This window comes from Pholcus phalangioides, unplaced genomic scaffold (genome assembly GCF_987345545.1).
Source record: "Pholcus phalangioides strain wild (caught in Gottingen) unplaced genomic scaffold, Ppha-v1.0 ptg000010l_1, whole genome shotgun sequence".
NCBI lineage: Eukaryota > Metazoa > Arthropoda > Arachnida > Araneae > Pholcidae > Pholcus > Pholcus phalangioides.
In genome coordinates, this window is record NW_028301603.1 from 8973409 (window position 1) to 9254747 (window position 281339).

At 38.4% G+C, this 281339-nt stretch overlaps 3 protein-coding genes across 3 annotated transcripts; 2 read left to right on the forward strand and 1 right to left on the reverse strand.

Moving 5' to 3' along the window:
- Positions 1-1056: 1056 nt before the first annotated feature.
- LOC149080854 (macrophage mannose receptor 1-like) lies at positions 1057-81327 on the forward strand. The gene is made up of 24 exons (XM_089237524.1): positions 1057-1327; positions 9440-9601; positions 16415-16551; positions 17408-17500; positions 22148-22287; positions 23712-23866; positions 25533-25741; positions 28961-29076; positions 32253-32317; positions 32417-32584; positions 33515-33556; positions 35576-35742; positions 42140-42344; positions 42953-43111; positions 46625-46747; positions 48827-48981; positions 51972-52071; positions 60053-60303; positions 61372-61537; positions 65509-65655; positions 67546-67647; positions 73845-74003; positions 79830-79877; positions 81034-81327. Exons 1-24 carry the CDS (start codon positions 1252-1254, stop codon positions 81264-81266), a joined length of 3378 nt encoding a protein of 1125 aa, XP_089093650.1. The 5' UTR covers positions 1057-1251; the 3' UTR covers positions 81267-81327.
- Positions 81328-81437: 110 nt separating this feature from the next.
- LOC149080855 (cubilin-like) lies at positions 81438-241011 on the reverse strand. The gene is made up of 69 exons (XM_089237523.1): positions 240740-241011; positions 232672-232792; positions 229987-230025; positions 226133-226243; positions 225966-226034; positions 223996-224034; positions 221019-221120; positions 205909-206012; positions 202560-202689; positions 202243-202411; positions 202012-202143; positions 200289-200384; positions 200030-200160; positions 196203-196389; positions 193745-193857; positions 191067-191310; positions 188148-188332; positions 186931-187093; positions 186536-186726; positions 185364-185520; positions 185080-185261; positions 183228-183402; positions 182001-182214; positions 179286-179416; positions 178986-179172; positions 178660-178820; positions 176569-176750; positions 173508-173667; positions 171488-171669; positions 168409-168589; positions 166191-166372; positions 162494-162662; positions 160174-160355; positions 157883-158042; positions 156401-156514; positions 156061-156291; positions 155772-155904; positions 153282-153481; positions 152798-152991; positions 148952-149144; positions 145535-145747; positions 145254-145409; positions 141724-141923; positions 140115-140255; positions 138596-138798; positions 138232-138431; positions 137112-137321; positions 133783-133932; positions 133459-133646; positions 132132-132288; positions 130322-130522; positions 127492-127653; positions 126551-126672; positions 124475-124697; positions 121970-122154; positions 121634-121796; positions 118586-118738; positions 117132-117320; positions 116125-116251; positions 112944-113158; positions 107946-108151; positions 102841-103003; positions 99893-100104; positions 96150-96294; positions 94333-94520; positions 92412-92577; positions 87850-88094; positions 85575-85686; positions 81438-81725 (listed from the first exon to the last, which is right to left on the reverse strand). Exons 1-69 carry the CDS (start codon positions 240829-240831, stop codon positions 81628-81630), a joined length of 11181 nt encoding a protein of 3726 aa, XP_089093649.1. The 5' UTR covers positions 240832-241011; the 3' UTR covers positions 81438-81627.
- A 28666-nt stretch (positions 241012-269677) lies between these two features.
- On the forward strand, positions 269678-276068 carry LOC149080856 (uncharacterized). The gene has a single exon (XM_089237525.1). It carries the CDS (start codon positions 269785-269787, stop codon positions 274447-274449), a length of 4665 nt encoding a protein of 1554 aa, XP_089093651.1. The 5' UTR covers positions 269678-269784; the 3' UTR covers positions 274450-276068.
- The last annotated feature ends 5271 nt before the right edge of the window (positions 276069-281339 follow it).

The window sequence follows — 281339 nt, forward strand, 5'->3', positions numbered from 1 at the left end:
GTACATATATAATAATCGCGAGCGCTAGACGTCAGTTTCTTTAGGATAATCCTTTATAAGTATGCTGGGGGAGATGGTACGACCTCCATTCTTACGGATTAAAGTCATTCCAACATAAATTTGTGCATAGTATAGTACGCATGTACAAAACCATGTTCCCTTTTTTATATGATGGAAATTCCTTCTTTGTCTCTCTCTCTCTCTCAACATCTCATATAGGGTCAGAATTTTTTGAATTCACGAAAAAAATTTCAAAACTGATAAAATATCCTAAAAATGCCAAAAAGTTCCCTGAAAAAGTATTGAAAAATGCAAAATGTCACCAACATCCGGGACCTGGTCATAACTAATTAACGATTAAAAATATTTGATCATCGCGAGAACTCCGTCGGATTCAGTATAATCGTTAATTAATTAATGATAATTAACGATTTCGCTTCTATTATATTATAATTAACAAACTATTAGTAATAACTATAATTAGCCGCTACAAAAGCTCCGTCGGATTCACTATTTCGCTACAAAACGAATGCTTAGACGAAAGCACCCGTTTTAAAAGTGCACATCATCCAAACTATAAAGTTCAGTTAATTTCATCCCAAGTTGCGCTTAAATGACAAACAGAGAAGAGCTTTTTTTTTTTATTATAATATCGCTCTCCCACATCAACAAAAACCTCGTTACGCCACTGTCACACGTCGAACGCGCGCGCAAGTAAACAATCGCTGATCGTGAGCTAGACGAGGATGTGATTCACACAAGTGACTCATATATATTTATCACATAAATAATCAATATACATACATAATCCGAATTCATGAAAAAAAAAAACCATAATGAAAGGACACCCTCCCCCCATAACCTTTCCCCATGATGAGGAGGGAGATTATACGCACTGGAGTTGTTAGCGTGCAAAAAAGGCGCCAGGATATTTCAAAATCTATGGCCAAGCCAGACGCGGCCATATTGGATAACTTCCTGTCTCCGCTTCTTCTTTTTTTCTTACATCCTCTTTCCCACCTCCAAGCATTTATACACCATCTTGTAATAATAATAATAATCATTATTATTACAACTTCCCGCTCCCGATGTCCGAACTTCCTCTGACAACAGTCGGAAGTCGAGTCGCGCAGTTCGGAAATCGACCTTCAGAGAGGAAAGAAACCTCCTCCTCCTCTCGAAGAAATCCACCATCTTGTACCAAAATTTGTTATTATTACCAGACAGCTAAAAAAAAAACCAATACCGACAATGAAGTCCGCGGATTTTTCAGTTCTAACGTTGGTCGTAATTGCCAATATTCTTCTCCTTCAATGTCTTAGTCCTGGTGAGTACAAGATATTTTTCTCTCTCTTTTCCATTATACATACAGTACGAGCTGTTACCCATGGATGGATTGTTAGGACGAGGGCCCTACAAGTGGAGAAGTCGGATACCCGTGTAGTCAGGCCAACGGGGCCCTGCACGTGAAGGAGAAAGAGTCCCGTGTGGACTGGCCACAGGGGCCCCTGTACGTGAAGAAGACGGATAACTGTGTAGCCAGGCCATAAGGGCCCTACACGCAGTGCAATGAATGTCTGAGGAACTGTTGAGAATTGACATTACAACGAAACGGATGCGCCGTAACGGATAGTGTCGTGAAGCATCCAGATATCCGCAAATATGTTTTGTGTGTAACCATTTATTGTTTTGACTCCGGAAGGGACGGGATGGTTCTGGGGGAAGGAGAATTCGGTCGTGGGGAGTGGTGTGGGCTTTTGGGTGGTCGGGTGGCGGCTGTTGTGGGACTTGGCTGAGGATGGAGTTGGTGGCGCGAACGTCCTGGTGGTGCCGGGCGGAGATGCTGGGCTATTATTGGGTTGGGAAAGTGAAGGAGGCAGGGTGACGAGAGATTTGGTGAGGGGTGCCCTCGGGGGGTTGGGTTGGCTCGGGGTGGCTTCGCTTGGCTGATACAGCAGTAGGTTTTCCCGGTACATCCGCGGTCTTATGACCACTGTGCTTAAATTGCAATAGCGATAGAGCCTGGACGTGCTCGGTTGATTCTGTATTCTGTTACCCACGGATTTGGTAACCTGAAAATTAGCCTTTGCGGTGATTTCCCCCATGAAACATTTGAACTCATCATGACTCCCTTGAGGGTCGAGTTTTCAGAAATCCCATCTAAGTGGGTATCTATATTATAAGATATAATGCTGCCCAAAAATTTCATACTTATAGCTCCGGTGATTCCGACTCGGCCATGGTTTTTCCCCTTAGAGGTTGAAAATCGAAAAGTCTCTCTTCAGGGGTCATTCAAGTATTACGTCATCATCGATGGGGGGGGGGGGATTTCCTATTTGCTGACTTTTGATGACAAGGGGGGGGGGGTTCGGATACTGCTTACGTCATCAGCCACCCTTTATGAAAATATGAAATATTCTTAATGGCATCATACTCGATGCACGAAAAACGAGAAAAACTTTCGATAATTTGGGGGCACCTAAAGTAACATCTCCCCCTATTGATAAGTGCCCTACAGAGACACTTTAATGATCTATAAATGTTTCGCGGATCCAAATGATCTGGCAATGTGTCCGGGCCACTTCAGTGCTCAGGAACTGGGCAACGCATCACTCAAGTGAAACGTAATTATGCCGCGGATCACTTAAGTTATCTGGAACTGTGTGTCGAGGGTCACTTAAGTGATGTAGAACCGCTGCCACATGCCACTCAAGGGATCTTCAAATGTGCCACGGATCGCTTAAGTGTTCTGGAATTGTACCACGGATCACTTAAGTGTTTTGGAATTGTACCACGGATCACTTAAGCGATCTGTAAATGTGCCGCCTATTTCGTTTTTACAAAATTAGGTTTGAGGAGGGCAGGGGCCTCATCAGATAACCCGCTGGGCCATATTTTGTCCGCGGGCCAAGGGCCTTCATGCGATTTACCATATATGGCTTAGAAGGTGGGTCGCAATGAGTTTCTTAAAGAGAGAAATTTTGAGTGCATAGCCTTCAAATAACAGTGAAATTAACAGAAATTGATTATAATAACATATAAAGGTATTTTCTTCCGAAATTTCAATTTAAAAAAAATAAATTTTTGATCGTCGGGGGGGGGGCACTAGCCCCCCTATGCGCACCCTCCCGTGTACGTCTCTGATCCCAACAATATACGCTAGGATTCAGAGGGGCAGAACTGATGACGAAATTTTGCTGATAAGGGGATAGGGGGTCAAAAATAGCTAAAAATTTGCTGACGTAATACTTGAACGGCCCCTTAGTGAGGTCATAAAATGAAATGATCATGAAATAAAATTACTCACTGAATTTCATATTTGTAGCTTCAGCGATGATTGCTCCGTATAACCTTTGAACCACCCTCACTCCTCCCCTTATGACCCCATTAGGGGGGAGCCGAATTTTAAAAGAAAAAAAAACCTTCTTAGTTAGCTTTCAAGTCATGAAATACAGTGAAAGTCCTTTGAGACGCGGGGTACTCGACGTTCCGCGAAAAAGTGTGCCGGCTGCAACGGAGGTGCCCGCCGAATAGAGGTTGTATGACAGTAAAAGCGCATTTCAGGGGGGGGCGTGTCAAAATAACGGTTCTCAATGTCACAAAAAAATGCTTTTCCTCTCATTTTCAACGAGGCCTACTTGAATTTTTAAAAAATCGAGAATTCATATTATTTTCATGAATCACAAAATACTTCGGCCATTTTTGTGGCTGTAATTGGCAACCTTACTTGCCTTTGACGATTTTTTGTTTTTTGGATGTAATTGGCAACTTCATTTGCTTTTGAAAGGTGTTTTTTTTTTTTGCTTTAATGGGCTAATTTACTTTCCTTTGACAACTTTTTTGGCTCTAAAGCCGGGTTTTCCCAGGAGTAGAATTTTCTGCGCCGTGTGCAGCGTGAAAATGCTGATTGGTTAAAAACCTGAAATTTAAGTTTTTTGACCAATCATCGTTTTCACGCTGCAAATGTTGCAGAAACCTGCTCCTAGGAAAACCCGGCTTAACTGGCAAATTTACTTGCCTTCGGCAATTTCTTTTGCTGTCTCTCTCTCTCTCTCTATCATTCGCAAGTTCACTGACCGTTCACAACTTTTTTTTGGCTGTTTTCGGAAGTAAAACTTTATGGGCGGCAATTGGAATCCTTTCAAGCACTTGAAAAAAAATTTTGGCTTTAATTGGCAACTTTTTGCATTCGACAATTGTTTTGCGACCGCTGGTGATATTCCGATTTCCCGTATTTTTCTGAAGGAAATATGGTCAGCCTAAGCTTTCATCATATACTGATATTTCCCAACCGGAACATCTTTCGCGGGCCGGATGCGACCTATTGGCGGGCCGCATTTAGCCAGAACCTCCTAGAGATAGAAGGCCTCCGCACTCAGCTTGTGACGTCAGTAAGCAGTCCATTTTCCCTCAGAATATTCAAAATTCCCTGTCATCGTTGCGAGGAAAAGAAATGATCGGGCTCAGAATTGGCGATTTCTATGCCCCACATCCAATCACTACGCGGTATTCGTGAGCCAATCAGGAAGATTCTACGCCAAAATAAGAAGAAACGAAACAGGATGCTGTGTTTCAAAATGTGGCAAACTTGCTAGGTAGTCTGAATGACGTTCACGGCAAACAGTGCAGAGGCCTTCTATCTCTAGGAGGTGATGATTTAGCCCGCGGGCAGGAGGTTATGCACCCCCTGAGTATATACAGTTCCAGTGTTTCCCCCTTTCCGATGTCACGGAATCCTATAGTGCAGGTCAATGCACCGCGGAACCCCCCCCCCCCACTCCGGAAGGTCGTTTTCGAGCAATCCCCCCCCAATGACCCCTCCCATCCTGCAGCAGAACCCCCTTACATTGTGATTTCTCAGGCCCCCCGGACAGATTTTTTTCAAAGGCCTTCTATCTTTTGTGACTTTATGGTGCACAACAAAAGAAAGTTATAAAAATCATCCCAGCCCCTGAGCTAGAGCCCCATCAGCCCCTTCCTTGAGGGGACCTCGTACTCACTGTGCTACGTTTACGCGTACAGTTCCGTGCCGACAAATCAAATGGGAGTCCATTATTTTTAGTACGTTCCCAGTTGCATGAAGGGAATAATTTTAGGAGAAGGTATTTCTCTATCTCTCTCTCTGTTGTCATTGCAGTTCCCAAATATGTAACTTCTTCAAAAAAAAGAGAAAATTTGGCATTTTACAGAGGATTTGGCTATTTTCTCACTGTGCCAGTTACATTGTGGATCAGTGAAACTTATAAAAATTGACAGGAAAGGGTTGAAGAAAATCACGTTTAATGAAATATATAATGAACCCCCGGTACCTAAATCCCAGCAGGTCCTGGTATCGAAAAGCTCAGATTTCAGCAGGGGGGTTCTATTTTTTTTTTCAACGCAGAACCTTATACAGTCAAACCTCGTTAATGAGTCACTCTTGGGAGAGCAAAAATATGACTTAGTAAGCGGAGTGACTCGTTAAACGGAGTAAGCCATAGCTGTGCCAATTCCTGCCTGAGGACAATTGGGACTTCCAAAAAGTGACCCGGTAAGCGGAGTGACGTGTTAACCCGGTGACGCACTAACGAGGTTTGACTGTATATTCATTAAAGAGACTTTTATCGGGTAGAACAGCTGCTCCCAATCGGGAGTGCATCGATCTCTCAATGATCCACGGCTTTTTTTAACTGGGGGGGGGGGGGGGAGGGGAGCGGTTGGTCCTCACGGCCCAACTGTAGAATTTAAAAAAAATGAATGCTCTGGTGAAAAAAAAAAAGGTAATATGAATAAATACACTGCTGGCCACCCAAATTGCAACACCAAGAAAGACAAGAGATATCGCAACAATATTTATTTTGTAGATAACATGTTGACCAAGCATCAAATGATTAAATTTATAGACTTCTGTGAAGTGTGGTTCCTGCCAAAATCAGTAGCCAGAGTAGCCGCCATTGTTGGAGATCACCGCTGCCACACGCCTCGGCATTGATTCAAAGAGACTTCGGATGTGTTCTTGGGGTACAGCAGACCAAGCAGCTTCCACGCGTTGCCAAAGTTGATCTGGTGTGGCAGCTGGGGATGTAATCTGGGTCAATCGTTGAGCAACCATGGACCACATGTTTTCTATCGGCGAAAGATCCGGAGAGCGAGCTGGCCAGGGAAGCAAATCAATCTGGCGATTGACGAAAAACCTTTGGACAATGCGTGCCACGTGTGGTCGCGCATTATCCTGTTGAAATATGGCTGTGGGCAAGCCCTGAAGGTAAGAAAGGACAACTGGCTCCGACACCTCGGAGAAGTTAGAATTCTGTCCAAGACCCTCTAAAATTCAGCCATCGAACCCTCTGACCAAGAGTTTTGACAGACACTTGTCCCCCCCCCCTCCCCCATTCAAAAAGAACGGTGCAGGCGGATCTCGTGCCCTGGGTAATGAGTCAGGAGGGGGCCTAAATGCTTTTAAAATTGTTCAAAAGTACGGTTGAGGTAAAATGCATGCTTTGCCCGGCTGAAAGAGTATCTATTTGTGGCCCTGCTTTGATAATCGGTTCTGTAGCCATAAAAGGCCTCCAACCCGGAGGCACACTAACAACTTTTTTTTTCACTGGCAGCGGGCGCCATTACCCAAATTTATTGTCGAATGGTTTTTCATTATGACCATGAAATAGTAGGGGGTGCATGTAGGGTCGAACTAAGGTTAAGCAGACGGGTCTGGTGCCCGAGCGTCGGACCACAGGGCTGTAAAATTCACTCTTTGACCCATACATGCTCAACTCATGGTCCGCGGGCGAAATGTGGCCCTCGGAGTCCTCCTGATGTGACCCGCGATATCAAATCTAATTTTGTAAAAAATGAACTAAGGGAACATTTCCAGATTATATACTGAAGTGGCCCGTAGTGCACTTCTGCGTCTCTTGATTGACCCGTGACATATTCCCAGATCACTCAAAAGTTCCAGATCACTTAAGCGTTCCGCATCACATTCTCAGGTGGCTTATGAGGTATATAGACAAATGTCCGCGTCACAGTTCTAGAGCACTTGGGAGGTCTGCAGTACGTTCACAGATCTGGAGTCATTCAAGTATTAAGTCAGCATCGAGGGGGTGGGGGGGGGAGGGGGTTTCGGATTTGCTGACTTTTCATGACGGGGGGGGGAAGGGAGGTTTGAAGGCTGCGTACGTCATCAACCAGCCCTTTTTGAAGATATGAAATATTCTAAGCTGCTAACTAAATTTTGCTGACAGAGGGGGGGGGGGGGGTCAGTGTTTTGCTGACTTTTGCTGACAAGGGGGAAGGGGGTTAAAAATGGCTGAAAATCTGCTTACGTAATACTTGAATGGCCCCTCCCTTAAGTGACCCACGGCACAGTTCCAGATTACTCAAGCGACATGCGGCGCTGTTTTAGATCACTTAATTTGGTGGCTCGCGCCGCATTTTCAAATCAGTGAAGTGACCCACAGTCTCCCGAAGGTTGAACAAATCCCCGCTTTAACCTCTCATTCAACATTACAAGGGCACACCAAAGTGCGGGCTTGCCCCGGCTAACCAAACATCTAGTTTGGAGCCACTACTTGTGGAAGAGATTGCGTGCTTGGGGAAGACCATGGACTGGAGGTGCATGAGGATGGCATTCACGAACTAGTGGTGAAAAATACGTAGGAGTTGATGGTAGGTGAAGTGACGGATCTCTTTTGCACTCATCAGCAAGAGTTTATAGACGGTATCTCATCTGAGGAAGAGAGAAGTAAGGAGATGCCCCTCACATAAAATGAGATTAGAAAGACGTGTAGAATGCGGGAGTCTGCAATACTCTGCAGAAAAGAACCATCCAAGTAAAGCTGTAGCAGTGTGCGAGCAATGAATCTGTCCAACGAACACTGCAATTTCCCATTTCCCAGAAATCCTAAAAAGAAGGCAAAAGCAAGTGTCATTGGATAAGGCTCTTTTTTGAAAGTCACGCAAAAAAAAAAATAAGTTTGCAAACAGTGACTATGTATAAAGTGTTCTAAAAACGATAGTCCTTCTCCTCTTCCTCTCGTCCTTTAGAGAGTAAGTTAATAGTCAATAATGTTCGTAAACATTATCGTATTGTATGCTTATTTATGGCGTTATTTATATTATGTATATGTTATTATTATTCTGTTTAATTATTGATTGAAGGCCGTTTTTATTAGTCACCAGCTATAATACCCGGCGCTGCCCGAGTTTTCTTTAATAGGGCTTTTTGAATCACGTGGATTTCCCCCTTCTTTCTTTGAGGGACATGCAAACCGTGTTCACGTCAACCAATATGGCGACTTCTTGAGCGACTCATGAAATAAACAAATCTAGATTTAAAGAAACCTAGAAATTAAATATTTTTTCCCCCTTTTTTAAGGGGCGCTAAGTATTTCGATTTCCCCTTCCCTTGAACTTCAAGTTATCCATCTCTGCCTGTTTCAGCTTTCAAAATGCTTAATCAAAGCTGTGGAATTTTTTCGATGTACTTTGTACGGGCCCATAATTAATTCTAAAATATCTTAACCCACATGAATTTATGCAGTTGAATATCAAAAGACACAATACGCGGAGACATTAATTTTCATGCTTGAGAAGATACAAATAAAAAGTTGAAATCAATGTTATTACATGAATATCCACCTCAAAAGTGGGTCTGGCTCATTATTTTATATTCCATTTTCTGGGTTTCGTATCTCTAAGTGAACTCAATATTTCGAAAATCGAGAATTCAATTCAATTTTTGAAATTTTTGATGTGGCGGAAAACCCCACTAAATTTTCTCATTTCTACGCTAAAATCGGCAATTTTAACATTGATCTCTATGGGGATCATCCAGTGTATGTGTATGTCCCTCAGGAGTGATGCTGATGATGATTATGACGTCCATTCGAAAAGCCTCATTATACATATATATACTGGCAGCGTTAAAGAAGTGACAAACCGATGTAAAGGCATATACACGTCTGAAACGCATTGCTAGGGAACCACGGTAACCAAAGTAAACGTTCCGAAAGTGATTGTTGAGGTCCAAAAATCATTGTTGCCCGACAGTTTTTTGCCCATTTGAGTCATTTGCCCTGCTCGGACGAAATTTTAAAGTAGCCTATCGTTCAAGTCGGGTCCCATTTGGTATATATGCAAAATTTGGCGACGATCGATCTAAAATTGTAGATTTGTATAGAGAACACACACACGCAAAATATTAATCAATTATATATATATAGAGATTTTTATGCGAATGAATAATTGTGGAACCAATTATTCGAGTTTCCATTATTTCCTATGGGGGAATTCGACTCGAATAATAACGAGCTATTCGGATAAGAGCACGTTGGTGGAACGAATTGAGCACATTAAACGAAATTCCACTGTATTACTAATTAGGTATGGGGAGGGGGGTGTGGGAAGGTGTTCCATATCTCTGTTTCTATAACCTCTATTTTCCCCTTATTATATTTAGCGGAAGGTTGTTCTTTCGAATTCGATGGTCGGTGCTTTGCGGTGCACACAGAGAAAACCACGAGACCAGCAGCGGCCGAAAAGTGCACGGCAGGTGGCGCTCAACTGGCCGTCATCGGAAATCTAAAAGTTTGGAAACTGATTCGCAAAAAACTAGTTGGAAGTAAGTTATGTAATACATGATGATTTCGATTTTTCCTTGTTCGTATCGATGAGGTATTTTTTTCAGGTCGAGTGCATTTTATTATAAACAAATATATAGGGTGCTGCTGAAGATGGTGTAGTGAAATGACCAAAACCCCTAATCAGATGCACCAAACAACACCGTGTAGAGCAATAACTGAAGGAAGAAAACCAGACCAGACCAGAATTGAACATCGAGCCGATTCCCAGCCCGCGAGGGCCAACTGCCGGTATAAAAACTGGCCAAGAAGACCTGTGAAGAAGAAAATGTGTACATGTTTGTAGATAGATATGTGTTTGCATGAATGTGTAGTGTATGTAAAAAGAACTGGTCAAATTGGTTAAAAGTCATGATCTGGCAAAGTTAAAGTTAAAAGTCATGAAGCAGGCAAATGTCATACAGTTCACACAACACACATGTCGAAAACGAAGAATGAAATAGTCAGTGACTCTCTGTAGCGTGTCACCGGAAATCGACACACAAGATTGACAAATAGCCTCCTCCAGCTCGTCGAGCGTTCAAGGATTGTTGCGGTAAACAATGCCCATCAGTGTGCCCCACAGAAAGTAGTCTCAGGGGTGAGGTCGGGTGAATACGGACGCCAGTCCATGACTTTTCCCTTAACTGTCGAATAGTTCAGCGCAATAACTATCATCGAAGTATAGTCGTCCAGAAAGTCAAAAACGGCTAGTGTACGGTGTGTTCGAGCCCACGCAAAGCATTTCAGAGATGGGCTTTCTCAAAAATCGAACAGAATCCTACCTGGGTCTTTAACATCTTGTGGGCAGATGAAGCTTATTTTGCGCTTCATGGCGACGTGAATACCCATAACTGTCGCATCTGGGCGATGTCTAATCCACGTGAGTACAAGCAGAAACCATTGAATTCCCCAAAAGTGACAGTGTACTGTGGGTTCGTTCATCATAGGACCCTTCTTCTTTGACACGCAGTGCCCAGTAAATAGGTAGAAGTCGGCTACGGTGAATGCGCAGCGCGCGTTATTTAACCATTCTGTGCGAGAAGGTCGTGCCATGTTTGCGTGAAAGAGATGCGTTTTCTACCGTCACGTGCATGCAAGATGGAGCAACTAGTCACAATGCTACTCCGGTCAAGGCATTCCTGATGCAGACGTTCGGGGAAGACAAAATCATTTTCAGGCGTTGCAGGTTCCCATTGCCTCCTCGGTCTCCAGATTTGACACCGGCAGACTTCTGGTTATGGGGATATTTGAAATCCCGGGTATATCGATCCGGTCCATCCAATCTGCCGCAACTGAAAGATCCGGCGAGAGGTGTCATGGAATCACTCCATGGACTGCTGTCTTTCACTGACCTTCTGCACTCTGCCGTTGCTGGATTTGCGACTCGCCACCAATCCCGTGTGGTGGTGGTGGTCATGTGGAATACATACTGCTGTAATAAACGATTTGGAGGCATTCTGTTCGCTATTGGCGTATATTGTGGATGTCAGCGCCACCTATTGGCTGTTTTTTTTTTAGTTTGTACTGCATCTGGCAACAGTATTCCAACCGCCTTCTCCAAAATTTCCAGGAAAATCAACAAACAACAGTCTCTCCATTCTTGAGGTATTTCCAGTGATTTGGAACAGCTTCGGTATAAGAGGCAGGTTATCGATTTTCGGCGCCAAACATGTCCGACGACCCGATCAAAAGTTCCGGAAAAAAATGGCAGTTGGAAGTTTTAAAAGACACGCAAGGAACAAGAGAAAACAACAATAAGCGCCATCTAGCTGTATTTTTTTTTTTTAATCATGAACAGAATAGAACATTTTGGAACAACAACAACCCAGCGGAACAGCAAAGAACCCGAGCGCGCCGACGATAGCGACTTATCGTCGGAAAAAAGTCTCTAACTTGGTGTGTCCCCTTATACCGAAGCTGTTCCTTTTGCTTTTTTTCACGCTGTAAATTCATCATAAAGGGCCCTGTGAAAGTCTCGTAGCGGGCCCGCAAAAGATCTCGGCCCAGGTGCAGGATGTAGGGGCCATCCACCAAACCCACAACAACGTGGCACTCAAAAGATACATTAATGCCAATTTGGAAGACTGATGACTAGGGTGTGTTTGCATTTTTTTTTTTTTTTTTTTTTTGGCATATAACGCTATTTTCACGCGATGAGCATATTTTCAGAATTTTAAGGCATATTTTGCATATTTCGTAATTTCCGATAAAAGATATACTAACCCCCGGCCCGGCAAACATAGTTCGCCATACGGGGTTCCCCGAAGGGAGCATTTATTTTCTCCACAAAAAAAGGAAATCAACTTTACATCTTGGCCCAGGGAGCAACCATTAACAACTCGCGAGCAGCAATTTAGTGTCCCTGGGGTTAAAAGTGGATCTTTTCCCCGCTTTTCCAATTCCGCTTCACTACGACAAAAGGCGTCAATATAATAGGGTTAGAATTAGCTAGGGCTAGAACTTTTATGCGCGAAACGTCATTGCTGATTGATAAACAAAATACTGAAATTCAGCTTTTTCAGCCAATCGGCAATGACTGAATTTTTAGAGCATAAAAATATTAGCCCTTCAATGACGTCTTGCACAACTCGCTAGGTAGTAAATCGCCCATAGATGGCGATAGACCTGAGTTGTGCTCGGTTTGAAAGAAAGAAAAGAAAGCCCTTCACAATGACACTGGTGTGTGTGACTTCTTCTTCTTACCAGGCAGGGACCTGGCTCTGTCCCGCTAGGGATATTAGCCATTTACTCGGCTGAGTTGGTCCGTGCTGGAGAGGGCTGAAGGTGTCCGACAGGGAAGCCCTCGAGATACATTCGAAGGCCACCCGGTCCGGCACATCCAGCCCTCTTTCCTCTTTTTATCCATTTGGACACCCACTTTAGGTACCGATGCAGGGCACCGGTGTGTAGGCGCCTATCTGTAGGATCGGTTGTTGAGCTCCATTATTAAATATAATAACAATCAGAAGGTTTTATATAATACATGTTTAATTTGGTACGGACACATAAAAATGAAAGACATCACATGACAATGGTTGCTTGCCGACTGCGAAGAAAAACATTCGATTTTTTATCGCAACTTGCGTTGCTAGGTAACAAAATATTCGCACCAGAAAATTGCGAAGTGCGACGTTATTATTTTTCCGCAATCGGTGAAAGTTCAAGTAGAGGTCGCTACACACTCCCCCCCTAGTGTCAACGAAATGTCGTGGTCGAGTATCTGTCGGGGAAGTGGACATGACGACCGGAACGAGTCACAGTTGCTGGTACTGTACTTGGACGGACGGGTGACGTCGAAGGCACTTGGGTATGCTGGTCACTTAAGAAAGCTGGGATCAACCGATCGATGGAGATTCTCCTGGATGTCCCGTTGAAGTCGATGTCGAAGAATTTATCTCGTCGATCTTTGACCAGAAATGGGCCTTGATACGTTGGTTGCAAGGCAGAGTGTGGTGCATCGTTACGCAGGAAGACATGAGATGCGGATTGTAGACATGTAGGAACATATGTTGGCGTAGATCCGTGAGTTGTTGTAGGTATGGGTTTCATTGAACGCATCAGTTTTTGAAGTTGATGGACGAAATCAGATTGTTTGATGTCTGGTATTGCGGAGAAGTACTCGCCAGGCAGTTGCAATGGTGATCCGTAGAGGATTTCGGCGGAGGAGCATCCTAAATCTTCTTTCACTGCTGATCTCAGGCCTAGTAGTGCTAATGGAAGAGCGTCAACCCAAGCTGCATGGGATTGGATTCGGCATCTTAGGGCAGCTTTCAGAGATCGGTGTTGTCTCTCGATGAGTCCATTCGCCTGAGGATGATATGCGTTCGTCTTGTGATGTTGGAATCCGAGGTATCTGCTTAAGGTTTGGAAAAGATGACTCTCAAACTGTCTTCCTTGGTCTGTGGTAATCTTCTGTGGTATGCCAAATCTGGCAAACCAGGTCGCAATTAGGGCTTTGGCGACTGTTTCGGCAGTTTGGTCTGGCATAGGTGCGGCTTCGATCCATCTGGAATACCTGTCTATTATCGTTAGGAGGTACCGTGAGCCTTGGCATAATGGCAATGGGCCAACTATGTCGAGATTGATGTGTTGAAATCTATTGTTTGGTACTTTGAATTCGGCCAGAGCGGAACGAGTGTGTCGGTGAACTTTAGAACGTTGGCATGCAATGCATGCTCTAGTCCACGCCTGACAATCTTTTTTGAGGTTGCGCCAGATGAAGCGTTGAGAAACCAACTTGGTAGTAGCTTTGATACCTGAATGAGAAAGCGTATGGAGTGATTCAAAAGCTTGTCTTCTGTGTGATTCTGGAATATAAGGACGGATGTGTCCCGTAGAAATGTCACAAAACAAGTGCTTCGTTATATTACTGTCCGGCAAAAGCAGTTTGACGATTTTCAATGATGAGCTTTGTTGGAGATCACGTCCGGCGTCGCCAGTTTGGACACCCACTTTAGGTACCGATGCAGGGCACCGGTGTGTAGGCGCCTATCTGTAGGATCGGTTGTTGAGCTCCATTATTAAATATAATAACAATCAGAAGGTTTTATATAATACATGTTTAATTTGGTACGGACACATAAAAATGAAAGACATCACATGACAATGGTTGCTTGCCGACTGCGAAGAAAAACATTCGATTTTTTATCGCAACTTGCGTTGCTAGGTAACAAAATATTCGCACCAGAAAATTGCGAAGTGCGACGTTATTATTTTTCCGCAATCGGTGAAAGTTCAAGTAGAGGTCGCTACATCCATGATGAGGGCACTATCCAGTCCCCTCCCCTCCCTGACTCCCCTCCCTCCCATCAAGCAGCACTAGTGGTGTCCCTGTGGGCCGCTCGTTCCGACCAAAATGTAATTTTGAGAGCTTTTATCAAATAACAAAAAAATTACGAAATTTTATTATTATTATTTTGATTCGTTTTGTTTTCTGCAATGCTTTTCTAAAGCTAAATACTTGGCTAGATATTTTGTCTATAGATGGCAGCACATTATTTCTGAATTTGTGGTAGGAAAATCTTATTTGAAAGGGAAATTTTGGCTCTATGAGATTACCATCACTGCATCTGATCACGTTCGGGCAGGCCCAGATAAAAAGCGCCCCTAGGGCTGCGTCAATAGTTTCAAATTCTTCGGAAGATGCCCTTATTAATATTTTGCATCGATTGTGAATGATTCGTGTATTATATCGTGAAATATAATTTTTTTCAACATACATAAAGAGAAGCAGAGGACTACAGAGAAACTGGAGAAATTAGTTTTCTCTGAATATGGTGAGAAAGTGTTCTGCACACACGTGAAACGGTATTGTTGTGCAAACTGCGCGATAGTAAAGTTTCTGCAGCACATCGACAACGAAAAACATAAACGAGGTCTTCAATGACTGGACGACGATAAGAAATCGTGGTTTTGTTTCTGTTTTACATTAAAAAATTTCTGTGTGCGCGTTTGGTACATGAACTGTAGGGGAAAAATACAGGGTGATTATAAAAAAACTATCCCGACATATGGGCCCCTAACTATCACACCATTCACAGAAACTGAATGAAATTTTGGCATAAGGTATTTTGAGTTATGCGCTCAAGAATGATATGAAAACAACAGTGTCACTCTAACAGTGAGAAAATTTCAAAAATATCAAATGGCAACACCAAGTATTTTGTATCGGAATGTGATCTCCATTGTGAAAAACCCTAAATAGCGTTCGAACGGCAACTGTAGCATGAAAATCACCGGCGGTAGATAGGCTAAAAGTGAGGACAACCAATAAGGACAGAGAAGCAGCATAAAATAAAGCATTTTATCGTGTTTCACAAATTTTCCACATGACCTTGTGGAGGACTAATCAGGCTGGGATCGAAGAAACGGTGTGACGAATGAAACGAACATTAATGCTCTGGTGCATGGCAAAGTCCTTTTTCCTTGCCTAGCTCCGGGGATTTTCGTGCTACAGGTGCCATTCCAACGCTATTTAGTGTTTTTCAGTATGGAGATCGCATTCCAATACAAAAAACTTGGTGTTGCCATTTGGTATTTTCGAAATTTTCTCACTGTAACCGTAACTGTTTGAGTGACACTGTTGTTTTCCATATCATTCTTGAGCGCATACCTCAAAATACCTTATGCCAAAATTTCATTCAGTTTCTGTGAATGGTATGATAGTTAGGGGCCCGTATGTCGGGATAGTTTTTTTATAATCACCCCGTATTGAAAGCTATGTTATTGATTTCCTGATACTCATAGTGGTTAGCAAAACGAAGAACTTTTGTTCATACAATAAATAATGGTTTAAAATAGTTTAGACTGCATCAACACTTCTCATTATCAAACTAATGTGCAATGCACGACATTTAGCAATAAAGTGCGCTGCAACATGTGACTCATCACAATATAAATGCAAAGAAGTACAGCACGATACACAATTCAGCGCAATTTGCGATATCGCACAATAACATTAGTTTTGCATAAACTTTAGGAGAAAGATGAGATAGGAATAACAAAATTTTTTAGGACATGTATTTTATAGGGCATACTTCCGTATTTTAAAAGCATAAATGCATATTTTATGGACCATTTTTAGAATTTTTCAGGCCATAAAAATTCTAGCCCTAGTGATGACTAAAAACATGCATATCCCTACACGCACGATGCTTAAGGTGCACCAAAAATAATTTAGATACAATGCACCTCTTCCAGTTAAAACAGTAGTGAAATGACTGTGATTGAGGCGCACGAGAAATTTTGAATGATTGAGATGACTAACAAAAACATCTTAACTATTGTGTGTGTGTGTTTTTTTCTTTATACAGTAGATGAAGACATTCGCTATTGGATTGGACTAATTGATCATGATGGGACGCTCGCCTGGAACTACAATGGCTCTGCTCATTATCCGGATTGGATCGAGAGACCTCACACTTTCCCGTGTTTTCTATGGAATGGACAGGTTTGTGTCAGACTACACAGGGGGGTCTGTCCAGTCTTTTTTCTTCTTTGGGTCCTGTTGTTTGTGAAAACTTTCCTTAATTTTGTGAAAAGGGGTCATTAATTTCTTGTGAAGCAAAATAGTCACAAAATAAACTAAATACCAAATTTATCGTTTCGTGAATTTGTATTTTGCGAAAGGTCCGTTTTTCAGACCCCGGAGTTTTAAGGAACGTCCAAAAAACGAACCCGGATTTCAACTGGACAGACCCTGGTACAGTAGATTTTCGATTGTCCACTGAGGTCCACAATTTTTTAAAGGCCTCGGTAATGTTGGCAATACACTCTGCGCTCGTTTTTACGAACCAGCACGGATGCGGGAAATTGTTAGTAAAATCAAAAGTTTGTAAATGGGAAATACATTCAAAGGAATAGTATATTGTTTGGGAACCAGAAAATTTTTACGAAGGTTTTTAACAAGTGGCTGAATGAATGAACGCCAGAACTTTGCCACTGGACTTATCCCGTTGCCGAGATCTCTTCCAGCCCAGCTTCGTGGCAGAGTCTGGAACAACTGACTGTGGTTGCGAAGATGAATTTTTGGAAAGAGAGAAAATTCAACATCCTTTGCGGGAAAGGAACTCTTTCGCAACAGCCAGTTGTTAAAAACCTTCGTATGGTAGCGGAGAGTGACGTGTCATCCTTGCGGAATATTTTAATTCGTAAAATCGAGCGTTGACTGTGCAGTGTTGGTTCAATAACGTTGAAATTTCCAACAGTGTACAGCCCCTGTATATTACAGAATAGCATTTTTTTCGTTTCATTTCTCACTTGGAATGCTACAATTACTCATTTGTAACTTCTGTCCATTTCTTTAGCAAATCGTTAATAGTGATTGTAATGTCATGGCTGGTTATATTTGTGAATCTGCATCCTCAAGGCATTCTTCAGAAACTGGTGCCTGCCCAAAGGTAAATTTAAAAGAATTAGGCCGGTATTACACTATAAAAGTTTTCTAAAAGTCCCTTTATAAAACTTGAAAAATTCAACCAATAAGATTATCGGTTGCATTTGCTCGAATGTAACCTATGAGCTTTATTGGTTGAATTTTTTTGAGTTTTATAAAAGGGATTTTATCAAACTTTTATAGTGCAACACTGGCCTTATTCTCGTTTGACTTTTCCGCCATAATTGTTCCTGTTGCATTTATTAAGCATTACTGTGTAGAGTTGCACATTTTTTTTCACTATCCTAATACAGTCAAACCTCGTTAATGAGTCACTCTTGTGAGAGCAAAAATATGACTTAGTAAGCGGAGTGACTCGTTAAACGGAGTAAGCCCTAGCTGTGCCAATTCCTGCCCGAGGACAATTAAGACTTCCAAAAAGTGACCCGGTAAGCGGAGTGACGTGTTAACCCGGTGACGCACTAACGAGGTTTGACTGTACAGTCATGGAAGTACTGGGGCGAAGTGTGACTACTTTTGGATAGAAAAGCACTCACCCTCCCACCGTTTAAAATACTAACATATGATTTTTTTTTGTACAAAAGTATGAACAAGCAAAGCTACAGCGATCGGGTTGTGCAACCGTGTCGGCAAACATAGGATGAACAAGTATTTCTGCGCAGGTGTGCCACTGCTTTGCGTGTGTAGGGGCAGCGCCACAGTGTGATGGGAGCCGTCGCCACAGTACAACTATAAAAAATTAAAACGTGTATTTCCTTTGAAGTTAAATGCTCTCTTTTGAGCGAACTCCAACCACATCACTGTGTGTGCTCATAAAGTATGGTCACAGAAGCCCTTATTTTTTCGAACACATGGCATGCAGTGCCCCCAATCTTCAGCATCGCGGGGGGGGGGGGTTTCGTATTTGCTGACGGAAGGGGGGGGATTTGAAGGTTGCTTACATCATCAACCACCCCTTTTCGAAGATATGAAATATTCTAAGCTGCTGACACGCAGGGGGAGGGTGTCAAAAATGGCTGAAAATCTGCTTACGCAATACAGTCGCCCCCCCCCCCCCCGTATTCGCGGGGGTTACGTTCCGGAGGTGACCGCGAATAAGGGAAATCCGCGAGTAACAGAAACCATAGTTTTTTTCTTGTATATATCGTTTATTGAACAGCATGAGGAAAGCAGGGTAACGAAGAGGTATCAGGGAATGTCAAAAAGGGGTGCAGCGGTTATTGGCGATTTTTTCTGAAAGAACATTGTGATTTCTGTTTGCCGTTTCTTCTTCATATCATCAAGTATGTTAGAGTATGTTGACAAGGCTTCCTCTACCAATTTTTGTACATGTGAAGAGCGTACCACAGAGGGATCTATGTCATGAAAACAATCTATCGCTGATTTGAACTTGCAAAGCCCTTCCGCTATGTTACTCATGGTGTGAACTTGTCTCTCTTCCACATCTTCATCTTCTTCATCTGGTACCGCTTCAGTTTCAGGAGCATTCAACTGCATTAATTTCTTCTCGGTCAGTACCTTTGAATTGCTATTAATTAGCTGTTCGACTTCTTTTACATCCATATCATTGAACCCTTCTCCACCCACCTGTTTCGCTGATGTGACAATGTCTTTTTATCGTCTCTTTAGTTGGCTCTGTAGAAATGGTTGTGTACTTTAGCACACATTGTGGCCAAATGTTAATCCAACCCGAGGTGACTGTTTCTCTCTTGGGAGCTGCTACAGCTCTAGTGATGACAGTAATGTCTTTAGCGAGCCATCTTAAACATGCACAACTCAAATTTTGTAAACAAAGCGCATGAATGACGATTTCTGTGTTGAAAAAAAAAATTCCAATAAAGGAAAGAAAAACCGCGAATATGGAAACCGCGAATACGGGGGACCGACTGTACTTGAATGGGCTGTAAGAGATACCGTTTTGCTTCTTTCCATCTTTATGAATTGACCTCTTTGCAGATAACAACCACGTTGAATTATTTGAGAGCCTCCCAGAAATGATGCCTAGTCAAAAGGATACGCAAATTTTAGAAAAGTGACGCGAGAAAAATGGGAATGGCCTTATCAAATGAGTTTCCAGGACATCATTTATCATTGTATTCGTTATCTCTGATAAAAATTTCGGACAGTTATGACTGTTACTTTTTTGCTTCAATCGCCATTTTTCACCTTGCCCTTCTTCCACCACTGTAGTAATAAAATGATGCACTTTGTGAATGTTGGATATAACAGAGTTAGTTTTGGCGAGAATCACAATTCTCAATAGGATCAAATAACATGAGATATGAAGTTCAGGACTCAGGTTGTCCAAAGCTGAAGTACTGTGCTATTCTGAGAAGGGTTATGGCCATGTTTTGTACTGTTATGAATTATGAACGATAGATGGCGCAAGTCTTTAGCGCGATCTTCTGATGGCTCTCAAAATATCGAAATCAGTTGATTTCGGTTTGGCGGAAATGACTGTGATTGGTGGAGAATTCGCAGGGCGTGTAGAGAAAAATCTAGGCAGTCCCGCCCCCTCCAAACAGTGATTCAACGCCCCTCCAGGCAGTCCGTATGGTGGCGCTGCCGAATAGGAAACTGTAAAATAGAATCTTGTGGAATGTTCTTTTTCTCGAAGTTTCTCCGGGGTTATAAATACCGTGGCACTCACAAGATGGCAGGCTCACAGAGACTAAAAGAGACTCGAATAGAGAGAGACTGAATTGAAAGTCAGTTGTTAATCTTTGCGAGAAAGTTGTTAGCTCTTCGATTAGCTTGTAAATACGTGTATAAATTGCTGTTCTGTAAATAAATCTGTGTTTGTCCGTCGAACCGCTTCTGGCTTTGCAATCTCGAAGTCTTGTGGAAAATTATCCGGAACAGTACATTCACAGAATCACTTACTGTAAAAACGGATGGGCACAACTGCAGTTTCCTTTGTCTCCTATGTATTGGCTCGTGGGGTCTCACGTATCGAAAGCATAAACTAGATCAGTGTTTCTCAACTTTTTTTCAGCCCATGATCCTCTTTGGACCATATTTTTTCCCCCGCGGCTCCCTGTCTTATCCGGGGTTCCCTACCCTCATCCAAGAGCGAGACCCTTACTACTTATTGAATTGAATTTAATGAAAACTAAATTTATATGATGAGAAAAACTTTGGTAAATACGTTCTCTGGAACCCTGGTCCGAAAACGGATCCACAAGGTGGGTGATCATCCCACCCAAGAGAATATTTATATGGGAAAAATATGTCTGTGTGAAGTACAACGTACGATCCAACGAGATAAATCGACCCTCCCGACACATCACCCTAATTCAGTGAGCTTCATTCTTGTGGTGGGGGAGGGAGTATATGCATTTCTGTCACAACATCATGGGTCCCCCCGCAAAGTGATGTTATGGGGCCCCATACTTAAATGGGAACTCTGGGTCATGCCCACGTGGCCAGTGAGTTAAGTTGCCCTGGTTCTATATATAGACAGCTATTTTACCGCACACCCAGTGGAATTGGGAGGGAAATGAAGGCACACCGAAAACTCGGCAGGTAGCCACTGAGCCTGTGGTCCGACCACCGATTATAAACAGCTGTGCTGGATTATGAAAGTAGTCACATACCTCATATTTATGACCCCAATTTCCCTCTGTCAAGTATTGCCATCCCTAATCAAAATGAAATATCAATTTCATGCACAGCATTTGATTGCATCTGAATATATTTTTTACTAAAAATAATCTTGAGTAAAAATTATTTAAGTTGTGTAACAACACCTCGGAGATGTAACGATGGAAATTTGCTGAACATCTGATGGCGTTTTAACCGAGTTTACATTATGAAGCTTTCAGTTATGAAAGTTTAGCTCAATTTTGTTGTTATAAAGGTCTTATTTATGTTTTATTATCCATCAAAATTGAAAAGTTCCCTCTTATGCATCCACAATATTTGATATAATTGATACAGGGTGGGCAAAAAAAGTCCGTAGAAACTGTGAAAATGAATAAAAACAGGAAAAATAACCGAAATATATATATATATATATATATATATAAAACGGTTTGCTGGGTTAGCATCACTAAGTCACGGGAATTTTTTTCTAGACAGGGAAAAAAATTAACTCAAAAAACAGCCGATAGGTGGCGCTGGTACGAGCAACTTCGGTGGAAATATGCAAATGAGACGGTTATAAGAACTTGCGCTCCTAATCCACAAACAGTTCACCGTTGCAAACCGCATATGCAACCGGAGCTGCTGCACTCTGCCGTTGCTGGATTTGTGATTCGCTTACAATGTGTTATCCCCTGTGGTGGTGGTCATGTGGAACACATACTGCTGTAACGATTTGGAGGAATTCTGGTTTCGTTATTTCCGTATCTTTTCTTTGACTTGTGGACATCAGCGCCAACTATCAGCTGTTTTTGAGGGGTTTTTTTTTCAGTCTTAAAAAATTCCAGCGACCTTAGCGATGCTAACCCTGCAAAACCGTTTTTTATTTCGGTTATTTTTCCGGTTTTTATGAATTTTTAAAGTTTCTACGGACTTTTTTTGCCCACCTTGTATTTGAACATTTTTGTGTTTGCTGAAACTTACGCATGTACAGTTTGTGACATAAATGACAGTGTTATTATAACCGAGCCACTGATATTAAAACAAAGAACGCTTGTATCTTCTTTAGGGTTCGTATCCTTCTACAGATGGTACCAAGTGTTTTTGGAGGACATCGAAATCCCTACCGATGTTCGCAAAACCTGGCGAGATGGGCGTGTTCGAGGCATGCGCTCTAAGTGGAGGAGTGCCTTTGAATGTTCACGAAATGTAAGGTCATCAAAGTAACGTAGTTCTCGTATAACTGTGCATTTCACATATGAATACACTCGTGCAGAGTATACCTCCTTATACCGCCATTCCTTTTATACAACCCATTTTTTATAGTCCCAGCTGCAAAAATATAACTTATGTTGCTGATTACATATTTGCAGTCATTCTTTAAGGGGGCCGTTCAAGTATTACGTAACCATATTTTAGCCATTTTTGGACACCCCCCCCCCACGTCAGCAAAAGGAATGACTTTTGTACATTCTGGTGTTTTTCCTCAGAATAGAGAGAGAGTATTACGTTTCTCAAAGGCAGGAGTCCAAGTTTGACTCAGCTTCATTTCTTTATTTCCTCTATCATGTTGTAGCAATTGAAATAATTGAGAGGGAAAATAGTCGATAATCAAACTCAAAGAAATTGATGCTCCACCTGGGGACAATTACAGTCAAACCTCGCTAGTGCGTCACCCGGTTAACACGTCACTCCGCTCACCGGGTCACTTTTTGGAAGTCCCAATTGTCCTCAGGAAGGAATTGGCACAGCTATGGTTCACTCCGTTTAACGAGTCACTCCGCTTACTAAGTCATATTTTTGCTCTCCCAAGAGTGACTCATTAACGAGGTTTGACTGTATATTCCCCTATTTTTGATACTTTTAGAAGGAGCAAATTTAATTACTTTTCACACACACAAAAGGGGATATCAGGGTAATGCTCAACCCATTTCACACAGGACAAATATGGCCGTCAGAGCGACTGATGCTACCCGTATGCTAGAATCAGAAACGAGTAAATAAGAACATAAATTAGTGTAACTGATATTTTCAATTCAAAAGAATTTTGAAGTAAAAAAATATTTATCTCTAATTCATACTGCTTTCTCGGGTTGGAGCCCTGTCGGTCTTCCCCCAAGTTGTTGCTGGCCATACCACGAACTGCAGTAAAAACACATGCCCCTCCCCAATTCTTGCAGCAGGGTCTCTAGGCCGAGATCTTTGGCGAGCTCAGAGACTAGACTTTTGGACTTTGCATGGGACTCTTCTATATTGAATTTTTAATGGGTAAAAAACAAAAAATTATAATCATCCTGGGCACCCTGATTGGAACAACCCCCTGTCAGCCCCAGGAGGCCATGAAAAAACACTTGAATGGCCCGCGACATGGTTTTTAAATCACTTTGATGGCCCACATTCTATACAAAGTTTAGCGACTCTGGGGTAAAGCATAAATTTCTTTGATGGAATATCAGGTTGCTGTTCGCATCAGTTGTCCTGCCAGGACTATCATAAACTAATGATATAAGCAGAACGAAGGTTTCCACGGATAACGGTATAAAGAAGTTATGATGTGCGTTAACACTGCTCTCTCTGAAACTGTGATGCTCTTGACGTTGTTTTCTTCTTTCATGTTAATTATTGCTTTCTAGCCACGGGAAAAGTATTGGCAGCTTGGTTGGTAGCAGCTTATTCGTTGATAGTGAGACTGATTATTGGGTTGATATGTACTACAATGGAGAACGGCTTTCTAATTCGTCGAACCATGGAAGAGATGCATTGGTTTATAAAGATACCAGGAGATCAAGTAAGTGCTCAGCGAAAGTTATTATTTACATTGTGTAATGCAGCGGATGCGTGCTGTTTTTAAAGTGAATTTCTTTTGAATTTTCTGGACTTTAAATATGGTCAAGTGTCCATACTTGAGACGTTGGCCTTACTTGGGACAATTTGGGACTTTTTGTTTTAGTATGTTGTACAGCCCTGATGGTTGTTGCTAGTTATGTTTAAAGTTGATCCTCACGTTTTTCTGTTGTTGTGTTAACATTTCATGATGCAGTGGAGTCAGTAATTTGAGTCCCGGAAGTTTAAGCTTCTGGATAACCCGAAGGTGATGGAATTTTTCAAAGTACCTTCTCTACTCCTCTTTTTCTACTTTTCGCCAAGAACACGCTTTATTTCCTCTTGTTTGATTCTACGAACAAATGCCAGTAATTTCAGTTTTAATGGAGTTAAGTTCTAGATCCCTAGGCCGTGATTTTCGATGGATTTTCATGCCAGAAATTCAAGTATTTCCATCTTTACTGCAGAAAATGGAAGGCAGATGGCAGCGTGAACACGAAACAAACGCAACTCAACAACATAGCCGCTGTGCTGGTCGAGTGGTTATAGTGACGGACTCGCGATGCGAGGATCCGGGTTCGAACCCCACAGTGGTGGTCGGCGGAAGTTGGTTTTCTGTGGTTCCCAACTTCAAGGCGCAAATGCGAGCCGATCTCCCCGTTAAAAAGTCTCGCCACAGAGAGCAACAGTCCTACAACGATAAATCATTCAATCATAACACTTCACTCATAGTTAGAAAAACTGGTGGCAGATGGCAGCACTACACATAACAAGCATTACAGAGAAACAAAAAACTTCACGTCAGGTTTCACTACACGTACACGCACATTCCCGCATGTACCGATTCGTTGGGGGTTCCGGGGGTGTGTGGGCGGGGTGCATGTGTGGTGTAGCAGTAGTAGGTAGGGCCTCCAAAAAAATGGCTCGGGGATCCATGATGTTCTTAAGTCAGCCACCTCGTTGGGCAGTTTGCCTGTTGTGGCGTTGTATTTGTATTTATAGATACGTTAGGGGCCCCACATTCACTCAGAACACACATTCCGACAAGTACAGATTCGTTAGAAATTCCGAAGAGAAATGTGTGCGAGGTGCATGTACGGTTAAGTGGTAGTAAGTTAAGTCGAGTGCTCGCCGGTGAAGTTCAAACAAATGTTAGATCTTTTTCTTCTATTTTTATCACGACTGGAAAACCTTTAGAAGCTGGAGAGGAGACGTCTTAATGTATGGGCTCAGCTGGGTCTTGCCCTAGGGACTTCTAACAACCTGTTCTAGCAATTTGCGTGAATTGTGTCCAATCTACATGTACGGCAGAGAGTGCTCTCTTGAGCCATGCGACCACACGTGGCACTGCTTTTATAGGGGCACCAAATTCGAGTTGAAAGGGCAAAGAAAAGGGTTGTTGTCCAAAGAAACGTGACCAGAGAGCACCAAAAATGGTTCCCGAACGAGTAGAGTTTTTTCCTTGAACCGTTCCTTCTATAGGAAGCCACTGTGCATTGCAAAACTTGGGTTGGGGAGGGGAAGAGCTTATGACGTGCTGTTAATAACACTCTTGTGCAGAAAGTGCAAAATCACATTTCTGTTACGTTGTTTCATTTGCTTTTTTCTTTCCTTTGTGCATTCATCCTTAGGTAAACTGTGTTTTGTCGTGCACGTCGATAAGATTGGCAAAAGACATTTACGTTCAAGAAGCTGCCTCAACTTCACCTACGGCATTTGTCAAGCGAACAAAGATGATGCAAAATCTCCCGCCATTTCACACTCCATATCAAAACGATATCTCGAATGCCCTCATGGATATAATTGGAAAGAAGATACTTCAACTGGATATTGCTATTGGGTAAGTAAATTATGATATTGTTTATTGTTATCATTATTTTTAAAGGAAATATCGTGACTTATTATAGATTTCAATGGCATTCGATAGTTTATTTCAGGCGGAAGTCGAGGGGATCGATATTTGAATTTTTTTTCTTCTAAAAATAGAAAGTAATCTCTCAACAGCTGAGTCTAAGCTGAGCTAAGTCTCTACAGCTGAATCCCGTTTTCACGAATACTATTATAGCGAAAAAATGTCTTTTTAACGAACACTTTTCTAATCCCCCAGATAAGTTTACGTAGAAACAATGCAAAGAAAGTGGAATTCCTTTATAACGAAATTTCGTCGTAACGAAGTAATACCTCCGGTCGCTTAGAGTTCTTAATAACGGGATTTGACTGCAATAAGAGTTTTTCATCCATTCATTTCAATCATAACTATACTAAAAGTCTGATGTACAAAGGTCTGAGTACAGCTTATAATTCTGTTTCTCTATAGTTCAGTGTTTAGAACTAGCTATAACACTCGGCGCTGCCCGGGTTTTTTTTCAATTACAGGGAACGTGGGAAAAAATGACAAACCGTTATGAAGGAATAAGCTAAGATACTGGTAGCATTAAAGAAGTGGCAAACATCAAGCTTATTATATTACTGGAGGGAGTATGACGTCAGCGGTCTCCGCCTTGACAGTTCTAAGACGTCTTCATATAAAGCGTAAAGTGTATAAAGGGGTACTAGGCAGTTCCAACACCAGCTAAAGCAACACTCTGCTTTAGCTGGTGTTGGCAGTGCTGAGAACGGTGCCGCCAACATCATTCGTCGGGATATCACGTGACTCGGTGAGAATACACACAACCCCCTCCTCCCCTTATTTTCTTACGGCATAAATAGGAGTTTAAGAAAAGAAAGGAAAGAAATAATTTCACCACCGATAAGATAATTCCAAGATCAATGAAAGAGATAATTACAGAATTAAGGAAAGTGGTAGTTCCAGAATAGAGACCGAACTGTACATTTCAATGGGGGAATTGCAAGGCAGGAACAGTGTTATTCAACGAGTTACGTGACTTTCACATTGCATTCGATGTTGACGCCGTCTCAGCAGCTCTACGCTCCCTCCAGTAATATAAGCTCGATGACTGTAAAGGCATATGCAATTATGCATGTCTGAAAAACATTGTTAGGGAACCGCGGTAGCCAAAGTAAACATTCTGAAAGTGATTTTTGAGGACCCGGGAACCATTGTTGCCCGACAGTTTTTGCCCATTTTAGACATACGCCCAGCTCTGACGAAGTAGCATGTCGTATAATCGGGGTCCTGTTTGGTACTTTTGCGAAATTTGACGACGATCGATCGATTGTAAATTTGCATAGAGAACATACAGACACAGTATAGACAGTGTTGCCTTAAAGCATGGGCCCACCCGTGCACGGCCCGGGGCCCCAAGAGAAGAGGGGAAGCTCACAAAAATGAGATCCGGTTGAAATTTTCTAGAATTTACCAGGTAGGGCCTCAGAAAAACCACTTGGCCTGGGAGCCCATGATTCTTTTAAGACTGCCCTGGGCATAAAGAACACACAATTGTTGATACTGCAAATATTGTCCAAATTTGTTGCTAAAAGCCTGTATATGAAATGAAGGAGTTAATACTGTGTATAGATTGATGGATAGTAGATACCACCATCCTCATCGATTTGGCCTCAAAAAATGAATTCTGGGTACTGAACCAGGGCTTCATCCCACCCTCAGGTGCCTGGTCACCATGGCAACAACAACAACAACAAAAATGGTTGGCACCTGAAATTTTTTAGAATTGATATCATTTTGTCTCCCAACACAGGCTAAACCAAGCACAACCAGGTTCTGTCACCAAAGTGATCAATCACCAAGTCACCAAGTTCAACACAGAAAGAGTTCATCGAGGCCTAGATTAACCATACCTGTATTTTTTAAATAATATGGTCTCCACACAGCGGGCCAAATCGAAACTTCCCACGAAGTCCTGTGAGATCTGTGTGATCTGTCCAGGGAATATATTAGAGTTAACAGACATTCATGCCCGAACCAGGATTCGAACCCAGACCTTCATAGTCAGGGAGGGCTTGCTGCCCAACCGCTCGAGTTCCAGGTGGGTGAGTGTATTAGAGCAGTGTTTCTTAACCTTTTTCAGCTCATGGCCCCCTATGGATCACATTTTTTTTTCTCGTCGCCCCCCAGTCCTATCCAGGGCCCCCTCTACCCTCATCCAAGCATGAGATACTTTCTGTTCTTTTATTATGAATGACATTTTTTAATAAATCAGATAAATCTCTCTGGAATCCTGGCTAGGCACGAATTCAAATGGTGGATTATTATCTCTCCCAGGAGTCAAATTATATGGTAAAAAACGGTCTGTGTAAAATGTGGGACGATCCAACGATCCTGCACGATAAATCGACCCTCCCAACTCATCAACCGTTGCTCTGGCGGCCCTCCACTTAGCTGGAAGTAACAGCTTACATATGAAAATCATAGTACCAGATCCCATATAGTACAGTCCCCTCCCTCCATTATAGACAGGAAGACCCGGGGGCAGAGTCAAGGGTTAAGATGCCCCTGGTTCTATGGACGGATCTGATGGATTCTGAAAGTGGTAATATTTTACAACCATGTTTCCCTTTTAAAGCTTTTTCCTCTTCACAGCTCTCTGTGACTCCCTTCACCACCTGTCGTGGATCACCTTTCTTCTAATTTTCTCCCGTGGCCCCCCTGGACCGTAAGGGGGCCATATGGCCCTAGGTTCAGAACCACTGTGTTAGAGCGTTAACTGTGGCGATCGGGTAGGCCAAGGTCAACCAGTCACCATATCACCCGTATTTAAAGTAACTTACACTTACCCTGCGAGGTGTTGAAACATTTTCAAGCAAAATTTTCTTTTCGATCGTAACTCGGATTATCTGAAAATTAAGACAGATCGTTCTTCACGCGATAGGCAAAGCTAAGTAAGATTATAATTGCTGTGAGAACGATGGTAAGGTGGCAAAAACATTTCACTTCATACAAGATTTAGGTGTATCTAAGGATTCACTCCTCTGTAGCTTAGTGGGTCAGAGCACTCGTCCGGCAATCGAGGGACCCGGGTTCGAATCCCGGTAGAGGCCGCGATGAGTTTTTTCCTTCCTTAAAAAATTAACATCTCAAATAATAAATATCTTCACAACATCCAGTCTTCTGTACATCTCGTAATTATTATTTTATTAGGAGACGTCGTACGAAACAAGCCGGTTGACGTGGGCATCCGCTAGGAGCTACTGCCAAAGTTATGGAGGAGACCTCGCAAGTTTTCACAGCAGAAATGAGGAATTGATTGGCCTAAGGTATGTGCCATCAATATATAAATTTTTTTTGAAGTTTCGTTTCTCTCATTTTTTTTTTTTCACACATTGTGCAGTGGAACTTCGGTTAACGAGCAATTCGCATAACGAGCGTAATCGATCCGCTGTGGTGGTCGAGTGGTTATAGTGACGGACTCGCGATGCGAGGATCCGAGTTCGAACCCCACAGTGGTGATTGGCTAAAGTTGGTTTTCTGTGGTTCCCAACTTCAAGGCGCAAATGCGAACCGATCTCCCCGTTAAAAAGTCTCGCCACAGAGAGCAACAGTCCTACAACGATAAATCATTCAATCATAACGCTTCACTCATAGTTAGAGAAACTGGTGGCAGATGGCAGCACTACACATAACAAGCATTACAGGGAAACAAAAAACGTCAGGTTTCACTACACGCACATTCCCGCGTGTACCGATTCGTTGGGGGAGGGGGGTGTAGCAGTAGTAGGTAGGGCCTCCAAAAAATGGCTCGGGGATCCATGATTTTCTTAAGTCAACCACCTCGTTGGGCAATTTGCCTGTTGTGGCGTTGTATTTGTATTGTATTCAAAGATTTTGACTCGGCTAACGAGTGATGATTCGCATTACGAGCAAATATTTTGCTCTTCGTTGATTTATTTTCCACGTTATCACAAATGAGCTGACGGTATTTTGCTTTTGCCCCCACTCATCCTTCTTAATCCTTCTTTGTACAGAAACTTATTAAAACAGTATCTATTCAGTTTTTTGACTTGGTTTTCCAATAAACCTTTGCTGGTGTACCAGTATTTTGAAATTTTGGACAAAAAAGGGCTTGTTGTGACAAAGACGTAATTCCGTGTTTTGTTACTTTAAGAGAGCGGGGTTGATTATGATTTTTTTTTCAGGTCTTGTGATTCTCCCGTGGCTTCATTTTCATTTGGCAGTTCACTGACAGTTTGAAGTGAAAATTCTTTTCGTCGTGTGAGATTGTATCAGCAAATGCAGTGCAGCGGAAGCGTAATGCCCAAGTGGAGCAGTTGTAAGATGCTCGTCTTCCACTACGAAGACTACCATCGAGGTACACGGGTTTGAAACAAGTTTTTACCTACCGAACCTGGGCGATCGCCGATAGATGGCGCGCGTCTTCCTTTCCTACCTAAGTCTACTAGTTGGAAATCACTGTATGGTGATATATGACTGGAGATGGTGTGGCAAAAGTGTATCTTTGAATAGTACAAAATGGATACTGAAAAAAAACAAGAGTCACATAGTAGAACCAATATGTTCCTTATTATTAACGTCTGCATAAGAAGATTGTCCATTTCAGCATGTTTTGCAATCATATCAATCGAATATATTTACCGTCATTCTAGGTAGATCTTCATTTTACCACTGAGCTAAGAGAGACCTAGAATATTTATATTTTAGGAATTTAAGAGCCTTATAACATAAGAAAAGTCATGAAATGTCAAGTATCTGAGATAAACCATTTGGGTGCAATCGTATGTCAAAGTAGGTTTGCGATCAAAATGACCGCTTCCGTCGTTTCTAGAATTAAAAGGTATCACCACAGAAAAACCAAACGCATCTTCAATCATTACACTTCACTCATAGTTCGAAAAATAGATGGCAGTACTATAGCAAGCATTACTCAGGAACAAATTTCACGTTACATTCACAACGCGTACGCGTGCATTGCAACATGTACCAGTTCGTTTGAAGTTCTGCAGAGAAATATGGACAAGGTGCACATGCGTGGTTCAGTAGTAGTAGCGGAATGGCTCAAAAGTACTAATGCCTCTAATTTCTTGACAAGTCAAGCAAGAACTATTTTTGACCCTTTGCATTTTGGAGGGAAATGCCACGTGACAAGTTGATGTGCATTATTCATCAATGATAGAAAATTAAGGAGGAAAACAATAAATTGCAATTTTATACTATTCAAATCCATGTAATTTGCATGAATACAGTGTGTTCCGAGAAAGCAAGCATAGCTGAAATTTGTGAACAGTAGGAAACAATGACACGAATGGGAAACATGGATATAACATGCTAGCAACATGAAGACATGAAAGAAACGAGTGATGCACATTCGTTCTTTATGTGTGTGTTAGGTGTCATTCGTGTTCCATATTCATTTGCATATCATATACACCATGTGGTAGGTGACTAGTAAGGTTTAGCTGAATGTGTAATGGTATCGGAACCGCGGAGGGTGGAAATGGACCACCCCATTCAAATAAGTGCTTTTACATGAATAAATTGGATATTTTTCGATAATTAATTCGACTGTAATCCCAAGTCGCGTCATCTGAGGTCGATCAGAGTGTTATCGAACGAAAACCACATCGTCATCAGGAGACGCCTGCCTCATCGTTGTTGTTTACGTCAAACAACATGGCGTCGTGATGACATAGGAGCTCTGGAGGATATGCTAATGGGGTACGATCGGCAGCGATTTGTTGTTACGCCAGTGGCCGGTCGTACATAAGGCGACGCCGAGATTGATAGCATTCCAAGTTCAGCCGCAGCCTTGATTCGTCGGTAGACTCTACCTGAGCCAACCATGGGGCTAGCTCTGCCGTCATTAGCCTTTCCTGACGTCTACTCTGGTAGACTTTCCTGATCGTAAGGTTTCGCCAGTGGCCGGTCGTACATAAGGCGACGCCGAGATTGATAGCATTCCAAGTTCAGCCGTAGCCTTGAATCGTCGGTAGACTCCACCTGAGCCAACCATGGGGCTAGCTCTGCCGTCATTAGCCTTTCCTGACGTCTACTCCGGTAGACTTTCCTGATCGTAAGGTTACGGGACGCAAAGGATTGATTGACCATCTACTGGAAATGTTCAATTTACTAATTGAAATTAATGTTTCGAGTTCATATTCTCGGATCTTGTTGTGTTTGCTCGCTCATTGAGATCCCAGTTGTGACAAGTGCTTCGTCACACACTGAGGAATCAGATATCCTAGATATGTAAACCTGGCTGTACAGAAAATTTTGGGAATGCTGCTGTAGAACTTCATTCATCTTCCCTTACCTATTTGTATTGGCAGGTTTCTAGTGTGAATGGCATTCCCCCCCCCCCCCCACCATACATTACATAATTTTTTAAGCATTAACTTCTGAATTTCACCCCGTCACCCACGGCGCTACTAGCTGTGTTATTTGATGGAATGACATTTCTCCCTGTTTTTCCTTACAGTTTCCAATATGGAACTCTGATCCACCCATACTGGATTGGTTTGAAGTATGACGCAGAAAGCGAATGTAAGTTAATTTCTCTGGCATTTTTCTTGCAATTGCGATTTTTTTTTTTCCCATTGAAACGAATCGATTTATTCTTCTGTGCACGTGTTCTATTTCAAGCTTACAAATGGGTGGATGGCTCACCCGTCGACTATAATAACTGGGCACCTGGTCAACCGAGAAACTACCGTGGTCGAATGGCTTGTGTGCAGATGCACGCAGCCGAGAAGCATTGGGTCGCATCATACTGCGGTGCTCTCAGTTGGTTTGTTTGCAAAGCTCCAAAACGTGAGTGTTGTCTTCTTTACGTACACACAAAGGTCGGAAAGAAATAAGGGGTGTTAGCTCCCAGGGATGGCTGTGGCTGACAGCATTGTATTCCAGGTATTTTAACAATATAAAAACGAACTTGACTCAATACATCAAAATATCACTACGTAACTAATATAACACTAATCCCATGGGGTCAAAATATGGCCCGTAAAAAAGAAAGCTCGTGCGTCCATGGTTTACGTGCATCTTATTCAACTCTGCAAAATATAGTATACTAGACTCTCACTAATCTGACATGTATCAAACCAGGGTTATGCTGGATTACCCCAATCACCAGATTACTGGAAGACAGTTGGAAACATAAAACCTATTTAAATAATGTAAACTTCTGTGCATATTGATTACATATGAGTTCCTATATGGCTTGATTTCCATATGAGTAAGTGGGACCCAAAATTTAAATTGACTAATGAAGCATCTTTGGCCTTTGTCGTTCATCCTTAGGGCTCCATAATTTCCGCTTTGCCCAGGCCCCCCATATTGAGCCCTAGATATGCAGTAACATGTTTTCCCTCTTCTACACGTGAAGAGAGCCATTCTGAAAATGCTGGATTACTGGACGGATCGTACTAGGGCACAAACGGATTATAGCATGTATACTGTGAATCAAATTTTCTCCCCAATGGCGTATTCTTGCACAATGTAATAATATAGACTATGCACTGTTTCTTCTGCATTACAGCTTTCTTTCTCTTTTTTTTCTTCGCAAATCTTCATTATAAGAAGAAAATGTGTTATGACATATATTCTTTAAATTTTCCTCAGTACTTTCATGAAAGATAGTAGTTGGTTTTTGTACATGAAAAATTATGCTGTGTTTCTTGAAACAAAATGCTTGAAAAATGGGACTAACGTTTTATTTTATTCATTTTTTTCCGATTTTAGAGCTTAGTCCGAAACTTCCAGTGCTCCCAACGCCACAGCCACGTAAGAATTTTTGGTGTTTCAATCAATAGTACAATGGTTGTGATCCCTTTCCATAATAAAAATGATTTTCTGTCTGTCTGTGTGTGTGTATGTGTGTGTTCTCCATACAAATCTACAATTTTATTTCGATCGTCGCCAAATTTTGCATATATACCAAATGGGACCCGACTTGAACGATAGGCTACTTTAAAATTTCGTCAGAGCAGGGCAAATGCCCCAAATGGGCAAAAAACCGTAGGGCAACAATGGTTTTTGGGCCTCAACAATCACTTTCCGAAAGTTTACTTTGGTTACCGTGGTTCCCTAGCAGTGCGTTTAAGACGTGTATATGCCTTTACAATGGTTTGTCACTTCTCTAATCCTGTTACCATATGTGTAATAGTTTATGTCTTTATAATGGTTTGCCACATTTTCAATACTCCCAGTAATGAGGTTTTTTGAATGACGTCATAATCATCACTAGCTTCACTTTGAGGGTCAGGAAAAGGGTAATCCTCATAGAAATCAGTGTTATAATTGCCGATTCTACTGTATAAATGCGGAAATTTGGTGGAGTTTTCTGTCACATCAATAATTTCTAAAAACTGTATTAAATACTCGATTTTTGAAATATTGAGGTCGCTTGGAGATAGATATACGAAGCCCAAGAGATTAAATATGAAACAATTAGCCGGACCTGCTTTCGAGTTGGATATCCATGCATTAACATTGATTTCAACTTTGTATTTATATCTTCTCAAGCATGAAAATTAAGTTCCCCGTATTGTCTTTTAATATTCAACTGCATAAATGCATATACAGTTTAGGTTGTTTTAAAATAAATTATGGGCCCGTAAAAAGTACATCGAAAAAATTCCACAGCTTTAATTAAGCATTTCTTGAAACAGAAACAGGCAGAGATGGATAACTTGAAGTTCGGAGGGGGGGGGGGATCGAAATACCTAGCACCCTTTAAAAATATATATATTTATTTATTTTTACGTTTCTTTAAATCTAGATTTGTTTATTTCATGAAGTCGCCATATTGATGAACTTAGACACGCACGGTTTGCATGTCCCTCAAAGAAAGAGGGAGATATCACGGGATCCAAAAAAGCCCCATTGAAGAAATCCCGGGCTACGCCGGGTATTATAGCTAGTAATATTATAAAAATACTCTCAATAATTATAAAAATGTATTCAATGACATTTACTCTGCTTGTATAAAACGCAAACTGTCGCGAAAACTATTTCATTTGTAATTTTAATTTATTTTTTGGATGCTCGTAAATTACACAATATCTTCAAGTTAATTTATGGAATGAAAGATTCCTCATGATAAGGTCTCGCATTGATCCTGTTCATGAGATCATTCAATGTGACTTTACTCCCTACTTCTTCGGCAATGTCTGCATCCGTAAGGCAACCACAGTATTTTCCCCCCCTGGAGTTGAGCAAGCGTATGATCCTTGGTTGGCCATGGCTAAAACGTTGCTAAACAACATGGGTATTCTATCTCTGCCTATGAGAATAGGCAGGTTACATAATTTTTGGCATCAATCCGATTTTCAACTTCGCCAAACTTTCAGCACCTGAAGTTCGCCATTAAATTCAGATATTTCGATGAAATTGATGTCACCATGTAAGATTTTTTCTGCTCTTTTCCATATGTACCTAGTCTACATGTAGGTCTTTCAGAAACTTCACAAACTCAGGTTTTTTTCAGACTTGGCACATTTTTCCTCCATAATCCACCATAACTCGAAAACTTAGGATAGTGTTGGTAAGGTGTTTTATGTTTCACTTGGGCTCGTCTATCACCATTTTTACTTCGCGGATTAGGTCACGTTCACCCTGTGTATACTTTCCTACTTATTGTTAAGTGTAGGAATCACTAAAAAATGGGGACATTTGACCCCCCTATATTAAGATGCTACATCTATAATAATCGATATACAGTGAGAATCCTATATAACAATAATTGCTATCATGATAATCGGAAGAAAACCTGAACTAAGATTATCTTTTTTCCTTTTCTAGTGGAGAAATGTTCAACTGACTCTACTGGATACAGATTCAATGACTATTGTTATACTGTTCCACAAAATGTGCTTTCATGGGAAGAGGCTCTTGTTTTCTGTGAAAACAAGGGCGAAAATCTTGTCTCGATACACAGTGAAAATGAAACTGATTTTCTGATAAGAATGGTAAGATAAAGCTGTTATATGTGGTATGTTTTTGTGGTACTGACTTCATTGACAATCCCTGTAGTTCACATGAATTTAAATTATCGCGTTTTTACCTTTACCTTATGTGCTTCCATTCTTCCTTCACTGTACACCAGGGGCCTGGATAAATCTCCAAAAATCTACATCCTCATCTGGCATGTAACTTAAATCACTCATGCTCAAATCAGTATCTTATATGGCAGCATCGAGCATGTACAGTCGAACTTGTTTAATTCTCTGAATATCTGAATATAATGTATTTTGTCGGTGGTCCAAAGTCACTGAAAAAAAAAGTTCGAATTATCCAATCAATTCATCCTGAATCTGTAAAATGACTACAAATTGAAACTAAATCATCAACATCTACATAAGATAATAATTATCAATTATTAAAATTTTATCATCAGCAACGAAACTGTTTCTCAAATTTTTCTCATCATTCTTGTGCTATCAAGGAAATATACGTTCATTGGCGTATTTCAATTTGCATTTTTCGATACTTCCCAATTATTAATGACGATAAAAAGATTCAGATTTTGAATGGTATACCTTTATTCATAGGTTGAACAATATAATCCAGTGTTTCATCCATATTTCACAGAGTGGGCAATATCGCCCTCTGGTGGTCGATGGAATGGTCCAGGAGGGGCAATAGGGTAGTCAATCACAGGCCAGTGATAGTTCCCCCCAGCACGACCCAACCCACATGGGTTAAAGGCTTACATCCCAGAAGGGACAGAGCCTGGGTTGTGTCTGGTCTGTGACGGAGGGCAATAGAAGCTACAGATATAACATAGGATCCTATGGGTTCTATTGAGTTGGGGGCGACAAGAGAAAACAAATATCTGGAGAAGGGAGTGATGGAATATATATAAAAAGTTTGGGAAACTGAGATATTATAATCAGTAGTACCAAGTGGTACACATTCTCTATGCACTCCAGCTGGACAATGTTAAAATGGGCATTAAATTATCAATTATCAATGGAAGAGGTATTAATAACAAGATTTCCAAACTTTATTTGTTTTAAAAGATTTGTTGTTTAACAACTTGGTCGAGGAAAGCAAAGTTTGACTTGTAAAATTTTTTCAAACCAAATTTACTCGTACAAAAATCATGACTTTTTTCCTCCAACTTTGAATTATCCAAAATATTTTTTAAAAAAATCCAATTAAACAAGAAATGTTAATAAATTTCAATGTTAAATTAGATAGAAAACTCAAGGGGAGTTGTCAAGGGGAGTGAGGGGAGCCCAGATTGTACAACAAATCTGGCAATGTTGACTACTCATCAGATGCATAGGAAAAAAATACCAATGTACACTGCTCAAAACAATTAGGGTAGCATATGGTTTTAACAAAATTACGCAAAGATGTATACCGATAAGTAACATAAAATGAATCATCCATAATTTAAAGCCTAGCAGGAAACGGAAGAAGAAAACTTCATATGCAAATCAAAGTTCATGACGTCAAAAACCAGAAAAAGGAGATAAGGGCAGAAATCGGGATGTTGCAGAAACGTCTGTTTTACTGCCGTAACTGTGAAATTCGATTGCGCAGACAAGGTGACTTGAGGATGTCTCAACAACGTGATTTACCGGAATCCATGGCATGGCGTGTTATAGGCAGACTGGAATCCGGGCAAACACAACATAGTGTCACGGACGCTGTTGGAGTCGCCAGAAGTGTTGTTGCAAGGCTGTGGAATCGATTCCAAGAAACAGGAAATGTTAGACGTCGACCAGGGCAAGGTCGGCCGCGCGCCACTACAGCAACTGATGACCGGTATGTACGGTTAACAGTCCGTCGAAACAGAACAGAGAATGCCACGCAGCTGCAAAGACGGTTGCTCTTGGCAACAGGACGAAGGGTGTCCAGCCAAACAGTACGTAATCGGCTTCATGAGGGAGGGCTCTATGCACGTAGGCCAATGGTCTGCTATCCGTTGACCCCACGCCACCGTGCGGCCCGAAGAAGATGGGCTGCTGAACATCGAGATTGGGAGCAACATGATTGGAGCCAAGTGCTGTTTACAGACGAGTCCCGATTCAGTCTGGAGTGTGACACCCGACGTGTTCTGGTATGGAGGGACAGGGGCACTCGAAATAACCCCGCATTCGTTCGTGAAAGGTCACAATACAGACGAGCTGGTTGGATGGTATGGGGTGGAATCAACATAGGCGGACGTACGGACCTGCATATCATTCGGAATGGCACTTTGACGGCCCGAAGGTATGCAGACGAGGTACTGCGACCTCATGTCATCCCTTACGCTGGAGCCATTGGAGATTCCTTTGTTTTCCAGGATGATAATGCCCGACCGCATGGAGCTCGTCTGGTGGAGAACATGCTTGAAGCTGAAACAATACAGCGTATGCAATGGCCAGCGTGCTCTCCTGAATTGAATCCAATCGAGCATGTTTGGGACATGCTCGGACGACGCATTGGTGCGCGACCAAGGCCGCCTGTTACTGTCCGAGACTTGCAGATTGCACTTCTTGAGGAGTGGAACAGTATTCCCCAAAGTCTGATCGATAACCTCATCGCATCCATGGCAAACAGGTGTGCAGCAGCCTTAGCTGTTCGAGGAGACCACACGCCCTATTAAAACTCATGCATCATGTCTAAACAGTACTTTTTTTTTATCGTTTACATGTAACCAAATTGTTGCCCTAAATCATCTTTTCATGTTTTTTCCATATTTTCAAAGAATTAAAGCTTAATTCCAAATTTTTTTACGTCTTTTTTCTGTATTTCGCATTGATACGCGTGTACTATCCATTGTATGCCAATACGTGGCTGTGTCGCACGAATTTCTTCACTTTTATGCTTGCTCCCCTAATTGTTTTGAGCAGTGCCAGAGTTGCCAAGGGGTAATTATACCCGTACTGACAATCAATCAACGAGATTAATGTGATCATAGTTAAAACAGTTTTCACAGTCCAGGGACGTCTTAAGAGCGTCGTGGGCCCCCAGACAATTGGTTTTTCCTGAGACCCTACCTGGAAAATTCCCAAATTTTAACTAGTTCCCATTTTTGTAAGACCCCTCTTCTCTTGAGGCCCATGCGTTAAGACGGCGCTGTCACAGTCATATATGATGCGTAATATCAATAATAGTTATAAACATGAAACGGCAATTTTAATTCAAATACAGTTTTAGCTTAGTCCCATGGTCTACATTTAAAAATAGTCTTCAATGTTAGTGCTAGCAGCAATGTAACGAAATACTTCCTTTTTGAATTTAAAATATCAAGCTATATTTGCTAATTCGAATGGCAAGGAATCGTAAATTTTGAGAGCTAAATAGATGAATTGTTTTTTAAATCTCTTTTCCATGTAAAGGGATTCTATATATTTCACCAGGTCTCCTCAGAGATATGAATTTTTTAGGAGAGCATAAATTCTTGTTTTTATGAAGTATTAATATCGATAACGACAACCAAGTGTCGTTAACCCAAGATGTCCTTGACGGTAGCACCAGAAGTCAAAGCCGAATGATCAAAAGGTTGAGAAATCTATTTTGAGAGGTTATGATAGGAAGTAGGTTGGTCTCATAATCGCATCCCCTAGTTGTTGTTCCATATTGTAATGAAGATTGTATTCATGCGTGATATAATATGCGTATTATAATGTTCGTGAAAAGGAAGGATGGAAAATTTTATGAAGATGGATAGAACCTGCAGAGAAAATATCTTAGTTTTTTTGGTTGGTGTAGCAATGTGCGATTTCAGTTTAAAGTTTGCGTTACCTGGATTCCAAGATATTTACAAGAAAAAACTATTTAGATTAGGACAGTTGCAATCATTTCTTGAGAAATCTGTAAGATGTGATTTGAGTAATATATCTGAATTGTCATGTCCAATCACATACTATACAATATAAATTTAGTTTTATGGAGATTCAATTTCATATCGTTATTATTGAATCAATCATTGATTATTAGAAGATTGTGTTCAACCTGTCTTTTAAGTGAATGTCCATCAATACAGGGGTAGAGAATGACAGAGTCATCAGCGTACGTTAGTATTTTACCAAAGAATTTCAGCATTCAAAAATCATTAATAAAAATAATGAAAAGAATCGGACCTAAAATAGAGCCCTGAGGAACTCCTTTTGTTGTAGTTGTGTATTCACTGAAAGAGTTGTTTATCTTAAGTTTCTGTTTTCTGTCATTTAGATAAGACTTAAACCATTGTAACATTTCACCTCTAACGATGGACTGCACAGATATATTGTCCTTGAATTTACAGTCAATGATATCCTCCATTTTCTCTAGAACCGTAGTTAGATTCCCATTCTCAGCTTCCGGCACTCCAGAGGTTTCTAGATTATTTCGTCTAGGCTCTACAGTATTGCTGTAGATCTGCCACCGTATCACTCAGGTCTTTTACTTGAGTTGCGTGTTTTCAGATTTCGGTTCGGAATTAGATTTGTTTAAATCGCTTTTATGTAGGAAATTTTGATTTCTGAATAAATTCTGGGGAGGGGGGGGGTGTTCGGACCAGTGCTACAAATTTCCGTGGTTGCTGAAGCATCCACAGCTTCCCCGGCTCTGACACCACTGCTATTCGTTGAACTGTGTGGAGTTCCAATTCTATAGTTATTAGCACCTGTTATACGCAGTCCCAATCTACTTTGAAGAAGCATTTTTCTTTTCAGGAAAAAATATTATGTTACAGGCAGATCAGAACCCGCGAAATTTTTTATCTTTTGGATGTTGCTTGCCTGGGTTATTTTGGCACTGAAATGTTGGACAGTATATTAGTTTGCATGATTTATCGACCCTTCTGTAAATTACAATGTTGTTATCCATATCATGTGCGTGCATCACCAAGGACTACTGCTGTAGTCCCCACAACATTAGTTGTAGGCTTGCTTGCGCACATAGAAAAGGTGTTGAATGTCTTTTTTGCAGCATGGAATTCCATGCCTGTTGTGTCTGGGCAATCGAATTTGAGAATCAAAATTCCTTTCTTTGCTTTGAGGATTTCATTATCCAATGAAATATAGTCATTAAGCAGTGTTTGTCAGCAATAATACTCCATAGAGAAAGATTGTGGAAAAATATTATTAACTGTCTGAATAACAAGATATGTGTGTAAAATTTGGACACATTAATGAATGTTCACTATCCTCATGTCCAGGAAATTCAAAGACAAAGAATTCATAGATGTAATAACCACATACAGCATTTTGCCACAGTGATTGAATGAGCAAGTTAGGAAGTGAGTGAGTAGGTGAATAAGCAAATGAGTGAGTAAGTGATTGAATGAGCCCGAGTGAAAAGGCAAGTGATTGAACAAGTCTGGGAGCAAGTGAGTGAATTAGTAAGAAAAGAAAGTAACAGTGAGGAATTGTGTGAGAAAGTGAGTTAATGATTGAATAAGCAAGTCTGTTAGCGATTGAATAAGCAAGTGATTGAGCAAGTCTGTGAGTTACAGAGCCAGTGAGAAATGAGTGAATGAATAAGCAGAGGAGTGTGCGAAAGAATAAGCAAAGGAGTGTGCGAAAAAATAAGCGAATGAGTTAGTAAGAGATTGAATGAGCGAGTGAAGAGGCAAGTGGTTAAGCAACTCCATAAGTGATTTTTATTCAAACTAAGCACAACTCCTGTCTATCGTCTTGGACAATTTACTTCTGAATGAGATGTGTCGGAAGTATGCATGTGTACCTAACAGTGAGAGTATCTAGGGCTGTGGGTGAATTTTTAATGCAGTTTGTAAGCGATAGATTCAGTGAGTAAGTGAATGAATCAGTAAGCAAGTGAATGAATCAGTAAGCAAGTGAATGAATCAGTAAGCAAGTGAATGAATCAGTAAGCAAGTGACAGTGAGAAAGTGAGTGAGCAAATGAATGAACTGTTGAGTGAGAAAGTGACTGAGTAAAAGAGAAAGTAAGTGTCAGTGAGCAAGTTATTCTCTTGTTCATGCGTTTTCTCACTCACCTGTTTACTTACCCACTTCCTTATTACTCAGTTGCTCACTCACTCTTTTGGTGGCAAATAGTTGTCAGGAATTTCTCCAGGGAATTTTCTTTTGGTGAAATGTCTGGGGATGAAATGTTTTCAGTCAATTCCATGAATCCACTTTACTTCATCATCATAAATGCTGGTAGTATGGGAATATATTTTACACTTGTAATGTAGTTCTTACTCTGAGTAATTTGAAAATTTAAATAGTAATTCCATGAAGGGGTTCTTAGGTACTCAGAGATCAGACGATTGAATTTCTGACAATAAGGGCTCAATCTTTTGTAAAAATAAGAAGATATAATATACATTAACCTTGTCACTAGTTTGTCACGTCATTTGTTTATGTAGCATTTCTGAAATCTGAACGATATATAAATAGGATCACTCTTGCTTTTATTATAGTTGTACGAGCTCAGAACAGAGAGTAGAAATGTATGGATTGGGGCAAATGCAGGGTATGATGGTGGAGGACTCGTATACAGCTGGACCGATGGCAGCGCAATGGATTTCCTCAACTGGGAGGACGATCGTGATGCCGCGATTGTGAGAGAACATTTGGAAGATCATCATCTTAGCGTGATATGCGCCAATATGTATGTCATAAATGGTGGGCAACCTTGAAATAATCATGACATTCATTTAAAAACTATTCCTATAAAGACGTTTCAGATAGAATTTAAGTAATTGCGATTCTCAATTAACTCACATGTGTGTTAGAAAATCTTCATTGGCATCATTAATACAGTCTGTTTCAAAAGTTCAGGCATAGTAAAAAAAATTGCAATTAGCAATTAATAGAAAAATCCTCTGTGATGGTTTCACGACGACTTTGAAATCTTGATTCAATGATGGAAACCGATTTTGCTTTTGTATTGCATAATCTTGATCATCCATTCAAACGCAAATCAATCATTAATTTACATAAAAAATGACGTTTGTGCCTAAACTTTTGAAACACCTTATTTTCGCATTTTAATTAGCTCAGTGTACTCGATTGTAACTTTTTCGATCTGTATACTTAATCTTTGCTTGCTTTAAAGCTAATATGCTTTTTTTCTATTGAAATTCTGAAGATTTTTTTTTTTTTTTTTTACATTCAATAGTTTTAATAGAAAATCAATTTTTCTTACTGTACCTAATGAGACAGGCTGTGTATTAATTGTAATTAGAGTATATTGACTAATTCAGCAAAATTTTATCCATTGCAATTAATAGGATTGTGGCGTCAGGAAACTTCTTGTGCTCAATCGAGACATTTCATTTGCAAGCGAGCGGATTCTTTGGATCCAACAACAACTGTTGACGATTCCCTGCTTACGACTCTCCCGGGTCTATTTGATGAAAGGCACTGCAAGAAAGAATGGCTTCAATTCGGTTTGTTATTAATTCGTATCAAACTGTGAACAGTTTTTCATAGTTATAAAAATCCTATTACGTCTCCGGCATTTTTCTGTGAAGGAAAAATCTATTATTCGTCATCAGATTAACATCTGTTTTTGTTAGTGTAAATAGTGCCCGATAGATGGCAGCACGTGTAATGTCCACTGATTGTACCCTCATGTATGCGTGTGATGATTCTTTCCTCTTGTGGATGTCGTCGTGAGTGTTGTTTGTAGTGAAGTTCAGTATCTCTATGTAAAAAACATGTTCAGTTTCACTGACTCACAGCTAACAGGTTATGGGGCGCACCGCGTAAGTTTTTCTTCTTTTTTGTGACTACAAACTCGCGCGTTCCGATGTTTTTAAACGGTCTTTCTCACACCGATTAGCATTATGTATTTCTCTCCAAAATGGTGACGGCTGAGGAATATGAAGCCTTAAAACGGGAATTAGAAACTCTGAGAGTTTCGATGCCGACGACTTCCAGGATCGTGACCACTAGTTTCGCTGTCGGCACCCTGCCGGAATCAAAACACCTTGAAGGCCAGAAGAATTTTACCGATTGGAAATTCGTCATGAAAATTTTCCTGTGGCTAGTGGAATTTTATTGTTCCGGGGACCGAAACACTCGACAACGCATTGGATTGCTAAGCCCTCGCGGAAATCAACTTGTCTCTCAAGCCTACAACTGCAACGATCACGCGGAAATGCGAAACTGCCAAACAAACATGGGACTTGCTGAATGACACATTCGAAAGACAAAGGCATTGTTGATGTGGTAGGCCTATATCAGAGTCTTCTGGGTATTCGTTTTCATGATTGCCGTACAGTAAACGAATACCTGAATAAATTCACGATCGTCTTGGAACAACTCGAGAACGTCAGCAAGCCGTCGGTCACCACGTCATCAGTGATTTCATTCTCGCAACATCACCAGATTATTATAAGCCTCTCGTCCTGGGTATTCGTGGATTCGGACAAGAAATCATGACTAAAAGCCTGCTGCTAGAAGACGCCACTCAAGTTCCGAAACCGCCATCGAATTCTGTTTTTTTCGTTTTGTGATTCAATTGCAATGAGTGCGGACACAAGTCTACGACCTGCTAGAAACCAAAAAGGAAAAATCCTCTCACAGAAAACTGCAAGCAAGTGTTTTGCTAATGTTGTTTGCTCTGGAAAAAAAACGTGCTTCTAAAGCAACTGTCTTCAGTATTTTCTGCCGTTGTTTTCTCTGATAAGCATGAATGGTTCATAGACTCTGGTGCATCAGCTCATCTCAGTTGTTCATTGCCCGTTTCACACGATGTATCATCCGAAGAAGAGGTCCGCCTAGCAAATGGTGAAAAATTGCCAGTCACAAGGTGTGGCCCCATACCCTGTAGTGCTCAGCTCTTCAAATACACTGCACGCTAAGGATGTCAAGTCTGTGCCTAGACTCCCGCTGAATTTGTTAAGTGTTAGCAAATAGCAAACTTATACACAGTCAGCCTCAGCTATGTCATCTTTGACGAGAATGGTTGCAAGATACTAAAAGAGAAAGTTGACAAAAGGTACAAAATACAAAAAGGCCTATGGTTGACAACTCTTCTGTTTTGACAACTGAAACAGAAGTGAAAAAATGGACTGTATCGTCTTGATAATGAAATAAACTTTGTTTGTACCACTTCAATGAAGCAAGACACCTGTAAGGTAGGGCACAGGAGACTGGGTCACCTCTATTTTCGTTCGCTAAGGAGCTGCAAAAATCACTATTTTAAACAGGATTTCAAATCAGATTTTGGTGATTGTGATGTTTGTGTTCGTGCAAAGTCACACCGCAATTCTTTTCCGAAATCCAGCGAGACACATGCAGGAAATTTTTTGGAACTCGTTCACTCGAATCTTTGTTGCCCCCATGCAAGTCTCATCAAATGGCGGAACTTGTTAGTATTTTCTTACCTTTATTGATTTCTCCTGCAAACATTTTGTTTATTTTTTTGAACTCTAAAGATCAAGTTTTTGACAAGTTTGTTGAATTCAGGACATTTGTGGAGAATCAGATGGAAAGAAAAATCAAAGCGTTGCATTCTGGCAATGGTGGAGAATATGTCTCTGCAAAAAATGGAAAATTTTCTGAAAGATGCTCGAATATTGCATCAGCGAACTGTGCCACATACACCCGAGCAGAATGAAGTAGCCAAGCTCTTCAACCGCATTTTGATGGAAGCTGCTCGTGCCATGTTTTTCAACTCGAATTTGGACATTGTGTTTTGGGCCGAGGCCATCTTGATAGCTGCCTACATTTGCAGCCGTTATCAAACTCAAGCTCTGAAAAATCGCACTCTTCAAGAACTGTGGTAAGGACGAAAACCTGGCATATTGCATCTTCGCATTTTTGGACGTTGAGCCATGGTTCATATCCCCCAGTATAATAGAAAGAAGCTAGGTCCTAAAGCTTGGGATGGTATTCTTCTTGGCTACTGCGACGAAACCAAGGGTTATCACATTTATAACCCCCAAACAGAGGAAGTGCAAATTGTTAGAGATGTGAAGTTTTTTGAAGATCATTTTCCGTTTGGCGAAATGGATTCACAGAGCCATGGTCCATTTCCGTCGCCTGAAAATGCAGCTGATACTCAGTTTTCAACCGTTACTATCTCCGAGCCTTCTATAGAGACTGTGACATCATCGGAAAGCAGTTCAGAACATTCGTATCTTCATGATGATTTTGTAATATTCCTTGTGTTAATGTACACCTGACTCATTGACTGAAGCTCTGAAGAGCCAGGGTCGGGGCCGTGTACAAAACTTCTAATTCTTCGATAGGCATGTCCTTTCTCCATTTTTGCTTGTTTTTAACAGTGACTTCATGGCTGGTGTGATTACCAAAGAAAATGGAACGGTGGTGTAGAACTATCTACGCGAAGACATCTGATTGGTCTTGTCGGCAGTGAGAATTTTTTCTGGTACATAACCTTTCAAAATTTCTCGTTTACAGTCAATCCCTATGAAAGGAGATGGTTATACACGACCGCTTCTAATAACTTCCACTTCCTCTGAAATCTCGACGTAGGACGTTTCTGTAGGACACAACATAAATCTTTACTCAGTAATGCTTTGATACACGAACTAACCTGAAATTCATAAGCACGAACTACACATCAGTAAAGCAAATCATAAAACAAATACTCGCACACTCAAATATCACTTTCTGCGCATATGCCGGACTCTGATCTTTTTCCCATCTGCGCATTGTGACTAAAATCATTGTTTTCCCCTTTATGCGTATCTTTCTTCCTTTATTACAGCGGACTGAAAGCATTTTCACCTCAGATGTTTCACATGGTTGAAAGAGACAGTACACCCCCGACCCTTCACATGTATTCTATCACCACTTAAAAGTTTCGCCCATGAGTTCTGAATCACCCTGTATATTCATCGTTAGACACTTTTATTTCTAGCTAGATGCGATCTGTTAAAAAATGGTCTTCACATTGTGTATTGAATGTGATGTTTCTCTTCCTTTAGAAGACAGTTGTTTTCTCGTCAAGGGAATGATGAGGAACGAATGGAAAAACTGGGAAGAAGCATCAAACGCATGCAAAAACGAAAGTGGACATCTAGTTTCAATAAATAGTGGGAAAGAACAAGGTAACACCAATGTTCATATAGATTTTTAGTTTTAAATTTTCTGCTGGTGCTGTAAAGGTACCGCATGTACCTGCATGTTTTTCATTAAAGATATTGGAAAACTATTCTCGAAAATTCTAATTCATCCTTGACTTTCCGCAAAGCCGTTTGAACCAACTTTTAATTGGTAGCGTTCCAAGGCATATAGGTGGATGCAGAGGCAGGGCCCGTTCCTCGCATGGGTGAACAAAGAACGTGCCCACCACGTGCCACAAATTTTCAGAGTCCATTCAGATGCCAAAATTGGCATCTTCTTTCGATATTTTAATTTTTTTTACATTAACAAATATTTTTAATTTTTGTTGATTGTCTTAGGGGGCTGGCCCTCCATGCCTCTCTAACCCTGTGTATGTCTCTGCTCCAAAAACTGTGTTTACCCAGAGCCCTGAACTTGTACTATCATACACAGGAAGGAGAAAAATTTACATAATTTCATTTTTTCATGTGGTAGATAAAGGATTATAAAAGTCATTATAAACTGAAGTGCCAAAAAAACTGGTACAGGCATGCGTATGCAAATAAAGAGATATGGAACCAATCAGAGTACGGCGGTGCGGTTGGCAACGCCTATATAACACAACAAGTGTCTGGCATAGCTGTTGGATCGGTTACTGCCGCTACAATGGCAGGTTATCGAGATTTAAGTGAGTTTGAACGTGGTGTTATAGTCGGCGCACGAGAGATGGGACATAGCATCTCCGAGGTAGCGATGAAATTTGGATTTTCACGTACGACCATTTCACGAGTGTACCGCGAATATCGGGAATCCGGTAAAAAATTAAATCCACGACATCGCTGCGGCCGGAAAAAGATCATGCAATAACGGGACTGACGAGAATCATTAAACGTGACAGACGTGCAACCCTTCCGCAAATTGCTGCAGATTTCAATGCTGGGCCATCAACAAGTGTAAGCGTGCGAACCATGCATCGAAACATCAACGATATGGGCTTTCGGAGCCGAAGCCCACTCGTGTACCCTTGATGACTGCACGACACAAAGCTTTACGCCTCGCCTGGGCCCGACAACACCAACATTGGACTGGAAACACGTTGCCTGGTCTGACGAGTCTCGGTTCCAATTGCTTCAAGCCGATGGACGTGTACGGGTATGGAGACAACCTCATGAATCCATGGACCCTACATGTCAAAAGGGGACTGTCCAAGCTGGTGGAGGCTCTGTGATGGTATGGGGCGTGTGCAGTTGGCGTGATATGGGACCCCTGACACGTCTAGATACGACTCTGACAGGTACGTAAGCATCCTGTCTGATCACCTGCACCCATTCATGTTCATTGTGCATTCCAACGGACTTGGACAATATCAGCAGGACAATTCGGCACCCCACACGTCCAGAACTGCTACAAAGTTGCTCCAGGAACACTCTTCTGACTTTAGACACTTCCGCTGGCCACCTAAATCCCCAGACATGAACATTATTGAACATATCTGGGATGCCTTGCAACGTGCTGTTCAGAAGAGATCTCCACCACCCCCCTCCTCTTACTCCTACGGATTTATGGACAGCCCTGCAGGATTCATGGTGTCAATTACCTCCAGCACTACTTCTGACATTAGTCGAGTCCATGCCACGTCGTGTTGCGGCACTTCTGCGAGCTCTCGGGGGCCCTTCACAATATTAGGCAGGTGAACCTGTTTTTTTGGCTCTTCAGTGTATTTCATTAAATTCATGGTGCAAAAAAAAAAATCATCGAACGTATCTGCAGATTAGAGACCAGTCCATCCACTCGAGTACGTGCTGCGCTAGGTATGCCCGTGGTTCGAGTTATTATTAAAAACAAAAACCTGCGCTATTTATTTGAAATCAATGAACCACGATTGGCTGGCTGAGTTATACTGACAAAACTTTCATCGATATTCCCAATTTAAGCGAAAAATTATCTTGCTGCTATTGTTTTTTAAACATCAATTGCTATTTGTCAGATTCATTACAGATAGTTGCTCTGCAAAGGACGGGGAAAAAACAACTTGCAACTGATTTGATTTAATCATGATTATGTGTTCTGTGTTATCGTTTTAGAGATTGTTGCATTCCTTTTGCAATACCTGAAAAATGATGCTCACATAGGATTACATAGGAATAAAGAATATCGTTACGTTTGGATTAATGATACTTCCGTGAGATACTCGCATTGGGATTTTGATTTCGATCAAGTGGATATTCATGACTCTGTGGTAAGTTTTTTTTTTAAATAACACAATATTTCTGATTAGTAAATGTTTATACAGTCGCCCCCCCCCCGTATTCGTGGTTTCCGTATTCGCGGTTTTTCCCCCCCTTTACGGGAACTTTTATACTGAACTATTTTCCTTCATTTCATTTTAATAATTTTATTTTTTTACAACACTCTCACAGAAACCGTCATTCGTGTGTTTTATTTACAAAATTTGAGTTGTGCATGTGTAGGATGGCTCGCTAATGACACTACTGTCATCACTAGAGCCGTGGCAGCTCCCAAGAGAGAAATGGCACCTCGGGTTGGATTAACCGTTGGCCACAGTGTGCGCTTAAGGACACAACCATTTCTACAGAGCCAACTGAAGATGACTATAAAAGACATTGCCACGTTAGCGAAACAGGTGGGTGGAGAAGGGTTCAATGATATGAATGTAGAAGTCAAAAAGATAATTAATAGCAATTCAGAGGTATTAACAGAGGAGGAATTAATGCAGTTGACTGCTCCTGAAACTGAAGCGGTACCAGATGAAGAAGATCAAGATAAAGAAGTGGAGGGCAAGTTTTCACCATGAGTAACATAGCGGAAGGGCTTCGCAAGTTTAAATCAGCAATAGATTGTTTTCATGACATACATCCCTCTATGGTACGCTCTCCGCATGTAGAAAAATTAGTAGAGGAAGCCTTGTCATTATATTCCAACATACACTCATGTCCATAAATTGAGGATAATGCCAGCTCCGGCAAATAAAGGTTCAGAAACAAAACAAACGTCACTTATTCATAAAGCCCATTTATTAAACAAAAGATAAAGAACAGAAACGATGGTGTATGTGTGATACCATTCATAAAAACTACGATTTTTGCTCCCTGGAGCAATTGTAAAAAATATCTCCTTTACAAAAACTTACTATTACATGGTTGGTATGATTGTTAATACATTGTATGTCTCCCATGCGATGAAATACAGTCCGTACGACGCCTAGGCATGCTGAGTATCAAATTATCGATCTGATCTCGGGGAAGATCACTCCACTCAACAAGCAATGCTCTCTGAAGTTCCGGTACACATGTAGGAGGTGGTTGACGGGCTGCAACTCGTCGGCCAAGCATGTCCCACACATGCTCTATCGGATTCAAGTCAGGTGAGAATGCTGGCCATTCCATACGGGTTATATCCTCAGATTCAAGGCATTCGTTTACGATGTTTGCTCGTAATGAGGATGGGCGTTGTCATCCATAAACACAAATTCAGCGCCACCCCTAAACAAACGTACATGTTGTTCCAGAATGATGTCCCGATAAATTTGGGCTTTCATGGTTCCGGTTTGAACATGCAGATCTGTTCTGGAACCCAGTATAATTCCACCCCAAACGAGCAATGCTGCACCACCGTAACGGTGTCGTTCGATGATGTTGTCTTGGTGGTAACGGGTACGTGGCGTTCTCCATATGAAAGTCCGACGTGAATCGGACTGCAAGCTAAACCTAGACTCGTCGGAAAACATCACACAAGCCCACTGTGACGATGTCTACATTGCATGTTCTCTACTCCAGGCTAATCGCTGCCGCCAGTGAGTTGCCGTGAGCGGAACACATCTGACAGGCTTGCGAGCATATAGACCAATATCTCCCAAACGTCTGTACACGGTTTGCCTTGAAACTGTGGTACCCGTGACTGCAGATAGCTGACGAGACAGGTCGGATGCTGTGCTCCGCTGCTTCTTTTGGCAGTTACTGCGAAATACCGGTCTTCATTCGGCGTCGTAACTCGAGGGCGACCTGTACTGTAACTTCTACTGACATTTCCGTTATCTTGGAATCGTTGCCAAAGCCTAGAGATGGCACTTTGGGCAATTCCAAGTTCCTCGGATACTTCCATCTGAGTATGCCCACATTCCATGCGGCCGATAATTCTACCACGTAAAAAATCATCCACATGCGTCCTCTGTGTCATAACTATTCGCTTATGGCACTGAGCACCTTACAGAACTCTTGTGAACAATTTTACTTCTTTGCCACCATTCCTTATATATCCCCCCCCCCCTTACACTCTCATCATTGTTACGTACTATCGGCATCATCTGGTAGCTTCCTGAAATTTTCATATCATTTTTGCAGATGTGTGTGATAATTCTACAGGTGAAATTTTTTCTTTAGATTTCGATTTCCGTGTGATTCTGAATTATCCTTAATTTATGGACATGAGTGTATTTGATGATATGACTAAGAAACGGCAAACAGAAATCATGATGTTCTTTCAGAAAACATCGTCAACAATCGCTGGCACCCTCTTTTACATTCCCTTTTACCTTTTTGTTACACTGCTCTTCTCATGCTGTTCAATAAACGAGATAAAAAAGAAAAACTATGGTTTCGGTTATTCGCGGATTTCCCGTATCCGCGGCCACCCCCCAAAATACGGGGGGACCGACTGTATATTATTGTACAGGGTGATTCCTTAATTCCCTTTTCTGCATTTTACTGGTGAACCATTAATCCAGAGGCATACTTCCGCCTAGAAAAAGTATCCAGATGCATCATTCAAAAATATTTGCTTAGATATTTGTGTTCAGAAATCGAAAAAAGGTGGGGGGGGAGAAAGAAAAGTATAAACTAATGAAGAAACCCATCACAAACTCTCTAATGAAGCTCATCATGCTGTTCTTTCCTACCTTTTCACAGATTGTTGAATTCAAATATCTCCTCGAATATTGCACTTAGAAACATTGAATTTTCTTTGTTAGCATTTTTATTTAATAACTATACAAAAAGAACCCTTACAATATGAATGACGTATCTGAGGTCCACACGTTATTTGGATAATTTTTCTAATTGGAAGTATGCCTCTACGACCAACGGTTCGCTTATCAAAACGCAGCCAAGGGAATTAATTATGCAATGACCCTGTATATTGTCATTTGTCTATTCCTTCCAAATGTTTGTAATGTTTTGCCAATATTGTTATTAATTTATTTTTCATTCTTAGAGAGGATGCGTTAAAGTGGTTTACGATGCCGCTTCCATGGGGGCGTGGAGGAAGAGTTCGTGTTCTGAAAAGCTTCCATACATTTGTAAAACCTCTACAGGTAAATACTGATATGTGGAATTATTGATGTGCCCCCCACAGACTTATGAACAAGTTTCTTTGCAAGCCCCTGATCTTGAATCCGAAATGTAATATGTAGCATAGGTCTGTATGTCAAAGGGAGGGCCTTCAGATGAAAGAAGTAAATTTATTCCCAATAACAGAGCACAGTGAACATAAAGCTTTTTTTGTGCATTTTGGAAGATGTGGCAGAGCAGTCACAATGGTAATAATGGTGCTCACTTTTATGGTTTACTTGTTTACACTGATTAAACGAAATCTCTCAAGGACGTAGTTTCCTGTTACCAGGTTACCAGGTAAGACCATAAAAGGGGCATCGTGGAAAGCATTACGGGTTGCTACAAGACATGGCCTCGAGCGATGCTATCCAAAAGCTATACGCGCACTGGCAAATTGTCACTGAGGATGTAACTCCGAAAATACCTATGCATCAGTATTTCAAACTATTCAAGGTAAAAATTTGAAATTTTCAATCTTACCACCAACGTTGATAACTGTTATCGATATGAAAAGTGCGCAAGAACATAATTGCTTCACTTTTACCTAAGTACAGGGGTCAACCATAGATGGATACAGGAGTCTCCTCCTTCCGCTATCCACATCCTCTGGGATTCTCTTTCACCACTTGTTCGAAGAGCCTGTATCGGTTTATGGAGGTCGATACAGCAATATTAAAGGGAAATATTCAGTTCAGTTGTATACCTAGCAAAACTCCTATACAAGGATACCCTCTATAATGAGGATTGCCAATATGATATCACTAATATTGTTTATAAGCTTAGACTGGAGCTACATGCTTTTATTGAACATACCAGCCAATACACACACACACTGCTAATAATACTGTGAAATAGGACAAACGTAAGGAAGAACGATGTGGTGCCATTTGCCGAGGACTTAGCAAACTCAAAGCGTTTAACATCGTTTACATTTACTTTAACACTCTCTCCATTAACTGTTTGATTTGTATCTTAAAAGTCCCATTTGACAACATAAAGTCAATAGACTTCATTAGGGGTTTAGTCATGATATCTGCTACCTGTTCTTCTGTTGAAACTTGCTCGACGGTAATTTTTCCTTGGAGCACTTTCTCACGGATAAAGAAGTGTTTTAGTTCAATGTTTAGTATGCTGATGGTATTCAGGATTATGTCATAACTTCATCGCGCTGCACTATTGTTCACTTGAAGGATGGGAATGTTCTTCAAGTTCACAATATCTTTGAGAAGTCTTTGGAACAAAATGACTTCCTTGGCTGCTTCTGATGCTACAGCAACTTCAGCTTCAGTTGTTGATGGGGCAATAACAGCTTGTCTTTGGCTTCGCCAAGAGATAGCTTCTCCAGCATATATCATCACATATCCAGATGTTGACGGACCAGTTTTTGTACATCCACTAAAATCTGAATCACTATGACATTGAAGCACGCCTTTTGTCTCAGTTGCACAAGTGATTCCATATTGAACTGTGCCAGCGACGTAGCGAAACACTCTCTTTACTCTCACTATATCTTCTGCAGAGGGATATTCCAGTGACCGAGAAAAATAACATACACTATAGGCAAAATCTGGTCTAGTTCCTACCATTAGATACATCAGAGCACTTACAGTTTGTCTGTATGGAAAGATAGATCTGGTATCTTCAGTCCTTTTGCACACTTTTGAATTCAACATAGGAGTTGCAACAGGTTTGTATTCATCAAAACCTAAACCTAAACGCTGAAGGACTTTTCTAGCATATACTTTCTGACTAACTGTTATTGACTTGCCACCATGGTGTTCAATTTCAAGTCGTAGAAAACATGCCAACGGAGACCTTGAATTTTGCTTTTAGTTCCTTGATGAACGTTTCGGAGTCCTGTTCGTGGGCGGGGATACGGGGGGGGGGGGGCGTAGGGGGCATTGTTCCCCCCCCCCCCCCAAAGTTGAAGTTGACTGATCTAATGTATATATGCATATATGAATTGACATCATCATCGTGGCCCTCCCCAAAAAAATGACCGTGCCCCATCCCAGACTTCCAAGTCTATCTCCGCCTATGGCCCTGTTGATCAGAGGCAGTAATTAAGGCAGTCTGCATACTCTTCCTGTGCCATCATTAAAACCTTCCGGTTGAGTCATGTAGAGATTGTCTCCTCCAATTCTCCATAAAGGAACGCTGTCGATACATCAAATTGTGTTAAATACATTTCTTCTTCAGCTGCAATGCTCAACACTGCTCGTATAGTGCCTAATTTTGCTACTGGACTGTATGTCTCACTATAGTCACTGTCTTGGCGTTGAGTGAATCCTTTAACAACGAGTCTGGCTTTATATATGTCGATGCTGCCATCTGGGTTTGTTTTTAGTTTGAAAACACATTTGCAGGGTATCGCCCTGTCTCCAGGTGATAGGTCAGTCTGTTCCCATGTCTGGTTTTCTGTAAGAAAACTCATCTCACTGTCCATAGCCTTTTTTCAATTTATGCTGCACTTGCTGTTGATTGCTTCCTTCATATGTTTGGGAATTATCACTCAGAAATGACTCTGCTTCCAAAACGTCAAGGTTTATGTAAAAGGGAATGGTTTCTTAATTGCCCGTCTGATGTGACATTTTCTGATTCATCATCATTAGGGATACGTAAATTTCGCAAAAAAATCCGAAATTTTGCAAAAAAAATATTTAAAAATCATAAGTTCCGCATTTATTCGCAAAAAAAAAATTCGGGTCAGAAATTTTGTATTTTTTCATAAAAAATAAAAATTTGAAAAAATAAATAAAATATATTTTAAAAAATTAGCATATCATAGGCCGTCGGCTAAAACGATTTTTCTGAGCCCCCCCCCCTCCCCCTACCTTGCTAGAAATGCTTACCCTCGATAATTTGAACCTGATCTCATTTTCATGAGGCCCCTTTACACTTGAGGTTTCCGGGACCGTGCTCGGTCGGACCCATGCATTAAGATGACACTGGTTGGATATGTCATGTGTAAAGTCAATTTATTTCAACTCTCTTTTGGTGCTGTGTCTTCAACATAATACCATGCTGTTCATCAATTCCAATATACAGTAGAGTCTCGTTTACCCGACCTTTCGTTACGACGTCCCACCGCAAAAAAAAAAAAAAAAATCAAGCACCAACTGTTGAGCTTTCAGAATTTAGCAACAAGAAGAAACTACAGGAATCGACATAATGCTGCTGCAAAGATGGCGAGATTTGGCATCGAAGAAACGGCACTCGTCAGGAAAGCAGACTACTATCAAAATTTTTTTAATCATCAAGTACTGTATTTAACTTCTAAATATTCTGTAACTAAGTTCATTTTCTCACTTAATTTTTTCTGTCGTTTTGCTGTAAACATGATTATTAGGTTCGTAATGTGCAAAATTACAACATAGTTTGACGTTTAATAGGCTTTTCCTTAACACCTCCGTATTATCCGACGTTCTGCCGGCCCGTTTATGTCGGATAAGCGAGACTCTACTGTACCCATTTGTCAATTTTTTTTCCCGTAAAAATTGCCTTAAAATTTGGGCCCAAAAGATTTCAAATCTACTAACTTACTCCCCAAAACATGTGCGAATGGAAAGTTTGATCCTTTCAGAATTGTCGATTAGCATAATCTTCCTACAGAACACGGAAACAAAAGTCAACTGAAGCCGTATTTTAGGAGATATAATTTCATTGTCAAAACTTATTTTTTAAGAAACTTATGCTGCAGTAATCATCTTCATATTTATTGAGAAAAGCGGCAATATTTTTATATCCGCTCAAATGAATGACACCTTTGAACCACACGACTTATACAGTGGTACTTTTTTTCTTTTTGGTAGCTCAAGCACGCGCTGCTCATTTTTCTTGAGTGCAAAAAAGGTAATCTTCGTCTTGGCCACAACAGAATTAAATTCTTTAATGAATGCGTCACCCACAAAATCCACTTTATGCACCCAGAATAGGTGGTGCAAAATGTTGTCACCAAGAAGAGTTTTACTAATTTGAAGCACGCAGTCATGTAACGGCGCGGAGTCTGATACTAGATCCTTTATTTTCGTATTTAGTTTCGTATTCTTTTAAGGTGTCGATTATAGCTTGCAAACACACGGAAGAATTAACGATAAAATTTGAATTATCAAGGTTTTGCAAAAAAGTAGTAAAAACTCAAATTTTTGCATTTTGTCGTTAAAATTGGCAAAAATTTCTCATTTATCACATTTATTTCGTGAATTTCGCATTTATGGTGGTTATTTCGTAAATACAAAATTTACGTATCCCTAATCATCATCATTAGTTTCAACATCACTCAAAATGCTTTCTTGACTCTCGTTTTCCTATATTCAGGTTCTTCGATCTGAACTTCATGCTTTTCACTCTTTTCTTGATTTGGTTCTTCTTCTGGTCTATCTAATAATGGTAATTTGGCATGCTTATCGCAATTGCTTGGCCTTTCTTGAAAGTCTACATCTCTTCACAGAATTACACGATGCTCCTCCTTGACCCAGATCCTGTAGTGTTCATCATCTTATCCCTCCAGGTAGACTTTGATGGCTTTCTTATCTATTTTTCTCCTCTTCTGACTTGGAATATGGGCATAGCATGTTGACCCTATCACTCGTAGGTGTTTCAACCTGGGTTTCTTATTAAGCCAAAGTTCATATGGACTTTAGTCTTCCACTGATGACTTGCCTGTTCTGCTCAATGCATATATGGCAGAGCCTACTATCTCAGCCCAGATAGCTGCAAAGGAGTTAGCCTCAGGATTTGAATATTTGAATGTTCTGGCCATTTCAATGATGGTGCGCATTTCACGTTCAATGCCACCATTCTGCTGAGGTGTGTATGGAGCTGTCAGTCTTTGGACAATTCCTCTCGATTTCAGGATTGCACGCACATCTTCATTGGCGAACTCATCGCCATTATCACTGAGGAATTCCTTTACTGAATGTCCTGTTCTATTGACATGCGCAAGCATATGTTCCAACACATCTTTGACTTCTGACCTTTCTTTTAGTAGGTAGCAATATCGAAACTTGGTGAAGCTATCTTTAAACACCACCAGATACCGTTTTTTTTTGGAAAGATTCCTCGAACGGGCCAGAAACATCATCGGAAATGAGTTCGCCTGGCTCAGAAATTTTCTTTCTGGTTCAAAATGATAAACGGTGGGCTTTGCCATAAACACATGGCTCACACAGTTCTTTGTCGAGGCTCACGCTGATGCCTAACTCCTTCTCTTGTGTCTTTTTGATGTGGCGTTTGTCTTGGTGCCCCCATCTCTCATGGTGTAATTGTAACAAGGATCTGTCTAAAGCAGTATGCACATCTATCTTTTTTCTGGGCAAAATCGGCTCAATAGCTGCCGTGTATAAACTTCACACTGCGTGATCCATAGAGCACTACTTGATTGTTGACTTGGTCTTGTGCACCGGGCGCTGGACAGAAGGGGCGCTGAATGCACCCTTTAACTGCTTCTACATTACATGTGGGCACCAAAATGCGTTCCCCTCCCCGGCTGAAGAGTATCTAGTTGCGGCCCTGTCTCCAGCTTGTCGCGACATCCCTATGAGCAAGGACACACACTTTCAGAAACACCGCGAACATGTTCAAGAAATCTATTTCTTGAAAATGTTGGCCACTCTTGCGAACAAAACGACGAAAGACGAAAACCGTATTTCACGTCAGCCAAAAAACCCGAAAAACTTTTAAGCTTAATTCTAAGTATTTTTTTCATCACACACAAGGCACAAATTTGGTCACACACACGCGTGTGCTAGACAACTAACCAGTAACAGTGATGTATTCACCCTTTTAACTGCTCACAGTTCATTTACGAACAGGACTTGGCAGATCAAAAAAAAAAAAATCCAGGCGCTTGGAAACTTTTCTTTACAAGCCAAAATCCTCCCCCCAAGAAAAACAGATCCAAAAATGTTCCTTCCATTTTTTGCAGGGGCGAAATCCTGTAAAAAAAATAGAAGAACCCCCCAGCTTTAGAAAATACACTAGAAATGGTATATATATAGACACATACATTGAGTACACATGTTCTTTGCCGCCTCCCCTCCTTGGAAAAAGATGAAATGACGGCCCTGGAAGAACCCCTTCCATGTTGGTACACTGGTGTAAGAAATTAAGAGAATTTGCAGACCTGGTCGATTATCTCTAGAACTACTGTACCGATTTTAATGAAATTTGATATGTGCATACATTGATACAATACAAAACAAATAACCATTCAATAATTGTAATACACACGCATGATCGTGCGTAACACTTGTTGGAGTCGGAAACAGCGGTTGCAGAATAAACAAAAAATTGGGTTAATAGATGGTATGGTCCCCTCTTACAGATATACAGGTCTCGCTGCGTGATTTCATACTTGAAATAAGGCAGTTTATCATTTCCTGTGGCAATTGGTCCCACTCGTTCAGCAACGCTGTTTTCATTCCCTGGATGGGTCCCGGAGGGGGGTTGCGAGTTGCAATTGCCCTCCCCAGAGCGTCCCAGACATGCTCTATAGGGTTATGGTCTGGAGATCTGGCTGGTCAATACATCCGGCGAATATCCTCACTCTCTAGGAAATCGTCGAGCAGAAGAGCTCTATGTGGCCTCGCGTTATCGTCCATTAAAATGAACTCGGGGCCTACTGCACCTCTGAAAAGGCGAACATAGGGCTCCAAGACCTCATTCCTATACCTCACACCAGTCACAGTGCCTCTTTCAAAGACATGGAGAGGTGTGCGGCCATCCAACATGATGCCTACCCAGACCATTAAACCTCCTCCGCCATAATGGTCGATTTCGCGGACATTGGTGGGTAGGTAGCGGGTCCCTGGTTCTCTCCATATGAACGTACGGCGAGAATCGGTACTTAGGCTGAACCGGGACTCATCAGTGAAGAGAACGGTCGCCTATTGATCCATACTCCAATCTCTATGCTCTCTGCACCATGATAAACGGATTCTCCTGTCCGTAGAAGTGAGCGGGACGCAAACAGCAGGTCTTCTTGCAAACAACCCTCTCTCATGAAGTCTTTTGTGTTTTTTGGAAGCAGTCCTATATAATGGCGATCTTCTCTGGCCGTCGTGGCTCTTGGATGACCTTGCCCAGGCTTTCTCTCGATGGATCCGGTATCCTAGAACTGTTTCCATAAGTTACACACGACGTTGGGCGTTAAATTGAACTCCCCACAAATCTGGACTTGAAATTGGCCTGCTTCTAGCCTCCCCACAATTCGCCAGCTCATTCCATCATCTAAACGTTGGTGGTTAGTCATTTTTACTGTTACAATTTGAAATTATCCGATTGCTGCAAAATAACACCAAGAAATTCGCCGAGGTGTGCTAGCGAACGAAATGCGTCTTAACTTACGCGCGCGCTTATAAAGCCTGTTCCTCTACTGGCTCCGCCTACACACACACGTGTACGCTTACGTATTTGACGTACAAGATTTGCATTTTTGTCTAAAAGCAGTGGTTTTACGTTCAGTTCAGTTCTTTTCATGAAATTCGATAAAATATGCAAATTCTCTTATGCTGATATAAATTCCAAAAATTGCTGTGTTACCCCAACTCCAATTTAGTAGCCAAAAATCAAAAATTTTGGGTGCCATGGCACAAAATTTTTTTTTCTTAGTCCCGCTATTGTTTGTTTCCATACATAGATATAAGAAACATCAGGGTACTGGTCACCCATTGGCAGGGCCGCAACTAGATTCTTGGTCACCTGGGGCAAGCGCGCATTTTGATGCCCCCTTGAAGGAGAGGTTTCAGAATGAAATTCGCGCCCCCTCGTATCCAGCGCCCGGGACACGAGACCCGCCTGCTCCCCTCCCCCCAATTGCGGCCCTGCCTATAATCTACCTATGCACAAAATTCACTTTCTTAAGATACGTTGTTTATCATAAGGTATTATATAATTATTGCTTTTGATAATTATTTCAAATGTTAACGCTATCCATTATTTGTGCATTAATAATTTTTTCAGTTCCTGAAATAATTTCACCACCCGAGCCACCAAAATTCATGAGATGCCTTCACCCAAGAGATTGGACAAAAATTGGATCTTCGTGTTTCAAGTTGTTTGAATCAGAGCTGTCAAGGCCTGATGCAGAAGCCTATTGCAATTCACAGTATTCTTCGAACTTAGTTTCCATCAGCGATACAACTGTCCTTGCATTGGTCAAATATCTTGCCATTAATATAAATCGAAATTTTTGGATTGGACTTTCATCAAATGTGAGTAAATACACAAAATTACTTGAATGAACTAGCAATAGCTAAATAGAAAAGATGTAGATTTTTCACTGATAAGTAAGATTCTGGGCCAAACAGTCATTATCCGGGAGAATTATGGACAACCGTCGCGTCCAAATATACTGTGGAAAGATATACAGTCGATGCTCATTATAACGACTCCGTTCGTCCCATCGAAAACAGACATTATATCGTGTGTTCGTTATATTGAGAGGAAATCATATATGATAATCGTTATGTGAAAATATTTGGGAACTTATCCTACCGGTCGTTGTGATGGAATGGTCGCTATAATGTAGGATCATTATAACGAGCTGTTGATCGTTCTGACTGTAGATGGATCTAAACTGGAGCAGAGCCAATCAAACTCTGCCATCCAGCTTCGGCAACAAACTGTGGGTCCCGATCTAATTAGCCCTCGCATGCCTAAAATGGCCGCGGTTTGACCAAAATGATCGGATGGATTCATATGTTTATGGATGGATGATTAGGATTTATTCATACTGGGGCAGCGAGCAGGGCAAATGGTGGGGGAGGGGGAGGTAAGTCTACTGCCCCGATCACTGGCCTAGTGGAAGCACCGAATTCACCCTTCAACTTCTACATTTTACGGAGTGCCAAAATGCATTCTTGCGCCAACTAACACAGTATCTAGTTGCGGCCCTGCTGCTATGAATGGAGCATTTAATTCGCCAGGACAACAACTCGTTAGCCTGGAATCATCCGTGACAAATTTCATTACAAGATGCTACTATGCGTTCTGTAAAAAAATGAGTCCAAAAACTCTAGCTCAGTTTCCATGTTGACGATGGTCACCCGATCTGTTAATGAGTTTTCCTCTTTACGAGGTGCCTTGCAGGTATGACGTCACTGTCATTTTCAAAGAGTTGATTATTATCATGTTCTCATGCATTAAAATATTCAACATATCAAAAAACAAACTGAGATCTGAACTTCGCGTTCTCGTAATGCCATCAGAGATCGACTCAAAATTGTTTTCTGTGGTATCTGTGTTTATATAATTTTCTTTGTTATTTGTCATCTTCATAGTCAGAGCGTGAGTTTCGATGGATCAACAACTACACCATGGATTTTTCGAACTGGGACAAGAATCAGCCTAATCTCACAGCTCGGTGTTGTTCAAGCTCTCCACAGGGACATTGGTCATTATCCTCGTGCACTGAAAAAAAGGCATTTATGTGTCAAGTGACTGGAGGTACAAACAAATAAATTATATACACGTACATTTCTCTTGCGCTATGCCAGTTCTTCAGATTACACACACAGGAAAATAGATAGATGGTACCAAAAACACACATCTCTAGATGCGCAGAGTGGTTATCATTAAACGGACACTACTCAGACCTATGTAGCTCCTGTTCTGGTGGGCGTATTTTCGTTGAAACTTGGTATGTAGGTTATATAGATCGGGGGGGGGGGGGAAGAAAACGAAACCTGCACAATAAAAAAATAGTTCAATTTTTCGCCACCTGATGAAGGACACGGTGGCCCAGATTGATAAGATACTCGTTAAAAGTACCAAAGGATGCTTATAGAGATATCATGAGTTCACTACTTGATTCGCCTTTGTCAAACTTTCCTGATGCGGAGGTACAACAGATATGCAGGCAGAAAGCCAAAAACCTGAGTAGTGTCAGGTTTAATAACAACCACCTGGTACTAACTTTTGGGAGAAAAGATTGAAATGGTATATGAATTGTCTCATCACCAGCAACCATATTGGCCTATTTGGATCTATTTCTTAATCAATTTTTTGTGTGTTGGGAGAAACCCTCCAGCAGTAGCGCCCCCTTTTCCCAACGAAGACTCGAACAAAGCATTGTCTTTGTTTCATATTTCCACAGAATGTCTTAAATGGTCTTCGTAACCAGAATTAAGGCACTATTTTTGTCAATCGTTATTTTAAGAGCCTCATAAAAAAAAATTTCACAAATCTTTCAGCCACAACTGCTTCCTTGCCATTTAAATGCACGTTTGAAATATGTATGTTATACTGGACGTCTGACAATTATAGGTTCAAGGACAGTGTTTCTGAACCGCCGCGGCCCGGTACTGGGCCGTGACGTCATTCATACCGGGGCCGCGACTGATCTGTCGTTTCCTTTCCCCCATTCATGTTGCGTTAATCACGTGTTTGACCGGGCCTTCCACCACTTACAAAAATAAATAATTAAACCGGCCTTCCAAAGGCTGAGAACCACTGTTCTAGGAAAGAGATTTTTTTTTTTCATGGATGTTATTCTGTGGTGAACTTCGAAAGAAAAGTCTTCTGGTCTCTGCCGGGAATCGAACCCCAGTCCTCTTGCGATATGATCAACCGTGCTACCATATGTACCACTAGAGACCTGATCCGGCTGTCCTGATTTCATGTACTGTGAAGTGACGCTTGGTACCTTGTCTACTGTTAATAATAATTCTAAGCATAGAATAGGGGGGAAAAATATTCGGCTGCTATTCTGTATTTGGTCCTTTTGCCGAATATTTGGTTCGGCCAAATGTCTGCGTAAATCTAACGACATAAAACTAATTTTAAAAAACTATATTGATTTTATTACTGATTATATTTTGTTGTGTGGTGTATATCCCTTTCTGTAAAAGAGGTTGTCAAAGAAAACATGAAACTGAAAATGGAGTTCTTCCGCAATTAGGTGGAAGTGAGTATAAATCACATACACAATATTTCACTAACAACATAACAGTATGTACTTAGACAAGATGCGTCTTGAGCTACTGAAAGAGGCGAAAGGGGCAAAGAACATCTGAAGAGAAAAAATAGTCATAAATTTGATGCCTTACTAGTAAATAACTGTTGCCGTTTTCTTGATTAGATGTAAAATTCCAGCAAATGTTGGAAAAAAATTTGATTCTGTAAATAACATTAAAATACAATATGTAATTATTAAATTTGATTGTTGGTATCATGGCAATAAAAATCTTTCAATCACCAGTTTTGAATATCTATTTAAATAACAAATTGCTTAATTAAAATTCAATTCAAAAATCAATCATTTAAAATCACCAAATAATTTTATTATCAACTAGCTATAATACCCGGCGCTGCCCGGGTTTTCTTCAATGAGGCTTTTTGGATCATGCGATATCTCCCTCTTTCTTTGAGGGACATGCAAACCGTGTCTAAGTTAACCAATATGGCGACGTCCTGCGCGACTCATCAAAGAAACAAATCTAAATTTAAAGAAACGTAGAAATGAATAGTCCCCCCCCCCCTTTTTTTAATGGGTGTTAGGTATTTCGATTCCCTCCCCCTGAACTTCAAGTTATCCATCTCTGCCTGTTTCAGCTTCCAAAAATGCTTAATTAAAGCTGTGGAATTTTTTCGATGCACTTTACGGGGCCCATAACTAATTTTAAAAACATCCTAAACTATATGAATTTATGCAAATAAATATCAAAAGACAATACGGAGACATTAATTTTCATGCTTGAGAAGATGTAAATAAAAAGTTGAAATCAATGTTATTACATGGATATCCAACTCAACAGTAGATCCGGCAAATTATTCATATTTTTAATTTTCTGGGCTTCGTATCTCCAAGTGAATTCAATATTTCAAAAATCCAGAATTCAATTTAATTTTTAAAATTATTGATGTGGCAGGAACCCCCCCCCCCCCCACTAAATTTCCGTATTTATGCAGTTAAATCGGCAATTTTAATACTGATTTCTATGAGGATCACCCTTTTCCTGACCCTCAAAGCGATGATGGTGATGATTATGACGTCTATTCAAAAAGCCTCATTACTGAGAGTATTGAAAATGTGGCAAACCATTATAAAGGCATAAACTATTATACATAACTGGCAGCATTAAAGAAGTGACAAACCATTGTAAAGACATAAACACGTCTGAAACTCATCGCTAGGGAACCACGGTAACCAAAGTAAACGTTCGGAAAGTGATTGTTGAGACCCAAAAACCATTGTTGCTGGACAGTTTTTTGCCCATTTGGGGCATTTGCCCTGGGCTGACGAAATTTTAAAGTAGCCTATCGTTCAAGTCGGGCCCCATTTGGTATATATGCAAAATTTGGCGACGATCGATCTAAAATTGTAGATTTGTATAGAGAACATACACACACACAGACACACAGACACACAGAAAATCAATTTTATATATTATCAATCAATTAAGAAACACCAATTCTGTTTGAAATTGCGATGAATTGAAAAAAAAATTGATTTTCTCTCAGGTGCCGGATGTTTGGTTCAGTCTATTTGGTTCAGTGGTTAGCACACTAGCCTGGAGAACGAAAGACTTCATCAGTTGCCATGGGTTCGGATCCCAATAGGTCACTGAAATATATATCAGGAAAAAATACCGCCATTTTGAAAATATATCGGTTATTTTCCCAGACGACAGGTAGTCTGGCTCGAGAGGTGTGAAATCCGGAAAGAAAAGGAAGTTGGTCAAAAACGCGCGAAAACATTTTCCGGTGGCACCATCTAGCGGCGGAAATGGGCGTAAATCTCAGTAAAGCGCTGCCAAGACTACTAGTATCTTTTATGCCGCTGTGGCGGTCGAGTGGTTATAGTGACGGACTCGCGATGCGAGGATCCGGGTTCGAACCCCACAGTGGTGGTCGGTTTTCTGTGGTTCCCAACTTCAAGACGCAAATGTGAGCCGATCTCCCCGTTAAAAGTCTCGCCGCCACAGAGAGCAACAGTCCTGCAACGATAAATCATTCAATCATAACACTTCACTCATAGATAGAAAAACTGGTGGCTGATGGCAGCACTACACATAACAAGCATTACAGAGAAACAAAAAACTTCACGTGTCAGGTTTCACTACACGTACACGCACATTCCCGCATGTACCGATTCGTTGGGGGTTCCGCGGGGGGGGGGGGGCATGTGTGGTGTAGCAGTAGTAGGTAGGGCCTCCAAAAAATGGCTCGGAGATCCATGATGTTCTTAAGTCAGCCACCTCGTTGGGCAATTTGCCTGTTGTGGCGTGGTATTTGTATTTCATATTCGGTTATTCGGCCAAATCACTATTCGTCCCATCCCTTAATTTTCCTCACTTCGTCGATATTTTCAACATATTTACTTCTCTGGGTAGAGATATATGCAGTGTTTTCAAACAAAATGTGTATGTAGTAAACAATGTATCATTCATTGACAGCTAGTAATTTTGCTTTTTCAGAACCAGCCTCAAATTTCACAACGAAAAAAGAGAAAAACCAGAACTGTCCGAAAGATTTCATTGACGCCGGTGGGAGGTATTGCTATTACCTGGAAAAAAGCATGAAACACGATTGGTCCGCCGCAAATATTTATTGCTTGACCATGGGTTAGTCCGTTATATTTGCTTCTTTTTTTAACGCACATTTTTCTAGCTGAACAATTTCGATTTATTAAATACTATAGCTATAATACCCGGCACTACTGGGTTTTTCTCTCCCTCTCTCTTTGAGGGAGATTGAAACCGCGTCCACGTTAACCAATATGGCCACTTCCTGCGCGACTCTATGAAATAAACAAATCTAGGTTTGAAGAAACGTAGTAATGAATATATATTTTCTTCTCTTTCAAGGGGTGCCAGGTATTTCGATTTCCACCCTTGCACTTCAAGTTATCTATTTCTGCCTGTTTCTGCTTCCAAAAATGCTTAATTAAAGCTGTGGAATTTCTTCGATGTACTTTACGGACCCATAATTGATTTTAAAGCAACTTAAACTACGGGGTGATTATAAAAAAACTATCCCGACATATGGGCCCCTAACAATCATACCATTCACAGAAACTGAATGAAATTTTGACATAAGGTATTTTGATGTATGCGCTCAAGAATGATATGGAAAACAACAGTGTCCCTCTAACAGTTACGGTTACAGTGAGAAAATTTCGAAAATATCAAATGGCAACACCAAGTTTTTTGTATTGGAATGCGATCTCCATACTGAAAAACACTAAATAGCGTTGGAATGGCACCTGTAGCACGGAAATCCCCGGAGCTAGGCAAGGAAAAAGTAAAAAGGCCTTTGCCGTGCACCAGAGCATTAATGTTCGTTTCATTCGTCTTCGGCTGAGATCCCAGCCTGATTAGTCCTCCACAAGGTCATTTTGTGAAACATCAAATTTGTGAAACACAATAAAATGCTTTATTTTATGCTGCTTCTCTGTCCTTATTGGTTGTCCTCACTTTTAGCCTATCTACCGCCGGTGATTTTCATGCTACAGTTGCCGTTCGAACGCTATTTAGGGTTTTTCACAATGGAGATCACATTCCAATACAAAAAACTTGGTGTTGCGATTTGATATTTTCGAAATTTTCTCACTGTAACCGTAACTGTTAGAGTGACTGTTGTTTTCCATATCATTCTTGAGCGCATACCTCGAAATACCTTATGCCAAAATTTCCTTCAGTTTCTGTGAATGGTATGATAGTTAGAGGCCCATATGTTGGGATAGTTTTTTATAATCACCCTGTATATCAATTTATGCAGTTAAATATCAAAAGACAATACGGAGACATTAATTTTCATGATTAAGGGTCCGGAAAACGGGCCCAAATGTTAGCTGGTCGCAGACCTCTGATATTTGAAGAAGAGCATGAATTTTCACAATTTGCAAAACCATTGCCGATGGCAACTAACTGCTAAACTTAAATGATGATTTTCAACATTGTTAAGACATCGCTTAAGCTCACTGAGTAAACTTTTTTTATGTAAATGTGTTGCGTTGATATAGAGCATTATTATTTTTGCATTGCATATGTATACAGATAATGTGAAAAATAATTTGATAAATGAAAATAAAATTTTTCAATGCAGGATGCGCGGTACTTTACTAATTGTAAATAGTATGTGTACTCAGGGCCGGAACTTGGGGGGAGGCAGAGAGGGCGATTGCCCCGGGAGGAAAAATTTAGGGGATGGAAGTTTTAGGGGGAAACAAAGAACACCATTATGTTTAAAATTATCGAATTTTAAATTGGTGGGGGCTGCAAAAATCCTAGTTACGGCTCTGCATGTACTTGACTACATATCATCACCGATAGATGGCGGTATATTTTTGGAAATCTGTGCACCCAAAATATCCGATCACGAGCCGCCACTGCACAGTTGTAAAAAGGTTGAAAAACATTGTTCTATAGACATTTTCTTTCTTTGACGTCTTGTAATGCCATAAGTTTATTTTGTCTAAGGGAATGAATGATGTTCTATGTACTTATATATAGGTGGTAGCTTTGCAAGTTTTCATACTTTTGAAGAAATGAGGCAATTGCAAAATGTGGCAGAGAATAAGTCTTACTTCATAGGAATGATAAAGAATGTTGCCGGTATGTTGCTAAGAGAAACATTATCTTATCACTTCTATATAGTTTATTTATGAGATAGTTTCGATGAATTGTATTTCATACTATAGTGATCTCACTTATGCGTCTGTGCAAAGGAGCAAAGAAAAAAAGACATATAAGTGAGAGAGACATAACAGTGACCTATGCTTTTGACTGAGAGTGCAGAAAATGGTCTTATAACTGAGTGAAACGTGTAAGTGAGAGGGCGTATAAGTGAGATCACTGTATTTTATATGTGTTAACAGTTTTTATTCACCTAACTAATGCTGCTAAACGGTACACACACCTCATAAAAATTCCGCTGGGGAATTTCTAAGAAATTGGTGCATGGCCCTAATGTATTTATGATGTCAGAGTTATGTGCATTTCGTGAGTGAAAGTGACAGATTCCTAGGGTGACCATACGTCCCGTATTTCCCGGGAGAGTCCCGGTTTTCTCTGTTTTTCGAACTGTTCCGATTGCAAAAAATGTCTCGGTCTTTCACGTAATTTCAACGAAGCCAACTTGACTTTTTATTCTTCAAATGAACGATTAAAATTATCTTTCCAACTCAGAAATTACATTACGATTATTACAACTATAAACAAGAATTTTCATCACGAGAATATTTATCTTTGTTTTGTTTTAATAATATGCAATTTGAAGTGCCGCTTCATTTCCTGTGATTGGTGACTTTTCTGCAATTTCAGCACGAGTTGGCGAAATTGCTTCCTTACTTTGCTTCCTTTTGGCATCATTTTTGGCGATAATTGGCCATGTCCTGTATTTCGAAGCTCAATTTCCCGGATTTTTCTCGAGCAAATATGATCAAGCTACAGATGCCTCAATTTTTATATTCATGTAAGTATTATGTTGAAAGTCTGCTTGCTCTCCATGGAAAAAACCCTTTTAAATAGGAGAGCCAGCTTACATTCACAACTTGAAGTTGGGAAACTGCGAAAAACTTTAGCCGACCACCACTGTGCCTGCCGCCTGAAGTTTTCGAACTTGAAGCCCTTGTGATGAGAGCCCATGACGATGACCTTTTTATCGGTTATTCACTTAACTGGATGCACGTACAACACTGATGTCAAAAATACTCCTCTCGGAAAAAAATTACATTGATTTAACTCCTAAAAGATGGACCAAAATTATTTATGCTGGGGGAGTACTTCTACTTGCCAGGCTTACGTTTGTCGGAAAACTTGTCTAGATTTTGGACACTCGTTTGGTTTATGTTCATATTATTTCAGATGCTTATCAGGCTTTGGCTCTGGAGGATCCCAAAGAAAAGCATCAACTATATATGAAAAGAACAAGAATCAACTCTTCGATTGATGATGCAACTGGACTCACCACATGAGGAAAAATCTTTTAAAAGTAACCTATCCCAGCAGGGCTGGCTCCCCAGCACTATCCAATCCACACGGGTAAAGGGCTTAGCTTACATCCCAGAAGGGACAGATCCCGGGTCGTGTCTGGTTTAACGGAGCAGGGCTGGCTTACCTGTCTACTTACCAAAATGGAAAATTTAACAGGTTTCGTTTTCATGAGACTCATCTACACTTGAGCCCCACCCCCGAACTGGGCGGGCCTAATGTGTTAAGATGGTGCTGTATCCCATGCATAATATTGTTACTATAGACGATAGTAACAAGCGATTTGGTCGATGGCTCTCAAATATCAAAATCTGTTGATACCGGTTTCGATGTTGCGCAAAGGCATGCGATTGGCGAAGAACTGGTGGAGGGTTGAACAGAAGCTTCCAGAAGGTCCCGCCCCTCCAGACAGTGGTTCCGCACCTCCGTACGGTGGCGCAACTCCTGTTGTGTATGAAGTTGAGGACCCGGAGAAAGCTGTCATTATTAGAAGAATAAATGCCTGTGATGTAAAAGCTTTTCGTGAAAGATTATCGGAAAATGTTTCCGTTCGGGAACCGGTCTTTGAGGAAATTAATCGGAAGCCTGAAGGAGTTGTATCGGAAAGTAATGAAGTTGAGTTAACGGAGTCTGACCCTCCCGGTCAAGGTGTACTGAAATCGCCTCGGGCTCAGTTTGACTCTTCCGATGGAGGTCTGTTAGAAAGACCATTGAAAATGGGTTGGAAAAGAGAAATGGTTCCTCGAAAGGATGGGAACAGGACTGATGTTTACTACTATTCTCCAGGTGGTCAAAAATTTCGTAGTGGCAAGGAAGTCGAACGATATTTAAGGAAGTCGAACGATATTTAAGGTTCCAAGGTGTAGCTCTTGCCAAGGAAAACTTTAATTTCAATGGTCAAATGACTGTTCCAGGCAGTGATATTCGTGAGGTGCATTCGTGACTCGTGGATAAGTTACACGTGTTTAGGAGGGGGGGAAATGTGACGATCTCCCATCCGAGATCGCACAATGATCCTAGATTGTACATCTCCCGGGGAATGACGTCATCTTCCTCACGTAGAAGTACGTTTTTCGGCTACGTCATTGCACTAGTGCAGAGAGAATTTCTTCCTGTTATGCAAATAAACCTAGGTGGCGCTTGGAGCACTTTAACTTGTATAAGAAGGCGTAGTTCCTTCTTACTTGCGGCTTTTTCTGATTTGTTAGCGCGTGAGCACTGCTGGTGTACTAGGAGTTTTCCATCTTTGGAAGCGATCTGCCAAATCGTTGCTAAGGTCTCTGAAAAAAAATGGATTGAACTTCCACCTTCACTGAGGGTTGCCTATGCCAAGTTGTCACATAGATTCCTCTCGTTCTGCTGCGCTGGACTAACTTATCGTTTCTGAACGCTCTTGCATCGTCAGATGGGCTAAATCCAACACCGGGGAGCCTACGCATCCATCGCCACGGACTCGTCGTCGATCGTTCTTCTCTGCTGACCGGATTCTACGATCGTTCATCGCCGCCTATCGGACTCTACGATCTCGTCCTCATCGCCGTTGACTGCTCGTCGCTGCTAATCAGACTCTATGGTTTCTTGGTTATCAACCTGACCCTACGGACTCCTAACTACCTGTCAGGAGGACCGAATGCTTGTGGACTTGTTATCTCGACCCCTTCGAATTCTCCGACTCGTGAACTTTTCAGTTCAGTATTTCTTTGTTAGAAAACCTAATAAATTATTTGTTAATCGTCAATGTGTCTTTGCCTGGTCACTTGCAGCGATGCATACAAAAACTCTTAATGCAAGAAAACCTTGCAGCCGCCAACTTGGAAACTGTAAAGTAGAATTTCGTAGAATGTTCCTTTTCTCGAAGCTTCGACCAGACCTATAAATAGTACCCAGATTCCAGAGACAGATTCGACGAAAAGTCAGTTGTGATTGAACTTTGCGAGAAAGTTGTTAGCTCTCTGATTAGGTTTTAAATACGTACAAATTGCTGTTCTGTAAATAAATCTGTGTTTGCCCGTCGAACCGCTTCTTGTTTTGCAACCTCGAAGTCTTGTGAAAAATTATCCGGAGCAATATCTTGTCATATGATGTCTCATCTTAATCATCATCTTGGGATATGAAGAACTGGAACATGCAAAACAGCTAGGTTAATGCTTTCATTGACTAAAGTTTTTGGTGATTTAAAAGTTGTTCAGTTGTCACTTGCAATTTTTTCACTTTTTATTGATAAACTCGACCAGGGTATCGATGGGATTGTAAACAAATTTGCAGATGACGTGAAACTAATTGGGGTAGTCGGGAACCAAAGCGATAGGGAGTTGCTCCAGATCCACTTGAACAGGATTGTAACATGGGCAAATGAGTGGAACATGAAGTTTAGCATTGACAAGTACATGGTCACTCATTTTGGTTCGAACAACCCACGTTTCTCTTACGAATTGAATGGTGTCACTATCCCGGATGCAACTAGTGTGACCAATTCGGGAATTCTCATGGACGAGCGGCTCGGGTTTTCTGAACATTGTTCAGCGGTGATCAAAAGATCGAATAGAATGCTTGGTCTCATTTTCAAAAGGTCTCTTCGCATGTTCTCTTCTTCAATTATACAGGGCTTTATGCCTCGCATGTTCTTCTAAAGTCATTCTTCCACTTTTCCGAAGGTTAGTTCGTCCTGGACTGGAGTATGATGTAAGGTTTTGGGGACCATATTTACATCATATAGATTTGATTGAAAGGGTGCAAGAGAAGAGCTACGCATGTCCATATTGGCACACGGGGCTTGAGTTATAAAGAAAGACTTCATTTTTTTTAATATGTTTACATTGGATGAACGCAGGGGTCACATGTTCGAAGTGTTCAAAATCTTTATCGCATGGACCATGAATTATTGTTACACTTTCAATAGATTGCTTTTACTAGGAGACACCAGTATTGATAGGTAAGGGTCAATTGTAGGTTATGGTGTCGCAGAGAGTTTTTCTCTGATAGGGTTATTAATAAATGGAATAGCTTACCCCCAGAGGTAGTAAATTCCAACACAATCGACACGTTTAAAAAGAAATATGATTAACATGTTGTAGTAAATCGAGAAGCTCTGTCCATACGAGAATAAGACAGCCATAAATGCATTTTATCGGCATTGTATTGCATTTTATCGGCATTGTATAGCATTTTATCATGTATATATACTGTTTCTAGTTTTTATAATTGCCTTTTTATTAGAGTTGCTGTAATTTTGAAGTATATGACATCCATATTTATTATGGGCAACTTTTTCTCAGCCACCTCGTTGTGGCTATTTTGCCTGTTGTGGTGTTGTATTTGTAATTATTATAATGCAGTTGAGGTTCATGTACTTAACCTAATCGCATCTGCAAAACAGTATATCGCCAAGAGCGGAATAATCCGCTATTGATGGTATGGTGATTGTTCCTTGTCATGGAAAATAAGTCGTTTCATGCCAGGTGTAAAACAGTATACGAGTGTTTTTGAATGCAAAAAAAAATATTGGAGGTTGTATATACCCTAGCAGTGTGATCCGGAAATAGAGAGGAGTGAAATTGGTCTTCAAAATTCTAAAATTTTAAGAGGTAGGCCTATTATTGTTAAAAGAGAGGTATTTTGTTTTATCATCAAGAAATAACTTTATCAAGGAAAAATTACCTAAAATTGTAAGGAGTATTTGCACTCAATAAAATTTGAAGGAGTATAATTATAAATTGATGCATGATTCATGCATCTAGATGCGAATAGGCAAACACTGACCCACTAGTACTGGGTTCCACTAATTCAAACGAGTTTCGTTATCCATGTGAATGGTGATACAGACTGAGTGTGAGTTGACTGCATCAGATTTATGAAATGGGTTGTGCATTCAGAGTGGGGATGCAAAGGGATCCAGAAACTTTACCTTCGACGTTTCGTCATTGACATTTCACCAAGTGATTGGATGAAGGACCATATGAGTGTCCAAGAGAGTGACCGTATGACTAAGTGAGTGCGAGTGAGCATATGAATGATCAAATGAGTATGAGTGACTGTAGGATTGAGAAAATGACCATATGAATGATGAAGTGAATGGCCGTATGAGTGGTGAGTGATCAAGTGAGTGTACGAGGGACCGTATGAAGTTGTTATATTATATATCATTTTAGTTTTTTTTACAATCCAGTAGACTACATTGCATCACATTTACTATATAGTACTGAATAAAATGTCCTCCATTGTTCGAGAATATTCTCACTGGGAGATAGCTGTAGTTTCTACCGCTATAAATTGGGGTCCATGGCAGAAGTCAATATTTCTGGGGGTCCATGATGACTAAAAGTATTTGAGAACCGCTGTATTAGAGCATTGCTAACTGATAGTCTTGCAATTCACTGATTGTTCTGCACGCTTTGCTCTTCCCATCCACATTACTCATGATCTCGTGTAAGTCACGTGAGCGCATACCATATTCCCCTGCATTAGCCGGCATACCAGAAAATATGTGTTGGGAATATCCATATTTCTTGGTGTACAGATAAATTTGAATCACAGATTCTGGAATATTCTTAAATACCTTTATTACATAAAAATGCATTGAATTGGCTGAATGCGTATCGTGATTGTTATTGAACCTTTGCTTTTCCCGACGTGCCGGGAACAGACCAAACCCCATAACATTCGAACATGTGGTGTCCCTTGAGTTTGGCGGCATATCGGCTAACGCGAGAGAATACGGTAATTAGTTTGGACTTTCACTACTTTCATGATACGTTGGCGTAGAAAATATGTTCTAATAAACACCTGTTGAATAAATTTCCATTCTGTATCTTTTGTTGCAGGTGGTTTCTCTTGGATAGATCAAAGCCCAGTTGATTATGTGAACTGGTTAGAACCTGATAATAACGACAACAGATGTGTTATTATGACTGGTCGCAAATTAGAGTGGAAGGTGGTTCCATGTGAAGCTAAACATCATTTCGCTTGTGGAAAACTAAAAGGTGATTCCTTTCTGTTCTTCATAGAGTACATTCGTGGAGTTCACCAAAAGTTCACTGAAAGAAGAATTCACCATCGAGAGATCTAGTGATTGATTGAGCTTGTCAAGTGACAGAGTGTGGTGATTTAGAATTTGAGAGAATGATTGCGCAGATGACCGAGTCAGTCAGTAGTCTGAGTGGGCAAATAAGTGAACAGTGAGTGAATGACTTGTCTACTGACTGTTTCAGCTGCTCATTCATTTGCTCCCTGATTCACCAACTTACGGCCGTATTCACCAACACAGTTTCAACTGCGATCGCAGGTTAAACGATCAGCGATCGACACGGATTGGTTAAAATCCTTAATTTAACCAATCCGTTTCGATCTTCAATCCTTCCACCTGCGATTGCAGTTGAAACTGTGTTGGTGAATACGGCCGTTAATCACTCACTCGGTCATTTGTTCACTGAATAAATCACTCGCTCGATGTTTCAGTGGTATAAACTTTCTTTCTTTCAACTCGAGCACAACTCAGCAGGTCTATCGCCATGGGCAATTTTCTACCGAGTGAGTTGTGGTGGAAGTGTGAGTGTATGAACCTAACAGTTTGAGTGCATATACAGAGTTGTAACTCTCGACCGCCCAATAATTACACACGTGATTCCTTGTGAAAAACGAATACAGAAAAGTGTTTTTCGTTTTTGGATCGGGCGAATATTAAGTGAATTGTAATGTTTTGAAATTTTATGATGTAGCATTTTTCTTGTGGTCAATTACGCACCGAACACCGAACGAAAGTAAATTTCTTCGCCAGCAACGGGTTGCGACATCTTGAAAATTAACTGAAATATTCAATCCAGTTAGAAGTCAAGTTCGGGCTTCTTTCATGATTGCGCTCTTTTTCACGTGATATTACAGTGTAGCTTACGTGCAATTACGTATTAGATTTGTCCACAATGTTGGCAAATTTTAACCCAGATTTGTAGTGTTATCCAAATGAGATTCATTTGAAAATGTTCACGTTCACCAAATCGACACTTTTTTTTGCCAAAATGTGGCAATTTGTTCTCTTTCACCGATAAGTGAAATCTTTTGAAGGAAGGTGCATGCACTTTTTGCATAGTGTTTATGTGCGATAGTTTTTTCTACCTTGTCTTTCGAATTAAATCACACGCTGGTCACAATAAAACAGCAATATGTTTTGAGCAATTTTAAACTTTCATCGAAACTGTTACGCGTGAAAATCGTTAATGAAGGATGTAAAAATGGCAGCTTGACAAAGGTGACTGGTGGCAACAGTGGAATAATAACAATGATTCAACCAACAAACTTCTAATCAAACGACCTATTTTATGAATTGACATAAATTCAATATAATTAGTGGTTTCAGATTTTTTTTAATCGATAATTCATCAAGTAATATTTTCATATCGATTTATACGTGTTGCAACACGAAGATTTCTGATTTCCTTGTGTCTGTAATTGATATTTATGTATAATATCGCACTGCAATGTTAATGAATACACTTTACCTTTTCATAAGAAATATTTTGACACGACTTCAAAATTTATTCCAGCCTAGATCATTTGGTCGTCTTGCAGATGAATTTTCATTCTAGGGCGTATTTATAAAAGGGTCTGTTGTCCCGGGTGCGATTATAGTGCATCCTGGTTTCAGAATCAGGTAGTGGGCGCAGGGTCTCAACTAGATGCTTGTTTGTCACCCGGGGCAAGCGTACATTTTGACGCGCCCTTGTAATGTTGAAGGCAATGGCGTCGGAGCCGGGGGTGCTGTGGGTGCTCGAGCACCCACGGAAGTTTGTAAAACAGGTCCGAGCACCCACAGAATTTATTCAGAAATCGAAATTTCGTGCATGGAACTCAAGACGAGCACCCACAGGTTCGAAACACTTCCGACGACCCTGGTTGAAGGACAGGTTTTTGAATGAAATTTGCACCCCCTTGGGATTAGCGCCCGTGGCCACTACTAAACCAAACATGCACCTCGTCCATATTCCTCTGCGGAACCTCTAACGAATTGGTACATGTTGGAATGTGCATGTACGTGTAGTAAAAACCTGGCGTGAAGTTTGTTTCTGTGTAATGCTTGTTATGTGCAGTGCTGCCATCTGCCAACAGTTTTCTTAACTATGATTGAAGTGTAATGATTGAATGATTTATCGTTGTAGGCCTGTTGCTCTCTGTGACGAGACTTTTTAATGGGGGGATCGGCTCGAATTTGCGCACCACAGGAAACCAACTTCAGCCGACCACCACTATGGTGACGGTGGGGTTCGAACCCGGATCCTCGCGATGCGAGTCTGTTACTATGACCACTCGACCACCACAGCAACGGGCCACGAGACCCGCCTGCTCCCCCCTGGTTGCGGCCGAGTGGGCGTGGTGTACGCGTGCCGGGATGGTGTTCATAGTGCGAGCGTCGGTTTTTCGCTGCTGTACTTTATATATTTTTTAACAGTCACACAAACCGGCGTGAGGGGGAAAAAAATTCTGACGTAAATTTAAAAAAAAAAGCAGTTTCGATTTGGCTTTTATACAGTGTGTGGGCATTGTTTTCCCCCCCCCCCCCTTTCATCTTCAATACAATTTTTCGTTGTTCATTTGGTTTCATTCCCAGCCACACGCAGTGCATCAAAAATTAGTTTATCCTGCAAATCATTTCATCAAATCTATCGAGTTTGAATTTCTCTCCCAAATGAAATATTTGTTCCAATTTTTTTTTTAAATTTGCCAAAATAGGCAATTTGACGAACGAGGTGGCGGAGGAAAACAAATTGCCCATGTGTCAAGTCCAACTTTTCGCTCTCATCAATGTTGAATTTCAATCAATTCTTGAATTATTTTTCTCATAAATTCTCAATTCCTATATCAATTCTGGGATTTGTTCTCCCATCAATTCTGGAATATCATTGGAGATATTTTTCAGCATTCCTGTATATTCTGTGATAATGCATGAGAAATCTTTCAAAATGCTTAGTTTTTCTTCCCACCAAAAAATATACAAAATCATAAATATAAAGCAGCTCCGAAATAATTTTTGCACCGGGCCCCATGTCTGATAAGGGCGGCACTGTCATAATTTTGCACTTTTCTTTCCAACTGAGCACATCGCCGGTCTATCGCCATGGGCAATTAACTTGATGGCAACTGATTTGTGTCGGAAGTGTGAGTACCCAACAGTCCAAGTGCATATATAGGGATGTGTGTGAATTTTTTAGTGCTACCATTTATAATTAAAATTTTGAATGAAGCGCAATCATTGAATCATAACATGCATTACACTATTCGCTACATTGTCCAGTGTTTTGATGTCTTACGTGGCAGGTCTCTCATAGCTTGAGTGCCAATAGCCGGGCATTTTTAAATCTTATACTACTTTTTATTGAAAATGGCCAATATTTCCCGTGGGTGTTTACAGTTGGACTCGCTTATACTGAAGTTGGGGGGAAAACAGTGAAACTATTTGTTATACACCAACTTCATTATATCTGCATTGGCTTGAAAAATGATGCGTTTAAGCAAAATAAAACATTTTGCGTGCATGGTATGCATTTTTCAGCAATCTGAGCATTCTTTAAAATAATATATATTTCAGTAAAGATTGCACGCATCATTAAATAACAATCACCGATAATAAGCATGCATCTTTAAACAGTCTGAGGAGTTTTGGAGGAGTACTTAAAAAATGAACTTGCACCCTTCCCGGTATCTTTGTTCTCAGAAGGAATGCGAAAGAGAACAAGATTCTCCATGTGCTCAGCTTTTACTCGTCTCCAGCAATGTGACATTTGGCACAAATACATTTGTCATGGTCAATGGTGGTATTTGTTACACAAAGTAGTCTGGCATCACAATGACTCTGTTCGCTCGATCATTGCAAGGTATGTTACATATGTACAAAAACACTTTGGTAGCAATGCGTCCCTTGTTTTGACAGTTATCCAGTGGATGCAGCCCAAAGAAATACTAAGAGTGCAGAACGTATGTATGCAGATATAATCTTATTAGACGAAGCAACACTCGTCTCAGTGAAACAGGAGAAATTTCTTACTAATGAAGAGAAAAACGTCTCATCGCATATCAGCACCACAGCATTGACGTAAAGCAGGCTGTAGAAGATGTCGACATTGTGAAGACAGCACTTTCCAAGGCCTCAGACTATAAACAAGTCATCATCGTTAGCCAAGATGCTGACCTGTTGATGCCCTCACTGGATTGGCTCCTAATGTGTACCTATACAATAGTGGATGAAGCGAGTCTGTTGGTTTACTGTGTGTATTGTAGTTCCTCCTTCAAATACGATTCATCAAGCTGCCCACCAGATATTGTCCTCCTGCATGCCATCAGTGGATGTGACACTACATACGCCATTTTTGGCCAGGGCAAAATCACACACAAAAATGCTGCTCTATTTAAAAATCCTCAGCTAAAAGAATTAGTTTCATTGTTCTTACAACACTCCTCTTCTAAGGAGATAGCCAATACAAGATATATGTATGGGGGTGACATGAACAAAAAATTTGGATCACCTCCGTCACCTGTATTTCATCAAGGCTGCTACAAAGACCAGAAAATTAAGTCTTGCACAACTGCCACCAACACAAGGCACTGCCAAATACCATTCCTTCCAAACATAGTCCAGAAGTGGTTGGAGTTTGAAAGATAACCTATATAGAGTGGGGTTGGATGCACAAAGATCAAGGGCTCGCATTAATTCAGGCCAGTAAGGATCCTGCACTCCAATCCGCACTGAAATTTACATTGTATCGTTGCAAGAAACAGTGCCAAGGGGCTTTCACCTGTCAAAAAAGCAGGCCTAAAGTGCTCGAGTCTTTGCACTTCTTATTGTGGCCAGTCATGCCAAAACGCTCCTACTATTTTTGAAGACACTGACATAAATGAAGTTCTGGATGTTCTTGGGCCAATTGAGGGGGGCTTGCCACCAATCCTCCGCTCACTCCCATTACAGTGAACATAATGAGTGACGACAAAAATCATTCATCATCAGGACCTTCAAAACGAGCTAAATTATACAACTGCAATGAATCAAAATTTGTGTCAAGGGAGATTTGAGATTATAGTGAAAAATTAAGAGCAGATTATTACAACATTATGTAATAACATTTAATTGTATTTACTTTTAAATTTTGTGTTTACTGTGAAAATTTATTAAGATTCAATTAATGTGTAATAAATGACTAGTATTTATAATTAATATTTCTTAATATGTGCATTTTTCGTAATTTTGCAAAAATTATAGCACTTTCACTGCTCCGTAGTTCGGTAATGATAGCCCGTAGAAAAATAATCAAATACAAAAAATTTAGCAAATTTTGTCTTCTACAATATTGAAATTTACACTTTTGCTCTCTGATGTATAGGAATAGAGATATTGAGCAAAAACAAAAAAGTTCAAAAATTTAGACATTTTTTTCCAGTATAATTCAGCTTGCATGGCTTTTATTTCTGCATACTTGGTTTTTACTAGTGTCTTTGGCCCCTACAACACATTCAAAAATTACAAATACTCGACCTTTTGCAAGAAACCATTTGACTATTACACCAAACACCAACTCCGGACATATAACTATTATGTAATTTACTGCCATTAACGAGATGGGTTGAAGGCACTGTATTGGTGGTCACCTGAAGCTCATTAGGGAAAATGTCTTACCTATATCCTCCCTCATGTTTGAACCTGGAATCGTTACAGTAACTTTCACGGTAGTAGACAAGCATCTTACCACACACGCCACTTCGACGCTGTATAATTTGACTGAACTAAATGTTTTTTTCATTAATAGTCATGGTTTTTTTTTTTTCAGTTTTGATGAGAATGAATTCGGCCACAGATTCTGCTCTTGTCAAAAAAGGTATGTGTTTTCTGTCTCTTTAAAATATTCATAGTTTTGGTTGCTTAATTAAGCTAAGTTTCGAGAAACTAGGTGGAGGCTGCGTTGTCAACATAGCTGCGAGTTTGAATGTCTTTAAATTGACAAGGGGTAAGATTTCTATCTCACTATGAATTTTGTACATTTTACTATTTTTAAGCAGTAGAAGCATTTTTCCATGATTTTCAGTAACTTTAGAGCAGTTTTGTTATGATCTTTAGAATTCAGGGCATTATTTAACATAAGAATGGAAGAGGGATTTTTCCCCATGCTCTTCCTTAGCTTCTTTTCCCGCAATTGACAATTTCACTTGCCTTTGATATCATTTTTGGCAATGACTGATTTTTTTGGTGACAGCAACTATTGGCAGTTTTATTTGTGTACCTTTGGTATCATTTTTGACAATGATTGGCGGTTTCCTGTAATTTCCCGAAGAAAGAAATATGGTCAGCCTATTTATAAAAGCATATTTTTAGGGCATAAATGAATTTTTTGTGGAGCATATTCTGTCGGTTTTTAGGTCATAAAAATCCTAGCCTTACTTATCATAATGACCGGTTTGGTCTGGTGTCTAAAAGTCTTCATGTTAATATGGTGTTTCTGGGACTTTACTCATAGACACCAAAAACCCCTTTATTATGTTCTATATACTTCTTGAAGTATTTTCATTATGGCATAGCTGCCAACTTTGGAGAATGAGAATTAGGGAGATATGCGAGAATCCTAATTCCTTACAAAAACTATGAAAAGGATTTTTTTTTTAACAGGACTTTTCATCTATGAAAGTAAAATTTCAGGTATTTTACGCTACGGAAAAATATGTAATTGTGTTGTTGATACCCAATTTATAAATAAGTGCTTGTGTTGAAAAGGCTGATATCAATGACTACAGAATGCAGATCAAGTTCATTTACTGCTACTTTTTAGCTTGAAAATTTGAATGCAAGCTTACTTCTGCTTGAAAAGCCTTGCCAAAACATTACCAGGCTTTTTGCCTGTTAACCTCAAGTTACAATGATCTGTTTTCACCCATTGAGAATTGACTTTAAATGTTAGTGTCTCTCGTTAATTCTATGCATGGAATAGCAATGATTTAAGACAGAAAAATTATCAAGTTAACATTTCCTGTTACTTTCAGAACTTCAGGCAGGATTATCGGGAGGTGCCATAGCAGCTGTGATCATCATCCTACTAGTTTCGCTGACTGTAGTTGCTGGACTACTACTCTATGTCCGCTCTGGAAGACGGTTGCGCTTCGGGATGTTTTCTAAAAATCTAGAAGGTGTGACGAGTTTTGAAAATGCACTGTTTGATCCTGATGCCGGTGTTGCGTTGTCACAGAAAAAGAATGACAGTGATGTAGATGAATAAATATACTTTTTCCGAATTAAAAACAATTATTTATTAATGAGTAACCTCTTGTTTTGAAGAGTTGAATTAAAATAATTGTCATCCGGATACAAGCTTAAAACTTGTTGACTGTCAATCGAGAATGTAAATTTTCTTTTGATAATACTCTCAACTATAAAAACAATTCTGGCATCACGAGAATAGGAAACATTTATTTCAATTCCATTGGGAATCAAATAATTAACATCTGTACATAACAAGGATGCATATAATCAGAATTCGATACGTATATATATCACATTTTATGCATCCGAAAACATTTCTGAATGTCTACACACTGAAAAATGAGCAAGTCTAATGTTATCTTGAATGTCAGTCATATCTAAAAAATTGGGCTGACATAAACGGTTTTATCTTGTACTTCATATTCTTCTTCATCAGGAGACAAAGCTTGAACCACGTATGACGTCGAATCTTTTTCTGGAACAAAATATTAATTTATTGCATTGCACATTATACCAATGCTTTTATTGAACTGATATTTAATTCAACTGATATTTACCAATGTTTTTATTCAAACTTCAGTAATTTAACGAAGGAGCTTGAAGAGAAATGCCATGCATCTATTGATTTTAAAAAAAACTACCATAATGCCTCATTAAAAACAAGCGGCTCATATAGCTCTAACACTAGAACTACAGAGCGGTCATTCGGACTGCTTTTCAAACTTTGATCGCTATTTGCAACCCTATTTTTCAAGATTTCCCTCTGTAACTTTTCCTAATTTATCAAAAGGAATCCTTTGGAGCAAAAAACCAAACAATTTCAAGTCATCGCATTGATTTTTTATAACTTTTACGTAGAACTACTGTGTGGTCATTTTGATCGCAGTTAAAAATTTTGTTGCTCCTAACCATATTTTAACCCCTTCGCTTGCAAGCGAATTGGCAAGAAATTTGGATGCTCTTTGTTTGATGAATCGGCAATAAATATAGTAACGTCTTTTGTTTTTTTCCCTTTTTCTAATGTGTGGTTAGGTTAGGACGACGTTACTATATTTATTGCTGATTCATCAAATAAAGAGCATCCGAATACAACAGGGTAAGGAAAAAATTAAATTGTAAAGTTGCAAAACAAAGCTTCGAGATGATCAGGAGAGAGGAAAGAAAACAGTGAACTTTTTGTGAATTCATTCCACTGGCATTTGGACACAATGTTACGTCTTTTGATTGTAAAGTGGTTAAATATACCATGAATCCATTTCTTAGAGAATAAAATTATTTTCTCTTCTAAAAAAACTAGGGTATAGAATTAATTGTTCATGTTCCGTAACATTTCAAGAGTAAGCAAACATACAGTGTGTTTCAAAAGAAGGGATAATTACTAAAAAGGTAATAGAATGCACTGAAATAATCTATTTTTTCTCTTATAAATGCTTGGTGGAAAGTGAAGATGAGTCACATTTTATTTTCAACAATGAATTTTGTGGCTGCAGACCCAGATGGAAGTGGGAGTAAAGGTTCTACAGTGACTTTTCAGATCCTGTATTTGATCGGACAGAACCATTATTCCCCATATTATTTTTCAGCTCATTATACGACGAGCAACAAAATGGTTGCCTGTTGCCCCCACTTAAAAGCAAAAGTGGCAAAATTGAAACACCATTGAGAACAAAAAATCTTGCTTTCTTTCTTTCTGTTACAAAATTGAATATTAGCTTCAAATGTTAAATTTTCTTGACAACAGTAGTGGGGCGGGCAGTAGTTGGCAGAACCCTAAGGACTCGGGCCACTTGAGTCCCCACAAATTTCTGATTAGATATATAATGAAACTTATATGCAACTCCAATCGAATCACATGAGAATTCAGACCGTGATCTGCAATCTAAGCTACTGGCTGCGAGTACCTGGACGATAAGAGATTTTTTTCACCAATTGGTATTTTGATTATTTTCTGTCATTTGGTTATCTCGTTCACTTTCTTCATTTTGACATCATACACGTGTGTTATATATGTTCAAGTATTTCTATCATATCCCATCAAAAATATGTCTTATTATGCTCATTCACATATAGCTGTGGCCTTATTTTTTTAAAAATGATCAAAATACCAATTTGGGGAAAATTCCTTATCATCCAGGTACCCTCAGCCAGTAACTTAGATTACAGCTCGCAGCATCTCCAATATCAGCCATCTTCAACCCGTTGCTCTCTAGCACCATGGTGTTCACTGAGGCCTCAAGAGTGCTCAATGCTCATGCCCCATTTCGTGCTCAAGAGCACTTGATCAACACTTCAGGTAAACATTGCACTCAATAGCTACGATTATACGGATTTCAGGCACATGTATACCACAGTCGCCGTAAGGGTGCATTTCATTTGGCGATAAGCATAAGCAGTGCTCGCGACTCGAGAAAAGTTGAAGACACCTATATCTTTTTAAAAATTTCTCCAACATTCAACTGGATTTTTCGTATAAGTTCATTACATATCTGACAATCCCGTAATGAAAAAGTAATATACCGTATATACTTATGCATAAGCCGAGTTTTTTTGTGGAAAAATTCGTTCCTCAAGTGGGGGGGGGGGGGGGGGGGTTCGGCTTATACTCAGGTCAGTTTTTTTTATGAGAAAATATCGACCCCCGCATTATTGGTATGGGATATGTTCAAACCCCCACAGAACCGATAATGTCAAAGCCAAGGCAAAGAAATCGAAAACATTGGCTTTGATACCCGGTGGGCTAACATTGTTTGCACAGCCTTTAGATATGAGCATCAACAAGCCTCTCAAAGACTATTTGAGGAATTTGTGGATCAAATGGATGAGTTCTGATGATCAAGAAACTACAAAAAGTGGTGCCTTGAAGAAACCTGACATTGGCCTAGTGTGGCAATGGGTACATGAGGCGTGGAATTTCGTTTCCGCTGATCCTTCAAAAAGTGTTGCATCAGCAATGCGCGATGGACGGAACTGAAGATATCCTCTTTGAAAATGACAATGGCAGTGACAGCCCAGATGAGGATAAAAACGAAGATGCCGCACCCTGTGAGGATCTGATGAATTACGATAAGCTTGGAGACTCAGAAGAAACGGATTAAAAAGTTTGAATATTTGAATATTTTCAATATAAGAATTTTTTTTTCTCTAAAATGCACGGATTTTCGGGGTCGGCCTATACACAGGTTTTCAATTTATTACTGTTTTGGTGGTCCTGAAGTGGGGGAGTCGGCTTATATACGAGTCAGCTTATACATGAGTATATACGGTACATACTTCCTGGGCATGGACAATTAATTAAAAGTTATTTACTAAAAATATTCATATCTCAGTCAACAATATATTATTTAATTCTAAATTTCTTTACATGGTATTCTTGTGTAGTGATAAGTTTTCTGTGAATTTTATGTAATTGGTTGAAAACTCCTCTCGTTATAAGCAAAAAAACATGCATTGAAAGTTGGAATTTTTATAGAAAACTTTTATATCTTAGTGAATATATATGTGCTATTCTCATGAAAATGCACACAAGTATTGCACGAAGTTGGTGCAATATTTTGCGAAAGTTACAGATTATTTGCAATTTTTTATCATACCAGATTGATTGAAAACCTTTCTTTTCATATTTAATTTTTTGTTGTTCCTTCCACCCCCTCCCTACAAATGCACCTGTGACTGAATTTTCACTGAAAATTGTGAGTACAAACAGAGTTTATGTGGCCTAAATTTCAGAACAATTTGCCTAGTATTTTTCTAGAAATTTGAGAAAATGTCTGAACTCCAAAAAGGACACAGACTTTTGGAAATATAATATATCAGGGCTTGACAAATCGAAAAAATTATTAAGCGCCATGCAAAATTTCTTAGGATCCAAGCAGTTTTTGCTCAGACATAGTTTTAAATGACATTGCTTTTTTCAACTCTAATGGAAGTCCAGAATTTTTTCCATTTTAAAGGTGTAATGAAATCAAAAAATTGTGTCCTTCTTATAGACTCCAATTCAGCAATCATTCATAGAAAATGTTAGGCACCAATGCACATTTTCTAGTCGCCATGGTAACCTGGCATCTGGGGTTTGTCGAGCTTTACTATACTGAATATTATTTTGCAAAAAATTCAGTGGCTTTTGTAAAATTAGTAGGCTTTCTGGATATTATATGTCAAGGTGAACAGGAAAAAAAGTGTTTCTCTCAACTGAGAAATGAACCCCCGAAACTCTTGCATGTGCATAATTATTAATTTATAACATTTACAGTAACATAAAAATCTTGGCAGCTTATTGACTAGAAATTACATTACTTATCATTCTTATACTAAACCGCACACTTACCAACAGTGTTCATGGTGAAATGTGCCAAAAATCCTGGTTCTGTGTTTGAGGAATTGGTGGCAAGTTTCACCAACAATTGACTACCTTGAGAATGATACGGAGCTGGAAAGTCCTGAAATTAAAGGAGAAAAATAACAGTATACATAAGTGATTTATCGAAATCTTGCTTTCTTTAATTGCTTAACATTTTATCCCGAATATACTTGATTAATACATTCATACCACTCTCTGTTATCCTTTGGTGTAGGTTGAGTATATTTTGGTGTAAAGAGGGGTCCTCCGAGGGTACTTAGAGCATGAGCTGATATAGTTTTTGTCAGCTGCACAGATTTACAAGAGTAGCATTGATAAGATATCATTCCACAAGATTGGGAATGTGATTAAATCACTCTAACATGGTTCCTATTTTTTAAAATGGGGTAGTAGGAAGCACATGATGTCTGTCCATCTTTTGCTTTCTTAGAAATATACAGGTGAGCATGGATATAACAAAGTTGAACGGGAACGTGAAAAACATTCGTAATATCTGACATTCGTTGTAACCGATACAAGATTGATACTTGAGTTAAATGAGAGAAACACATTTGAAGCAGCATTTCTGCACTTATGGTCCAGGTCCACAGACTAGAGGTGATAATCAGATGGATATTGGGAAATTTAATTACAATTAAAATGAAAATTATTCATCTGTCACAAATGCCAATGATATTCACATAGGTTTGAATAAAATATTGCACCCATATAACCGGAAGTCAGTAATTCTCAAAGTGTGTATCACAGCTCTTAGAACATCAATCGATTATCATGATTCAGAGTACTTCAGAGGCAAGCTGTCGATAATGGTGTGTGTAATTTGGTGCTTTGAAGTGATTCTATATTAGACTACAGTAGGCTCTTGCTAATTCAGGACATATCAGACCAGGGGTGTGTCAGATTACTGAAATCATAGAAGTACTGGAACTTGATAGAAAAAGCTCATTCACACAATATAAACTGTATGCAGACACATGCAGTGACACTTTTTTCTTCTTCTATGCTCAAGGAAAACCCACCTAAAAATCGGGAGTCATAGTCAGAAATCTTGTTCGGGAGGGGGGGACCAAAGTGATAGAATAATAGATTAAGCCGTCGTTTTCCCTTTTTTCGGTCATTTTCTCAAATTTGGGGGGGGGGGAGAGATCAGACCTCCAAGTTTCCACCCCCCCCCCCCTCGCTATGCCCTTGCTAAAAATACTGAACTAGCGCATGGCCAGATTATCAAGAGTCTATTGTATTCTGAGGAGCCGCGCAGGTGACCAAAACGAACTACTGATGTAAATGGCCCATTGAACTGTTAAGGACAGGGCTGCCATCACCAAATGCAGGATCCAGTGCTATAATAATAGCAGGGCTCCTTAGCTCAGATTTTCTCCTTCTGTGGGGGGGGGGGGTATCGACAATTCAGAAAATGAAGATCATGAAAATTTGAAATAAATGCAAAAAATAATTTCAGAATCAGTGACCATTCAGAATGAAAGAAAAGCATAAAACTGATGAAAATTCAGAATAAATGAAAGAAATATTTGATTAATAAATAAATGAAGATAAGAAATAAATGAAATGAAATGATAATGATAAGAATAAATGAAAGAATTGATATGAAGACGTAGAATTCCAGAATTGATGTGAGGGCTCTTTATACTCTCCACACATTATGAAATTAGACATCAAGACCAATGTTTTACAATGATTTCGAAGCATTTTTTCCATACGTTATCGGTTAGTAAAGAAGTCACAAATAAAAATGGCAGATGTCCTGGTTGAGGGTATAAAAGATTTGTTCATTGAAATTTTTTAACACGATTTTTTCCACGCAAAGTAGGGTTGGCACTATAAGAGAGGTTTGACTATACTTAGTAAAACATATAGAAACTAATGCGTTATCATATTATTGATATAAGCTATTAGTCTGTTATCAAGAAAATGTAAATATATTGACAAACAGAATACAATATGCATATATCAATCGAGTAACATCTTGGCACAGTGAGTAACATCATTCAAATCGCACGTTAGAATATTTTTTCATTGTCTTCTTTAGAAGCTAGATGGCAGCACCAGAATGCGTGAAACTTTAAAAATGCATAATTAGCGGTCTATAATAATTTATTTGTATGCAGCCACTTTTTCGGAAGTAAAATGGTAGTATAAACTGCTCTATAGTGGTATAAGACTGCTGAAAGTGACTATGTTTGTATAGAAATTCTGAAATATAAAAAAAAAAAAATTAACATACATCACCACAAAGACGATTGACTCTGTTGGCAGGAAGAGCCTCTAAGCCTTCATATATTTCAACGTAATTGGATTCACATCCTGCTGTTGAGGACAAGGCAAAGAAATCGAAATACAACATCATAGTATGATGGCCGGGAACAGATATTTTCCATTCGCATGATGTTGGAACACTGTATGGTGAAGGGTATAATGGACTAGAAAACGTGCCATTAGAGTGTGAAAACACACCGCCACATCCTCGACCTTGAAGAAAATAATAATTGAATAAAATTTATAATACTATCCAATTTTTATTCCACAGACAACACACAAGATTTATAAAATCATTAATATTGCAAAACTCTAAAATAACAATGTAAACAATTTCGAAACAACAAAAGTTTTGCCAATTTTAAAATATTCAATGCAACAAGACAGGCTTTTGCGGCTGATGCATTGGTGAAAATATTGCTGGCTGATCAACTTTGGTTTTCATTTGCCCACATCTGCAATGAACTTCTTCAGTGAGATCACATGATCATTTCTGTGGTTAGCCAATATTAGCATAGTGTAATGGTACGGACCCACAGCAAGTGGAAATGGACCCACCCTATTCAAAATAAGTGCTCTAAAGTCAATTTTTGTTATTGATTGAATAATTCTCATAAGTCTGGAAATTTTTGTGTCAGCAAAAGGTTTCTTGGACATCCTGGCGTAGGTCAATCCAGTGTGATGGGTAAACATTGTTCATAAGATGTCCAACTGACTATGTATGGTGAAATATGACATCATAGCAGGGTCGTAACTATAGGGAACGGGCAGTTTTGAGTGGAAACAAAGAACACCATTACAAAATTATATAATTTTAAATGTGTTTTTGGGGGTCAACAAAAATCCTAGTTACGGGCCTGCATCATAGCCACTACTGTGACATTGCAATTCCATGGTAATGAAAAAATCTAGAATATATGTAAATAAGTGATACAATCGATGGTGATTGATCACCTCCTCAGTTATCTCCAGTATGAAAAAGCAGCAACAGCATTGTTTCCTCTCACCTGTATTTCTACTTCACTCACATTCAGCCATAAATCACCACATGATGGTCAACTACTCCACTGGTGAGTTAGAATGTTTTTGTTTGGTAAATACCTCTCCAGTCCTCCTTGTTCATGAGCTCCTAAGGTCATTTCCACATCATGTAAGGATTCCAGAAGCAAAAGAATGGACAAATTCACTTCAAACACCCAGCTACGATGAACTGACTCCCGTTGATTAAAGATATGGGCCAATGACAATGATATCAATTTGTCAAAATTTGTAAAATTTCTGTCGAATTGTTAAATATTCTGTGGAAATTAAAAGTACAGTAAAATCTTACGGATACGAATGGGACAAAAAAAAAATTTGTCCATTAATCAGGAATTTCAAATATATACTTTTGTTATGCAATGGGAAATTATTATTTGGCTGCAAAAGAGGGAGTGACAGTATCTGAAAAGTGACCGTCAAGAGGGTTTTTACTGTAATTGTACAGAGTTCAATTCTCAACTCTTGTTGTGCTGTCTTGCAATTTTCATTCATGATCCCAGTTCTGTGACATGTGGGCCATCGCAATAGCCAATTCTTACATAGTTTGACACACAAAGTGCCAGTGATTGATTCATGTACTCGCTTCTGCAGTACATATACTAAAATTGGAACGATACAGAGTGATTGATTCATGCATGCCTGAGTGGTGCAGTGGTATGCTCATCTACCACTATAAAGGATGCCGTTAGGTTTGCAAGCTCAATTCTGGAGATAGAACACAGAACAAGTTTTCTCTACAAAAATGGATCAGAGGAGAACACCTATAGATGGCACCTTCATTTCCGACCCCACTTGATTGGTAGTAAATTGCTGTAAGGCGATATGGCCAGAGTTCTCATGCTGGAAAGGAATGGCCGATTTGTCTTTAACTGAAGTTTTATTTTAGTATCCAGTGTTAAATGCATTAACCTTGACATATCGAATAACCTAATAAACATAGACAAATTGAAAGGTCGACATTTTGCAGAATAATGAATTTATAGCAACAAAACAAGCACGCATGCATGTGAGTTTTATTTAATATATGTTTAATTAAAATTTATTTAAGTTGAATTTTAAAAAAATGCACACAAGAGTAATTCTAATAATAGAAGGGACAGCAACAATATAGCATGTTAAATATGTATGAAATGAGCTGTGCATACAACAGGAATAGGAACCAGATTCGATAGTGACCTGCTGGGATGCAAGAACAAATTTTCTTGATACACACACAATAAACATAACTGCAATAACTTACTTAAGGGTTTCCATGATCTTTGTATAAGCGTGGTCTCGACCGGCCAATTAAGTGATTCTTTTATGTAATTAATTTATAGTATTATATTAAGAAAACCATGGCCTTACATCATCAAGCAGGGGGCCTCCAGGCTGGGACCTTCGACGGAGCATCCCTCTCTCACTAGCCAGACTTTTCATGATCCCTTATACAGTGAATATTTAGCATCAAAAAACAAAAAGGATAATTATCCTAGCCCAGGGATAGAGAACTGTCAGTCTCGCCTTGTGGGGGGCATGAGCAAAACTATTGTATAACGCATTGTTGAGTAAAATATTTGATTAAAGCCAGGGTCACACTCATGTCAAGGCTGGCCCAATATGTTCCAATGTTGGTCGTGGGTAAGTAGTGTGGCCGTTCCACCATTGCAATTAGCAATGATTGTCAAATGTTTCACTACAATGAGATCAAGTGAGTGTCCAAGCTGGTCAAGTGAGTCAGTGAGTGGATGACCGAAAAAATTAGTGACCCAATCAGTGAGTGAGTGACCAAGTTATGGAGTAAAGAATCAGTGAGTGGATGTCTGAAAAGGTGAGTGACCAAGATACAGAGCGACTTAGTAAGAAATCGAGACAACAAACAAGTGAGTGAGCAACTTTGACCACTCCCTTTTTCTCACTCATTTGCTCACTCGCTACTCACTTGATCTCTTTTGGACAAACTGTCATCAATGAATTTCCCTTTTGGCAGATTGCTAGGCAATGAATTTTCTGGATATGTTTAGTAGTAGTATATCCATATGGGTGAGCTGATTAGAGATTAATACTATAAGATTATATAGCAATTTTGAATTTGTCGTGTTGATTTAATAATGTTGTCCATAACTATAGCTTCTGGTTTTACTGGCAAATCAGACCTGACATGTGGAATGCTTTTCATGATAAATACCATTTTTAATTGACAGATTGGAGCACCATCTACAGGGCATTATTGGAATCATTTATAATTTTTTTCCAAATAAAACTGCACATTCTTTTGTGTATGAAATATTCTCATATGTTATTAGTGGATTTCCTGATACATACATGTAGAACTTTGATACGAGCATTATTGGGATGTTTAGGCATCAGTTTCAAAAGTTTTCACAGGAAACTCTAGTAATTAACCATCAAATCCAAAATCTTAGAGGAAACATACAGGCCAATAATACTTTTTCCCAAGAGAAACGTCTTAAAATCCTTTTTATTTACACATTTTCTCCTATGTTTTCCAGATATATCCTGCAAGATATGAGTAAATGCAGAAAACCTGCATTCATAAGCAGGTCATATCTAGGCAAATATTTTCATGAGGTCAGCACGTACCCAAGTACAGTGAAACTTTGTTTAACCATCAGTTCCTGTTATCCCTCATCATCTAAAAATAATGTGGAAAAAACCGTTCCAGGTTTTAAGGTCCAAAAAGATTGGATCACTGCTATGAGCTGTGCAAATGCCACTGGCAATCACAAATTACCCCCCTGCTTGTAATTGGTGAAGCCAAAAAACCATGTGCTTTCAAAAATTTAAGTATGAATGCATTGTATGTGCGCTTATTATGCCCAAAAAAACTGCTTGGATGGACCAAACAATTTTTTCAGAATGGTTCTGTAACGTTTTTCGTGCCTCAAGTTACAGCTGATATGGCAGAAAAGCAGTTGCCACAGGAAGTACGGCTATCCCCTCTTGTGAACTCAAAAGTGGTGATAGCAAAATAACATGCTTCTTTTTCCCAGCGAATATAACTCCACTTATCCAGCCTATGGACCAGGGCATAATTGAAAATATGAAGCGACGTTACAGAAAAACTTTTATCGAAGGCTTGCTTTCATTCGATGATGCCATGACTATCAAAGAATTTTGGAAGCGATGCAACATAAAGGATGCTATTTTCAATGTCATCACTGCCTATTCTGACTTTATATTGGAGTTTATATCGATAGTTTTGTAAAATTAAATATAATATGTATGTAATTTTTACATGTTCTGTAACACTTTTAAAGGATTTTATTTTCATTTACGTCTCAAGCCAGCAGTTAAATCACGTTTACATATGTATATAAGAGATTTCTGTTATCTGTCTATTCCGTTATCTGTTACAGCCTTGGTCTGAATGGTGAAGGTTAATCGAAGTTTTACTGTAGTAGCAAAAACTTTTAAAGCATCACGAACCCCACTCTGACAAGAGTTCTGAAAGGGCCTGAAAACCTAAGTGAGATAAATAACATTTACCTTTGTCTGTGGTAGTAAACGATATGAAGTAATGAATGGCAAAGTATTGTCTTGTGTTGGTTACATTAATGAGCAGAGTATGACTAGTGGAGAAGATCGGGTTTGGCAGAGTTCGGCCACACAAATTGGCTAATTGAGGTGATGAGGATGTTTCGCCATCATATATCTAAAAGGAAAAAAAAATCTTTTTATAAATATGTTGTGTCAGGAACACAGAGCACATAAATGCCTCATATTTCCAAAATATTATTATAGATGCATATTGCAACAGAGCCATAACTGAGGGAAAGGGGTCTAGTACCTGGTGCGTGCTATGTATTCTTTGCTGAACTTTTAGTGAATGTGCACGAGATGTCACAATATAATTTACTAGCTATAATAGTCGGCTCGTTCTAGGTTTTCTCAATATACTGGGAGCATTGAAGAGGTGGCAAACCATTATAAAGGAATAAACATGCCTCAGACGCATTGTTAGGGAATAACGGTAACCAAAGCAAACATTCTGAAAGTCACTGTTGAGGCCCATGAACCATTGTTGCCGACAGTTTTTTGCTCATTTCAAGCATTTGCCTTGCTCTAACGAACTTTTAAAGTAGCCTATCGTTCAAGTTGGGTCTTGTTTTGTTTATATGCAACATTTTGATGATCAGTCAAAAATTGTAGATTTGCATAGAGAACAGACACACAGACAAAAAAAATTAATTGTATATACAAGTTATCCAGTTGCAAAACTCGTTCAGGGCCAACCAGATTTTTTTGCAGAAAGTGAAAGAGTAACTTTTTGTAGAGCATATTTTTCAAGCTGGTACTTGTTAAAATGTTAATGTTATACCATTAAAATTTTCAATTTCAAGCAGGCAGCTCGAAAAATAAACTCTACAAAAGTTTCTTTTTCACTTTCTGTAAAAACATCTGGATCTGGTTGGCATTTAACAAGTTTTGAAACTGGACGGCACATGTATATAGATTACAAGATAAGCACACCACAAAAATTATGGGTATTTGATCAGTATAATCATATAGAAAAGGACATGCCTCCAGAATCTTGTATGGCAAGAGTCAGTGCAAAGCAGTCGTGACCATTTTGTATGAGAGTGAAAAAAAAGAGAAGAGCAAAAGTTAAGGATATTTATTAATTGCTCCCCCGCCCCTTCTCCTAGGAATCACAGAACTATTTAGGAATCAATAATTAGGAATCACTCACTATTCAGATGCACTTTCGCTCGTAATGGTTTTATCAATTCAATAAATAGAACTTATCATAAAAATTATGCATTTACAAGGTTACCAAAAAATTGCTATTTTCGGTCATCGGAAAGAAAAAGATATACAAAAAATATTAAATACTGTTAGTTAGTCCTCAAAGTGATCTCCATCCCACACTTTCTGCCAACATGTCTCCAGCCAGGGTGGAAACTTAGACACAAGGGAGCTCTGGGCAAGCAAGAATTAGGAGCACCAGGGACTTGGGTCTAAGATTTTCGGTTAATCAGCGAATACACATTTTTCAACTTTAGGGGCCCCAAAAATCATGGCAGCCTCATACAAATGCCTCACTTGCCCATTCAGATATCAGACTCCACCTTCAGCTGCACAGTAGGCAGTTAAAATCAGAATTGCTCAAGCGACAGCCTGGCCATGTTCAGTAAGTTAGTTAAAATCAGGGACTATGGACGTAAATTTACCTGTGTGTGCCTGCTGCAAGCAATTTGCAAATGATTTCGCATAAAAGTGATTGCCCAGGGAATGAAAGAGGATATAACCACCCTTGGACTTTGTGTTAATAGATTACAACCAAACCACGTTCATGGGAAATCCTCAGCAAAATGAGGCAGGCATCCACAGACTTCTTTGCGCCCCAAGGCCTAGAATTTCTCAGCAAAATATTCTGTAAAAAAATAAGCAATCACAATAATAATACCTTCATGCCAGTGTCACCGCAACTTCTATTTGAATAGACTTCTTGAACATAGAATTCTCCAAAGTAAAGGGATATTGTTTTACCAGTAGTAGTTTTGATGAAAATCAAGCAATTGCGCTCAGCATTATAGGACGAGAACCAAGAACTGATGAGTGCTCCATTGTCTTCAGTGTAATTTCGACTGCAAGCTGTGGAAAATGCATATGATAATCTCACATTACATCAGGTGTTAGTATCATTTGAAACTACATATGACTAAAGTGAAAGACTGGGAATGACTTAAAAATCATGAATTGATGCCAGTGATTTAATTTTAATTTGGCATTACCAGGATAGCAAAATAAGAGTGAGCATTTGTCGATGTGAATTAAATAGAGTAGAGTGAAAATCTGTGAAAATGTATTTCTGTGATATATGCTAGGGCATGGAAGCCCAGGTCAATAAGATAATCGCCTAAAGAATGCTTAGAGGTGTCACAAGTTTGATACCCAATTCATCCCTGTCAGAAACTTTCCTCACACGGGGGTACAACAGAAACAGTTGCAATATGACGCAGAAAATAATTGCTACCGCAGGGAGTCCCACACTGAGAGGGGTTAGCACACTAACTGTTAGTTTTTAATGCAGATACTCACACTAAAAAAGGATATTTCAAAATTCAACATCTAAGGGGGTCTTATGTGGTGGGGGTTTCAAAGGTTAAAAATTTTCAGATTACCAAATCCTCGCGAGCGAAGCTGCAGGTTACAGCTAGTCTATACATATATAATAACATGTCCTGACTGATTCACTATCGCCGAGATGAAACTACTGAAGCTATATTTATGGAATTCGGTCAATAGTTTTATTCCATGATGTAAAGACTAAGGGTCTTAAGGAATTCAACCCTCCCCCCCCCCCCTAAGGTGTTCATTAAGGGGGCATCAAAGGTTACATTGAGAAATCGTGCCTAGCCGAAACCCCTGAAGTGAAAAATATGAAATTTGGTTAGTATTTTTATTTTATAATGTAGAGACTCACTGAAAAGGGATTTTCTAAAATTCATCCCCTGGGGGGGGGATTTAAAGGTTTATGAAATTTAGTCAGTGAATATGAAATTTAGTCGGTTCTTTTATGATGTGAAGAGTCACTCTAAGGGGGAATTTTCAAATTTCAACCTCTAAGACAATCATAAGGGTCATATGGGGCAACTGTGGCGAAAAGCTTAATCGGCTGAAGATATAAATATGAAATTTGATCAGTATTATATTTCATAATAAGACACCCACTAAGATGGAATTTCCGAAAATTCAACCCCTAAGGGGATCATGATAGATTCAAATGCTATATGGGCGAACGAGTAACTTTCAGATTACCAAATCCAAGCGAGTCAAGCTGCAGGTAAAAGCTAGTAATTCATATGCTGACTGATCTACGCTCAAACCAAATCACATTAACAAAAAAATCTCTATCAATCGAGAAACGTGATACGTCTATTCAAAATAGGATGTATGATCATCCAATGCATGTCATCCCGCCAATTCGACTGTAGAGAGACTATATATGCTTTTTGAGAATTTCCTCTATTCCTCACCAAAAAACAAAATATTTCATCATGATTTGGTACAACGGCGACAACTGACATGTAGCATGTGACATCGTTTTGAGGGGAAAAAAACAGACTTTTCCAGGCAAGTTCCTTTGTAATATTTCCCCCCTCCCTAAAAGTAAGGATATTTTGCAATTACAGTAAACAATTTGGGAGATACAGTTTTTCAGGCATCCATGAGATAATATAAAAATCCAAAAATAAGATTAAATTCATTAAACCCACTTACAAGCGATGCTGTACCGAAACGAAAATCCTCTGCCAAGAGATGCAGGGCCACTGCGGAAAGAGACCCATAACCCATGGGGTGAAACAAAACTGAGAGGATGTGATGGACCACAAAGCTTGAAAGGATGAGTCTTCTGCATCGCAAACTGTAAAATGTTCATCAAATGAATTATTGACATAGTGATAATACTGCTCACATATTAATGTTGAAGTTTGCAGAAATACAGTAAAAAGCCTTTCTTTTGCTGTCACCGGCGGGACAAAAAAATTTTCCCGTAAAAGAGGGGTCACCGTTAATCAGGGGTTTGAAAGGTATACTTTTATTATACAAGGGGAAATTATTATTTGGCCCTAAAAGAGGGGTGACAGCATCTGAGATGTGTCTGTTAAGAGGGGTCTTACTGTACTTCTATCTTATAAAAGGGCTCGTGACAAATTCTAGGCAACTAAGAAAGTGGCATTGGCACCTGAAGCATCCTATATGTGATTACTGAATTGGAGTTTACAGACAACACAAAATTGTTGACATTTCTGTAAGCATGTCTACTAGACGAACATTCACAGCATAAACATTTGGAACTCACAGGAAATTCGCATATGCCAGGAAGTGATTTCTTGAATATGCATATCCAATTTTTTTAAGATGTCTGAGGTGCCAGTGTCATGGTGGTTGAGAAGTATGCCACCTATTTTTCCAGTTGGAATTGAAAGGGGCAGATGTATGAATTTGTGTGTGTATACATAAGTATCATTCTGTTTGGCTACCTGCTCTCAGTAGAGACTTTTTAAATCAGAGACTGGTTCCCCATTCGTGCTTTGAAGCTATAAAATGAACTTTAGTTGGCAATGAATGGTGCTACGTGCAGGGATTGAACCCAGGACTCATACGAGGGCGGTTCAAAAAGTTTTTAGATTCGCACAGAAAAAATCAACTTACAACAAAAATTTCAGTTGTCTTTTTCAAAATAACTTCCCCCTGCAGCAATACATTTGTCCATTCTTTTAAACCAAGTTTTAAAAGCAGCTGACCACACTTCTTTGTCAAGGCTCGCCAGTTTCATTTTGTATACCTCTATCGCTTCGTCCGCACTTGAAAATCTTTTTCCCCTCATCTCATTTTTCACAGTTCCGAAGAGGAAAAAATCACACGGGGCAAGATCAGGAGAGTAAGGTGGGTGAGGCAAAATTTCTATCTTCTCTTTCTTGATGAAATCCTTTGTTCTGTGAGCAGTGTGTGCTGATGCATTGTCATGATGAAGAATCAGCCCACGAGTGCCCCGTTTTGGGCGCTTCTCGCGCATCTTTTCCAACACCTCAGGAAGGCAAACATTGACATACCAATCTGCAGTGATAGTTTTTTTATCTTCAAGTGGGACTGTGACAATATGGCCAGAATAAGCAAAGAAAGTTGCCACCATTTTCTTGCTAATGCTTCTTCCACGTCGAACTTTAGTGGGTGGCGTTTCATCTGGGAACACCCAAACTGCAGACTGTCGCTTTGTTTCTGGATCGTACTGATAAATCCATGTTTCATCTCCTGTCACAACATCCCAAATGCTCTTGGCAGTGCCATCTTTGAATTTTTTCTTCATGAAATGACACCAATCAACGCGTGCTGTCTTTTGATCTTCTGTGAGGGAATGGGGAATCCATCTAGAGCAACGCTTACTGAGGGAAAGCTGATTATGGAGGATGGAATTGACACTCCCGGAACTAATGTTCAACATATTTGAAATAGTTTTGTGCGTTATTCGTGGATCCTCTCTCACAAGCGTTTCGATTTCCCAGACATTCAAATCAGTGATCGAAGTGCTGGGTCTACCAACACGAGAGTCGTCTTGAAAGGTCGTTTTACCCCTCTTAAACTCTCTGTACCAGTTAAAAACTGTACCACGTGACGGTGCACACTCAGGAAAAGTAGACTGCAAACTTTGGTGGCATTCGTCCGCCGTCAAACCTTTTGAAAAATCATAAAACATCATCGCGCGAAATGCTTGTCTATCGAGCTCCATTGTTAATGGGAAAATGGCTAAGTCGCTCTTTCTTTTTTATCACAAAGGAAAAATATCAGGCTAATCTATTTAGTGCTGCCGCCTGGGGGTCTTTTAAAAAAGTAAAAACTATCATCTGACGTGAAAATAATGGTATTTAAAAAATATTTTCAATATGAATCTAAAAACTTTTTGAACCACCTACGTACAATGTCAGTCCACTGACTGTTAGCATGTCTATCAGCATGGAAAAGTAAGTCCCAGAAAAGTTGGAGGGGGAATCATTGTTTTAGACAATTCTTTTTTTCCAAAGATGTTGCTCTCCATTATTACTATGAAGGTTTGACAGTTGGTTATACACACATAAATTCAGAAAAGGAAATTCAACTGGCCTTGTGGGGGAATCGAACTCACGCCCTCTCTCTTGCCAGGTGAGCCCCTTAGACCACTAGACTACAAAGCAAATCACAACTAAAAATCACAGACTACAAAGCAACAAATCCTCTTTCCTTAGGAGCTTGTGTACGCTGAACGGGACCGTACATGAACAGCTGGACCTAACTAAGACAAAAGCTCACAACTACTAGATGGCGACTTATCCAAAGATGATGTCACTGTCTGCTACGTATTACTGAAGGTTTGACAGATCATCTTCGGATAAGTTGCCATCTGGTGGCAGTGTCAGATATTGTGAGCTTTGGTCTGAGTTAGGTTTTGCTGTCCATGTACGGCCCCATTCAGTGCACACGAGCTCTAAGGAAAGAGGGTTCATTAGCTTTGTAGTCTAGTACACTCACTAAGCAAGTGAGAGGGGGGAGTGCATGGGTTCAATTCCCTGCAAAGCAGGTGAATTTTCTTTATTGGATTTATCTTTGCATCAGCCAGATGTGAAAACCTTGATATAATTATTTTTTTAATACAGTCCATGCTGTTTAATGGTCACCTCAGTTATAACAACAAAATTTTGTGGAATCTTCTTTGTTGTCATAACCAAGTTTGGCTGTATACAGAACAGACTGAGCACAACCAGGCTTTATTGTTTATGCAATTTTAGCTCATTGCCCTGGAGGGTGAGGTCGTGCTGGAGAAAATTCTGAAACACAAGGAGAGAAAAAATAATAATTGGGGTCTAAAAGACTCCTAATAATGTATGTGCATTCAAATTGGCAATATACATTCGAATACAAGATTCAAATCAACGTGTACACACACAAATATAATACAAACACTTAGAGATTAGATGTGTGCAACTAACAAGAATATAAACATAAAACCTATGCATACACAGAAGTGCAAAACTTGAACAAAGTAAAACAAATCAGAGGGCTCTGGAATGCGGAACCCAAAGGCTTTCGAGCCACGTTCATCCACACAGCTTCAAAGGAGCATTTGCGAGGTTAAACAATATCAGAAAAGTCTGACTGTGTAAGGAAGATTAGGGCCTCTTTCGCAGGATACCCACAGAAGACTATATACAGTCAATGCTCGTTATAACAAACAGCCACTCAAATTCATGATCGTTATAATATCCATTACAGTTATTGGCAAGTACCAAATGTTTTCAAATAACAACTATCCTTTACGTTTTCCTCACATTTATCACCCAATTAACATCAATGTTCAACAGAACGATGATGGACAATATAATGAGCATTGACTGTACATACTTGGATTCTAAAAGGTTTTGCTGGTGAAAAATATTAATGAATAAAATTACTAATGTAAATGTTTCTCAAAAAACACAAGCACTTACCCGATTCTCAGGATGCACGTTCAAATAATCACCACCTCCGCATGGAATATCCAAGTCCACAAATGATAGACGTACAAACGAAACTAAAGTATTCGTCCCGGAGAAAAAATGCCAGCGACAGTAAATGTTTGGCGGATATGGTAATGGCCAGTTAGGAGATGTTAATGTACCGGTCACATTTGATACAGTCAAAGAAGTTGAACCACAGAGACCTTTCCAGAAATGAAATGATGAAATTAAAACAAAATATATGCAAATACAAAGGCCACATCGGGCAAAATGGCCAACGAGGTGGCTGAAAAAAAGATGCCTATAAAAATATGGATGTCAAATATAATTAAAAAACAGATGTTATATAACTTTCAAGATGGCACACATAGATTTATATTATTATCACCAGTGCCATCTTAATGCATGGACACACCCGGGGACCTCAGAAAAACGAGAAGTAGAATTTTTTGAAAATTTTAAATGTAGGGCATCAGGAAAATCACTTGGCCCGGGGACCCAAGATGCTCTTAAGATGGCCCTGATTATCACACTTACTCAAAACTACTCCATTATCGAGGAACTAAGAAAAAAACTCATGCAATCACATTGTGTAATCACACCCGCTGCCCGCCCCACCATAGCTGGAGATAAGTATCGTGATATGTATCGTCTTCTGTTGATTTATTGCAGGAGTTCCTAGCCTGTTGTATATGTACTCCAAGGGGTACGTCACGAGCCTTTTCAGGCATATGCATAGGCGGAGATGGCCTTCAAAGGCTGGGGGGGGGGGGGGAAGATGATTATTTTAATTCATATACCAGATGTAACTAAGCTGATGGTCAGAACTGTAAGTGGGGGATCGAACTTGCCAAAACAAACAACTTCCCTGTACAATGTGAGGTCGGAAAATACATGGCGAGCTGGGAAAGGGTGCCTGTGTGGTGAAATTGTAAAATATAGTAAAAACGAATACTAAAAGGCAAAGAATATTTATTATCAAAAATTTTACAATAAATGCTCAAATAAGTGACCACAAGCTGAATGTGAACATAGCTTGGTCCATAAACAGGGCAGATACTGCAAACTGTAGCTGCCGTTGTTGGAGGAGCCAGCGTGCACACATATGTAACACATGGGAAATCCATTTCATTTAAGGGCTAAACTAGTTGGAGATGGCAGCCGCTATTACCGCTGCTACTGTGGTGGTGGTCAAGTGGTCATAGTGATGGACTCGCATCGCGAGTACAATTATTCAATCATTACACTTCATTCATAGTTAGAAAAACTGGTGGCAGACGGCGGCACCACACACAACAAGCATTACGCAGAAACAAACTTCACATCAGGTTTCACTACACGTACACTCTAACATGTACCAATTCGTTAGAGGTTCGCAGAGGAATATAGACAAGGTACATGTATGGTTTAGTAGTAGTCGGGTACCGCCCTGTTTAGAAATTAATCCCAAGGTTCCCATTGAAAAAATTGGAAAAAGCAGGCCTAAAAAGTAGGACAGGGAGAGTTCCAACTCTCTCCCCCAGACAACATAATCATATCACAATTAAAAGAAATCCCTTAAAAGTTTTCTGTTATTTCAGTATCCTATAAGATTGACTCAAGCCAAAGAAAACTGACAGAAATGACTTGGTTACAAAAACAATTTTTGGCCAAAACACAGATAATTCTTTTCTGTCTTTCCTCACAATATACCATATATTATATTCTTTTTTTTTGTAGTCTTCCAAAGTGCAGAGTCTGTCAATTCCCTTCAAAAATGCACAGCATATTATGAATACATGCTCTTTTTTTTAAGAATGACTCTCCTCCAAGACCACAATGCAAAATGTGTAACTTACAAGATCTCATGTAAATAAGTCAAGGTGAACCGGTTGGTTTTACTGCGTTGTCCATCCTTTTTTTAAAGGGATTTGTTTACATTTTACTGCTCAATACCAGCGTAATTGTTTTTGACACAAATGAAGCACTTTCATTTCTAGCTCTTTGTTGAGCATTGTAAATATTGGCCATACCTTAAATATACAGAAGACAACTGAATGCTATATTGGGTATCATCAGAACCACCAAACCTAGAATAGGCTTGTGTATTTAACTGCTTTGTAATGCAAAGTGTTGTATCACCTATACACCAAATGTGGACTATAATTTTGAATGATGAATGTTGCCCAAGACCATGAAGTAGTAAATACAAATTTTTTTCCTTCCTGACAGAAGTTTCTAATGAACCCTCAAACTAAGCAAAAGAAAAATGAATAAACCAAATCGTCTACATATACTGCACCCCCCCCCCCAAACCCAAATAACATGAAAAACCTTAATTTCTGCTTTGGCAAAATCATTAATTGCGCAATCTACTGCATATGTAATATTTGGCAATATATATGGAAGTTTCCCTGCTCAACTGAAATCAATTACACAAATTTTGTTGATAGGATTTGGTAAAAAAGTAGGAAAAGTAGACATTTTACATGAAAGTAGAAAAAGGAGGACAAGTGAGAGCCCAGCGGTCCTGGTAAAGTCCTACTGTTTCCACGGCATTGCCGTTTGCAACCCCCATTAATAAGATGCATATTGATCTTCTCCATATTCGAATATCGCTGCATCTCTGTCAACGAATAGTAGCTGAATGACAAATTCTTCAAAAGGCAACATTTCATCTACTTCAGAGAAAGAGCACTCTCTGGCTTGCTTTCCAACCCCACATTGTATGGTGAAGGTTGTTTATTCTAGCGAGTTCTATTGCTCCTAACAGTTCTGACCATCAGTTTAGTTACACCCTGTATAGGCATATACATTAGATCACTCAGCTCAGTCACTAACGCTGGGGAAAATGCTCCACCCCATATCTGTACTCATGGGCATATGCATATGGGAAAATTAACCAGCTATTACATAAAAAAAAAACAGATACTAATAATAAAGAAATAATTAGTACAAACTTTGCTCAGATGTGAAGGTGGCACGAAATCCCTGAAGATTTTCTTTGTCATCGGAATGGAAGATTACTATTACTTTATTACTGCTTGCAGTTATAGCACCAGGCTTCTCAATGCCACAATAGCGAGCAATGATGGGATCGTCCCCTAACAGACCATCTCTTACCTGTACAAAAAATACTAGGATGATAATTCCATTCTTCACGAAGTATGTAAAGTATACAAAATATGTAAGCACCATAAAATTTATAATTAATACTAGCTATAACACCCAGCGTTGCCCGGGTTTTCTTTAATTACTGGGAGAATTGAATTGAAGAGGTGACAAACCATTATAAAGGAAATAAAGTATTATACACAATACTTTACAGCATTAAAGAAGTGGCAAACCATTGTAAAAGCGTATGCATGTCTGAAATGCATTGCTAGAGAACCACAGTGACCAAAGTAAACATTCTAAAAGTCATTGTTGAGGTTCAGAAACCATTGTTGCTCAACAAATTTTTGCTCATTTCAAGCATTTGCCCAGCTCTGAAAACTCTTGTCAAAGTAGCCTATCGTTCAAGTTGGGTCCCGTTTGGTATATATGAAAAATTTTCAATGATCAGTCTAAAATTGTGGATTTGTATAGAGAAGACGAAAAAAATCAATTTTATATACTCTTTTGCAAAAAAAAACAAAAAAAAACACACCTAGAAATAAACCGTCTTGAAAGTTCACATGCAAATTCTTTTATGCCGAGTGCAAATAATTAAATTTTCAAGACCAATGAATGTTAACTTTGGTCATAGCGCACGTTTCTATGCGTAACTCGCATTGTATAAAACAGGTAACAATTACAGATGGTTTATCTTTTCTCATTTTCGGCATTAAAATTCCCTGGAGACACAACCAATAATGCCGTTACGACATTGTTGAAGACCTCATAGCCAATTGGGCAACTTTGAACATGGTCGCATAGTCGGGATGCATGAAGCTGGCTGGTCATACCAACCTATATGGACACAGCTGTGAAAAATTGCTGCAAGTGTAACGTTACCAATTGGGGCTCCAGTGGAAATCGTCTTTATTCTAGTCATTGTTTTACCTTTGTCTCCGGGATCGACCGGTAGGATCGTGTGTCCGCCGATCGGCCGCCAATTTGTTATGTTTGGTTGCCAGATTCAATATTATAATGTTTACGATATTTCCTTTTCTCATGAAACTATGTAAATTAGATACAAGCTAATACCGCACCTTCAATGTTGTGATTGGTTCTTCAGTGAGGCATTGTGGGAATGCTGCTATATGAAAGCCAGCTAGAGATGTGCTGAGTTACGACTTCCTTGCTTACGACTTACGACCGACTCAACGATTTAATCAGTAAGGAGTCACGCCCTGTCATGGTGTGAGCTAGATCGCCTCATAAATACAATGAAGTTACAATAGTAGAAGTGTGCCTTGGCACTTATCCCATCTCATCGCACGTAAGGTTTCAACGTCGTCGTGATCCAGTGATCGGTTAGTGGCCAGACCGGCTACCCGTGGACCTTCATCTTCAGTTCCATGTGCAGTAGCTGACCTTTCATCTCAACGTGTGTGTTTACACCAAAACCGTCTGAAGCTGGTGCCGACGAGTCCTTGGGGCAGACACCTGGGAGTATCTACCAGACGATGTGATAACACGTGAAAACCTGGACACTGCGGTGAGATCGATTCATATTTCTGTTTCATTGTGACAATGAGAGAAAAGCCTAACTGTGCTAATTGTGATGAAATGTTAATTAATAGTTTAACATATAAAAGGCCTGTGATAATTGTGATGACGTTGATTTAATGGTTTAACAATATAATTGAATAAATGTTATAGTTCTATCTAAACTTTGCCTATTTCATTGTTGTCATCCACTCAGTGGTTACTGGGGGGGAAAATATTAAAGAACCGGGAGGTAACGACAACAATACGTTAATAAATTGGGCGGGATGCGTGAAGCTGGCTGGTCATACCAACCTATATGGACACAGCTGTGCAAAATTGCTGCAAGGAACTCATCAGCGGAATGAAGGTTCCAGAAGGCCAAGGTGCATGAATATAAGGCAAGACCAGATGATTGTGCAACAGGCCCAAACTGCCCCAACCGCATCATTGTCTGCTACCTAACGTGCTACAGACTCTTTCACACCACCATCTCACACCGCTTGGCTGAGGTGGGGCCTCACAGTGGCCTTTAAGACACCTGCCTTTAACCCCACAACATTGGCAGAGTCGTCTAGAGTGGTGTCGTAGTCAATCATTATGGCTGCCAGCAGACTGGTATTACACAGCATTCAGTGATGAATCCACTTCAGTCTTGGAGCAGATGACCATCGGACCCGGTGGAGGGGTCAGGGCCAGCGGTTTCAATCAGCTTTAGCCATACAGCCATTACTCCTGGTGTGATGGTGTGGGGTGCCATCTCTTATGACAGCAGGTTGTCTCTACTCGTCCTCCATACAACTTTAATTATGTGCAACTCAATAATATGTTGATGACATCCAGCAGCCAGTTGCATTATCTTTCATGCCACATCCATCATCCAGGGGCCAGTTGCATTACCCTTCATGCCACATCATTCTGGGGCCATTTTCAAACAAGATAATGCCAGGCCCTATATGCTCCCATATCTCTGGACTGCTTCCGTGTTGTTGATACTCTTCCTTGGCCATTAAGGTCACCGGACCTTTCACCAATCGAACATGTATGGGACATGGTAGGCTGACAGATTCGAGCACCCCAAAATGTCACAGATCTGGAGCAACAATTGATGGCTGGCAGAATGTATCGCTAGGTGAAATTAGGAATCTTTACCACTCCTTACATCGACATATATAAGCATGCACATCGCTGCCAGGTGGGGAGGGGGTTTCACCAATTACTGATTTGGACATTCAATGTGCAATTTCTAGCCATTGATGGGTCCAACAGCTTTGATTTTAAATCATTTCATTATCTGTGAATGAGCTTTGCACATGCTTAATTTATTTTTTTTATTTTTTATTTATTTATTTTTTTGAACTTTATTTAACACTATGAAATAGCACAAAATAATAAAACAAATTCACCAAGAGATCCCGTGGATCTGTACTGATGAACACGAAGTATCGATGAGTAATAATCAATAAAAAGTCAATTTCTCCATGGTGCTTCGTTTTTTTTAAAAGAATGCATATGGATTTTCTAATGCTCATACAAATGTGGTAGTGGTTGAGAAATATTAAAATTACAGGAGCAAATTTATACTAAAGAGTACTGTAATTGATAAGGATTTTGCAGGGCAATTTTCAATTGCAAGAGAGATTCTCTCAGCAAAAACCATTGTTGGTACCAGTTCATTTTCTCAATGTTTCCCCAACACCAGCTCTTACATCATCATAGAGTGTATAAGTTGCACATTGCTAGATATATTAAAGCCTTTATTTTACGGTCACCAACTCGGGAAAAAATTATTTTGTAGAAGTGGGGTGATGTTAATTGGGGGTTTGAAATTCATACTTTTGCTATGAAATGGAAAATTATTATTCGGCCATAAAAAAGGGGTGACTGTTAACAGGGATTTCACTATATTAAATTTGAAGATCAGTTTCTACCCATGAGTCCAAGACTTTTTAACAGCTGACCAATCAATGGTCCACAGTGTATACTTAAGCTTTTTTGAGTTTGTCACTGCTTGTTACGATGGGTTATTGGGAATTTTAAATTGTCATTTTTAACCCTAGAATACTAACTAAAAAAGCTGATAAAAATTTCATGTTAACTGCATATATCTCTATGTCTCTGAGATGTGGAGTTAGTATTCTAGGGTTAAATATATGCAGATGCGAATGGACAAGAGGCATCAAGGAATTTGATTGGTTGCCACAGCCATGGAACGGGGGGGGGGAGGGGTTGAAGTACTTCAGACCCGGAATCCAAGTTCAAACTTTGATTTTTGAATCCTTCATATGCTTTACGTTTGGCAGTTAGTCAGCTCATATATTTATTGGTGTGTCATATGTTGCTTACGACATTATTTAATCATCTGCAATGGTTATAATAGTGTAAATCATTAAGTGCACCTCTAATCATTGATGCAGCCGCAGGGACATATTTGACATTTTAATAAGACCATCTCCCCTCCCAGGCTACTATATAAGCTATGCTACATGCATTACAAAATAGACAGCCATGCATTGAAGACCCCTGGTAGAATTGACGGGGTCATTGAAGACATATCACATAAATAGTAAATTTGAAGCTAGATATGCTCTTGACATCTCTTATCAGATCTAGTGTCAGAGTTGTCACAGTATTTACCGTTAATGGTTTTTACCATCCTGGTAAAAACATAGTAGCATGCTTGTCTGGTTTGCAAGAGGGCCTGGCTCCAAGTCCCGGCAGAGACCAGATGACTTTTCTTTCACAGGACAACTCTTCATAATAGCTTGGACTGAGAAGAAAAAAACCTACCTACTTCTCCCTACCCCCCCCCCCCATTTGATGAAGTTAATAGAGGTTAACTAGTAGTTAAGTTAAGCATGTTTGTCCAGTTTGTGTGAGGGTTTGAGTTCGATTCCCGGTGGAGACCAGATGACTTTTCTTTAAGAGTTCACCTCAGCATAATATCTAGAAAATATGTTTCCTTGATAGTTTGATATAATGCTATTCAGAGGATGATATCATCATTTGTTTAATTGTTTAGCAGTCCATATACTCTTATTTTCTGAAGTACTGTCCCTTAAATGACTGCTGTTTTTATAGAAGAAGTTGAGAGGAAAACTCTCTAGTTTAAAAACTATTGTGTCAAAATTTCAATATGTATACAGGAGTTAAAAAAGGTAGATGAAGGTTGAACTGTTGCAAAAAACGAAGATTTGAGTTTCGACAAGTTGAAAGTAGTTTATTAATATCTATAATACTATTCATGTAAACCCCCCATTTTCAGACCCAATTTTTGGTTTTGAAAAAAAGGGTTCCTTATACAAGTTATTACCATATTTTAATGTGCATAAGGCATCCCAAAAATTATTTAACTCTTCTTTGTTACCATAATCAGGCACAACTGATTATCTGAAAGCCTACATTCTCATACCATAGGATAGTTATCACTCACCTCTATAAAGTCATGTATGCATGTTCCATTCACAGGAGGTTCTAGATTGAATTGTGTAAAAGTGATTTTGATGATTTTATCTTCTGTCCCAATCAATTTCCATGAGCAATCGAGGTTTGGTTCATATTTTCCGTCATTATCAAAGTCCAATGAGCCGAATTCCCCACTTGAAGAAACTATCACACCACCACAGTTTTGTGTGACACCTGAAAAAAGGATAATTTTATTATTCATTATCTTGAATAAACTATTATACAGTTCTATGGGGCATCATGCTTTGGTTTGTTTATCTCAAACTTTATAAACACAAACTGAGATATTCATGTGATACAGTCACACTCAGTAGTGTATTTACAAAAGGGGGGGGGGGTGCTGAGCAAGCTATAGTCCAGGGCGGCAAATTTGAGGAATGAGTGGTCAAGAAAATTAGTGTAGAATGGGAAGAAGGGGGGTGGCAAAACCATAAATCCACCTCTGCATAGATATTGAAAGATCAGGAAAATGAGAAGCTATACCATAAATATGCTTCTGCTAAGAGATCAAGGAACAAAGTCAGTGAGCGACCAAAAGAATGACCTATAGAATGTGCAAGCATGGGAACGATGAAAAGAGTGGCATATAGAGAGGGATCAGAACAGTGAGCAACCAAAAGATTATGCAAGGATGTGGGTAACAAAACAGTGTGCTACCTCAAGAGTGTGCACACATAGAAGTGACCTGGAAAATGAAGACACATTTCAGTGAGTGACTAAAAAAGTGACCTAGAGAGTAAGCATATTGGGAATGACCACAAAAGGGAGGTAGAAAGTGTGAAAGCATGTGAGTAACAAGCTATAGCAGCAAATTTCCGGAATGAGTGGTCAGAAAAGTTAAACTAGAATGGGAAAAAGGCGGCAAAAAGTTCTTTAGCTCGCAGGTGCAAAAACCCTGAATCTGCCTCTAGTCATGCCTTGTCATAATTTCCAAATTAATCCCCCCCCTCCCCACTTAAGATACAAGGCGTCCGGCCTTGAATACGGCAAACTATAAAGCCTCTGAAGAGGGCCAATTTATTAGGGAACCAACTGAAAAAGGGGGGGGGGGGTGATTTTTTATCATCAAAATGTTATTTGCTTGCATTTTAAAAATGTCCAGAACTGGCCCTGCTTATATTGTTAGTTTTTAAAGGTCCTAAGCATAATCAGCAAATTTGGCTTACTCATAATTATTACATAGTTTTTGTCTTGTCCATAAGGGTAACCTTATACTGTGACCTTATTGTAATTTTTGAATGGTCTCAGGTAATCAATGATAATTCTTGACAAATCGTCGAATGTGACTCTGGTAGTCGTGTGAGCATCATGAACATAAGTGACTACAGGCGTTTAAACCTAAATCTTCCGATCCTGAAAACAAATATATTTTTCCGAAGTTATACAGGTGAAATTTTCAAACCTATCGGATACGTCAAAGTGACTGTATGCTACAATGCTAAATCCAGTGAAGAAGAATTATACCTTGTCAATTTGAAGAGAGAACCTATCCTTGGTCGAAATTGGATGCGTAAATTGGATATCAACATAAATGACATTCATGATTCCTCAAGTGTCAAGCATATACCTGTGTGTGCCGTAAAAAGATCTGTTCCTAGTATTGTCAATGAATACTCTGATGTTTTTGAACAAACAGTGGGCAAGATTCCAGATTATACATGCTCCCTGAAATTGCGGAAAGATGCCAAACCAGTGTTTGTTAAACCTCGTCCAGTACCATATGCTTTGCGTGAAAAAGTTGAAAAAGAACTGGATAACTTGTGTGATCAAGGGATCATAGAAAAAGTGGATCATTCAGAATGGGGAACTCCACTTGTCATCGTGCCAAAATCTGATGGTTCTGTAAGACTTTGTGCTGATTATAAGGTGACTGTAAACAATCAACTTCATGATGCCAGACACCCAATACCCAAGATTGAAGATATATTCAACAAGCTACGAGGTGGATCATATTTCTGCACCTTGGACATCCATAAAGCATATTTGCATTTAGCAGTCAATGAAGATAGTGCAAAAGTTCAAACGATCTCTACACATAGAGGTACTTATTTGGCAAAAAGATTGTTTTTTGGTATTAAAACTGCACCGAACGAATTTCATTCTTTCATGGATCAGTTTGTTCAAGATTTAGATGGAGTAACTGCATATTTTGATGATTTAATTATACAAGGCAAGACTTATGAGGAATGCACAACACACTTGCTGAATGTTCTAAATAAATTACGAAAATATCATTTGCATGTAAATATCAACAAATGTAAATTTTTTGAAAAAAGTGTAGAATACCTTGGACATGTTATAACTTCCAAAGGACTGAACAAATCTCCAGCTAAGATTCAAGCTATTCAAGAAGCACCCAGACCAAAAAATGTTGACGAATTGAGACAATTTTTGGGCTTAGTTATGTATTACTCGAAATTCATCAAGAGTGCATCAAGGTTACTTCACCCACTAAATAATCTTCTCAAGAAAAGTATTCCGTTCAACTGGACAGCTGATTGTGAAGCAGCATGGATAAAAAATCAAGTCTGAAATTGCTAGTGACCAAGTCCTCATACCATTTACTCCAGAACTTCCAGTGACTTTGGCTACTGATGCTAGTCCACATGGTCTATCCGGAATATTATCGCATATTATGCCTGATGGAAGTGAACGTCCTATTGCATTCGCTTCAAGATCACTAACAGCTGCTGAGAAAAATTACAGCCAGCTCGATCGAGAAGCTACAGCTGTATATTGGGCATGCAGAAAGTTCTATGATTACATCTTTGGTCGAAAATTCACATTGGTAGTGGACAATAAACCAATGATGACTCTCTTGCATCCAGAGAAAAAACTTCCAGCATTGTCAGCTACAAGAATGTTGCGGTATGCACATTTCCTTTCCAACTTCGACTATGACATCAAACATCGAAAATCATCCGAACATGCAAATGTAGACTATTTGTCGAGAAGTCCCTTACCACTGACAGATGTACAAGTCAATACTGTTGATGATGAATACATCCTGCAAGCATCAGTGATTAGACACATATCCACAGACACAATTACTTCTGAAGAAATCCGAAAAGAAACAGAATTGGATGATGATCTACGTGAACTAAAGAAAAATGTGATGGAAGGAACTTTATATGACCCAGAAATAACATTACAAGAAGGAATTCTACTTCGTGGACAGCGTGTAATAATACCTAAGACACTTCAACCAACCATCCTTCAAGAACTACACTCAACTCATTGTGGAATAGTGAAGATGAAAGCACTTGCTCGAAATTACTGCTATTGGAAGAATATTGACTCTGACATAGAAAGTCTAGTGAAAAGTTGCAAGAACTGTTGTGACGTCAAGAAAAACCCCCAGAAAGCTCCAGTGCACAATTGGGAAAGTCCAACAAGAAATTGGCAACGTGTTCACATGGACTATGCGGGACCTTTCATGGGACATTTTTTCTTACTTGTCATCGATGCAAAGTCTAAATGGCCAGAAATCTACTACATGAAGAAAGCTCCAGATTCTGCTATTACAATTCATTTCCTGCGAGAAATATTCAGTCGACATGGACTGCCAGAAATTCTCGTTAGTGATAATGCTTCAATTTTCAAATCACAAGAATTCATGGACTTCTGCAAACGAAATGGTATTCGACAACGAATGATAGCTCCTGGTCATCCCTCAACAAATGGACAAGCAGAACGTTATTGCCAAACCCTGAAGACAAAACTGAAATGCATGGAATTCGAACGAGGAACACTTCACGAAAAATTATGTAAACTACTGTTTCGGTACAGAGCTACACCTCTTTCATGTGGAAAGACACCAGCAGAATTATTGTTGGGAGAGAATCTCAGAACAAAGCTAGATCTCCTCAAACCTACAACTCCTGAGTCATACAAGAACAATGCAACACAGCCAGTCTTTGACAAATTTTTCAAGGAAGGAGATAGAGTACAATCAAGGAATTACACTCATTCAAGCTTATGGAAGTATGGAACTGTTGTTCAACGATTGGGTCATGTTCATTACCTAGTTGAACTAGATGATGGATACATTATCAAGAGACATTTTGAACAGCTTCGACGGTGTGAAGTCAATCGACCGTCTTCTCCAACTCCTATTCGACTATCAGTTCCTATGAGACACTTCCCTCAAAAGAAATCTGTCACTTTTAGTGATCATGTAAGTCAACGAGAGATTCCTGCAATTTGCCAACACAAGACTTCATCTATGGTAGATGCTTCTACTGAAACAGAGCAAACTTCAAATGCAACTCCTCGATCAACAAGAACTATTTTTCCTCCAGCTCAGACTACTCAACTGAGACGCTCAACTCGCTCTAGAAAACCAGTTCAAAGATTGAACTTGTGACTGTTCAAGTGTTGATTCTTGTGTATAACTTTTGATTGTATCATTAATCATCTCTTAATTTAGTGTGGGAGAATTGTTATGTATCTGGCAACACCAGAAAATACAGTATTATGTTTTACGAAGGTGGCAACACTTAAAGGGAATGACAACATGGCGGGAACGAGATGTAAATATTGTTCCGTAATAAATTAGTTAAGAATTATCGTTCATCTCATGATTCACTACCGAAACGGCTCATAAAGTACAATAAAGTAATCAATGATAATTCTTGACAAATCGTAAAAAAATCTAGGTGCCAGAAAAGTTTTTTAGGAGTCAAACCGGTTCAAAATAATGTTTCTTTTTGACTTTTCCAAGACATGGTGACCCCCATTCCACTTTTGCTATGCTGGTATTTACACTAATACAAATTCCAAAAAAAAAAACCCCAAAGGAAAAAACTATCTTCCTCAGATTTCAATTAAGTAATCACACATGGAAAATTTTAGGGGACAATACCAATATTTTAGTTCACCTGCCACCTGGGCTTTATCAAGTCCTTTTCTTGACATGTAAATAATCAAAAAAAAAGAGCTTTGCTTTATAATAGTAAATTATTACCAAAGGTATTGTAGTACACAAGCTCAAATCCTTTCATCGACTGACTATGATCTGTTGAGAACTGCAAAGTCATAAGATTTGAACTCGATTTGATAATTGGTGGGAGTTCTTTGCCGCATAGCTTCCCAAGAAGTACTCCGCTGGAGTTTCCATCATATACTTTCAAGCTATCAAAGCCACAGTTGTAGATAGGCTCCAGCTCGAAATAAACAAACCTAAAGCAAGGGAGAAAAATAAAATTATACAATACTTTTCAACACTAAGCAATATATCCCATATATGACAGTCATACTTTACAGAATGCGTTACTGGCTTTATATCTTGTAAAATCTGCATATATAAAATTGATTTTCTGTGTGTGTATATGTTCTCTATACAAATCTACAAGCTCAGAATGTTTTGTATATATACTAAACAGTAGAGATAGGACAAACATTCGGCTGCTATTTAGTATTCAGCCCTTTTGCCAAATGTTCGGTTCGGTCGAATAATGCTTAGGTATTATAGGTCAAATATCTGTGTAAATCTAAGCACAACAAACTAATTTTAAAAAATTACATTAATTGGAATATTTTATGTAAACTAAAAATTTACTGATTATCTTTTAATTGCATTGCGTGTATCCCTTTCTGTGCAAGAAGTTATGTCAGATTAAATTTCTAGAATAAGTAAAACGTGAAACTGAAAATAGAATCCTATTGCAATAAAAGGTGGAAGTGAGCATGAATTACACTAGTTTACTACCTGAAGGATACCTAAACAAAACACATATTGATCTACTGAAAGAGGCAAAGAGCATCTATAGAAGAAAAATAAGAAAATAAGTCATAATTGGACGGCTTTTATAAAAAAGGAACTAAGCACCATTAAATTAAAACTGAGAAAAAGCTATTCAAAGTTATCTTCGAATCAGTTATCTCTTCAGTTTGGTAGTTGGTTCAAGTGCACACAGACTGCATTACAGCCTATATGTCCCTTGGTTCTAATTAGATAAAAAAAATCCCCCACCTCTTTTTCAATAGTTCAGATGTGGGTATATCTCAAAAATGTTAAAAATAGCGCTTGGTTCCTTTCCTATAAAAGCCGTCCAATTTTTATGATACATTACTGGTTGAGAGTAAATAATGGTTGACATTTTCTTAATTAAATTTCAATTAGTAACAAGTGTTACAAAAAACTGATTTCGTAGGTAAAATTTTAAAATACAATATATCATTGTTAAATTTGATTGTCAGTATTATGGCAATGAAAACATTTCAATCACCAGTTTTTAAATATTTATTTAAATAAATTGCATAATTAAAATTCACACAATATCAACCATTTGATATAGCCAATAGTTTTATTTTTAATTAAAACTCCAATTTTATTTATAATTGCGATGAATTTTAAGAAAATTGTTATTCGGCCTCAGAATATTTGGTATTTGCCTAAAACATCAGTCGAACATTTGACTATTTGACCAAATCACTATTTGTTGCATCCCTACTAAACAGGACATAACATGAATGACAGGCTACTTTAAAAATTCATCGGAGCTGGGCAAATGCCCAAATCAGGCAAAAAACCATTGGGCAACAATGCTTCGTGCACATCAATAATAACTATTGAAATGTTTACTTTGGTTGTCAGGGTTCCCAAACAATGTGTTTCAGACATGCATATGCCTTTCCAATAGTTTGTAACTGCTTTAGTGCTGCCAGTATATGGAGAAAACCCGGGCAGTGCCTTTTGTATTTTGCTATATAATAATTACAGATATGATAATCGAATGAGAGAATTTCATCTGGTGGAGTCATGTGAATAGTTGTTCTCCCCCCCCCCTACACATTCTATTTCCCTGCTTTGGGTAAAATAACACAAAATACATTGATGATTTGCTCCTGCAAAAATTTCCATGCTTCTTGTCAGCTTCTGGCATTTTTAAGTCAAACAAAGACATTTATATACAAGATCACATTTTTTTAATCTCTAAAATATTTTACTGCCCTCCCAAAATAGACAATTCATTACTCCTCAAATAATTTTAAACTTACAAAATGGACAGGGTGTCTGTAACTACAGTTGGTGTGTTAAAAGCAGGGCCGGACTTAGGTCGGTGTAAAGGCTGCAGCCCCACTCTGCTGCTAGATTTGGGGGTGAGCAAAATGAATTAAAAATACTTTGCTTTACATAGAAAAAAATGTATTGATTAAATGGAGCTATACGTTGGCTTCTTATCAAAGCAATATTTTAAGATTCTGTCCAGGACAGGGTACTCACAACAGGGTACCACGACAGGTACAGGGTTGACAAGCCCCTCCCAAACCTAGAGCCTGTATCTCAATTCGTGCCCTGGGGAAAACATTATTTTTTGGGGTTCTTGTACAGGTTTCTTTGAGGCGTGCCTATAATGCAAAAGGCAGCCAAATTCAATGCCCTGTAAATTTGTGGGCATGTGCCCCATTTGCTTCCGGGTGCTGGACAAGAAAAAGAGCACTGAATTCTCATTGTAATGACATACTATATTTAAAGCTACATGAGAAGGGTGTGGCACAATGCATTCTTGCAACAGCTGAAAGACTATTTAGTTGTAACTCTGGGCAGATAATCTGCTGTCTTCTATTGTGATAGACCATGTACAGATATTGTAGACATGGCACCCACATTTTACAGCACGTGCTGCAAAATGTGAGAAAATGGGTCAGATGCTTATGGTATTTCTAGCATAGGCATTGGAACCAGGGACTGAGGTTTATTTTAGCCCCCCCCCCCCCCCATGGCTCTAGAAAAATAATTTCAGAGGGCAGCATAACTGTTTTCTCACTGCACTGCAAAATATTTAAGCCTGTCCCCAGTTAAGAGCTGTCAACAGCTAACCTACCCATTAGAAACTTATGAAAATTTTAGTTACATCTCAACGAAGAAATAGGGTGAACTTTCGAAGCTCCTTAGAAGAAAATTTCAAAAACCACAATTTTGACCCTCAAATGATTCAACTTGCAAGCGATGTGTGGAACTGATCCTGTTCGAAAGTCAGATAGTGGATATAATAAAATCTCTATTATTTTACATAGGAAAATTAACTTAAAGATATTAGTTTTCCCAGCATGTGAGTAATTTTCAGAAACAAAATGATCTTGTGTATTCAGGTATTACTGTATACATCTTAAAGGGCAATAAAAAGAAATTAAATTATTACTTAATAGCTATAACTCTGTTCGGTTGTCCTTGGATCACCCAAGTGCAGTCCATGTTATCCAGATAGCGTTGAGGATTTCTTGGTGTATGTATTTTACCAGATGGGTCAGTGAGATATCCCCCGCAATCTATAATGAAATAAACACATTAACAAGAGATCAGCTTTGACAATTTTTTATTAAAAGATGGTATTTTTTTTCAGCCTGAAATATACCGAGAAATCGAATTTTTTGGATTTTATGCCAAAACAAATATTTGGAAAGAAAAGTGATTTGCTTCCTCTGAGAATTGAACCCGGGTTCCCTTGCATTCCGAGCAATTGCGTACAATACACCAGAGACACACTTTTTAATTCCTTATAACATGGAAAATAAGCTTGAAGAGCTGAGTGGAGACATTGCAACTTCCCTTAACTACAAAAATTTTTGCCCCAGGTGGCACTTTGCATTAAGATATGGTATTTATTTTATTTATTTTGGTATGAAATATACTGAGAATTTGAATTTTCTGGATGTTATGTCAAAACGAATATTTGGAAAGAAAAGTGATACATAATAATGCATGTTATCAGGAATTGAAAAGTGTATCCCTGGTGTAATGGCTAGCGCACTTGCTCGGTATGCAAGGGCACCAGGTTTGATTCCTGGAGGAGACAAATCACATTTCTTTCCAAATAATTATTTTGGCACAGCATCCAGAAAATTCAATTTCTCAAAAATAGTTTTGTTCATCATTGGCTTGTAAGAAGGCAAAATATCTTGAAGAAGCTGAAATAAAATGCATCAGGTTTTATAAGAATTTTCATCAATGTCGATCAGAGGGTTAATCATCAGCCAAAAATTGACCTTCTGAAGCTATTGAATTTAAAGAAAAAGTTGGAATTGTGTATCAATTTAAGAGGGCTTTCCATCTAAACTTGTCGTATTAAACATGCAGTTATTCATAGCATAAGTAAAGACTAACCATACTTCAAGAGAAAAAAGAATAAAATTATCAAATGATAATTACCTGTGACTTCATAATTCATAACGAATCCATGAGACACATATGATGAATCAGTTTTAAAACGGATAAGGACCTGGCCAAATACCAGCACAGGTGGAGGAGCTTGTAATCCACAGTATTTACCCCGAACATTAGCAGCAGTGGTATTTCCTTCATACACTTCAATGTAGTCAGTGTCACACGATATGTCGCCTAAAATATGGGAAAACGTTTTCATGCAGAAAATAAAATTCATTCAACTGGAAAACAAGTTAAAGCATTAACTTAGTATAGGTTGCAATGCCAAAAAAAACCAGCTCATATTGACATGCACAGCTGTTTACCAGACCAATATACAACTTATTTACAATAAAACCTTGATTTTATCTTAAACTTTTTGTTAATCGATATTCATTTACTTTGTGATGATTTTAACCTGTTATCAAGACACTGCCATGTACGTTCAAAATTCTCTTTCCCATGAAAATGAAGATAATGAGTGATAATGCCAGTCATGAAAATGAGGGCAAGAAAATGTCACAATGATGAATGTCCATGTTTCAGAAACATCAAGTCAACAGAATTTTTGGTTATTATGCAGAGGTTAACTTGAGAAAAAAGTTCAGTTGTTCAAACAGAACTTTTCTCTGAAGTTCACTGCGGCATAATATATAGGAATTCTGTTGATTTGATGTATCATTGGCCAAGAAGAAATCATAATTCATCTGCAATGCTTCAGAAATTTTTTGAAAAGCAGCAAAGACCTTGCAACTCACTGAGTATGTAAATACTGATAAAAAAAACTTAGTGATTCAATTACCCTGCACCTTTGGTTCACAGGTGTCGGCTCAGTCCCTATTTTAACAGATAACCAAGGGGTTCTACCGTTACTACTTAACATATATGCACCTCTTAAACATTCTATCATGTTGTAGTCTGTTGCAGTCTTGAAGGTCTGCCTACTCTTTGCGAAAATAATTTTTCAAATGGGAGACAGGCTCATATTCCGGACTCAAAGCTGCAAAACAGCTAAAAACAAACTTCAGTCATCAAGGTGCTACTATATGACATGTATTACAGTGGAACCTCCCATAGCGGTACTTCCAGTCAGTGGACACTTTTTTAAATTACATCAGCAGGACTCAATTTTTTGCTATCAATTAACGGATACTCCCCGTGTGGACAACATTTTCTGTCCCACAGTTGTCCTTTATCAAGAGGTTCTACTGCGTATTCTTTTACCACCTGTTCTTTAGTTATTAGCTATTTAGTTAGTATTATCTTATGGCATTTAAACATGAAAAGCAATGCTTTCTTCACTATGGTCTACTTATTTTAAATGTAGGAGTTGATAAACCATCAGATATGCTGTACCTTCATTTCTATGGCTTGATGTCAATGAAGGAACAATTATGTTACTTATAAGTTACATTTAACATGATGAAATAGCTATGAATCAATATTCCGGCAAAACTTACCTTCTGTACTGAAAGAATCAGGATCGAAAGTCAAACTTAGAAAATGTTGGGGATCTCCAACAATGTACCTACAATCCAAGTTATTAAGATATTTATCTGGATAATTGGGAGAGTATATAACACCTCTCTTATCAGTAAAATGTCCGCCACAAGCTGCAAAAGAAAGAATTGCATTTTAAAAGATGTAGCAGATGAAAACATTTTATCCTAAGTATTCAATCCAATGTGAACCAAATCTCTCGGCTATGAAATGTAAAAAAAAAATTTTTTTCCTTAATAAATATTAACTCTGTAGGGTGAGATCACATTTATATATTTGATCTCTCTTAATTAACTCTATGTGATCTCACGTAACTCAGTAACAGGCACCTAGATAAACCTTAATAAATACTGTAAGTTTTATTTTGGAGGGAAAGCGTGCATTAAATTCAAGTAATTACAATTATGACATGTGACATGAATGTCGCTCTCCACTTGTTAATAAATGATATACAGAAGACTGGATGTTGTGAAGATATTTGTTATTTCAGATGTTAATTTTTTAAGGAAGGAAAAAACTCATCTCTGCCTCTACCGGGAGTCGAACCCGGGTCCCTCGATTGCCGGCCGAGTGCTCTGACCTCTAAGCTACAGAGGAGATAGAGATTTTCCTTCGCTAGAGCGTATATGTGCCAATTACAATTAAACTGTACATGCATCTCCTACACTCCTATGAAGAATTTCTAACAAGTACAGGATGGATGGCATTGTGCGTACTTATAAGTGGCTCTGACACCATTTGTAATGTCAGAGTTATGCATGTTTTGTGTTCAAGAAGTGCTGTCATTCTTAAGTGGATACAGGCTCTACGAATTTGAGGGAGGCATGGCTACTACATCCTGGAGCAGGGCCTCTAGGCTGAAATTTTTTGTGGGCCTTCCGGTTACACATTTCATGAGCCCTTCTATAGTTAATTTAAATCATAAAAAAGCAAGAAATGATAAGAATTGTCCTGGGACCCAGGGCTAAAGCCCTGCCAGTTCCGGTCTTCTAGAATAAGTAAAACGTGAAACTGAAAATAGAATCCTATTGCAATAAAAGGTGGAAGTGAGCATGAATTACACTAGTTTACTACCTGAAGGATACCTAAACAAAACACATATTGATCTACTGAAAGAGGCAAAGAGCATCTATAGAAGAAAAATAAGAAAATAAGTCATAATTGGACGGCTTTTATAAAAAAGGAACTAAGCACCATTAAATTAAAACTGAGAAAAAGCTATTCAAAGTTATCTTCGAATCAGTTATCTCTTCAGTTTGGTAGTTGGTTCAAGTCCACACAGACTGCATTACAGCCTATATGTCCCTTGGTTCTATTTAGATAAAAAAAATCCCCCACCTCTTTTTCAATAGTTCTTTTCCTTCCCGGGGGGGGGGGGGGATGAAATCACATAATACCGGTATAATGAAGGGGAAGGTCCAACTCTGCCCTCCCACCTGTCAATGATACAATTTATTTATTGAAATGGAAATCCATGTATCAGATTAAGCTATTATTTCTGTCTTCCATATTTGAAGTGAAAGTGGCAGATGCCTGAATTTTTACATTTATGTTGGTATTGTGTTTGAGGGTTTGTTTGATTTCGTTGGAAAATATTTTTGAAATGGGGAGTTGCTCCTAAAAAAAACCACTCACATAAAACAAGACAATAAATCAAACAATGAAAGGACAAAAAATAGCAAAGACAAAATCAACAACATTGAACACATACATTAATGCCCCGAAGGGGGCCAACAGTCCTTTCTGGGGGGCCAAAGATATTAGATACTTGACATTGACATTTGCCGCAGTCGATCGATAGATCAAGTGTGAAGAAAATATTAGTGCATTCTATTTGTAGAATATAAATCTAATTCTGTGTATTTTTGCCCTAATCTACATACATTCAATACCCAACTCAAAGTTTTCATTCAGCCTCAAAACTTTTTTTGCATATTAGCGTTAAAATTTTCCCTTAATTTGAAATTTTCTTCTTTTAAGTGCAAGTTTTTGGAAATGAGAGAAATTTACAAAAAATAGCATTTAGTAATAGAATTTAGCATCTAACAATAGACAACAGATTTTAGAAATTAGCCACAGAATTTGGCATTCAGCGATAGAATTTTAAATTTAGAAAGAGATTTTAGAAATTAGAAACATAATTTGGCACTTAGCAATAGAATTTGACATTTAGCAATAGAATTTGACATTTAGCAATAGAATTTGACATTTAGCAATAGAATTTAAAAATTATTAACAGAATTTAAAAATTATTAACAGAATTTAGTATTCAGCAATAAAATCGCTGTCCTGTCCGTTTTCAAAGATAACCAATCAGTGTTTCGTATCACAGTTAATTATTCTGTGAATATATAGCTGTCAAATAGTTAAAGTGCAACACTGGATATTATTGCTAACTTCACTGTCTGTCTGTAGACATGTCTCTCATCATGTTTTCATTACACCATGTTTCTTATTTTGCTGAAAATATTGTTAATTTTTTGAACATTGCAAAATTTTAAGTGTATTTTCAAAGTTGGAAAGAAAGCAGTCTGATGGAAAGATATTTCATAGAATTCAGGTAAATATGGTAATTCATACACTGGAATTTATATTTTTACATAAACACCAGTGTTAATGCAGTGACATTGTAAACATTTATGTCTCAACACCACCTCAATAGTAAAAGATTAACTGGCACATATTTACAGTACATTGTAAATGAGCAAAAACGTGGTATATAATCATGGCAATACACTTCGAACATGCTAAGGTAATGTTTCTTAACTACTGTTCAGTGAAAAATAACAATGAACAGTGGTTGTGAATACTTCTAGGGTAAAGTTTTCAATTTGCATTGATCCAGGGACCCATTGGGCAAACACAGAGAACAAAGGGTCATTATCACACAATTGATTTTCACTAGAATTTCTGCTTCATTCTTAAACGCAAGGTGCCAAGCCCTTAGTAATTTCTCATGGGTTATTTCAATCATGAAACTGATGTAGAACAAAAGAAAAGTCATTTACTCGTTGAATATATCAGCTTGAATCCGTCTCCTTGGATCTGATCATCAGAATGGAAAGTGATTCGCATTTTTGTAGATTTACTAATGAAGTTTTCCTGTGGTCTTTGTCTGCCGCAAAGTGTCACTTTCTTGTCGCTCCACTTGTTATCATCATAGTCTTCAATCTGCAAAATAATAAATTGTTTGAATTAAAATTGAAGTAACAATTACTCAATACAGTCTAGCAGTTTTTTTTTTAATTTTAAGAGTACTCGCAAGATACAGCAAAAGAAAATATAATATAATTACACTAGAAATAATTTTAAAAAAGTGCATTGAAAAATAAAAACATATTTACCTGAATATAATCTTTATTGCACGATCGCTCCATCTCTATATCAAACCTATCAACGAATGTCAAATTAACAAGGGACCCGGGAACAACTTCAATTGTCCATACACATTCTTGATTATTCTCGTATGAACTGGGATAGTTTGGAGATATTATTACACCATCAGCCTTGTGGATCAAGCCACCACATCCTAGGTAGAAGAGCAAATAGATGCATAATTTGTTCCATGGAAACAAAATGTATAGTTTACAGGGCGTCCTGTAAGTCTAATGCAACTTTTATCTCATCAACCATTTATCATACAGGTATGGTTTCATTTCAAAAAATGCTCAAAATGTGTTCAGACACAGTAACACTGCGACAGTTTCGAGAGTGAAAATACAGTCTGTCATGGAATAAAAATATCTAAATTCTTATACCCTTTATACTTTTTTATATACTCTTGCCTTGTAACTTTCAATCAGAAAGTTGTTGCCTTGTCTCTGCTGGGGTCAACAAAAAACTTACATGTTCTGAAATATTTGCAGAGCTATTAGAATTTTTTTTTAAAAACCGATAAAATTTAGGATACAATAGCATAAACGAGGGAAAGAAGCGCTGTCCGTTAGTTTGTTGTTCTTTTCCAACTCTTCTGTTTTTTTAATTGAAATAAATCACGAGTATATATTGCATTTAGAAACGTGGAACTTCTTTTTGGTGTTAGGAAAGACCAGGTAACAACTCTCTAATTCAAAGTTGGAGGACGGGGGAACCTTATTAAAATTTAAATTTATTTCATTGCACACTGCATTTTCACTCTCAAAGCTAGTACAGAGTGAATTCCAAACACATTTTGAGCATTTTTAAAATTGAAACCATGCCTCTACCACAAACAGTTGAAGAAATAAAAGTCTCATTAGAACTTTACTGCACGCGTTGTTTATAAAATATTCTTTAATCCTTCCAAAACAGAGACAAACTATTTTGCTACTGAAAAAAAAATTACCTGTAACAAAACTAATCTTTCCTTAAATAAGATTAATGGCAAAAAAATGCCATCATGAAAAATATTATTTTTATAGTTCATTACAACTAGAGAAAAAAAACAATAACTAATAAATACAGCAGAACTTGGTTAATTCAAATTTTGAATAATTCTAACTTTTACAAACTCCCCTTGAGTTTTCTATCTAATTTAATGTTAATACTTCTCGTTTAATTCAATTTTTTTGGACAATTCAAAGTTGGGAGGAAAAAAAACATGATTTTTGTACGAGCAAGTTTAGTTTGGAAAAATTCTACAAGAGGTCAGACTTTGTCTTGATCACGTTATTACAGAAAATTTTCCAAAACAAAAGTTTTGAATTCTGTTTTTCTCTACTCTGTCAAGGTGAAAAAGTCGTGGGACACTTTTTCACTTGTGATTTCTCTCTCTATTCTGCATGGAAAGACTGACATGGAATTATATTCTGCTCGGGGGCAATGCAGAACCTGCCTTGGGGGGGGGGGGGAGAAATGGAACTTTTTCTTAATTGATTTTTAAAAAAAATTGTTTTCGAAAAAAAAATTTTGTGCATTTTTTTTATTGAGTCTATGAGTGCCCCCCCCCCCCACCCCTAGGGAGAATCTCTTGATTCCAAAAGTTAGCACGTCTGCATGCCCAACAAGCCCTTTTATTCCTTAGGATTTCATTACACTGCTTAACACTGATATTGCTCCCAAAGATATTTCAGTGATTTCAAGGTGATTATGAGGGCGCCTATTATGAATCTGGCATTGGTTTTGTCAGATTTGGCTCTAGTTTGAGATAAAGTGAAAATTAAATACATAAGCATCATAAAAATCACATTGATACTGTGTGAAATGTAAATCACTGCCAAATATATTCCAGTGATTTTGGGGTGCTCATTCTGGAATCAGGACTTGATTAATAAAAGAAAAATCAGGTGCCAGCCAAATTTCTTAGGAGCAAAAAAAAAAAAAAAAAAAATTCCTAAAAAAAAAAAAAGACCCAAAATAATTTTTCCTCAACCTCATAGACATAAATGTAGATTTTGAAAATTTTGTGATGCCAATTTAGTAAGTAATCAGACATATGGAAAATTTTAGGTGTCAGTACCAATTCTTTAGTCACCATGGTGACCAGGCACCTTGGATTTATCAAACCCTGATATACAAGTAAATATTGGTGAAAATCTTTTCCAGTCGAATTTCTTGGTAACCCACATAGCCCCTAGCTCTCATACTATTCAGCAGGAACGAGGTTTATGGATTAAAGATAATGATGTGTAAGCTTTAAAAGAGAAATTCACAAATGTGATCTCTCCTTATGATTTTATTACTGCAAGTTAAGTTCAATAGTAACTAACATATAGAACAGGCTCCAACAGCAGAGTGGGCAAAAAATGTACAAAAAAAGTGTCTGATATTTTCCCATATCAGAGTGGTATGGATGATTCTTATTTTTGGATGAACTTCATAGGAAAATTGCTTGAAATTTTCTAGGATCACCAAGAAAAAGAAATTCTCACCCTGTGGAACTTCAGAAGTTGTGATCTTGAAACCAGGAGCAGTTCCATACTCATCAGAATGAAATACTACAGAGATGTAATAAGTATCTATAGTAATAGGTGCTGGTTTCTGTCTGCCACAGAATCTTCCGATCGGAGCAATGGAATGTAAAGAAACACCATTTCTTACTAGAATATAGTCTTTTGTACAGTCTTCTTCCAGCTGCATGTCTGTCACTATAATCTGATTATGGAGCCACAAAATACACATTACTATGAAATAGACTAACTAAAATAGACTTTTTCATCTTAAATACTACAAGCAAGTAAACAAAAACTCTTTAATTACTAATAGTGTGGTTGAAATTTGATTTTTTTTTCCACCACTGTTACTATATTTGTCAATAAGCCAGCATGCCGTAAAAATCAGGGGAACACCAGCTTTTTGAATGTTGGTGTCTGGGTCCATTCCCGGCATGCCAAGAAAAGTGAGGTTAAATAAGGATCACATGATACATTCAGCCTTATCTCAATCTGTATTAAATACCGAATAAATAAGTGAAGAATAAAATGATAGTTTTTGCTGAAACAAATGAGTTTTGTTCAAGAATTTGATAAGAGCAATTTAAATTAACTAATCAATATATATTTTTTACTATCTCTCTATTTATTTATTGTTCTAACAGAGGCAGCTAGTGAAAGAGACACAAAGACGAGCACCTCCTTAAAAACTTCAAGACATTAATTCAAGTCCTTTCTATTTCTTTCATTAAAAAAAGTCAGATTTAAATCACAAAATTTAAACATTTTATTTTTCCTTTATATAACTTCAACGATATTGAAGTAAAAGTAACCTGGTATGGCATGCATGTTATTGGTGTGTGGTAAAGTTCGTGATTAAAAGAATAGAAGTTATTTGAGCTACATGTAGATTTTAACTTAATCCCTAGATACAGTGCAAAAAGAAAACTACTATGTTTCCAGATTTTGTGCATGGAAAAATTGCAGAAAAATATAGGGAGCTAAACTGCACTATGCATTGTTACCAATGCATTACAATGTGGTATTAAGGTTCCCCTGAATAAAGATCTGAAATTATTTTTGTATAAAGCCTTGAATTCTATGCCCTAAATGCCGATTCAAAATAACAATAGTTGTTGTACCAAAAGAAATATCATTGGGCTTTAGACTTTTTTTACTTTCATATAAAAATTTCTCGAGTTTGCTTATTTTTTTTACCAAAAGTTATTAGATCTGTAAAAGAATAAAAATGTGTAAATTATTGTGCAACATCATGAGAGTTGGAAATGCATTATAAAATGCATGTATCAATTGTACAAGAAACTGTCTTGTCAATAGAATGATTTTCATTTAGTTGATGCTGAATGGTCCTTTGGTTGGGCATCAAGTGAATTAAGATACCTGCATCATATGTGTTATACTGAGTTGCCATCAGGCATTCATTTTGATGGTGGAGGTGGGGGGTGCACCTATGAATAAAATCACTTTTCTCTGCAAGAAAAATGTTAATCCATGAAGTTAACTAGGGATCAATGATCATTCATGTTACATAAACACAGATTTTTGGTGATCATATTTTTTGCTTTATGGGCATCTTTTTATCAGCCACCTCGTTGGGCATTTTGCCTGTTGTGGCGTTGTATTTGTATTTGTTTGTTTATAGTTTATTCATTAATGCTGAATTAAATTTGAGAGATTATGAGAAAAAAAAACAAGTAGGTGAAATGAAAATATGCATTCTTAATGATTACACTGCACATTAAAATACATCTGTTAGAAGAAAACCTCAACCTTTTTGCACAGAGTTTGAATTGTAAGATATGTCATTGGTGGCGGTTTCAATTCACAGTTAGATGCATGCACCAAATGCTGTGAAACAGTATGCTTGATACATAATAACATGAGTAGGACCTCTTTTCTGTAAATTTATGGAATTTTTGGAAAGATTAATATTTATATATATTGTTTAAAAAACTACTTAAATAGTAATTTTCATTTCACATTTTATAAAAATATAGAGCTGCTGTTATGTTTACTGATAACATGAATTAGAAGAGTGATATAAAAAATGGTTACCTGCAATTTATTGCCTGGCGATGATCTCAGAGTCCAATGGCAATACATATTAGGTGGATACGAGTTTGGATAACCAGGTGATGTTATAATAGCATTTGATGCATCCATTACGCCCCCACAATCTAAAAGAATTGAATGGTACGATATGATATAAAATAATCTTTTTTGAATATAATTAGGTTCACACTTCTGAAACGTAAATAACAATACAGTGGTACAAGAACCAATTGCGATTTTGTTTCCTAAAAGTCAGCATTTAATACTGTTAAAAATATGATCATTGGTATGAAACTTGATACCGTTTCCATAAACATTCAATTGGCATTCTATTAATTCATTACAACCATTCTATTTGGAAAAAATAGACTGATCATTTTATCATGCGCTTTAATATTGAAGACTTTATCACCATTAAACTTATGACTCTGGCATACATAATAGCAGGGGTGCACAAAAAGCATCCAAATGGTTCCATTCAGCCTGAGAAACTTGTTCCGATAGAAAACTATCAATACACAGCACGATAAATATCTAGGCTGACCCCTTTTTTTGTTTTTGTTTCTCTTCTCATTCTCAAATGCACACATATTCTTAAACACCTATATCTTGAACTTCATTCACATTTGTTGATTTTTACATCTACTAGGGGCTCATATATAGGCTAAGTTGATTTATGATCACCTTTTATATATATATATTCATAAACAGCGTTATTTTTTATTTTTATTTTTTGTCGATTACGCAGATTTTGTTCATAAGATCAAACTCTAAGGTTTTTCTTCTTAATGTAATGATTTTTACGTAAATTAAGATAATTTATATTGCTTTTAATACTCGTGCTAGTAAGTATTGCTGATTGAAGAATGTATAAGCAAGTATAGATAAATGGAAATGTGATTTAGAATAAATTATGCCTGTCCAAGAAGTAAAGAGATGATTACCGTTCACGCTGTAAGTAGCATGTATTCCAGTAAAAGGTCTATCCGAAAACACATAGAGTAAAATCGATGTAATTTGATATGGACTCGTTACGATAGGTTTTCTCTCTGTCATATTCCCACAGAATCTTGCAATGTACAGTGATCCAGGATAGTAGTTCTGAGCTGAAAAATAAATCAAAGTAAATGATTAACCCTTTGCTGTCCTATGTCGAGGCAGAATCAACGCCAGGAAAAAATGTTACTTCATTCTCATAACAGTCCCTTTCGATTACAGGAGGGGCTGTAATACAGGAAAAGCTGTATAACTTCAGCTTCTTAGAAGAACTCGTAAATCATTTATAAAAAATGCAAAAGCTAACATACTGGGGATTTCCAAAAGTCATGATTGCACTATAAAGCACACGACAAGTACCAAATGAAGTACCAAAAAACCTCTGGATTGAAAATGGTTGATAATGCCATAAATGCAAGTCAAACCTCATAATATTTTCAGTGTAATTTTTTATAAAGTTTACAATTTCAAAAATATAATTTAAATAAATTTCAAAAAAATTCATAATTTTTGTTTTTCTTGTGTTGGAACATTGGAGAAAAATCTAGGCTAAGAAACTCTGCAAAAGAGTATGAAAGATACAGTAAAAATCTATTCTACTGTGTAAACATAATTGCTAGTATCTTTCAGACAATGAGAAATAATAATTTTTAGTTAAAAAAATCATCTGGTTTAATAAACAGCTGTCTGCATACACGAATTGAATCCAGGTCCTCACGATGACAGCAGCAGCACATACAACCACTATATTATTTTTGTAAAAGCTTACATAGAATCATTGCATATAGACACTGATACAATTTTTAACACACACAAGTTCCCTAACTCTTTAATCACCATTGACAAGATATCTCACCACCAAGCCTCTTATTTTAGAATTGACAAGGCCAGATAGTTTGTAAGGCTGACTTTTCAATTACAACTTTTCCCTGTAACCCCCCCCCCCCCCAGTTTGCACCTGCTGAAAATTGGAAAAAAATTACTTCATTAAAAGAGATACAAAATTTTAAAAGGTGGTTTAGTGATTTCTGCTGTGCCGCTTTTTTACGGGCTTAAATGGGATATAAATTCTATTTCTAAGTAAGGTGTTTCAAACAAAAAGTCTTTTGAGAAAATCATAGTTACTTATCACAGATTGTATTAAGTTCCAGGAATAATTTGATTTTTTGACTCAATTATAAGTAAGGGAAACTGTTATACCTTGAGCATAGTAAACCTTCAAACCCTTGAAATAGTAGTATTGCATTCTAGCTGATGTTTTTTTGGAGTGCAAGACATTGAAACTAGATTAACCTTACAACTAAACTCTTGTTTTCATGTCTTTTTGTGACCTCTGTTAGATCATTCGGTTGACAATTTTAATAGCATTGTTACTTTTTTGCAAATAAATCAATCATATTCGTGCCATTATTCATATATTTTTCATTTAAATACAGTGAAACCTGCATGAAACAGAGCCTCCAAAGACAGTAATTATTTTCTGTTCCATAAAGGTTTCCGTTTTATAAAGGTGGACACAAAAATTTATATATGTAGTGATTTATTTCTGCCATTTTGCAAAACTTACATTTTGAGAACATAACCCTAACTACTATCAACGAGTATCAAGCAGATACATGCATATTATTACATTGAATTTTTTTATCTTTGCTGTTTCAAATTACTATACATTTGAAAATTTTATATTTAATATGTGCTAATAGGTAAACTTCAAGATAGAACGTTCTTCTGAATAGCAACAGAATGAACTACTTCTTTTGACTGGTATGTCAAAAATTAAAAATTTTTAATATTAAAATAAAATTTGAGAAATTGTGTACTTTTTAAAACATAGTGACAGTAAGATTAACTAATATCGTTTTTGAAAGAAAAAAGGTTATATATTTCTGTAACACTTAAATTTTGCTCTTCCTCTTGCCCCTATAACCTCTATTTTTGTGTTAAAATCCAAGACATGCTTTTTGCAGTTGCTTGCCATCTCTACACTGAATGAAATATACATGTATTGAAAAATAGAGTAACTAAATTATGAACAATAATTGTCACCCTTGCCTATTTCTCTCCCAAACAAGTTTAAATGAAAATTATCAACATTTTACCAGGAAACAGGAGTGTTTTCTAACAAAAGCCACTATTTCAATTGTAGCTGAAATGCCACATGGACTTTCACTAAATTTTGAATAGTAAATAGGCTTCTACCTAAGCCCAACCCCTTACAAGCAGAACCAGTTCAGATAGGCAATAAGCATTCATTGTGTTTCTAAGAAGTAAAAGTTTCCCAACAAAGGTTGATCAGTAGGACTTAACTTCCTTCCATCACAAGGACAAAAGCTTGCACTTGACCAAAAATTCATTCTGTTTCTGCCAGTTTTTCAATCTAAAAATGACTAAATGTGCCTCCCGTTTCCATGTTACACAGTTTTCATCATAGAGGTTTCTTGTGATTGAAAAAGCATTAGTTATTCACTAGACTATTTTTCTGTTCCATTCAAGACTGGTTTCCATCTCATACAAGTTTCACTGTATATAATTTATATTGAAAATAATCACTATGCATTGCTTTTAGTAATATTTGTTATATTAAGAAAAAAAAGCAATTGAAATTTTATAGATGTTTTCTTACAGTATACAGATGCTCAAAATTGATTTAACAAAATTTTAAGACTACAAAGTTATCTTGTAAAAACTGACTGAGTGAAAGAAATGGAATAATAATGCTCCAAGGCATAACAATCTTCCTACGTCATGTATTCATATAAATAGTGTACACATACTTACACGATTTGAAAAAAAGAAAAGCATCGGCACAATAATTGGCATCGTGTCCAGGAATATCGAGAACATCAAACTTAAACACCACAGTCTGATTCTGTGATTCCGTATCAATTACCCATCGGCATTCTATCTCAGAATTGTTGGAAACTGTGAAATTCGGAGTAGATAGAATACCGCTCGGAAGTGGCAAAGTCCCACCACACTCTGTGGAAAAAAGATTAACGAACAATATAAGCATTGCTCAAAAAACTCATGCATTACTATGATATTCAAATCTTGTCATTCAAACGTTTAGTTAAGCCTGACAGAGGAAAAAAAATTTGTTATAAATTATAAATAATCGTTTAAGAGAATTTTATGTATATAAAAAAGAAAATATTCAATATTATTAATTGGACTATGCCGTATATTGCTTAGCACACCCATGCTTATTCTCATACACCAATCAATGATTGCACAAGGTGATTTTCTTGCTAGAGGCCTGTACAACTCCTGGCAGATGCCTGATCAAGATTGCAGTGATGCGATGCATGTCATCAAATGTGAGAGTAACAAGACTGATCATGGATAATTTGCCACTACACCTGCATTTCTGTATTTCATTGTTGCGTAATGATCGTTTATTTAGTTTGCAATTCGTGCAAGCTATGCTGAAAATTCATATACACATGTTATCTTGCAAGTAAAATTGTTACTGTGTGGAGCTCCTGGCTGTAGTGACAAATCAGCCATGATTGGTCTTTTTCATATGAATTTTCAATGACCACTCAAATGTCGATTTTGCATCTCACAGATGTGACCTTAGTAATTCTTCAGTAATAACCTGCTGTAATTCTGCCTTTGTCACAGGTGACTTGCAGGTGCCTATATGTGGTAATCCAGACCTGATATGAACATGCAACCTTTGAACAAAGCCGTAATTAGAGGGGGGAGGGGCAAAGGAGATAAATTTAAAAAAAAAAAACAAATATTATAAAATCATAAAATTTTATAGTGGCCGAGTATGGCAAAATCATGTTTGTCCCTTCCCTCCTCCTTAAAATCCTCAGTAACAAACAGTCCTGCTTAAAAATAACGTTCCAATCACCAGGGCAGGAAGAGCTGTGTGGAGCTCTTGGCTGTAGTGACAAATCAGCCATGATTGATCTTTTTCATGTGAATTTTTCAATGACCACTCAAATGTTGATTTCGTATCTCCCAGATGAATACAGGGCCCTAAAATTGTTGGCTATAAAAATTTATGTTATCAAGATAATGGTGCAAAAAAATATAAACATGCACATGAATGCCAAATAGCATTCAGTTTCCTCTCTCCAACAGTACAGTAGACTTGTAGACTCCATTAGACGGTAGACTCCATTGCACATTTCTACATTTCTGTTATTGCGATTCAACAGTCGCACGAGTGGCAGCATAAATAGTCAAACATATATTGCTTGTGGGTTTCCATCCATTAAAACACTAGCAAAAAAGTTTTGGCTAGATGGGTATCAAATACCTGCTTATTCGGAGACTATCAAAGGGCACAATGTACAAAAATAAACCCTGAAATTAGGCAACTCACAGTCACTATATTCTGAACAATTCAATCCATCAACACGCAACTTTCTTGCATTTTAGAAATGCATTCCAGAATGTGAAGTGTGCTTGGATGGAGACAAATCCTGTGAAACACCTATTGGTGTTAACAACTCTGTAGACAATTTAAAATGTTCCCGAAAAACCATTGCTACGCTGAGCTTTGCTCCCTTAAATTTCAGTATTACAATAAAAAAATTAATTGTGAAGACATAATTGCCTTTGTTTTACTCACCACTCTCTGTTTCTGTGGAGTAAGTCAGGGAAAACCCTTGTCCAGCAGCGAGGCCATCAGTGTGAAACTTGATAAATATGGAACCAGATCCAACATTCATTGGTGCAGGCAAATCCTTACCACAGAACTCCATCCATCTGTATCGTAAATGTGAAATCTGGAAGGTAGAAAAAATACTAGTCAAATTCATGAAAACATTGATTTTTATAGAACTCTGACAATACATGATTTTGTATGCACAGTTTGATACATTAAAAATGAAAGATACTCTTCATTCATATCGATGGAGGGAAGGCTAAAATGTGCGGCAATATAAATCAGCGATGAACATGAATTTGTTTTTTTATTAAATTTGATTTTATCTGATGTTCATCTCATAATTTTTGTTGCACCATAGTCATTATATAAATATGAAGGTAAATCAGATTACGGCCACTGCATGGCTTTTCTTTCGTGTCTCTCCCTGCGAGATTTGTGTGCACTTGTATAGGGACTTTCTCCAATAACAATATTGTGCTGTCTTTTTAATGTTATCTTTTCCACAAGTGGAAGTTATACATCTTTATCAGAAAACCTTCTAAAACGACTGAACAAGTACTGGATTCACAAAATATCGCTCATATGTCCTCTGGTACAGTAAGTTTTTGTCTAACAAACCTCTCCTATGCTTGATATGAAAATCTGATCTGCAAAGACATTCTAGAGACCTTTTCTTTTCAAACTGAGTGCAACTCAGGTCTATCACAATGGGTAATTAACTACCTAGTGAGTTCTGCCGGAAGTGTAAATGTTAAAAATTTAATCTAGACAGATGAGGATACTTTGTTGGCTTGAAAAAATTTCTTTCGCCAAATGGAAAATGCTGAAAGAGCTAAAGTGCCAAGGTTAATTATTAGCAATAGAACAAAACCCGCCAATTTGACTGAATCCATGCTTACGGAATCATTGCTCAAAACAGGGAAGACCCTCTGAAGTTAAGGACCCTTAGTCAAGCTAAGTCTGACTCGAATAACAAATGATTTATAGACATAGAAATAAAATGGAAAACCCCATGTCTATAAATCTGCAGAAAATGAATTGTATCTGAATATTCAAAGTAATAAATTGAAGATACAGATCAAAAATACTGAAATATGTGAGAATTATGATGTAAATTTATGATCCCAAGTGATTGTTCAAATGAAATAACTGCATTCTTATGAAATCGAAAATATGGTATTATTTTCTGCATGTTGGAATAGATTACACAAAATCTGAATTAAAAATCGTCTCTCCTTGACAAATACAATTTAACCAAATTATATTCACTAATCAAAAGGATGCTCACACTCAAGCTGCTCATGCATACACCAGTGACTTCGTCCTTTGGTAAATTAAACTCATTAAACACCAAGGTAACCACTCGACCTTCTTTTGGCACAACCAGCCATACGCAGCGTCTAACAGATCCTAATGCTTCTGGGTAGTTTGGTGAAGTTATCACACCTGATGGGGAGCTGCGCTCACCACCACATGCTAGAATCAAAAATTAGAATCCGTATAAGGAAAAACAAAACATTGGAAACCACTAAGCATAAAATTAAAAATATATACAACTACTGCTACAGAATTTAAAAAAAATCACTACCAATGTAAAAACAAAAAAACTAACCACTAACTTGTGTCTTGAAAGACAGACTAAAACCTTTTCCAGTATATGCACTATCTGACTTGAATCTAACATATGCTTGGCTACCAGCGATTTCCAAATTCCTTGTATTCCTAAGAGTTTTTCCACCACAGTATATACCTCTAGACTCTCCTGCATACAGAGGAACAAAGAAAAGTAAAAAGTAAAACTTAAATAAAACTGAAAACATGAAAACATAATTATAAGTACAATTGAAGAATAGCAAACATACTATATGAGGTTGCGAGAGTAGCAACACCAAAACCACATTGCCCCTCATCCCATTCTTTTTTCAATGCTATATCTGCTTTCTTTATACGCCGGTGTTCAAAATTGAGAGGATTTTCACTATCGGTCGATTACCTCAGGAACCTTTGGACAAGTTTTGATAAAATTTGTTATCACTTAGGTAAATGTAATACAAACCAGGCATATAACAGTTATTGTTATGGTCATGCATAAGATCATCAGTACCGGAGGATCTAACAGATCTTACAATATCAAACAAAAAAATACATTAGTAGAGAGTATGGTTCTCTCTTACTTTTATATGGGTCACCCAATGTGAATTCATACTAGAAATCTGGCTGTTTAGGGGGGTCTGTGAATCAGTCAGCCCCACTTCTCTAGCAATGCTGTTTTCAGTTCCTGGATGGTTCTGGAAGGGAGATGACGAGATGCAATTGCTCTCCCAAGAGTGTCCTAGGCATGCTCAATAGGGTTTAGGTATAAGGATTTGACTGATTGCTCCATCCCACAAATATTTTCGCCTTCCAGAAATTTTTCAACCATATTAGCCCCATGTGTGTTGTGCCCCATAGTTGTCTTTTTTCTGATCACTTATTCTTGACATATTTTTATCTGGAGGGAACCAACTACCTGTCTCCCAACATCAGAGAAAGAGACCACTATGCCAGTGGAGGTTTGATGGGTACTGGGCAGGCATCGGTGCACAGACCTCTATGTCTTTACCAGAGGATTTGTAACTGCTGTCAAGTATAGGAATAACATCTTGGAGCCCTGTATTTCTCTTTTCAGGGGTGAGGCTGTCTCCGATTTCATTTAAATGAATGGCAACACACACCCTCATAGGCAGGGCCAGTCCTAGAAATGCTGCCACCTGAGGCAAATAATATTTTTGCCATGTTACTATCTGAAAAGCGTTCTCTTTCTTCACTCCTATAAACTTGATACAGTGGTTCCCAAAGTGTTGGTCACGGCCCCCTTAGATGCAGGGGGGGGGGTAAATGTTGATGACTTAAGATGTCACTAGAGATTTTTCTAAATAAAAACATCCTGATGACAATAAATATATTAGTTCAATATAATAACTTGAAGGGAGGGTGGCCCCCATATAGTAGGCACACCTTTTTCTATTTTTTCTACGGGTTTTGGAAAAATGTCTGTCTCCAAAAGGCTAACTGTGAGCTATTCGTCATCATACATATACACCATATGTATACCATATAACCTATTAAAATTCTACATAAAATTTATAAAAATAATTCAAAGAAAAATCCTATTCAATCAAGTATTACAAATGTGCTCTGAGAAAACATGAAAATTAATAAATTAATATTTTTATCTGAATCCAAAGACAAAATTTATTCATTGAAAATCCAAAAACCGCTCTCCTCATTTCCTACCACGTTATGTTGCCTATACATGCATAGCTTAAAGCTAAGTTTTTACTATACTTTTATTTATACGTTGCTGAGAAGTTTTCTAGCAAAGTAACAGCGCTTAAGTAATAATGAATCTCTATCATTAAAAAATGTCGCCCCTGCAATCATGCTGCCCTAGGCGGCCACCTCATGCCGACCCTGCTCAGAGGGCTGATATTATCTGGAAAGTGAAGATATTCTCTGGACGGGGTGGCCAGATTACCTAAACCTTATAGAGCATGCCTGGGGATGCATTTGGAAGTGCATTTGATCTTCATCCCCCTTCCAGAACCATTCAGGAGCTGAAGGAGTGTGGCTTACTGCCACAGGGAACCCTAAAAGGCAAGATTTCTGTTATAAATTCACATTGTGTGGTGTGACCTGCATAATAGCAAGAGGGCACAATACCCTATTGATTTTTTTGATTTGATATCGTAAGCTCTGTGTTAGACTGTTCGATGCTGACAGGTATTACTCACGACTTTACATGCTTATAATAAATGTTGTATGATCACAAAAATTAGAACTTTGCCTGGTTTTAATTTATACAAAAAACGGGCACATTTTTAAGACAGATAAAATTTTAATTGGTTGACACGTTTCAGATTTACAATGAAGAGCCGTCATCAGGACCTGGTGGTCAGAAATCTCACAAATGAGTCGTGGAGGGGTGATGTTAATGTCTGGTCATCCGGAGAGTTAGCCTTTGTATTTGCTGAGTCTGAGAGGTCTTTGGTTGTGAACTGGGCGCCATCTGTTGCAAAGTGTTGAAAATTCTGTCTCTACTGAGGTTAACCAACAGGTTCCAGCCAACAAATAAACTCACCTTTTCCCAACTCAAAGACCCTATCTCACCCTCCAAAGAAACTGGTATTTACTTCATCACATGCAAGAATTGCGAAAAAGGGTATATTGGCCAAACTAGGAGAAATCTGAATATTCGAGTTCTCGAACACCGAAAACATATTGAGAAGGGACAGAAAAATAGTTCGGCTATTGCCCAACACTGTTGGCAACTTTTATATAATTTTGATTTTGAGAAAGCGTCTGTTTTTTAAAAAGCAACACATAATTCCGAAATGAATTTTCTCGAGGGATACTTCATCAGAACATGCCGAGATTCCCTCGTTAACGATGGAAGGAACACGCCACCTATTCCGTCAGCTTGGACAGGTTTTATTAACCTCAGTCAAGACAGAATTTTCAATACTTTGTAACAGATGGTGCCCAATTCGCATCCAAAGACCACTCAGACTCAGCAAATACAAAGGCTAACTCTATGGATAACCAGATATAAACATCACCCCTACACGACTCATTTGTGTGATTTCTGACCATGAGGTCATGATGACGGCTCCCCATTGTAGAGCCGAAATGCGTCAGCCAATTAAAATTTAAATTGGCTCAAAAACATGTAAATTTTTTGTATAAATGTTGTAAACTTATTTTGTTTGCATTACATCAACTTATGTAAATATCCAACTTCATTAAAATTTGCCCAGAAGTTTCGGAGATAATCGACTAAAAGTGAAAATTCTTTTCATTTTGAACGCCAGTGTAGATTGTAGTAGATAATACTCGCACCATGCATCCATGCTCAGTTGAGCTTTCAATGTATTTAAAAAAAAAAACATATTTGAGACTTACCATCTCTATTCTCATCTCTCACTTCCAGATAATCAGTGAGGCTGCAGTTTTCATTTGGGGGTGTATCAATATTGAGTATGCTGATTGTCATATCATAACCAGGCTGCACTCTCAATAGCCATTCACAGTCCAGGGCACTACTATAGTTGGATGGATAACCCGGGCTGGTTAAAGTCCCATAGAAGCTGAATATGATTCCACCACACACGGCTTATAACATGGAGAGAGAGAAAAGTCAAAGAATCATGCTTTTATATATCAATGCCTCAGATTAATGGATTTTTATATCATATTGAAATTAAAATAATACTGTATAGAAATTGTGATATCATTCAGATTATGTATGTTACTGTAAAACTCTGTAATCCGCATTATAGAATTTTCAAAACAAATAATTTCAGAATTTGTGAAAAACATAACTTATAAATCAATAAGAGAAATAATTTTCTAATTGCTGATACAAATTATTTCACAATCAATAAAAGAATAATTTCCTAATTATTGAAAGAAATGATTTCAAGATATATCGAGAAGGAAAACAATGTCAGAATTACCAAAATAATTAAAGAATCATTTAAAGTGATTTAGGATTAAAATTAATCTCAGTATTGGTCAATTTAATCAGTAATTAATCAAAAACTTGGATGAAAGAAGTAATAGACATAATTAGTAAAATAAATTATTTCAGAACTAATCAAAATTGATAATTAATAATAGAAATAATTCCATAATAATTAAAAGTTAACAATTATTTTTGTCTCTGTTGAACGCAGGGCTCCATTAGCCCCTTCTACCTGAGTTGATTGCATGATTTGGTGGCCTGCAGGCTTCGTGGAAGTTTCAATTTGGCCCGCCATGTCTGAAAGATTGAAGATCCCTTGCTCTATGGGGATCAACCCAGATTGGCAACTACTGATGTTATAACCAAAGTCATTATAACTGAGTTTGATGTTAACACTAAATCAAGACACATGTACTGTAGTTTTCAATATGGGATTATGTTAGGTTAAGAAGGAATTTTATGCATATATAGACAAAATAATCAGTCAAGATTTTATATTGATGGCAAATAACAACTTTATCTGTGTGACCACTGAAATATCATGGAAAAAAATTATACCAGTTGTAACTCTTGCTTTGAAGCCACCAAGACCATGACCTTCTGCTTGTAAATAGTAATGAATATACATGGTGTTTCCTGTAGTAGTAATACTGGAAGCATGTCCAGAATCGCAATACCTTGCCAGCTGTCTAGCATTCTCAGAGCCACCATCTAGTACTTGTATGTATTCCAACAGGTCTTCATTATAACCATGGCAACTGGAAGAATGAAGGCACCAAATGTTCACAATGAAATAATTTTCACGCAATAGTGAATGTTTTTTTTTTATTATTCTCTTTTTTTTTTCTTTTTTTTTTAAACTCATTCACTTTTCCCTGGAAAAAAAATTGTTTACCATTGGAAAATATCAAGGCTTACTTACTATCCTGCAAAATGAAGTTCATCTGGGATGTCAAGTCGCAACCTGGTACCAGCAGGAGACATTATAATCCAAATGCATTCCATGGGATGGGGAGGAGTATTGGGATAATTGGGGGTACTCAATTCAATGTACCCATTTTCTTCGGTAATGAATAAGTGACCTCCACATCCAACGCTCACTTCATTGAACTCAAGCTCGAATTGCTATTGCAGGAAAGATACATAAGATAAAGCACAGTTATGCCCAATACTATACCACATAAGAATTCCATTAAAAATACAGCTATACCTTGGTACTCATTGGTGATTTGTTCTAGAAAGGATGATCAGTGCTAAAACAGATAAGTACTTAACTCATCCAGTAAGTTTTCTTACGGTCGTATTCACTGACAGAGTGTAACCGCAATATCAGATTAAAGGATTAGAGATTGACATGGACTAGTTAAAATCCCAAATTTAGCGAATCCGTTTCGATCTCTAATTGTTTAACCTGTGATTGCAGTTAAAGCTCTGTCAGTGAATACAGCCGTAACAAGCTTAGGATGTATGGGATGAAGAGAATCATCTTCCATAGCTAAGAAAATCCTTAGAAGTGGGTTGTTTTCTTGGAAATGTGGGGGGGGGGGGAATGAGTTTGGAGCATGTGCAGCCACATTTTATTCTCATCGAAATGCAATTAGTAATACAGAATTTGACCAGTTTTGACACACTGAATACAAAGTATAATCAAATATAATGTTATTGATTATAACCAATCATATACATAGGCGTCAGAATCTGGATGTTCAGGACATTTGAGACAACTGTAAACATTTTGAGGGAAATAAAACCAGCTTCAGTAATTCATGAATATATAATGCACAATGCTCCCTCTACTTATGCATGTCCTCGAATCTTATACATATATACAGAACATATGGCACTTTTTTTTGGTGAGCCATTGATCTTAGAAGCATACTTTTAATTAGAAAAAGTATCCAAATAACATGTAGTACTCAGATATGTCATTGATGTGTTGCAAGGGGTTGTATAGTTATTAAAATAAAAAAAATAGCTTTTACACAGTCTCAGTGTGCCCAAAAACCCCATTAGAAAGTGATTTTCCTGTCTCTTCTGATGGCAACAACAAAAAAAATCCACATTTCTAAGTGCAATATTAGCTGAGATATTAAAATTCAAAAAGCGGGGGAAAGTTTAAAAAAAACAGCATTCATACAGGTAAAATCTGTTTTAACAGCATTCAATGCTGTCTCTCTCCAACTTTCCCCCAGTTTTTGAATTTGAATATCTCAGTGAAAATTGCACTTAGAAACATGGAATGTTTTTTATTATATTTGTTGTATTATGTCTTTTGATATTTCCTTCTTTTCTTGTAATCAATCAGGTGCCATTTGGCTGATAACTAGTCTTTTGATATTTGAATTCAAAATAATTTGTGAAAGATTTTTATTTATACATGTTTTATTTCTTGTTTTAATAACGAATGGGACAACAAAACTCGAAAAACATAGATCACTTACAGGAGACCCTCTGGAAAATGAATTGACTTGTAAAATCACAGAAACTTCATTGGAAGATGTCTCTGGGACAGACGGTATTGAGTTCCCACAGTATTTTCCTGGGCCAAGCATGGGTGACAAGTCTCTTCCACCATTCAAGAGCTTGAGTGTTGGATAAGAAAAATACAACAAAAACATTATGGTATTTTCAAGTATTTCAACTAACTACTGTTCAGAAAAACTCTTAATCTACAATCAAATCTTGATGAGTTTACTGCTCAGTGACCAAAAACACACCTGATTTATCATTGGTTCAATTCATCAAACTACCTTATCTCATTGAGAGTTCTGGGTCATGTGTAAACTTTGACTTATCGAGAATTGCCGACTTAGAAATAGTTAAAGTTTTAACTATAAAAATCATGAAATAATCATCATTTAATGAACTGTATAGCATGTAAATGCATATTGGATTGTGATAAGTTCAGTTATGTAGTTTTAGAAAGTGTCTCAAAAGAACTCTAGAAGAAATAAAAGAGATAACATAGCAGGCTAAAAAACCATAGTCTAGAGGAAATTTGAATCCCAAATTTTTTATCTGCATCAGTGGTAGACATTGTAGTAGAGCTGATTTGAAGCTCTTGGCTGTAGAAAGGTCACTGAAACAAGGCTAGACTTGATATGGTATTTAGATACGAGATGAGTTTATATTTTTCAAGCTCATATAAGGCTGAAATTAATTACAAAAGGGTTGGTTGGACAAACAAGGGATTTGGGTAGCTTACTTTTCAAAAAATGTCAGTCAGTTCACAACAGCAAAAGTCAAGTTTATTACGCTTGAAGGACATAATATTTTCTGTAAAAATGAAGCTAGTGCTTGTAAATCCTGAAAACACCAGTGTTTAACCAGAAGTGAAAATGGCCAGAAATTGGCAAAATGTTAGGTTTTTTTTCATTCAATTCGAATGCATTGTCACCCTAAGAAAATTTGTATCCAATAACAGTGGACTTTCCTCTCTCTGGTGTGCCATTTCGTAGATTGGGATCGGCGCAACCAACTTTTCTTTAATTGGTCTGCAGTCTATATAATATTCTAAATTTGTCATAATTTAAACACTAGTGCAAGTTCAGCCCTGGTCTTATGTTTTATACAAACAGCTGAGAAGATTCTACTTCCAACTGTTACAGGCATCTCTAATGAAAATGGGAGCAGAGTCAGAGTTATATCTTTTATGATGCTTGTACAAGACAAAAGTTATAATATCGAATAAAGTTTTACCTGCATGTTCTGTAGACATCTTTGATGTAACTAAAATGTTCTGAATTAATTTTTTATTATTTTTTGTGGCTGTTTCAACTCTGAATCATCAATTTATCACGACACTTATGGTGAAAACCTACATTCGTGTTTAAAAAAGTACCCAATTTAACTGCATTAAAATAAGAATTGAAACCATAGTTTTTCAATTATATAACTAAAGGTTTTATACTATACATATCAAATAAAAAATGCCACAGATAAGAAAAAACTGAGAAAGAATAAACATTTTCTTTTGAGAAAAAAGTTATGACTCGGATTGTTCATCGAGGTTATTGAATCAATTATGGACTAATTTGTTGAGAAACTTACAAGCAAATACATTTCACTGCAGCTGCCACTTGATGGGAGATTGAATTCTCTAAATGAAATTTGTACAGTTCTCCTTGATCTCACTTGGATTACCCATTTACAGATGAAATTATATGACGAAGTATGAGCGTTTGCCAAGTATGGAATAATATCTGAGCTTCTGATACTTCCAGATTCTGCTGATATATATCCACCACAAGCTTTGCAGGAAAAAAAAAACTTTATATCAATATAAAAATTGTCTCATTATAATTTGTTATATGTTTATATAACAAATTTTATTATATATATATATATATATATCATTGAAAATATGGCAGTTTAAAGAGAAAGGTTCTTGTATAATTACATCAGAAAAGAACCATAAAATAATGTCAGTCAAATCCTGATAAGTCAACAAAAAAACTTCGACTTATCTGAAATTCCAATTTCAGAGCAGGGGAAAAGAGAAAGATTAACTAAAATAACAGTGCTATTTATGAATACAGTAATACCTTGGTTTTTGATGACTTTGTTATCGTCTGTTTCGGTTATTATTGTGGAAATATGTCTCATTTTCGTTGATTCTCTCAGATTTTGTCGCCATGCCCACATGACCTTACTGCTGAATTTCATTGTCCTGTTCAGTGTGCCGTTGTTTCTCATTGTGTGAGCATCATCCCGTGCATCTAACCAAACAATTCCATGATATCAAAGAAAGTTTCTGGAGCCAGCAGTCCTACAAAGAAGGCCAGGAACACAATCGAGTGTGCCCACCTGAGTATGTTCTCTATCAAAACTACAATTTTAGATCTATCATTCCCAAATTTTGCATATATATCAAATGGAACCTGACTTGAACAGTAGGCTACTTCAAAATTTTGTCAGAGTTGAGCAAATGCCCAAAATGGATAACAAACTGTCAGGCAACAATGGTTTGTGGGCTTCAAAAATCACTTTGAATCATGATTGATCAACAATCACGTCGGAATGTTTACTTTGGTTACCATGGCTTCCCTAACAATGTGTTTCAGATATGTATATGCCTTTATAATGGTTTGTGTAACTTTTTCAATTCTTCTACAAATTGAAGAAAACCTGGGCAGTGCCGGATATTATAGCTAGTTCTCTATAAAATGTGTTTTTGGCATTATTTTGGAGTGTCTAGAATGGATTAATTGGAATTAAATTGATTCATAAGAAAATAATTGCCTTGGTTGGCATTGCCATGTCCAAGGACTTGTTAGGACTCTCAAGCAAAGATTGCCACACAACACAGCTCTGCAGCCAGAATGAGTTGCATTTGGTGCCTTCTTCAAGCATCCAAATTCTCATCAACTAGAAGGAGGCATGTGTGCGGTATGTGCTAGTCAACACCATATGAGAGGACATTGATGTTCGAGAGAAATTTTTCATTATTTTTTTTAATTTTATATTTTTTGGGGTCCTACTATCTTTGAAATAATGTCAAAAATATTAATCGTATCTAATTTGGTAATTTAATTTTTTTTTTTTTTAGTGCACTTTATCTTACATAGCTACCGTATATACTCGTGTATAAGCCGAGTTTTTTTTTTGTGGAAAAATTTGTTCCCCTAGTGGGGGGGGGGGGGGTCGGCTTATACTCGGGTCAGTTTCTGATGAGAAAATATCGAACCCCCGCAAACAGTAGTCATTTTTGTAGCAGTGTTCGAGAAACCGGAATTATTGGTATAGTATATGTTCAAACCCCACAGAACTGATAATGTCAAAGCCGAGGCAAAGACATTGAAAACATCATTGGCTAGTGGTGGCTAATGTTGATTGTACAGCCTTTAGATGTGCGCATCAACAAGCCTCTCAAAGACTTAGGAATTTGTGGATCGAATGGATGAGTTCCGATGATAAAGAAACTGCAAAAAGTGGTGCCTTCTAGAAACCTGACATTGACCTAGTGTGCCAATGGGTACATGAAGCGTAGAATTCTGTTTTCGCCGAAATTATCATCCGATCGTTCAAAAAGTGTTGCATCAGCAATGCGATGGATGGAGGTGAAGATGATATCCTCTTTGAAAGTGACAATGACAGCCCAGATGAAGATGAAAACGAAGAAGCTGCACCCCCTATGATGATCTGATGGATTACCATGAGCTTGGAGACTTAAAAGAAATGGATTAAAAAGTTTAAATCATTTTCTATTGTAAATTTCCGCAAGCTATTCATTTTTCATGTAAAACATGAAAATATATTTTTTTCTCTAAAATGCGCAGATTTTTTGGAGTAGGCTTATACACAGGTTTCCAATTTATTGCTGTTTTGGCGGTCCTGAAGTGTGGGGGGTCGGCTTATACACGAGTATATACGGTAATTTATAACTGTGAATGATTAAATTTGCATGATATTGATTGATAATATGTTCAACGCATGTCAACAGGGATAAGCATTAATGAGATGTAAGAGAATGTCAAAAAGGGGGAACAGTTGCAGTATGATCCAGATCCCTTGGCAACTTTTCTTTTTGGCGCCAAACACTCCAAGCACCAGAGGAAAAGTCGCCAAGGCCATGACTGACTACAGATGTCCAAAGAAAAAAACATAACAAAAGCGGAAACCAACAATAATTATTACAAATAATAGTACAAATAAATATTCTCAGTATGAAAAAAATAAAACCTGGATTCTCTTTAAAATAATGAATCAATACGGCATAAGTTTCTCTGAGGATCCAGACTCTTAAAAATAATAGTAAACTAAAATAATATTTTTTTACAACACTGATAACGGAAGGGCAGAAGTTACAAAAAATAATAATAAATAAATATATCAGAAAAATACAATCTGATGGAAACATAATCCTAGTGAGACAAGACAATGACACGTTTAGACAACAGAAAACGAAATGGCGCTATTTCAAATACTATTACACAAAGGAAGATGCCATTTGAATAGCCCACATTACTAGCACCACCTGGATTGGAAAATCTAAAAAAATTACATTAACCTGGCACCATTATACTTGCCTTGGCAACTTACAGTGCCCTTGGCAATCTGGATTATACTGCATCTGTATCCCAATTTGTTTTCAGCAGCAACATGAAATAATGTGCAATTTAACTTTCATCTTCATGGACTGACTCTTGGTCATTCAATGTGTTTGAGTTTTGTTAATTCATTCACTTTTTTGGCTTCCTTTTCAGCAACGTTAGAACCTGGGAGTGATAGATTTAGATTGGCATCGCACAAAATTATGATAATATAAATACCTAAGCACACAACTTTTCATGGAGGCACTTTCTCCTGGAAGCCATCTTAACACCCCCCCCCCCCCTGAAAATTCAACTTCATGTGCTGCCATCTGATGAAAGCCCCTAAAGTTCATATTCACTATATTCCTAATTCAAAACTTACACAATTTCTTTAAGTCAGTGCTTAACTCACTGAAGCTTTAAAAAAATCCACGGTGAGAAAAAGCAATCCGTACATTTGTGCATGCAGGGTCTGGACGGGTTATAGATAAAGTAATCTATTGAAAATCTCCACATAAAAATTCAGGAAATCATATTATAACTCACCAGTCTTCACTACTGCGTGGAAGCCACTCATGACTAGTGATGTGTCACTAAAGAATACAACTTTCATAATGTTGTTTTGGCTTTCAATAACCCGATTAGTCACACGGCCACACAAAGTAGAATTCAGTTCCATGTTGTCAGTATAAGAGAGTGGAGCTGAAAATACCATTAAAAATTCAATTTCACCATGGGAAGACAAAATTACCAAAAACAAAAATTTTTTTGCACATAGTGGACACACTAGTTCTACAGCGCCATCTATGAAAGAACAATATACCAACCAGTGTATATCTCGACTCTATCAAATGAACAAAGAGTATCTTGATTCCCTTCAAGCTGCATGTCATCGAACGTGATTTTTATATGCTCAGATTGATCAGCTGTGAAAATCCAAGTACAATTCACATTCACAGGATATGCATCTGGGTATCCTTCAGACACCAGTTCAAAAGTAGAACTTGAATTCAGCTTGATACTCTGCCAACAGGTAGAACCTGAAGAGAATGCAATTTACAAAATTCAAAATACCAATGATGTTTCGAATTCAAAAAATTCACTAATCCCTCTCTCTCCAACTCAAATAAGGAATACATGTTGCACTTTGACTAAAACACTATTAAACTTTCAATTTGAACAATGTTTTTAAGCCAAACAATAAAAGAATTTAGATAGCTTGATGCGTTTCGGCACTCCTGGGAGCCATTTTCAAAAGTTTCCCCGAAAGATGAAATTGTCAATCTACAACAATGAAACGTCCATTACTTTCGTTGTATTCTGACAGCGCTTGGCCATCATCCCAATTTCCTAATTGAATCGTTTGTATTTGGCTGTCCACTGGGCAACCACCAAGCTGGCACACACATTTTCTGGAAAATTGTCAGTCATGGCAATTGGATCAGTTTCATATCATTTACTGACGTCTCCTTAAAGATGTTGATGTGCACACCTTTACAAAAGTCCATAAGATATTTGGATATTACTTTCATGACTGTCAAAAAAAATTTGTAGGTCAAACCCGAAGATCTATTAAACAAAGATTCAATGAACATCATAGAAACCAGAGAGTGGACCGATCCAGCATTGATTCTCATTGTTGGAACAAGAATCATATTTTCAATTTATCAGAGGGCAGAGTTGCACAGAGAGTAAAATTCAAATATCTTTGGGATTTCTATGAAGGTGTGTACATCAACATAATTAAGGACAAGTTAGCAAATGATATGAAATCGACCCCGACAATTTTATCGCTTGGCTAACTCTATTTTCCAGGGAATGTTTGCACCAACTAGGTGGTTGCCAAGGGGGCAGCCAAATGCGAACTATTAAATTAGAGCATCGGGATGATGGCTAAGTGCGCTGGAAAAAGAGGAAAGTAATGGCCCTTTCATCATCATAGACTGACAGTTATCTTTGAAAATAGCACTCAGGAGTGCCGAAACATGTCAGGTTATTTAAATTATTTTATTATTTCTCCCAAAAACATTGTTCGAATAGTAAATTTATTATTAATGACTCATTTGATCATATAGTCACCAATTCATTGACATATCAACATCCATTACTTAACAGCCAGTTTTATACTTTTGTTCAGGCTTTCTATAAAATATAGAGCAGTAGCTTTCAGCTCAGCCCATGTGTTAAAATCACAGGAAAATGAAGCCACAGTAAGAGATTAAAGGAAGGAAGAATTATAGGCATTAAAAATATGAAAAACACAATAGAAAGTAAATTTACAGAATCACAGGATTCCAGTCAAAACAGAAGAGAGGCCACAATAAAGAAGACCTGGCGGGTGGGGGGCACAGGCAAACAAAGGTTAAGAAACACTGATACATACTATGCGATTTCCTTGAGTGCAACAAGAACAAAACTTTTCAGGCAATAATAATACAATGTGCATTACACATGTAAGGCATGACATGTTTAATCTATATGCACGTTTCATATTGTTGATATTAGCTTTTTAATGATTTGTTGTTGTTGCCAAAAACACATTCGTTTCATCATATTGTAATTATTATCAAGTTTCTCACATACACAAGTTATATTAACTAATAATCATTTGCTCACTTTGTTGATCTATCATAAATTTTACCATATTTTCAGCAAGTAAAAGCTTGTCTTCCTTAAAAAAATTACTGTGAGAGAAAATTTTGAATTTATGATATTTACGTTGATGTCAAATAAAAATGAAAAGGCAAATGTTTTTTAAATAGCTTTTGTTCTGTAGTTGAGAAGTATTAATTTCCAAAAAAAAGTGATGAAAGTCCCCAAAGTTCACTATATTCTAAATGTTGAATTGCATTGGAATATTGGCTTCTCTTCATGATACATCTTTATGCAGTGGAAGTGCTTTACAGGCTATATGCTTTTTCTTACGAACACACATGCAACTGGTAAAGATGATTCTATAAATATTAATTCCACTGAAACCAAAGAACAGAGTGAATCAGATAAACCATTTAAAAACCATGAGTACACACTATTTATTTTAGGAAGATGATTTATAAGTAACTTAAAGTACTTTTCTGTTTAGCGAGGGTTAATTTTTGCATCAAATTGCAAGTCCCCTAATGTATAAAAAATACAGATTAAACAAAAATTGTATGAAAGGAAAAGCTTATAATCATAGTTTTCCCATCAGGTGAGAAAACATACAAATTTAGTGATTTTGAGTACAGCAATTTTATGCATTGTCTTGGATAGATACCAACATATGGTTCACACATTTATTTAAAAAATATGAAACAGAAAGTAACATCATAATGTGCCCCATATAAATAAGTCACCTTTAGATCATACATGAAGCATGAAGACTGAAAAACTCACTGATAATTAGAGCCCAGATTATATGCTAATGCATATATTCATTTGCATATTTTTGCCTTTTTAGCATTAATGCATATAAATGCATAAAATCAAAGAATTTTCAGTATAAGTGCATATTTTTGAAGGTTTATTTAAGCTCACTCAATTTTTTTTATAATTTTTCAAATAAATATTGTTCATAATATTTTCATAACATCGGTTTTTTTCCCAGCAGGGGAAATTTAGTGAATTAATACATATTTATAAAGTATTTTACAAACACTAGCTGTTTTATTGTAAGGCTATTTCTAGAGATGTCAAAGTGTTAAAATTTTTTTAGAAATAGTTTTGAAATTATTTTGTTATTACTATTTTCGTTATTGAGCAGGTACAACAAACCAAAAATTAAAAAATGCCTGAATAAAAAATGTGTAGAAGTTGTTTGCATATGCGGTATATATATGTGAGGGAATATTTTTTTTAAAATGAATATATATGCACTAAGAAATAGAAAAGATGCATTTTAAAAACTCATCTTTTTTTTTGCATGGTGATTTTTTTAATGCATATTTTCTCATTTTTTGTACATATTTTGGAATTTTTGACTTTTTCAAGATTTCTAGTGCATATTCTGGGGTGTTTAATGCATATTTTGGCATTTTAAGTGCACATTTTGCATTTTTAAGTGCATATTTGCATATTTTTAAGTGTATATTTGCATATTTTTAAGTGTATATTTGCATATTTTTAGAGCATATTTTGCCACTTTTTTAGTGCATATAATCCAGACTACTGATAATAAATATTCATATGTGTTACATGTACCATAATGTATTATGCTTACACTTCACCTAAAATCAATTATTGATATCATTTTTGCATATATATACCTGATTCTTCAGGTGTTGGTTCAGCAGTTGTGCCATTCACAGCGAGCCATCTGATTTTCCATTTGCCCTCTGCTACCCTTTGTGAGCCAAACGTGATAAAGACTTGGTTGCTGTGAGAAATAATAGGTTGTGGTGTCTGGTAGCCACAAAATTCGCCAAGTAGTGGAGCAGTGTCATCAGCTCCATCATAAACCTGCAACATATCAGTATAAGCAGTAACTTTCAGAAGAGTTTTTCATATATGTATATAAAAAATAATAAACCAATACTCATGATGAGGTTCATGCTTGAAATTCTCACATGAACATAATTTTCTAAGTGAACAACTTGATGAATTCATGATGGATGGAATTTATTTCAACCCTATTACACAATTAAGCTATCTGCAGAAATTACAAGGTTGTACAACAATGGAATATTCTGTTTTTCATTCAATTTGGCGTCAGCATGGAGATCACTGGATGAAAGGATAAACCAATTTGCAAGATACTGTATTCCCCCACATTAACTGGCATGCCCGAAAACAGCATGGGAGACTAAGCATGCCGGGAATACCAGTATTTTCTGGCATGCTAGGAAATTTCAGTTGCAAATGCCAGATAATTCTTAAATATCTGCAGTATAAGAATTGGTTGAATTGCCTCATTTGAACCTTATCTGTTCTCTACATTTTTGAATCCATTCTGTTTTATGAGCTATGTTCAGATAGTTATTATGCTTTGTAATTGTTTTGATATCACAAATCTTGATCTATCAAGAATGTCGGATACTAAGCATATTTATTAGTGTAGATTAGATGAGTTAAATGGAGATATAAGTAGATTATGAAGAATTTTTGTATTTCCGGAGCAGGGGGAGGGGGGGTATGCAGAATCAACCTTTGGAGGGGGGCACAAAAAATTTCTTCCCAAAAATTTGAGTTACCACCCTTCAAAAAAGATTTAAATAAACAGAAATTGGTTAAAATAGCATATAGAGGTATTTTCGTTCGATTTTTTAATTTTTTCACTGAAACATCACATTTTTTTTCTAATTTATGGTCAGCTGCGGTGTGTCCCTCCTGTGCATCTCTAACCTTGTATTTAAAGTTGTAGTTAGTAGAACAAAAAAAAAATTAATGAATTGCGTGGGCAAAAACAATTTAATGCAAAAGTGACAGTATATTTCTTCAATCTATGAACATGCAAAATAAAACTTCAGAAATATCTGTATTTTGCAATTGGATTGATGATAATTAAATGAGAGCAATAAGTAATCATTCAATTTTCCTTATTATCAAATTTCTGGGCAAAATACATTTGCTACATTGAAAACTATAGTTTTGTTTGATTTACATATTTGTTCAGCATTTATGATTAATATAAGCCTTCTGAATGTGTCATGTAATATTTTTCCATCATGCCGGGAGTGAAAAGCATTCTCTCTAGCAGTCAAAAAGCTGAGGTCCTCTTATTTTTTCGGCATACTGATTAATGCAGGGAACATGTTTATTTTTTTTTCCGGTCTCATCTGATTACCAAAAGGAAAAAACTGGATAAGTTGGTACTATATTAGTGGGTAAAATTCATGCAACTGAATAGCTATTCCCAGTCCAAAACATTTTAACACATAGGAATAGCACTCCTTAAGTACTGAATATTTACAGTAAGTATAGTCTACTAAAAACTAATTTTCTAATAATCATATAACATTTTCTATTTCTAGTACAAAATTCTTCTGATTAAAAAATGTTGACATTAAATAATTGCTTCACAAAGAAAATAAAACTCTGATGGTTATATTTTGAAGTGTAATGCCAAGTGCATGAATTTTCATATCTTGTAAGTACAGTTTTAGATGTCTGCCTGATCTCTGAGGAAGACTTCTTTCGAATAGATTGGCTAGCATTCGCACCCCTGAAGTTAGAAAAACCAACCTCAGTCGACATCATCCCTGTGCTGCCAATGGGGTTCAAACTTGGATTTTTATGATGAGGGTCCAACACAATGCCCAAACATCCACACAGCAGCTATTACTTAGGACTGAAAAAGCATGAAATTACAGAATAGACTCATAAGAAAAATTTGATCATTTGATCATTTTCTGTACATGACAGCTAATTAGATCAGGTCCTACAATTTATTGCAGATTCGAAAGGCAGTCTTTTTATACTCACTAAGAGGTAGGTGCACTAACCCCCTCAGTGTGGGACTCTCTGCAGTAGGAGGAATCTTTTTCTGTGGTCATGTTGTTGTTTCTGTTGTACCCGGTGTCAGGAAAGTTTCTTGGCAAGGACAAACCGGGTACTAAACTGACGACACCTCTAAACATCCTTTGGTACTTTAGGAAAGTATCTTATTAACCTGCGCTAAAGTGCCCCATATGGAAAGTATTAACCCACAATTCGACATTGGCTCAGCAATAGATTGAGTAATTTCGAATAGCTCAATTGTCACTGCATTAGCAAAATATAATTTTTTTTTTCTAACTTTACTAAATGAAGAACAAAAATAAAGACATGATACTTTAATCAGGACCATCGTCAGGGTTGAGTTTTTGACATGAAAAGCATCCAAAAAAAGGTTTTAACCATGAAAAACTGGTTTAACCATCAAAACCAACTTACAATCAATGTATTCTAATACACATTCTTTATGCAGAATACAACGTTTTAGAGTTAAAAATAATTTGTTACAATTATTTAAGTGCAAAATAATAATTTTCATACTCAAAGTCTGCACAAGACTCTATTCTGTAGCAAAACCAAGTTACAGCATAGTTTCCTAATAACTAAGTTTATTCCTTTATTCATGAAATTTCTTAGTACAAATATAAAGTTTGAAAATACTCCTTTTATTGAAGGAGGAGACTCGTTAACCAAAGCATCACTAGTTTTGCAAATTGAGATACAACATTAATTGAAAACAATTCCATTCCACTAAATCATAGGATCAGACACATTGTTAATGTTGCACTAAGAAGGTGGGGGGGGGGGGGGGGGAGTAGCATCTGAAAGTTTTTTCTGTTGTTCAAGTCAGAGTCATATCAATTTGCACATGCCATTTGCATTAGTCAGTTCTTCAATGTTATGTTCGGTTGAAAGATATATGCTACTGCTATACCCTACATCGTTTCAAGTATATCTAGAGAGTTTTCTATGTAGATCATTTAGCAATAACAACAATTCAGTGTAATGTATTCATAGCACAAAACAAATTTTCAGCCACTTATTTGTTAGAAAAATAGGTGGATACCCCCCTAGATATAAATGTAATGATAATTATATACATTGTTTAAGATAATAGAGTGGAAAATCATATGAATATCGTATTAATCTATTATTATAATAATATATAAATTGATTTTTTTCAATTAATTTGTCATAGGCATAATCTCATTTTAGACATTATATGGAATTAAAGTATTCATTTTCTAAAGAATATTCTACATTAAAATGCAATATTTGAGATTTTTGATGGAGGGGTTCTAACATGACAGTTTAAACTGTCAGATGTCAAAAGCCAACCAACCCTGAATCGTTTGTTGGAGGATATTTGTCTGGGCAGGGGTAAACATGATTTTGCAATTTCCTCCTACTGTAAAATCCAATAATTTCACAATTGTGTTTTTTGCTTCTCCTAAAATTTTCCAACTCCCCCAAAGGGCTGTCTCCCCATTTCCATTCTTAACTCGTCTAGACCTGGCTCCAATAGCTCTCAACACTTAGAGCAGTTCTATCAGAACATACTTTCGTAATGACCATGTTTAATTCAAGCGAGTTCAATTGCTATTCATTTGTTGGAAAACATTCATAATTTCATTTTCACTCAGTGGTGATGCAAATAAAAAAATATTTTCAATGCTCACCATAAGAGAAAAATAGCATGACATCAAATGATGTCCACCCATTCGTATTTCCATCTCCAAGAACTGAATGCTGATTACGAAAGGATACGGTACTGTAACAGTCCATTGAAAAGGAGCACCACTTAAGTGATAAATATGGGGATAGGCTGGTGATTCAATAATACCCTCCGTTCCAGTGAGTTGAGTTCCATGTACTGAAAAGGATTAAAAATTCATAATTACAGAGAAATATATACAGAGCGGAACCTCTTGGTAACAGACACCTTTGGGACAGAACATTTCGTCTGCTTATGCTGTCGGGGGAGTGTTCATTAATGGGTGATAAAATACATTGAAACCTGTTGACAATTTCAAAAAGTGTCTGTTAGCGGGAGACATCCACTATTGAGGAGTCCGTCATGTTCTACTGTATTTTGATATTTTACATTTATTATTTCCATTATTCATATTTTGAGTTTTCGAAATCAAGTCGATAAAAAATTACCAAAGTTGAAGTAGGCTAAAAATCCTTTGGCTGTCCCCAATGGATCAGATCTAAACTTTATCCATAGCTTATTGGAACTGGTGATATTAGAAGGTATTTTGTCACCACAATATCGTCCGATGAGTTGACCTCCTCCATCGTTCTCATGTATCTCCACATAGTCCATGTTGCAGAAATCACTGTCTTCCATATGGAATTCTCTGTTGAATAATGCGGAATGAGTAAGCTTTGGATAGAGATTGCAATTTGATCTCATGTAAAAGATCTGGGATAATAATCCAGACAGCCAAAACCCAGGGCCAGTTTCTCCATGGGCAATCAGGACAAGTGCCCAGGACCCACAAATCTTCAGGGCTTTATTTAGGTGCCAAAGTTGTTATTTTTCGATATTTTACTTTTTTATAAAAATATTGATGAATATTTTTACTTTTTATCATCTTGAAGGAGGGAACAGGCATTCCATGCCCTCTACCCCCTTGTGTATGCCTCTGCTTCAAAGAATGCTATATGGAAGGTTCAGAAGCCAATAAGTGTGTGTCAATTTTTTATTTTCTGAAAATCACTTTTGTATAAAAAGTGCCTCTTCATTGTTAAAACTTTGTTGCCAAAGCATTCAATTCGCTATCTTTATATTGCAGCAGATAGCGCCACTTGTGCTGACCATGCAATAAAAGATACAGTAGACTCTAATCCAGCCCATCCAGTCATCTGTTGTTTTTTTACCGGTTCTTTTGTTCTCTTGCCACACTTTCTTGTAGGGAAAAAAATTTGCAGGCAAGATGTGCGTGTGGCCATAAGGGACTATATACTATATGGTCCTGTATAAAGATCTTATCTATAAGAGGTCATTCACTCAACCATACAGTCACTGAAACTTATATTTAATATTATATTATTGGTTAACTCATAAGATCATTGACTTGATCACTCACTTACATGGTCACTCCCTCATACAGTCAATCATTCACTCACTTGGTCACTCATACAGTCACTCACCCATTCACTCACTTGGTCACTCATACAGTCACTCACCCATTCACTCACTTGGTCACTCATACAGTCACTCACTTGATCACTCATACAGTCGCTCACCCATTCACTTGGTCACTTATACAGTCACTCACCCACTTGGTCACTCATAAGGTTAGGGCAGGTGAAAAGTCAGAGATGAAATTTCTGGATCCCATCCCATTTGTGGGTAAAATAAAGAGATGCATGTGTGATGGTGTATTATGTGGCAGAGTCAGCCTGGCCGTCATGATGACATTTGTTTCTTCCACAATGGCCCTGGGTCAGTTCATTTCTATATCTTACACATACAGATGGGAAAGATAAGCACATAGAATGTCTGAATCGTTCAGTTATATGCTTATTACTGTTTGTCTCGCAAACATTTGATATTCTGGGCTTTTTTTGGAAAAATAAGTATTGTCTTAGCGTGTTCATTTATTTTGCATAAAATAATTCAAAAGCTTTCTAAGAGAGCAATTTAGGTCTATCTGGAAAGTGATTTTGAGGAAGAAAAAAATTAATTGGGCTTGCGCAACAATTAGCTATTCTGTTGGTAACGGCATGAAAATTTAGCTTACAATGCAGTTGAGTAACGTTAGTTAGTGTGTGCATTCGTATTAACTAACATATTTCTTAGCCAAATCTGTTTCTGTTAGCTAAAGTAGAAAACTTTGAAACGAATCATTGTTAGCAGAAAAATTTGTAAGCTGAGGTACCACTGTATTACGATAAAATAAATTCCGAAAAATTCAATTTCAACAGATGAGTGACATTTTTTTGCTTTAAGTTGAAATATGCATATCTCGCTCCTAAAAACCACAGGATAATTGGGTTGCAGTATGAAGAAATGATTTAAATAAATCAAATAAGTTTCTGCAAATTGAATTTCCAACAGATAAGCCAGCAGAAATGAAGATGTCCACAAAAGCAAAAAACTGTTGTATTATCTGTTGAAAATAAAACTTTCAGAATTTATTTAACAGTAATTTATTATTCCATACACCGCTCCAACATCCTGTGGATTTTAAGAGTGAGAATGAAGGTTACAACATAAAACCAAAGTGTAGCTTATCTGTTGAAAATATAATTTATGAAATTTACTGGATAACGGGGGCGTTGGAAGTGTTTTGAATCTGTATGTGCTCATCTTGAGCTTTGTGTAAGAAATTTTGGTTGCTGAATCAGTTCTAGGGGGTGCTCAGTCCTGTGCTACAAATTATCGTGGGTGCTAAAGCGCCCACTGAACCCTGGATCTGATGCCACTGCCCGATCAAAATAATATAATTCATTTATTTTACGCCACCACATCTGGTTGATACGTTTTTGAAGTCTTTATTGTTTTATGAAGTTTATTTTGAAATGTTGAGATTTTGGAATTGTCTGGAGTTTAGCTGACAGGATTGGGGCTATCAGGATTATGGCACAGACTCAAAACATTCATGATGCAAAAATGAAAGAAATAAAATCAACAAATCTTACTGAAAAGAAAGTTGAACTAAACTACCAGCTGATGCCTGAACGGTCCATACACATTCAGTATCCATAGGATAATCATTAGGAAAATCTGGACTTGCAAATGATCCTTCTGAGATTTTGTAATCACCTCCACAAACTGTAAAAAAAAATTAGTGGTTTTGTCTATAGTTATTTCTCGCATTAAATCAAATTCACACAATTTTAATTTTAAAACACCAGTTAGATTCAATATAATCAAATTATGCTATCTTCCAAAATGCTACCTCAACAACAACATATTTCAATGACTCACAAGATGATGTAATGCCATACACTGCCCTAAATATGGCTCGCATCTGTGCACGTATATACAGAGAGTTTCCTTGTGAAATTATAGATGGCGGAACTTTGGTGCTGCAGTAACGACCAATGAGTGGAGAATCATTTCTATCGCCATCTCTGACTTCGATGCCAGCTGGACGACCTGATGTGCATTCACCCTCTTCACCTCTCAAGTGAGTGAAAGTTAATGTGACTTTTTCGCCTGAAATAAATTGCAAAAACTGAAAATATGAAATCTTAGAAATTTATATATTGCTTGAACACCTTTGATCAATAAAAAAATAATAATTGGGCAATAAAATAATGGATACCAGGATCAGAAGCAGCAATTATCCAGGTACAGTTCGGAGTATTGTATGATGCATGGGGATAGTCTGGAGATCTTATGTCACCTCCGTTATCTGCAATCAATCTCCTACCACAGCCTAAAGTAACGTGAAAAATATTAGGATAACTTAGGATAAATGTTAAACTTATGTCATTCGAAATAGTGAGTGATACCTAGTGGGTATTATACCAACTTAGTTTCTTTCATACCAAGTGAGTAGTAGCTGAGTGACCACATGAGCGAATGACAGTAAGACTGAGTGGGTGAGTGACCACATGAGTGAATGACCATATGAGTGAGTGAGAGTATATGACCATATGCATGAATGAATGAGTGGTTGGGTGACCGTATGAGAGACCAAGTGAGTTGGGTCACCAACTTGATCACAATGATCACTCATACAGTCACTATCCCACAAACTTGATCACTCGTATGGTCATTCACTCACCTGTGAAACTGGGACTTCGCGACGTGAGTCCGTCACTATGACCACTCGACCACCACAGTGGCATGAAAGGAAAACTACTGGACAAAATACTATCAAACTTGGTAATACTTTACAAGTCATGGGATTCAATTTTCTGGAAAAAAAAAAAGTTCAAAAACTCACCACCAGCGGGGAATGGTGCTGTATTCAATATTGTTAAACAAAATAAGACAAAAACAAACACAATTTAAACATTGGCTTAAAATATTTTTAATCATTCTAAAATGTATTACAAACCCTGTGGCGTCCACCATTTTCTGAAAGCAAGTTAAATCCCATTACTGGGTTCTGAACAGTAACTCTTAGCATATTAGAAAGAATGTTATGGACATGTTGGTGCATCACATTTTGCAATTTTGCCAAATTGTTTATGTTATCTCCATAAACAGTGGCTTTGAGGTAACCCCATAGTCAGAAGTCACAGGGGTTGAGGTCCGGAAAATTTGGCGAAATTGAAAAATTTGATACATGACATGTCCGTAACATTCCTCCTGATATGCTAAGAGCTACTGTTGAGAACGCAGTAATGTGATTTAACTTGCTTTCAGAAACTGGTGGACGCTACATTAAACATGCTTTGTAACACATTTTAGAAATGATTAAAAATATTTTAAACTGATGTCTTCATTTCTTATTTCATTTAACAATATTGCATGTGGCTCTATTCCCCACCGATGGTGAGTTTTTTAAACTTTTTTTGCAGTAAATTGAATCCCATGACCTCCTGTAAATTATTATCAAGTTTGATAGCATTTTGTCCAGTAGTTTTCCTTTCATCGTCATTTCAAAGTGGATCTTTGATTATAAAGGTCCTGTATATAAGTAAATTATTTGAAAATTACCCCTCCCCACCAAAAGTAGGGATATTTTACAACCCCATTCGAAATTTAGGAGATTAAGAATTTTTCGTGAGTCCAGGAGATGGAGTAGAAATTTCGGAGACTTGACAGCTGTGACAGTATATTTTATGTTTCTTACCTGATTTATATTGACCTTTGAAGCCTTTTCCAACATTTGTACCATCTGCTTTCAAACGAATAAGCATCATGTTGCTTGTAGCATTGATAACAGGATTAATTGGCATCTCCCCACACAATTTTGTCAAAATGAGATCCCTACTTGATCGTCCATCATACAGCTAGAATCAAAAGATTAATAAAGAAACACTGAGTAAGATGTAAAAAAAAAGTTGCCGTATCAAGCTTATGAGCATAATACTCTGTATCAAAGGTACATCTATTACATCTACATTTTCAGTCTGTGGGCCAGATATGTGAGATGATCACAGCTTGCAAACCACAAACCAGGTGTATCTATACAATCGACACTAGTTATAACGACCCCTATCGTTCCTTCGAAAATGGACATTACATTGGGTGGTTGTTATACTGAAAGGTAACAATAAATGATGTTTCTTATATGAACGCATTTGCGACTTTTTCTATTGGTTGTTGTAATGGGGTCCGCATAAAAAGCGTCAACTTTATCATGTTCCACGAATTGATACTTCTTAAGAGCACTTTTGGCAGGAGGTAAGATGGAATATCTTTGCGAGTCACATTTGGCCTGCTGGCCTAATCTTGTGCACACTTGCTCTGTATAATATTAGGTAGGGAACAAAGTTCTTGCCAGAAATTTGTTTGAAAAAAGAAGGGGGGAATACAGAAATAAAAGCAAAGTCATAAAAGATTATTTCACGCTGATCACACCAGAGAGAAAATATTACCTTCTTGTGTGTCAGTGTGCATCTGGCGACCTTTTTTGCCCTTGCACCGGGCAATTTCCAGCTGGATTGTTCAGGGGAATATCCATAGTAGAAACAGTATCCTACTGTTCTGGCACTTACAGTAGACTCTCCTAAGATAGAATTTAATGCAGTTGCAGCCCTGAAAACACTAAGTTTGGATTTTCAGTGGAATCAAATATGATTTTTAAATTTTTTAACAGACATTTTACATGTCCCATATTACACCTACAAATCGCAAACAATGAAGAAAATTTTGCATACTACTAGAAAACACTTTAAAGTTTTCGAAACGATTGTGATCATGCAAATTATAGGCTGTATACATGACTGCTGCAGCTCGTCTGGCGCTACCTATCCTTTCCGGCAAAGAACTTTATTCCCCACCTAATATGACAACATAGAAATAAATAAATGAAAAAGAGTCTCGTTCGTAGATTGGAGGGGGCAGCTGGTAAAGACGGGGGGGGGGGGGACAAGAATAATAAAAGGATGTATATGTGGGGGGTATAAGTGAATTTTTAACCCTGTGATTCCTTGAGGTGCAAATGCAAGCCCATCTCCCCATCAAAAAGTTTAGCTACAGAAAGCAACAGGCCTGCAACAGTAAAATCTTCAATCATTACACTTCACTCATAGTTCAAAAAATAGGAGGCAGATGGCAGCACTATAACAAGAATTACACTGAAACAAGCTTCACATTAGGTTCACAACGTGGACATGGACATTCCAACATGTACAACTTCTTTAGAAGTTCCGCAGAGGAATATGGACGAGGTGCATGGGTATGTGGTTTAGAAGTATATTTTTGACCGGGGAGTGCAGAAAATCAGCATTTAAAATCATTGGTGGTCCACTGGTCCAAGACCAGTGATCAAACAATCGGACCACAGAGAAAAAAAATTATGGTGGTCCACAGGACCGGTAGCAAAGTCATCAGTCAGTTTGATGCTTGAAAATGTCTTATTTTGTTTTAATTATTTCATAATCAATGTTGCTGTTTGAATATTGGCAAAATTTTTTCTGAAAATGTAATTTAAAAAGAAATGCCCCTTCAAAACCTCCAAGCTTGCTTATCGATAAAGCCATAGAATCAACAGTGTTGGCTTCATAAGGTTTGACTACAGTTCCAATTGTTTTTTTATGCGTTTTTGCACCTCTTGGTGGTATATTACTCTTCTAAATGACAATATATTTAGAAAAATAAATTATTATTATTCAGAAGAGACTTTTTGTTTCACAGACCACTCATAATATCTGCGGACCAGTAGGTTCTCATATTTGCTGGTCAGTGGGACAAGTGACTTTTATTTTTCAATTCCAGCGCTGCGAAAATGGTCTTATAACTGAGAGAAAAATTCATAAATGAGATGGGTGTATAAGTTAGAGATCACTGTATATAGTTCAAATAGACCACATACAAACAAAGAATCAAGAAGCACTGATTTTTTATCATACTGAGAGATGCTTAGCAAACGTTTCATTAGGTTAAACAAAAAAAACAGAAAAAATCTTTTTAACTTACAGCAACATATCCTTTTGAACAGTTGATACTATCAGGTAACGAAAACTCATAGAACTGAAATGAGACTAAATGTGTACGATCAACTTCAATCAACCAGTCACATTCGTCATTTGCATTATACGTAGACGGGTAATTTGGGGACAAGATGACTGCGTCTTTGGTTGTAAGATATCCACCACAACCTGGAAAAAGCATTGCCAGTAAAGAAAACTTTTTTAAGAGGAAAAATCTTATCCTCTTTGCTCCAGAGGCATGCATTATATGTGTATTTTAATTTTCAACGGCTTTAATGAATTTTTTTTTCTAGTTAGGACTTGAGGTATGCATCAGTGTACATAATTCAAATGTTCCTAGTAAAGATGTCGACCCATATTAATTTTTAAAAAAAAATTTAACCCTTTATAAGGCCGTTTTTTTCTGGAAATGATATATTAAAATATTTTTGGGATCGATACTAATTTAAGAAAAGAAATTTATTTAACTAATTAGATAAAATTATAAACAAATTATTTAATCAATTAATTAATAATTATTTATATAAATTGAATTTTTTTTCCTTGTTTCTGAAATTATTATTCGATAGTGGCTCCAATGAGGGGTGGTGAAATAGCTTACCATGGACATTTAAAAATTCCTGGAAAGACCTTGAAAAGGACATTTTGACTTAAACACTAATCAATTAAAAAAAATTTTTAATGGTTAGTTTTAGCACGGGTTTGAAAAAAGAGGATGTAATGTAACAATATCGTCTGGATAAATTTAAAATAATTAAAATTAACACATTTTCCATAATCTATCCACCAACAACAACATAGTCAATCTTTGCTGGGTACCTGCTAAATTCATGTATCTCAGGTAATGAATTGGCTTATCAAGCTGGCTAGAAGGGGTTCTAGGACTCTATTCATTGGTCCTGAACCAGCTTTATGCATTTCAAAGGTAATTCATTAGAGATATTGTTTTCAACACATTCAGGAAAAATCAGAACCAAGATTCGCTTAACTTTGATGGTCAGCGACACGCAAAAGAGATAAATTGTGACTGCCTTAGTTTAGGCAGAAGGAGCAGATGAAGCTCAGCAAAAATCATATTCATAGAGCTGCCAGGATACTTATTGGTCATTGTAATAGTCTTGCATCCGTATTCACCAACACAGTTTAACTGCCGCTGTGGTGGTCGAGTGGTCATAGTGACGGACTCGCATCGCGGGGACCCGGGTTCGAGCCCCACCGTCACCACAGTGGTGGTCGGCTGAAGTTGGTTTTCTGTGGTTCCCAACTTCAAGGCGCAAATGCGAGCCGATCTCCCCGTTAAAAAGTCTCGCCACAGAGAGCAACAGTCCTACAAACAGTACAAATATTCAGTCACTACACATCACTCACCTCACTTCTGAGATATAGATGGCAGCACTGAAAAATCATACACAACACTAGACACGCACTCAAACTGTTAGGCACACACACTTACACTTCCGGCACAACTCACTAGGTAGTAAATTGCCTATGGCAATAGACCTGAGTTGTGCTCGGTTTGAAAAAAAACAAAAAAACACAGTTTAACTACAATCGTGGGTTAAAGGATTAGAGATTGAAATGGATTGGTTAAATTCCGGATTTTAACTACTCCATGTTGATCTCTAATCCTTTAACCCTAGACTGCTGTTAAACTCTGTTGGTGAATACGGCTGTTGAAAGGTACCTTAATGTTGTAGGAGTTAGTAGTGACTAAACCTGTAAAGATTGATTATATAAGAAAAACTACTAATTTTCTTCATGAATGTGAAATGAACTCTGAGCATAGATTGAGCACTTGTAACGTAATTTGATCAAACCCTAGGAGCGTCACAAGATTCCTGTTAGATCTTTGCTTCAGCTGCAGATCTCTACTAAGGACTTTTAATTTTTTGAGGATAGCACAATAGACCTCTGGTTGCAATGCTAGGTTCCCTGGAATCACCCATCCATAAGTCTAACACAGTTTCCAAGGAAGACTACAATTCTTAAAATCAATAAATGTCTCTGCAATATACGGTATGTGCAAATATGTCGTTTTTAACCCCTTACCTGTGTTGTCCGAGCATAACCAAGAAAACTGTGTGATCAGAAAAAAATTTTGTGATGCGAAAAATTGTTTTTTTCCCCCTTGAAGACCAAATTAAGTTTGTTCATCTGTTAAGATTTAAATCCGACCAGTTCGAACGCTGAATTTGGTACTGAATATTTCCGAAATTCCATTAAATTATTTTTGAAGTGTATGGAAGAGATTTCCAAGTATGTGAAATTATATTATCAAACATGTAATTAAAAAAAAAATAACCAACCAGAGCTTCTTTGTGAATAGAAAGCACTGAATCCTCGACCAATGATGGAGTGATCGCTGTAGAATCTGATAGTCATAGAGTTTCCATGGGAAGAGATTGTCTGGCTTTGAGATGTTGTATGGCATAATTTCAACAAACGTGGTGCAGTGTCGTCGTCACCACCAAATATCTTTAAAAAAAAACATTTTTCACATTGAATATAATGTCGAAAAATAATCTATTTTGCATGAACATATTTCATATGAAAAAAATGTTCTACTAGTCGAATCTCAATAACACAAATGTGCAGAAGCTGGCGAAAAAATATTGAGCTCTTGTTAGTTTGAATAATTGAAAATTTTGATTTTGGGGAATTATTTTTTATATAATAAGTGTCATTTACGAATATCGTATTAGTAAAAAATGTCAAACTACTAGACATGAAAAAATTAACAAGGATGAATTATTTTAGTGCCTAATTATTGAATGAGAAATATTTAAAAAAAAAAAGAACAGATGGACGAATGACTATGAATCACGTTGATGATTAATTCACATTTGAATAGAACCTTGCATGAATATTATGTCCTTATTTTGTTATGATCATTGATATTGAATTCTGAGTGATGTTTTATTTTTCAACTAGCTATATTACCCGGCGTTGCCCGGGTTTTCTTCAGTGAGGCTTTTTGGATCACGTGATATCTCCCTCTTTCTTTGAGAGACATACAAACTGTGTCCAAGTTAATCAATATGGCAACTTCCCACGCGACTCATGAAATAAACAAATCTAGATTTAAAGAAACGTAGAAATGAACATTTTTTTCCTTTTTTAAAGGGCGCTAGGTAGTTAGTTCGATTCCCCCCCCCCTCCCTTTTTGAACTTCAAGTTATCCATCTGCCTGTTTAAGCTTCCAAAAATGCTTAGTTAAAGCTGTGGAATTTCTTCGATGCACTTTATGGGCCCATAATTAATTTTAAAACAACCTATAAACTATATGAATTTATGCAGTTGAATATTAAAACATTAATTTTCATGCTTGAGAAGATATAAATGAAAAGTTAAAATCAATGTTATTGCATGAATATCCAACTCAAAAGTAGGTCGGCTAATCACTTCGTATTTAATTTTCTGGGCTTCGTATCTCTAAGCGAACTCAATATTTCAAAAATTTAGAATTCAATACATTTTTTAAAATTATTGATGGGGCGGAAAATCCCACTAATTTCCGCATTTCTACAGTAAAATCGACAATTTTAGCACTGATTTCTATGATGATCACCCTTTTCCTGACTCTCAAAGCGATGCTGATGATGATTATGACGTCTATTCAAAAAAGCCTCATTACTGAGAGTATATTGAAAATGTGGCAAACCATTATAAAGGCATAAACTATTATACATATACTAACAGGATTAAAGAAGTGACAAACCGTTGTAAAGGCATATACACGTCTGAAACGCATTACTAAGGAACCACGGTAACCAAAGTAAACGTTCGGAAAGTGATTGTTGAGGCCCAAAAACCATTGTTGCCGGACAGTTTTTTGCCCATTTGGGGCATTTGCCCTGGTCTGACGAAATTTTAAAGTAGCCTATCGTTCAAGTCGGGTCCCATTTGGTATATATGCAAAATTTGGCGACGATCGATCTAAAATTGTAGATTTGTATAGAGAACATACACACACACACACACAGAAAATCAATTTTATATATATAGATAAACTTTATCTTGAAAATTGGATTTTTTCATCCCATCGATAATTTATTTATTTTTTTTGTCAAACATTAAGCTTCCAACTTTTGCTTCAAAATTTTTGCACGAAAAGTTTGTACCGATAATTGAACACTGAATCCCCTCACAACTAGATAAAAGCAAAACAGTGATTTTGGCAAGACAATACACACTGCAAATGATTTGCAAAAGCTGGTGACCAACTTCATTCTCATTGAGGAGTGTATATAAAAAAAATTAGAATAGGAGGAAGTTAGAGAGAGAGAAGTTCTTTCATTTGTGTGCTTTGAACCTCAAATTCTTTACTGGGAGAATAAATAAAATTTTTCTAAAATTCATCTCGTACCCCAAAACTTTGACTTAAAGGAAGATAAAAATACAAACTTTGGCTTCAATGGATTAATGACAATGTATTAAGTGGGATCCATTACAAAATACTCGCATTGAAAATTTTTCAAATTAAGTTTCAATATTACAGATATGATTCATGCATATACAAATGCGTAGTCATCCCTCTGTATTCACCGCGTCATATTCCGGGGGTAACCATAAATATGAAAAACACACGAATAACAAAAACGATACACTTTTGACATCTTGCTTATATCTGCTTTGAATGGCAAAGGTAGATGGGGTGCTTAGTGATTTTTGGAAATGTTAGTTCAATGAATATCATATTGTCTGTTGACCATTTATTCTTCATTTCAGTTAATTTGTTAGAGTATGGTAACGTCCGAAACAATCCCACTCCTTGACAGGGGCAATGGCTAAAATCTATAGAGCCTATATTGCATTCGGTTTTAAACACTTCACGAACAAGACTTTTGGCGAGAAATTTTGAGTAGCACTACTTGCCGAATTGGTGATAATTCTGGTAACCTTGTAGTAACCTAACCGCACATTAGAATAAGGAAGAAGCTGGAAAAAAAATTATATAAAAGGAAAAATTATAATAGGTAAGAGAGTCCTCTCTTCATCCTCACTTTCCAATTTCTCTTTCGTTCTTACAAGTATAAAAAGATAAATTATATGTTATGGGAAAAAAAACAAAGCTTCACGATAGTGAAGAGAGACTACAGTAAACACAAAGTTTGAATTTATTCCAATGGTGTTTGGACGTAATGTTATGCCCATGATCATAAAGAGGTTAAAGAAAATGAAGTATGGTAAGAAAGTGAGAAATGTACAATAGATGGGTCAATCGTATGGAAACAATCCATTGCCAATTTAAACTTACAAAGCCCTTGTTGTTACAAAGCCAAAGCAAAAAAGCTATGTTGCTCATAATGAACTTGTATTCCTTAATTTTTTTTTTTGATCATCAGGCAGTATCACTTCATTTCGGGAGCGTTCGGCTTGATTCATCCTTCCCCCTGTCGATTTCTAAATTTCTGTTCATTACTCTGCAATTTCTTCCATGTCCACATCATTGCACTTGTCTCGATTCACTTGTTTTCATTAAGGTGACAATATCTTTCATAAACTTTTCAGATGGCTTCGTAGAAATGGATGCGTCCTCGAGCACACAGTGTGGCCAAAAGGTCTTCTAGCATGAAATGATTATTTCCATCTTTATAGCTTCTACAGCTCTAGAAATGATAATAGTGGTGTCAGTGAAGTTCATCCATAACCTCAAGACAATTTGAATTCTAGTATATACATCTCCTTCAATCGCCTACACACCCATCATTGAGTAATGAGCATAGCGAGACAAATGTTTGCATAACATCAGATCAAGCAGCTGAGTGCTAGTGAGTTTAGAAGGCTTATAGAGGACTTAAGCACTAGAAGAAACTTCAGGAGGGGTTTTTAAAATTTTTATTTAACATTTACAATTTTATTTTGTTCCGATATGAGAATTAACACTACAACAGTGTTTTCCAGAAAACTGGAAAGGAGACTGCATATACGAAAACCTTGAATATGAAATCTGCAAATACTAAGGGCCAACTTTATATTCACTGAACATACAAACTACATCACCTCTAAATAGTCATAATAACATTCCGGTGATCCTTCAATATCAAAAACGATGTTAGACAGCTCTACTCTTTTTCCTGGTGGATATTTTATCACCCAGTAACATTCAGTAGCGATCGGATACCCGTTCGGGTAATTTGGCGTACTCAATCTTCCATACGGTTTTGTAAGCTCTCCTCCACAACCTGCAAAAAAAGAAAGTTTCATCCCATGTATTAAAATTACTTTAATAATAATCTATATATGTAAAATTGGTTTTTTGTGTGTGTGCACACACGTGCGTTCTCTATACAAATCTACAATTTCGGAACAATCGCTGCCAAATTTTACATATATATACCAAACAGGGCCCGGATTGAATGATAGGTTACGGGTCATTCCAATGCAAATCACCCAGCCATGACACCCATAGTCTCAGATTTCAATGATTTTTTTTTATTTGTTGCGTTTACCATCCTTATTAATCATGTGAAATATTATTTGCATATCTCTAAAACTTTTTGAGAAAAAAAATGCTGAAATTTATCAAAAACTGATGCAGGTGACTTTTCCGAGGCTCAATTTTTAAGCTGCATTGTTTGAGAAAATAAATCATAACTTTTTCAATTTTCAATATATTCAAGTGAAATTTTCACTAAAGTGTTCACAAAAACAAACAGAATATGAATAAAAATAATTCATACACTTACATTTAAAATTTACATGCAAAAAAATTATGTAAACTTTGTTTTTGTGGAATTTTTCGTTAGAAAAAATACAATTTTTCAAACGTATTTTTAGACCAGAGGCACAGCAGTTACCAAAACAATTTTTATTTTAAATTTCTCCTAAATATATGAAGTAAAATACTGGAGAAAAAAAATAATGGTTTTTTGACCGTTAATATGTTTATTCTGGCTCGCAACACAAAATTCATCAAAATAAGACTGGATCGTTCCGATTTCAAATCATTCAACTAGATACTGAAATGCAACCCATCATCCCGGATTCCAATTATTATTTTCTGTTTATTGCTTCTACCATGTTTGTTGATCATGCAAAACTTCATGTACATATCTCAAAAACTTTTTGAGAAAAAAAATGTTTTCTAACCTCACGATTTCTCAAACAATGCCGCTTAAAAATTGAGCCTCGGAAAAGTCATCTGCATCAGTTTTTGATAAATTTCAACATTTTTTTTCTCAAAAAGTTTTAGAGATATGCAAATAATATTTCGAACGATTAATAAGGATGGTAAATGCAACAAATAAAAAAAAAATCATTAAAATCTGAGACTATGGGTGTCATTTTGGCATTTTGCCGGGTGATTTGAAATGTAATGACCCTTACTTTAAAAGTTTGTCAGAGCAGGGAAAAAAAACTGTTGGGCAACAATGGTTTCTGGGCCTCAACAATCACTTTCGGAATGTTTATTTTGGTTACTGTGGTTCCCTAGCAATGCATTTCATACGTGTATATGTCTTTACAATGTTTGTCACTTCTTTAATTCTGCCAGTATATGTAGAATAGTTTATACTTTTATAATGGTTTGCCACTTTTTCAACCCTCCCAGTAATGAGAGCTTTTCAAATAGACGTCATCATCAGCATATATTTGGGGTCAGGCAAAGGATGGATGATATTATAGCTAGTAATAATATAAAATCTCAACTATACAATACTTAGAGGTGCTATTTTTCTCCCTTGAATTAACAAAGCAATAATTGAGCGATACAGGTTTTTATTCAGAAAGAGTATAGATTGTCGCTATTGCTGCTAAATTTCAGTACGTAATGGGAAGTGGTATCTAATTTATCAATAACAGACGTCTCCAACCCATGGCCCAAAGATCTCTGTAAGGCTGGGATTATACTATAAATGTTTGATGAAATTTCTTTTATAAAACTTGACAAATGCAACTAATGAGCACATTGGTTACATTTGCCTGAATGTAACAGATGTGCTTATTGGTTGCATTTTCAAGTTTTATAAAAGAAATTTCATCAAACTTTTATAGTATTATTCCGGATTTATGACCCATAAGCAATTTTTAAAATTAACCGATTATGTAGCTTAATGGTAATCAACATATAGCTATATGCTATTAATATAACTCAGTGGCTTGTATACTTTATAGGATCAGGCTTCATAAGCCAACAGGCCTCTACAATGATACAATTATTCAATCATCACACTTGTGGGAGGGTTGAAAACCCTTAATTTACAATATTCCACCACAATACCTTTGATAGTGTATTCAAGACGGAAACCTTCTCTTGTTACATAAGCATCTGTTACCAGCCGGACTAGAGCCATATTGCTTTCAACTTTAATTGGTGGCGGAAGAGGAAAAGGAGTGCCACAATATTTTGCCAATTGTTTCGATCTCTCACTCTCCAATCCATGGGGTTGGATTTGATGAACCTGAAAAATATACATAAATATGTGAGACTGAACCGTATATACTTTTGATTTTTTTTATTCTATCTAGGACACCTGGGGCTGCCAGATGGTCCACATGTATGGGATTCGATATAATTCTTGGGCTAAAGGGGGTCAGTGAATTGTATATTCATAATTATTAGGGATGGAGTGATTAACTTCTTCAAAAATCGTCTAGGGTGGGGAAGAGTCACTGTGTAACATTGTGTACTACCTCTGTGATAAAAACTCCGCACATTCAGTTATTAGTTTCCATAATTTTGTATATTTCTATGGATAGTTAAATGTAATTTATTAATGTTCTGCTGGTGGTTGGAAGTTGACCACCACACGACTCTAAGACTCTAATTCTATTCATTTCCCAATAGGCTTAACCATACATTGTTGACTCTGACCAAGTCTTCAATATCATGAACTAGTGTATAAGTTTGTAGATGGAAGTTAGACGGTGAAAAATTCTGGATGAAATTTGTGATCACGGTGTAATGAAATTACGTTTCTTTGTGCATGATCGTTGTCTATGCTCATGTTTTGTTTAATCCCTCGTCTATTCCCAGCTGGCGTGATGATTGATGCGATATCTAGATGTTTCTTTCAGCATGGTGTCTGGTGTCGACGGTTAAAAGGGCAAAAGGAAATTTTTGGCGTGATCATATGTATCATCAAACATCCGGATCCCGAATTTTGATGTTTTTGGCATGATTGACCTTGCCAATACACATAGGAAGGTGGTTTTAACATAGACTCCCAGATCTTGTGGACTAATGATTGCACTTTTGTAGTGTGGGATGAAGAAAAATTTATTTAACTCACTAGCTGTCGCCAATTGGTGAGACATTCATTTTATGTGCAATATTGAATTACTAAATTCCAAAGCATAATTTTATGTGTGGAATTAATTGTTGAACCTACAATGAGAGTCACATGTTGAATTAACGTTTGGTGTAACTTTGGAATTGAATTGATAATATATGTCCATTGAACTACAGGAAAAATTTGGAAATTTTTCATGTTTATTTTCCTTACCATTGTCTGCAAAATAATGATTGTTGGAAAAAATGAAAATTCAACTAAGAGTGTACTATAACGGTACGATAGGCAGTAAACATGTAGTAGATAGTAATAGAAAGTAAACATGTTCAAAAGTTGTCTTTATGGAATGTGCAAACGGCAGTTGCTCTGTACAAGATATTAAGGAAAATCAGCTCTAAAAATTTTGTTGCGCTCATTCATAGAAATTTTTGAGGCATGTGATGGTTACAAAGGTCTTATTTATTAATGGATATTATTTCTGGAAAATGCACCAAGACCTGAAGTCTTTTTCCCTGTTTAATTCCATCCATTATATCAATAAAAAAGATAAAAAGACTCAATTTGGCCTTCAAGGTAAAAAAGAAAAACCAATTTTCTTTTGTCACAAAAAAAATTTAACTCATCACAAACATTGTACTTTTCAGTTGTTTGGGTGACACAGGTAAGGAGCATGGCCCGGCCGCCCTTATCCCCCCAGTGTGGAAATAATTTTAGAGCTCTCTCCGTAACCCCGATTTTAAATATTTTGTGGAGAAGGGAAATCAGATATTCAAGGATTCGTGCAATATCACAGAATAATTTGAAATACAAAATAATAATTTGGAACATAAAAAACTAATGATAATTCTGAGTCAATGAAAATTCAGAACTGAAAGAAATTTTATATTGATGAAAGAAGAAATTTAAAAACTAATGAATATTAGGGCCTAATGATTCGAGAATTAATAAAATTTATAACTGATTAATTAAGAATGAGAAATAATTGAAAGATGTAACTCGAGCATCAATGAAAATCTAGAATTAATCGAAGAAAAAATTTAAGAATTAATGTCAGAAAAAATTTAAGAATTAATGTCAGAAAAAATTTAAGAATTAATGTCAGAAAAAATTTAAGAATTAATGTCAGAAAAAATTTAAGAATTAATGTCAGAAAAAATTTAAGAATTAATGTCAGAAAAAATTTAAGAATTAATGTCAGAAAAAATTTAAGAATTAATGTCAGAAAAAATTTAAGAATTAATGTCAGAAAAAATTTAAGAATTAATGTCAGAAAAAATTTAAGAATTAATGTCAGAAAAAATTTAAGAATTAATGTCAGAAAAAATTTAAGAATTAATGTCAGAAAAAATTTAAGAATTAATGTCAGAAAAACTTTAGAATTAGTACAAGAAATAGTTCTTTCAGAAAAGAAATCAATGAAAATTAAGAATTAATAAAGGAAATGATTTCAGAATAATTAATGAAAGAAAAAGAATTCAGAGTTGAGAGAGAGAGAAAGATGAAAATTCAGAATTAATGAAAAAATAAAATAGTTACAGAATTTACAAAAAAAAAGTTCCAGAGTTGATGAAATTCAAAATTAATGAAATAAATAATTCCAGAATTGATGAACATTCCAGAATCAAATCAGTTGAACCTCAGACACCTTGTTTACCACAGAAAAAAGTGTTCGATGTATGTATGTATACTTTTTTTTACTTGTATTACCGTAAATGTGAGGGCCCCCAATTGGCGAGACAGGTGGGACCGCACCTGTCACACAGCCTCTAAAGGCAACTCTGGTAAGGAATTAAAAACTTTTCTTCAAAGATAAGTATTTAACAAATTTCTCCCCTTTACATGCATGTATTAAAATTTTAAATAGGTTAAATTTTTCTCTCAGACAAATTTTTCAAGAAAAATCATCAGATTTTCAAGAAATAATCTTTTTTTAGTCATAAATTTTTGTTTTTATTCTTCATTCTCTGAACACTTTCTTTGGTTGCACAACTCTACAACATGGACATCACTGATATGGATAACGGCTATGCTCTATAGTTTAACATTATATTCAAAACAGAAACTCACTGCAACATAGTCAGCATCACATGATGTAACATTTTCCAAAAACAAATGTGAAAAAGCCAATGAGATGTTATTCCCCATAGGAACAGAAATGTTCCAGGTGCAGTTGTGATTGTGGGGGTAGCTGTTAGGAAAATTTGGACTCTCAATGACACCTCTCATTTTGTTGAGCACATTATTGCACACTGTAAAACAAAAACAAAATTTTAATTTAAAAAAATTAACTGCTCTTAAAAAATTTACACAACAGCTATGAATTGAGTTACAAACACAAATTAAATTTTTATATCTATGCAGTGGCAAATGGTTGAGCATGTTTATGGTATGGTCTAGCTCAGTGTAAACTATGGTAAGCTCAGTGGAAAACTATGTACCTAATGTAAACATGGATATTTTGAAATGTGTGTAGGGCCGTGGTTCTCAAAATTTTGTCACCTGCAGCTCCCCTGCCCAATTCATGATTCATCTGCAGCTCTCTAGAATAGTTTGGTAAATATTTTTCCATGTAAAAGAACCACTTCAGATCATAAATAGGCACACAAATATCTCCAGTTTGCCACAATGCCCCTGACAAAGATTGGTTATGCACAATTGTAAGAAACACTGGTGTAAGGTTACCAGATTTTTTCCCCCAATGTTCAAATGCGTTGACCAATCCTCATAAAAATTCTCAAAATACAAGAACCACGACTTCCAAGCTGGGAAGATGCTATTTTAATAATGGCCCAGCTTGCTCCAGGTTAATATGAGAAAGACAATCCAAAAAGAACATCTCTGGAAGAAGAAAACCATAACAGCCATTTTGAGAATACCACTAGTAACTCACCAACTGCTAATGTCATGCACTGAAATGGGGGTTGCTGCTTTTCTTCCATTCAAAATTAAAAAAATAGGATGTGAACAACACTCAGTGCTGATTACTATGGTGATTTATAAATCACTGGAAAAAAAAATTAATGCTCTTGAAAGGGGAAAAAGACCCTCTGAGGGTAGATCTTAACAAGGCTATGAAGGGTTCAAGATATGCGAATAAATGTAACAAGAGACAAGATTCTTAGCCTAAGAAATCCTCTCGCCATGCTCCAGACAAAGCAATAAACTGACCAGATGGTGAGAACAATTCATTATTAACAAAGGGAGATAAATTGTCATTTTTTTTATTTGCTTCTATAAAAGTTCTGCTTTTGTTAGGAAAAATTGAGTTGGCACAATTTCTGTTTTTAAAATTAGGATAAGTAGCATTACCAAGTGCACCCAGGTATCCTCCTTTCCCGGTTTTAAATGTGGTAACACAATAGAATTATGTGTGGATTCTACAAGTGTGGTCATCTATCATTTGAATTCAGCAAATTACCAGGCTGTATTTGCTCTACAGCATTCAAAAGTCCATAAATAATGTAACAGGAGCAAAATAACCTGTCAAGTTGTTTGCTTCCAAATGCAAAAGACAGATGTTGTAGTAGTAGTAGCATTAAGAGGCTGTATTTCTTGTGCATATTATGCATGAATTTAGATACAGTGAAACCTTTCTATAACAATACTCGATATAATGATTAATCTCTCTACAATATTTTTTGAAGTCTTGTTTGAAAATGACTATAGTCTTATGTTTAACTATGCCTCTTATCCCTCCACAATGATATTTTTTCTTGATCCCCAGAGTATCTGTATATCAAGATTTTACTGTACTATTGATCTGGCTGTTTTCTGTGATAAGTGTTTTTAAGTGGGAGACCGATTCTTTGCCATGTTTTTGCAAATATATTTCTAATTGTTTTCCTCACATTTTTATCATAAGGATTTTCAAAAATAAATCCTCAAAAAATGGTTTTGTAACAAGCAAAATAAGAATTATATTCTACTAGTCAAATTACTGCTTCAGATGGTATCTGAAAGTTTACAGACCATAGACTCAACATGTTTGAAACTTTATACTCAACCTATTGGCCTGAACTCATTTATGTTATAGTTCTACAAATATAAAAAGCACATTCAATTTTTAATTGAATAAAGATTCATTTACATGCATGATATGACAAATGAAATCCTCTGCCACTGCCTGATGTGTCTGTCCTGAACTTCACAAACAAAGTGTTACTGGAAGATCGGATAGGACCAGGATTTTGTTGGTTGTTGCACATCTTCACCACAGATGGAGATTTGTCATCAGAACCATCAAATACCTAAGAAAGGAAGAAGAAAGTAAATGGGCTCACTCAACCGAAAGATACACATGTATATACAGTAGAGCTCGCTTATAACAAAATATGATATTACTAAGTATTGGTTATAACAAATTTTTTTCCCAGTGAATCTGTAACACCAAAATAATGTTAAAAATATAGCTTATAATAAATTGCATATCTATGGATACCAGATATAATAAAGTTTTCGGCTAGAGTAGAATTTTTTTCATAGGACAAAATTCCATAAAATCAGATATTCTCTTTCAGAAACAAAGTCTGAATGTGAAGTACTACTGTACCATTCCGCGAATGGTGATGGGTGTGTTCTGTCAGTGCTAACTACAGTTAGATGTCAATCTATAACAATAGATAGCACAGGTTCTATACATTTCCAAAACCATTCAGAAACAGTTTGATGGACCACTTATCAATTGATTCTTAAACTTTCGCCACCCATAGCTCCCATCTTGGTAACGTTTAGCCACGGCTCCCTAGCAGTGGCGTAGTCAGGTTTTGGTCCGTGGGGGAAGCGAAATTGAGAAAGGCACCATTTTTTTGTTCGTGCTTAAGGCGCAAACTTAAAATTATGCATTAGTGGAAAGAACTTTAAATTTCCCAATTTAAAAAAAATCAAATTTATTTTGTTTTCAGTGGATGTTATTAAATTAATTACCTTTCAATAGATTAATGTAATTCAATTTTTTAATAAATTTTAAAAAAATGTAAATTCCATTTTATGTTTTATGTACTTATACAAATGCGAACACCAAAAACAACTGGGAAGTCACCCTAACAGGTAGTTTGAAAAAAAATTTAGATTAAAATATGAAAGGAAATAATATATATTTTCTTTCTCTCTAAAATTATTCCAAGATATGAAAGTTCAGAGAAATCTTCATGCTTCCATTTAATCGCTTTTATCATCTTACACTCTCATCGTAAGCGCGTTATCACATGTACACTACTTCTACTCAATCATGCATGTACTTCCAAGACATTTCTCTTATGGAATTTCTAACAAATTAATTCGTGCCGGAAAGTTCTTTCTTATATTATGCATGACCATAGCGTATATAAGATATCATAGTAATGCATGGTTTCGATTCGAGAAGTTTTGCCATCTGCCTTCCATATTAGAACTAAAACTGGCAGATGCCTGAAGTTTTGTGTTATGCAAATACCACGGTGAAAGCCTGCTTATTCTCTGCAGGAAGGCTTTCCAAATGAAAGATAGGTTAGCATTCGTACCTAGAAATTGAAAAAAAAAAATGAAAAAAGCCTCGCTTCAGTCAACCGCGACTGTGCCACTAGTGGGGTTCAAACCAGGAGGAATCCATCATGATGCCTACATGATCGAAGTGGTTATCACATACTACTAGGTTGCAGACACACAAGCGGAGGGTGGCCTGAATCCAAAAAGGTTTAGGAACCACTGCTTCAAACGAATTAGTGTGTGCCAGAAATTGTCGCATGTGTCCGTAATCTATTTAAGTATCTCTGAGGCGTGTTTGTAATGCCACTGCTCATCTTTTGAATCGAAGTGAAAATGGCAGGTGTAGTAATTGATTGAAATATTTATGTTTTATTATCTACCGACTTCCTTTGGAGATGCTATTTAAAAGGGAGTTCAGCTCAAAGTTGAAAAACTTAAAAAGGCATTGCGCATAGTATATGTATATTTATTTCTAGTGAAATAAATTCATGCGATGTGTTTTATAACAAATCAGAGAAGAATGAAAATACGTTTATGAGTGATGAAAGGTACAGACTAGTGCAGGGGTTTTCAAACTTTTTCCATCTGCGGTGCCCCGTTACTTTAATCAATGCTTGACCGCGGCTCCCCAGAGCAGTTTAACAAAGAATCTCTTTGAAAAACCTTCGGGATGTTCCGTAGTGGCCCCGACAAAGGTTTTTCGAAAATATTTTTTGTTAAACAGCTCTAAAGAGCTGATGGAGCTCGCGGATAAGCATTGAATAGGCGAAAGGGGCACTTTGGGAGGAAAAAGTTAGAGAACCCCCCGCATCAGGCTATTCTGGGCAGTCACGGATAAATGATGACAAAGTCAGGAGAGCCACGGGTGCCAAAAGTTTAAGAAACACTGGATTAATTGGAGGGGAGATATACATGCCACGAGTTAACAAACCCACCGGCCATTACTTTTTTCAGGGAATAATTTCTCCGATTCGGCACACTGCTGTATATGCATAATGATGAAACAAACAGTGATTCATAAAAAAGAGAAATTACGCCATGAAAAAAGACAATGTTTCTGAAAAAGTCACATTTTGACATAAAACTATGCACTATCACCGTATAATATAGTACAATACATTATCGTAAAAATATAGAACACTATAATTTCCTCTAACATTCTCTGCATATCAGAGCGCTATTGACTAAAGATTATAGGTTTTTATTTACCCACCTTTAAGAAAAGCTTCCAGAACCCCCTTTTGCGCCCCAAAATCTTGGGTTTTTAGAGCTCAAAGGCCCATAGCTGTTTTCCACCTTTTCCTAGTATTTGACAAATACAACGCCACAACAGGCAAAATGCCCAACAAGGTGCTTTGAACACTTTCAAATAAATATATTGTGCATCTTTATGGGATGAAAAGATTGTGAAATTTCAATTCTATCCTGGAGAGAGCAGCACTTATGTGAAACTCATGTACACATATTTTTCTTTTTCCAGTCATCATATAGCACTATTCATTTATGGCTGAAAATGTTTCATTTTTTCATAAATATTTTTGTGCAATAAAACTGCTTCAAGCAAATGTATGAACAATCGCAAAGATACTGAAAAGCAATGTTAATTATCTGATCATTAAAAATCCAGTCTCAAAGGCAAAAATGCTTTTATAATTATATAAAAAAGTAGATATGAATTGACTCACTTCCAAGTAGTCAAACATGCAAGTGCTATGCTCTTCAATATCAACGTCTATAATGACAATTGACAGAGCCGATCCTGCAGAAGCTTGTATCAGCCATGAACATTCAGCGTTGTGACCATATGGCTGTGGATAATTTGGAGACACAATTGATCCTTGTGGAGTCTTGAGAGACCCACCACAACCTACAGCAAATAGTATAAAAGATGGATAATCAAATAATTTGCACAAGAGAAAGACTGCAGTTCATATGTATAATATGAATATGTTTAGAAACGCAGTATCCCTTATTATTAGTAATTTTACAGTCATCACTCAATTTTAGGAATCTCCAATTCACAAAAAAACTTGTTTTTAGCCATCTATGCTAGTTTTAAAATTTCACCGATCTACATTATAACTGTTACTGGAAATCACGGAAACTTCTAGAAATTGCCACCTTATTTCAAGAAGAATATTTTTTCAGATTTTGTGCGACATTGCTTTCCTCCACAAAACCAAGAATAATACTAATAAACAAAGGAAGACAAATATATTATATCTTTTTCTATTTAGTTAATACTATGTGCATATTCCTATACTACCCACAGGGAAAAGAAAAAAAAACACAGTCTCTCTCTCTCTCTCCTTCCGTTATCAAACTTTGAACAAAAGCTGACTCCGCCCACTGGCTGTTGATAGAAAGATTTGGGGGACAGAGGAAAACATGTTCTGAGGAGAAACAACGTTACAAACTTGTGTGGGCCACAGTATTGACAGAATGAGGTTTTAAAGAAGCAAGATGATTCGGAATTACGAAATAAAGCACATCAAGTTAGGCGAGACATCTCATCATTGCCACTGTAAGGGTTAAAAACCAGTTATCTTGACCCAAACAATATGCCATGTCTTCATGAACATCTTCCCTGTTTTCAAACTTTCAATTTTAGAAACTAATTGTTAAATTCTGTTACTGTTCATAAAAATAAACTTCAGCTATATTTACTTTTTATTAAAACATTAATAAATAAATGTTCATTCTGTAAAATACAGGGATTTGCATTACATATGCATAACATATATGGTGGTCTGGAGCTCCACTCACAAACTTCTAGGGCTGATCGTACATGCCAAGACAAATAACTTTTGTTATGGAAACTTGGTTCAAAACACGATTATTTAGTCAAAAACTACTTTGGCAACGGGAGAACCACCAAGCAAGCAGCAACATACCCAAGGTAATGGATTGAAAATAGTGGACCTGTGGCATAGCCTTCATGTTCCCCAGATCTGAATCCGCTGAACTATTTTTTCCGGGACCACTTGAAATCATTAGTCTGACATACCAGTGGACTCGGCAAAAGAACTTCTTGCCAAGATTCTTGTTGCTGCCGACCAGATTAACTTGACACAAAGCTCCTGCAAGCAGGTGCGTCATTCCTTCATTCATTGGTGTCAGTTATGCAACTGTACCCTCTGCCGCCACTCTGAGCAGTTAGTGTGAGCGCTCGCGTAGTCCCTTACATCAATATGTTTCAGTAAATCTGTTAATCAGTACAGTACCCAATTGATCAAGGAAAATGTATTGTAATATTTTTGTACGTTTGGAGTTTTTTTTTTTTTTTGGCTTAATGAATAAAGTGTTCCAGACTATGCAGGCAGTTACAAAGCTGGTCTGGAAGAGGTCTTAGAAATGGAAGTCCGCCGGCAGAGTTCTGACATTCATTCATGGCATGTTTTATTTTCTCAAATACCTGTAGCCAAGTGACTGTTTACTGTTTTCTGATTGGATAAATGTATTTTGGCCCAAGGTTCTATCTCAAAATTTATTTGTCTGGATGTGTATGATGTTTGTCGGTAGAATTCCGAACCGTCAGAGTCATAGCTTGCTTTCTCAGGGTATTCTTTTTCTTGGCTTTCTTTTTCAGGCTTTTTCTTGGAATTCCATTTGAAAGGGTTATTATGCAAAATGTTAATTTTTTGTGGGACCCCCCATTTAGCTCATGGCCTTGAGGCAGTGCTCTGGTTGCCAAAGTCTAGTGGGAGCTAGTTACGGGCCTTGGACCATCCTGCATATCTATCAACAATAAGCATAAAAAAAAGCTAACAAAGCACCTGTTGTAGCAGAATCGTAGAATATTTCAAAACCAGGATTAGAAAGTGTGGTGTCTGAATGAAAATCTAATCTCAATTTGTTGCTGTGCGATGTGAAAGTAGTTGGGATGTTTTCACTACAATACCTTCCAATAAGTGGAGAAGTTTCAAAAGCTCCATTTCTAAAATAGACAAACAAAAAACAATTTTCAGTGTCTCTTAGACATAACAGTCTAATGTTAAACATGACAAGATTCTGAATTCTTCTCACAAGGAACTTGTCTACAAAGACAGGTTGTGTATTTTCCCATCCCATATATTGATATTGAATAACAATATAACATTACCTTATTTCCAAGTAGTCATACTTGCATTCATCACCCCTCTCCAGATGAAAAGATGTCACATTCAGAATAAACTGATGGCCATTTTCTGCATGTAGTACCCAGAAGCAGTTCATGTTATGTGGATAATTCTCTGGGAATTTTGGGGAACGAATGACACCAGATTCTACATAGTAGTTGCCACCACACACTTTAAGGCAAGGATGAAAACAGAAATTAAGAGATAAGTAACATAATGAAGCAAAACAAGATGAATTTCACAAATTTATTCCAAAAAAGGTAATAGAAAAATCAAACACCCACTTCGACTGGCGTCAAGAAAAATGTATGATGCATTGAAGCCTTCTTTAGAAACAGAAGAATCTGCAACAAATATCACAGTCATCTCATTATCGGATGAAGTGAGAATTGGAGGGATTCTGTAGCCACAGTACCTAAAAGATGAAAGTAAACAGAAAATATTTTACTGATGACTTCTGTTCAGGGAATGTATAAAAAATAAACTGTGAAAGGGTTAATAATCAATTAGTAATCAATAAAAAAAAATAGTATCAGAGAACAAGATCAAATAAACCAAAATACAAATACTCCCAGAATTTTCAATAATTTGATAGTACCATAAAAAAAGTATTTGCAATTTCCAAAACCAGAACGAAAGTTCCAGGGCTGTCTTTCGTTAAACCCTGGTCTACAGAGGTGCATTTATGGTTCTGCGCCTGTGAAGCTATATGAATGTTATCCGCCCTTCTCCCATTCTAGTCTAATTTTTTTTACTACACTTTCCTTGAATTTGCCATCCTGTGCCTCCGCTTGGCCTCCCTCTATTTTTGCAAGTACACACACCTGTATCTCTAATACTCACACACTCTCTAAGCAACTGTTTCAGTCATTCCCGTGCTTGCAAATGTTTAAAACATGCACATGCTTGCAAACTGATTTGGTTGCTTACACACAATCAAACCCTGATTCAATGAATTGGAAGAAATCAACAATTTTATTCATTAAATAGAGGAAATTTTAAGTTGGGATCAAATTGATCACAGGAGCATAACTATACTCAAAACAACAAATTTTAAAAGCTACTTACTTTAGGGGTTGCTGATACAGCTTATTTGCAACAAAAATTGCAAAAAAAAACCTCAGGAATAAAGTCAGGATTCATGAGAAAATTGCTTGATAGAAGTTTGTTTGATATGCCCAACATTTTTATCAAATTCTGTCGAAATGCCATTTTTCACTAATCAAAAAGCGCCGCTTTCCTCTTCAGATGTGGCCCGCCATTCTTCACTTGTGAAGACAGAGCACAAACTTGAAGTAACTTTATTTTTTTACTGAAATCTATACATGTAGCAGCACAATGTTTTATGGTATTGGTGTTTCACTGATTGCTGAAACCTTCCCACGTACATTCTGAATGGCTTTATCATCTCCTTCACTCAAACCGGAACAGATTCCTGTTTCCCCTGTTATTTTTTTTGTTTTGTTTTGTTTCTTTGTCTGTAAAGAAGGGCTGAAAGTCAATTCCTGGGAAGTCAAATCTTCAGATTGTGGTTGTAGGTGACGAGAAATAAGAAAAAAATATTTGTTATATTGAGGTTTTTTTATTCATTTAATAGGTGTTTGACCTCTATTTTTGCCAGAATTTCAGAAAAAAAATTGTTAAATCGAGGAGTTTGTTGAATTGGAGTTCATTAAATCAGGATTCGACAGCACTTGCACGCACTCTAGGTCACTCACTGACCTGGTCCCCTCACTCTTTAGGTCACTCATTTGATCATTCACATGCTTGCTCACGTTCGAAGTTACTCTTTTACTCACGTGTTTGCAAACTCTCTAGGTCATTCTTTTGGTCAAACACCAATCTAGTTCCTTGCTGTTTGGGCAGAAGAGGATTTATTGAAGGTTATTACAAATTTCACTGCCATTCTCCTATTTTATTAATTTTCTTCGCCACTCATTCCTGAAATTTTCTGCCTCTCTGAACTTGTCGCCCTAGACTATACAGCCTGCCAAGCCCTCTCCCCATTAATACGTCACTGTCAAAATAGTCTACTGTAATCAAAGCAATTCATCTGAACAGAGCGAGTTGAATAGGAATATTTATCACTGCAAGTCCAGCAATGTGCTTGTCTGTGAGATATATATGTGATATTTGTTCAATAGGTGCTGCCCTTTTGGCTATTTTCCAAATTGGCAATTTGAAATTAGGATAAAAAGCCATCAAGAACAAGCAATCAAGCATGCTTTTCTGCAGTGTGTGGTTTTGTTGCCCCAAAATGCTTGTAATTAATTTTTGCAAGTATAATTATGTTGTTCTAATGCATCATATTCTTCTAATACATTTCCACCCTTTTCATACTGAAACATTATTTTTGCATGATGCTTCAGTATAAAAGGTTTGTGCAACACCTATGTGGCAATATGTTTTTCACGTTACTTTATAGATTTTAGAGCAGCAGGTCTTTGTTGACTTGTGGAGCATCTTTTTAGTATATAATTTCTATGACAGAGCACTGTGTAGACCTCATTTTTTTAAAATAAAATTTACAGATTCATTTTTTTTCTAGAGCTCCTGGGAAGTGCACAAAGATCCACAAGGGCTTTGCAGAGAACCAATTGAGAACCACTACTCTAGAGACATCAGGACAAGCACTGTCATGCAAAAAATCATACGTTGTAAAAGCATGTTCGATTGCATATTCTTGATGGCTTTATGCAGCTTTTCCAATGCATCATTGTAGCAGTGAACCAGAGTCCTCCTTCATGAATGGTTATTTCCTTCAAATAGGTAAATGTGTGTCTATAAATGTGTCTTCGATTATTATTTCCTTGAGGAACAAGTCTAGCAAATATTTTGGCTTAACTATACCGTAAATTGCTTTGTTTCAATCTGCCACATCATCATCAAATTTAGTTTTCCCATTTATCTCAATAAATAGGTGAAGAATTCTTCAACTGAACAGGGGCCACTCAATCTGAAAGTTAAGAAATATTTTGAAGTGGCACAGTTCAACTTACCTCCCAATCTTTGTTCCCTGAGAGTCTTGCACAAGAACATAATCAAAGTCACATTCGGGATGTCTTTCCATAGCAAATGCTTCAAATGTCAAGCGAATAATGTAACCAGGTGGTGCTCTGATCAACCATGTACAGGTAATTGATGGTGGATAAAATTCAGGATGCCTTGGTGTACCAACAAATCCTCTGTCATTTGTGAGCACCCCTCCACATCCTGTACAATCAAATACATAGGACATAAAAAATTAGCACTTCTCTACATTGTACAGAATTATATATGTTAAGGTAAATGTAATAAATCGGATATTATACACAAAACTGGTTATTTTGCATATAGTGTGACCACAGAAAGATGGTATCTGGCTTTTTATGCCCTTCATCATTCATCTGAAAAGAGATGGTTCATTCTTCAATAGAGAGAAACGAGATGGGGAAGAAAATAAACCTCCTCCAAGGGTTGCTGCTGAAGTTTTTTCCTCCCCATTTCTCCCCACTGAAGAATGAACCCTCTCTTTTCATGATAAAGGTCATACAAGGTCTGAAAACCATCTTTTCGTCATCATACTGTATTTACCAATTGTCTTGGTAAGTTTGGTGAATTTTCACTTTACCGACGAATATGCATAATAACTATGAGTCATTGGTAAATTTGATAAATACTTGAAATTTATCGCCTTTATCTGTGATTACACACAATACCCTACTGTAATTGGTGAATTTGGTAAGTATGAAAAAAAGTCCAAATGAGTCTATTATGTATGATGAATATAGTCAGACCCCCAATATAATAGCTAATTTTATTATTGTTTCTTAATTATATTGATACATGTATGAATTATGTGTAATTAATATATTATATATTATGATTTATCATGTTTACTAACAACGTGGTGCTTGGGTATTATTTATAATTGCCGGTACGACTGATAAAAGTGATTATTTCTTTAGTACTTATTAAATTTACCAATGATGCCAGTAAAAGTGCCATAATAACCAGTTATTATGTATAATAAACAGATTTATCACGTTTACCGTAGCTGTTATGGTAACATTTACATTAGAAATTTAAAAAAGCAATCCAATGAGAATGCAATTTGAAATAAATTTAAATACAATTTTGTTATTTTTTATTCTAAATTAACACAAAGATCAAAAATTAATTTGAATACAATTTTTTTATGATTTTAAGACTCCCTTGCAAGATCGATTTTTTTAAAGATAACTTACCTGTTTCAATAGCAGAGTAGTTTGCATAAAACCCATAACGTTGTACATAGCCATCTGTATTGAATTTTATGAATAGCTCATTGAAGGTTGATGTGAATGAATCAGGTACAGAACTACCAGTATCGCCACAATATCGTCCAACGAGTTTACTTTGCTCTGACTCACCATCTCTGATCTGGAAACAGAAACAAAGATTTTGCTAATAATCTGTAACATAATTGTCACATCATGTGGATAACAATCAAATTTTGTTCCCAATCAGAATCTGATCAATTTTCTAACGGTAAAGTTCTCTATCATGCACCAAAGCACTTGGTTAAACTTAAATGCATATTTTCCGCCATTAATTTTGAACTAACTTCACTGCTGACTATATTTCATTTATCAGCAGGTAAAAAAGTGTCTAACAATTTTTTTTTCCATTTTTTGTCCAATTTCATGGGAATGATCCATATAAACGGATCTAAGATGCAGAATACGTAAGTTTTGAATAAAGAGGAAAATTAAAAAAGATTACAGGTTAAAGGTTAGGTAATGGCCACCAAGGTTCTCAGGGTACCTGAACAAAGAGGCAGCCGGACAAAGAAGTGAGGGATAGATTGTCAATGGCCAATCTTATCAAGAAATTTTCAAGAAACCAATGGAAACTTAGAAAGGCTGGAAAAATATCAAATTAAAATTGAGGTGTGGAGCTTCAAGAAATGATAGCATTCACTATCAAATATTAAATAGCAAAGAAAAAGCCAGTCTAGAGATAGAACTGAATGACATTGGTTGATGCAGAGAGATCACTTAATGAAGATGGTGAGTGATACCTGGATATATATATATTCTCTCTCTCCTGTGTACAAATATAAAAGAATATGTCATTTCTACTTATTAATTTGGGGAGTTAAAAATAATGGTAACAAACTAATCAACTGGATAATTGTGATAGTGTATTTCTTATATGGGATTGTGATATTAATATGAATTAATTTTGAGTAAGTTCAACATGTTTTAATATGCAACTCCAATTTAAATATACCTTGTAAATAACTTAATCAATTTTCAAGTGATCTCGTGCATTACTGTGTTTTGGATTAACTTTTGTCTGGTTGGTACTCAACGGTTGGTATTTTCTTGGAACTTGAATCCTCTTATCTCTCAACGCGATAGCTTTGTTTAATATTGTACAATAATTCACTTCCAAACAATTGTACATACCGTACCTCTGAGCTATAGATGTAAGTAGGGGTAGATCCGGGCACAATGTATGTAGTTATAAATGATTGACAAGCAAACAAACGTGTGAATAGGAGCAGATTTAGAGCTGTCTTTCTTTTTTTTTTTCGTCTGACGAATTCTTAAATTCAATTTGTTCCTTTGCATTGTCAAATTGGTTTCAAAATCGATTTTCCAAATTCACTTTTCCGAAAACCTTTCGGTCCTGATGTGTTCGGATAATCAAGGTTCTACTGTATATGGAAGAAAAATGATCGCAAGCTGAACTGGCTAACAGCGTGGTGGCAATGAAGTAAACTACTACTTAACCATACATGCACCTTGTATACATTCCTCTGCAGAATTTCAGATAAATTGGTACATGCTGGAATGTGTATGTATGAATATGCGTGGTCCTAATGATAGCCCTTCATATTGTTAGAGTTGTTCTTCCATGTCCTTGCTAGTACACTAAACCGAAAGCATGATAACTATGAATAAAATCCCCTCACCCCCCATTATGATATAGGTCTACTTCAGACTTTGCAAAAGCGATAGCATTATCTGTTATTTTGATAGGCGCACTTACATTAGCCCTGAGAGGAATAAAATAAAAAATAAAAACTCATATGAAAGCAAATGAATTTACCTCAACATAATCATAATTGCAGTCACTGCCAGTTTCCAAAGAAAAGATAGGAAACTGAAGATTTATCAAGTGACCTTGAGGTAGAGATATATGGTAATAGCATGTCACATGACTTGGGTATTTATCTGGGAAATACGGTGAAGTAAAACTGCCTTGCAGATCGGTATATGTGCCACCGCAAACTAAAATAAATGAGAAAAAAATTAAAAATATCCATACTGAATTCAATGAATGTTAGACATAAACAAAATAATTTTGAATTCAATAGGAAACAAGAAAAGTACTTGTTTTGTATTCAGCTCTAAAGCCAGTGTGCTGTACGAATGTATCAGTCCGGAATTTGATATAAACCACATTCGTATTAGACATGAGGGTTTGTGGTCTGCTTTCGCCACAATAACGACCAAGAAGTGGGGAGGTATCATCAGATCCATCATATATCTATAATAAGTACACAAAAAAGCAGGTTTTAATAAATGTCTGTAAACCATTAATGACTTTTTAAAGCTTTTCTCCAAATAGATATAGCACTGCTATATCTATTTGGAGTCAAACATATTTTTCTTGAAAAAAAAAATTATCCAAAAAACTGATGGTTTCTAAATAATGAAATAATTATTTCATGTCTATAGACATGTTAACACAAATTCAGAAAACTTTGTGTTACTCAAAACCTGGAGCTTGGGATTTGTTAAGCCCTGGTTTTTACACGTCACTATATTCACATTGGATTCTAGAAAATTTGCATCACTGGTTCCTGACATTTCACTTCCAGCATTTCGCTACTTAGCACTTTTTGCTCCTGGATGTTTCATCCCCGAAGTGTTGCCCCCGACATGTTACAGTGAACAGGGCCAAGTAAGTGGTCACATAAGTGGCCAAGTGAGTATGTAGTGAAGTTGTCCATCCATCATGGCTGTATGAATGGGTGAGTGATGTATGAGTGACCATAAGCATGAGCAACTGAGTTGGCCGTAAAAGTGACAGTATAAGTGAGTGGGCAAGCGAGTCTTTCATGCATTTGCTCACTAAGCAGGTCACCCACCCACTTGGTCACTCGTAAGATCACTCAATCGCATACTCACTTGGTCATTTGTATGGTCAGTCAGTCGCATACTCACTTGGTCATTTGTATGGTCAGTCAGTTGCATACTCACTTGGTCATTCGCATGATTACTCAATTGCATATTCACTTGGCCATTCATATGGTCGCTCACCCACTCACTTGGCTCTGCCCAGACACTGGTCACTCATAGATCACTCAAAGAGTGACTCCCCCACTCATTTTGTCTGGAGACTAAATGTACCAAAGATGAAATGCGCTAGCAGTGAAATGTCAGAGACCAAGTTTCTGTAAACCATTTGCATTCAAATCTAAAATCTTAGCAAATAAGCCACATTTGAAAATTCCAAAATAATGTAAATAAATTATAGAATGAATTTTTGGACATCAAACCTCAAGGTAATCATACTGGCAACTTTCATGATATTCTGTGGCAAAATCGGTAAATTTCAGCTCAATTTTGTTTCCAACATGTATTCGGATGAGCCAATCGCACACCAACAAGTTACCATAGACATCAGGAAAATTTGGAGAAGAAATCACTCCAGATGGTGTAGTTAATGTTCCCCCGCAACCTGGTGTGCCTGCATAAAAAGAAAACCATAGCTAAACTGCATTCGTTATCATATAAAAAGAAAGACTGACCTCTATATCTTTGGTTGTCCATCAAATTGAATTATTTTAATTTGATGGATAACACGAAACATTCTTATGAAGTATGAATCAATGATTTCATTACACATTGATATGCTTTTGCTATTTCTCAAATTTTTCATTGTGGTCATTACCTGGTACTGCAGCATATGTAATACGGAATCCTGTATCCACAACGAGTAAGTCTGAATGAAAATGGAGCAGTGCTTGGGAATTGGATGTAGTGAGCGGAGGGGGTGAAGCAGTAGTACAATAACTTCCGATAAGAGGGTCTGTCTCTTTTGCACCATCGTAAATCTGAGGTAAATTGAAATATATATTTTTTGATAAGCATCAAGGTAATTAATTAGCATGTACCTAAATTGATGAGAAAAAATATTTTAACCTGTTAAAACTTGAATATGGTAACTGTATATATTCGTGTATAAGCAGACTCGTATATAAGCCGACCCCCCACTTCAGTACCACCAAAACCACGACAAATTGAAAACCCGTGTCTAAGCCGACCCCAAAAACTCCGTGCATTTTTAGAGAGAAAAAAATTCTTTATATTTTCATGCAAAATGAATAGCTTGTTCAAATTTACAATAGAAATGATTCAAACTTTTTAATCCGTTTCTCCACGTTCATGGTAATCTATCAGATTATCATAGAGGGTGCGGCATCTTTGTTTTTATCTTCATCTGGGCTGTCATCACCACACACATTGTCACTTTCAAAGAGGATATCTTCAGTTCCGCCCATCCCATTGCTGATGCAACACTTTTTGAAGGATCGGTGGAAACAGAATTCCACGCCTCATGTACCCATTGGCACACTAGGCTAATGTCAGGTTTCTTCAAGGCATCACTTTTTGTAGTTTATCATCAGAACTCATACATTTGATCCACAAATTCCTCAGTCTTTGAGAGGCTTGTTGATGCACACATCTAAAGGCTGTACAATCAACGTTAGCCACCACCAACCAATGATGTTTTCGATTTCTTTGCCTCGGCTTTGACATTATCAGTTCTGTGGGGTTTGAACATATCCCATACCAATAATGCCGCTTTCTTGCACACAGCTACCATAATGACTTCTGATTCTGGGGGCCAATATTTTCTCATCAAAAACTGACCCGAGTATAAGGAGAAAGTATACTTGGAGAAAAAAATTTTCCACAAACAAAATAGGCTTATACACGAGTACATACGGTAATCATATCAGGTCATTTTTAGCGTTTCTTGAGTAATAGTTGAGTAAATATATCGCCGAAAAAAAAGTTGAGTAAATGTACCTATAAAGAACTGTAACCCCTTTTTTTCTCCATTTCTGCAACATGGAAATGGCAAGTGGAGAGATGAACACTTACTTTTAAAAAGTCAAAAGAACAGTCATCGTGATGCTCCAGTTGGAGAGTAGCAAAGTGGAACTGGATACGTTTTCCGCTGGGTACCTTCACCACCCAATAGCAATCCCTACCACTGGGATAAAATCCAGGGTATCCAGGAGAGTTGATGGACCCATGAGTAGCCACTTCTAGCTCCTGTCCGCATACTGAATAATTAAAGACATTATGGAAAAAGATTATGAAATTGATTCGATAGATATCCATGTGAACAGAAACAATCTCATTGATTAGGACCACCCTCTAAAAAAACTAAAGAACAGAAAAATTTGGAGGGAAAAAATTCTTCTCCATTATAAGTATTTGTAATATTATATTTATACTCTGTGATTTCAAAATTCCCCTCACTGCATTTTACTGGCAAACCGTTAGTACTAGAGGCATACTTTTTTAGTTAGAAAAAAAATATCCAAATAATGTCTAGATCTCAGATACATCATTCATATTGCAAGGGAATGTATAGTTAACCGCTAGACCTCAGCGAGAAATTAGGATGATCTCTATTTGACGAATGGGCAAAAAATATGGTAACCGCGTTCTAACTTAACCGCACGTTGGAGAAAGGTAGAGAAGTTGAAGGGGGAAAAAACAAATAAAAAACAGTATAATACATAAGTGCAGATAGATGAAAATAAAAGAGTGCAGTTATATGAAGTAGATTTTTCTTTTCACCCTCACTCAACCAGTTCTCTTTACGCTCTTATACTTTGCTCCACCTCATTTTGCCTGTTGTGGCGTTGTATTTGTACATAGCAGAAGGATACATTATATGTGAAAAAGTCACTAATAACTGTATAAAAATAAAAGGAAGATAAAAAGAATAACTTTGTAGGGTTACAACAAAGCCTGACGATGATGAGAGAAGAAAGAAAACAGAGAGTTTGTTCGGCTCGAGGCGTTTGTATGCAGTATTACGTCCTTGATCTTAAATAAAATTAAATCAATAAATAAATAAATTTAAATAAAATTTAAAAAAAACTTTAGATGGACACTCTGGGCTCCAAAATCCAACTAGAAAGTTGTTGCCCTGTCTCTCCTGAGACCAAGGAAAAAATTCCACTTCTTTTAAGTGCAATATTCACTGAGATATTTGAATTCACAAACCAGAGGAAAGTTGGGGGGAAAACAGCATTAAATGAGAAAAAAACATTTTTTGTTAGTTCATGCTGTTTTTTCCTCCAACTTTTTTTCAGGTTTTTGAATACAAATATCTCAGCGAATATTGCACTTGAAAGAAGCGGAATTTATTTTATTTTTTTAAGCATCAGGAGAAACAGCCAACAACTTTCTAGTAGGGTTTTTAGTGTCGGGTGTCCTTATAAGTTAATTTTTGTTATTTTAATAGCTATACAAAATGAACAATGTATCAAATTTCTACACGTTATTTTGATACTTTTTCTAATAAGAAGTGTCCCTAGGATCAATGATTCCCCGGTAAAATGTGGCAAGGGCAGGGGCGTAGCCAGAAATTTTGTTCGGGGGGGACCAGACCCCCCAAGTCTCCCCCCCCCCGCTACGCCCTTGGGCAAGGGGAATTATGGAATCATCCCGTATGTTTAATATATGTTAAATATTTATTTCGAAAGGTGACTGGTTAAAACCTGATTATATTATAATGTATAATGAGATTCATCACTGATTGCAGACCCATCATTAAGGGGGGGGGGGGGGAAAGCCCCTCCCCAGCTTTAGAAAACACTAGAAATGGTATATATATACATACATTGATACATGTTCCCCCCTCCCCCTGGAAAAGTTAAAATAACGGCCCTGACTTTATGTCTTGGAAATTACACTAGAACCCTGATTTAACACTGTCATTCAATGATATAATTTTGACACTATATCAAGTTTGGCATTATATCGAATCACAGTAACCACACGGTAAACCCACATGTAATCTCTGTAGATGGAAAATTTGTTCCCTGAAAATTTCTAGCTCTAACAGGGCTAGCATGACACCTGGGGCCCTATAACAGGGTACGACTGTATGTTGTTCAAATCAGGCTGCTGCAGCCGGAATAAGATAAAGTAACTGATGCCTTTGCTGTTTCTGACATGAATACATCTTTTAAATCATCTGACGATACTGGGAGCATTCCCAAAAAGTTGTGTGAAGAAATTCTTTAAATGCTCATATCTCACGAAGTACCCGACGCAAGGCAAAAGCAATGATATCGCCAGATGTATATTATGAAGGTGCATTCAATTATATCATTCTGGTTTCAATACCTTTTCTGGGCACCTGATTTGTAAAAATTGTTTTACACTATATCTCGAGCAGTTAACAACAAAAATAGACGACATTGGTATCGTTTGTGGTATTACAAAGACAAAGCCAACGGTAATGGCATAATTTCATCATGTCAGTACCTACCACACGATTCAAGGCAGAAAAAACATTTACGTCAAAACTTACAATGTGTCTATACCCCCGATTTTTTTTAGTATACAGTCGAATCCACTTTTAACAAATATCGTTATAGCAAAAATCTCGTTTTAATGAGCACTTTTCTAATCCCTCAAATAAGTTTACATGGGAACAATGCAAACAACCTGAAATTCCTTTACAACAAAATTTCGTTATAACGAAGTGATTTCTCCGGTCTCTTGGAGCTCGTTATAACAGGATTCGACTGTATTTAGCTTTTCACCCCATTGCTGCATCTCTAAAAACTGCAAACACATTGCAATTCATTTCACTCCTAGAAGCAAATATTTTTTCTCGTATCAAAATTGTGGCATCACATGGACATTCTCATTTCCCGTTCTTGAAATTCTCTGCTTAAATCTTTTTGCACAGAAAACTCATTGATATTCACTTTAATACGTGCAAATTCAGTTGGTATTGAATTATATAATACTATAACTTCTGAAACTAACGAGCATCTGATGCATTCCATGTCATACTGAACCTCACTCCATCAAGAGCTGTTGATGTGGTCTCCAAATGCAGGTACATCATACTCCTTATGGTCTGAATCATCTTTCCAACAGGTGAATTATTTGCACAATATCGTGTTGCTGTTTCAATGTGCGGTCCAATAAAATTATCATTCACTTTTAGGAAATCTGTTGTACAATCAGTGTTCGAAATATAAAAATCATCGAAAGTCACATTGATCACCTGAAGAAGAGCAAAAATAACAGCACTTTATTTTCCTTGATATTTTACATCAAGTGGAATAATACACGGATATAATTACCAATCAGTTCTAGAGGGAAAAATTATCTATTAATATTCAATGCAAAGGACATAAGAAAGACTGAAATTATCCGCACCCCCCCCCCCCACTCCATATTGTATCAATAGGTTTATCACAATGGCTCCTGCCCATGCATGGAAGAATTACTACAGGGTGATTCTTTTAGAACCTCTGCCCAATAAATAGCCACACTAATAGTTCCATACTTCATGCATGTAACCGCTAAACATTAAGACATACTAATCTCTTCACTTTGTAGAGTGGAATAAAATAAATAGAGTGAAGCTTTGCAAATGGCTCAACCTGGTGACAGCAAACACAGTACTCAGTTCAAGGACACACAAGCCTTGGATGCCTTGATTTCTTTCTAGGAGGTCTGAAAAATAAAGCATACATTGAACATTGAAGGACTAGAGACGCCCTGCTACACATCTCAGAGTATTATGACAGTGTTCCTGAATAATGGGTGTATACCAAGGTGTACACATGCAAACCTCACATTCACACATTACAAAATTTGAATGAAATTCCTGCTGCAATCAGGACAATGACCAAAGGAACACTGCAACACATCAATGAGAATATAAATATCAAGTGGCCACTTGCCTTCAAGAAAACTGCACTCGCTTTCAACACCACCTCTAATCCGTGTCTGGAAAATTCACTGCTAGGAAAACTCATGACCAACAATTCGCCAAATGGAAAATTCATTGCTGGGAAAATTCGCAGACAAACATGCCACTGACAACAGTTCGACATGTGTGAATGAATGATAGAGTGAGCAAGTTAACGAATGAATGAGAGCAAATGAGTCAGATCACTCACTCAATGTTGCTCACTGTGTCACTCGATCACTCAATGTTGCTCACTGTGCCACTCGATCACTCTTAGTAGGCCAGTCACTCACTTGATCTCTAGGTTGCTCATTCTATAATCAACTCACTAGGTCACTCACTCTGTTATACACTCAATTACTTGGTCACTCACTCTGTTATACACTCAATTACTTGGTCACTCACTCTGTTATACACTCAATTACTTGGTCACTCACTCTGTTATACACTCAATTACTTGGTCACTCACTCTGTTATACACTCAATTACTTGGTCACTCACTCTGTTATACACTCAATTACTTGGTCACTCACTCTGTTATACACTCAATTACTTGGTCACTCACTCTGTTATACACTCAATTACTTGGTCACTCACTCTGTTATACACTCAATTACTTGGTCACTCACTCTGTTATACACTCAATTACTTGGTCACTCACCCTGTCACTTGCTTACTCACAAACTAAGTTGCTTACTCTCACTGTCAATCTAGTATGTCGCTCACTCTGTTACTCCCTGACTAGGTCACTAATTCTATCACTAACTCACCAGGTCTCTCCCTCTATTATGCCATGACTAGGTCACTCACTCTGCCCCCCACACTCTCAATCAGCAGGTCATGCACTGACTCACTAGGCCACTCACATTCTGTCACTAGCTTACTAGATCACTCAGTCTACCACTGGATCACTCATTATGGCACTCTCACTAGGTCACCCACCCACTCATTAGGTCACTTACTCTATCTCTAGGTTGCTCATGCTGTCACTCGCTGACTCATTAACAATAACCACTTCGTCACTCATTCACTAACTACTATATCATTTACTGACTCACTCAATTATTCTTCACTCGCTCACTAACTCAAGTTGAACTGTTGGTGGTGAATTTTCCGTTGATGAATTGTTGGTGATGACTTTCCTAGCAGTGAATTCTTGCCAGTGAAGTTTCTGTGAATGCTTTAATTGTAATGAATGACACTCGAACGTACAGTACACAATCTAAAGTCAGTTATATATAGGCACATAATAATATATGTATGATATCTTTTGTGATGCACCCATTTGTGCAGCAGGTTACATATGAATCACCCTGTACTACTGTGGTCATGCTATTCAAGTTCAACCTTGAGAGCATCGCTTTTTTACTTCTGTTTGTATGTAAGCTTGACCATTCCTTAAGTGATATGCACTTAAGAGAAGAGAACAAACAGAACAAATTTTTCTGGTGAGCTGCTATTAATAAGAGGCTACAGCCTCTGAGTAATAGCAAACATTTCTGATTAATTGAATTTGAGTGTGGATGGATGGAGAAGTTTTAAAACGGCCAGACAAGTGTGATGCCACCACTTGAGAAAAGAGGACTGGAGGATTACCATAGCAAATGTAGTGCGTTCTGTGCTGATTAGTCATGGTTCTACCTATCAACTCGTCCCTGCATTTGTGTAAAACAATTGAAAAAAAAAGTTCAGATAATTTTTAATTTTCCCTCTTAGGTTGTAAATATAAAACAACCATAACCTTGTCACTGTCGACTCTAATGTACCAAAAACAGATTCCTTCAGGTCTGTAACTGCTTTCTTCGTCTGGAAATTTCAATGTGCCACTGTTAGATAACAGCATACCTCCGCAAACTGTAAATAAAATATGATAAATCACCCAAACAAAATTGCAAATACATGAGAAGAAAAATTCAGCAAACTTGCTACATAAATCATCAGAAACAGGTGTGTCTCCAACTGGGGCAATTGTCGTTAAAAGCCTGCCCATGCATGGCCCTATTTAGAGTTTATGTATGCTTTGAGGCAGTGGTTCTCAAACTTTTGTCTTCCCCAGCTCCCTTTCCCTGGTGGGCATATATCAACAACTCTCCACAATAGTCAGAATACCAAGAAGCAGTACTTTTTAAAAGTACTGTTTCTTGGTACCAAATAGGCACACATTAATGACAGCCTCAAAAAAGCATCCCTGACAATGGTTGGTAGTACCCCACGGAGTCATGCACGCACACTTTGAGAACCACTGCTCTAAGGGAAGAAAATGCCAGTCCTCTGTAGCTTAATGGTAGAGCGATCCCCTGGACTGCGAGATGATGGTTGGTTTGATTCCCTGCAGAGGAATATGAATTTTCTTTCTCAACGATTTCAAATAAGTAAATACATAATTTTTTGTTAGATTCAAATTCAGCCACAAAGTAATTTTTTTAATGAATGTTAAAATTTGTAAAATCAGCAATTCCTTTATAACAAAATTTTATTATAATGAAGTGATTTCTTCACTAACTTTGAATTTATTGCAATGGTATTCAACTGTACCTGAACTAATAAAAAAACACCTCGGTTGATGAAAATTTCTTTTGATATTTTTCTTCCTCGACTAACGAATGTTTTAGTTGATAAGGATGCATGCGCTAACATAAAACAGCCACTTCATAAGCTAAATTTTCATTCCAATCTGCTATAAATGATTTTCATGCCAAAATGAATTTAAAAAAAAGTCACTCGACAAAAAAATTAATTTATTTCAACCTTGAAATTACTTTCCAGACACATCGCTCTTTCAGAAGATGTTTTGGGCTATTTCATGTAAATTGAATGATTCAGCTGAGAGAAAATACATTATAAAAGTCTTAGACTTGAATGGTTTTGGGGTGCACACTGTAAGACTCTTAATACCAAACTCACGTTTGGACATTCCAGGCACTTATTCTATCTGGATGTGTGAGAGAGAGAGAGAAATGAGCTAACCATAGCAAATAGCACCAGCAATGGGCTTAAGTATTTTGCAGCCCAGTGTAAAAGCAGGTTTACAGCCCTTCAAAATAGGGTTTTCTAAATCCCCCTTGAACACCCTGGTGCACCCCCCAGGTTTGCACTGGCACCCGAGAATGACTATCAAACTATTTCATGGTCAGAAAATAAAAACATTCGACAATAAATTTGGTCGATAGGGCTCTCTGCCCAGCGAAAAAAATTGTAAGTGTACCCCCAGACACTTGGGGGCTGTGAGGGCTAGAGAAGCGATTATCAACCCTGAGGGCCACCACTAGATAATCTGTCAACCAGTGAAGCACGAATTATGCCTCCCGCATGTAACTTTGAATAACTTTAAAAGAATTTAGCTTACGCTCTGGTCCAGCACCTGGGGTGCCAGCTTCACCTGAACCTTGGCTTGGGGAGGAGGGGGTTCTGTGAAAAACTCTAGGCCAGAGGGTTCTATGACTGAATTTAGAGGACTTGGATGTAATTTTAAGCTATTGATTTCTTAAGAAGTTAAAGTCGAAACGTTATCAAAGTATTTTTATCCTGTTTTGCAGCCTCTAAAATTCAGTGTCCCAGTGCGGTCACACACTCCACACCTGCTTAGGTTTGGCCCTGAATAGCACATCACCTCACACATTTTTTTCCACTATGGCTCACAAACCCAAATGCATAGTGTAGTTACACATAATGTACAATTTTGAAGTTGTTAGCCTACAGGGTCGGTTTCCTTTTTTTCATAGTGATTCTTAATGTTTTATGAAAGTTACTTTGGAATTTTGTGCAGTTCCTGAAATAAATTTAGATGACTTTCCATAGAAAACTATGGAAAATCATGTTCCAACTACTGAACATGATTCCGGAGCAAATTATCTTTATTAGTCGAGGTATCACTGTTTAAGTTGCAATAAACTAGTACCTGTTCCAATCCAAAAATCCTCATTTCTAACACACATTCACTTTTTCAGAATTTTTCTCACTTACCTTAACATTTCAATAAATGTCTATGATTGTTTTTCCCCATTTAGTTCCGGAATTGAAAAAATTTTCAGCGACAGCAGCGTATTTAAAATTAAGTTTGTGAAAAAAAGTGATTGAGACCAGTGACTTACTTATTTGTAAAAAATTTACTCTAAATGGCGATGTGTTTCAACATATTGATTTGGAAAAAAAACAAAATTATTTTGAAATGTTCAATGGCAAGAAAAGGAAGATCTTACATTTCTTTCTCTCTGAGCAAGTAGTTCCTTCATACAGGAATGAACAAATACATGTGAATGAAGTGGCACTACTGGTACAGGTGCCACCATTTTCACAAGGGTTGCTGTAACACGGATCGGATCGCTGGTCACATAATGTACCGGTATACCCAGGAAAACAAACACAGTAGAATGAACTTGCAGTCATCTGGAAATGGAAAATATTTTATTATTTTGCTATAACACTTGTTGTTAGGAACCATCGAGTTGATTTCGACTCCTGGTGACTATAAATCATGGCTCTCCAAGCTGGTTCATTTAGTACTCACTGCTCAATTAATGTAAAATAAATGCATGAACTTGAAAGAAACAATATGCTGCTCATTTAACTAATTAAGTCATAAATACACTGCTTTGCCAGAAAAAGTTGTACTGTTCGATATTCCATTGGACCACTTTTAGCTGAAATTCCAGAATGTAAATACGGTAAATAATGTAAATACGGTAAATAATGTAAATATTGAATACTGTATGTCTCAACATTATTATGTTTCAATGATATGAGACACAATCTCAACACTTATTTTCAACCACGCCCAAATCAACAATTCTCCAGGTTACTTGGTAGATGATGAGAGGGTGGAATCACAGTTTAGATCTCAACTGCTCTCTCTCTCTCTCTCACCAGTACATCCAGCATGGCCTCAACTGAGTTGAGATCAGGACTTTATTATGGCAAATCCATGTGCGTGAATAATGACTTGTGTTCCTCCAACCAATCTTTTGTTATTTTCTTTTATGGCTTGATATGTGCAGAGGCCTTGATTAGAGCAAAGAGCGGATGGATAGAAACAGTGAACCCAGTGAGTCCTTGGAAAATAAAATGAAAGGAAGGAGCTTGCACACTAAGCCTTTGAGTGAGATTCACAAGAGGTGGGGTTGGTGATCCCGTTTTTCCTGCGTGAGAATGCATATCATTTACCCTAGGGAGCTTCTACCCTAAACCTCTGGGAGGAAGACCTGTAAAAGAAGCTCCATTGTTTGACAAATGGGTTCACTGACAATGGGTAAGAAGTGTCATGAGTTCTCTCACGCTGCCCCTATCATGTACAATGAGCGCTAGCTGAACACTGGTACAGACCAAGCTGAGCAGTTCACAATCCTGTGCTAGTGATTTCACTGATCTATTTACAAGATTTTTGCCTTTGATGGCAGGGCTGGACAAATCTAGGGCATGTAACAATTCTTACCAGGCATGTATATTTAGCCATATACTCAAATGCATCACATGAAAAAAAAAATCTGTGTGACGATCTTGCGCAATAGGAGTGAAACTTTTAGGTTTGATGTGACTACATCCATGAATTTTCAAAAATTTGTAATTGTTATCAATGCGCCAATATAATATTAATTATGTCAAATAAAGTATAAAAATGCATCAAAAACAGCTTGCACACATGATAAAATAACCTGAAATCAATGTAAATGAATAAAAATTTATTCTAAACAAAATTGTGTTATGACAGCGCAGCCAATTAGGAGCTGTCCGACCAGAAGCGACCCAGCTCTGTCTCTTCCGGGATGTAAGCTCTTTATCCGTGTGGGGATTATTAGGAGCTGGCCCTGTGACATCACAAAACTTGTGTTCACATCTAAAATATACTGTCATGTGGCCAAGGGGGTGCAGCATCATGAGGAGTAGGGAAAGGTAATATAAACTGTCTTTGTCTGACAAACTGTCCAAACCAACCCCCACCCCAACTTATTTTTCTTACACTGCCGAACCCGTCTGTTAACATCCCCCCACCACAATCCATCTGTTTCTCGAACCATCACACAATCAGTTAGAGGCAAAGCAGAATAAAGATAATTCTTCAACCATTTTGGTTGAAAGAAAAAAGTTGGATTTTGTGGAAAAAGAAAGCGTTTCGGTTTTTGTGACGAATTCCCTTTCCCTCATAGAAATTTACTCTTATGTCACTTTCACTGTTATGTCACTATAGAAGTTTCACTTCTCCCCAATAACTGTATGGGTGCCTCATAAGACGAATATAGGTTTTTATGGCATATAAATACAGTGTGTCAAAAAAGCTTTCTGGGGGGGGGGGGGGTTCCATAGTGAAATAAATGAAATATGTAAAATGGGCAAATTATATGATTACTTTTTCTAATTCAAATATGTTTCCATAACTGGTTGAGAAGAAAAAGGCTTGGGCAAGGACTTCCCAGACACGATGTGTAATAAGTTTTGTTGACGGCAGCTCCTAAATAATTGTCATTTAGGAGCTAATAATTATTATTTGATTTGCAGCTTGGATTTTGCTAGATACTTATGATGAATTATGTAGTCAATGCATTTTATATCTAATCTATTTTATTTTTTTTAAGCCTGGTGTTGCTATGTCACTCAACAAAGCAGGGTTTAAGCTACGGTCACATTTTTTGCAAAATGCGAAAGAAAATTGTAAAATGTGAAAGTAGTAGCAGCCACTTTCGCAAAAATGCATACAGGAGGTACGAAACGAGTAGACATCCAACCATCAATCATTACATTAGAATTTTAGCATTTTGCTAAAGCTTTTCCCACCATTTTCGCTTTTTTGCGAAAGGAATTTTTTATCCAGCTTAAACACTGCACCAAAGTCCATTCCTGGAACATAAATGGACGACAATTCCATGAGCAAAATGAGCAGACACTTACCTACTTTCTTTCAAGACAACAACAATGCGGAAAACTATAATTGAGTGATTTTAGATTTTCAATTAGTGAACACATCAATTGTATGAAGATAGGCATATTGATAGCCTAAAAATTGGGATGTCTTAACAAGGAGGGGAAGGTCCGATAAGAAAAAAAAAATTCTTATAAGGGGCGTTAAGACACATAAGTTTGGGAAGCTCTGTCTCATTTTCGTCATATCAATATTGATAAAACAGATTCAGGTGATGATTCATATCAAAAATTTGTGTATTCATTATGATTTTTTGTTTTTTTAAAGAGGATTATTACATGAAGCTATTTTGTGCATTCTTTTTAAAAATGTACAATGATTTTTACAATGAAATAAGTAAATACAATAATACTATTTAATAATATTTTTTGGGCATGTAAAATATTGATTTTTTTTTTTTTTGAAACCGAGCACAACTCAGGTCTGTCGCCATAGGCAATTTACTACCTAGTGAGTTGTGCCGGAAGTGTAAGTGTGTGTACCTAATAGTCTGAGTGCGTATCTAGTGTTGTGTATGCTTTTTCAGTGCTGCCATCTATATCTCAGAAGTGAAGTGAGTGAATATTTGTACTGTTTGTAGGACTGTTGCTCTCTGTGGCGAGACTTTTTAATGGGGAGATCGGCTCGCATTTGCACCTCGAAGTTGGGAACCACAGAAAGCAAACTTCAGCCGACCACCACTGTGGCGACGGTGGGGCTCGAACCCAGGTCCCCGTGATGCGAGTCCGTCACTATGACCACTCGACCACCACAGAGGCGTAAAATATTGATTGGGGGTATGCATTATTTTAAGGCACATGTAAATTTCTGGAGTTCTGTTTGATGGTCTTCATTGAATACTGAGACACTTTTCTTGTGACCACATTTAATGTTGACATTCATGATTGTTTCAAAATGATCAGCACTATTTAAAGCTTCGTTGCACATGAGATAATGCTAATTTACAAAATGCTTGATATTAATCATATCTTTAAATTTACATTTCTTCTTTTGTTTTTGCCAGGCAGTGTATTCCAACTTACAAATAACATGCACCATTTCATTAAGGACTTTAATGAAGTAAAAATAGTTTTAAACATTTTTTTGTCTCTTAAAGAAAGACATGCTAGCAATCACCTGGCAGTTCCCATTTTGGCAAGGATTATTGGCACAGCTCATGGCCTGTGATTGTGAACAGCCGTTCAAACCTTCCCCGCTGCCGACATAGCCAGCTGGACAACGGCATTCCCTGTAAGTTCCAGTGACAGCTGAAATAAGTTAAACGAACAAAAATTAGTTCCAGAAATAAAATCTCATTTTAGAAATACAATATTTACTCATGGTCACTTTTTTTTTTCAAAGTAAGCCAAAAATAAGTGCCTGAAATATTTATTACCAGTATTTTCTATACAAGTCGCTAATGGATGGCATCCACCTCTGTTTACACTGCAGACTCCCAGGAACGAGCATGAAACTCCATTGCCAACATAACCTGAATGAAAGTAAGAATATTTAGTATCGGTAAAACTCTTTCCCCCCCCCCCCCTCCCATCAATCAGTAGACTAAACACAACCAACATTTTCCATAAACTTTTGTGTTTCAAGGATATTACATCCAACACTTGTGCAGTGATGACAGAGGATGCTGCTTTGCATTGTAGAGGCATTTTTTTGTCTATATCTTTGAGGGAAGGACATTGGGACAGATGGTGATACTGGCTTCAGGACCAAAGGTGAAAGGGAAGTGAGGGGCTGCTGTGGAACATTGTTTCAGGGTGTTATCAAATTGACAACAATTTTCTGAGATTCAGGAAATACATGCTGGTACCTCACCCAGGCTGCTTGCAGAGCTTCCTGGTGTAGCTTCTTAGGTGTGATTGTAATTGTTTTTGAGGCTGGTTTTTTTAAACTTTCACTGCTAATTAAAGAATTAAAATTTCAAATCAATAAACCCTAGGGCAGGGCTACAACTAAATCTTGGTTGGTCGGACACATGTTGGGACTTCCTTGTAATGTTGAAGGAGATGTTAAAGGTTGAAATTTGTACCCTCTCTGGTCAAGCGCCCAAGTCACCAGACCTGCCTGCTTACCACTAGCCGTGACTCTGCCCTAGAGTGATAAGTACCATAGAAGAATCATGTCTTGATTTTGTGTTCCCCCCGCCAGCAAATGGTTGTTATCAGTACAATTTTTTTCCCTTCTCGCAGTTTACTAAATAATAGGGGTTGGCATTATCAGGTGGTGTCTAAGCAGAATTATTGAATGCTGAATTAGAAGTTTGCCAATAGCTACATATCTATAACTTTTTAAACAGCTGACTGACAGACTTTCCAGAGACCGCATCATGTACTTGTTGTTGGTTAAAGTCTCTTATGTCATATTTTAGAGCATTGTAAGAAGATTAATCGATTTTGGTATGACATTCATAATTAATAACTTTATTTAGTTCAACTGAACAGATAAATGATATTTGAATAACATTGAAGTGAGAGAGATGTTTCCTATGCGGTTGACAACATACATCTAACTATTACCATCTAAGACAAACATAATATAATAGAAAATGATCACATTGATTAGTACACCATCTATCAAGAATTATCATAAAACAATAATAAAAGATACATCAAAGAATGAAGATGGTCTCTCTCACAGTCTCCTAAGTGTGGATTCACACCCTGTTGAGCTTCATCACCTCCCATCTCCAATAAACGTTGAGACGAAAATTAAAAAAACATCTATTCACCCAGAGAGAGGCTTTCAATAATAGCTGATATTATATTAACGCCATGTAAGCCACACTCTTTTTGAGACACTGACTTTCAAAGAAAAAATTTCTTACACACCAGTGAATAAACAATAATTGGATGAATATCATCACCATCAATTGTTGGGTGTCCCAAGAGAAAAGAGCTTAGACAATTTGACCCATTGCTCTGACACCAAGTAGTGTAACATGAATTGTAGATCATGGAGATGTGAAAATTTCCCAGAAGTTTTTACAAATGGGGAACGAAAGGCATGTGTGGTAACTGCTACCATTTTGTTAAACACTAGAACCTGTAAATGGGATAGAATGAATATCAGTAAAGGTTACAGATAAATAAACAACTAACAACCTGCTGGACACGTTCCGCAGGTCCTTGATCCGATGGTATTGATGCATTCAACTGGAGGGTATGAGGAACAACCACCATTATTGACTTCACATTCGTTGATGTCGTAACACGTCCGTCCATTCCCTGTGTAACCTGGTTGAAAACAAATTGCCAAATTAAAACTATTTTTACTTTAGTGCCACCGGTTTTGGTAGACAAACCATATGAAAACACTGAATATGTGTATATTACCATGTGGGCATTGTTCACAGTGGAATGTCCCCTGAAGGTTTATGCATCGAACAGGTGGATTCGACGAACATGGGTTTGTATTTCCAGCACATTCATCTACGTCTGTATCACAGGCTGGCCCATTTGATCCCTGAGACCATCCCTCATCACAGAGACATCTGTACTTGGGCTGAATATATAATAAACATGAAAATCATTAAATGTATACAAAATCATTTCTCGACACTTATAGATTTGATGACAGGTATTGCAAATTTGAATATTTAAAAACATTTTTCCTAAAATAAAATCCGAAAAAAGACACGTAAAGCACATACCTGTCCAGGAACCACACGTTTTTCATTGATGCAGGTCCCATGGCCACACAATTCCTGATGAGAAGCTGATGAACAATCGTCATGACTCTCGGCACAGTGAACACCGTACCAATTCGTAGCACATTCGCACCTGTCGAAATAATTCCCAACTGAATAAGTTACAAACTTAAACAAGTTCTATGACCATTAGCGACAGCTTAAAAAGAGTTGATTTTTCTTCGCTTAAGCAAGCATATCTGTAACATTCATGAGGGTTTTTTCTTTTAAAATCAAGAACAACTCAGGTTTATCACCATGGGTAATTTACTACCAGATGAGTTGTGCCGGAAGTGTAACTATGTGTGTACCTAACAGTCTGAGTGTGTACCTAGTGTTGTGTCTGATTTTTTTTTAGTGCTGCCATCTATATGTCAGAAGTGGAGTGAAGTGTAATGATTCAATATTTGTTCTGTTTGTATGCCTGTTGTTCTCTGTGGCAAGACTTTCATGAGAGGTGCTGCAAATACAAAGGGCAAAAACTCATAAAAGCTTATTTCACAGAAAAACGCTATCAGTAGTCATTTGTGTTTCTACAAATGTTTAATTTTTACATTATTTTGTGGTTACTATATATATTTTAATTTTTTCCCCCCATATACTTTGAAAAAAGTGTTCCCATGTTAGATCAGGTAGGGTGGATGGATTTGATGGGCTGGGGAAGGTGTTGCTACTTTTCCAACAGATACCCTTTCCGTTAGAGGTTCCGTAAGGAATATTAACGTGAGTATCTGTCTGGTAGTTCAAGTCCAAGTAGTCACAAATCAATCACTTTTTACGGGCCGGGCCTTCCAAATTTTGAAGGGTGTAGACCAGGTCTTGCCATGTCACCATGAGTCAGTGAGTGACCCATGGGCGAAGATACGGGGGAGGGGGCATTGCCCCCCCCCCCAGTGTCAAAGGTGGAGTCGACTGATCTAATGTATATATGTATATATGAATTGGCATCATCATCATCTTGCCCCCCCCCCCCCAGACTTCCAAGTCTATCTCCACCTATGGAGTAGAGAGTTTGAAAATACTCGAGTGAGCAAAAGAGTGACTTAGAGCGCAGGTAAACATGTGAATGCTACCCCCCCCCCAAAAGAGTGACCTAGAGAAAGTGAAAGCATATGAATGACCAAAAAGAGGGACCTAGAACATGTGTAAACATGTAAATGATCAAAAGAGTGATTCATAATGCAAAGAACCATGAGAACTATGCAAAGAACCAAGTGAGCAACATAACAGTAACCTAAAGCATGGGCAGATATGTGAGTGACCAAAAGAGTCATCTAGAGCTCTTGCAGGCATGTGAATGACCAAAAGAATGGTAAACATGTAAATGATCAAATGAGTGACCTTTAAAGCAAGGTATCAAATCAGTGGGAAACCAAAGCAGTGACCTAGAACATGTGTAAATGATCAGATGAGTGATCTTAAATCAAGGAACCAGGGCCGTAGCATGCTTTCTCAGGGTCCTGGAATAGACTTTTCTGGGGGTCCCTTGAAAAAGTTATTGCTATGCAAATTGCAAAACAATTGTACATTTTATTGTGAGGCTCAAATTTGGCTCAAGGCCCTGTTTGCCCCAGACTAGTTACGAGCCTGCAAGGATCCACATGTGAGTGAGCGATGAAAACAATTACCTAGAGCATGTGTAAGTATGCCAGAAAGCATGTGAGTGACCAAAAGGGGAACTTGGAGACAAGGTGTACTTGCAGGAGTTGGGTCCAAGTGGGGTATAGCACAGGGTGGCGAATTCAAGGAAAGAGTAGTCAAGAAAATTAGACTAGAATGGGAGAAGGGAGGAAAAACTGTGTAGCCCATGGGCAACAAAACCATAAAGTGCCTCTTCATCAACGCCTCAAGCTTTCAACTTAAATATGGTTAATAAATCAAAGTCTCATGTGTGCAGCCAACAATGTCTTTAATCACTTACGGAAATGTTTTTTTCAAAGTGTGCGTAGTGACTCCTAGGGACGTCCTCAACCTTTTTCAAGGATGTAGCTGCGAGCTGTTAACCCGATGATTGTCTATTCAGTGCTTCAAAGTTGTTTTCTTTAAGATTATTCTGGGAAGCTGTAGATGAACGTTGTCATTGCAAGGGAGCCACGGACACTAAAAGTTTGAGAACCACTGACTTAAAGTGTTGCTATTCTTTTTTTCTTTAAGCAATTTCCTGACCTCCTGTTTAATGTTGATGGGACGACAGGTTAAAATGATTTACGTAACAAGCGATAAAACAAGCACTCATAGGATCCATTTCTGCTTGATACATCAAAAAGACTTTACATGTTTCTGAAATTGTATATGGCAATGACTTGTGTATCAGTAAAAAAAAAAAAAGGCCACACACAAAGTATTTATTTATTCAACCCCACCCCTTCACCCCCAAGTAACTACAGCAAGTAACCAATAGGCCTAGTGAGTGTTTGAAAAATAGATGGCAATACTAATTATTCACACACAACACTAGATATGCACTTCTCAGACAATCAGATACACATGCACACTCGTAGGCACGACTCATTTGGCAGTAAATTGCCTGAGGATAGCCGGAGTTGTGCTTGAAAAACAGGAAGAACCAATAGTCTGAGCCCACCCAAACGTTTCTGGTCTGGAATCGGCACAATGTTGATTTGATACTAGCAAAGTAATCAAACCTATTTTTAGGCTCCTATTGGCCTCACTCTTATCTTAATGAAAAATGGTCAGCAGTGGTGTCCATAAAACTTTGTGAATAGAAATATGCTATTCCCTAGAGTTTGGGGGATGTCCAGGGCAAGCTGGAAGTTTTTCAGACACGTGAGTACTCCGACTTGATCAAGTCTACATAAAACTTGAGTTTTATGTAGAAAATTTTGATTTCTAAATCAATTCTGTAGATGCTTGGGCCCACACTTCAAAATATCAATTTTTAAGCTGTTGGAACAGGAGGGTGCAGAGCTTGAGCAAGGCGACAAAGTCAAGCTTGGTCAGTTGGGGCAAGCACACATTTTGGTGTCCCCTTGTAATGTTAAAGGGTGGAAATTAGGCCAGATCGTTTGGATTATACCATATCTAGTTGCTATTCTCCGCTAAAGCCCCCTTGAAATACTAGACTCTCTCATCTGCCACCTTCGACCAAAAGTGTGATATCAGTATTATGGCCCTAGCCAATCACTGTTCCCAATGCAACTGTTTTTTTTAAAGATTAAATGCCACTTGGAGCGACAAACCAGTTTTGTTCAAAGATGGAGGAAAATGAGTCTGTTCTCCTTTAGAAAGACCTAACACTCTACGATCGATGGGGCATTATGAAAAGAAGTTCCTAAACAATCAAGAGCCATACCTGTAACTTCCTGGACTATTGTAGCAAGTGGCACCATTCTGACATCCATGCCCTGTTCCAGCGAACTTGGCACATTCGTTAACATCGCTACTGCATGTGGCACCCTGAAAGGAAAAAAATTAACAATCAATAATGAGAAAACAATTTACCAAAACTTTTCAATGAAAGAAATTCTTCTATTTTCAATGTTGTTTCATCCCTCCTGGGAATTTCTAATCAATTGGTGCACACGAGAAAGTGTCGTGTGTGTGTGTGTGTGTGTGTGTATGCTACGGTAGAAGCCTGAAGATTGGTAAAACCTAGAATTTACAGGTAACACCTAGCTTTTACCAAGCTGAGTTGGTAAAAGCCTGAAATGGGCTTGTTAACATTTTCATTTCGGGCTTTTACCAATCCAAACCCATTTATGCAATTATTAGACTCTCCAGTCACTTATATTTTAATCAGTAATTATAATTACTTAATAATTAAAATTAATAATCAACAAAAGTTAATTAATTAACCACCATTAATTGTTCCTGATATTAATTAAGAAATGGGAAATTCTATGTGAAACTGGACATCATGAGTGAAAAAATTTCATCTTCGTTATTTCAATATTTTCATATTATTAGCAAGGGTGAAACATACTTTCAGAGTAAATCAACTAAAATGCTTTTTGTAAAAGTTTTGTTTCTGTTTTTGGCAACACGTTCAGCATCACTCCCTGTTAGTGATTTAAGCACTTTCTGAAAGCTCACAGTGTTACCATTTTTTAAAAAAGAAGAAAATATTGGGTATGTAATTATTACTATTAATTTTTACAAATTAACTGATTTGGAACATAACTATATCAAACACAAGCCTTTGCAAAACAAAAGGTTTGAAAGTCAAGAGCTTTTAAAACTAGACTTCACTGCATATAGAAACGTCCTCTCCACTTGTCGATACAAGGTTCATTGAAAGACTGGTTATTTGTGGAGATGAAGATTACAAGGAAGAAAATTCATCACTGCCGTGGACGAGTGCGGCAGTGATGAATTTTCTTCCTTGTAATCTTCATCTCCACAAATAACCAGTCTTTCAATGAACCTTGTATCGACAAGTGGAGAGGACGTTTCTATATGCATATGGCCATCTGGTTGGCCTTTGTCATTCACGAGCCATTAGTTGATTGTTGACGCCGTCCATGTACGGTGCCTTTCAACATATATATACGCTCCAAGGTTGAAATATTCTATCTGCTTCCATAGCTTAGATGGTAGAGCACTCGTCCGGCAAGCGAGAGACCGGGGTTCGAGTCCCCGTGGCGGCAGTGATGAATTTTCTTCCTTGTAATCTTCATCTCCACAAATAACCAGTCTTTCGATGAACCTTGTATAGACTTCACTGGTTTTGCAACAGTAACAAAATAGTCTAATTGTTTCTATTATTCTTAAACAAAGCAACAAAAAAAATGTGACAAGTCATAACTCTCTTTATTTATGTGAATATTTTAATGCTGCCGTCTAATTTTTTGAAAATATACACAAATACGATTTACCCAAATTTCATTTGGAACGTGTAACATCAGTCACACTTTATTTTTTTCAAGGTTTTATTTCAGGAAGAATATTAAAATGACCATGATTGCAGCAGAATGACAAAAAAAAAGAAGAGAGAAATTAAATCTTGGAAATTTTGATTTCTAAATCTATTATGGGGGATGTTTGGGCCCCATGCTATAAAAGAAACTGGGTGCTAGAGCAATCACAGCACGCACCCTCGGTTCCGGATCCACTAGTTTTTTGACAGAATTTGACGCGATACCTGTAAAAGAAATTATTACAGAGTTTTGCCCAGAATGTACTACTAGCACAGTTTCAAACAGCGATCTGAAAAAGAAATTCGGTTGGCGTTAGGTTGCAGTAATAGAAGCATGAAATCTAAATGTAGTGAGTCAGTGAATTCCGTGACAAATCTTTCCTTTGTTAGTTCCAGAATGCTTTCTTGTCATGTATGAGCATAGCCACTGTAAAGGCAAAAGAGGCCAGTGGTCATTACTATGGAGTGAAAGCACATGTGTGCCTGGAGAGGGATTCAATGTTAACTCTGATATTGTATATAGCAACTAACTGAACAATAAACTGACACAAAATGACCTGTATATCATAGATTTATTAGTAGGTGCATGACAGGTCTAGATTACCAAAAAGTAATTACTGAATTTTTTTGTTTCCCCTCTTGATTGTCCTGATGTCGGACATGTTTGGCAAGTGAAAAGATTATAGGTCACCAAAGAACAAAAAACCCTGACGAAATTGGAAATCCCTAAATTTGGAGCAACCCAGCTTACAGAATTTTAGTCTATTGGCGTAGGTGGGAGGTAGACATTGGTTCTTTCCCCCATTCAGTTTTCCCCCCTTCACACACACACACACACGGTGATCCACAGAATGTCTGGGGGTGCACAACATCAGTTCACCAGCGAAAATATTAAGGGGGACAGGGACAACTGTTCCCTGATCAGGTCTGTCCTCCACCCGGACCTATAGGCATTGGTCTTTGATGAGCCCCCTTTGGGGTCACTCATTCAAGTATTACAACAGCATCAATAGGGGTTTTGGGTTTGATAATGGGGAGAAGGAGGTTTGAATGATGCTAACGTCATTAACCACCCTTTATAAAAATATGAAATATTAATGGCATATTACTCTGTGTGCCAAAAACGAGAAAAACTTTTTGCTAGTTTGTATAGTGAAACATGAACTAACATTTCCCCCCATTGATAAGTCCTTCACAGAGTCACTTTAGTTGGCCATTAAATGTTCCGTGGATCCTTCAAGTGATTTGGAAATGTGCGCTGGCCACTCAAGTGGTTTAAAAATGTGCCGTGGGTAACTTTCGTGTTGTATGACTGCACCGGGGGCTGCTTAAGTGCTCTAAAACTGTGCCATATGTGACTCTAGAGATCTTTAAATGTACCATATGGGCCACTTAAGTGTTCTGTAACTGTGTTGTGTGTCACTTTAAGTCATCTGTGAATGTGCAGCAAGCCTACTGGAGTGATCTGAAAAATAAGCCAGACTGCTTAAATGCTCTAGAATTGTGCCACAGAGGATGGGCTACTTAAGAGATCTGTAAACGTGCAGCTCAGTTCATTAAAAAAAAATTAGGTTTGAAGCAGCACAATCATGCAGTAGGGCCCTTAAGCTGGGATCTTTGGCGGGGCCTCTAGATCATAACTTTACAGCGTGAAAAATTAAAAATTACAAGAATCCTTCCAGGTCCCCGGGCTTGACCCCTGTCAGCTCCACTCATGTGGGGACCATGGACAGGCCACATTTGGTCTGCTGGCCATGGGTTTAGCTCCTAAGACAGGAGCTAAAGAATTTCTTAAAAAGAAATAGAGTTTTTAGCCTTCAAATAGCACTGAAATTAACAGAAATTGGTTATAAAATTCCTTCTGAAATTGTAATTTAAAAAAAAAATTTTACCAAAAAATTAAAGTTTTGACCATCTGCTTACACCCCTCGCCTCTGAATGCCTCCAATATGGGTTAGGAGGTAGGGGCAGAGCTGACGAAATTTTGCTGACCAGGGGATGAGGGTGGCTAAAGTTCCATAAACGGGGTTGTGCCAAATTTGGTGATTTCCAATTCCGTCAGTCTTTCCATCTTGGCGACCTGGATATTTTAGTTCGCCCAAAAGCTAGAACATCATGAGGAAATCTGGAACCAACGGAGAAAGTATTGGCCTTCAGGATTCACCGACCCATCACATTTGGGCTTAGAGTTCCTATTCTGGTAAATCTAACACCAACCGAGTTTCTTGGTGTGATTGCTGTTTGAAACCATGCTAGTGCCATATTTCGTGGAAGAAACTATATTTTTTGCAAGTATCATGCCAAATTTTGTCCCGACACTTCTTTTTATAGATGAGCGCAGAGAATGCTCATTTATATAAAAAAAAAAATTTAATATTCCCAAGCAAAGGATACATAATGACAAACATGGGCTGAGATATGGGGGGCATTACCCCCCCCCCCCCCCGTGTCAAAGGTGGAGGCGACTAATGTATGTGTGTATATATGAATTGACATCATTGTGCCCCCCCCCCAGTCTATCGCTACCTATGATAACAAACAGGGCTTCGGCTCAATAAATTTAAATAATGACGAACACAATAAGACCCAAGACCCTGGTGAAAATATATGATAAGGTATATAAATATATAACTTAGCTTCAAAAAAACATTACTGTCACTAATGAAAAATTTTGAGAGCTACAGTGCCAAGGAAATCAGTTGGCGATACAAAATGATCGCCAAATTTCGAGCAACCCTGCTTATGGAATATTAGCTGGGGGTCAGAATGACTAGAAATCTGCTGACGTAATACTTGAACCGACCCTTTGTAGTGAATTTATATCAGGAAAAAAAATAGAGATTTATCTCTAGGGACTGTTCTGTTAGCCCTACCCTAGTGGGTTGGGAGCAACGCCCCTGATATAAGGCCATTATCTCAGGAAATTCCAGGACCACGTTTTGAATACCCTTGAGTTACAGCATGGAGCCACCACTCAATGTTACATACATGGGCGGAGATAGCGTCAAAGGTGAAGTCGACTGATCTAATGTATATGAATTGACATCATCATCATCATCGTGCCCCCCCCCCCAGACTTCCAAGTCTATCACCGCCTATGGTTACATAATATGCAGGGAAGGGAAAAAAGAGACGAATCGTGAGAGTTCCTGCAACAAATATATCGCCAACTTGTGTTGCAGAGTTGTTATCAACATGCTTGCCTTTGTTTCACGCTGTTATCAACACCGCAACAAAAGAATTCATTGCAATACTACAAAAAACAGCTGTTTATCATCGGCGCCGTGACGGGGGCAGTGTTGCCAGATCCTTACAGAAATTTTACCCGAAATTACCTCAAAAGTATTCCAAAATATTTGAACTTTATATGGTCAGCTCTGGGCTACTGCGATTTGAAGTCGAGATACTGTGGTACTTGCTGCCATCTATCCAGAAAATTGAGAACTCCGCTCTCCTACCCCATACCTCTCCGTATCTCCGTCCTTGGCTATGCGCTTGTTTCCTAGCCACTGAAACCTCAGAATTAAAAGTGACACATGTGGTGAAGATGAAGTATAATAAAAAAACGATATTCTTCATTCCGCTCAGTTCCTTACGAACAATGCTCATAAACTGAGCTGGAAATTTGAACTAAAAGTTCGGCTATTTTATGTGGGCATACGGAGAAGGCAAAAACGAAAATCCTCTGAATGAGCAGACGACAGGCAAAAAGTAGATTTGTTCGGTTCCTTACAAACTGAGCTCACAAACTGAACTGGAAATTGAAACTAAAAGTTCAGTTATTCTTTTATAACATAAGGAGACGTCTAAAACAGAGAACCTTGGGAGAAGCAGACGACAGAGATTCGAAGGCTTGATTTATTTACCATTGGTGCTGCCATCTAATCTCGAAATATCCTTCAACTCAAATGATGATGAAAAAAAAGAGAAAGCGGTCGTTTTTGTTTAGAATAGCGACGACATCGACTTCGTAATCAATATGAACCTAAAAATTATTGATCAAAATGAAAAAAAAAGAACTTTTATGATAATTTACTTAATTTACTAAATTATCATAAAAGCTTGTAAATTATGATAACATTTTTTTAGGAAATGAAAATTTCGGTAACAAAATTCGTACATTTGTAATAATCAATTATTTTTTTATAAGAAAAATATAATTATTTCTTTCCACCAAAAAGTCCTGACAATATGGATGATCGAACAAATAAGTGAAAATACGGATTATGTGGTCTTCAGATAGGGTTACCAGATTCAAAACTGAAAAAAGAGGACGCCTGGTGCTAAAGCCGAGTTTCCTAGGAATAGGTTTTTTGCGACGCGTGAACCGAATTAGACATTTGCGCCTGCAGAAACGTGTTACATAATTACGCTGCGCGTTTGTGTTTTCCTAGGGTGGCGCATCAGATCAGGACTGAGGCTATATTATATTATATGGCCTTGGCATCTCCTGCATGCTCCGGTTTGAAGAGAAGGGAGAGAAAACAACAAAATTGAAGGGAAGATCGGTGAAACGTGCGTACACGACGCATTGGACTCCTCCAGAAGCAGTCAGCCAATAAAGCGCTGTCGTGAGCCGTATTGCGCTCTGTAGGAAAACAGCCATACTGCTTTTCATACTGGTGAGTGGATGGCGTGTCGCGCCGGGTGATTCACGTCGCGCGTGGCACAGAAAACCTGCTCCCAGAAAAACCCGGCTTAAGGTAACGCCACTTTTCTGAAGTTTTGCAACAGATGGCGCCACTATACTGACAGAAAAACCACAACAACCTACCACCACAATAATTTTTCACAACTGAAACAGAACCACTGCAAGAAAGCAAAACGGGAAGGAAAAAATGGGAACAAATAACGATCCGTCTCCCTACGATTTTCAACTTCACGGTCTGGTCAGCTTTACTGCTACAGGATGTGGGGGTCACGGGTCATGCTCTACCGTCGCACATGGGAGAGGGTGGTATTTGCTGAAGCTAAGAGAGACTATTGATGCGTCTATTTCTCAGTCAACACCAAAGCTGCATTAAGAGTAATCTTTCAAGCGGCTTTGGTCAACACCACCTATAGAAGATCGTCTTCCCTTCTATAAGTATGGTGTTGCCTCTCATCGCCTCACTCCATAGTCCATGAAATAAGGAAGGAAGAGCAGGGCCGTCTTAAGAGTTAAATGGCCCCCGGCCCTAGGGATTTTTCTGAGGTCCTACCTAGAAAAGTTTTAAAAATTTCAATCAGTTCTATTTTTGTGAGGCCCCTCTTCCCTTGAGGCCCCCGGGCCGAGCCCGGGTGGGCCCATGCGTTAAGAAGACACTGCCTTGCATCAGCTACTCTGTCGTCTGCATGCTCCTGTTTGAAGAGAAGGGAAAGAGAACACAACAAAAATGAACACAACGAAAATCGGTGAAACACGCGGCGCACGACGCATTTGACTCCCCCCAGAAGCAGTCGGCTAGTCACGCCTGACGTAAAACGCTGTCGTGAGGCATATTGTGCTCCGTAGGAAAACAGTCGTCATACTAATTTTCTTCCTGGCGAGTGGAAAATTATGCCACGGAGATTGTGGCGATATTGAACGAGTCACGTGATTTTCCGATGAATGATGTTGGCCTCACCGTTCTTCCGACAGATACGGAAAACTGGCTGAGTGAGGGGAGATAGCAGTTGTTTCAGGAAAGGAAATTTCATCTCTGCCTTCACGGGGTTCGACTTTTCTCCAATACTTTCCTTACATAGGAAGAACGGTTATTCTTTCCTCCATGGAATTTTCCGTTTTTTCCCTAAAACATCGATATCTCCTCACTCAGCCAGTTTTCCGTATCTGTCTTATTAACAAGGGGGGGGAGAATGACGTCTTTCGTCATATACCTCCATCTGGTGGCCCTGATGTCATCTGCGAGCTATTAACAGAATGTTCCCACCGTCCATTGCACGCAGCCATTCAGCATATACATACGCTCCAAGGAGGGGAATGTTCTATCTGTCTTCATAGCTTAATCGGTAGCGCACTCGTACGGCAAACGAGAGGGCAAAGATGAATTTTCCTGAAACATCGATATCTTCTCTCAGGGAGAGTGACGTCTTTCGTCTCACACCGTTCTTAGCCAGCTGTCTCAGCACTAAGGCGGAGACTCCTGACGTCATACTCCCTCCAGTAATATAAACCATTCAACGAAACATCATCGACGTGAGCTTTCGGAGCCGAAGGCCCACTCGTGTACCCTTGATGACTGCACGACACAAAGCTTTACGCCTCGCCTGGCCCAGCCCGACAACACCGACATTGGACTGTTGAGGACTGGAAACACGTTGCCTGGTCTGACGAGTCTCGGTTCCAATTGCTTCGAGCTGATGGACATGTACGGGTATGGAGACAACCTCATGAATCCATGGACCCTACATGTCAACGGGGGACTGTTCAAGCCGGTGGAGGCTCTGTGATGGTATGGGACGTGTGCAGTTGGCGTGATATGGGACCCCTGATACGTCTAGATACGACTCTGACAGGTGACAGGTACGTAAGCATCCTGTCTGATCACCTGCATCCATTCATGTCCATTGTGCATTCCGACGGACTTGGACAATTTCAGCAGGACAATGCGACACCCCACACGTTCAGAATTGCTACAAAGTGGCTCCAGGAACACTCTTCTGACTTTAGAAACTTCCGCTGGCCACCTAAATCCCCAGACATGAACATTATTGAACATGTCTGGGATGCCTTGCAACGTGCTGTTCAGAAGAGATCTCCACCCCCTCTTACTCCTACGGATTTATGGACAGCCCTGCAGGATTCACGGTGTTAATTACCTCCAGCACTACTTCAGACATTAGTCGAGTCCATGCCACGTCGTGTTGCGGCACTTCTGCGGGATCGCGGGGGCCCTACACGATATTAGGCAGGTGGACAAGTTTTTTTGGCTCTTCAGTGTATAACCTCAATGCTATCTGTTATTCAAAAATCGAACGAAATACTGTCAACTAGTACAGCAGGCATCTTCAACCCGTTGCTCGCGAGCACCACAATACTCTCTTGCCCGATTTCGTGCTCGCGAGCACTTGATCAATTTCCCAAGTGTACAAATTGTATTAACGGATTGAAATAATCCTGATTTCATTTCAGCGTCGAGGTCAAAACCGACTGATCTAATGTTTTTTCGTACATATGAACTGACATCATCATGCCGTACTAGCCAAACTTGCCGTAAGGTTGGTTTCCTTTTGATTATAGGTACAGGCAGTGCTCGCGATTGTAGTAAAAGGTTGAAGACCTCTGTCTGTAGTACAATTTTCAAACCGGAGATGGCAGCAGATCCGGGATATAGGAACTTTTTTCCCTCAAAACTTCAAAGATGTCAGGATTTTTATGTCAACAAACATGGCGGCACGGTTGTTCGATTCGCAGCCAAGCCGTCGTAATTGAATGTTCTTTACGATATTGCTGATACAGACTATACTATCGATGCAAGAAACTTTCCCTACATATATATATATAAAGCCGGGTTTTTTCCCCCCCTTATGACTCACTTTCGTTTCACCAGATAGATGTACGGCTCTAACCTGTATGATTTCATATTGTGAAAAATATTCAGCAGGTTTTCTGTGCCGCGCGCATCGTGAATCGATCAGCGCGACATGCCGTCTACTCACCAAGAACGCAATACGCCTCACGACAGTGCTTTACGTCGGGCGTATTTGGCTGACTGCTTCCAGAGCAGCGGTTCTCAACCTTTTTTGACTCGCGGAGCCCTTTTTGGCATATAATTTCTATGGCGGAGCCCCATAGACCTATTTTTTAGTTATTCAGCATTCTAATGTAGGGGTGCATAACCTTGTATATATATATATATGTTACTGACAAAGCTTGAACCCGATCCGTTCGCGCGAAATGTCTAGAGATCCCTGGCCAAAGTCCGAAAAGATAAGGTGATTCGGGGTCATCACCATTTAGCATATATCTTCGTGATAATCATGTCCACGTTCGCTAATGGCAATCCATCATATCACAGTCACAATGCGGTAACCTTTTTTTTCCTTCAAAATTTTACAGTCAGACATGACCGCTGACAGTTTACTGCTGTCAAAATTTGACAGCAAAACTATGGGTCTATATAATTATATATAAATAATTTTTTTCTCTCAAATTTCTTTTTTCTGTCTTGTCACATGGAGGTAATTCTCATAGAGAATAATGTTAACGAACCCCTTCCCCCCCCCCCTTTTATTTTTCTCTATTTTCAACGAGGCTTAGTTGAAGTTTTGAAATCAATAATTAAGATTATTTATATGATTATTATAAATTATATCATGATAATTATGACTCAGTATGACTATAATTAATTATAATCACATAAATATATTCATCCCACATTATTGTCAATGAAAATGCAACGTCCCCGCGGTTATAGCGACTCGTTTTATCTTCCTGTTGATCAGTGTTCTTTATAATAATTAGGGGGGGATAATGTTACGGTAAATGTGATAAATCCGTTTATTTTGCGTAATCACGTACCATTTTTGTAAGTTTGATAAACTTCCCTATAAATCCGTATAAATTTATCACTTTTACCGTCGATTATGCATAATACCCAAGCGTCGTCCATGACAGGATATGAATCGTACAAAATTCATCACATTTGCCGGTTATTATGCATAATCGACATTTCGTATTGGTAAGTGGGATAAATCGGTCCCATTTCCGTGTGATAACATTTTATTATCCAGATGACTCTATCGGAATCAGATATAATGAACTCTGATTTAGCGAATTTTTCCGAATATCTTCGAAATAACACCTATAATTAGCTCATATTTGACGAATTCTGAAACCTGACCTTGATATAACAAACGCCTGTTTGACAAATTTTACGATTATTACGATTTACATGCAACGAATCTTTATTCCCCCAACGTTAGGTATAAAAAACAGACGAACATTATTCCCTGGATGTACTCAGCTCTAATCTCAACAATTTCTTGAGAAAAGGTCATCAGCATGGAAACAAAAGTGACGCTTGCCGCCTGGCAGTCGAGCCGTTAGGAAGCTAGCCTATCACTGTACAGGTCTGGGTTCGAATCCCGGTTCGGGCATGAATGTTTACTAACAAAGTCCCTGGACGGATCATGCTGATCCCTTGGGAATACGCGAGGATCACAAATTTAATTTAATAATTTAATTCGTCGTTGTATCTGAGGTGGTTGCATTTTTTCGACGCTATAAGCAGTGTTCATTAACATTATTCTTTATGGGAATGAGTACGAACAGTCAATAATTACAGCCGAGGTGTCGTTACAACCGAGTTTGACTGTACGTTGGGAGTCACGCATATGCACACAACACGTTCTGTATGCACAAATTCCTTAGACATTTCCCAGAAAAATGTTTACGAGATGCATGTGCAGTTAAGTAGTACGGTAAAACCCCTCTTAACGGGGACACTCCACTGATGGAGTCACCCCCTCTTTTACGGCCAAATAATATTTTCCCTTGGTGTAATAAAAGTTGTACCATTGAAATCCTTGATAAACGGTCACCCATTTTTTACGGACGAATTTTATTTTCGTCCCACCAGTGACCGCAAAAGAGAGGTTTTACTGTACTTAATCATCTCATTAAAAAATTACACTAGTAAACAAATTAATACTTTCAAAATCTCTTAAGCTAAGCAAATGGGCGGCTTTACTTAATGGGCGGCTTTCCTTGGATCAGCGTGGAGTCACTTCGGCTATAACTGGAGAAACCGCGAGACACCCAGACTGACGCAAAAATCAACGTAAGCACTTTGCCCCCCCCCCCCAGGGGGAGGACCGGGTATTTCATGTAAAACCAGAATTTATTAATATGCCAAAGATTTTAAATGTAGTGCATCGTAATGAACATTATGTAAATCGAAGAATCAAATAAATCAAGTGAAAGTCAAAATGCAACGGGCACCAATAATAAGTTATAGAAAGTTGTGTAAAATCATATCACACACAAGCGCTATCAAAAGTTTGATCGATCAAGGATTACATGACAGAGGGGTGGAGCACCCCATTCCGCTCAGACAATTCAAACGGTACTAGTGTCCTTCAGGGCCGTCTCAAGACCATCATGGGCCTCCGGGCCAAGGGATTTTTGCGAGGCCCTACCTGGTGAATTCCCGAAAATTTTAACCAAATCTCATTTTGCGAGGCCCTTTCTTCGCTTGAGGCCCCCGGCCGTGCCCGGGTGGGCCCATGCGTTAAGACGGCACTGGTGTCCTCTTGTCCAAGCAGTCGATTGACAGTGTATTGATAACTCATGTGGTCAATCTTATCCATCCCGATGAAAATTTTACGGGAACCACAGAAAACCAACTTCAGATGACACCACCACTGTGGTGACGGTAGAGTTCGAACCCGGGTTCTCGCATTCGACCACCACAGTGGTTTAGTGTACATACCTACGTTTGACTGCAGTAGTCTTGAATGAAACGGTTTCTGCTCAGCTCTGCGAACCCTTAGCCCACCACCTCAAAACCCGGCACCATTGGCACAGTGACTCGAAACAACGAACCAGTGATACCATTGCCACGACCATGTTGAGTGTAAGTGGCTGAGCAACTGACCTCCAAATGCAGAGAGGACGAACGCAAAGGGTTCGCTCACTCAAACTGCCGGGGGTCACGATGCCCGGTACCTCTCTGGTCCACAGAGCTAAGCCAAACTAACAGGGGGGAGAAAGAACAACGAACCACAAAAACATCAAACGAAGACATTGGGAGCCCTTCACAGAGCTACCTAACCGTGTCAATGCCCACGACCGAAGCCCTAAAAACTGTGATTCTTACCTGAATCTAGATTAAGCCTCATACAGAGGCGTCTTCCTTCGAGGTTAGACGCAAACACGTCTTACCGGAATGGAATCTCCAACACGAATGATTTTCAACAGACGTTTCAACACCTCCAAAATGCATTTTTAGGAGATTCCGTTGCCTCAATAATGAGCGAGAAAGTAAAATTCATTTGTTGAAACACATTGTTATTCAAGATAGATTAGTATAGATCAGCGGTTCTCAATCTATTTTGACTCGCGGAGCCCTTTTTGTATATAATTTTTATGGTGGAACCCTGTAGGCCTCTTTTTGTCATTTTATATATATATCTATCAAATTTACTCATTTATTGTATTTTCCTTAAGTCACCGCGGAGCCCCTAAGAAGTGCACGCGGCGCACCGGTTGAGGACCGCTGTTCTAGAGGATTCAAATGCGTCATGCGTCGCGTATTTCTCGTCGATCTTCTCTTCATTTTTTTTGTTGTTTTCGTTCCCTTTCTTTCAAACCAGAGCATGCAGATGACAGAATAGCTGATGCCAGGGTCATATACTATATAGGGGCCGTTCAAGTATTACGTAAGCAAATTTTTAGCCATTTTTGACCCCCCCCCCCCCACCTTGTCAGCAAAATTTCGTCATCAGCTCTGCCCCTCTGAATCCCAACTCATATTTTCATAAAGGGTGGTTGATGACGTAAGCATTATCCAAACCCCCCCCCTCCCCCCTTGTCATCAAAAGTCAGCAAATCGGAAACCTCCCTCCCCCATCGATGATGACGTAATACTTGAACGGCCCCATAGCCGCTCTGAGCTGATGCGCCTCGCTAGAGAAACACAGACGCGTAGCGTGCTTATGTAACACGTTTCTGCCGACGCGAAAATGATAATTACATAAGCACGCTATGTGTCTGTGTTTCCCTAGCGTGGCGCATCAGCTCAGAGCGGCTATATACAGTAGTATATGGCCCTGGCATCAGCTATTTTGTGAAAGAAAACAACAAAAATGAATAGAAGATCGGTGAAATACGCGGCGCACGACGCATTTGACTCCTGTAGAAGCAGTCAGCCCATCTCGCCCGACGTAAAGTGCTGGCTTGAGGCTTGTTGCGCTCTGTAGGAAAACGGTCTTATTGGTGAAGGAGACAGCGTGTCACGTTGGGCGATTCCCGTTTCACGCGGCACAGAAAACCTACTCCTAGGAAAACCCGGCTTAAAAAAGAGCCAGTTGAAAAATAAACGCGCTATAAACGTACATTACTGCAGGCCCGTTGCCAGAAATTTCGTTCGGAGGGAACCAAAGTGACAGAACAATAGATTTGGCCATCTTTCTCCCTTTTTTCGGTCATTTTCTCACATTTTCGGATGGGGGGGGGGGGAACCAGACCCCCAAGGCCCCCCCTCCTCCCCGCTACGGCCTTACATTACTGATGTAAATATAGTCGGTCTTGACTCACTTTAGTTTCACCCGAGAGAGATGTACGGCTCTAACCTGTACAGGTTATATCATGGCCGTCTTAAGAGCATCATGGCCCCCCGGGCCAATTGATTCTTCTGAGGCCCTACCAAACAAATTCTCGAAAATTTCAACCAGATCTCATTTCTGGTTGCCCCTCTTCGCTTGAGGCCCCCGGGCCGTGCCCGGGTGGGCCCATGCCTTAAGATGGCACTGGGTTATATCATACGTATGATTTCATACTGTGAAAAATATTTCTGAGATGTAAAGCTTACAGTGTTCAAGGATGATACTAGATGCAAGTTTTATTTTTATAAATATCAGATGTCAGCAGCTGTTGCATAATCGGTTTCATTTCTCTGATGACGATTCCCGTCTGCTGATAGATGGAACCCATGTCCCGATGTTTATTCGTTAAATTAATGTTCAAGAACTGAGCGAAAAGAAACCATTGTTGCAGAAATTTAGTGACCTCAAATTTAAACAGCAAAAAATCAAGAATGACTAGCCAAACATCCTTAACCCTATAAGATAGGGCATAGGCGGAACAGACTTGAAGGGGGGAAACGATGATGTTGTCGATATATACGATTATAACCATATAGGCCTACATCATTTATGCTGGGGGGGGGGGAATAGGCGATGCCACCCTGTCCCTTCCCCTCCTTAATCTCATAAAGGGGGGGGGGGTCTCATATGCTTTCTTTGCTGTAGAAAGATTTTCATAGGCATAGGAGTAAACTTGCGTCCCTTCCCCATTTGCCACCCATGACCCCCACATCTTGGAGCACGGCCTTCCAGGCTAAGACCTTCCGTGAACCCCCCCCCCCCAAAAAAAAAGAGCTAAAGCCCAACCAGCCCCACCCTTATGAGAGCCATGCTTCCACTATCTCCATTAAACCTATTGAAATATTAGGTTTGAGGCCCCCCCCCCCCCCAAAAAAAAAAAATTCTGAGCCCTCTCCTTCCAATGACTTTACGCCAATGTTCATAGGCCTTAAAGGCTTATATATACACTTGACTCAAAATCCTTAAAATCTACTACTCTGCAGCTTTGGATAACACTTCTGGCAACGCTTCTGCTGCCAAAAAAGGAAACAAAAGACATTTCTTTTTGATAGTATTATTTCGAGGTCGGTTCCTGGGCTGTCGGACAGTATTCTGTACAGCCCAGTCTGCATTCCCCTTGTAACATGGAGCATATAGCATGATCAAATATATGTATTCAGGTATGAAAAAAAAATCATTTTATAATTATAAACAATAAATAAAATTCATGTGGTAGTGAATAAAAATGATAGACTCACCTCCCAATTATCAGGGCAGCGACAGATAAATCCATTGTAAGTGTCAAGGCAAGTGCCTCCGTTTTGGCAAGGGTTGCTGCTGCACTCATCATTCGTGAGGAGCTGAAATGAAATAAATCCGGTACTTCACCGCCATCATCGACATATCGTTCGAAAGCAACGGAATTTTAGAAACAAGAGTAATTTTCAGTCTCAACAACCCTCTTTGCTCCATCTGCTCAGAGTGTTGTTGAACATTGGGAGGCGTGGGAAATTTGGAAATACAAAAGTGTGTTGCCTTCTCCCACAAATGAGCTTCAATGTCATTTCAAAGTCAAACAGGTTCATTGTTGCTTTAAGAAGTCTTCGTAAAAAAGCACTGTTGTCATGCAGTTTTACTTTTTTCCCACGGTCGTAAATCCTCAGCATGTTCCTATCATCTAAGGATGATCAGTGTAGTACCGTGTCCAAATCATCCAGGGATGATTTAAATTTTTTTTAAAGATGAAATTCTTTAAATGCCGTATAGATGGCGTACGTGTATATTATTTCTCTATTTTTCTGACAGGTTTGCTTGTACTGTATTGGACGGGTGTACATTGTTGAGTAGTGGTACAGTATTTACCTATACCCCAATCACTATTTTGTCGGTGATTGCGGGTTCGAATCCAGATTCTCTGTTTGAACCACACCTTTTTTGATTATATTAAATTTGCAAGTCTGAGTCAGATTGCCATCTATCTTTCACAAATCAAGTGAAAAAAAAATGTTTTTCCACTCAGCCGCACTTAGAGCAGTTTTTTGTTTTGTTTTGGCTATTACCACAGCCTGAGGGTTAAGCAACACGACATGCTTGTGTTAAGAATGAAGGGGTATTCGAACATTTCTTTGGCCGGAAATGTAATTTACCTCCCTGCAAACGCCTTTGTTGGGTGAAGGTAAAGGGGGACCAGAGCCCCTCCTAAAATCAAAAATTTGATATTTTATTGTATGAAAAATTAAAATATTGAAGGAAAATATGAGTACACACACGCGTACCTTAAACTGTTGTTGGGATCGATTTAAACGCTTTTTTCAAAGTTATCTTTAAATTTCAATGCCCCCCCCCCCCCAACACACCAGTGTGCCCCCATCCACAACCTCTCCGTGTTTGCCCTTGTGACTATATCTCGAGATATTAGACGGTAGAAGAAAAATTCATAAGAGTGCACAGTGAAGATCGTGAGTCACAACGTAGAAAAAAAATTACTCACATCATATAACATGTAAACATTATTTTAGGCTTGACACAGCCAACCAATCCCTCGACAAAATAAACTTAAAAACATGCAGGATGTGTCCCTGAACAATATCCATGTATAAGAATGGTGATGCCACGTCAGGACAAAAAAAATTACCAATGGAACTTTTTTCTCCACCGTATGTTAACATACAATTCAAGTTACGAGCGTGAAAAAAATAATAATCCTTCAGTAACCTCTGGAGGGAAAAAATATCCTTCTCCCCACACAATAATGTCTATGAAAAGGGACTTCTTCTTTTTTTTTTGAAGCCGAGCACAACTCAGGTCTATCGCCATGGCCAATTTACTACCTAGTGAGTTGTGCCGGAAATGTAAGTACGTGTACCTAACAGTCTGAGTGCGTATCTAGTGTTGTGTGCGATTTTTTAGTGCTGCCATCTATATCTCAGAAGTGAAGTAGGACTGTTGCTCTTTGTGGCGAGAATTTTTGACGGGGAGATCGGCTCGCATTTGCGCCTTGAAGTTGGGAACCACAGAAAACCAACTTCAGCCGACCACCACTGTGGTGACGGTGGGGCTCGAACCCGGGTCCCCGCGATGAGCATGTGTAAATGTGGAGGGGAGGGAACCGTCCTTCACTATGCTACGGCATGCGAGTATACCAAGGACTTTCATTTTGGCTCTACTACGCCACAGAATTACACCACTTGGAAGAAACAGTTACTGAGAAAACACTCCAGAATCGAAAGAATTAAGCGCCTTATTAGATACGTTATTTCAAACGAAGACAAATTAACAGTCACGAAACAGTGCCAAAGTACGAATGTTTCAGCTCCCTCACAAGCTGATAACAACCCTTCATCAGACTCAGACTATGATCCTCTGGCATGAAATGCGATATTTTGGGATTGTCTCACGGTGTCTTTGTGCGCGACTTCTGATAGACAATGAAGTTCCTTGATTCCGTTGCTGTCAATGGACAATGTCGCCTGTCTTGTATATATTATATATATATGAGTGTTTATATGCTTGTATATATATGTTTATGTATCTTATATATGTGTGTCTATAGTTATTTGTGGGCCCCCTTCGTGGCCTGCTGGCGACGTGCGTATGCACCTGCCCATGTAACCTCAACTTTTTGTCTTCTTATCCGCTGGTGGTCTTTGGGTGCTTAGTGCTCCTGATATTGCATCGCTCTTCCACCATGGCCCAAACCCTCTGGGTGACCAGCTTATATCCCCTATGGGGACAGAGCGGGGGCCATGGTCGGTTTTGGGTCCCCGCGATGCGAGTCCGTCACTATGACCACTCGACCACCACAGCGGCATATGAAAAGGGACTACATTTTTCTTCTCCCTAATGTCTTGTGAGATAGAGTTGAAAGAATAAATCTCCTTGTTGCTTCTCATGGTGTAAGCAAGATTGGTTTATTTTGATAACTTCTGAAACAGTGTAATGCCCGTACTCAGGACCACAACTAGGTACTTCGTCAGCCGGGGCAGGCACACGCATTTTGGCACCCTGTATAAGGAGATGTTAACGGATGGTTTCGGCACCCCCACCTCTAGTCCAGCGTCCGGGCACAAGACCCGCCTGCTCCCCCTAGTTACGGTCTTGCACGTACTTCCGAATCAGTGGGTTGCGACTATGTCATCAAATGGGAAAATTGTTTACTAGAAACCCTCCCATTTTAGTAGTGAAATTCCGGGACACCCTGTATATAGTTTCCGTGTATAAAGGTAATAATAATACCTCTTGTAGCTGGTTGACTCGGCCCTCCAGTGTATTAATCTGAAACATAGATAACAAGAATTAACATATTATCGAACTACACCACACATGGATCAGATTGAAATTCTAATAGATTATCGAAAATTAGAAATGTATTGTTGAAGAATGCATTGTTAGAACAGTATTGTTGAAGAATGCATTGTTAGAACAGTATTGTTGAAGAATGCATTGTTAGAACAGTATTGTTGAAGAATGCATTGTTAGAACAGTATTGTTGAAGAATGCATTGTTAGAACAGTATTGTTGAAAGTATTCTTTGAAACAATATCACTGAGGAAATCATTATCAGAACTGTATAGTTATTCAAGAATTTTCAGAAAAGTATTGTTTTATAGTCCAAGCAATCTTAGTCCAAGCAGTCTTCAAAGATATTGTTGAGAAAAATCGTTCATAATCAGAAAGCATTTTTAGGGAAGCAATCGGTGAACGGAAGCGTTGTTTTGAAGACATTGTTGAAGAAAGCATTACTAGAACAGTATTTTTGAAATAAGCATTGTTAGAAAACTATTGATGAAGTGAGCATTGTTAGAAAACTATTGATGAAGTAAGCATTGCTAGAAAACTATTGATGAAGTAAGCATTATTAGAATAGTACCGTTGAAGAAAGCATTGTTATAACAGGATTGTTGAAGAAAGAATTGTTAAAAAAAAGAATCGCTTTGATTAAAAATGCTTGGCTTAACAATGTATTGTTGAGCCAAGCATTTTTAGAACTGTATTGTAATACCAAACATTCATAAAAAAAGTATTGTTAATTCAAGCAATCTTTGAATGATATTATTAAGAAAAATTGTCCATAATCAGGAAGTATTGTTTAGGTATACGCTAATTAAAGGAATGATCATTCGAAAAAATACAGTTGAAGAAAGCATTGTTAGGAGAGCGTTAATTTTTCCTGGTTAAAAAAATCGAGTCTATCACGTGTTCCGCTTTCAGGACATTTCTGCAACTCCAGTGGTATAGTTGGCGTCATGGGTATAGAGTAGCGACAATTTTTTCCCAACAGTCATCACCATGACCAGTGGACCTCGGAGCCGAGGGTGCTGTGGGTGCTCGAGCACCCATGGTAATTTGTGACATGGGTCTCGGCACCCCCACAAAAGATTCAGAAATAAAAATTTTACATGTAAAGAGGCTCAGCCCACGAATATATTTCGATACCCTTGCATATGAATGGTCAAAAGAAGTAACCTGGGGACAGTGGCTTCGAGGCCGGGGGCGGTGAAGCACCCACGGTAATTTATGGCATAGGTTTGTGCATGGCCCCCACATCCTGTAGCAGGGCCGCTAGGCTGGGATTTTTTACATGCCCCCCCCCCGATCAGACTTTCACTGGGCCCCCCTTTATGATGAATTTATAGCGTGAAAAAACAAAAAAGTGATTAAAATCCTCCCGGGCCCCAGGGCTGGAGCCTTGTCAGCCCAACCCTTGTGGAGGCCATGGGTTTATGCACCCTGAATCGATTCAGACGTCAAAATTTCCTAAATAAAGATCAAGACGAGCACCCACAAGTTCCAAACACCTCCGACGCTTATCTGACCATAAGGGGCCATTCAAGTATTACGTAAGCAGATTTTCAGCCATTTTTGACCCCCCCCCCCCCCCGTCAGCAAATTTTCGTCAGCAGCTTAGAATATTTCATATCTTCAAAAAGGGATGGTAGATGACGTAAGCAACCTTCAAACCCCCCCCCTTCCCCCCCGTCATCAAAAGTCAGCAAATTCGAAATACCCCCCTCGATGCTGACGTAATACGTGAATGACCCCTAACCCACAATTATCTTCCTCTTACTGCTGATGGTGTTATCCACCGGAGTTGCAGAAACTTTCAATATCGTTTCTTGGATTTGATTCACCCTCGTTGTGATGGTGAACAACAATTATGTGTTTCAAGATAACGGACACAATTTCTCGATTACGGATCTCTTTACCTTGCGCATGTAGGTGCTGATTTTGATGTTGGAAAGTTTCTTCCTTCCGCTGCCGATGAGGCGGTCGAACTAAACATGAGAAGAAAAAAAAAATTCGGAACATGCTTATGCAAATAAGAAACCACATGTAAAATTTTCGAGAATGTTTTTTGGTTATCGAACTTTACCCTATTGAGCAATGCTGTCAAGTTGGCTTCCAGAACCTGCAGCTTGTCCGAGATGCTGGACACAGAGTTCGACAGACTCTGCACGTCTTGCGCATTGTGACCGGACGCATCCTACGTGGTAGAAGTGATAATTCTGAGTAAATTATTATTATACACTAATATAAAAAAAAATAATACAGTGCAGCGCAAAAGTTTAGGCACCTAATGTATTCTTGGATAAAATTAAAAATAGCTGATCAGTTATGTTAATAATTTTACCCAAGATGTGTGTGCCGTCTTGAGGCATGGGCCCACCCGGACACGGCCCGGGGGCCTCCAGGGAAAAGGGGCCTCACAAAAATGAGATCTGGTTGAAATTTCCGAGAATTTGCCTGGTAGGGCCTCAGAAAGACCACTTGGCCCGGGGGCCCATGATGCTCTTAAGACGGCCCTGCTTTCCGGGCCCGTCTTTAGTTAATTTATAGAGCGGAAAAACAAAGAATGATCAGAGATTCGTCCAGGGCCCCAGGGCTGGAGAAATGCCAACCTTACTGTTGGGGGAGGGAGGCATGGGGCGCACTGTAAGACTCTGAATTCAGATCCGTCGAAGAACCTTTCCGAGGAGGTTTCCGAGTGCAGGGCCGTCTGAACGCATGAGCAGTCACTAGGTAGTTCAAGTGGATAGGGAGCCTCACGTACACGAGACATATGTAATACAAAATAATGTATAATTATATGAAACAAAATATTTTGAATTGGGATGGCTGGCACTTCAAGTCTGATAGAGAGAAGTCCCCCCCAGAGAATCTCGTTTCCGAGGGCTCAGAAGGAGTCAGCTAAAAATCTTAGTCTGTGGTCCTATCAAAAATTCAAGCCCCTATTCAGGGATAATATGGAGCCCACTATCATAAGCCAATGTGTGTTAATAAAATGACGTATTTTACATCAATAGATCAACAGGACTTCAAGATCTAACTTTTTCAAATCAGTTCTAGTTAAATGCTACAGGCCTACTATACGTAATCAATGTAATAGAATTCAGTTTTGCGGCCTGGTGCGATCGCATCCTTCGCACCTGCCTAAGGGGGTTTCAAGACGCACGAACATAGTGTGTCCGTATTTCAGATTCTGGAAACCCGCGTCGTCTCCGATTGGTTAAAAACCCGAATTTCTAGCTAAAAAAAGTTGGAACCCGGGTTTTTAACCAATCGGACACGACGCGGGTTTCCAGAATCTGAAGTACGGACACACCATGTTAACCCTCCAAGTCCGGCCTTGCATATTTCACCAACTTTTGTAGGCACTTCTTTCGGCAGGCATAATTTACTAAGTCCACTGCTTAGAAATTCTACCAAATGGACTTGATGATTTTTAGCAGATTTCATCGGCTGTACATGACATGAAGTAAATGATAATCGTGGTAGCTAAGAAATTTTTTTGAACATGCCTGTGTAATTTTCTTGCCACACTCCCAGGAAATATTGAATAGGTGTCACATATTCTTGACACATGTGGTGGTCAGAATCGAAACCAAAACACAGCAGCTTTATTACGTATTCGGTTCAAATGACTCGCATTGAAATTCTAGTGGTAGGAATTTTAGTATTAATTTTTTATTTATATATTTTCCTATTTCATTCACTATATTATTACATTTATATCATCTTCAGACATCAGTGGTCTATACGTATTGATCTCAAGTTTATTATTGATTTACATTTCGCTCAGTTTCAATGTAATTTGTATGCTGCTTATGCATTACTATTGAGAAGTTTAATTTTTACTTTATCTCAAAAACTAGAGCCAATCTGACAATACCAATGCCAGATTCGGATACAGCGCCCCAAATTCACCCTAAAATCACTAAAATACTATTACTGATTCGAAATAATTCGTAGCATCAGTTTACATTATGGCAAGCCAAAGTCACTAAGCCTACAAAAAACATTTTGACGGACAACTGAAGTTGAACTTCCAATTAATTATTTCGTGACATAAAACAGTTATTTGAACATCAGTAAACCTACTGTAGAAGTTTGAAATCTGTAAAATAATTTTTACTATTTTTCATAATTACTCAAAGGTTTGAATTGCCTATATCTCAAAACTACAATTCTGGACTTGGTGACTTCTGTCAAAACACCGACGGTATAGGGCATGGGTTCTTAACCCTTTCATAACACTCAATTTTTTTTCGAAAGTAGCGAAACCAGTGACGCAATAATTACATTTATAACAGGACTGTGGGTGAGTTTGTACGACCCGTGCCGGAAGGCCCTGCGACCCGTAAGTTAAGAACCGCTGATATAAGGTGAAGGTTTTATAAAAAAAAACTAAATTTAAAAAAAATAGGAAATGAATTTTAAAAGATCAAATTTCCCTTGCCTCTAAAGTATAGGCGCAGAATCAGATTTATGCAAAGTTCGATATGCCACCTGGATTTACGTCACGTGGGGACGTTTCTCATTGTCGCTACATTAACCTTGATAGTTTTCGTGCGCCTAGCACCATGCCAAAACCCCCCTCAGTTCTCAGATAAGGAAGTATTGAGGATATGGGTACTAAAGTCACAAGTTAAATCTGTTTTGTCAAATTTATATTGAACTAAATCGATCTAAACAAGGCATCAATAGAGTGGCAGCACGTGGTGAGCATTATAAACTAAAATCTCTCTCTCGATACCTGGAGTGACCAGTTTACGTAACGATAGAAAAATACGAAGACAGAGAAACTGTTCGTAGACGCATTTACGAAGTCGGTGAAAGAGCAGAATGATTCGTGCAACCTGCTTGAAACATCACCGTAAGCAAACGCGATTGGACTGGCCTCGAAACCGTACGTCCTACGTCGTATTCAGATGGGAATGTCTGCGGATTCTCTTCAGTGATGAAAAAGAAGCGGAATTTATGTAGATGGCACAGACGGTTGTTCTTATTGTTTGCATGATCTGAGAAATCATCCAAGAACTTTATTCAGTAGGCAGGAAGGTGGAAGTTTGGCAATGGTATGGGGGAGCGTTTTACTATAACTGGAAAATTGACATTTTTAAATGGTAGTCAGAATTCAGAAATGTACTAAGAAACACTTGAAATCCATTCATTGCCATTTGGAGAAATATTAAGTGGGCCGCAACTAGATATTTTGTCACCCGGGGCAAGCCGGCATTTTGGCGCCCCTTGTAATGTAGAAGAAGCAGTTAAAGGGTGAATTTGGCACCCCCTTCTGGTTCAGACCCGCCTGCTCTCCCCCCCCCCCCCCCAGTTGCGGCCCTGTTGATGCTGACTTTCCAGCTAGATAATGCTTTCACCCACACCTTAAAGTCAACGAAAAAGTGGTTCAGAGCCAAAAATGTGTCAGTTCTAGAGTGGCCAGCCTCCAGTCCGGACCTCAACCCCCATAGAAAACCTATGAAGGTATCCTTACACGTGTCGGGTAGGGCAATGGAAAACACAATATACCTCGGTTTCCTTTTTTGAAAAACGCAATTGAGAAAGCATGGGTTTTATGTTCTTCCGGAAGTGCTTCAAAACCTGATACTCTCGATGGGAAATCATATGTTTGATGTTATAAAAAGCAATGGGGAGGACATAAGTTACTAAAATTATTTACACGATTATTAAAAAAAGAGTATTCAAAGATTTGTGCCTAAAAGTTTGTGGCGTGGACTTTTAATATTTTCGCTATAATGCAGCAAATATACGCGGTTTATGTTTCGTTTTTGTTATGTGTCGTTATTCATGTGTCGTAGGAATCCTACGCAAAATGTGTGAAGCCTCACAATTTATATCAAATAACTTAAAACTCAAAATCAGTGTTGCACCTGAACTTTTGTGACGCACGGTAGTCAGTGAGGCTATTCAATTGATTATACTCACTATGTTGCCTGTTCCTAAACTGCCTTGCTGTGATCTCACCTGAAAAAAAACAACACATAATGACAAGATTATAAGATCATAAGATAAGATCCATACTTAAATAAGACAACCATAATATTCTTTATGGGCATTGTATAATATTTTATCATGTGTATATATTGCTTATAATGTTTTTGATTGTGTTTTTAATTGGGTTGCTGTATTTTTGAAATATATGACATCCATATTTGTTATGGGCATCTTTTTCTCAGCCACCTCGCTGGGCATTTTGCCTGTTGTGGCGTTGTATTTGTATTTATTAACTATAGATCTTTTAAGGGTTGAGTGAATCGAAAATATTCCCCCCCCCCCCACCCCCAGAACTTCTGTTCTCTGAGCCGTCTCCAGCCAACAACCCCTTAAGCGGCCTTCGCACTATGACTGGGTCCAGTCATCCTCCTCGGGCCAGCAATAATTTATGCTTTCAATACAAAGGCCACAGAATAATGACGGAACGGGAGGTTTTTTCGCCCCCACCAAGCGTCTTCCTTTGAAATTTCCGCAAAAGTAAAGGAAAAAGTGCGGTTGTCGACGGCATTGGTTTGCGGTTTATGTCCAACAAAGACTTTTTATTATCTTCCACCTTAATTATCTGATCTTGTGTGGTAACCCAGTCATAGTGCGGAGGCCGACATTTAAAGCCACTTCTCACTATGACTTAAAGGCCAGTCTTAAAGGCCAGTCGTAGTCCAGGCTCTGTCCCTGGTGGGATGTAAGCCGTTTACCCGGAAGTGTTGGACTACGCTGGAGAGGGCCAGCCACGCCGGACCTCGACTCTAGGATTGGTGCTCCGGGCCGTAAGAAGGCCGTGATGCCTGGTCCCCTTACCCCCATTGCACGGAGCAACCTCGGCCCGCAGCTCCCCCCACCCAGGGCAAGCAAGCCCAGGGGGACCTCACAAACCCAGTAGACGCCGACGCCACCCCCAATCACCCCCCCCCCCGGACGCCGATCCAAAAACCCCCAGAAAAAGTTTTATTGTTGCAAATATACAGTATATACAAAGTACTCATTCCCTTCTGACCGCTTACGGCGTGACAGGTGCCCAGAGTGGGTGCGGTCATTATACAAAGTCATGGTTTTCGAAAGACATGGCATCGAATTGGACCGCCTATCGCGACAGTTGCCCCGGTTGGGCGCGGTCTTGACACTGATATTTGGACTGCTGCCGGACGTATATAGACAACTTGCAGAAAGTCTCACTATGACTGGGTCCCGACGCAGGTCAGATAATTAAGGTGAAAGATAATAAAAAGTCTTTGTTGGACATAAACTGCAAACCGCTAAATGCCATCGGCAATCACCTTTTTCCTACACCTTTGCGGAAATCTCAAAGCGTTCAATGCTAGTGGAAAAGTGCAAATATAGCTGTTACATCTGAATGCTCAGACACATCAAGAAAATGTTGAATCAGAATCTAATTCCATTTTTTGAATCTCAACATGACTCCACATCCACAGCTCAATTTCAACAGGACAATGACCCCACCCCACAATGCAAATTAGACCTAGGAATGGTTCCTTGTGAATGGGATTCCCAGTGATGGATTACTCCTTTACCGCACACCAACTCCGGTCACATATCGCCATACGACAATTTCCAATCAGAGGAGTTGGGTGGGAAATGAAGGCTCCATCCATCGGTGGCCGCCCCAGGCTCGGTAGGTAAAGGACTTACTTCTAACGTTCTCTGCCCGGATTCGAACCCATGACCACCTACCTTCATGGTAACCTTCATAGCGGAAGACAAGCGTCTTACCACGGCGCCACTCGGGAGCGATGAACCGGCCCGCATGTTTTCGGAAAACATGTGGGGGGCTACAGTGGCACAAAGTGTACGAGCGTGGCGAGAAATACAACAGTGTTTCGTAACTTGAACGGGCGATCTTCAAAGTGTGGCAAGATATTCCTGTGCAACATTGTCAAAAAACTCGTTGAATCGATGCCTAGACGAGTGTTTGACATCATAAAGAACAATGGAAAATTTATTGGATGTTGAAAATACAGGGTGATCAGCGAATACGCCCTTATTTCGAAATTAAATATCTCTACAACAAAGATCAATAGAATTATGCGGTAAACGGTACGTTTATTAGCAAAACTGTAAGAATGTTGTACAGAAATTTCGAAAATTTAGTTTTTTTTTTCAATTTTTTAAAATTTAAAAACAAAAACAAAACTGGAGATTTTGGGGTTCCGAAAATCCCCATTCGTGCGAAGAGGAAACCACTGCATTCGCCTAAAGTTACTGCATGGGCTGCGGTATGCGCCAGAGGCATTATCGGCCCCCCTTCTTCGTGCGAGAAACGATTGCTACTGAACGTTACGTTACAATTTTGGAACAATTCGTCAGCACACTTAATTGCCACAACACCGCATAATTCTATTGATCTTTGTTGTAGAGATATTTAATTTTGAAATAAGGGCTTATTCGCTGATCACCCTGTATAATTGAACACGAGTTTGTTTTTTTTCGAGTGGCTTCATCATTTTGGAACAGGTTTTGATTCCACTATTCGATCTGATTTCTTTTCCCCGTCACAAGAAATGCAGATAAATGTTAAATTATTGTTATAGTGTTTAATCCCCCCCCCCTGTGCAGTCAGATATACATTCATTATGCAGTGTTTTATGAGTGCATACTTACTAAACTGGAAAAGTCGACTCTATTTATTAGGACGTTCCCTTTCCCGGACGATGATAGCACGATGTTCTTGTTTTCCGCTGCCTGGAAAACCAGATTGCCATCTTCTACTATTATCTTCGGCCTGATGAAGGAAAAGGAAATTATATTGCGTATACAGTATTATTGTGCAATATATGCATTTATGCACTGTTTGTAGCCTACGTCAGTGTTTCTTAACCTTTTTTTTTGCCCGTGGCCCCCTTTGAGCCATATTTTTTTTCTCGTGGCTCCCCTGTCTTACCCAGAGTTTTCAACTCTCATCTAGAAGCAAGACACTTTATACGTATTGAAATGATTTTTTTCAGTGAATTTATACTGAATGAAAATTTTACAAAGAAAATTGGCCTCCAGACCACTAGCCTAGAATTTATTGATCTCCCCGCTAGTCCGAGCTCTATCAGGACCGTCTCAATATCATGGGGGGCCCCCCTCCATAGGCAAAGTTATGCTTTGGTAGTCCCATACTTTAGCTGGAAATAAACAGCCTACATATTTCCTATTTATTTTCAAAATTAATTGTACTATACAAAATATCATAAGGTAGGGTCACTTATGGTCATGAGGCCCCTCAAAAGAGTGGGACTGACAGAGCTACAGCCCGGGGCCTAATATGGTTTTCATCTTCTTTTTTTTTCATGCAATAAATTTCATATATGGAAGGGGGGGTCTGAAAAATTTAGCCGGGGACTTGAGAAAAACCCCATCCTAGGGAACTTGTTGCAAAATGTAGGCGGTGAGGCCTGGGTGGGTCCATGCCCTAAAGAAGGCCCTGGTTTTATCGGTGGTTTTGTTGGATTCTCTCTCTCACTGTAAGTGTTAATCACTAATATAAAAACTTTACTTCTTCACACCTTAATTTTTCTTCTCATCTCTCCAAACCACCTATCATGGCCCCCTTCTCCATTTTCTTCCGTGGCCCCCTTGAAGTATCCCAGTACCACAAGAGGGCCATATGGCCCCCGGTTGAGAACCGCTGGCCTACATGATATAGTAAAAGTTCAAAGTCGCTTTAAAAAAAAGTTCGAATTATCCAATCAATTGATCCTGGATCTGTAAAGAATGACTACAAACTACAACTTAATCATCAACATTCACGGAGGATAATAATTATCAATTATTAAATTTTTTTTATCATCAGTTACGAAACCGTTTCCCGAATTTTAGTAATTTATCATAATAATAACTAGAGCCCGGATTATATGCAAATGCATATGTGCATATGCATTTGCATATTTTGGCCTTTTTTCAGCATTAATGCATATAAATGCATAAAATCGAAGAATTTTCAGTATAAGTGCATATTTTCGAAGGTTTATTTAAGCTCACTCAATTTTTTTTTTGTAATTTTTCAAATAAATATTGTTCATAACATCGATTTTTTTTCCCGCAGATGAAATTTAGTGAATTAATACATATTTATAAAGTATTTTACGAATATTAGTCGTTTCATTGTAAGGCTATTTCTAGAGATATGCCAAAGTTTTAAATTTTGTTTTTTAGAAATAGTGTCGAAATTCTTTTTGTTACTGGTATTTTCGTTATTGAGCAGCTAAAACAAACTGAAAAGTAAAAAATGACGTTTATGGCTAACACTGTAGAGGCCTTCTATCTCTAGGAGGCGATGGTTTAATGCATATTTCGGAATTTTCAGTGCATATTTGGCATTTCAAGCGAACATTTTATTATTTTAAATGTTTATTTTTTGTATTATCAAGCGCATATTTATGCATTTTTGAGTGCATATTTTTACATTTTTGAGTGCATATTTTTGAATTTTTAAGTGCATATTTTTGCATTTTTAAGTGCATATTTTTGCATTTTTGAGTGCATATTTTTGCATTTTGAACTGCATTTTTTGTATTTTTAAGTGCATTTTTTTGTATTTTTAAGTGCACATTTTTGCATTTTAAGTGCATATTTGCATATTTTTAGAGCATATTTTACCACTTTTTTAGTGCATATAATCCGGGCTCTAATAATAGCTGATCTCTTCGAAGCTACATTATTTTACTGTCCTGGGGAATCAGCATCACTGCTACTACTTAACCGTATACCAGGCCCGTAGCCAGAAATTTCTTTCGGAGAGGGACGCAGGAGAGGGAAGGTGCATTGTTTTTTCAAAAATTATTGGGGATGCTCAGCCCCCTTATAAAACTTATTGGGGGGGGGGGGCTTAAATGGTCTCAGCCCCTAGGTCCCGGAGCCTATATATATATATATATATATATATTCTATATATATATATATATATATATGTGAAACTGTTTCCCAAATTCTGCTTATCGTTTCATTCTATCAAAGAAATGTACTTTCATTAACGTATTGCAATCTAAACTTTCTGATACTTTCCATACTCTTAATGACGACAAAAAGATTCAGATTTTGAATGGCACACCTTGATGGTGTGAAGCGGTCGAGAGACATAATCGAACAATGTTAAAAAAAAAACTAGTTAAAAACAATGTTAAAACAATATCTATATATATAAAATTGATTTTCTGTCTGTGTGTGTGTCTGTGTATGTATGTTCTCTATACAAATCTACAATTTTAGATCGATCGTTGCCAAATTTTGTATATATACAAAATGGGACCCGACTTAAACGATAGGCTACTTTAAAATTTCGTCAGAGAAGGGCAAGTGCCCTAAATGGGCAAAAAACTGTCGGGGAACAATGGTTTTTGGACCTCAGCAATCGCTTTCCGAACGTTTACTTTGGTTACCGTGGTTCCCTAGCAATACGTTTCAGACGTGTATATGCCTTTACAACGGTTTGTCACTTCTTTAATCCTGTTAGTATATGTATAATAGTTTATGCCTTTATAATGGTTTGCCACTTTTTCAATACTCCCAGTAATGAGGCTTTTTGAATATACGTCATAAGAATCATCATCATCGCTTTGAGCAAGGGTGATCCTCATAGAAATCAGTGTTAAAATTGCCGATTTTAATGTAGAAATGCGGAAATTTGGTAGGGTTTTTTGTCACATCAATAATTTTAAAAATTGTATTAAATACCGATTTTTGAAATATTGAGTTCGCTTAGTGATATACGAAGCCCAGGAGATTAAATATGAAGTAATTAGCCGGACCCACTTTTTTGAGTTGGATACCCATGAAATAACATTGATTTCAACTTTCTCAAGCATGAAAATTAATGTCTCCGTATTGTCGTTTGATATTGAGTTGCATAAATTCATATAGTTTAGGCTGTTTTAAAATTAATTATGGGTCCGTAAAGTACATCAAAGAAATTCCACAGCTTAAGCTTCCACAGCACAATTAAGCATTTTTGAAGCAGAAACAGGCAGATGGATAACTGGAATTTCAAGGGAGGGGGGGGGGTCGAAATACCTAGCGCCCCTTAAAAAAGGGGAAAAATATTAATTTCTACGTTTCTTTAAATCTAGATTTGTTTCTTTCATGAGTCGCGCAGGAAGTCGCCATATTGGTTAACTCAGACACGGTTTGCATGTCCCTCAAAGAAAGAGGGAGATATCACGTGATCCAAAAAAGCCTCACTGAAGAAAATCCGGGCAGCGCCGGGTATTATGGCTAGTAGCTGAATAATATTGAAAAAAAAACACTAGGCATTAAATTATAATTTAATGCCCAGTTTTAGAATTTTTCATAAATGCTGTTATTAGAAAAAAGAGTAGAGAGAGAAACAGAAACTTTTATTAGTCTTAAAAAATCTGTCGTTTAAACAACCTGATCGGGAAAAGCAAAGTCTGGTTATTCTTATAGAAATTTTCCAAACTAAATTTGCTCATACGAAAATCAAAAAAAAAAATTCGAATTAAACAAGAAATTTTAACATTAAATTAAATAGAAAACTCAAGGGGGAAATCTTGAAAGTTCCAATAATCCGAAATTCGAATGAACCGAGTTCTACTGTATATGTACGTACATACATCATTTCGTTATGCATAAATACCAAAAATCGAGTGAAAAACTTTCATGAAAAAAACAACAACAACAACACACGTTGTAGGGAGATTGGACGACAGAAAATAATCATAGCTAACCTTCGACCTTCTGTAGCGAGAGAATTTCCTAAAACGTTCTGGTGAAAGTAAATACAATCGAATCTCGTTCTAATGAATACCGTTATAACGAAGAGATTTCCCCAGTCTCTTGGAGTTCGTTATAACGGGATTCGACTGTATATCAAATCAATATAGTAACTCTTCTTTTTGAAGGGGGGAGCGTGATCCCGTAGTGGACACACCTGTTTAAATTTTTTTCCTATGGGTTTGGAAAAATGTCTGTCCTTCAAAGGATTAAAGGTGTCCCTGTTGTAAGTAAATGAATCGTATTTAATGAATCGTATTTAATCGATTACTACTTAGCATCACAACCCATAAACGCCAATTATCCAACTCTCAGCTTCCACGTTCAAGCGGCAAAGATGACGGCAAGAGGCTCAAGATCCCGTCCGAATCGGAAACATCCATCACGTGTTGTAGCTGTAAATCACTAGCTCAAAGTCGCTTCTAATGTTTCTCCTACTTCTGTGTGATGGGATCAGTCTTGCGAATCACAGACAACTGCATGTGACGTGTTTATCGCTTCGAGTCGTGCCATTGGCCTTAATGATATTGCAACCCAAGTTTCGGTATCCCCCCCCCCACCTCCTATAAGACACTTTTCTAGCAATGCTTTCTTCGAACAGTTTCAAAACAATGCTTTATAATACTTTCTTTGGAGGCCGCAGCCGGGGAGGGAGGGGGGATTTACCTAACAGCAGTGCAATTCTAAGAGTCAAATTCATTTTTTTCAGGGGGGGGGGGGGTCGGTGAAATAATGGTCGCCGCCCTCTCAATTGTAGAAGTCAACGATTTTTTTTCTCTTTTAACATTTTTCGTTTCTCCTAAACATCGGAGATTCCTCATCCAAATAAATTTTCAGACCCAATTTTCTTCAACAATACTTTTTGAATAACGTTTGAATTATCTATTCTCTTCTAGCAATGCTTTCTTTAACCCATTAAGCAATACAGCAATAATCCCTAAACACCGTGAAAAATGCCTGTTTTTTATGAGGTAAGCTTTCTTCCGATTTTTAGCAGAGTAAGGGGTATTTTTGTCTCATCGTGTAGCAAAAACAGTAAAAGCGCCCCGCCCCTGAGGACATACGCTGAGAAAAAAGAGCAAGGGGTACAGAGAAAAGTGTTAAATTGAGAAATCAACTTCACAAACTATCTGGGCTTGTAATAAAAGAGGCCACGAAGGAGGCGAGATATCTCGTCAATGCCGCTTAAAGGGTTGAATTGATGCTTCCCAGCAATGCTTTTGCTTTCTGGCTATACGGGTAATTTTTCCTCACCATTATTCTTCGAAGACTTCTTGGATTAACAATGCTTTCTTTAACAAGACTTTTCTAACAATGTTTTCTCCAACAATACTTTTCTTACAATGCTTTCTTTAACAATACTTTTCTTACAATGCTTTCTTTAACAATACTTTTCTTACAATGCTTTCTTTAACAATACTTTTTAGCAATGTTTTTTTCAACAGTAGTTTTCTAACGATGTTCACCCCAACAATGCTTGGATCAACAATACTGTTCTAACAATGCTTTAAAAATAGTTTAATTGATGTTTGGATTAACAATACTGTTCTAAAAATGCTTTCAAAATAGGTCAATTGATGCTTGAATTATAGTCCTCCGACCACGAGATGAATTTTCGCTGCGTCATGTCACGTCGGATGATTTTATTCAATTTTTTTTTTTGGTAAAACGATTGCACATCGAGAAAAGTTCATCAGTGACTGAGCTTTCACGATTGGCATGTCCTTCTAGGATAAAATAGAATTGTTTGGCGTGACATGACGTGCCGTAGCCAAATCTCATCTCGTGGTAGGAGGACTATACCAATACTGTTCTAACAATGCCTTCAAAATAGTAGGTCAATTGACGTTTGATTAACAATACAGTTCTACCATTGCTTTCTTCAAAAAACGTTCTTTTACAGTTCTAGCAATGCTTTGTCTGAAAATTCTGCAATATTTTTACTTGGATTAACAATTCTATATATGACAATGCTTTCTTCTCAATAATATTTCCCAAACAATGCTTTCTTTTACTAAGGAGCCTCAAAAACTACTAGTGTAATACTTACTCTTCGTAAATTTATCATGAAAAGGAAGATAAGAGCAATTTCTTTTCAGAATATGACTAATAGCCATAGCCCACGCAATTTTAGAAGGTTGGGGACCGACTTGTGTTGGTGCACGCAAATTTTCCAAAAAACACATTTTCGAATTTTTCACTTTTCGAATACTATCAAATTTTCTACGGCTGTGTTTAAGTGTTTGTTCTACCTGTACTAAAAATATTTTAATATAATTAAAATATTTTTAATAATAATTATATAAATTTAATTTAATATATGTTAGATAAGGAAAATTTTTTCAAACATCACTCATTCAAATTTCATGAAACTTTGTGTGAGTCTCTCAACACTATGTTGTTACATACTTTAACACGAGGATTTTTTAATAAAATTATTTAAAAAAAGTTTATGGCACAAAATATAGGCAAATTTTGGTGACTTTTGAAAATGCTAAAAGTTGCATATTATTAAAGTTAAAATTCAAAATAACTAACAATTAAAATCCTACAAGCTCATGTTGAAGTATGTAACACCATAGTGTTGAGAGACTCACAGACGAAGTTTCAAGACATTTGAATGAGCGGTGTTCGAAAAAAAGTGTTCCTTATCTAACAAAAAACTTAGTTTTGAGTTTTAACACAAAATTTTACTCTGTTTTAGTGTAATGTCTGCCAGCAGTTTATATTAAAATATTTTAAACAAAAACTAAGAAACTTTAGAACAAAAACTTGAGCACAGTTAGACGCAGAAAATTTCATAGTATTTAAAAATTGGAAATGTGTTTTTGGGAAAATTTGCGTGCATCAACCCCCTTAATGGTAAGGACGGTCAAAGCACGGCCCAGTGGGGGATGGGGGGGGGGGGTGGCTCAAGTGTATATGGGGCCTCGTGATAATGAGATTTGGTCAGGGCCGCAACTAGGGGGGAGCAGGCAGGTCTGGTGCCCCGGGCGCTGAACCAGAAGGGACGCCGAATTCACCATTTAACTGCTTCTTCTACATTACAAGGGGCGCCAAAATGCCGGCTTCCCCCGGGTGACAAAATATCTAGTTGCGGCCCTGGATTTGGTTCTATGATTTTTGAGGTTGAACTCCTATTGAGCATTTTTTAAATTTAAATCACACGTCTACAACGGGCGATTGATGAGATAAATTCTGTGCTAGCACTTACAGGACACACTGTATATAAAAAGCAGTTTCTCAAACCATGGTCCGCGTAGCTGGAATAAGTATTCCACACAGGGAGACATTTGTGCAATTAAAATTAGTAATACTGACACAGGCTCTCGAATAAAAACGTGGTCTCCTTGGGTACGCTAGTCACACCTACTGTAAGTTAGTTGTACGTCGAATTTTGTCCAGACCCTTTCTCTGAATGCAAGCCGAGCCAGTTTCCCATTTGAGTCTCTCCGCAGATAGCAGCAGACCCTCAACATGATACAGTAAAACCTCTATTTTGCGGACACCGGCGAGATAAAAAAAAAATTCATCCGTAAAACGGGGGGGGGGGGTGACCGTTTATCAGGGGTTTGAAATGCATACAAAGGGAAATTATTATTTGTCCTTAAAAGAGGGGTGAACGCATCTGAGAGGTGTCCGTTAAGAGGGGTTTTACGGTTTTACTGTACCTACATAACGTGGTAATTTCAGGCATGTACCATCCTCAATATACGGGAGACATACACGTAGAGGACGGCACCATCAAGGACATGAAACAAGCACAAGTCTGACAAAAGATTAATACTTTAGGGCCACACACTTTCTGGTATGTACCGATTTGTTAAAAATTCCACAGAGGAGAATGTATACGAGGTGCATGTCCGGTTAAATAGTAGTAGACACCTTTCGCTGGTCCTTAGGCTCAGAAAGATTGGGAAACGATGAACTTGAAGCATTTTAAGCGTTTACTTACTGCTTGGAGAAAGGATCCAGGGAATTCTCAACGAACGAGATGACGAGCACTGCCACGCAGAACCAGGTGGTGGTTGCCCGGACCCTTGTCATTCTTTTCCTAGCTGACTCTTCGATTATATATTTTCCTCTCCAGTTTTTTTTTTGTTAAGTTACGTAAGTCGTACCTAAGGCCACGGCTGGTCCTAACTCGAAGAATAGTCCTTTAAGGGAATGTCCAGGATATCCAGCCACCACCTTGTATAGCACCAGCACCACCACCACCACCAAAAGCAACAACAGAGGTAATGAATGACTGGAATCGGAAGCAGCAGCAGCAGCGGTCGGTAGCAGGGAGTAAACGCCCATTTCGCCGACATCGCGAGACAGACGTGGGGGATAGACCAACACGGACTAATGCCAAGATCAGGATTCAAAAAATCTCAACATTGAAGTTTAACACCTGTTGCTGCTGCTACCGTTGCACAGTTTCTCTTCTCTTTTATTTTCCTTTCTCGCAGACAAGCAAAGGCAGTGAATGCATCACCATCACAAGAATGCGGATAAGACTCGGTTACAAAACGGGGGTGAGGAGTGCGGGGTGTACATTAGCTACCAGTGTTACCCCTAATATGTGTAATTTGGTGCATCGATGCTAATCTTCCTGTACAGCAATTAATAGGATGCATCCCATTGTATGGGTTTACGGAATCTAAGCCCCACGGCATTTCATACCCAGGACGAGATCAAGTGAGTGACCGTATGAGCAGGGCCACACGATTGGAGGGAGAGGAGGGTGCACGCAGGTCAGGTGCCCCCGGCGCTGGACCAGAGGGGGGGGGGTTCAAATTTCACTTTTTAACCTCCCCCTTCAACATTACCGGGGTCGCCAAAATGCGTGCTTGCCCCAGCTGACCAAGCATCTACTAATTGCGGCCCTACGTATGAGTGACCAAGGGAACGGTTGAGTGACAGTATGAGTGACCGAGTGCGTATGCTTTCAAGTGACCAAGTGAGTAGGTGAGTTACCGACAGAGGCACTGACATGAAGAAAGCATTGGTGGGGGGGGGGGGGCTGAAAGTTGCCAGTCTTTTCGTATAGAGGCCTACGTCACTCAAGCCTGTACGCAGGAAGTGTTGCGTTGTAATGTATTTATCAATTATTGTGGGGAGAAGCTCAGCCTCTTTTGCAAAATATTTTTGGGGGGTGAAATAGACTCAGCCCCAGTTTCCGGCACCTATGATTATCGAATGAGTGAGAGGTTGAAAGAGTGCCCTTATATGAAAGATTCACTTACTCGCTCACTCACGCACTCACTGAGTCACTCGCTCATCAGCTTACTCACTTGGTCACTCATAAGGTCGCTCATTCATTCAGTCCCTCAAAAGATCACACTTGGTCACTCAAACAATCACTCGGTACCTCATACGGTCACTCACTCCACTCACAGGACCACTTATACGGTCACTCGTTCATTCTGTCACTCAAATGGTTACTCACTAACGGTCACTCATACGGTCACTCATGTGTGTCACTTGGCCTCATCTAGGGCAAAACGGGCTGGGGACGAAAAGTCAAGAGTGAAATGGCGGAGGGGATTTTTCCGGATTTCCTTATTGTGCGGGAATGTACTATAGGTGGATGCAGGGAGGGAGCAATGATTCAGTGAAAAAATTGTTTATTGGCATTAGCATGTCCCTCCCGTTCACTATACCCCCCCCCCCCGCCGATGATTCCCCCCCTGGCGGTTCAAGGATCCTGTATACGCTTATGGGGTGTACATATCAGAGGTGCAAAACTTTTCATTTCGCTGGCCCAGGGCCGTCTTAAGAGCGTCATGCCCCCCCCCCCCCGGGCCAAGTGACTTTTCTGAGGCCTTACCTGGAAATTTGCTTGCTTACTCCTGAAAATTTCAACCAGACCTCATCTTTGTGAGGCCCTTCTTCTCTTCAGGCCCCGGGCCGTGCCCGCACGAGTCGTACAGCCGTAGAGCAGCACCTGAATATGACAGCCTCGGTTTTTTTTTTTCAAGGCCTCAACGGAAACAGCCCGTATTGCAGACTTACTTACTACGTCCGAATTTACTTTGCTATAATGTACAGCCCTGGTCATCTCTACACAGTCAATTGACAACCATTTTATCTCCGAACACGTGGCTGTGTCAGAATAAATTATTGTGCAACCTAACTGTGCATTTAATGGCCGTATTCCCGGAGCTGCTGGCAAACGGTCAATCGACTAACATGCGTGTGAATATTAAAGTGCGTTTCCGGCATGCGGGGGTTTGGATCCTACTTAATCGAAGTTGGGAACCACAGAAAGGCAACTTCAGCCGACCACCACTGTAGCATCTGTCGTGCCCCCCCCCCCGCCTTTCATGTCTATCTCCACCTATATGCTCCTAACTTATTCGAAAGACACTCCTCAAACCTTCGACACTTATTTTAAGAACCACTGTTTGGAGAACCAAAGCCAGAGCTAGTGTCTAAGTAGAGAAGTTGGTAACACAGCCGGTGTGGTAACATAGTATCAAATGCAATGAAGCCTTCTCAATTCCTGCCCGAGGACACTTGGGACTTCAAAAAAGTGACCCGGTAAGCGGAGTGACGTGTTAACCGGGTGATGCACTAACGAGGTTTGACTGTATATACTGAATATTTCAACATCTTTCTACTCACCTCTTATCCAAGTACAATACAACGACAAAGAAAAAAAAAACGGTAATAAATATTTGCCGCTGTGGTGGTCGAGTGGTTATAGTGACGGACTCGCGATGCGAGGATCCCGGTTCGAACCCCACAGTGGTGGTCGGCTGAAGTTGGTTTTCTGTGGTTCCCAACTTCAAGGCGCAAATGCGAGCCGATCTCCCCGTTAAAAAGTCTCACCTCAGAGAGCAACAGTCCTGCAACGATAAATCATTCAATCATAACACTTCACTCATAGTTAGAAAAACTGGTGGCAGATGGCAGCACTACACATAACAAGCATTACAGAGAAACAAAAAACTTCACGTCAGGTTTCACTACACGTACACGCACATTCCCGCATGTACCGATTCGTTGGGGGTTCCGCGGGGGTGGGGGTGGGTGTGCATGTGTGGTGTAGCAGTAGTAGGTAGGGCCTCCAAAAAATGGCTCGGGGATCCATGATGTTCTTAAGTCAGCCACCTCGTTGGGCAATTTGCCTGTTGTGGCGTTGTATTTGTATTTTATTACACGTTCACAACTTCCAAATAAATATAGAATCTGTAAAAAAAAAAACTAAACAAATAAGCTGAAACTGCACATTTTGGCAAAATTTTGGAATAAGGGAGCCTCTGCATTGTTATACCATGGATATTTGTCTGATGAAGCTACCCGTGAAAGCAAACTTTTATATCTTTCGACACCTTTTATCATAAAGTTTCTCTCATTCCATGTTACAGTTTTGCCTAACAATAAGCAGAGACCGCATTGTGTCCACACTGAATCCAGATTTCTCCTTTGACCACAAGTTATTCATAAGTGAAAATACTCTCTCCACAGGAGCTGTACTCCCAGGAGGACAAAGAATGAATTCAATAATGTTATTGAAGTCTTCATAATAAATATTTTCTTAGTTTTCAATTCAGAAGAAGTTTGTACCCATGTATCAGGGTACAAACATTTTATTTTCACTCCATGCATTTAGTTTCCTCACAATTACACATCTTATAACATTCCATTGGTGAAATACACGAGCTTCATCTGTTTCAGTGCGTGATAAGGATCCCTCATCCAGGCTGTCCTATATAACTATCTTTCCATTCAGGTATACCTGGTTTAATAGCATCCACTTGAACTACTTCACCAAACACCGACTCTGGCCATATCGCTATATTGCCATTAGTGAGATGGGTTGGAAGTGAAAGCGCTGTCTATCGGTGGTCGCCTCGAGTTCGTTAGGGGAAAATATCTTATCTATATCCTCCCTCGGGTTGGAACCCGGGACCCTGACAACAACCTTCACGGTGGTAGACGAGCATCTTACCACCATGCTACTCGGGCTTATTGGTCCGTCGAGCCGGAGCCGAACCAATCCACTTGAACTGGTCTGAGTTGCCAAAAAACTCTTCCCATTTTCTGATGTATCCCAAACTTGTTTGGTAAAAATCTCTAACAATCTCGAAGAAATATTCTTCATTAATGTCTCCAGCGTTTACTAATATTTTCAGGTGTTTTTTTACATCATTTGTTACAAATGATTCATTTTTTTTTTTTTTTTTTCATAGCTCTAAGTTGCAGACGAGCTCTTCAATTTGTAACGCCACTTCTGTAGATGAAATGTTTTCTTTTTTCAATGCAAATTTGTGCATGTTTGGAATGTTACAATTTGATCTTTTACGAAAGTCAACCACAACCTCAGACGCAAGGATCTTCAAACAATTTTCGCAACATAACTGGACATTTCTCTTGAAATAGAAAATATGAACGAAGCCGGTGAGAAACATTTTCAATATTTTCTCAATTGATGGCCCCCCAGGTACAAAAATCTTGTGTGTCCATGCTCTAATAATTTAGTGTAGTGGTTTTCTACAAACTCACAAAAATTTTTCAGCTCTTCTACTCTGACTGTATATACACATGAAAATCTATGTATATAAAATTGATTTTCTGTGTGTGTGTGTGTGTGTGTGTGTTCTCTATACAAATCTACAATTTTAGATCGATCGCCGTCAAATTTTGCATATAGACCAAATGGGACCCGACTTGAACGATAGGCTACTTCAAAATTCCGTCAGAGCAGGGCAAATGCCCCAAATGGGCAAGAAAAACTGTCGGGCAACAATGGTTTTTGGGCCTCAACAATCACTTTCGGAACGTTTACATTGGTTACCGTGGTTCGCTGGCAATGCGTTTCAGACGTGTGTATGCCTTTACAATGGTTTGTCACTTCTTTAACGCTACTACTACTACTACTAAAACAGACATGCACCTCGTCCATATTCCTCTGCGGAACCTCTAACGAATTGGTGCATGTTGGAATGGGGGTGTATGTATGTATAGTGAACCTTCCATGAAGTTTGTTTCTGTGTTATGCTTGTTATGTGTAGTGCTGCCATCTGCAATCAATTTTTTAAAGTATGAGTTTTTTTCCCTCAACTCATAAGAGCGTGAAGTGTAATGAATGAATAATTACAACGTTGTAGGCCTGTTGCTCCCTGCGGCGAGACTTTTTAACGGGGAGATCGGCTCGCATTTGCGCCTCGAAGTTGGGAACCGCAGAAAACCAACTTCAGCCGATGACCACTGCGGCGACGGTGGGGGTCGAACCCGGATCCTCGCAATGCGAGTCCGTCAACTTCTTTAACGCTGCCAGTATATGCATAATAGTTTATGCCTTTATAATGGTTTGCCACATTTTCAATACTCCCAGTAATGAGGCTTTTTGAATAGACGTCATAATCATCATCACTTTGAGGGTCAGGCAAAGGGTGATCCTCAGAGAAATCAGTGTTAAAATTGCCAATTTTACTGTAGAAATGCGGAAATTTGGTGGTGTTTTCTGTCACATCCATATATGTCAGGGTGGCCAAGCGGTCTAAGGCGCCAGACTCAAGGTGTCACATCCATAATTTTAAAAATTGTGGATGTGACACCTTGAGTTGTGAAATATTGAGATATTGGGTTCGCGCTTAGAGATATACGAAGCCCGGAAAATTATATATGAAGTAATTAGCCGGACCTTCTACTTTTGAGTTGGATATCCATGCAATAACATTGATTTCAACCGTTTATTTACATCTTCTCAAGCTCGAAAATGTTTCCGTAGTGTCTTTTAATATTCAACTGCATGAATTCACATATAGTTTAGGATGCTTTAAAATGAATTATGCGCTCATAAAGTACATCGAAAAAATTCCACAGCTTTAATTAAGCATTTTTTTTGAAGCAGAAACAGCCAGAGATGGATAACTTGAAGTTCATGGGAGGGGAGGGAATCAATACCTAGCTCCCCTTAAAAAAAAGAAAAAAATATATTAATTTCTACATTTCTTTAAATCTAGATTTGTTTCTTTCATGAGTCGCGCAGGAAGTCGCCATATTGGTTAACGTGGACACAAGTTGTATGTCCCTCAAAGAAAGAGGGAGATATCACGTGATCCAAAAAGCCTCATTGAAGAAAACCCGGGCAGCGCCGAGTATTAGAGCTAGTAGTTATATATTTTCACAGCTATATAGGTAGACAGTCAATAGCACTCTGGAAGTAATTGTGCGCAATATGTGCATTACAACCAATGCCAATGATTTGCCGCTTCAGTATTTCTTCGAATTTCCGCCAAACGTTATTCTTCACCTGTCTTCTGCATCCGCCAAAGTTGGTGTTGCAGTTATCTGCACGCAAAACAACAATTTCGTTTCTCAAGCCAAATTTATCAGTGAACTCTTTTAACATGGTACTCTGCAAGTCGGAGATGTTTCACCGGGTAAGAAGAAAAAGTCCATTATTTTGATTTGAAAACCCTGAATAGGTAGGAAATACCTCACTATGACAGTAAAAAGTTTGATGTTCTGCCTGTTCGATACATCTATACTAACTGCAACACTTTTGGTTTCATTCAAGTCATGTTTCACTTCATATATAGTGCACGGTTTTCTAAACTTTTTGTTCCATCGCCCCTTCTTTAGAAATTTTTTCCCCTCATCGTCCCCCCCCCCGACTCATGTGAACCCATAGGACCCGGTGCTATACTCGTAGCTTCTGTCCCTTCCCCCCCCCCCCTGGACTGTTCCATCACCCACCAGGGGGCGATATTGCCCACTTTGGGAAACATTGGTCTGATGTGTATGGTATGGTGATAAAGCATTCACAACTATGGCTTCCGATTTTGTACGGGAGGACGAAAATTCGTTCTCGTACAATTTTCTAATTAAATTAGATAGACAATCATTTGAACGGTGTCCATGGCGAACATTATGAGAGCTTCACCCGCTGCTATTTTTTGTTTCATGATATTATCGTCTTGTCTAACTACGAAAGAGTTGATGGCTTTAGCAGAAGCTATAGCCTTTTCGGCATTCTTGTGCCACTCGTTCGACACATGTTTTGGTTGATGTCATTTCTTCCTCCATCGCTACGCCCTTGACTCGAATTGTTGCCAATACGTTTAACATTCAGAAAAAATACTTAAAATACTGTCAACTCGTCAACTCCTAGTTATTGAACTACGAAAATTATCTGTATCAACGTTTTTGATGTAAATAATGAATTCAAGTAAACTTCGTTCAAAATACTTGGGAAAAACCGGCACATTTTTGCAAAAAAAAAGTCGGGACGGCCAGAAAAACAGAAAAAACCGGGACTGTCCCGGGAAATACGGGACGCATGGTCACCTTACCTTTACGAATATGTACAGTCGAATACCGTTATAGCGAAAATCTATTTTTCACGAACACTTTTCTAATCCCCCCAAATAAGTTTACATAGGAACAATGCTAAGGTAACCCGGAATTCCTTTATAATCAATTTCGTTTTAATTAACGAAGTGATTCCTCCGGTCTCTTGGCGTTCGTTATAACGGGATTCGACTGTAGTTGTTGTCAATTAATTACCCCAACCTGATTTAATTATAATGAAATATTTAATTATAAGTTTTTGGTTACTATTGTAATGATGAGTGTTCGATTGAGAAGGCAATAACCATCAAGGGACTAATATATCACCTCAGGCCTAACGTTAACGTGAGAAGAGGAAAACGTGCAGTAAAACTAAAAAATGTGCGCAATAAATGAAGAACGCGTGTATTTAGAAGTGCAAAAATATGCATTTAAAAGCGCCTGAAAATATGCATTAAAATGCGCCTAAATAAATGCAGTGCCTAAAAATATGCCCCAAAATGAACAATATTCAATGGTAAAATATTTTCTTGAAGAAATTTATAAAATTTGAAGAATGGAAAGAGATAACAACAATCTTGCAAACATGTTATACAATGCAATCAATAGAAAAGAAATGATAAAAAATATGCACTCACATTCTAAAACTTCGGTGATTTCATGAACTTATATATATTGACTATAAAAAGTGGTGAAATATGCACTTATGCACTTGCATATAATCCGGGCTCTAGTCATAATATACGGTTCACATAATAATAATGTTTCTCAATATGGAAATTTAGTTGGTGGACTCCATTCCCTTGAACTCAGACAGGACTTAGAACCAGGGGAATATCTCAAGCAGTGCGCACCACTGCGAGAATTCCACATCTCTCTAGATGTGAGCGTCGATCTCCTCTGGAAAAACAAGTCATCCACTGGAAAAATGTACTCACCTTCTAAGGCATCACCGCCCGAGGGGTACCGCGATTCCGGACAACTCGCTCCCCAGTCTGGTCCATCGCTATAAAACCCTGTGTCTCCTCCGCTAGTGTAAAACAAATCGCGTGGCAATTAGCTTATAGAACTTCTTGACACTTTACACTAACATCCTTGAGAGTTCTCGACCTGCAATGGCTATCACATGTGGCGTGGTGGTGGTTGTATGCGTTATATATGTGCAAGTGAGTGTATGTGTGAGCGCGCGCTTTTCATGTGTGCGTGTTTTTATGTGACTAGACCAAATACACGAATTCCACCAAGGTTAAATGAAAGTCTGCAACGAACACTCACTGCTCCCGTCTTTTATGGGAAATTACGCCTATTGTTGGTAAATTGGAAAGATAGCTTTCATTGTAAGCAGACAGACCTTCCCCCTGTATTCTTAATAGTTCATTGTCACTTTTTGCCTACTCTGTCGACGGGAAATTTTGGAAATTTCTTGCATTCAATTCTGATGCAAGAAATTGCAAATTCCAGCTGGAACTACTGAATTATTTTCCAAAAAAAGAACCCGCATATAAGACCGACATCAAAGTATAGAAACGAATTTTTCAATAAAAAAACTCGTCTTATATGCAGTGGCGATCTTAATGCAGTGAGACCTGTGCACAGGGCGCAAAATAGTAGGAGGCGCAGAAACCTTGAGAAGTTATATGTGTAGGAGAAGTGAGGCGGTGTGTGTCATACAATAGAGGCAAACACTTCCTTCACAATTCAAAGATAATTAAATTCGCTGCCGATCCTTGACCATATGACCCGTATTTTACGGGACTTTTTTTTCGGGAAAATTTTTCTTTTCTAATTTATAAAAATTCATTAAGAAAAAAGAAATTCAATGGTATTAAGTCGGTATCAAATCCATTTAAAGAATTAAATTAATTACGTAATTTTCAGGGGGTCGTGCGCCTACGCGCCTCCTTCGCGAGCCGCCCCGATTCTCATCATGTTCTTTGTTTTTTCACGTTATAAATTAACAATAGAATGGCCCTTAAAGAGTCTGGCCAAGGGCCCGCCAAAAGTCCCAGCCTAGGGCCCTGCTGCAGGATGTGGGGGCCATGGTTATAGGGCAGCGATTCCCAATCAGCAGGGCCGTAAATAGGCTGGAGCAACGAGGACACGAGCCGAATGGAGGCTCACAAGAAATGCACACTTATTTTGCATAATTTTTCATTTTTAAGGGCCCCCCCCAAGAAAATGTCTGCCCCGGGGCCCCGAGAAGGTACACTACAGCCCTGCCAATTAGGGGAGCCTGGATCCCAAGGATCCGTGGCTTTTTTATGAGGGTCCACGGCCTAATTGTAGAATTGTAAAAAAATTAATGCTGAGGCGGAAAAAATATATATGAATAATTTACTTAAGAATAAAAGTTTTAATAAAATTTTAGTGCAAAAGCACTGCTGCAACGGTGCGCGTAGGTGTATTTTTCCGATCTAGCTGGTCAAAAGTACGTTTTTCAAAACTCAGTTTAGGCAGGAAAAATATATTTCCCAAAGTGTTATAATGTGATAAACTAATGTAATACACAATTTACTACACTTTTCCGCTATAAAAAAATATTTTTGATCTCAGTTGCATCCAACAAATACCCCCTCCTTGTGTGCGTTGGTAGTTTGCAGCAGCAGCATTGTTATGATTTGACAATTGTACTTGTGGCGACAGCTCTCGAGGCTACGTTTCCGCCCTGGGCCGGTTCGCTCCTCCGTAGAGATCGACCTGGTGGCTACAGGCTTCCCCCGAATCGGGAAAGCCCGTATATCGACATCGGGCTTAGTCAACACCAGTGGTTCTCAACCGGGGACCATATGGCCTCAGGGGGCCCTAGGATATTCCAGAGGGCCACGGTTGAAAATCTGGCAAAAGGGGAGCCACGGCTACTGATACGGGGGCCACGAAGAAGTTTGTGGAATTAAATTTTTTTAGTCACTCTGACTAAAAAAACTTAATTTCAAACAAAAAATGCATAGAATATATTTTTCGCTATTTTTCCGCTATGCAAGTAACATTAACATGAGGAAGGAAATAAAAAAAGCGTTGCATGTAATCTCGGTGGGATTACGACTTGGGGGTGACAGTAGGCCCTGACAAAAACTATAGAAGAGGTTTAAAGGAAAATGGAGTAACTGTAAAGATAGAAAGTGTTGTGTGTGTTCGAAGACTTTTCATTCAAAGAGGCCGCCATAAAGAAAGCAGACAAAGATTTGTTGACTATTCATTGTTGACATTCTTTTGAGTGCTGGTAGTAAATGCAATCCAAGAAGTAGATGGGTGAGAAAATGAAAGCTTGTAAAAAAGCCCATCGTTTTCATGCAATTACAGACGGATAGCCATCCAGTTTAGCACAAAGCTATCTTCAACCGGCACTGAGTGGTCTGATCGTTGATCATTTTTGTCACACCACGGTCATTTTCTGCACACGAGGGCTAATTAGACCCCGGGACCTACAATTTATTGCCGATTCCGAAAGGCAGGCTTGTTTCTTATATTCATCGAGAGGTTTACACTCATCGATATATTTTTCCCAGAGCAATCATTCTTTATTCGATTTTTATAAATATATTCCCCATCAGACCACTCAGGTTTAGAGGTGTCGCGAGTTCGGTACCCGGTTCGTCCTTGTCAGAAAACTTTCCTGACATGGGGGTGCAACAAAAAAATGGCGACTTGACCGCAACGAAAAATTGCTACCGCAGGGAGTCCCCCATCGAGGGGGTTAGCGCACCAACCTCTCGATGAGTTTAAGAAACAAGCCTGCCGTTCGGAATCGGCAATAAATTGTAGGTCCCGGGGTCTAATTAGCCCTCGTGTGCAGAAAATGACCGTGGTGTGACAAAAATGATCAACGATCAGACCACTCAGTGCCGGTTGAAGATAGCTTTGTGCTAAACTGGATGGCTAGGGGGGCCGCATCGAGGGGGTTAGCGGTGCGCTAACTCGATGGGAGACTCCCTGCGGTAGCAATTTTTCGTTGCGGTCAAGTCGCCATTTTTTTGTTGCACCCCCTATGTCAGGAAAGTTTTCTGACAAGGACGAACCGGGTACCGAACTCGCGGCACCTCTAAACCTGAGTGGTCTGATGGGGAATATATTTATAAAAATCGAATAAAGAACGATTGCTCTGGGGTATTTCTTTTATGAATTTTTGGGGAGGGGTGTGCCAACCCATTGCCTCCACTGAAAAGAAATAAAGTCGAATTCAGTTATAACGAACTCCATCCAAGAGACCAAATCGTACATGAGGAAAAATACCCGCGAAATTAAATTTTTTAAAACTACATTGTGCTGTATAACTTAAGAAACTTTAATTGCATAAATTTGCTGTTGTGTCTCAATCGCAAGTGTTCATATGCCATTCCTTTCAATTTAACAGGAAAAACGTGATTTTAAACATATTTAAGACGGTCTTAACGTCATTTGGTTTGTGCTGATTGGTTTCTATATGCAATCCAAGCAGATAATGTATTGGGACTTCATCTTTAAAGATTGACACCACATCTTTAAAGTTTTTTCAATCGATACTGTAATGCTTCCTATTAACTGCCCTACTACATAAGCCTGCTGCTGGCCTGCAACATCCCAAATAATTTCAATGCAATTTTCGTATCCTGCAAGAGCAATGTTGTGGACATTAGAAAAAAAAATTCTAAAATGGCGTACGACGCCATTTAAAGCTATTTAAATCCGTTTATTTGAGACTCACCGCATCTGCTGATTTCTCAGAAACGTGTAATAAGTTCTCACGTAAGTCTTCACTTTGAAATGTCCCATAGCCGGCTCAATGCGTATCTTTGTATCAGTCAACCTAAAATTCATGGTTTTCAGTGTTGATAATACGCATGCAAAACCAATTCAGAAACGCGTTTTCACAATCTGCAAAAACTGCTTGGATTTGGTAGTTGGAAATGATGTCTAAATGCCAAAGATTTGGAGTTCGAGTCAAAATGAAAATGCCAAATAATTGAAATTGTACTTCGTATAAATGAAATATTTTAATATTTAAAGCTGCATATAGAGGTTAATCGTAACCATCGTCAAACGTCTCATAAATGTGAAATTTTGTCATAAAACTGAGAGTGAGGCCCGAGTCCCCTTGCGCACAAGTGAAATTTCAAGGCATTTACGCACAACCGAGCCCCTCTTGGCCATTTTTATTTTTTTCTCCCCACCCTTTCTTCCTTTTGTTTCCTTCCGAAATTTATAAAAGTAAAAAGAACATAATCATTATAAAAAGGACTGTTTTCAGATCAAATTGCAAAAGTTCAATTACTTTAGTGGAAAAGTATCAGATTTTTTTTGGTGGGAATACGGTCAAACCCCCATTATAATGAACTCCAAGAGACCGGAGTAATAACGAAATTTCGCTACAAAGGAATTCCAGATTTTTATATTGTTCCTATGTAAACCTATCCGAGGGATTAGAAAGGTTTTCGTTAAAACGATATTTTTTTCCGTTATAACGGTATTACAATGAGAGTTGACTGTATTTCGTCTCAAGCTGTTTTTTTACGTGTATTTGGAGGCTGCATGGGTAACAGGGTGTATCGCACTTTACTGGTGAGCCATTAAAATACTGTCAACTCGTCAACTCCTAGTTATTGAACTACGAAAATTATCTGTATCACCTTTTTTGATGTAAATAATGAATTCAACTAAACTTCGTTCAAAATACGGGAAAAACCGGTACATTTTTGCAAAAAAAGTCGGGACGGGCAGAAAAACAGAAAAAACCGGGACTGTCCCGGGAAATACGGGGCGTATGGTCACCTTTACGAATATGTACAGTCGAATACCGTTACAGCGAAAATCCATTTTTCACGAACACTTTTCTAATCCCCCCAAATAAGTTTACATAGGAACAATGCTAAGGTAACCCGGAATTCCTTTATAATCAATTTCGTTTTAACGAAGTGATTCCTCCGGTCTCTTGGCGTTCGTTATAACGGGATTCAACTGCAGTTGTTGTCAATTAATTACCCCAACCTGATTTAATTATAATGAATAAAAGTTTTTGGTTACTATTGTAATGATGAGTGTTCGATTGACAATAAAGACATACCCAACTAGAAAAAGTATCAGAATCACGTGTCAAACTCAGATATGCCATTCATGTTGTAAGGGGTTGTCTAGTTATAAAATAAAAAAAAACAACTTTTTATACCATCTCCGTGTGCCAAAGAACCCAATTAAGAAGTTGTTGCTCTGTCTTTTCCGATGACAAGTAAAATAATTTCACGTTTCTAAATGCAATATTCACCGAGATATGCGAATTCGAAAAATTGAGGAAATTTGGGGGAAAAAAAACAGCATTAAATGCGGGCAAAATTGTTTCCTCGCATTTAATAATTTTTTTTTCCAACTTTCTTCGAATATCTCAGTGAATATTGAAACGATGAATTTTTTTGTTGGAGACCGGGAAACAACTTTCCAATTGGGTTTTGGAGCACAGCGTGTCCACATAAAAAGTTCACATTTTTATTTTAATAACTATATAACCCCTGGCAACATGAATCAAATATCTGAGTACTACACCTTATTCGGGCACTTCTTCCAACTGGAAGTATGCCTCTAGGACCAATGGTTCGCCATTAAAATGTTAAAATGCCATATGCCCCGTTACCTATGCGCCCTGTATATTAAATATAGTACAGACTATTATGTGAAAAATATTGTGTTGTGTTTAAGCCAACTCGCGCGTTGCTTCGTCTGCCTGCGAGAGAGCGTCCACATTATGAACCAAAAAGCCACTTGAAGGTAACTTGTCGTCCAAATATCAGATTTTCACCGCATCGAAATTGAAGTCAACAAACTGCTAAGAGGGGGTTTCGGATTTGCTGACTTTTGATGACAGGGGGGGGGGGGGGTCTGAAGGTTGCTTACGTCATCAACCATCCCTTTTTGAAGATATGAAATATTCTAAGCTGCTGTCGAAATTTTGCTGACAGGGGAGGGAGGGGGGAATCAGTGTTTTGCTGACGGGGGGGGGGGGGGGTCAAAGATGGCTGAAAATCTGCTTACGTAATACTTGAATGGCCCCTTATTTATATTTTCCGATGGGCTTGAAATCCTGATAATGAATCATTATTATGTTCACATGAACAGTTTTGTCACTGCGTTACTAAATGACCCGGGTGACTCGAAATGTTACGCCGTCCGCCAAAGCAGTTTTTTTTTTTGCTTTGTCGCATTTGCAGCGAATTCACATTAGCACTGACAATTTTAAGGGAATTAAAATTAATATTTAATACTCTAGAATACTTTAAGAAATTCATTTTTAAAAATATTGTTGTTGCTGCTACCTACATTCAAAATTAGAAGTGCTTTAAGTGGTGATGGCGGTATAAAAAACTAAATTCTTTATTCAGCTTTGCTCCTTATAAAAAATGCTTATAAACTGACCTGAAAGATCAAACTTCCAGTTCAGTAATTTTTTCAAGACCCAAGAAGACATCCAAAACAAAGTACATACCTCCACACAAACAGACGAAAGGTAAGATCGTAAAAAGTGAAGTTTTCCACAATGCACTTTATAGTAATGTGCTGCCCTCTAATGTCAAATTTAAAAGTGACTCATGTGGTGATGATGAAGTTTAAACAAAAAAAAACTATATTCTTTATTCCATTCAGTTCCTTATAAACAAAGCTCGGAACTGAACTGGGTATTTGAACTGAAAGTTCGGTTATTTTATTTGAGCATAAGGAGACGTCCAAAACAAAGAGCCTCTTAATGAGCAGACGACAGAGAAGAAGTCGGTTCCCTACAAGCTAAAGCTCACAAACAGAACTGGAAGTTTGAATTGCCAGTTCAGTTATTTTTTCAGGGCACAAGGAGACGTCCAAAACAAATAACCTGGAGAGAAGCAGACGACAGAGATTAGTATATATTACTGGAGGGAGCATCCAGCCACTGCGACTGCAGCGACATCAAATGCAAGGAAATCACGGCACTCGATGAAAACAAACTTCCCGCCTGGCAATTTTTTCAAAGAAATGTACAGTTCGGTCTCTAAATATTGGGTTAAAAAAAGGATAGAGAATTCACATCTAAAGGTGAAAAAAGATGAAATTCTTTATTTCATTAATTTTCTGGAATTTTCCTCCGTTATTTCTTGAATTTTCTTTCATTAATTCTGGAATTATTTCCTTTATTAATTATTATTGCTTTCATCAATTCTGGATTTGTTACTTTCATAATTGCTGAAATTATTTATTTTATTAATGCTGGAATTATTTCTGTCATTGATTCTGAAATTATTTCTGTCATTGATTCTGAAATTATATCTCATTAATTCTGGAATAGTCTCTTTCATTAATTTTATTATTATCTCTTTCATTAATTTTATTATTATCTCTTCCATTAATTTTGGAATTATCTCCTTTTCATTGATTTTGGAATTATCTCTTTCCTTCATTCTGGAATTATCTTTCATTAATTTTATTATTATCTCTTTCATTAATTCTTCCACTAATTTTGGAATTATCACTTTTATCAATGCTGTAATTATCTCTTACATTAATTCTAGAATATTTTCTTCCATTAAAATTATATTGCTGTATTCAGCCATATATCGCTGAAATCATCTTTCTTTAATGTTGAAATTATAACTTTCATTAATTTTGTAATTATCTCGTCCATGTTGAAATTATTTTTTCATTTATTGTTTTAAACTCCTATTTATATGCCATAAGAAAATAACAGGGGGGGGGGGGTCGTGTTTGTTTCCACCGAGTCACGTGATGTTCCGACGAAAGATATTGGGGGACACAGTTCTCAGCACTGCCAATGCGGAGACCGCTGACGTCCTACTCTCTCCAGAGGCTTGATTTATATACTGTTGGTGCTGCCATCTAATCTCGAAATTTCAGGCAACTCATGCGATGATGAAAGAGAGATAGAGAGAGCTCTGTGTAATTTTTTTGGCATTAAATTTTTTTTTTATTAGACGAAAATTTCGGTAACAAAATTCGTAATCTTGCAATAGATTTTATGTAGAAAAATAATTTTTTCTTTCCACAAAAACATTCGGACAATATGGATGATCGAACAAATAAGTGAAAATACGGATTATGTGGTCTTCAGATAGGGTTACCAGATTCAAAACTGAAAAAGGAGGACGCCTGGTGTGAACCTTAGGCAGTGACGTCTTAACGCATGCTTCCAACAAACCGGGCCGTGCCCGAAGGTCCTCAAGAGAAGAGGTGCCTCAGAAAGAAGAGACGTAGTTGAATTTTTCATCTAGGGCCTCCAAAAAATCCTTTGGCTCGGGGGCTTATGATGCTATTAAGACGATCCTGCCTGTCAGCCCTACTCTTGTGGGGGTCATGGAATTCCAGTACTTGATTCCTTTGCTTCTATTAATTTACATTAATTAAACAAAAATAGCAATAAAAAATTCGAAAAATGATCAAAGTTATCGAATTGCAACGTATATTTGATAAAGAGATGATGAAGCGCTTTAAAAGCATGACAAAATTTTATGTCTGTTCAATATGGTTCGAGCCACGATGAAGTGTCAGCAGGTGGACCACGCGCTAATTATTATTAATAATTTATGAATTTTGTAAATTTAATTTAAATGACATTCCCTCTCAATGGATCGTGTTTGATTACGGTCCAGACTATCAACGCGTTCCTGAAATAATGAAAAGAAAATGAGTGTGATAGAATTCGTTCTTTTCATGAAAACAAAATTTCCCCTTCAAGATTTATGTTCGTAAGTCGGGGAGTCCGATTTTTTTTTTTTTTTTTTTTTGCATTTGGCCGTGAAATTCTCCTAAGCTCGGACCTGTCTCCGATTTTGGAATTTAAATATCTCAGGGAATAATGCAGTTAAAAACATGTGATTTGTTTGTTGGGTTCAGAAGAGAAAAAGCAACAACTGTCTAATTGGAAGTTAGATGACGGGGGGAAGGGATCGTATAAAAATTTACATTTTTAATTTTGTGCACACTGTACTTTCATCCACAAAACTCATACAGGGTGATTTCTGGTAGAGAATTTTGAGAATTTGTAAAATTAGAACCATAGCGCTACGACAAACGGTTGATGAGATAAACTCTGTAACAACACTCCAAGGAGGAAACATTGAATCTTAGAATGGCCATAATATTACAAATAGGCAGGGCCGCAAGTAGTTGGGGGGAGCAGGCGAATCTGGTGCCCCCGGCGTATTAAAAAGGGGGCGCAGATTTAACCATTCAACCTATCCTTCAGCATTACGGGGGGGGGGGGTGCCTAAATGAGTGGTTGCCCCGGCTAACCAAGTATCCAGTTGCGGCCCTGCCAGTAAGTATCTTATTTCTGACGAATCACCGTTATATATATTGGGTATTTTTTGATACATTCCCAAGTTCGTAATTTACACCTGGTAGCATTTCTTTTACTTCTATAGATCAACCTACACAGTTGATCCACTAATGACCCACAAAAATCATGTCCTTATTCTGTAGAACTTTAATGCATGGGCCCATCTGGGCACTTCTGGCACCGGGGTGTCAAGTGACAATTAGACCTGGTTCCGATTTTCAAGAGTAAATATGCAAATAGGTAGGTAGGAATTTTTAGCTATAGGTAGTAGTGCCTCTCTCAGAAAAATCGCTTTGTATGTGGGCGTGTGATAATGTTAAGAGACAGCCCTGGGCGTACTTTATGAAAATTGTGAAAAGCTAATCGAAAAACTCGGCAAAATAATGTGGTCTAGTTTGCAATATTATTAGTTTCTGATCTTTTGTGTCATCCCTTGTGATAATGATCATCAACTATACAATCAAGTGTTCTTAAAATTTTAGGATCTTCTATCGGATGATCGATGTTGAAAAAAAAATCGTCCATTAAAAAGAAAGTACCATATGATATCTTTTTGGTGGTGCTCCTTTAGTACTGATGCCTTAAGCACGTGTTTATTTTGCTTAATGGTTAATCCGGCCCTGTGACTGCGCACATGATTTCTCTGGAATGAATGTTTCAAACAAATATTTAAATACTTTTTCACACGTATTTGAGTTCATTTTTTTGAGTTCATAGTATGGCTACAACATGAACCTATATCGTTGATGCATGTATTATTGTTGAAAACGATGTGAAAGGTTGAACTTTTCAATTGTGATTCGTTTGTGTGGCTACTCCTAACTACTTTTATCTGCACGAAGAGAATAAAAATTAATAAAACTGCTTGCTACCACTTTTTGCGATTTTTATCACTACAAGAATGCGTATTTTGGAAGCTACAACTGACATTTTCTCAAGGAAACCATAATCATTTACACAAAAATAAACTAATTTGAAATAATACAAATTTCATCAATGATGAATTTTCCTACATGTGTAAGCATAAGAGGGTTCACATAATTGGTGCTCGAAAACCCAAAATCATTTTTTCGATACGTCAATAATGGATGTAAGTGGACAGTTGGCCCCCTCTCGATAGGAGGCTCTAGGTTAGAGAGCAATGTTGGCATGTGTAGTGCTTTCAATGACTTTTTCGCGTCGGTTTTTAATGGAGATAATGATATTCGATATACGGGTGTTGCATGGGGTAATAAAACCCTCAACGATATTCAAGTAGAAGACGTGGAGGTCCTAAATCTTCTAAGAAATGTATGTGCAAGCAAAGCACCCGGACCAGATGATATCCATCCCAGGGTCCTCAGGAAATGTGCTAATAAATTGTTGGGGCCAGTCGCACAGATATATAGGAGCAGTGTTGCTGACGGTATCATCCCAAGGGATTGGAAACTTGATAATGTTGTTCCCATATTTAATAAGGGTAGTAGAGAAGCGGTGTCCAATTATCGTCCAGTGAGTTTGACGAGCACCATCTCGAAAATTTAGGAAATTATCATCAAAAGGCAGTTTGGGAAGTGGATAGACGAGAATAATGTATTGTCGGATAATCAGCATAGGTTCAGGAGGGGGAAGTCATGTGTAACTGACCTCCTTTGCTTCTATGATGACGTGACTAAGGCTTTGGGTAAGAGCAAAAATGTAGATGTTGTTTACCTTGATTTCCAGAAGGCATTCGATCGGGTCCAACATGGTAAATCTTGAAGCGTTTACACGAGATTGGAATTGGGGGCAACTTGCTGAATTTGATAGAAGAATCGTGGTTAAGAGATAGGTCGCAACGAGTTATGGTGAACGGGGAATTCTCTGGTAGGACCGACATCAGAAATGGAGTTCCTCAAGGAAGTGTCCTTGGTCCCATACTTTTTTCACTTTTTGTCGATAAGATTACAAGCAAATTCGCAGATGATGTGAAGCTAATGGGGGTAATCGGAAATCAATGCGATAGGGAGTTGCTCCAGACCAACTTAAACAGGATTGCAGAATTGGCAAATGAATGGAGCATGACGTTTAGCGTTGATAAGTGCATGGTCGCTCATTTTGGTTCGAACAACCCACGGTTCTCTTACGAGTTGAATGGTGTCACTATCCCGGATTGCAACTAGGGTCACCGATTTTTGGAATTCTCATTGACGAGCAGGTTAGGTTTTCTGACCATTGTTCAGCGGTGGTCAAAAAATCGAATAGAATGCTCGGTTTCATTTTCAAAAATGTATCTTCGCGTTCTCCTAAATTCATTCTTCCGCTTTTTCGAGGCTTAGTTCGTCCTGGACTGGAGTATGCTGTAAGGTTTTGGAGACCATACCTACAGAGGGACATAGACTTGGTCGAAGGGGTGCAGAGAAGAGCTACGCGTGTCCTTATTGGCACACGAGGCTTGAGTTATGAAGAGAGACTTCATTTTTTGAATATGTTTACATTGGATGAACACAGGTGTCGAGGAGATATGATCGAAGTATTCAAAATTTTCAATGGTATTTATAGGATGGACCATGAACTTTTAGTACACCGCCAATCGACTGCTTTTACAAATGGACACCAGAAACAATGCAAGGCTATGGTGTCGCAGGGAATTTTTCTCTAATAGGGTTGTTAATAAATGGAATAGCTTACCCCCGGAGGTAGTAAATTGTAACACAATTGACACGTTTAAAAAGAAATACGATAAACATGTTGGGGTAAATCGAGAAGCTCTATCCATACGTAGAATAAGACAAACATAAGTATTCTTTATGGGCATTGTATAGTATTTTATCACGTGTATATATTGTTTATAATTTTTGTTAATTGCATTTTTAATTGGGTTGCTGTATTTTTGAAATATACGACATCCATATTTTTATGGGCATCTTTTTCTCAGCCACCTCGTTAGGCATTTTGCCTGTTGTGGTGTTGTATTTGTATTTACAGTAACTTGATGACATTGTGTCGTCTTCAAGCGCAGAATTTACATTGATTGAAAATAATTTATTCTATTTTTTTTTACTGTATTCTATTACGTTTATTTTGCTCTTTCGTTATTTTCATAAATTAAAAATTAATCAAACTAAATTCAAACATATTTATATACTTCAGAAAATTCTTGAATAACTATCTTCTAATGGAAAAACGGGGGTGTAGAAAATTATTCATGTTCGCAAGAGGGGGTGCATAGGAGTGAGAAATGGTAGAAAGGGGGCCATGGACAAAAAAAGGTTGAGAACCACTGGTCAACACCACCTATAGAACAAGGCTTCTGCACGGAGCTCGTGACGTCACAGAAGAAGACTACTTCACCTATTGCCATTGGATATAGCAGGCCGACGAATGCGATAGCTTTACCTTTCTTGCAGTATATCCAATGACAATAGGAGAAATGGTCTTCTTCATTGACGTCACAAGCTTCGTGTGGAGGTCTTGTTCTATAGGTGGTGCCGGCTTAGTACTACTGGGGGTTAGAACTCCCAACCTAAAGCCATCCGCCAGATCAGGCTCCCAAAGTAGCTGGGTTACACGAACACGCCACGGTTCGCAGCCAAAGAGCGCAACAAGCCTACAATATGATACAACTACTCAATCATTACACTTCACTCGTAGAGAAAAACTGGTGGCAGTTGGCAGCACACTACACGTACACGCACATTCCAACATGAACCAATTCGGTAGAGGTTCCGCAGAGGAATATAGACGAGGTACATGTATGGTTTAGTAGTAGCTCTCGAGGCTTAAGTGAGGGTGCAAGGGGTGTGGGTGCACTCGGGCGGCAGCATGACTTTCGTTGTACACAAAAATTTTTGGAAATTTTCAACAGTAAAGATTTACATGGCTTTTGAGCCATTGCACTGACAACGGATGTGTTGACCAAACACCTCCGAAGTCATTGATCCTAGGCATTGAAGTAAAAAGAAATCCTTCAATCTGTATCAATAATGATTACCTTTTACTCGCAAGTGAATCCTTCTCATCTATTAGTAAAAGGTGAACAGGAGAGCCAATCACGTTGTCTCCTGGAAATCAGCTGTTTTGGCCCTTTAACTCCCTTCTCTGCAGGGGGCATTTTTAACCTGAATCTCGAACTGATTGCGAGTTCACGAATTTTTTATAAATTTTATGAATTTGAGTTGAAACAAATTTTTTTATTCGGGATAATTGTCTATTATCTTAGCTAATTTTTTTTTCTCACCACTTTACCTTGACGTCGAAGGCTATTTCTATTCCCATCATATAATCCACAACCCCGGTATTTTCATTTTCTTGAGGGTCTCCCTTCATATGTGGTTCAAAGTCAGAGTCTCCCTAAGATTTGGCTATATTGTGTGCAAAACAACACATGCAATCACAATTTTCGGGATGTTTTCCAGTTTTACACGACGAAGATATTGCAGGATAGGAAATCTCCGCTTCAGCTGTCCGAAACACCTTTTTATGGTAGCCATTCTTTTTTTTCAGGAAGGGCATTGGATTGATCCAGGCCAACTAAAATCATCACTTGTGAAAATTTTTCTGCCATCGCAAATTGCTTGAATATTTAGAGTTGGTTTCCATTTACGGTTTATGTACTCATCGCCATGGATTTTCGATTTCAGTATCCCTACATGGGCACAATCAGTCACACCGATAGCTGTTGGAAAGCGATATCTTCTCTGCCCTAATTTTTTGCCTCTAGTATTTCACCTTGCGTAGTGGAGAATTTTATCCAGCTACCGGCCTGCGCTATTAACGGTCTACGACAGCCAGGGCCGGATTAAAATGTTTGAAGGCCCTAAGCACTTGAATGATTTTGGTGTCCCCCCCCCCCATACGTATATTTTACACAATCTTGAATCTATCAATGAAAAAAAAACATTGAATGAAACTTTGCATTTCAGAAGTAACTAATCTAAGACCAGCAGTGAATCCAAAAGTAGGGTGGAGAGTAATCGCCCCTCCCAAAATCCGGATAATATGGTAAAACTTAGCCTGTCCCGTAAAATACGGGACAATCCTACAATCTTACACAATTAGCCACCCCTCCTGACTCATCGCTGTGGATCCGTGACTGTGTCTAAGGTTGAATATATGATCTGGATATTTCTGAGCACTCACTTTATTTATCTAAAAGCTTTCTCCTACATTTTCTAGTTCAAGAGCTTTGATAACATGTAATGCTACTTTCACCACATTTGTGTCTATACTTAGTAGAGATATGAGCCATCATATATTTTTACATACTTTAATTGAGGAAATGGACCCTCAATCAATAAGGGTTTTTTTCCCACATTATTTGCTTCTGAACTCAACGCATCATAAATTTTCCTTTCAGTGTTTTGATTCTGGCTTTGAAATTACAATGTTAAATTTTATTGGTTTTTTCATTCCCCCAAATTCAACTTGATCTCTGCTATTCTTGATTGATTAAAATTCTTATGAAAAATTTGTTAAAAGATTAATTTTTAAAATTATGCAAGATAGAGACATGCATGTCAATTTTACCTTTTTTTTTTTTTAATTGCCGAAATGCACGTGTTCGAACTTTTTTCAGATAGACCATGGATTTACTATATAGGGTGGCCTCTGTTAATTCGTTACAATTTGAAAAATGTGAAAAATGTGTCCAGAAACCACTCTGTTTCAGTTTTGAGAATGAAAAAACAGTGTGTCACAAAAAAAAATTGATTTTACATGGACACCCTGTCCTAAAAAACCCAATTAGAAAGCTGTTGCAAATTCAAAAATCTGCGAAAAGTTGGGAAAGAACATGCAAACTAAGGGAAAAGCCTCTCTTTTCCTCATTTATGCTGTTCTTTCCCAACTTGTCTCCGATCAGGACCGGACTTAGGGGGGTGCAACAGGTGCGGTCGCACCGGGCCGCAAAATTTCAGGGGCCGCAACTTTTTTAAAAGAAACCTTTTCCTTTCTCGGCAGATGTTATGGAAATTTTTGATCAAAATTTAATTTTTTCTCATTAAACTATTATTGATTGTGAAAAGGAGGCTTTCAGTTTAAAGCCCCAACATTATTTTTAGTGTTATTAGGTATGGCAATAGCTTATTTCTAAAAGGAAAAGTGTATGTATGTTATGCAGGTGGTCACATTCTTTATCCCTTAAAAAAGTCTGGCCTTTCTTTCTGCCGTTAAAGAATAACAGGGATATCTATATTAACCAAAAAAGAAAAACATGCTTAAAGCATCGAACGAAAATGGAAACTAGAAAAGATATCTAGCAATTTTTCCCCCTTGAAAACCTCCCCTCTCGTTAGAGTTACCATCTGGTCTGGAGGTACCAATAGCGCGCACAAGGTGATTGTTTGTAGTTTCATTCGGCGATGCTGCCACTATTGATATTCCATAGTAGTCTGTAGCATGGATATCTCTAGATGATGACTCCCCCGGAGCGAGTGAACTTCGACTGTCCTCTGGTGTGTTAATTGCATACCTTCCTGGAAACCTCTGAACTGTCATGTTTCCCTAGGGAGGCTTGAGAATTTTTCAGTCGTAAACATCACCATCTGAATCATTCTCTCATATATTCCGGAAGACGGATATACAATATGTAAATTCTAAATTTTGACAATTTTTACTACAGAGCTTCCGAAAAAAAAAAAATAAGACGTTTCTTCTCTGATTTTTTTTCTCGATCTAATTATTCACCAAGTACAATACCAACATTAGAGATATTTTGTTTCATGAACAAGAGCCGGATCTTGAATCCTACGAACTAGGCGGCCGCAAAAGGCGCTAACTGAAAGGGGTGGTTTTTTTTATCGCCAAAACATCATTCGCTTACACTTGAAAAATGTCCGGAACCAACCCTGTTCATGAGTAGAGAGTTCATGCATAAAAACATTTAAGAGCACAAATTTCCGAACATTTAGGATGTAGGCTACGTTTCTTACAGCTTCGGTAGTTCATTGCCTGCTATTAAATAAATTATATCTGAGGTTTAGGTTGATTGCAGCTAGTGTTGTTAATATTCGACACAACCCCTGTTCCAGAGCGTCTTTTTGAATTTCGAATTTGAATATTCAAATATTGAGATTGCAATTTTGCACTTTGTGGCAAGAAACTCTTGGTTTTAAACAAGTAATAACATTGAAGAGCTCATATACAGTAAATCCCACTTATAGCGTTTTCCAAAAACTCACGAAAAACGTTGTTGGTGGGAAAACGTTTTAAACGGGAGATTTCAATAAGTGTTAGTAAAAGTTAGGAGATCACGAAAATAAGTCGTACTAAGCGAGAAAACTTCTTAAATGGGACCATGTTAAGAGGAATATGCTGCAGTAATTTTAAATTAATCTACATTTTCAAATGTAGTTCTAACCGTGTGTTTCAGAATGTTTTTCTTCATTTTTGTGAGTTCCACATTCCCCCTCCCCACATCCTAGAGCAGGCCCGGTAGGATGAGATCTTTAGCGGGCCCCAACCAAGCCAGACTTTCACGGGCCCTTCTGTAATGAATTTATTGCATGATAAAAAAAAATGGTTATTGTCCCGGAACCCAGGACTGGAGCCCTGTCAGCAGTGCCGTCTTAACGCATGGACCCACCCGGACACGGCCCGAGGGGCCTCACAAAAATGAGATATGGTTGAAATTTTCGAGGAGCATACATGTAAATTTACCTGGTAGGGCCTCAGAAACATCACTTGGCCCGGGAGCCCATGGTGCTCTTAAGACGGCCCTGGCACCCGAAAAAAGTGATATATCTGAGCCCCATCCCCTTCTGGTTAACCTAATGCTCACCTAATAATTGGCATGAAAAATGCTCCGAAAAAAAAGTTCATCGCATCCTATTATTCCGGGTGGACCCTGCCTCGTAAAAGGACTGGAGTAACCAGAGTACTGCCTCGAGAAAATAGGGGCTTACAAAAAAACATACACTTATTTTTCATGATAATAAATATTTTCAAGAGGCCCCAAGGAAGTCTGCTCCGGGGCCGCGAGAAGGCACCCTACGTCCCTGGGTGGAACCCCCATGGATTCCTTTCCACAAGCAAGGTCACAACAGAGTCGATGCTTGGTCAGCCGGGCAAGATCACATTTCCGTGCCCTTTATAATGTTGAAGGATGGTTAAAAGTTAAAATTGGTGCCCTCTCTGGTTCGGCGCCAGGAACACTGGATCCGCTTGCTTCCCCCTTTCCCCCACTAGTTGCGGTCCTTCCCACAAGAGTAGGCAGGACTGCAACGACTGCAACTAGATGCTTAGTCAGCAGAGACAAGCACACATTTTGGTTCCCTCCTTCTGATCCGACGCCCGGGTTCACAAGACCCGCCTCCTCCCGAGGTCCGCAACTAGAGGAGAGCAGACACGGGACGACAGCTGAAGATGTCTGCCTTTGCTCAGGAACGGATCCATGGGTGTGGGTCGATAGGTAAGAACCGAATAATATTGGAAAATTTTCCTGTCCCATTGGGACGATCCAACGAACTTACACAATTCGCTTCTCCCGACACATCGACCTGGATCCGCACTTATCGGTGCCCCATGCAGCAGGGCAGGTCGCACGGCCAGTTATTTTTAGAAAGTATTGGTTGACATTTTTTTCTGTAAAAGTACGTGTGGTGGTTTTCAAGAGCCCCACTTTCATATTAACGGGCCAATGATAGCCAAAGCATGAATTCTAAAGTCAAGTTGTGATGTAAGAAACCTAAAAATAATGGGATTCATCCCGGGGCTGGAACCCTGTCAAGTCTCAGCTCTAGGTAGGGAAGACATGACCCTAATCTAGTTAATATATATTCATTAGGGGTCACTGTCACTCAAGTATTACGTCAGTATCGATGGAATCGGGGGGGGGGTTAGAATTTGCTCACTTTTGATGACGGGGGGGATTGGACGATGCTTACGTCATCAACCACCCTTTATAAAAATATGAAATATTCCTAATTGCATCTTTACTGAGTATGCTAAAAAACAAGAGAAAAACCTTTCCATAGTTTGTGGGCACCTGGACTAACATTCTCCCTATTGATAAGTCCTCTACAGAGACGCTTTACTGACATCTAAATGTCCCACGCGGATCCTTCAAATGATCTTAAAATGTGTCGCGGGCCGCTCAAGTGATCCGTAACTATGCCACTTATCACTTAAGTAATCTGGGAATGTGCCACGGGTAACGAGAGTGATGTAGAACTGCATTGCGGGATGCTTAATTTAAGTGCTTTAAAACTGTGCCACATGTCACTAAAGGTATCTCAAAATTTACCACGAACTGCTTAAATGTTCTGGAACTGTGCCGCGGGTCTCTCAAGTGATTTGAGAATGGGTCATGGCATACTTGAGTGATCTGAAAATGTGCCAATGTTCTGGTATCGTGCCGCGGGCCACTTAAGCGATCTGAAAATGTGCCAATGCTCTGTAATCGTGCCGCGCGCCACTTAAACAATCTGTAAATGTGCCGCTTGGTTCATTTTTACAAAATTAGGTTTGAGGTGTCGGGCCACATCAGATAACCCCGACGGCCACATTTGGTGCTCGAGCATATATGGCTTAGAACAATGGGTCTTCAACCTTTCTCGAGTCGCGAGCGCTGCATATGCCAGTCATCAAACGGAGAGCGCCCCCTTGACGGCAACTTTGACATAGCTATGCCTGAAATCTGCAAAATTGTAACCTTTAAATGAAATTTTTGCAGGGTGTTTGTTTAATGGAAGCGTTGATCAAGTGCTCGCGACCACGAAATCGGCTCGAAGAGCACTATGATGCTCGCGAGCAAGGTTGAAGATGGCTGACAATGTTGAGAGTGGGTCGCAATGAATTTCCTGAAGAGAAATTTTGAGTTCTTGGCATTCAAATAGCATTGAAATGAACACAGAATTTTAAATTTTCTCTTCAAAATATTTTTTACATCAAAACATTTTTTTTTTGATCACCTGGGGGGGGGGGGGGGGAAATCTTGGGGGAAGCTGGTGCCCCCCCCCCCCCCCGAGTACATCTCTGATCCCAATATGTTGGGGGGCCGAGCTCACGAAACGGGGAGGGTGGGGGGTCAAAAGTGGATAAAAGTCTGCTGACGTAATACTTGAATGATCCCTTATTAGAGATAGGATTTTTATGACCTAAAAACCGACCAATGTACACCATAAAAAATGGATTTACGCCACAAAAAAAATTCCTAAGAAATATGCTTTCATAAATAGGCTGACCATATTTCCTCGAGGAAAATACGGGAAATTACAGGAAATCACCTATCATTGCCAAAAAGATGCGAAAGGTACCCAAATAAAATAGCCAATAGTTGCTAATATCGCCGAAAATTCGCCAGTCATTGCCAAAAAAAGATGCCGAAGGTAAGGGAAATTGCCAGTTATTGTTATTGGGAAATGAAGCTGGGGAGAAAAATCTCTATTTATTGTTTTGCTGAAATATGCAAAAATAGTGCCCCATAATATTAAAATATGTCTTAAATGTTGAAAATCATGCCCCCCCCCCTAAAATTACTGAAAATCGTGAAAAAAATGTCTCAAAATCATGAAAAAATGCTCTATTGCATAAAAATAGCGAAATATGCAAAATGCATAAAAAATATGCAGTCATAGAAATCCTAGCCCTAGTCACTTATTAATGCAAACGTTTTGCCCGATGTTCTCTTCACTCTTGTGTGCTTTCTTTCCCTTCCCTTCAAACAGGAGCATGCAGACGACAGAGTAGCTGATGTCAACGCCATATACTATAATATGTCGGTCCTGATCTGATGTGCCACGCTAGGAAAACACAAACCCGTAGCGTGATCATGTAACACGTTTCTGTCGGCGCAAAATAGTCTAATTCGGTTCACGATGCGCAGCAAACCTATTCCTAGGAAAACCCGGCTTTAACCCGAATTATTTGATCACTGCACGAATCGTGTCCAATTTCAAAGTCAGATGACAGCACTACCAGAAATATGAAAATTTCATCTGTCGTCTGCCTCTTCTGATGTTCGTTGTTTTAGATGCTTCCTCTTACTCGACAGAAAAGAACCGAACTTGCTATCTAGTTCAGTTTATGGGCATTGCCTTTAAGGAACTGAAGTAAACTAAAATTTCTGCTTTTGACTCATGGCCGATTGGATATCTGACAATATCTGAGCTAATATATCGATTTTCTTGAAATAATTTCGAATTCTTCTATGTTTCTTTCTACGAAACTTTTTTTGCTTCCATCACTGAGAGAATAATTGAGGGAAAATGTTTTTTCAGTCAATTTTGACGTCATGACAAATCGATCGGGAAGTCGGTAGAATTTTGAACTTTCCAAAACAAGTTCTGATAGAATTCCTAACCGTAACCGTGATAACTTTTCCCGCGGAATTATGTTTGTTTATGCTGGAGCGCTAGCGATTTTAGTTTGTGTGTTATGGCGAATGTAGTGCCACATCAGAGTTGTGTTTTTTCACCACGTGATTTGATATATTAGAGGAATTTTAATTACTGATAAAGGCAAATAAAATGAAGCACCGTGAGTCCGATTTATCGCCATCTAGAATCGAAAACTTCAACAAGAGAAAACTCGACGGAAGTGACTCCGAAGATGAGGCCGTATTTATGACTCGTAAGAAGAGAAAATTGCTCATTTTAGAAGATGATGATGACAATACAAATACACTGATTGATGGTTCAACACTACGTGATTTCAGTGAAGAAACTGGATTGGTTGATCAACCTTTAAATATTGGTCCGAATGAAAGTAGTGATGATGATGTGCCACTTATAAATATTGCACCGAAACATAACTCAGTCGAAGAGGAACGAATTGAACATGTACCCAGTGCACTGAAGAGAAAAGCTGCTAAACTGGAGGCGCTGAGAGACAAGCTCGCCGAAGCCAAGAAAGCAGCTGAATTGAAAAAGGCTAAGAAGAAAAGTATGCAGTCATCAGTGCAAAGACTCGATGTGAGAGACCCTAATGATCCAGAAGAGTCACCAGAGGGATCTGGAAAAAATAAATCGATTGCTAAGCTCGGAAATTCAGACACTTCGGACTCCGAGAATGACGTCTCGCTTTTAGAACTGATGAATCAGCCGAGAATGGAAATTTGTAATGAAATAATTGGGAATATGAATACATCTGATAATGTATCTGAACTTGATGGTGATGAAGGAATTAATGTTACCAAAAAAAGAGCTAAGAAATCTAGAAAAGATGAGAATAAACCGAAGAAAGTAAAAAGTAAAAAAAAATCCAAAGGTGAGAATGACGAGCGAAATGGGTTAACTCTCGAACAGGATGTGGAATTTCCTGATATATTTGGCTCTGATTCGTCTAACAATGAGATTGTCAACTTGAAAAAGAAAAGGGGAAGGAAACCTAAGCCCAAAAATGATGAACAAATGAGGAGAGAAAAGAAAAAACCAAAAGCTACAAAAAGTAAAAACTCGAAAACTGAGACTGGCGAGCAAGATGGCTTAGTTCTTGAACATGATGTGGAAATGCGTCCAGATATTTTTGGCTCTGATTCATCAAACGATGGGATTGTTAACTTGAAAAAAAAAGGGAGGAAACCTAAACCAAAGGAAGAAGGCGATAAACATACAAAGAAGGAAACAGCTAGGGAGAAGAAAGAAAAAGAGAGGGAATTATTTGAAATATCCAGTGAAAACCAGAGATTGCTGAGGGAGACTTCGTTGAAGTTGCCCTATTATAAGCCACCGAAGTGCACTTTGGCGGAATTCTTGAAAAGAATAGAAGAGCAGAAAAAGACAGGAATCAGGCCAGTCGCAAAAAGTTCCATAGATGAAGGTATCAGTGTATTTTCTACTGAAATGAATGGTGTTGGATCGAAATCACTGATTACAGACAGTGGATGCTGCTCAGAAACAACATTGCAAGATGTTGCTCCTGTTTCATCCGAGAATGCTTTTGATGTTCAAGAAGTAAACAGTATGTCATATGATAGTAATGAAATGGAACTAGCAAAAGAAAATGACGGCAAGCTGGACTCAGATGGTTATGATGAGGCATTGAAAGTTGCAGGTTCAGAATCTTCGGGAAATGAACTTATTTCTAATACAGATGATTCAGCTTATATTACTGGAAATAATTCATTACTCAAAAAAGCTCCCGTGAATCCTCAGGTGGATTCTGATAATCCCATAGATGAAAAAATACCAGGCATTGATTTCATAGACCCTGAAGATAAATGGTTGTTAGAAAAATCACAGGTACCTGTAATCCCATTTCCGAGTAAAGAACAAGACGAAGTAGAATTGATCGAGAAAAAAAGACAGTTGTTGAGAAGTAAGATAGCAGAATCATGTAAAGTTTTTCCATGCTTGGCGAATAATTCAAAAGATGACTTCATCGAATTTAGCGACGAGGAATGTTATGAGTTATCAAGCAAAAACAGGGGCCTTAAAAGTTTCATAGATAAATTTATTGGGCATAAAGAGCAATTGTTGAAGAAGAAGCAGAAACAGCAAGATATAAAGCTGAGTATAGTGACGAAAAAAGAAGATGGCCAAACATTGGAGCTCTCAGAAATCCATGTTGGGTTGAATCAGTGTCCCAAGAAAGATGAGATAACCAAATCTGTAGAAGGAGCACAAGGATCGAAACTCATGACTTTGAAAAAGCTTTTATTCGACAAGATAACAGAGAAGAAAGAAATGTCGCTGGAAAGGAAGAAAGAACTGGAACTTGCCGATAATGAAATGGATTACGAAGAAGAGGCCGAAATGACTGATGGGAACTCTGAGTTTGATAGTGAAAATGAGCTCGAAGGAGAAGATGCAGTGAAGGAGACAGAAAACTATGCAGATGTCAATGGAAGTGATGAGGAAGATGACGATGAAGACCAGATTTCCCACAAACCGATTTCAAAGAGGACAAAGAATCCTTTCATTGATGATGAAGCAGATGATGATGATGATGTATCTGATAGAGATAATGAAAGTGATGCAGATGTTCCAACAAAGAGTAGTACAAGACCAGAGCCGCTCAATGCTGAAACTGATATAACCGAGGAATCTGAAGCCAAAAGTTTTAATTTGATGTATCATGATAGTGACAGTGAGGCTGATATATCCAAAGACAAAAACTCTCGTTTGTTGTATTTTGAAAGTGACAGCGAAGATAATGATGCTGTTCCTGAAAAAATGGAAGGGCAAGAACTTATAATAAGCAGGATCAATTCTAATGATATCTCTAATGATGAAATCATTGCAGAGAACAGCGAGTCAGAAGATACAACTCATGAGAAATCGGGTCTGGAGTTTGATACGTCGTTTATTCCATGTAATCAGCTTGCAATGGTCAAAAGCTCTGGTAAAAAATCGGAATTTGGTAACAGGTTGAGCAGTTCTCAATTAGACAAAACTCTCGCTGCAAATAGTCAACAGTTATGGAGTTCCCAAGATGATGGTGAACCTCAAACAAGCATGACCAATGATAGTGAATTCAACGTGTCATTAAATCGTTCACAGCCATCGAGTAAGATTTCCCAAATGAATGGAAGCATTAGAACTTCTTTGTCTGAAAAACTTGATGATATAGCCTTGCTATGTTCGGGACAGTTCGCAGATACACCTGATGTACCAAACAGTTGTAGCAGCATCTTGTTTTTGCAAGACAAGAATCAAAGCAAGAGTATGACCAATGAGAGTGAATTCAACGTGTCATTAAATCATTCCCTAACATCAAGTAAGGTTTCCGAATTGAACGGAAGCGTTAAAACCTCTTTGTCTGAAAAACTTGATGATATAGCCTTGCTATGTTCGGGACAGTTCACTGATTCACCCGATGTTCCGAATAGCAGCAGCTGCGTCATGTTCTCACAAGATATAGAGCAAAGCAAAAGTCTGAATGATGATCTCGTCAGCCAATCGAAATGCTCTTCCAAGGATTTATCAAGTTTCAGTGAACTGAAAAGTGGCACGCCCGCTAATTTTGATGATTTGGCTGATCTATGTTCTGGTACTTTTGCTGATTCACAATTTTCTTCTACTGCTACAATCAAATCCCAAGGTGATCGATCCAACAGCTTATTTCGGAGTGCAACACCTAAAGAAGAAGAAACAACACTTATAAATGGAGTATCAAATTCTCAGTTGTGCGATGATGGGGATGATGAGATTATCGGTGATAGTAATTCACCTTCTCTGTTCATGAAAAAGAAACGGAAGCGTCTTCTTTCTGTGTCTGATAGTGAAGCTGAAGATAACAGTAAAAATAATTTTGAAGGTGATGACAGCCACGACAGTGAAGATTTGGGGAATGAACCGCTTGAAGAACAGTCTAATCTTGATGACGAGGAGCAAAGATATCTCAAGGAATTTCTGGAAGACGAAGCGGAACTGTCTGGTAGTGATGTGGGTAGCGGTGATGACGAAGACCCTGATGACGATGATGAAGAAGAATTGAAAGATCTAATCACCCATGAGCAGTATAACGAAGAGAAGCTTCAGGACGAGGTGGGAAGGATACACTTCAAATCCATGCTCGACGAAGACAAGAGACGCTTGCGTCTGTATCAAGAACTCTATCTTGAAGATGGCGACCTGCATATGGATGGTCCCGGACGACAAAGAAAGTTTACATGGCAAAACAGTGGTAACGGCTTCGTTGTGGATGAGATAGAAGGCTTAAATTCAGACTCAGATAAAGATGACACTCCTGATGAAGAAGAAAAGTGGAGGTTGGAACGACACGAAAGAGAAAAATGGCTGAAAGAATCCATGGAACAGAAAACCGTTACTCATCAGTCTCCAGTGAAAACCGAAAGTCGGAGGTCATTCAAGCTAGAAATTGGTAATGCAGTCGAGCTGAAAGTAGAAAACGATGCAGCAACAATGGAATGGGTGTCGTCAGAAACCCTAGTCAACACAGAAAAGACGTTCAGTGGCTCGCTACTTGCTCGCGGGCAAAGCTACTTAAGTGGACTCGCAAAAAAACTGAAGAACCTAGACGAGGATACTGCTGGTAGTCGCACTACTAAACACTTCGTGTTCCGTTCACAGTCACCTAAGAAGGGGAAAAAGTCAATGAATGCGTCTAGATTGTCCCAACCGCCATCTTCATCATCGCAAACACCAACAACTGTTCTTTCGCCCCTGTTACAAGGAACACGAAAGAAAGGCGAGAAGAAAAGAAGAAGCGTCTTTGAGTATTTGAACTGAGGAACTTGAGTTAAGATGTATAGTTGTTGGAGTTTTATATGTATTCCTTGCAATTGTTTATCTTTTTTTTAAATGCACGGTAAGTTTTGAAATTCTTGAGGTTTTCGCCCCCTTTAACATTTTAAATCCATTATTTCATCTCGACTACATTGGTACTTTGCTGTTATAACCATTTACTTGCCGCATTTTTTTTGTCTTGGTGACACTTCTTGGGTCCTTTAAAGAAAAGAACTCTTCTGCATATAAAGCACTGAACTAACACTAAACACTGTAAAGGAATTTTTTACCGCAGAATATTTTATGTCAACGGGGCAAAGTTGCAGGACAATGCAAAACGTTCTGCTTTGGGGCTTCTCTTTGACCAATTGGCGGCTTTTTTGTTTTGGCAAATTTGCACCACCCGTTTGGCTCAGCTTTTTTCCTGGTGAATTTTCTCGGAGTCAGTTTGGCTGTCTTGCGCAGCCACATTTACGTTGCTCTTCAGTTAAAACCCATAGGCGGAGATAGACTTGGAAGTCTGGGGGGGGGGGGACGCATGGTTTTGACATGGGCAGAGATACGGGGAGAAGTCCCCCCCCCCCCCAATATCTCCGCCCATGTTAAAACCATGCTGTTTTTCTTCACCCTGTCAGTGGACGTTTCTCTGTTACAACCTGAAACGTGTTGCTTGATTCAATGGAACTCGGTTATTATTGCCGTGTAGACGAGTTGTTAGCCAAGGTGCATTATCTTTGCTGCAACTTTCATTTCAGTTACGCTGGTTTACATTCCAATTATTCCGGTAAATTCTGATATGATTTCTATATCATAATGTGCTTGCTAAATATGCTAAGAAGTCTGGTATCATGTTGAAGGCATGCAGAAAGAAACCCAAATGCACCGATTTGATGTCGATAAAATGTGTGGATGGTTGCAATGGAAAAGTACCACTATATTGCATTGGGGCATGGTAATTACCTGGCACTGGGTTGCCACTGCGTCTAAAAAACATGTTGGTGTCTAAATTTGTATATGTGCATAATTGCTGGAAGTTCCGAGGACAGTGCTAAATTTTCAGAATTTGTGTCAGTGTTTTCCAGAAAAGTTATCAGGGTGTTTTTCTCTCGGGGAAAGCTACGCTTTCAGTCCTTGTACCTGTACTTGAAGGAATGCCACTTTGTTTTGCAATTGCGCTTGTGATGGGAAGTGATTTTCTGTCGCTTATCATGTTACAAATAAATACAAATACAACGCCACAACAGGCAAAATGCCCAACGAGGTGGCTGATAAAAAGATGCCCATAAAAATATGGTTGTCATATGTTTCAAAAATACAGCAACCCAATTAAAAATGCAATTAACACAAATTACAAACAATATATACACATGATAAAATATTATACAATGCCCATAAAGAATACTTATGGTTGTTTTATTCTAAGAATGGATAGCTTCTCGATTTACCCCAACATGTTTATCGTATTTCTTTTTAAACGTGTCAATTGTGTTACAATTTACTACCTCCGGGGGTAAGCTATTCCATTTATTAACAATCCTATTAGAGAAAAATTCCCTGCGATACCATAACCTTGCATTGTCCCTCACCAATCGATACTGGTGTCCCCTTGTAAAAGCAGTCGATTGGCGGTGTACTAGAAGTTCATGGTCCATCCTATCCATCCCATTGAAAATTTTGAACACTTCGATCATATCTCCTCGACACCTGCGTTCATCCAATGTAAACATATTCAAAAAATGAAGTCTTTCTTCATAACTCAAGCCCTGTGTGCCAATAAGGACACGCGTAGCTCTTCTCTGCACCCCTTCAACCAAGTCTATGTCCCTCTGTAGGTATGGTCTCCAAAACCTTACAGCATACTCCAGTCCAGGACGAACTAAGCCTCGAAAAAGCGGAAGAATGACTTTAGGAGAACGCGAAGAGACCTTTTTGAAAATGAGACCAAGCATTCTATTCGCTTTTTTGACAACCGCTGAACAATGTTCAGAAAACTTAAGTCGCTCGTCAATGAGAATTCCCAAATCGGTGACTCTAGTTGCATCCGGGATAGTGACACCATTCAACTCGTAAGAGAACCGTGGGTTGTTCGAACCAAAATGAGCGACCATGCACTTATCTACGCTAAACGTCATGCTCCATTCATTTGCCCATGCTGCAATCTTGTTTAAGTTGGTCTGGAGCAACTCCCTATCGCTTTCATTTCCGATTACCCCCATTAGCTTCACATCATCTGCGAATTTGCTAGTAATTCCATCGATACCCTGATCGAGTTTGTCGATAAAAAGTGAAAAAAGTATGGGGCCAAGGACACTTCCCTGAGGAACTCCACTTGTGACATCTGTCCAACCAGAGAATTCCCCGTTCACCATAACTCGTTGCGACCTATCTCTTAACCACGATTCTATCCAATTCAGCAAGTTGCCCCCTATTCCAATCTCGTGTAAACGCTTCAAGAGTTTGCCATGTTGGACCCGATCGAATGCCTTCTGGAAATCAAGGTAAACAACGTCGACATTTTTGCTCATACCCAAAGCCTTAGTCACGTAATCATAGAAGCAAAGGAGGTTAGTTACACATGACTTCCCCTTCCTGAACCCATGCTGATTATCCGACAATACATTATTCTCGTCTATCCACTTCACAAAGTTGTCCCCACTTGTTGAGGGAATTGTTTTACTAATGAGGGCGGACTCATCCGTCTGGAATTTCTTCAGATACAAAAACCATGTCCTTAGGGACAAGGGGTTAAAACCTGGGTTAAAATCACTACAGTGACAGAGCCTGGTTGTGTATGGTTTACCCTGTGATGGGAAGTAGGACAATGAGATTGGAATTGGTTGAACTAATCTGCAGAGAGAGACAGCTTGACACTTGATCAAAAATAAAGCTATCGAAATTCTCTGCTGATTGATCAAATCATGTTTGGACTGACTCACAGATTAATTGTGTGTTGCGGTATGAACCCAACATTCATTTTTTTTCCTTCCGTATTTCTTCTGTAAAGCAGGGCTTAACAAATTCCATGCACCATAGCAACCAAAAAATTTCATTCCTGTGTAAATACTTTTATGTGTCATAATTAAATGAGGTCTGGGGACAACACAAAATTATTGGAAGTTATGTCTGTTCGTAGATGCAATGCTATGTGCTATGTGTCGGAAGGGGTGACCAATTGAAAAGGTTTGTAGCATCCATCCGTCTTTTACAGGACAGATAAATTTTTTCCATATTATCAGGCTTTTGGAAGGGGACAATTGCCCCCCCCCCACACCTCTTCTTTTCATTCCTTCCTGCTGCTAGTATGAAGAGGGGTCCCTAAGTCTTGGACAATTTGAAGAATGCACTATATTTGACTGCTTTTGTTTGGAGAAAAAATTAATGCAAAATTATATACCAAATTCTGTTAATCCGCCTGTAGAGCCATGCAAGCAGGTTATAACACAAACGTGGCATTCCTTCAAACAGAAGTACAAGGTTTGTGTTCAAAAAGTATCTGACTAATATATATATTGTTTGTAATTGCATTTTTAATTGTGTTGCTGTATTTTTGAAATAAATGACATCCATATTTATTATGGGCACCTTTTTCTCAGCCACCTCGTTAGGCATTTTGCATGTTGTGGTGTTGTATTTGACTGTATAAATATAAATATATATTTTAGCATTAACCAATGGAGCTAGGGTTGTGTAGTTTGGTTTTCGCGTGTAAGCAATCCTAGTGCGAATGCTTAAATTTTTTCCTCCCAGCAGAAGATTCCAGTAGCTGGCATACAGCTGATGAGTGAGGAAGTGTACGTGAGAGCAGTCGCATTGTCGTTTGTGACATAATGCCAGGAAAAACTTGAACAACACTATTGTGTTAACTGTGATGGAGCTGCCAGTTGTGACACAGGACCTCTTTTTAGTGTTCCTTGGTGGATAGTTGTGCAGTGTTAGTGCTCTTGATGAACCATGCCGCTGGAGTCAATGAAGATGTTCAGCATGTCTTTGACATTGCTTCTCCTAAACAGCAAATTGTCAGCCAAACAAAAGGTTCGTCAGGAATGAACAAATTGCCACAGAGGTGAATTTGCTAAATATGAAAAAAATTGCAGATGAATAGTATGAGTGATGGCCAGTCTCCCCTTTGAAAAGTCTCGCCACAGAGAATAGGCCCGCAATGATACAATTATTCAATCATTACACTCATGGTTAGAAAAATTGACAGCAGATGGAAGCATTACACAAAAACAAACTTCATGTCAGTTTCACTACATTCCAACATGTACTAATTCATTATAAGTTCCGCTTAGGAATATGGATGAGGTGCATGTGTGATTCTGTAGGAAAAAGCAGATTCAATGCTAATGACCACCTTGCCTGCAAGCTGATCATAATTCGATGATCCTCACTTGTTCAATAACGTTGTCATTTCTGGATGTTGAGAGCCGACCAGAACATGCTTCACCTTGCATTGAAATACTGCCATAAGTGAAGTGGTTGTACCACTCTTTTGTCGGTGTAGTGCCCATTTCTTCATCTCCATAGAATTGTGTGGATTATTTTCACTTGGGAATCGCCAAACCTCACACAAAATTTAATGCAGTTCTATTGTTCAAGTTTCGAACAACATTTTTGTGCCATTTTGACAAGAACAAACATACGATGGTACTCATACTTCCTTACTCATTGACCGTCTGCCAGTGACTGGCAGCTTCTACATGCTGGTAAGAATTCAAGCATCAGCACTATTGCGCCAAACCACTTCCCTAGCTTCATTAGTTTATGCTTGAAAAATTATGACGAATTCTTTTTTAACAAGTAGAGATATAGGCAGTTAACATGAGTTTTTAACAGCTTTTTTTAGTTAGTATTCTAGGAGTTAAACAAACCTTGTATGCGTAACTTATCTCAGTTATCTCTAGGCAGTCAAGAACATGGCAGCAACTGTCGCCATTGAAAATATGGACAAAGCATTTGTTCTGGACAGAATTGTATTCATATTTTTTGTATGTATTATTATTCAACGTGAACATTGATGTTCCCAGATTTCCATGCTATCTATATGTTCATATATGCTTGTATATATATATATAACTTGTATAACTAGTTTTTTGTGGGCCCCATTTGTGGCCTGCAGGCGATGTGCGTCTGTGCACCTTTCCATTTTCCATGTTCCCCCCATATCTATGTATTTAATGTCATTTTATGTACAGTAAATGGGGGAATTGTGGGTGTTGGTTGGTGGGACTGTCTTTCCTGGTGCAGGCAATTTGCTGGGCTTGGATGTCGGATTTTTCACCGTGGCCGACATTTCCTGAGAAGAACCAGCTTATATTGCCTAGGGTAATATCGCCCTCGGTGGGCGATGGAATAGTCCAGGGGGCACTAGAAACTACGGATTTAACATAAGATCCAATGGGTTCACTTGGGTTGGGGATGATGAGAGAAAAAAATTTCTGATGAAGGAGGGGGCAATGGAACAAAATGTTTGGGAAATTGCCCTGGGGGACAGCAGGGTGATGGGAACCCTTTTACATGCTGGCAGACACACGGCTGGTATAATTCCTAGTAATTTTGTTCTGTCTGTGGACTTCAATTAAGTTATCATACATTAGGTTATTATTATTAGGCCCCAAATTAATTTTTTTAGTTGACCTGGCATCTGGGATTTATTCAGCCCTGTGAACACTGTGAAACCTGTACAAAATGTCAAGAAGCTAAAATAACATTCTATTTTAGACAGGTTTCTGTTTTATGAATGTGCACATAGTAGCATAAATCAATGAAGGCATCTATTTTTTGATTCCGTCAAAACAAGTTTGTCTCATACAGTGTCCGTCTAAGGTAGGTGTACATAAGTTTACTGTATTTGTGTGTGTGTAACATATGAGTTGAGTGGCATCCATCAATCACAAAAGACAATGAAATGGGAAATATTTTTTTTTTGCTGCCGTTTTGAGAGATTTTCTCCGACTATTCCCTGAGCCTAAGGGTTAAAATACCCTCTGTTTTGTAGGGAAGTTCCAGCAAAAGCTACTTGATACGAAATTGTGTCAAGGATGTTGGTGTGCAAAGATTTAATTTCGATCACAAAAGAAAAAAAAACTCAACGAAAAAAAATCTAAAGGCGCTTTTTTCTTCTATTTGCTCTATATCATTGGTGCTTTTATTTGTCTAATAATCACAGTCGAACCCAGCGTAACAACCAAAATTTTCAGTTCCATCCCGTAAGATTTCTCAAATTAGATTAGATGTAGGGAACCAAATACAGTGTTGTCACTTATTGGGACAATCTGTGATGAAAAAACTGACCAAGCTCTGTGTAGGAGTGTTTTTGCAAGAAAAAGAAAAGTTGCTGCCTAAATCACAAGTACGAATAAGAATGGCAGGTAATAATCGAAAGCCCTCTGAATCGTAGCGATTCGAAAATCCCAATGATCGTCCTCGTACCAAAACAGTAATTTGAATTTCATATCCTTGAAATTTGTTGCAACAGGTTTTGACTACAAATTTTTTATACTCATTCTCTGGGGTTTTTGACATAAGTTTCATATGTGCTGTGAGATTCATATACCATATTAGCGGAGTATTTTTTTATCTGCAATGTGAGCATGTATTTATTCTATCAGTTTGTGTAATAATTATAAATCTATAAATTTTGTATATTAGTGTGGTGAGATTCAATTTGTATTTTATCTCACAGATGGCGGCACTTGTAAAGCCGACGCCATCCTGTTATCACGTCCGGGTCACCATACTTTGGGTTATGAGGTTGCGTGATTTGTATAAAATGAAGGATTCAGGATAATTGATTAATTTCTTAAAATAATTATTTATTTACAACACGAAACATAAGACAAAATAAAAATTTACGGGAGTGACATGTTGAGCGCTTGATGGTTCAATCGCCT

Excerpts from the sequence above, each read along its gene's own strand:
- LOC149080856 (XM_089237525.1), top strand. The coding sequence starts at position 269,785 with ATGAAGCACCGTGAGTCCGATTTATCGCCATCTAGAATCGAAAACTTC.
- LOC149080855 (XM_089237523.1), bottom strand. The coding sequence starts at position 240,831 with ATGACAAGGGTCCGGGCAACCACCACCTGGTTCTGCGTGGCAGTGCTC. Across the intron at positions 202,690-205,908 it reads AATAGTCCAGGAAGTTACAG|GTGCGAATGTGCTACGAATT; the intron begins GTATGGCTCTTG and ends TTATTTCGACAG. Across the intron at positions 124,698-126,550 it reads CGCCAGGCAATAAATTGCAG|ATTATAGTGACAGACATGCA; the intron begins GTAACCATTTTT and ends CTCCATAATCAG.
- LOC149080854 (XM_089237524.1), top strand. The coding sequence starts at position 1,252 with ATGAAGTCCGCGGATTTTTCAGTTCTAACGTTGGTCGTAATTGCCAAT. Across the intron at positions 23,867-25,532 it reads TAAAGATACCAGGAGATCAA|GTAAACTGTGTTTTGTCGTG; the intron begins GTAAGTGCTCAG and ends ATTCATCCTTAG. Across the intron at positions 35,743-42,139 it reads CTGATTTTCTGATAAGAATG|TTGTACGAGCTCAGAACAGA; the intron begins GTAAGATAAAGC and ends CTTTTATTATAG.